Source organism: Vicugna pacos, chromosome 27, assembly GCF_048564905.1.
Source record: "Vicugna pacos chromosome 27, VicPac4, whole genome shotgun sequence".
NCBI lineage: Eukaryota > Metazoa > Chordata > Mammalia > Artiodactyla > Camelidae > Vicugna > Vicugna pacos.
In genome coordinates, this window is record NC_133013.1 from 9,064,896 (window position 1) to 9,353,253 (window position 288,358).

At 41.4% G+C, this 288,358-nt stretch overlaps 3 protein-coding genes and 2 long non-coding RNA genes across 10 annotated transcripts; 2 read left to right on the forward strand and 3 right to left on the reverse strand.

Annotated features, from left to right (window-relative positions):
• Positions 1 to 1,323: 1,323 nt before the first annotated feature.
• Positions 1,324 to 103,777, reverse strand: LRRC28 (leucine rich repeat containing 28). 2 transcript variants are annotated; one of them, XM_015245477.3, is made up of 10 exons: positions 103,670 to 103,777; positions 99,868 to 100,100; positions 92,982 to 93,022; positions 88,415 to 88,452; positions 87,694 to 87,831; positions 47,803 to 48,009; positions 35,103 to 35,205; positions 22,408 to 22,583; positions 20,580 to 20,739; positions 1,324 to 1,631 (listed from the first exon to the last, which is right to left on the reverse strand). In XM_015245477.3, exons 2-10 carry the CDS (start codon positions 100,033 to 100,035, stop codon positions 1,559 to 1,561), a joined length of 1,104 nt encoding a protein of 367 aa, XP_015100963.1. In that variant the 5' UTR covers positions 100,036 to 100,100; positions 103,670 to 103,777; the 3' UTR covers positions 1,324 to 1,558. The 2 variants fall into 2 exon arrangements, with proteins under 2 accessions (XP_015100963.1, XP_031547739.1); XM_031691879.2 differs by having other exon boundaries at positions 20,542 to 20,739.
• A 197-nt stretch (positions 103,778 to 103,974) lies between these two features.
• On the forward strand, positions 103,975 to 185,000 carry TTC23 (tetratricopeptide repeat domain 23). 4 transcript variants are annotated; one of them, XM_015245476.3, is made up of 12 exons: positions 103,975 to 104,256; positions 105,681 to 105,795; positions 121,063 to 121,262; positions 124,245 to 124,368; positions 127,022 to 127,172; positions 127,366 to 127,491; positions 145,063 to 145,240; positions 154,645 to 154,750; positions 166,930 to 167,057; positions 171,077 to 171,226; positions 183,573 to 183,655; positions 184,395 to 185,000. In XM_015245476.3, exons 1-12 carry the CDS (start codon positions 104,218 to 104,220, stop codon positions 184,507 to 184,509), a joined length of 1,515 nt encoding a protein of 504 aa, XP_015100962.2. In that variant the 5' UTR covers positions 103,975 to 104,217; the 3' UTR covers positions 184,510 to 185,000. The 4 variants fall into 4 exon arrangements, with proteins under 4 accessions (XP_015100962.2, XP_072806805.1, XP_006211567.1 ...); XM_072950704.1 differs by lacking the exon at positions 105,681 to 105,795; XM_006211505.4 differs by lacking the exon at positions 103,975 to 104,256 and having other exon boundaries at positions 105,609 to 105,832.
• LOC140689693 (uncharacterized) lies at positions 152,617 to 167,989 on the reverse strand. The gene is made up of 3 exons (XR_012064729.1): positions 167,661 to 167,989; positions 164,073 to 164,149; positions 152,617 to 153,568 (listed from the first exon to the last, which is right to left on the reverse strand). It is a non-coding gene; the product is annotated as an uncharacterized lncRNA (long non-coding RNA).
• A 2,307-nt stretch (positions 185,001 to 187,307) lies between the features above and the next one.
• SYNM (synemin) lies at positions 187,308 to 210,629 on the reverse strand. Of its 2 annotated transcripts, XM_072950706.1 has the most exons (5): positions 209,388 to 210,621; positions 202,973 to 203,097; positions 195,293 to 195,363; positions 191,159 to 193,578; positions 187,308 to 190,243 (listed from the first exon to the last, which is right to left on the reverse strand). In XM_072950706.1, the coding sequence occupies exons 1-5, from the start codon at positions 210,195 to 210,197 to the stop codon at positions 189,905 to 189,907; spliced, it is 3,765 nt and encodes a 1,254-aa protein (XP_072806807.1). In that variant the 5' UTR covers positions 210,198 to 210,621; the 3' UTR covers positions 187,308 to 189,904. The 2 variants fall into 2 exon arrangements, with proteins under 2 accessions (XP_072806807.1, XP_072806806.1); XM_072950705.1 differs by having other exon boundaries at positions 187,308 to 193,578; positions 209,388 to 210,629.
• A 10,898-nt stretch (positions 210,630 to 221,527) lies between these two features.
• LOC140689838 (uncharacterized) lies at positions 221,528 to 245,448 on the forward strand. The gene is made up of 3 exons (XR_012064974.1): positions 221,528 to 221,662; positions 232,264 to 232,358; positions 244,979 to 245,448. It is a non-coding gene; the product is annotated as an uncharacterized lncRNA (long non-coding RNA).
• The last annotated feature ends 42,910 nt before the right edge of the window (positions 245,449 to 288,358 follow it).

The following is a 288,358-nucleotide window of genomic DNA, read 5'->3' on the forward strand; positions in this document are numbered from 1 at the left end:
AGTAACTATGTAGGATTTTTAGCAGTTAGAGCCTAGCATCACAGATTTAGGGCAGCTAATAAAATGCTGTAAACCAAAATTTTGACAAGTCTGAAATTTTTTTTAAATAAATTTTCCTACCAAGTAAACCTTAGTTCCCTTTTAATCTTGCCTTACAAAAAACTCCGTATAATTGAATTTTTTTTTTAAACAAAGTAAAAAAAGAATCACTTCGCAGCAACCAGATGAACATCTGGTGGCAAAGCAACACTAAAATGCCATCCTTTCAAAGGAAGAGCAAATATGTGAGTGCTCCATTAAGAGCATTATCTCCTGTCAAAGCACAAGCTCACACTTTCCATCTATGGCCTTTTTGAAAAAGTCCAAGGCTGAATTTGGACCTGCTTTTCCTGTGTCTTCTCAGTGGTATCTGGACAACAGTGTGTCAAGTACATAAGAAATCTAGGGTCAAAAATGAAGATTATCTAATGCACCAGGTATTTAAATGAATGTGCCCAGGCTGTACTTAGAATCACCTTGTGTAAAAACTAGTTAGAAGTAGCTAAAGCCAGTTTACCACATATAACAAAAATATTTCAAAGTCAATATAAATTTAACCATAAGCCCATCTAACAAGAAACACCAGAGGTCATATTTTGATGTGTCTTTTTCTCTCCCCTTTTCAGTAGCTAGAAAGTGTTTAACTTTGGGAAGATAAGGATCAGATCTTTTAAAGCCTCAAATAGTCCCTCAAACTTTTCTCATATTAAAAAAAAAAACCTTATCAAGAAACAAAGGAATTCAAAAATTATTTTTCTGTAAATAGCCTTTCAAAGTAAGTGTGTGCTTCATTTATAATCTACATTTTAATTTTTAAAATCCCTCACAAAATTCTCTTAATACATTGCAAAACTTTATATAACTTTCTATATATGTGTGTTAGGACCCCTCTGACGCCTCTACTGGAGTCTAACTTGGCTGCCAACTCAGGCACCACCCCCCAAGGCCCCCAAACCCAACCCCAACCCCAACACACACAATGCTGCTCAATACTATTGAGCCCACAGGGTTTGCTGAAATTCGTTAAAAACATGGAGGAAAACCTCTGAGGGAAATAATTCTCCGGGGAAAGAAAGAGAAAGGAGAAGGTTACAAGTATCATTGAAGGTTCGTGTGTTCAAAAGTTAATTTGGTTGTATCACCAAATTATAGTTCTTCAGGGAACTGAAACCTGCTCTAAATTAGACTTGGGGACGCGCATCAGTCCGCGTGTATAAATCCGCGTAAATACCCTGCGTATGAGACACACTCACATAAAAAGAAAAACACAGAAGACAGACGGTCTTCAGTTTGGGGAAGGATATATTCCAACTTGGGGGGAGGGTGAAGGCATTTCAGCTGTGAAGCTCTGTCAGGACATTTCCAGAGCTCTGCAGTCCCCGAGTCTGACAGGACAGGCTGTAGGGAGGGGCCAGTTGGGCCTGGCTGGACTGTCCCCTCTCTCTGCTGCACAAATGGTGTGCAATGTGCAGGTGACTGCTGTCAAGCTGGCCACACTCCTGAGGCTCTTGAGTGTTTATCAGCTCAGTAGGTCAAAAGTCTGCAGACACTGGGTGGAGCAGCAGTAAGCCACAAAACTCACAGTCGTCCTCCTGGAAGGGGAAAAAGGGAGACAAGGACACTGTGAGTTCAAGTTAAAGTCTCAGGATTCTTTCCATCAGAGACAGTCTTTTTCTTTGTTAAAATATGAGATGAGGAACGGTCAATGAAGTGCACAACAGAAATGTAAATTCCTTTTAAAATTGAGCACTGGAATCAGTGAGGCATGTGCATGCTTACTTTACTAGATGTTTTCAGATGACGTAACATCCCTGTGTTAGCAGTGAAGGAAAAATAAGCTTTTTGCATCTTATGGTTTGAACTGTGCTTAGTAGAACCAACAGTGCAATGAAAGAATTTGAAATACATTATAAAAATCATCTAACAGAAAATGTCACCAATTTAGCTAGAAAACTTACATATACCAAAGAACTTAAACAACATAATTTTAAGGAATGTATCCTACAAATGTATTCCCACAGATTGCTTATAGAGGTAATTTCAGAATCTGAATAGTGGGGTTTAAGGGTCTTTTCCCACAAAGCAGAGAAATTCCATCTTAAACTCCTGTTCGGCACCTTCCTGCAGTGAGTCATGAGCCCTCTGACGCACCCTGGGCGGCTCCCGCTGTTAGACGCCTTGTTTTCCTACCAGAAGTGCTATCCTTTGGTAAGGAGAGAACAATCCACTGGCATTTTCATGGGACGCCCCTGGGCCGACTGTCTTCTATTTTCCTCACCCCAGTTTTTGCCTTTCTCTGTAGTCCAAGGAGGTGACCTCGACAGACCCTACCACCAAAACTGCCTGACTGCTGGTTTCTGGCAGAATTAGGCCAGCGGGAGGCATAGCAGGGAAGCTGAAGGGCAGGAAGAGAGAAAAGTTGAATATTTCTTTTCTTCTTCTTTTTTTTTTTTTTAATAGACTTTTTTCTTTTAGGGCAGTTTTTGGTTCACAGCAGAATTGAGCAGATTTCTTCTTTTCTTTTTTTCAAAGTCTAGTTAGTTGAGGTATAGTTACATACAAGCATACAATAAAATTCACCCATTTTAAGTGTACAGTTGAATGGGCTTTGAGATATATACTATTATTTAACTAATACCACAGTCAAGTTATAAAACATTTCTCGTATCCCCACAAATTCTACTTGTAGCCCCACGCCCCAGCCCCAACTCCCTGCCAAGTCTCCAGCAACCATTTGATCAATTTATTTCTCTTTGGTGTTATTTCCCCTGGGCACCAAATCCTCCAAAAGAAACTTCGTCATTATTCCATCTTGGATAATAAAAACCCTCAAGGTGAGAGCTAGACCTGCTTCTACAGGTTCTCTTGTCTTAGATTTTTGGACTAATCTTGGATTCCCTTTCCAACTGGTTCCAGCTGTTTGGCTGATGTGAGGATAAAGCTTCGCTGGATGGACCCTCCTGCCTGGCTCCAGTTCTCACTTGGCTTCGGTAACACTTTTCAACACGCAACCAGACAGTGGACAGCTCTGCCTTAGCCTTCACGTCCTGCTCACCCAGAGTCTCCATATCAACCAGAGGTGGGAGCTCAGGGCCTTCTTGGGTTTCTGCTGAGCATGCTCACATCCTTATGCATGCACACAGCCTTACATACTCCCAGGAGTATGTTAGTGCTTTCCAAGCCCCAGTGGAGACCTCATTCCCCCAATTTTCCTCTTTAGCTTTATGGTTAGCCTACTGTTTGTCCAGCAGTTATCCACTGCCTCAGGCATCTGTGAAGTTAACCAATTGCCTGTAATTGTTTTGACAACTTTTTTCCCAGACTATACAAACAGTTCATACAACTCACCACCACCAACAACAACAAACAACAAGTAACCCATTCAAAAAATGGGCAGAAGACCTAAACAGACATTTGTCCAATGAAGACATACAGATGGTCAACAGGCACATAGAAAGATGCTCAACATCGCTAATTATCAGGGAAATGCAAATCACAACTACAATGAGATTATCACCTCAGACCAGTCAGAGTGGCCATCATTAAAAAGTCCAAGATTCCTTTTAACATTGTTTAACTTAATGGCAATATTTATAGTTTAGTAGAATAAAACACAATTTCAGTTATTAGATTTTTTGGGGGGGTTGTTTGCTTTCAGTTACACATGAGCAAAACTGTTGACTCTCAATATTTTGATACCCTCAGAGAAGAGGCTTTTTGCACTGGTAAGGTCTAACTGAAGTCAACTAAAGACAGACTGCAGGTGGGGTTTTTCAAGGAATCACCAAACAGTGACGGTGCTCTGGCAATGGGCCTTTGAAGACACTCCATCTCCCCTCTACCCTTTTCCAGTTGCTGCTGGGCTGCTGGTTTTTACTGTGATTGCAGAGTCTTGGTTTTCAAGGTTAAGACTAGAAGATGGGACTGTAAGTTAAAATATCACAAAGCTCTCTATTCTTACTGAGATTCAGCCACTTTTCTTGAATAAAGGCGCTCTGGGTTACTGTAAGCCTTTTGTTAATTTCCAGAGTTCTGAAAAATTCTATTCTCACCAATTTTTTTTTGGCCAGTTTTCTCATTGCTTTTATGGAAAGGTTGACTATTTCTACCCCAGCCCATCTCTACCCCTCTGACCAGAACTCCTATTAAGCAGGTCCTCTCTGATGGCTCTAGTTCTCAACAGCCTCCAGATCTCCCTTTGTCCTTCATGCCTAAAGATTAAGAATGGTAAAGCTTCCTACTGCTGTAAGTTCTCAGGTACTTCATCACCCTTGTGGGTGCTCTGAACCCTGCCTGTACTTCTGTAAATCATCCCTCTCTGTTAATTTCACTTCAAAATCCCAGCTTATGTGTGTTTTCCAGCCAGTACCCTGACTGATTTAGTATATGTTAAAGGAAGTGGTCTAAAGAAACAGTCCATTAAAGTGGGATTCTGGGATTGGGTTGGTAAATGCATGAATGGTCTCCTTTCTAGGGGAAAATGGGACACTGCTAATCTTTAGTCAGCTACGGCATCACGATTACTCGAAGCATCACTGAGATTGCCAGTGAGGGTAAGGCACTGGGAGATAGCGTGGCTCTGGCATTTGATAGCTGTGGCATCATGTTGAATTCAAAGATTGGGAGGGTGATGGCTTCTTTTGACTGCTGAAGATACTCCCCCAAATCCCAAACCCCTCGAAAAAAAAAAACTCTCACCTCAAGGCATAGGTAGAGAGAGAATCAGAAAGTTCTACGGTGGCCTTAAAGGAATTCTTATTTTATGAAGCTGTGGGAGGAACATGCCTGAGGCTTGAATGTACAGGCTGCAGAATCACGTCAGCTAAAGGTGTGTTTATGCTCAGTCTCTTACGCTAAGGCAAAGAAGATGGTTGGGAAGGGGTGGAGACTTGAGATGGAAACCTTTGTTTGTCCAGACACAAATCTAACAACCCAGAGCCTCTAATATCTCTAAACGTTTCCTCACATCAGAATCAATCCTTCTTACCTTTGAAGAAAACAAGCGTTTGTTTGAATAAAAATATATCACTGGCTTCATCTGGGGGTGGTTATATGAAAAAAGAAATGACTACTCCCTATCAGGACCCATACCAACAATGCTTACTGCCTCTAGGCCTACAGAGAGAGTAAAATCTCAGCATGATTCAGAGAGTTAATTGCAAGGCCTGCTCCTGGGAGAGATTATGTACATGAAGGAGCTGTAGAATCTTGCCAAGTTTTATTAGCAGGAATCTGGAAAGCAAGCACGGAAATGGATTCTAAGTAATGGATTAGAATTATTCAGTAAGAATAATTCTAAGATTGGATTAAGCCGAGAAGGGTGCTTCACAGAGACCTTAGGATTCAATGTGTTAGCTCAAGTACCTGCAATGGTTAATAGAAGTCTGAACTCAGTAGAGGCTTACAGTCAAGGAAACAGAGATGCTGGAATTCCTACTGCACAGTCTAGAGGGAGGAGATCAAAGGCTTAGCGAAATGTTGAAATGGATCCAGTGTGGCGTAACTTGCTCAGTCACCTCCTGGAAACCTCTGGGAGGGTCAGGAAGACAGTCCCTTCACTAAGACATTAAGATATGTCTTGGTGAGGGGAATACAAACTGGAAGTAGCAAGCGCACTTAATACTTATTACAACACATGCCTACTAGAGGTGAAAGAGAAAGCTTGCAAAAGTTCAGGCATCTGCTGCATTGGTAAAGCTTCAAATGAGAAAGAAGAATTGCATCCAGAACTGCCCACTATGAAGAAACAGATCCACACTTGGATTCTGGGAGCAAAATACATTTTGGTGGGAACTACTGGTTCTCCCAAGATGGAGTAGCCCCAGTCCTCCAAGATCTTTTCTCTTACAACTAAAACACCATGGTCAGAACACAATAAACAAGCACTGGAAGATTCTGAAAGATAGAATGAAGGTAGACAGCCTAGGACCATGGGATGTGAGAAGCAGCACAGTAATGGCGAATGCCCTAGGTTCCCTTATTATCTCCCATATATTCAGATAGGATGCTATAGACACTTACAACCCGAACCACCAACAAGCAGAGACCAAGAAAAAAAAAAAGCCAAGAAAAGCCTGTTCTCCCTATCCAAAGAATGGGGACAAAGAAATCTACCAAATTCTATGGAAAGTAAATAAGCAGTTGCTTGGGCTGGGGAACAGAGAAGCAATAGCTGAAGAGTCCAAGGTTTCTTTTAGGGCGAGAAACATGTTCTAGACTTGTGATGCTGGTTGCACCTATCTGTGAATATAGTAAAAACTAATGAATTGTATACTTTAAATGGGTGAATTGTCATGTAAGTTATCTCAATAAAGCTGTTAAAAAACAACAGCACTGAAAGGAGAAGTAGGTAAGTTCACCGTTAGAGTGGGGACTTCAACATCTTCCTCTCAGCAGTTGACAGACCCACTAGACAGAAATCAGCACAGGTATAGAAGCAAACAACTCAATGAGCCAAAGAATCGAACTGATATATACAAAACACTCCACTCAACAGCAGCAAATTACACTTTCTTCCCCAAAATGCCCTTGGAACATTCACCAAGATAGACTATATTCTGTGCCATAAAACAAATCTCATAAATTTGAAAGAACTGAAATACAGAGAACATGTCTGGTTTCATTTCTCACATATGAAGAGCCTAGAAGTCCTCACTCCTGTTCTTATAAGAACAAGCTGAACAAATTGAAAATCAGTAACTCCTTCCACTCTAACTAGAGAATTGAGGTTGTAGGGCAAACTGCAACCTCAAAATTTAGTGAGACAAGTGAACCCAGGGAGTCACGGCTGAGAACTGCTTTTGTGGACAGAAGATGCTAGAATTGCTGTGGGCTGACTGTGGACAAGCCTGAGAGCGAGATACTCCTGGGACTGCAAAATTATGGTGACCTGCACATATTCTTGGGAATTTTCCTGTAGGAACACGACAGGCTGTCATGGTGAAAAGTCAAAAAAGACCTTCTTGCTGCTCAGTCAGGAGGAAGAAAAGAGTAGACACTGTGTAACATGCCCAGAGCACCCTCCACAACAAAGGGCTGCTCCCAGAGGAAGAGAGTTCACCAGAGCCTGATCCCAGCTGGGGAAGGGCATTCTTCCCACTGCGGCCCCCTCTGTGAAGGTCACAGCAGAAACACAGGCCCATTAAAATACTGAGACATAATCATAAAATCTCAGAATACTTCCCTCCCTCACTTACCACCAGAGTAAATGGGCTCCAGCAGAAGGACAGTGGCTTGCAGATAAAACAGCTGTAAGATGCAGGCTCTCGGAGGAGGAGTATATGCGGAAGCCCAAAGTCAAGTGAAGAGAATTAAAGGACATTAAAAGAACCTGAATTTGAATTCTAAATTTCTAGTACTTACTATAGCAAACATTAAACACAGCTCATCTCCTAGAGAGATTAAGGTACAATTTTACACTAAATGCCAATTTATCTCAGTTCTTATTACCCAGTAAAACATGTCTGACTTTCAACAAAAAATTACAAGAGATGTCAAAGGGCACAAAAAAGTACATGCTGAAGAGTCAAGGAAAACCTCAGAACCAGACTCAGATGTGACATAGATGTTAGAATTCTTACAGGGAATTAAAAAAAAATAGAACAGAAAATCTAGACCTGTGAGACAACTTTTAAAGGTACAACATATACATAATGAGAATACTAGAAAGAGAAGGAGAGAAAAAGAACAGAAGAAATATTTGAAGTCTTAGTGGTGAAGAACTTTACAAAATTAATGACAAATCCAGAAGCTTAACAGTACCAAGCAGGATAAAAATAAAAAACAAAAACAACCCCCCAAAAACTACACATAAGCATATCATATTTAAACTGGAGAAACAAAGAAAAAGGAAATCTTAAAAAAAAGCCAGAGAGAAAAAACCCTTTACCTATAGAGGAACAATCATAAGAATCACAGTAGACCTCTTATTAGAATCAAGCAAGCGAGAAGAGAATGGAGTGAAGTACTCGCTGTGCTCAAAGAAAAGAAATCACTAACTTGGAATTCTATAATGTAGTGAAATTATCCTTCAAAAGTACAGGAGTATAAAGAATTTTTCAGAGAAACTGAGAACTGAAGAAGTTCACTGCCACCAGACTTGCCTTCTAAGACAGGTTGAAAGGAGTTCTTCACGGAGAGGAAAAAGGACAGAGGCCAGAAATTCAGATCTACATAAAAACAGGGGTAGGGATGACCCTAAGGTGTCCACCAAAAACTATTAGAACTAATAAATTAATTCAGTAAAGTTAAAAGATGCAAGATTAATATACAGAAGTGTATTACTTTTCTACAGTAATAATGAACTATCAGAAGGAGAATTCAACAAAACAATACTTTTTATTATTGCATCAAAAAGAATAAAATACCTGGAAGTAAATTTAACCAAGGAGGTGAAAAACCTGTACTCTGAAAACTGTAAGACACTGACAAAGGAAACTGAACACAATACAAATAAATGGAAAGACGTTCAAGGATTGGAAGAATTTATATCGTTAAAATGTCCATATTACCTAAGTCTACAGATTTATGTGATCCCTAAGGATCATATTTAACCAATAATCCTAAAATTTATATGGAACTAAAAGACCCTGAGTTGCCAAAGCAGTCTTGAGAAAAAAGAACAAAGCTGGAAGGATCATGCTCCCTGATGTCAAACTGTACTACAAAGCTACAGTCATCAAAACAGCATGGTACTGGCACAAAAACAGACATACAGATCAATGGAATAGGATATAGAGCCCAGAAATAAACCATGAAGTTATGGTCAATTAATCTACGCCAAGGGAGGCAAGAATATACAATAGAGAAAAGAGGATCTCTTCAATAAGTGGTGCTGGGAAAACTGGGCAGCTACCTGTAAAAGAATGAAATTAGAACATTTTCTCACACCACATACAGAAATATACTAAAAATAGATTAAAGACATAAATGTAAGACTGGAAACCATAAAACTCCTAGAAGTAAACATAGGCAGAACATTTTCTGACGTAAATCACAGCAATATTGTTTTTTGATCTGTCTCCTAAGGCAAAGAAACAAAAGCAAAAATAAACAACTTAAAAACTTCTACACAGAAAAGGAAACCATCAACATAACAAAAAGACAACCTATTGATTGGGAGAAAATATTTGCAAATGATGTGACTGATAAGGGGTTAATATCCAAAATATATAAAAATAGCTCATATAATTCAGTATCAGAAAACACACAATCCAATAAAAAAGTGGGCAGAAACCACAAACAGATATTTTTCCAAAGAAGACATACAGATAGATGTCCAACAAGCATATGAAAAGATGTTCAACACTGCTAATCATCAGAGAAATGCAAATGAAAGCCACAATGAGAAGTCACCTCGCTGTCAGAATGGCTATCATAAAAAAACCTACAAATAAGAAATGTTGGTAAGGATATGGAGAAAAGGGAACTCTAGCACACAGTTGGTGGGAATGTAAATTGGTGTAGCCACCATGGAAAACAGTATAGAGGTTCCTAAAAAAACAAAAGTAGAACTACCATATGATCTAGCAATTCCACTTCTGGATATATATCTGAAGAAAACAAAACACTAATTCAAAAAGATACATACACCCCAATGTTCACAGCAGGCTTATTTACAATGGCCAAGATATGAAGTAACCTAAGTGTACATCAACAGATGAATGGATGCAGAAGACATGGCATATATATATATATATACACAATGGAATATTAAACCTGAAAGTAATATAATATTGTAAGTCAACTACACGTCAATAAAAATTTTTAAAATAAAAACATTTTCAGAATAAATAAGTTAATTAAATCAAATAGAAAGGTTGTTGGAGAAGGAATAAAGGTAAATAAAATACTTCATTTTTGTAATTTTCAATTGATCTAAAAGTTAACTTGTTTGAAATAATAAGAGTAACAATGTATTGTATGATTACAGCAGATGAATAGTGAAATGAAAGACAGCAATGTTATAACAACTGGGAGGGAGGAGTTAGGAATACTAGGTACCTGTACTACATGTGGAGAAGTATAGTGTGCCATTTGAAGATGGAGTTAGATTACTTAAAATGTATACTGTAAACTCTAAGGAAACCACTACAAATTTTTAGAAAAGAAGTTTAATTGATATGGTATGAAAGGAGATAAAATGGAATTATATAAAATGCTCAGTTAAAAATCAGAGAAGGCAAAAAAGGGGGAGGGGAGAAAGAACAGAGATAAAAAATAGAAAATAGTTAAAAACAGTAGTTATTAATCCAGCTAAATCAATAATCACTTTAAATGTGAATGTCTAAACAGCAAGGAAAAGACAGAGATTGTCTGAATGGATGAAAAACAAGACCTAATTATATACTGTGTACAAGAAACCCACTTTAAACATATAGATGCAGATTGGTTAAAAGTAAAGGGATGGTGAAAGATATACTGTATGAATGCTAAACAAAAGAAAGATGGAATAGTTGTTTTGTTACAGATACAGCAGACTTCAGGACAAGCAAAATTATCATAAAGACGAGCATTACATAGTAATAAAGGGGTCAATTCTCCAAGAAGGCATAACAAGGTGAAAGGTGAATGAACCTAATAACAGAGCATCAAAACATGTGATGCAAAAACTGACAGACCTTCAAGGAGAAAAGACAAACCCGCTATGAGAGTTGGCAATTCCAACACCCTCTTTTGAGTAATTGATAGATCTAGAAAGCAGAAAATCAGAGAGAATATAGTTGAACTCAACAACATGATTAATCACCTGACGTTTACAGACATTCTATCCAACAACAGAAAAATACACAGTCTTCTCAAATTCCAGAGAAATTTAAATATTTTGGACTGAATGAAAATGAAATACAACTGATCAAAAAATTCTTGGATGCAGCAGCAGAAGTACTAAAGGGGAATTTATAGCACTAAAAACAAATACTAGAAAAGAAGAAATCTCAAAAATCAATAACCTAAGCTTCCCCCAGGAAGTCAGAGAAACTAAAGCAATTTAAGTCTAAAGCAGGTAAAAATTATAAGGCATGTTCTATGTCCATTACATTGTCCATTATGGAATCAAACTAGATACCAACAACAGAACAGGAAAATCTCCAAATGTGGAAATCTTCCCCATGGATTAAAGAGATAGTCTCAAAGGATATAAACACTTTCATGAACTTAATGAAAATAAAAATAAACATACACAAATTTGAAAGGTCTCAAATCAATAATCTAAGCTTCTACCCTAAAAAAATCTAAAAAAACCTAGCCAAACCAAAAAAAAAAAAAGAGAGAGTGAGCAAAATAAACCCAAAGCTAACAGAAAAAAGGAAATAATAAAGAAGAGAAATAAATGAAGTTGAAAACTTTGCTAGGATTAAGGATGTCAATAAAACTTATAAATCTTTAGCATGATTGACACAAACAAAGAAAACACAAACTAATACAAGAAATGAAACAGGTGACCTTAGTACATATCCTGCAGCCATTAAAAGATATAAGGGAATACTGTAAACAGTTACACACTTATAAATTTGCAAACTGAGAAGAAATAAATGAATTCCTTGGAAACTACAAACTAACAAAACTCAACCAAGAAATAGCCAACCTGAATAGTCCTATAACTATTAAAGAAATTGAATCTGTAATTAAAAAAAAGAAACAAAGAAAAGAAATTTCCAGGCCCAGATGGTTTCACTGGAGAATTCTATCAAGCACTTAAAAAAGAACTAAGAAGAATTTTTACATGATCTTTTTCAGAAAAATAGAAGAGGAGGAAAACTTCCCAGCTCATTTTATGTGACTCTAAAGTCAGAAAAAGAGTTCAAAACCAGAAAACTGCAGCCCAGTATCTCTCATGAACACAGACACAAAAATCCTCAACAGAGTATTAGCAAATCAAATACAGAAATGTATAAAAAGAACTATACATCATAATCAATTGGGAGTTATTTGCGGTATGTAAGACTGGCTGGTTCCATATTTGAAAATCAGTGTCAACCAATGTATATCAATAGGTTAGCAAAGAAAAATTTGCCTGTCAATGGATTCAAAAAGTATTTGACAAAATACAACATCCATTCATAATAAAAACTCTCAGCAAACCAGGAATAGAGGATCTTTCTCAATTTGATAAAGATTTGTTAAAACCTACTGCTATTTTATATTTTACAGTGATGTCCATTTTTACCACCTTAGTCATGACAGTACATACTGAAAGTAATAAACTGCAATAAAGCAAGAAAAAGAAATAAAAGGCATACATATTGGAAAGGAAGAAATCAAAACTATTCCTACTTTCAGATGACATGTCTACATAGAATATGCCAAGGAATCTGCAAAATTACTCCTACACTCCTAAGAAAGTTCACCATGGTTGCAAGCACATAAAAATCAAAATAGACAAATCAATCATATTCCCGTATACTAACAATAAACATATGGAAATTGAAATTTTAAAATACATTATTTATAAACACACAAAGGAAGTGAAATACTTGGGTATAAACTTAAACTATTTAAGGACCTGCATGCTGAAAAGTATTAAATGATGATGAAGGAAATAAAAGAATATCCAAATGAATGGAGAGATACACTGTGTTCATGCATTGGAAAACTCAGAGTAGTACAGATGTCAATACTCTCCAAACTGATCTACAGATTAAATGCAATTCTGATCAAATCCAGCACGAAGTTTTTTTGGAAACCAAGAAAAGCTTATTCTAAACCTTATCTTATATGGAAAAGCAGAGGCCTTAGAATAGTTAAAACAAGCCTGGGAGAAAAGAATAAACTGAAAGCACCACTATACCAGATAGCAGGGCTTACCGTGTAACTATAGTAATCAACATAGTTTGACAGCTGAGAGAGACACAGATCAATGAAATGGAAGAAAACACAGGAAAGCAGCTCCATAACCTTGGGAGTAGGTAAAGATTTCTTAGGACATGAACTATAAAATTAAAATGGATAAATTTGACTTGATCAAAATTTAAACCTTCTGCTTTGCAAATCACACTCATAAGAAAATTAAAAGATCACTTTTGAGATTTTCTTAACTCAGGAAGTTATGTAAATTTTAAGCTATTAAGTACTTTGTATTGCCTTAATTTAAAAAAATAAGTAAAGTTAGTTAGAACCTTAGTTCAGATAATTTGCTACATCAGAATGTACATATTTGTGTAAGTAACAACTGGAATGAAACTCAGATACAAAATGATCTTAAATGCCCAAGTGCATTTTTGAGGATCAGCTAACTAAACTTAGTTCTTCCTTTAAAAAAAAATTATGTTAAGTGAAAATCATGCATAGACGTGACACACTTCATACCACAACCAACTAATTTTTTTAAAATAAAGGTTCTAAGCAAAAGAACTCAATTCCATAAAGATATGGGATTGTTATTCACTGAGGCATAATGCCCACTGGACCAACATTAACCCCTTATGATGCTCAGGAGGGTACAGTGGGTAACCTGGAAGTGTCGTATTTGTGGTGCAAAGAAATCTCAACTCTGTGTACGTATTTATTTTCAAGAGACATTTAACAACACATTGTATCTCATTGTTGCATGAATGATCTAAGCTGTTACAAGTACACCAACAGCCTAAGCCATAATGGATTTGTGTTGGTTAAGACCTTTAAAATTACAGAACTGTAGCACCAGAGACATGATAGGTTTAGAGAGAAACTTTAAGCTGAGCAATAAACTCTATAATTAGGAAGAAGATGCTGATAAATTCTACAAAGAACATCAGACATGACATTTGTTGCTTTAGAATCTCTGAGCATATTTATAGGCAAGGCAGAAGAAAGAGCATCTCAGCTTAGTTTTAAGATACAAAATACCACTATTCTTAAGAAAAAAATCACAATGTTGTTGCACATATTGGAGCCCACAAAAATCATAAGAAATGTGGTGTTTTCTTTGCAAACCTGTTTCCCGATTAGAAACAAAAACATATTGTTGACTCATACAGAAATTCAAGCCAGAAGAAAAATAGTATTAGACAGAATTGATCAGATGAAATTCCAAGTCTGTGTACTTATTACTTACGGGAGAATCATCTAATAACATACTATGTCTGCTTGTTACATTTATGTTAATAGTGATTGTCTCTCATAGGAAAAAGATTCTGTGTGTATAACCAGAGGCTTATATACTTGCTTCTCTCCTAGATCAGTCCATTCCCTAGAACTTTAGGAGTGAGATATGTATGGGAAAAGTAGTATCTGGTGATTTGGTTAGATCTGAACTCCTAGCAACTAGTGCAGACTCTGGCACACAGCAGACGGTCAGCACATAATTGCCGAGTGATACAATGAGGAAGAAACAGTTGAGAACAATTTATTTAAATTTGTTGAAGAATATTTCACCAGTGCAAAATTTCTTCCTAAGTCACCTTAAGAGTGTGCCAACTAGATTAACAGATACAAACACTAGACACAAAACAGATAAACAACAAAGTACTACTCTATAGCACAGGGAACTATATTCAATAGCTTGCAAAAACCTATAATGAAAAAGAATATAAAACGACTATATATATATATATATATATATATATATATGATGCTGTATACCAGAAACTAACACAGCATTGTAAATTAACCCAGAGATATGGGAAGAACCATTGGGATTCTAGGCCATTTGCAGTTTCGGTCTCAGAATGCCCTGGTGATTTAAGAGAGACCTTCTGAATGTCTGTGATAGTTAATTTTTTGTGTCAACTTGACTAGACTATGGTACCCAGTTGTCTGGTTAAGTACCAGTCTAGATGTTGCTGTGAAGGTGTTTTTAAGATGTGATTAACATTTAAATCAGTAGGCTCTGAGTAAAGCAGATTATTCGCCATAATGTAGGTGGACCTCACCCAATCAGTTGAAGGCCTCAAGAGCAAAGAAGTAGAAGGATTTTCCTTAAGACAGCCACATAGAAACCCTACCTGAGTGTTCAGCCTGCTGCCCTGTGAAAGTCAGACCCACGATTATAATGCAACATCAACTCTTTTCTGAATTTCTAGCCTTCCAGTCTGCTCTGTGGTTTTGGACTTCCCAGCTCCCAAACTGTGTGAGTCAATTCCTTAAAATCAATCAATCTCTCTCTTTCTATACTTACTATTTACAGATATAGGTACAGATATATGTTCTGTTTCTCTGGAGATCCATAAGTAATACAGATTCAGCGACTGGTCAGTGAGATGCTGCTGTAACAAGTATTTAAAAAAAAAAAACTTACAAGTGGCTTTGAAATTGAGCAGCGGAGGCTGGAAGAGTCCTGCCTTGAGGAGACTGCTGGTAGAAGAAGGATCTAGTGAGGGCTTTCAAAGGAGAGGAGAGCTATGGAAAAAGCTTCTATGGCCTTAGAGAATACAGACACTGTCATGAAGAGAATGCTGCTGGAAATATGAGCGTTGAAGGTGTTTCCAATGAGGTCTCAGACAAAAATGAGGACTGTGTTATTGGAAAAGGAAAGAAAGATGATCTTTGTTATAAAGCACAGAGGAGTCGACTGAACTGTGTTCTGTTGGGTGGAAAACAGAAATTGCAACTGGTGAACTTAGATGTAGGCATACCTCGGATAGTGTGGGTTCAGTTCCAGACCGCTGCAATAAAGCAAACATGGCAATAAAGCGAGTCACACAAAGTTTTTGGTTTCCCAGTGCATATAAAAGTTATGTTCACACTATATTATAGCCTTTAAAGTGTGCAATAGCATTATGTCTAGAAAAAAGTACATACCTTAATTAAAAATATTTTATTGCTGAAAAATGTATCACCTGAGCCTTCAGTTAGTCATAGTAGAAACATCAAAGATCACTGATGACGGATCACCATAACAAGTACAATAATAATGAAGAAGTCTGAAATACTGTGAGAACTACCAAAACGTGACAGAGACACGAAGTGAGCCAATGCTGCTGGAAAAGACGGCACCAGACTTGCTTGACGCAGGGTTGCCACAAACCTTCAATTTGTAAAGAAAATGCAGTATCTGCAAAGTGCAATTTAAAGTGAAGCACAGTAAGACGAGGTTTTGCCTGGATGTAGCTGGGGCGATGTCTAAGCACTGAAGGCATGGCCTGGCTTCTCTTTGCTGCTTACAGTCAAGTGTGAGAGGAGGGAGATCAACTGAGGGAATTGTTTGGCAAAAAGAAACCAGAACTTGAGGATTTGGAAAATTTTCAACCCATTTATGTTGTAAAAAAATGAGAAAGCATGCTCTGGAGAGAACTCCCAGGGTGTGGCTGGATAACCATTTGTGAAGAGATGAGGCATGTTGCTTGTGGAGCCCATTAACCATTTCCACAGAAAGGCTGACAGCCTGCACAGAGATGCGACAGGGTGGAGAAAGGCTGTCAGGCTTCTGGGATTCTACAGGCAGGGAACAGGCAATAGGGCTCTCAAGTAGAGTGTAACAACCCCTGGGATGGGGCCACTTCTTCAATTCCAGAGGGTGGGGCAACTTCCTTGGTGTTAGAGGGCAGGGCCCCACCCAGGGCTGAGGGGGTGGGGTCACCACCGCAGTGGGCCTAAAGGACACAGTATCTGGCCAGAGGATTAATCTCAAGCATTAAAATCTAATTCTAACAGAATTTGCCCTTTTGTAAAGGGAATGCCTATCTTATGCCTGTCCCAGCATTAATACTGTAAACAGAAAACTCATCCAGTTTTACAGGTTCACAGATGGAGAGGAGTTTTGTCCCAGGATGAGTTATACCTGAGTTTTATCCATACCTGACTTAGATGTTTAAGATGAGATTTTGAGCTTAAGACTTGATACTGGAATGGGTTAGGATTTTGGGAGTGTTGGGATGGGGTGAATTTATTTTGCATGTGAGAAGGACATGAATTTTTGGAGTCAGAGGACAGACTGTTACGGGTTGAACGGTATCCTCTCCTCCAAATACATATGTTGACATTCTAATCCCCATTACCCCAGGATAGGACTGTTATGGACTGAACTGTGTCCACACTAATTTATATGTTTAAGTCTGAACCTTCAATGTGATAGTTTCTGGAGATGAGGCCTCTCAGAGATACCAGGTTTAGATGAAATCATGAGGGTGGGGTCTTCATGATGGGATTTGTGCTCTTTATAAGAAGAGACACCAGTCAGCTTGTGCACAGGTGTGCTCATGTTCTCTCTGCCAAGTGAGGCAGCAAGAAAGCAGCCATCTTCAAACCAGCAAGAGAGCCCTCAGTGCAGCCTGCCCTAGTGCACCCTGACTTTGGATTTCCAGCTTCCAGAACTGTGAGAGATCAAGTTTCTGTTGTTTAAGTCACCCAGCCTATGGTATTTTGTTTTGGTGGCCCTAGTGAAGTAATACAATAATCTTATTTGGAAACAGGATCATTGCAGGTGTAATTAGTGAAGTTAGGATGAGGTCTTAGGGTGTGTCCCAAGGGCAATATCCCTGGTGTCCTTATTAAAAAGGGAGATTCGGACACTGAGATAGACACACACACACAGAGGTAAGATGATGTGAAGAGATGAAGGGAGAAGATGGCCATCTACAAGGCAAGAAGTGGGGCTGGACCAGATCCTTCTACCACAGCCCTCCGAAGGAACCAATCCTGCCAGCATCTCGATTTCAGATTTCTAGCCTTCAGAGCTTTGGGACAATAGATTTCTATTGTTTAAACCACCCAGTTTTGTGGCATTTTGCTGCAGCATCCCTAGGAAACTAATAAAACACCCCTGAAAAATCTTGGGAAGTCTGATTTCCTGTTGGGAAATACAGAACTTGTGAGACTCATACCTGCGTGGGAAAAGCCAGATGTGTTGCTATACTAATAAATACCCTCGAAGCTGATATTCTCCATTTTAATAAATGAACAGTTATGTTGGAGAATGAACATTTGCTATGCCTATAACTATCAAAAGTCATGAACATTCTAGCCACTCTGCTGTAGATAGTTGAAGGTCTGGGTATTTATTGTTTATGCAAAATACTGTAATTTCTTTTTACCTTACTCTGTATTAAATTCAGGTTGGAACTAACACTTGTATGGGACTTGGTGTTTTAGAAGAATATTCAATGTTTTTCTAGAATAATGCCACATGTCCATATTAATTTAGCTATTGGCTGATACAATGTACTATTTTATGACAAGCAATGTAAATTGAATACCCACCCCCACGCAGGGGGAGGTGATTAGGTTTACTTTTTTAATGAAGGTACTGACCACTGAACCCAGGACCTAGTGCATGCTGGGCACGTGCTCTACCACTGAGCTATACCTTCCCCTCTAAACTCAATGTATTAGAAAATTTTAAAGTAATATTATTAAGACCTTTTAGAGTTTTTGATTTTAAAATATTGATTTTATTTTCAGCAATAAACTACTGATTCAAGTATTTGGTTTTCAGTTACAAAAGAAAGTACTTTAAAGACTATGGTAGAAACTAAAGTCAAAGCTTATAATGCAGTCTCCATAGCAACACGGGAAGGAGCAGAGCCTGGTGGACCAGATGAAGCCACAAACTCTCAGTTTCAGACCTTAGCATTAACTCACCACAGAAGGCCGTGTTTACATCTTGGCTTTTCATTTTTGCTATAAACACAGGCACTTCTGGCTTTGTGCAACAAAAGGGTGTTGCCTAAGTCCTATGTATCTAATACACTCATTTTATTAAACTAATACTATTATATCAATGTTCTAAAACAATGTAAGATATTCACACTGATTTCTGGGTTGAAGCAGGGGAATAAGTAGCGGTAAAGAGAGTATGTAAACAATAAGTTCCTCAAATCTCATTTACCAATAACACAAAAGTGACTTCATTTGAAGGATCTACTTTATTTTCACAAGTTAATAATCATGATAAAAAGAAACTTTATCTTTTTAAACAGGTATTTAGAATTTTATCAGCTACTGACAGAGCCATCCTGACCATATTGAATTGTTTTCATTTTCGTATTTTCAGTAAGGAAAAATCTTCTGTAGGAAATTGTGTGACAACAATGCATAAGGATTTTACTATAGTTTGATGAATTAGTTAAGATTTTCCTATGACGATATCTTACTAATTAGATTATTTGCTAAAGACACACACACGAAAGGAAGTTTTAAAAGACTCTGAGCTACAAAAATAGATAGTAGTTAACATTTACTTAACCATCCTGGGCTCTTTAGATGAATGAGCTCACTTAATCCTCACAATGACCTTATTAAATAGATTTTATTACTATGTTCATTTTATTGACAAAAAGATGAAGCTCAGAGATGTGAAGTAATTTGCCCAAGATCTCTCAGGGGAGGAGTCAGGATCAGGGGCTGTGCACTTGATCTCTAATCACTACTGCGTCTCATTGGTGTGTCTATTTCATTTGTCACTTTTACTCATGCAGTAACACTCAAATTCTGATTCAGTCCTTTTAACTCTAATTTAAATGGAATTTCACTAAACTTGGTGATATGATCACCTATGATCGGAAGTAGCAAATTAGAAAGGTTTGGAGGAGGGCTTCTGTAGGCAGGTATGGTAAAGCAGAAGCGTTAAAAAAAATACATAAAGTTGAAACAGGGAACTGAAAGTATAGCAAAATGGGATTATTCAGGGCAAGAAGAGATAAATGCAGTTTGGGGGGGAATGGGTAGAGAGATGGAAAAGGTAACTACCATTTGCTGAACACCCATTATGTGCCAGGCGTTTGCCTTCATCATCTGCTAATCCTCAGATGGCCCTGCCCAGCAGGCTGTTCTATCCCCATTTTCAGGCTCAGAGAGGTTCTGCACCCTGCCCACGCTTGCTCTCATTCTAAAAAAATGATTACAAAGGAAACGCTTCTTGGCAATGAATAGGGGTAACAAGTTATCTGGAAAATGTACTAACCCAAAATACCACATTTGATGGATAAGTGAGGTATAATAGTACTTTTTTTTTCAACTTTGAAAAATGTGAACTTAGAAGATCCTAAATTTAGAAAATCTATAAGCTGAGGTTGTGCTAATAGGAGATTTTTCATTTCATGTCCTATTTTTAATTGTCTGGTATTCCTTTTTTAAACTACCAGTATGGGGGTTTTTACTTAGTGAACATTCTTAGCAAATTCAAGGCACTGTGCCAAGAAACAGAGAGCGGCAAGAGAATGCCATTTGGAAGGGTTAGAAACTCAGAACAGAAACACACGCTTGCGCGCACGCGCACATACACACATGCAGTGTTCAGCCACACAGCTTCAGCCAGCAGTGTGAACTAAATGGAAGGGCTGGGCTGGACCTGTTATATAACAAATACTTTGCTCTTACATTCCTTATTGCCTAAAAACTATTGTGAATAGGGGAATAGCAGGAAAATACTCCTAAAAGATTGAGCGACTCTAAATAATACATACAGTAAAACCGTTCTGTGTGTGACCAAAAATGGAACAAAGGGAAATCCAGCTTTCCTGTGATGCTGAAAATGCATTTGTTTCACTTAGCTGTGCCGTAGGAAGCACTCCATGCCCCTTTGAAACTACTGACCTAATGACACTTCTGTGCATGTCCTCCACCCCTCCCCACGGCCCCGCCCCTCACCCAGGTGTAAGCCGTGGTGCCCACTTAGGCATGATTACCCCTGGTGCAGCCCTGCCATTGGCGTCTCTCTCAGGGGAAAGAGCTTAGGGTAGACGATGGTGAACATGGGCTCACTACACCGGTGACAGTGCCCCAGGGGGCAGTGCAGCAGCTCCAGGAGACTTCTGGGTAATGAGACTGGAGACAGAAAGTTCAAATCTGGAACACAAGAGAAAATCACGCACAAATAAAAAATGAGATTTCCTTGAACTAGGCTTCTTAAAATACTTCTCTTTGTTACCAAGCAAGTCCAGTTAGTTAAAAGTACTGTATGCTGAAGATTCTGTGATCTGACAGGCACTGAATAAAAACATAACATTATTTGGAAGTGAAAGAATTTTTTTTAAACATTTTTGATACTAAAAGAAAACCTACTTCTACTCTTTGAAGAGCAACCAGAAGCTGTCCTGATATAGATGCAAGTAAAGAATAAGACCAAATATTCTTTAAGAACAAAGGCTGAAAAGGCATTGTTTACCTTGAGAGGGTCTGTAACCTTCTATAAAAGACAGAGAATAAAAAAAAAGGACTGGGAATGAAGACTAAAACTGACTTTCATTAAGTTCTTTCTAAATCTACCTGGCATTCACAATCTATCAAGCTAAATTATATTTACTGAAAAGAATGCAAAAGGGAAACAAAAAAATCAAAGAAAATGAAAAATAATGAAACCAAGCTTTTCCTCATCTCACTCCGATGAGCTGTCATTAATTAAAAACAAAAACAGGGTGCTTCTTTTCAGTTTAGTCTGAGCTGCAAAAAAGAAATGTTTCAAGCAAAACATCCCAGTGGCCCAAGCAATCTTGAGCACAAATGAACACTGAGTTGCTCTGATAGTTAACATCCAGTAGAGAGAGAAATGGTTATAATGAGGTAAAACCTAAAAATCACTGAAGCATCTTTGGGAAGGAAATACAAATGACTTTATCATCTTTTATATCTGTCAAGACTTGTCAATAACCATTGAGAAAAATGTGGTTTGCTCATAGGTGAATAATTTCAGTTTTGTGTTCGGTTTTAAAAAACAACTTAATTTTGTACTGGACATTCCTGGAAGGTTAACGTTATATGTTTTTGTATGGACCTATTTTTTTTAAGCAAAACAAAACATTTAGCAGTTTTAAAAACACATGAAATGTATTTTCTTATTAGTATTGCCTAGTGTTATCTTAAAGCAGCTCAGAGATCAGTCCACCACCTACGACATCTACATACTGCCAAATCCTTCCCAAACCAAGAGCCGGAATGCTGTGGTAATACTGCCTAAGGCTCCTGATTATTCTCCCCTAAGGTAGATAAATTTCTCAGATGTGAGGAGGCTATAAGGCAAAAGCCTGCTCTGTTAGAAGAAGTACCCAACTTTGTTTTAAGGATAAGATCTTTGCAGATTTTTTTCTACTAAAGAAAGGCTGGCTCCTGCCAGCCTTCTCACTTCCACAAATATATGTTCCCAAACACCAATTTCTTTCATTTAAACCACACAGTTTAACGTTTAACCTCTGTCCTTTGTCACTGAAGACCATATTTAGTGAATGCTTCTCTGTCTGTAGGGGATGCTGAAGAGATCAGTGTTGATAAAATATTAAAAGTTTGCTCTTTTAAAAAAAAGTCCCATTGCACTACAACATTCATATACTTAATGCCACTGAACTAACTGAATACTTAAAAATGGTTAAAATGGCCAATTTTATGTCAAGTATATTTTTACCACAATTTTAAAAAACGAACACCAGAGTAGCATAAAACCATTTCTGAGCTCACTGAATAAAAGGCAGGAAAAACAAAACAAAGAAAAAAATGAAAAAAGAAAAGAAAGGTCCCATGTACCTTTCAGAAAGCTGTGGTAGGTGTGATGCAGACTCCTCATGGCCAGCTCTTGCAGAGGCAGGACATGATCGTTCTCCGTCCCGATGGCCTTCACTTCAGCAGGGAGGAAAACGGTGAGTTGCCCTGATGAAAAGGAAAGCAGCTTCACCTCGGAAACTTGAATGGGAGCACCGCAGCTACGGAAACACACATGTTCACAGTAGTATTAGCCAAGAAGAAACAATATGCGTGCCAGTAAAAATGTGTTAATCAAAATATACATTTAAAATTTTAAGGCACTGCTGACTTACCAGAATTCTTTTCAAAGTGAACAGATGCTATCCTGGGTTCCTTAATAAAACCTGGCACAGAAATTTAAACTCATCATTTGGAGCTCACCTAAATCATTGCTGAGGTCCAGGCACTTCCAGGAAGGACAAACTTGGAAGGAACTTCCCTTCACAGGAGCTACACAGTTTGCTTTGTAAGCTGTATTTATCTTCATTTTCTTAACCTTTCCAAGTTTATGTTATTGAAATTTTCAAAATTAAGAGGAACAAAGAGTACTCTCTTAAGTTATAGTAACTTGGTATAATAGAATTTTTGTGTGGGAAAAAAGCCCTGCAAAGCAAATAGATTTTTAATCTTAGCAGATAACTTTACTGGGTCCTTCCATAAATTTGTGGAGAAAATATTCTTGGCAAAGTCTACTGAATAAGCCAAGTCACGTTGTAGTCCCTGTAGCCACTCTTAACCAGAAGGCAGAGATGTTCTTGTTACTTTAGCTACAGGGTTATCAAAACTCAGGTGTCTGACCTCATTCTACCTCCTGTCTGACACCACGAAGTTATCTAGGAGTCTCAACACTTTTCTTCTCTAAAGATAAACAGGTGCCAACAAACCTTGGCTCTCCAGACACAACATGTGATAATCTCTCTACCCGCAACTGGAAACAGGACTAGAAGGCAGAAGTCCTTGGCTTACTTGTTTATCAGATGTTCCTTCATTTGCTCACTCCTTCCATCAGAAAATGTTTCTAGAGCAACTACTATACACCAGTCAGTTAAAATACTTAAGTTAAAAAAAAGATGATCCCTTTGAAAAATGTAAAAATTACAATATAATTTTTCTAATATTGGATCAGAAAAAATAGAGGAACTGACTCTGTCCAGGGAACTAGGGAAGATTTTACAGGGAAGACAGTATCTGACTTAGAACTCAATTAATTCTACTCAATCAATTTCTCCACTGGGCTCAAGAAAAAGAACTTCACACGGCCATGCTGGGCCCCCCTAACCTAGGCAAAACCTGTACTCCAAAGGGAATCAGTTTTTCCAAGTTCTAACATTAGAGTTTGGCTTGCCTTCTTCAACAGCATGAAGTATTCTGTGTCTGGCTCCTTTCGTTAACATTGTCTTTCTGTGGTGCATCCACGCTTTTGTGTGTTACTGTAGTTTATTCATTTTCATCGCTGTGCAGTAATTGACAAGTGTATGGGCTGTTTCCAGTGTGGGGCTATTATGAACAGTTTTGTATATATTATTGGATACATATGAGCATAAAATTCTGTTAGGTACACACTTAAGATCAGAATCGAGCTTATTATAGTGAGGAGAGACGGACAATTAAATGATAAATATATGCTAATAGAGTGAGAGGGGAGTGAGAGCTGTATCACCTTAGACAACATAATCAAAGAAAGCCTTTCTGAGAAGGTGACATTTCAGCAGAGACTTAATGGAAGAGAAGAGTGCACTCAGGGAAGCGGAGCTCAGTCACAGCCTGGCAAGCACGTTAAACTGAGGACAAGGAACTAAGAGTTCAGGGAGTCCAAAGCAGCAATTCACAGGACAGAGAACCTCAGAGGAGGGAGATGCAGAGAGAGAGAACTCAGGAGATCTGCACAAGGTCCCCCTTAAGTATTCAGATGAGTACTGATCAGCACAAGCACATGAGGAAACTACCTGAGGCTGGAGAAAGGATGAGCTCAAAGGATTAAAGGTAACAGTGCCCAGCGGTCACACAGGGTAGGAAACAGTGCCTGTTCTTATCAGTCAGACATGAACCTCATAATTAAAGGGACACTGAGTAGAGTGCACAGAAGGGGTCTTATCTCAGTAGTGGTGAATAATGAGCACTAGACTGAACACCATTCCATTCTCACCTAACAAATCTAAAAGCCATATCTGAAAAGATTAAATTATTTCCAATTAACTTAGTTGTGTCTCAAAATATATATCAAGAATAGCTATATGAATATAAAAATATCCAGCACTCAACATCGTAAAATTCACACTGTCTGGCATACAACCCCAAATTACTGGGCTTTCCAATAAGCAAGAAAATATGACTTGAAATAAAGAAAAAAAAATCATGCAACTGAAACCAACCAGGAACTGACAGGTGTTAAAACTGGCAGAAAAGGTCATTACAACAATGATTATAATTACTGCATAGAAGAAGGTCATGTTACATACATAGCTCTCATCTAAAGAAACCAGAAATAAGAGAGTGAATTAAACCCTAAGTAAAATAAAAGAAATAATAAAGAGATTCAAGACAATCAGTGACACAGAAGACAGGATAGAGAAAAATCAATTAAAATAAAAGCTGGATATTTGAGAAGATCAATAAAATTGGTAAGTCTCTAACCAGATTAATCAGAGAGAAGACACAAATTACCAATATCAGAAATGCCCCATTTCTGCAGATAATAGAAAGGTAAGAAGTAATGTTATGCTAATACAAAGTCCTTGAAGGACAAAAAGCACCAAAGCTCACTCAAGATACAGAGAAGTTCAACAGCCCTACATTTACTAATGAAGTTGAAATTGTAGTTAAAAGGTTGGAATACTTCCCAACTCATTCTATGAAGCCAGCATTATCCTGATACCAAAGCCAGATGAAGACGTAACAAGAAAAGAGAGACAAAAAACAGTATCACTCATGAATGTAGATAGAAAATATCTAAACAAAACTTTAGCAAGTTGAATTCAACAATGTATAAAGTCACTATGACCAAATGAAGTTTATCTTATTAATCAAGATTGTATTAACCTTAGAAAATCAATGTAAATCACTATTTTAAAACCTAAAAAACTATATAATCATATCAAAAGATGCAGAAAACAGGTCTAACAAAATTCAATACCTATCTCTAATTTTTAAAAACTCTCAGTAAACTAGGAATAGAAGGGAATTTATTCATCTGATAAAGGATATGTATGAAAAAGCAACAGTCAATATTATACTTAATGTTGAAAGACTGTTTTCCCAATAAGTTCAGCAAAACAAACATGTCTGCTCTCACTACTTCTATTTAACATTGTACTAGAGCTTCTGACCAGTGCAATAAAGAAAGAAAAAGAAATAGAAGGTGACTAGATTTGAAAGGAAGAAGCAAAACTGTCTTTCTTCCCAAAAGATATGACTGTGTATGTAGAAAGTCCAATAAAATCTACAGAAAACCTACTGGAACTATTAAGTGAGTTTGGCAAGTTTGGAGGATACAAGATTAATATACAGAATCATCTCTACTTCTATATGGCAGCAATAATCAATTGGAAATTTTTAAAACTTTAAATACCATACACAATACCACGAAAAATATAAAATACTTAGAGACAAATCTAGCAAAAAATGTCCAAGACCTGTACACTGAACCCTACAAGAAAAAACAGAGTAATTAAGACATTTATTGTGATCATGGGTTGGAAGACTCAATATTGTTAAGATGTTAATTCTCCTCAAATTGATCTATAGATTCAATGCAATCAAAATCACAATTTTTTAAAAAATATAAATTGAAAATACAATTCTAAAACTTACACAGAGTCTGATAATAAAATGTATATAGAAATGGAAAACAGCTAGAATAGTCAAAAGTTTTTGAAAAAAATTTAATACTTATTGTAAAATTATGATAATTAAGATAGTGTCAAAATAGACAGATCAATGGAACAGATGGAGTATCTAAAAACAGACCCTCATATATATGGACAACTATTTTCAACTAAGGTACAAAGGCAATATAGTGGAGAAAGGATAGTATTTTTAACATATTGTGCTTGAACAACTGTATATCCATATGCAAAAAAGGAACTTCAATCATACCTTGTACCATATACAAAAATAAACTCAAAATGAATCATAGATTTAAATGTAAACCTAAACCCTTAAAAATTCTAGAAGACAACATAGGAGAAAAGCTTTGTGATTTGGAACAAATTGATAGACTGGACTTTATCAAAATAAAAAAATGTCTGCTCGTCAAAAGGCCCTGTGAAGAGAATGAAAAGGTAAGCCATGGTCTAGGAGAAGATATTTGCAAAGAATATACAGGATAAAGGACTTGTATCCAGATCTACAGAGAACTTTCAAAACTCAATAATAAGAACACAAGCAACCAAGGGAAAAATGGGAGAAAGACACTATATCAAAGCAGATATATGGATGGCAAATAAGAAATAAAAAGAGACACACCCTTATTTATAAGAGAAATGAAATTTAAAAACTTAATGGAAATATACACTACACATTTAGGATAAAATTTAAAAGACTGATCATCCCAAGTGTTCACAAAAATATGTAAGAACCAAAAATCTCTCACATTGCAGGTGGGGATGTAAAATGGTACACTGACTATAAGGTATGCACAGATTTTAGACTGAGTGGGAAGTCTGCCCCAAACCCCTGTGCTGTTCAAGGGTCAACTGTATATGGATGGCAAATAAGCACATGAAAAGCTGTTCAACATCAACAGTCATTAGAGAAATGCAAATTAAAACCAAGAGGTATTACCAACTTATTAGAATTTCTGAAAGGGAAAAAAAAACCTGACAAGAACATTCATGAAATACTAAGTAGCACAGCCATGTTGGAAAAGTCTGACAGTTTTTTATAAAGTTAAATACACACTTATCACATAATCCAGCAAATGCATTCTTATTTACCCAAGTGAAATAAAATTATGTTCATGTAAAACTCCATACATGAACATTTGCAGCAGCCCGTATCATCTTATTTATATGACACTCTGGAAAAGGTAAATTATAGGGGTATAAAACGGACCACTGTTTCCACAGAGCTAGGGTGTCTCCTGGAGAGGAAAGATTCATTTCAAAGGGACATGGGGATGTTTTGGGGGTGAATGACCATTCTAAACTGTGATTACAATGGTGGCTATATGACTGCATGCATTTGTCAATATTAATGGTGCTAAAGCACAGTCCTGGAGCCCTCTGCCCTTTGAGTTGCTGGGTTATGGGGAGATCTTAAGGGAAAAGCAGACACAGTAGTGGGGCATCTCAGGGGCTTTTAATTCAACAGCTATCCACTAACTTGTGTAGAAATACTTCAAAACCGTCAATAATTTAACAGCTAGTATGGGTACACTAGGGCAAACCAGCTGCACACTGGCCTATCAACTGGTGTCAAAATTTATACGAAAACTTTCTCAGTATTTTTCTTTGATCTGCTACTTTGCCTTTCTCCCTCTTACTTTTGAAACCTTTCTTGACCCTATGGAATCACATAAACGTGAGAGTCTGTAGCAGTATGGTTGTGACTTTGAGTATTTCTGTGGGTTAGAAAGGTACCATCCTTGAACCATTTTGTGAAGATGAGGAAATAAATTTAAATTTTACTTTATAATTATTATTCGATTCTTAATATGGAGAAAATTCGGATGAGGGGATCATATCCAAAATGCTATTATGCAGTATGTCCACTAAGTCTGGAAACACCAGCAAACACACAACACATGATTCTTTTGAATGATATACTATAGTATGTGGTGTGATGATTAAATTTTTGTATCAACTTGGCTACGGCACCCAGATATTTGGTCAAACACCAGTCCAGATGTTTCTGTGAAGGTATTTTTAAAGATGAGATTAACATTTAAATCAGTACATTCTGAATAAAGCTGATTACCTTCTATAATGCTGATTGGGCCTTATCCAAGGAGTTGAAGGCCTTTAAGAGAAAAAGACTGAGGTCCCCCAAGGAAAAGCTCTGCTTCCAGACTGCCTTCAGACTCATGCTGCCACATCAGCTCTTCCCTGGGTCTCCAGACTGCTCTGCAGATTTCAGACTTGCCAGCCCCCACAAACATATGAGTCAATTCCTTAAAATAAATCAATCTCCCTCTCCCTCTCAGTGCCCCCCGGCCCCCTACCTACACACACACACACACACACACACACACACACACACACGCACCCTGTTGGTTCTGTTGCTATGGAGAAGCCTGATTAATACAAGTGGTAAAACAATATTATTTGTTTCCAAATGTTATAGTCATACTTTAGTATGAGAATTCCTGAGAAAAACCATGAAACAATAAAAATACGAGGTAAAAAGCAAGCAAGTCATTCATGAAAGTTTACTTTATACTGTTACTGCCTTAACAGCTGCTGCTTCTTAACCTTACAATTGTTGATGAACTCTACAAGGACACTGTCCAAAGAAGTTAACAATATTGGGTAATAAATAAAGGTTCAGAAAACTGAAACCCAGACCTTTCCTGATGTCTTCCTCATCTCCAAAAATTAAAAGGATATGTTTATGAGAGAAACCACGGAAAAGACTCACATTAACAAGTAAGTGGATCCTCATTTTATGTAAGGCCTCATTTCCCTTTGATAATTCTTTTAGCAGAAGTTCCTACTCTTTTCCACTGGCTATAAACAGCTAATTAAATTCATTTTATGATACTTCTATTAAACGCCTCCTCCACTTAACCCTGGAGAAGAGCTGCAGCTATGCAGAATGTAGGTTGCAAGGGAGGAATTCACACGAGTTAGGAACCTTTCTGCTGGCCATGGCCAACCTTCCTTGACCTTCTCAGAGACTACATATCCACCCCACTATGTGAAATGATGCAGGAGCGAGAAAGGTATTTTCCATCCCTGTTCTCAAGAAGCTAGTAGAGGGGCTCAAACATACAGAGGTGATTCTAGACCAAGGAGAAGAGGGAGGCAGTGTATGCAGTGCAGAGGTTAGCAGTATGGACAATGAAGCAGATAATAACTCTACCCCCACCAAGCTTTGTGACCTGGGACACTTCACTTAATCTCTCTGAGCTTCAATTTCTTCACTTCTAAGACAGAGATATCACAAGGGTTGCTGGGAGGATTATGCACATTTGCAGGTAAGTCAATGAGTACATTGCCTGGCACCACAGTAAAGGTTAAGCAATGTTCACAGCTGTGCTCTCTTTTTATCATTATAATAATTTTTTTTGGATAATACACTATAATACATGATGTGATAGATAAATATTTGTATTAACTTGGCTAGGCCATGGTACCCAGATATTTGCTCAAACACCAGTCTAGATGTTGCTATGAAGGCATCTACTGTTCAAAACTTAAGATTAGCATGATGATATTCCAGGGAAAGGGAACAGGGGTTCAATTCTGTGAATGCACGGGGCAGATGGGGTTAAACAAACAGTTCCCACTGGCCAGAGTGTCGGTACATGGAAGAGAATAGCAAATGGGCAAGAGGGCTGGAAAGGTCCGTCTCTTGAAAGCTAGAGTCACTGACCTCAGTAAGACATCATCGTGAAATGAACTGTCAGTAAAGAGAGATGGAAGCTCCATAATATGTTCAGTACACAGTAAAATGAAATGCTTATTAGCTGGCAATTTAAATTTTTAAAAAATTTTTATTTTTTTTTATTGAAGTATAGTCAGTCTACATTGTGTCAATTTCTGGTGTACAGCATAATGTTTCAGTCATACATATATATATACATATATTCCATTTCGTATTCTTTTTCACTGTAGGTTACTAAAAGATATTGAATATAGTTCCCTGTGCTACACAGTAGAAACTTATTGTTTACCTAGTTGACAACTATTAAGTCTTAGTATCTTTGATTTCTAACTCAATAGTTTTTATTATTTTAGAATAAATGGTGAAATGGTTACAGAAATGATTAAACATTCCAACCCTTAAATGGGTTACTAAAATGAGTTGAAATTTGTTACAAATGTCAGGACCGTCAGCTTAGGTATGCAGATACTTCGTAACAAATATCACACAATTCCCTCTCAACACAGTGTTTTCAGAGCTGCCATTCAACATTTAATACTAATCAAGCTAAATGAACAGTGACATCATTTTGCCACTGAGATTATGCTCCAAAACATGTATGTGATTTAGCAAATTAATTCTTATCCATTTTCAAACTTACCATTCCACCTACCAAAGTGTTAAAAGTCAAGAATGTTTAAATTCCCTTACCAAAAGAACTCAAATTACTCTCTTTTAAACTTCAGATAATAAATTGTCATCCACATGCTCACTACTGTGGAAACTGCTACCAGATTAACCCTCCTTTTCAGAAAGAAAGAAAAAAATTTTTTTCAGCTTAAAATAGGAGGAAAAGGAAAGGGGAGAAGTGGTTCTGGAGAAGGAAAGAAGTTATGCCAACCAGATAGAATAAACCTTGCTTTAGACAAAGGGTCTTACTGTCATCTTGGCAGGGCCTCCTTTGAGGCTTAGTTTTGTTCCATCTGAGAATGCATTTATTCTATTTTCATTCTTGAAAGGTATTTTTGATGGTTGCTAGGGTTACTGTTTTCTTCTTTGGCACTTTAAAAATAGAGTTCCACTGTTTTCTGGCCTTCAGAATTTCTGATGAGAAGGCAACGGTCTTTTGAATTATTCCTTTGCATGTAGTTTGTCATTTTTCTCTGGTTGCTTTCAAGATTTTCTATTTATCTTTGGTTTTCAGCAGCTTTGCCTGGGTATGGTTTTCTTTGTAATCTATACTGCTCAGGGTTCACTGAGTTTCTTGAAAATGTAAATTTATGTCTTTTACCATATTTGGGGAAATTTTGGACATTATTTCTTCAAAGAATTTTGTTGTTGCCCCATCTTTTTGTATTCCCGTTTGGGGATGCCAATTATACACATGTCAGGCTTCTTTGTACTGTTTGGCAGGTCCATGATGCTGACGGTTATTCTTGTTTTCGATCTTTTTTTTCCTGTGTTCTTTAGACTGAATCATTTCTTTCGATCTACCTCCAAGTTCACTGACTTTTCTCTGTTACACCATTCTGTTGTTAAACCCATTGAGTAAAGTTTTTATTTAGATACTGTATTTTTCAACTTTAGAATTTTCATTTGTTTCTTTTATAGAGTTCCTATTTTTCCAGTCTATTCATTCACTGAAAACTTACTTTTCTTTACTTCATTGAGAGTAGGTGCTTTAAAATCCTTGTCTGTCAATTCTAACATTTTGGGTCATCTCAGGTTGGTCTCTGCTGATTATCTTTTTCCTTGATACTAGGTCATATTTTCTTTATTCTTCAAATGTTATATAATTTGGAGTTGTATCTTGGACATTTTGAAAGTTATATTGTAAACACTCTGGATTCTGTTATATTCCTCTAAAACTTAAAAGGAGTATTAATATTTTTGTTTTAATAAGCAATTAATTATGGCATTGGAATCAAACTACAGACTCTGTCTCTTGAGTGACAGCTCAAATCACACTTGAGTATTATTTTTTTTAGTCTGTAGCTAGGCTCCTTTGTGTTTGCCCCATGGAGGTGATTCAAGTATCCAGTATTGCTTGTTTGAGGTGTGTAGGCAGCCCCCGCACACAAATGGACTATGATTCAAAGGATATTTTTTGGTATATTTATCTAACTCAGAAATTGGAATGCATTTCTCATGTGTTACCTTGAATGGTTATCTTAACAAACCTTTTAACCAATTTGTACCCAAATCCAGCTATAATTGCTGATTTACATAAGAAAAAGCAAAGCAGTGGCTTGGTTTTCTTTTTCTCATATAATCAGACAACTGAGAAAATAACTCTGCTACAGGACCACTCTTACTACTAAGTTCTCCTGAGTAAGCAAATGTGCGAATTACCACCCTTCAAAATTCTAACATGGGAGGGACTTCTTTTTCTGGGTAAAATATAGAAGAACTGAAGACATTTACTCCCATAGTAACAATAAGAAAAATCCAGACAAAACAAAAACCATACTTTTCCAAGAGGTCAGCAAAGAGCATGGATGCAAGGAAACTGTAGCCATCCTCCAAGATGGCTCCCACGATCCTCCCCTCCTGGTATTCACTCCCTTATGCAGTCTCCTCCCACAATGAATAGGGTTAACCTGTGTAATCAATAGGATATAATACAAATGGCAGTGTGTGCCTTCAAGGACAGGTTATAAAAAGATAATCCCATGCTGTAAATTTTCATTACTCTACTGTTCTCTTAGGGTATTTATTTTTTGTATTACAGTTATTTTCATACATTAGAATAAACATCTAAATTATCTTTTCCACAATTCTTAGCACAGTGCTGACTTGCTAGTTAATGCTCAATAATTATTTGACAAATAAATGAACATATAATAAGGAGCTAACTTCACATTTCTATGAATATCAAAGATAATTTTGTGAGACTTCTGAGATTTTTTGAAACTGCAACATTTGTTATTTGCTATTTTTCTATCCATTTATATGTTGTATACCTGATTCTCTATTTTCCTTCTGAGATATGAATCATACACATATCAGACTTTTTAATACTGTGCCACAGGTCCCTAAAGCTGTATTCATTTTGCTCTAATTCTCTTAGGCTTAATCAGACAAGGGTAATATAAGTGTTTCAGATAGTACAGTACGGCAGAAGCTGGTGTGTTCCTATGATCCAGGCCTACCTCTGGGCTAGAAGGAACCTGTGATGGCAGAGGAGAGCTAAATGTGCTGTTCCTTTGGTTCTCAGCTTAAATATCATCTCCTTAGAGAGAATTAGCACCAAGTTTGTTTAATTATTGATTGTCTGGATCCCTGGCTAGATTATGAGGCCCATGAAAGCAGGTACTGACCTGGAATTCTGAACACATTTTTGCCATAGAAATATTGTATAAGTAACCATAATTTTGGGGGTGTAAAATGGGTTAAATGACCTTTTAATGAGCTGGCTAGGAGTATAACCACCAGGACTGCATCCATAAGAAAGGCATCCTGAGTTAAACCAACAGATGAAAAATACCTTCGTATCATAGTTCATTTGTATGTGGGATGGCCTATACTCCAAAAACTACTAATATTAGAAAACTGATTGTTTGATAACTGCCCTTTTAATAATGTTATTTATCTTCTTACTATGATTACCAAAGGAAGATGCTAATAATAATAAAAAGTGTACACTATCTGCTAATAATTCACACATTTTGCCTTACTATTTATTTTCTCAAAGATTCAGAGCTCTTATAAGTCTCACAACCTCTGCTACCAGATACCAAGTCTACGATGAAAATTTATCTGTCCCTCTGCCCTGCACAAATAGAACTTTCTGACAGTCAGTAACATCCACATCTAAACATCTAAAGTAGAAGGCTCTTTATCTCAAGTAAAAGCTATTTCTCAGTTGTGGTAGAGACTTAAATCACATTTCAACGCAGCCTCTCAAGGCGCTAGTGTGGGGAAAACTGCCTTCAGCCTTGGAGCCTGCTTGCATCATTCCATGTATCTTGGTGATTGAGTGCATTTTACTTACCACTTGGAAAAATGAGGCTATATTATAGATGCTTTAAGAACTCATTAGGATTAATGAGTGAGTAGTATCACAGCTGTCACATAATCAGCCGCAGAAAAGTCACTGAGCTAAAAACTCCACCACATACTCTATTATCTATGCTTCACAGAAGGTTCTGGAATACATCTCTGGGCTTGTATTTCATCAGCCCATTCAGGCACTGAATTCATCCAGGGCTCTTCCAAGATAACAACTGTGTAATTTTTCCTAGGGGATGGCCACAACTCCTAGGATTACCCTCTCCGGAGCAATCACCGCTCAGTGCCCATCCCCTGGCACCAGGCCAGCAGGGGAATGGCTGCGTCTACGTACAAGCTTGCTGTCATCCCTTTTCTTGCCAGAACTACAGCTAGTATGAGCCAGGTTGTGCAGGATGTTTGAAATTACAAGGAGAGAGTCAACATGCTGGCTAAGCAGCCTCAAAGGAGTTCCAAGTATCCTTTGGCTGCTTAAGTGAGGAAAGTCAGGCCCGTCAAAAGCAGGTTCTGGCAGCTGAGTTGTCCTGTATTAAGCTCACACCACTCTGGGAACCACTTTCAGGTGGTCCTGTCTCACTGCTGTGGAAGGAGATGCTGAGGCCATCTTTCTAAAAGCCTGACTGAGAAGGAAAGATTATTGCTGCTCTGAAAATAATAGCCTAACATTTCCTATTAACTGAAACATCTGTTTTGGTGGCTAGAATCATGATCTGTATTGAGGGATTATTTCAAATGTTGAGTTCTAAATATTTCCATTGAAGTCCTAGATACTAGGGCTGACAGTGTAGTAAAATTGTCACTGTGATGGAGCACAGAGAAAGAAAAGCTTTGAAATTAATGCTGATTCCTCCAGTTTCTGTGAGTGATACTACTGAGTTTATAATAGTATGCATGGATTAATTTTTCTTTTGACTGGAAAATAATAAACAACTTACTGACTGAACTCACAGCTTACTCACTGAACTCAAGTACAATACTCTCAATTGCTTGCTCAACATTTCTTGGCTTCTAAGGGTATTTGGTTTAGCACATTAAGACGAAAGGCAAAACTGAACAGGATTATTAAAAGTAGTGTATATGAGTTTTATCAGGACCAATAATGGAGCAGAAGCAAAACCAGCAAAAGCACTGAGTGATAGTGTGAAATGTGAAAGCAGCCTTACCCACTGCACCCGATGACTTTGTTGTACAGATAGGAAGGCAAGCCTTTCAGGTGAATGTTGTTATCCACGTACACATACTGTAGTTCTCGAGATCGACCTAAATCTGGATTAGAAAGAAAAGCGCTGTAACTCCTATAATGCACCAATATAATGTGAAATGTAAACCTTAACACACAATATTACAATAATTCAAAATTTCTGCTCTGGAAGCAAAAAATGTTGTAGATTTAACGCTAGGTGTGAAATTATGTCAGTTGCAATATGAGATTCTACATTAGAAAACATGAGTGCTGCAAAATTACTCAACCCAACTGAACCTTGATTGTTTAAACTATAAAATGAACCTTGGGAATATTATTAAATTTCCTCACCACATAAATATTCTATGACTTTTAATAAACAATTTTTATTTAAGAATAAAGTTTGTTATAGGTCATTTAGTTTCATATATTTCCAGGAAAAAGTGCTACACAAACTAAGTTGGCAGCTCAGTCTACAAAAGCCTAGTTCTGCTCTTATATCGAGATTCACTGTGTCTCACCTCCCCTGGGCAGAAAGATGGGAGGAGAGTGAGGGAGGCCTGGGGATCAGGCCCTGGTTAGGCTGGGACCTCAGCAGCCAGGTGGATGTGGGAATGGATGGAACTGCCCATGGCTGCAGTAGGAGGAAGAAGCAAAGGGAACCCCAAGTCCCAGTCCCCAGTGAGGTATGAAGGTACAAATGGATGGATCAGACCTGCAGGCCAGGGAGTAGGGCTGGAATGGGTTTGTACTAGGAATGGGAAGAGGTGAGAAAGGGGGACCAAAATGAAGAGTCTGCGAGAGGAGCAAGCTGCTAGCAAGAGGTAGAATCTAGATGTTTCCCAGAAGTAACGGGGCAAGTGATGAGGTGGAGCAAAGACCGGAGGAGGATTCAATAAGGAAACAATGGCACAGAGTACTGGAGGTGATGTCTGACCGACACAGGCAGCAGAGACCTTCCAAGTGTCAAGGTCATCCCCTCCCGTCCACTGTGTGCTGCCCAGGATATGTTTGACCAGCTTTCCTTTCCAGTCCTGTCATTCATGGGGTAGGACTATTTGTCTTCATTGTCAAGGAGGTGCACAACAGAGTCCTCAGTAGCCCTGCCAACTCTCTGCCCCCTGAAGCAAGACCATAATTTTTGAACAGTTTTCTATAGTTCTGCTTGTGAAAATAGGAAATAGGCAATAGGCTGGAAGATATCTTTTCTCCCCTCCTTCTATGGTTTAGGAAAGACAAAGGCCCAGAGAACTAAATTAGGAGGTTCTGAAGCATATCTACATTTCAAAAGAAAACTCATTTACCCATTAAGAACCTTTTAGGCACTACAGTAGGCCTTGGGGATATAGATGTGAATATGATATTGAGGACAGACATGAAAAATGATAACTGTAATACAATATGATTACTGCTATTAGAGAGGCTTGTATAAAGTCGTATGGTTTCACAAATGGGTTTTTGACAATTGGTTACATTAAGAGGGAGGTGGGTAATACATAGCTGAGGTAAGGAAGGGTTCATCATAGAAGACAGTAGGGAAGGGTTAACATTACCTCCTCTTTTCCACTGCAAGTCCTATCACAATTATCTTGCCCAGGACTAGCACCGGAGCAAGTTACAAAAAGAGGAACCAAAATTGGGAGCACGGGAAACAAGCAACAGAAGGGGAAGTGGCAACTCTTAGGCAGAAAAAAGAATTACTGGGCTACTGGCTAGAGATACCCTTTCCCAATGTGGTGGTTTTAAGGTATCTAATAAACAGAATAGGCAGGAATGCTGTTAGGATTTCAGACAGTCAGTCACACAAGGCATTGCGGCTTCCTCTTTGCTGTCTCCCTTGATTACTCTTTCCAAAGACAACTCCTTTGTAATGAGGGCCCTCCAGCAGCTTTACTGGAGGGGAAATGAGGCCTCCAGCCAACAGCCATGTGAGTGAAACATTTTGGAAGCAGCTCCTCCAAGCCCCAGGTCAAGTCTTCAGATCCCTACTGCCCCAAGACTGTTCCTCCCGTTAATTTTAGCATGCACCAATGCATCTTGTTTGCAACAACTATTACATGGTATTTATTTAGTAGTGATTTTCTATTACCATCTTTCTGCCTACACTTATTAACTGAAATTGTTACTCCAGAGAGTGGGTTCTTGTCTCATCACAGAAAAAATTCAGAGACGAGATGCTAAGTGAGAATTTATTATGTGATAGTACACTCTCAAGGGGAGAGCAGGCAGACTCAGATGAGTAGCTGCCCTGAGTTTCTTTGGCATGCTGGTTACACGGGGTATAAAAATGAATGGGCAAAATATTCACTGGGGAGGGAGGGGTTTGGGGTCCTATTTCCTGATTTTTATCCCAGCTCCACCTTCCCCAGGGGAGGAGGGAGTTTTGTCCTTATTTAGTCTGGATCAGAAGTGTCAATGACGTCAGTGCACAATGGGTACTTCTTATCTGCAAGGCTAATTTTATTGCAATGAAGGCATAATGAGCAAAAGATTTTATTTTGGACATGAGAGATTTCCACCTTTCCCTACTTTTGTCTGCCTCCAGGACCCTTATTTATCACCCTAAAATGTGTAGTTTCCTGTCAGTTTGGAGGTTCCTGCTTTTTTTCATCTGCCCAAAGCCCCCCACTGTTTATAAGATGTATGGTTTCCTGCCATTTGGCCCATGCCCCTTTCTCTGCTCATATCTAGTTATCTGCCTGCTCCAACAAAATTCTACTGTAAGAAAGAGCCATCCTTCTTCCCCATTTATTTATTTGATTTTTTTTATCAGTATGCATTCATGAATATTTATTTTATTTTAAAGACTAAAACCCAATACCATTATTGTTTACTGTGTTGGTTAAAATCTCCCAGTTCTGGCAATTAGGAGCACTTAAGGTTGGCCCTTATGTTCTTTCAACAAGTTTTTATCCTTTTTAAAGTATCTCTCTACTTTCTGGCACCACAAGATATTCCAATATCAGCTTATATTTTTCCTTGCTCTAGCCCTGAAATCAATTACTTCTCCAAGGCGCCTTAATTCCTTTTAATGGGATACGGTGTTTGGAAACCAGGACCTGAGCGCTGGATGTGCTCATACTATGGGAGTCCTACTTCCTCACAACTCCTTTGATATACAGACAAATCCTTTCATCACATATAGAAATCTTCAGACTTTAAAAGCATATAGAAAAGTCTGGAATTAAAAAAAAAAGGATACTACATTGATAAAAGTACAAATGAGCTCTCATCCCAGAGTCTGCTTGTCAGAGCCCATAGGGGTCTCGAGGGAAGATTTCTTTACTTGAGTTTATGCAGCAGTAAGGAGTGTAGGATACCAATTAATGGAGCAGGAACACAGTCTTAGAGTAAGAAAACTTGGATTTGAATTCTTGTTCTTCTATTTACTAAATGTGTTCCTCAGTTTCCTCATCTGTATAAAGGGGGAAATAATGCTGTCCCTTAATTTTAGTGAGAAGTACCTACAAAGTTTATAAATTATCAAGCACAATTCTTGGCACACAGCCTTCTTCAATATATGGCAGTTATTATTCTCATTACTAGTGACATATTTGGAAGTGTGGCCTACAGTAGAAGGCCAATTAAGAGAGAATTCTCTTTGGCATGCAGCAAAAGGTACTCTTTTCTATACTTTAATTGCACAGAAAAGAGTTGGAGGCAATAGCCTCTAGAGACAATGATTCATCTCTTCGAGCCAAGGACACAAAATGGGACATGACAGAGGAAACGCCTCTCTCCTCTAATATACACAGAAGAGCTTGTGCAAAGTAAATGAGGCTACGTGCAAAGATCATAATACAAAGTTAAAGTTGGTTTAGTTTCCTTTCCTATCCTAGTTTTATAGGGAAAAAAAATAAAGAGTTGATGATTTTAAAATGCTATTTGTTTTAGATCTCATCTCTGGTTTTCAATATTCCAGGGATTTCTGACTGTACCTCCTGATTACTTTGTATGGGGAATGTAATTTTTTAAATATTTATTTATTTATTTTTTGTGGGGGGAGGGAGAGAATTAGGCTTATTTCTTTCTTTATTTTTAGAGGAGGTATGGGGACTGAACCCAGGACCTTGTGCATGCTGAGCATGCACTCTACCACTTGAGCTATACCCTCCCCTGGGGAATGTAACTTTTTATATATGCCCATGATGGAATGGACTATTTCCTACTGAAGCTGAAAGAAAACATGAATCAGCTATGCTCAAATCTATTATACATTAGCTAGTAAAATACCACACAGACATGAGTATTTAATACAGACCTTTAAACTTTGCAAATAACACAATTTCATATACAGAGTAAAAGCAGTACTGAAATTACATGTAGTGGGCTTTGGAGTCAGAACTGAGTCTGAATCCTGGCTCTCTGAACTAAATGCTCCAAGCTTGTTAACTGCGTCTGTGAAATGAAGGTAACAATGCCAATGTCATAGGCTTGTTATGAAGATTTAACAATGTATATAATGCCAAGCTTGATCTGTTGTATAGTAATTGGTACTCAATACATCTTAGTCTTTTACTTCTCTCTTCTGAATATAAACAGAAGATCACAAAAGAGAGTGTAGGATTCTAAAGAGCACCAGGCAACTCTTGCTTTAGCTGACACAGCACAGCCTGCTGGCCAGGCTGACACACCTAAACACCCAGCAAGGTCACACGCTGTACAGGCAGTGCTGTGACAGCCTCCTGAAGTGTGCCCATGGCCAAAAAGCCATTGGCTGGCAAACCCCCAAGCACAATGCAATGGCATTTTTAATCATAATGAGGCTGAAATACAAGTACTTGCTGCATGAGAAAAGCTTTGAGATATTTCTTTTACTCTTAAAACAGAAAATCTTCACTCAATAACTAACTTTGGAAGAGACCATTCATCTACTAGCTAATGAGCTGGTTTCTTTTCTTCCTTCTATTAATTTTAATATACTGATACTTTTCAATAAATGTATCATGTAGTAATATTTTTTAAAGTTCCTGTGAAAAAATTGCTCAGTATGTGAACTTTATAAAGTAAGGAAGCTGTCCATCTGCATAGATGCTAAAGCAACAAAGAACTTTTTCATGTGGCTTTTTAAAGTGCTGTACTGTGCCTAAAATGCTTCCCTTTTGTTTCCTTCCAGACTCCAGATCAAAGTATTGTTACTTAAAAATTAGCGAAAGCTAGCTGCCCTGCACAAACTCCAATTCTTCTTTTTTTTTTTTTAACTTCAAGGCCCTGGCATATGCAGTGCACACGGTAAGGATGGAATAAAAAACTCCTGTGTGTCTAGGCTGTTGCTCTTTTACCATACTGTAGAAGCAAGCATAGAATGATGGCATGGGCCGGACCAGATAGGATCCGTTTACTGCACACTGACCAGCACGAAACTCATTTATTTTACCAAATGGTGTATGATGTATATTCTCTTTAACAAAATGATAGGGTAATGGAAACCACAACATGAAAGCAACAGACCAAAGTAGGTTGTTTGGAATGCTCTATCAATGTTATATCAATATCATAGTTCAATAAATCTGATATATTATTAATCATAATTATATTTTTAATTACTATAAAGTCTGGGTTTCTTCACAATGAAGTCAGAATAATTTACAATGTATTCCAAAATAATGTTTAAAACTAATTAAATTACTTACATGATGCACTTTATAAAGAAAACTTTTATTTTATTTAAGTATATTTAAGTCAGTTTACAATGTTGTATTCATTTCTGGTGTTCAGCATAGTGATTCAATTACGCATACGCATACACACACACACACACACATATAAATCCCTTTCCATATTCTTTTTCATTAGAGGCTATTATAAGGTATTAAATATAGTTTCCTGTGCTATATAGAAGAACCTTATTGTTCATCTATTTTATATATAGTAGTTAATATCTGCAAATCCCAAACTTCCAATTTATCCTTCTACCCCTCCCCTCCCCCACCCCAGTAACCACAATTTTGTTTTCTATGTCTGTGTTTCTGTTTTGTAAATAAGTTCACTTGTCTCATTTTTTTTTTAAGATTTCACATATAAATGGTACCATATGGTATGTTTCTTTTTCTTTCTGGTTTATTTCACTTAGTATGACAATCTCCAGGTCCATCCATGTTGCTGCAAATGGCATTATTTCATTCTTTTTTATTGCTGAGTAACATTGCACTGTATATATAACCACATCTTCTTTATACACTTATCTGTTGATGGACATTTTAGTTGCTTCTATGTCTTGGCTATTGTAAACAGTGCTGCTATGAATATTGGGGTGCACATATCTTTTCAAATTAGAGTTTCCTCTGGATATATGCCCAGGAGTGGGATTGCTGGATCATATGGTTAAGTCTGTTTTTAGTTTTTTAAGCAAACAAAACTTTTAGACTACTTTTTCAGAAAAATAAAATTTTTAAAGTGCTATACACACATATACACATTCACACTCCATTAAATATTTTACATAAGCATATTCTTTCTGATCTATTCAACTTTTACCAAATAAGATTTCACAGTGAACTATAATTTATTAAGATGCTTTACACAAAGGAGATCATCAGCAACTATTAAATTAAAATAAATTGATTTTAATGAATTTGAATGGCTGAAGGCTTCCTCCACAGCTGGTTTAAATATTCAAACATCAGCATCTCTATTTGTGTTGCACAATTCAGGTAACAAAGAAATTATTACAAGCAATGGGCCAGACACTGTGCCAGGTGCTTAAGGTACAAAAGTAAAGACAAACTCTGTCCCAACCCTCTTTCACAGTCCAGTGAAACAATAAAAGTAGTTTGTATTGACTGCATGCTTATGTAGTATTTACGAGTGATATAAGTATTTTAAACAGCTCTTATTTAATTCTTACAATAGTGCTATGAAGTAGGTATTAATTAGTATTACCCCACTGCTGAGACTTAGGTAAATGTAACAGCCTTTCCAAGCCCAAGATCACCAGCTATTAAATGGCTGAGCTGGAATTAAAAAGCATGCCTGCCTGCTTCATCACCATCTTAGTTAGACAACCTCCCTTAACAGATCACTTCCATATAACCAGGGCACTCCCACATAATGTAGGAAGTGATCCTACCTAGCAGGTTGCATGGGTGCAATGGGTACCTGAGGACTGATAATGTGCCCAAACATCCAGGTGTGATGTCAGGAGATGCTGCCAAGGAGACAAATGATGAACAAAATACACTTTTGCTTCTTTTAAAAGATCAGATAACTGGTGAGGTAGTTCTGACTTACAGATTTAGGGCAGCAATTTCAAAAAATACCAAAAAATCCTTCAGGGAAGATCCTAGAGGAGGAGGCTTCATGCTGACTGTCTGGCACAGACTTGGGGATTACGGCAGCAACCCTTCCAGCACCACGGCAGCCAGCGTGGAGAGCACAATGTCTTCACTCTGCATCTTACCTTCAGCTCTTGCTCAGCTGGACTTGGACCTGTTCTCCCTTCCCCTAAATTTAAGGGCTTTTCAAAAAACTATGACTGACAGAAATTCCAGATTCTTGCTTTGAAGTCAACTGACAACATCTTCCAGACTTCCCTTGCACTGCACATTGTTGTCACTTTATGTAAGAAACGAAATTAACAAAAACTTTGCTGGCAAAGATTCTGCTCATGAATCTAGCCCTCACACTACTTATTTTTTTAGCTTTCACATCTGTACCTTTTTAAGAGTGAGCAACAGTTCTTTTCTAAAATAACTGATATTTGAGGAAAACAGGGTTCACTTTCTCCTATTAATCACTCCCTACCCCTAAATCATACTCCAAAACTTAGAGAAAAATGTATTTCTCCCTTTATAGCTCACTTTGGGTGAGCTTTTCTCTTCACACATTAGCATGGTATGGTTAATGTTTGCCCACGCTGCACAGGCCATATTAAGTAACCCAGTTAACTCAGTCATAATAAATAATCCTGTTAATGCCCTAAGAAAACCTTAAGGCAAAAGTAAAGGACTGATATGATGAAAAAATTAAAATACAGCAGGGGTAGTCATTAAGACAGTGGAAAAAAGTTAGATGGGTAAGCAGCACCAAGTTATAAATACTTGCAAAAAGAGCTCAGAAAGGAGCTCTATTTTTCTTAAAGAAATATGCATTCTGGAGTTATAACTTTGCTCCTGAAACAGGGTCTATATGAACTTTAATAACAGAGTAATTCTCTCCCATTTCTTCCCACTACTAGCTTTTTGAACCTTGTTTTCAAGCCTTTCTTTTCTCCTTTTTCATTATGTCTTTGATTAGAGATCTGCCCGACCATCCCTACAGAACACGATTTTAGTGGCACATTTGGGTCCCTCCTTGAAAAGCAGTCGAGATACCTTCTGCGGAAACACAGGACTAATTCCAACCTCTGGGACTTCTGGTCTGTACTAGAGCAAACTTTTTAGCACTGAGATGTATTTAAAGCTATAAACTTTGCAAATTATTCCCATCAAACAATGACCTCAAGGCAGTACTCCTTCCAACTGCAGATCAAACACATTCCATGGTTCAGTAAAATACAGTTTACATTCATCTCTAAGTCAGAGATTAAGGAATTATTAACTGGTTTCCATCTGGCTTTCTTACTGGAGTTGAAGTTCGAATAGTTTCACTGCACTCAAATATTTTCTTAAAAAATAGTAAACAGCAATCCTTCTCCTGACTTTCTAAGCAGATACAGAGAAAGCAGGAACAAGAAGCAATAGAAAAAACAAGTGCAGTTAAAGATTTGTGTCTTTTATATGCCATTTGCATCAAGAGAAGGGATTTCAGCATGGGTTTTGAAAATGCCTACAAACTAGTTTCTAAAACTGCACCAATACTTGGCATAAACTTTTTTTTTCCTACACAAGGTATCAAATTCCTACTCTAAAAAACTGGAGTGATCTCCTGTTATGTGACAAAAAGGAAAGTTTTAAATCCTTATCAAAGTTACAGCAATACAGGAGCTCTCATTTCACTCACAGTACAAGTCCCTGGCACACAGAATAACTCCTCCTGAGAAAATAAACACTTCACTACTAGAATGTCCAAGGAACAACAACTCTGGGACTGATTAAGAAACAAAATAATTTCCCATTAGTAGGAAGCTATTTTCTTACTAACCCCTGGATTTACTACGTGGTAGTTTACACACCAGGAAATTCTGTAAATCTCAAAGTCATATGCCAAGAATTCATTCACTGTTTTCTAAATGAACACTCAAAAAATCCCCCTGTTAACGTGGGGACAAATTTGTTTTCTCATTCTCTTAAACTACAGAAGTTACTGACACTGATTTTAGCTGACACAGCACTTCCTGGGGGCTAAAGAATGCTTTCATAGTCAGCTTGTAGATGGGCAGCCTCATAGGACTTACATCTATTATTTAACATTAAATAAGTTGCAAACAGTAGTGAATAATGGCTTATTAACTATGCAAGGGAAACCAGGAATACCTAGTAAAAAAGCCTTAAAGAAAAACCTTTTCTTTGTATTTTCCAAATTTTCAGAAGCCCAGAGGTGAGTCACAGCTCTATGAGCTATTCAGTCCACAGAACTATACTGAATCGACAACAAATATTCACATTTTAAGGCCTCTATTAAATCTCATAGCACGAGGCTCAAGCAATTAATTTCCCCTCCTCCTCACTGATAGTCACTGGTGGGAACAAATTTCTGTGTGTAGACTAATCTGTCACTCAGCTGTCATTGCACAGTTGTAACAGGAGCATCCTCCTTTCTTGATACATCTTTTCATCTTAAAAAGAACACACTTCAAGACTGTTGATGATTTAGATAGCATTACAGGTGATTTAAGTCATCCTTACTATAGCTTCTGCAGTTGATTTCTGAAGAGGCTGTAATCTGACATTCCTTTAAGGAGCCCCATTAAAAGCTGCTTTTCTCCTAAGTCAAACATCCCTAGCAAGAAACTGAATTCAGTAAGTAGCTCCCTAAAATAAGATTCCTACCTCCCATCACAGGCAGAGATATTTAAGCATCCAATTCATAAACTTTCAAGTTCTTACATTGTGCGGTAGAATCATGGTTAAACACAGGAACCTTCTATTTGAAAACTTCAGCTGTGTGTATGTGTATATACATCGCATCTCCTAACTGCTGTCAAGAGACATCCCTACTTGCTAAGTTTCCAAGAACAGTTCACTTCTCTGAAGAAAGGCTGTGCCAGCAGCTGCAGGCCTCACTTGACTCTGTCCGGCATAGTTCTTAGCATTAAATGGCTGTGGTGTATCAGAAAGGAGTTCAAGGAAAGGTTTCAAGTACACAAACTCCACGGAAGGAGAGCTATGGATTTAATTATTTTCTTCCTAAAGACTTAACTGAATTGCCTTTCCAAATCCACCTTCGGTGGCATCAAAATCCAAAAATCATAAACCACAATGAGGCTGGGAAGATTGCTGATATTTCTGTCAGCTTCAATTTCTTCGTCTTCACAGAAAATGCTGTCTCTGATCTCCTGAAGCCCTCTTTGGGAAACCTCACACTGCAGCCCTCTGCTTGTCTTATCCATTTCTTTACAAAGCTCAGCTAAGCCACCAACACTTGCCTTTGCTCCTGCTGTTCTTAAGGAATCCAGTCTGAGATCAGGGCCGAGCACTGCTTCAGGCAGCCTGTCTCCTTCTCACTGCATGACCTGCCTCGGCATCCTCTTGTTCGTGTGTCTTTCTGTAGTGAAGTAAAACCTGCCCACAGGCCTGCGTCCTGCCAGGGTTGTGAACCTTGTGAGCTGAGGTGGCACCCAGGGGTGTGTGGGAGCTGCTTCCATATCCTGGGCGGCCCATGGCCTCAGGCTTGAGAGCTGTGGTCACCTCGAATGGTGGGAGGGACCCTCCTCAGAGCCCAGCACAGGCCCTCTTGCCTCTCACGCCCTTTGATAATATATTAACCAGTTCACAAAGGAAAGCCTCTCCTAGCACAGAGGCAAGGCTTTGCGGGTGACAAGAGACCTGGAGACGGAAACTAACCTCTAAGGCTCTCCTCACCACTGAACACTGAGTGCTTTAGAAGAGAAGCCCACCTCCCAGCCACACCAGCACTTAGCACAGTGCGCAGAGAAGACTCTCCACTGCGTAAGTGAGGGCCCAAAGAAGAGGGGCAGCCAGGCGAGGTGTGGTGGATCCACCCTCTACCCAACAGCCACTGCTACCACCAAGACCACCACTGCCACTCAGGCCATCTGCTGCTGTAATCATCAGGCGTGACACATGATGTCACTCCTGGACACCCCAAATGTGAACAGTGGTCAGGCTCCTACTGGAATGGCTACCCCTCTTCCCCCAACACCACTGCCACAACAGCACGAGCTTGGCTATGTCACTGGCGAAACAACAGGTAGGGATGAGCGGCAAATGACCAGGGGAGTGAGATGGCCCAAGACTGAAAAAAAAAAAAGCTATCTTATTCAACTTCAAAATGACTCTAAAGTAAGCAGGATAAATGTTCTTATTTCCAGTTTACAGATAAGGAAAATGAAGCTCAGAGACGTTTTGGTGATTTACTCCAGGTAATGCTCTATAAAGTGGTAGAATCAGTCTAGAATCTGTATCTTCAGACCTGTGACCTGACGCTTGTCCACTCTGATTGTTCTACAACCTGTGGGTTATGCAGCGGGTATATTTATTTTCTAAAATCTATTTTTATTTGATCATTTCCTCACTTGAAAGAAAGCTCTGATTTCTTAGAAATGTAGCTTGCTTCTGAAATGGTTTTACTTTCTTTTCTTGATTTTTTAAGTATAGAATTTAATTATATTTATAGAAAAGTAATCTTCTTAAACTGGATAATTATTTATTATTGATCAAATTGATTTTCATGCCTCCCAGGATTTTCAAGTTTTCTTGAAGAGATTTTTAACTGCAAATAATATGTGAACTGTATTATGTTGGAAAGTATTTCCTTTCAGGGACTAGTAAATTATTCACTTCATTGCCCTCAGAGATAAATTATTCATTATAAAAATGCTTTTATGAATAAAAGCATATGATGCTTTTTCTGACAGTTTATAGAGTTCTGTGGGGCTTCAATTTTATTTTCTTTAATGGCAGTTTTGTTTCTTATAAGTTAACAAAATAATTCAATCTCAGTGCAAATAAATGCATTGTTTTATCACAGGCCTATGTTCTTTAACATCTTATATTAAAATGGGCCAGCTACAGAAATCTATAGGGCATAGTATGTTATTTATTGTCCAGAGTGACGTTTCTAGCTCAGGAGGCAGTTCAGTCAATTTTAAAGTCTTCAAATTTTCTAGTCTGGTTATCTGGCAATACTAATCATTAGGATACCGAATAAAATTGTTTCTACACGAAAGTCAACATCTAAGCAGATGTTTGTACAGTAGCTATTCTTTCATATTGCTCAATACCCACTGTCAATTTTACAGTTATATATATGTTATATGTTTATATATTATATATACATATATTTTAATTCCTTTCTCTGAGTAAATCACCTCATATCGCTTACGTACCTCATGTCTCTAAACAAACTTTTAGCACAGATTTCTTTTTTAAAATATGAAATCCCTAACTGAAACAAACTTTGTTAACTGGGAATGATGCTTTGTTGACTGCAAAAATGGATTTAGAGGAGCATCAAGATAAAGAGAATGAAGGAAACTAATCCTTCCTAGTCGAGGAAAGAAAGGCTTCCCATCTTGTTCTCTAGCTGTTTTGCTTTACCATTTACACATGATTACTTACCAAGTGGCAAAAATGCAAGACGGTTTCCAGCCATGGAGAGCTCATTGAGGCTGGGCAGCTGGCAAAGATGGCGGGGCACACACCATAGACGATTTCGGTCCACGGTGAGGTACTGCAGAGAAAGGCACAGGTGAAGCCTCTCGGGTAAAGTTAGCAAACGATTGGTAGAAATGTCTAGTGTCTGCAGCTCCTTCAAATCGCCAACCTCTACAACCAAAATCAAAATTAAGATAAATTGCATCCTGATTAAATGAATTAATTAAATAAATTAAATAAAATTAATCAATACTGTAACAGTTCAACCAAATAAAAATAGTAGCTGCAGCTCTTTCCATAGACATGAATGCTGAAGTGCAAAATTCAAGTCTAATATGCAAATAATGCAATCTAGGTAGGTATCTTTAAATTAGCCTGCCTGAATTTTTTTAAAAGGAGAAAAGTGCTGGCCTGGAAAAAGGAGAAACATCAAGCAGTGACTCTGAGCTAGAGGTCTGTTATTATGGCTTCTGCTGTCTGATGAATTGAAAGTTGTTGCAAAGGTGACAGAAGAACAATTACAGTCATTTCATGGCACCTGATTCTTGCTACTTTGGTGGTTTTACTTTCTAAGTAGATGGTAGGAGACTTGAAAATATAAATTATAGTATCAAGGTAAGCATACTTTATTCATGTGAACTAAATAGGAAATCTCTGGATGAAGAATTAGGATGTCTTTTGGAATTCTCACCATGGTAAAGATCATAATAATAAAATAAAATTATGGTAAGGTAGTATTTTTAGATGTTGTCCAGCCATGTGGTTCCTTCTTTAAAAACCCACTCAAACTGTACATATCCTATGAAGATTTACTTTAATTCCACCCAAATGAAATCCTTCCATTTACTCCAATATTCCCCCATCATTGATGTCCATAGTTGTAAACTGTTCCACGGTGAGTACAATTATGTCCCTGTCTCATACAGCAAATCACCAAGTCTGAAGGTGGGGAAGTTCTTCATAAGGTACTCTATTCTTCTAAAAGAAATCACCATGAAGCCTCTCAGAGCAGAGGAAGTCCTGCTAACCAGTCTCTAGAGGAGGCCATTACTCTGTCCCAGGACAGCACACTGCACTCAAGGCTCTACAGGGAGCACTCTGTAGGACAAGCCGACTTCTCTCATATCACAGACCTTCCGTGTTGAAGCCCACTGTAATGTCATCTCTCAGCCTTCTCTAACCTGACCCTACTCCACAAGCCACTCCTCTTAGATTAGGGTTTTTCATACTCCTGCCACATGAACGCACCCTGCTGGGCACATTCCAGTTTGTTCAGGGTTTGAATTAGAATGAGCATGAGCAATGTCTTCCCTACTGGAGAGAAAATCTGCCCTCTTGGATATCCAATTACACAGATTAGCTTTTCTTAAGAGCAAACGGCTTGGCAAACTATGGCTTACAGGCAAAATCTGGCTGATGGCCCACTTTTGTACTAACCACAAGCTAAGACTAGTTTTTTATTTTGAAAGGGTGGTAAAACCCAACAACAACAATTAGAGCAAAAAGATATATATGTGACAGAGACCATATGTGGCCTGCAAAGCCTAAAAATATTTAGTATCTCACAATTTACAGAAAAAGTTTGCCAGTCTTTGTTATAGACTTACTCTTAACAGAAGCATTTTTAATAACAATTTTCAATAAAAGTAATATAAGTGCAAAAATATATTAATTTTTAGTTATTTGTCTAATATTTAGAAGGGATTTGTGGTAGGAAGCTCACACTGTATTTTCTAATTTCCCCAATACTGAGCAAATATATATTTGAAGACAGTAGGCAGGATTCAGTGAACAGTATGTGACTCTGCAAGGAAGTTTTGTTCTGTGCGCGCCTAGTGATGTACATGGGAGTCGGTCTCTCTCTTGGCTCTATTAGCACAGTATTTCCTCTAGCTAAGACTGCCTGCCTATCTATTTTAGATAAAAAATTGCTTCTGATTTGGAGTGTGTCAGGGTAAGGGAGCTGAGAGAAAAACCATGTTTTAGAATTGAATAAAAAGAAATAAAAAATCTTTCTGGCCTCACTTTGTAAAGTTATTATGGAGGTAAAATGGGACAGAAATGCAGCCAATCAGCTTACACACCATGGGGTCAGGTGTTGAGAGAAGAATGTGGCAAGGTCTCTGTCGTTGAGAATTACATATAAGAGACACTGAGTGATAGGAGCTTAGAAGAAGAAGAGTAAGATGAAGAGCTGGAGAAGCTTTCGCAAAATTTATTCAAGGAGATGAGAACTCAAAATAGGTCAAAAGGAAAATGGATATAGCATTTCAAGCCAGGCCTGGGGATGGGGTTGAAAGCATGAGTAAAGGTATGTAAGTGAAAAAATAAATACAGCGTGCACAATGGACTATTTGAGACCCAACAAGTACCAAAGATACTGATGGGAAAAGAGCAGAAAATAAGTTCAATACAGAGGGTCTGGTGGAGACATGGATGTCTGGGTATGAGAACACTGGGTAAAGAAGTCTGGGATCACTACAGTGAGAGTGTAACACTTCCTGAAGATTCTCAAAGGATGAAAGGACTCTTTGGAAATATCAGAATGGTAAATGTGCAGAAAGCAATGAAATGGAAAGAGACTGTAGGCTGGAAAAACAAGTAGACATTTGATGAAAACAGAGCCAGTGTGAGGTGTGACAGTTTGACGGTAAATTCCAGAGATATTTTAAGAAAAAAAGAGGGTATGTTTGATTGGAAATGGAAAATGGTGAAAGAGGAAAACAATCAAAGATAATTTAAAAGTTTCTACACCCTTATACTCTAAGTATGGTGACGTCAGTGCTAAGCACGTATCTATTTGTAGAAAAAAATTTAAATTGCATCAATACTTCTGAATTATAGTATCTATAAGCCACTTACTTAAAGGAATTTGAAAAATGCATCAAAATCTCATGGGAGTAAGCAAAATAAATTATTTTCATCTTTATTTCAAAAATAATTATATGTGTAAAGAAGTGTTTTGACTTGGCTGCAAAAATTACTAATGCATTGACCACCATTTTAATTCAGTATTGCATCATTGTATTATGAAATGGGGAAATAACATGTTATGAATTTAAACTTTCTATAACTTGATGATTTACTTTTTAACAGATCAATATTCACACTGTGCTTTGACAGATACGTACACATTTTCAGATATTAAAATTAATAACACTTTTGACAAAGAAAAGGAGAACACATATTGTCAGCACCAAAAGCCAAAGTACTAAGGAATGGGAAGAGGAAAGAACAGCTGACATTTCTTATTTCTTATATGTGATGAATAAAAAACCATTTTATTAAATCTGAAACATGTAGGACTGCATATATTAAATGAACAAAGGTAACAAAAGGACATTTTGCCTAAGTAGCTTAATATATAGGCCTTTTCATTTGTTAGAAAAAAATCTGAGCTAATTATTATTCTAGTTACAATACTGAATGGAATACTATATATAATATGTTTGGAAAATTAACGATTTTGTCATCCTATGAAAGTATTTGGGAAAGAGAAATAAAATTAAATAGCTTCTCAGGTGTAGTGAATTAAACATAATTTTCATGACCATTTTATAACAGGCCACAAATATAAGACTATATATGGTATCTTTATTCCAACAAAATTTAAAAATATACTTGTTAAGTTCAGCTGATGGAAAGTACATTTTTAGAAAACAATAGAGTCAAAGATTTATATAAGATCAAGTGAAAATACTTGTACAATATATCAATATTTATTTATGAGAAATAGGTAAGAAAGTATGTAATGCAAAATTTAAAGCTTTAAATATCTATATAAGAAAAGAAAGTTCTCCAATTCCTTACCTAAGCTTCCACCTTAAGAAATGAGAAAAAGTAGCAAAAATTAAATCCAAAGTAAGCAAAAGCAAAAGAAAAGAAATAATAAAAAGTATAGTGGAGATCAATGAAACAGAAATCAGAAAAAGACAGAAAAAAAGGAAAAACAAAACTTGGTTCTTTAAAGAGATCAAGAAAATTTATAAGACTTTGGCTAGACTGATCTAAATACGTACATATATACATACATATACACTTTCATTCCTTCATTTACACACAATCAGAGAGTGAAAACATAAATTATCAAAATTGGGAATAAAAGGTGGGATATCACCATCAACTATTCAGAAATTTAGAAGACTGTAAGGGTGTACTATGAACAAATTTATTCCAACAAATTAGCAACTTAGATGAAATGAACATATTCTTAGAAAAACACAAAATTACCAAACCTAATTCACAAAGTCATTAAAAATCTGAATAAACGTATTAGAAGTAGAAAAATTCAATTAGTAATTTAAAAGCTTCCCACAAAGAAAAGCCCAGGCCCAAATGGCTTTACTGGTGAATTCCATTAAATATTTATAGAAGCAATAATACCAGTTCTTCATAAGCTCTTTTAGAAAACAGGAGGGGAAACATCCCAACTCATTCTCTGAGGCAATACTACCCTGATACTAAAGTCACACAGAAAACATCACAATATAAAGAAGTCTATAAACCAGTACTCATCGTGAACATAAATGTAAAAATTCTTAAAATATTAGCAAACAAAAGGTAGCAACATATAAAAGTAATTATACAACATGAACAAGTGGGATTTATGCTTGTTATTAAGGCTTATTTAAAATCTGAAAAATCAATGCAGTATACATGGTTACAGAAGGATGAAAACTACATGATCATCTCAACAGATCAGAAAAACCATTTCACAAAAATCCAAAAACCCACTAATGATAAAAAATTTCAATAAACTAGGAACAAAAGGTAGCTTCCTCAACCCAATAATGAGCATCTACAGAATACCTAGAGCTGAGATCATATTTAACTGTGACTGACTGACTGCTTTCCCTGTTAGATCAGGAACATGACAGGAAGGTCCACTCTCTCTACTCGAGGTTCTAGCAAATGCAACAAGGCAAAACAAATTAACAAAAAGCATCAAGATTGGAAAAGAAGTAAAGCTTTCTTTATTCACGGATGACATATTCCTTAGTAGAAAATCCTAAGGAATTCACAACTATGACTGAGTAATAAAAAGGACTAAACTATATATACACGTAACAACACAGTTTAATCTCAAATGCATTATGCTAAGTGGAAGAAGCCAGACTCAAAGGGTACTTATGTATGGTTCCATTTATATGCTATTCTGGAAAAGGCAAAACTACAGAAAGAAAATAGAATAGTAGTTTCAGGGCCTGGCAGGGTGTGTATGAAGGCTGGCGTAAGGGCATAAAGGAATTGTGGGGGGTGCTGGAACTCTTCTATATTTGATTGTGATGGAGGTTACGTAACTTGAAAGGATGAACTGTCCTGTATGCTAAAAAATAAAAGCAGTAGCACAAAAATTATTTCCAAAAAAATTCTTTCTAAAAGCTAAAAATAACATTTCTATTAAATATAACATATAAATTAAACATGTATATTTAAAACTTCCATATACTGATTATCTGAACATTGTAAATCTGAATAATTACTCTTGGTATAAATTCATATAATTAAATCAGTTCTTAGCTGTTTTTAATTCTAATAATGTGTTACTTGTATTTTTGAAGTCTTTTTTTCAAGATGGTATTATGTTTCTTTTTAATAAAATTATTTATAATTAATTTTATTAATTAGCTTACTGACACCTTCAAAAAATATTTATTGCTATGCCATCTTGAAATTAATGTAACTGATGTAAAGTTACAACGCATTCTTTTTGGAATACTAGTAGACTCCTACTCTTTTCAGCTGGTCTCTGGGTCACCACACTACTTCCCAGGGAGTAAAACATCAGTTGGGATACTTTACTTCCTTACTGTGCCTAGAATAATCCTAACTTCCAGCTGTTTGCATTGTTTACTTTTATGCTAAATACACAATACCTTAACTTTTCAGCTACTTATAGAATATCCTGAAAACGATTTCATTACTGCCACATAGCAAGTACTTAGACTAAGCATAAAAATAACAGTAGAGTGCCAATTTCAAATGAAAAAACAGTAAGTCCCCTTTAAATCATCATTCTCTGCTGATGCACACTGACCTAACCTAAAATTTAAATGGGAATGGGAAGGAAGCCACCCACTCCATGCCAAGCCAGTGACCACAGAGAGTCAATAACAAGGCTTGATGTTTTCAAGTACTGGCTTTTTCCGGTACCGCTAAAAACAGCTCTAATTTGAGCTCCAAAGCACACTGGGTTAGGGAGAGCATATAGAGAAATAAAAGACACTGTTTCAATGTCAGACAAGTCCCATTCTATATACAGTAAGTGTCTCTATATTCATTCTCTTTCTCTTGATTGGGCTGTGGAAGGTACATATTCTGGTATATGTAGAAATAGGTTCAAACCATCAGCTGTGCAACTCTGGGTTATTTACTCAAATATTAAGATTGTTGGTTTGATGTTAATTAAAAAATCATCTGTAAAAAAAACCAGAATAACACGTCTCAAGTGATTAAATGAAATACCCCATATCATTCAACAGTACATGGCAGAAAATCAGTAAGTATTTATTTCAAATTTTTCAGCTCATCATACTATATAATATTCTAAACATAAATTCTAAATATAAGTATCTTTTTACTTGATGCAGTTTTTATCACAAACAATTAAGAACACATTACATATATGTCTAACAAAGAAAAAGGTGTTCTTACGAGACAGGTATCTTTCAGAAAATAAGGACTACCTTTCTTGGTCAAATAAAAAATTAAAACCAACTCAGATTCAACTGAATCAGTCCATTTTGAAGACGAGATCACAGCAGCACATAGATGTCACGTACCCTTGAGTTAACTGCAGTTATCAAACAATGCAACCTCTAAGATACTACTTGTGACAACCGGGCTCAAATCCTAGCTAAACTAAAAAAAAAACAGCTAAATTAATATCTCCTTAAGAAGCAGTTTATCCTGTTTATCTGATGTGAGAATTAAAATCCTTTAACACTGAATTATTTACTTGTCTTTTTCAATCCAAACTGCACTCTGCAAATAAACGGCCTGCCAAGAAATGGTATGGTTTCCACATGTGGGTTGAAACACGCTCACAGAGCAGGCGAGGAAAGTTCACCCCTCAAAACCTTTAAAATAATTTTCTATTAAATTAAAAGAAGTATGTAATAAACTCTCTTATTTTATGAATGATATTTTTTGGACTGGGTAATGATCAAAGCTGACAACACCACTGTAACTTGTCATTTCCTCTACAGGTAGAGACAAACAGAGAACAAAGGCTGTTGAGTGCCCCACGACAGGCCACACTGCAAAATACGTGCCCAATCTGTCTTCTCTCTCCTCCACTGTTACCACGCTGAGCTAAGCACCACTATCCTCTCCTGCCTGAACTCACTCAACAGCCTCTCTAACAGGTCTTCTTACTTCCATTCTGGCCCCTTCCAGTCCATTTCCTACACACAGGCCAAAGTGATACTAAAACACAGATCGTATTCCTTTCCTGTACCAAACTCTGCACATGAATAAAATCTTAAACATCATCTTACTAGCAGATAAGGTCCCCTGATCAGCCCTGGCCTGCTGATCCACTCACTACAATCCAGTTACTCCGTCCTCCTTTCTGGCCCAAGAAAGTGTCAAGTAACTCTTTCCTGCAGAGCCTTTGAAGCTGCTGTTGCCTCTGCCAGCAATGTTCTCTGCCTAGTTCCTCAGACTGCGGGCTCGTTCTTGTCTTCCAGAAATTCACTATCACATTTTCACAATTACCTTTTCGGACTTTCTAATTAAACAGGACCCTTCTTTCTCAATGATAGCATCTCCTTTATTTACTTCCCTGCATTTACTGCAATCTTTAATTATTTTTTAAATTTATTGACATTTGAAGCATAGCCTCTGCCTCCCACTAGAAAATAAATGTCAATAAGAGCAGGGGCTTCAACTGTCTTCCTTACTGCTATACCCCTAGCACCGAGCAGTGTCTGACTCAAGGTAGGTGCTCAGTAAATACTCTTTGAATTAATTAATGAACCCCTTAAACTCTTAAATTGTCTCACTTGTTAAGCAACCACAGACCGGACTTGCAGCTGCACAAAAGCCTCACAATTTATGACTCAAATCTGTTGTGGAACATTGAGACAACTCACAAATTGTTGAAAAAGGAAATGTGAAATCCAAGACTGCCAGAAGTTTGTTGCATACTGAAAGTAATTTAAGTTTCCCCGCATCCTTACAATTATCTCTGTAAACCTGATGAGAGTATTCTATGAGATAAAAGAGATTACTGACAGAAGACCAGCTACTCACACACTTAATAGGCCCCTGTCTGTTACCGTTTTCAAACTCTTGTGTATGATTTGCTAGAGTTGATAAAATTTCAGAGAAATATATACAATGTACATAACTTACAAAGAATGACTATAAAATAATGTGCCTAAAATTTCAGCAAGAATTTCAGAAGTTAGATAAGCAAATAAATACTGTCCTTCAAGGTTATCATCCAGTAAAGCAAATCCAGTTATATGTTTTCCTTCATATTATCTGAAATTCCTGTTTTGGAATTGCCTTAAGATCTTGATACAGAAGTACTTCATGGATACTAGAAATCATATCCACCCTAAAAAGGATAAGGATTTGTCACCACCAATTTTACTGAGAACAACATGTCTCAAACTCTGAAGGCAAGTCAAAAAGAGAAAAATTTGTAAAGGTTTAAACAAGATTGGCATCCTCAGAATAACATATGTTGAATATGTTCGATGACAGTTCAGGGGCACTCATAAAACAATGATGCTTTCTTGGTTTTGGGACTATTTATAAACTCTATCAGGAGATAAACCACAGAGTACTGTTGGAATAAGTATGTCTTTAACATATGCTTATAATTTTGAAGAAATTAACAATGATTTGACTTAATGATTTTAGAATCTGGGTATATTTGTTTAGGTATTACACCCTTTTCACATCTGGGAAGGTATAACCATGTCTATCCAGTTTGGAAAAAACAAATCCTTTCTTTAATTGGTCCAACTGACGGTTCAGAAATAGCCTGAATTTGGTTCACATCATGACAGAATAAGGACTGACAATTTGTGGGGCTCAAACAGTACCAGCATACTTCTCCCACCTTCACTCTTACCATATTCCATTGCAGTTTCATACTTACTTGCACCTGTACCCTGCTATGATAGCAGGACCATAACGTATTTCAAGGGCACCATGAATTAAACAGGTTTAGGAGACTTACCCTGGAATTTATTCACCAATTATACTGTTTCCAAGGGATAATGGTTTGTGAATGAAACATGGACTCACAAATAAAAATTTTAATACCCTTAGTAATAAACTATGCAGAGTCTTCTAGTATAAGACGAAACTGTTCACAGTCGTAAGGTGGGCTTGCTTATATATTCATAACTGAATGTGTGGCAGGTTATGTTTAATAACAGATAATCACAATGGAGAATAAAACTGACAATACAAGAAAACTCACTGAGAAAATCTATTTATGCATTTGTCTATCGTAAGCAACATACTAAAAGAAGTTTTTAAGGAACATCAAACTAGCAATTAAGAGGTCCTCTTAATTGTGAAAGATAATTAAATATTATTTGGTAACTTTAAAATAAAATGCTCTGAAACATTTGACATCAAGAAACAACAGAAACTGATTTGACTTAAATATTTATGTCTGGGTATCAAGCTTGCCAATTGGTTCCCAACAGAGAATTTAAAATGTTAAAGACATTGCTTTAAAGAATAAAATCACATGGTTTTGACATTTTACCTGGTGCTTTGTATATGATTAAATTATGCATTAGACTCTCAGAATGTCCTCCAAAATAAGTTATTTACCCGGTGTTTATTACTTATCTAACCAAATAGTCAATATGACATTTGAGGTACCATATCTAGCAAAATGCCACTGAGAACATTGCAGAAAATAAGAAAAAAGTATCTAAGAAAGTATTCTTGCTAAGCGGCAGTTATAATATAACTACTGCCAGAGAGCAATGACATACGTCTCGTCTTTAGATATATTCTGTCTTAGAAATGTAAAAGCCTTTATTCTAAAACTCTGTATCTTTATTATTGCTTTGTATCAGTACGTGGATTACTGCTTGGAAAAGTCCTTTATCTTCCTCATTCTGTAAGATTTATGGAGACAACAGACGCAGATTTTCATTTTATGTTATATTTTAGTGATTGTCTATTTCACAGATTTCCTCTAGGTGGGCTTTTTCCCTCTTTACTAAGGTAGCACAATGGATTTTTTAGCTTTGACCTGAACGAGACCACCAGGTGTCCATTGTTGGCATAAAACTATTATAATCACTGCCTCAAGAAATACCATAGCCCAGAATAAAAAATTATTCTTTAAATTTTACGACTTTGTGGAGAATAGCTACAAGGAATCCATATTCACTATCTGAAAAGAATAATATCTTTATAATGTTTGCTTTCACCTCACTTTCTCAACTCAAAACAAGGAGAAATTTTAAAGAGATAATTTTTAGTTACACTTTTAGTTATACATTTCAAAGTGATCCATTCTAGTTTATTTCTTTGAAATTTCCATAAGAAAACTAATCACCTTGAAAAATAGAAAGTGGTTGATAACAGAATGACCTCCTCTAACAGAACAGTTAGAAACCAATGGAGAAACATACCATTCTTAACATATGAACCATAGTTTTTAAAAAACTCTCCATTAATTAAAAGAATTACACATTAAATTAAAAATACAACTATAATTTCTAAATATGTACTATTTAAAAGAAACTCACATTACCATTATTAACATAAGAAATTTTACATTATAGAAATTTTAACTTGTACATATTGATTCTCGATATTAATATAAAAGCAATAGGTCTCTGGATTTATTACTTGCTACTGTTTAAAGTTATAGAGTAAAACACCAGCAGAATGAAAGCAAAAAGTACTCAATAGTGATTATAACAAGGATAGAAATCAAACAGGGGCAACTCAAAAAAAAAAAAAACTAAAAAAAAAATCCCATATTTAATTTTTATATTAATTTTATCAAAAACACATATTTGCAATAACAGCTGTGACAGAGCTTTAGAACACCACCCACCGAGGGCAGTGTTTAGTCCAACTATGTTCACAAGAACACTAGTTTGGAGCCATGTTCCTATGGCCAAATATGCTTAGAAAAAACACTACGCTATACTGATTACCATAATACACATTAGCTTGTTAAAGAACAGTTACCCAGACAGGAAACTCATTTAATTGTGATTCCCAATCACCTGGCCATGCTATACTTTATTCACAGAGCATATAAAGTTTGGAAAATGCTAATAATCAACATTTAAGGCATGATTGCCCCTATGGACTCCATTAGAAAGGTCCAATAGTCTAAACGGTAGTAGTAAGCTTTTTTTTTTTTAACTTTTGTATAGGAAAAGCAAAAAATAATTATGTTGAACTCTGCTCATTAGAAAGAAAATTAAAATGTGATACTAAATTCTGGCTTTAGTACTTGTGGTCATTGTAACATGTGTATATATGACATTTGTGAGACCCTGATTACCATAAATTTAGGCTGTCAACTTAAAAAAAGCTTCCCTAAACTGGACAGCAGCATGTAAATCAATGAAGCTAGAACACTCCCTTACACCATACACAAAAATAAACTCAAAATGGATCAAAGACTTAAACATAAGACAAGATACAATAAACCTCCTAGAAGAAAATTTAGGCAAAACATTATCTCACATACATCTCAAAAATGTTCTCCTAGGGCAGTCTACCCAAGCTATAGAAATAAAAGCAAGAATAAATAAATGGGACCTAATTAACTTACAAGCTTTTGCACAGCAAAGGAAACCATAAGTAAAACAAAAAGGCAACCTACGGAATGGGAGAAAATTTTTGCAAATGATGAAACTGACAAAGGCTTGATCTCCAGAATATATAAGCAGCTCATATGACATAATAAGAAAAAAACAAACAACTCAATCCAAAAATGGCAGAAGACCTAAACAAGCAATTCTCCAAGGAAGAAATACAAATGATCAATAGGCACATGAAAAAATGCTCAGTATCACTAATTATCAGAGAAATGCAAATCAAAACTACAATGAGGTATCACTTCCCACCAGTCAGAATGGCTATCATTCAAAAGTCCCACAAATGACAAATGCTGGAGAGGCTGTGGAGAAAAGGGAACCCTCCTACACTGCTGGTGGGAATGCAGTTTGGTGCAGCCACTGTGGAAAACAGTATGGAGATTCCTCAAAAGACTAGGAATAGACTAACCGTGTGACCCAGGAATCCCGCTCCTGGCCATATATCCAGAAGGAACCCTACTTCAAAAAGACATCTGCACCCCCGTGTTCATAGCAGCACTATTTACAATAGCCAAGACATGGAAACAGCCTAAATGTCCATCAACAGATAACTGGATAAAGAAGATGTGGTATATTTATACAATAGAATACTATTCAGCCATAAAAATGACAACATGACGCCATTTGCAGCAACATGGATGTCCCTGGAGAATGTCATTCTAAGTGAATTAAGCCAAAAAGAGAAAGAAAAATACCATATGAGATTGCTCATATGTGGAATTTAAAAAAAAAAAAGAACATAAATACAAAACAGAAACAGACTCATAGATGTAGAATACAAACTTGTGGTTGCCAAGGGAGCTGGGGGTGGGAAGGGACAGACTGGGATTTCAAAATTTGTAGATACTGACAGGCATATGCAGAGTAGATAAACAAGATTATACTGTATAGCACAGGGAAATATACACAAGATCCTGTGGTAGCTCACAGTGAAAAAAAAATGTGACAATGAATGTATGTATGTTCATGTGTAACTGAAAAATTGTGCTCTACACTGGAATTTGACACAACATTGTAAACTGACTATAACTCAATAAAAAAAGTTAAAACAAAAAACAAAATGAAATAAAAAGCTTCCCTGAGGTCCAAGCTTGTATCAGCCATGGTCTTTTCAACATAATTTTGTAGATATTTTAATTTTATTCTTGCAGCCCTTCTGAAGAATGCTCAGGGAATTTTTAAATTAAATCTTGCCTAATCTATCTTCATAACCTTGTCCCATCACCTATCAACTTCACACTTTCTTTCTTCCAGGTAAACAGGCATTCAGCCCCTTAAGTCCCATGCTGCCAATTCAGCACTAGTATTTTTTAAGTTTCTTATAATATATGGAACAAGCCATATCCATAATCCCTTCAAATCCATCCAAAAGATATGACTTTCATTATTGCCAGACAAATGGTGTCTACCATGGAAATTTTTCAGAGAAAAATACCAAACAGAAAACTAAGAAATGATACTAAATAGGAAAAAAGGCCACTCTGGTTTGAAATGACTCAACAAAAACCTGGGTACAATTACTGTTCAATTATTGATATTTCTTTGTATTCACTTTCATTAACAGACAACAACACTGTTTATGACATAAATTATATTTTATGAGTGACTAAACACAGTCACCACAAACTTTACAAAAGGCTTACAGGTTGAGCAAATATGGCATTAGAACTGATTACACTTATATGGTGTTAAAATTTGCAGAACGCATGAACTTATTGCTTTAATGGCACAGGAAAGTTGAAAATTTGACGATGTTCTACTTAATTTTTCCAAATGAAATACTTTTTGTTATAAATTTATATTTTAAAATAAATGTTTCATGAGTGAGAGACAGGTTACTAGCAGACTAGTAACTACTGGTGTTTCTAAAACTTTATCTTAATCATGATCACTGTCATAGTTGGTACTTAGCCAAATTAGTGTCACAGAGTTTCAGAAAACTTAAAGCCTTTCTACATGGCTCCTTTCATTATCCACAAAGTAGCAATAGCTAATTTTTGTAAAACTAGGTAATGGTTGGAAAAGATTAAAAAGAAAAATAAACTATGATTGGGTCAAATTATATGGACACATAACTGCATGGGAATCTACAATTACCTCAAAATTAAAAGTTTAATAAACAAACATATGGACTGCCAATGGCACTGCTGGCATGTGATCCTGGAATTCTATTTCCCACTATAAAAATTTTAGGGTAGTAGCAACTTTCCACTGGAAGTTCATTTTAAGTCTATAATTAAGACAGTAAGAAAGTTATTAAGATTACTGATTCAAAACACCAACACATCCTTGACATCACAAAAACAATTAATACAGAAACAGTAGCACCTAAAAGAGTAAAATGAATAAATTTACTTTTCTGTTGTCAGGATATTATTGTCTGTTGATCTGCTCTTGTTCTTGATAACTCAATAATGTTTAATATTTTAAATAAATAGTCAATATTGAAATCATACTGTGCTCTTCTGAGAATTATCACATGAATTGCATACTTATTGTTTAAATCCATCTTATGATAAAATACCAATTTTTCATTGTCTGAGGAGTTGAAAATCTATAAAAACCATTTTCTAGCTTTTGTTATTTTATTCCTTTAGAGTAAAGAAAATAAAAACATGTTAAATAATGCTTTCAGTAAATAAAATCCAAGGTCTGATTTACATATACATATTATTGCTTTCTGAGAAAACTATAATAAAAGATTACATTTGGTTTTGATTAAAGTTTTAGAAATGAATCTGCAAGAATGGAGGTAACTCTGCTGTCCTGAATGAGCCATCTTCAGAAAAATGCTAAGGATACCAAAAAGATTTCTCAAGCTATGCTTAAAGCAAGAGTAATTAGCTAACAAAAGACAAACAAAACGCTTTCAATTTCTCTGTCAAAGAAAATGATGTTCAAACATCTTAGATAGGAACTTAAAGCTCAGGTTAGGTGAAATGACTAAAAAAACTTTCACACACTTTAAAGTACTTTACAAACCCAGAGAAATAGCATCCCAAGATACTGAAATAACCTAACAAGCATATTCTCAGTGCTTTTAATCAAAAACTATGGACACAGGACCTTGTCCAAAAACTTTAGAAGTGCCCGAGAACCAGGAGGAGGAAAATACTGTTCAAAAAAATTATGATAAAAATAGGGATTCTGAAGCTCTATGAGTCCCTTCAACATTTTAAATAGTTTATTAAATAAATGGCTTGAGAATATTTTAAGAGTGGGGGCCTGAGGTGGTGTGAAAAGCTTGGTGAAGTTTCTCCACCAAAAGTAAGCATAACATTGGACAAAACTGAAAAAACACAACTCAGAGCTGTAGAAATCAATCAAGGGCAGACAGTAAGTTCAGAAATGTATATTCTTGAAAACCTGTTAAAGTTTCACTCACAAACAGTGGGAGTCTACAACCTTTTCTGGCTTGGGGTGGTCCCTTTTCCATCTTATCTCCCAGTTCAAACTCAAGAATGTTAAGTTTACCAAGGCAGGCGTGGCATTCAGAGAGGGCATCCTTGATTTGCGACAGAGGACAAAACCCCACACCTTTTTCAGCTAAAAGTGGCAAACTCTGTAGGAAAAGAGTGAAAAAAATACACGGCATCTGCTTGCTAGCCTGGGACTGCAGATCCAGTTGGAATGAGAAGTTGAATAGTCAGAAAGTAACTGGGAGATTATGGGAATGAGAGAGCCAAATAAGTGCTAGATATGCGCTCCACAAATCCTCAGACAACTGGGAAACCATGTGGATGTGCAGGGGAGACCCAAGGGAGTCCATGGAAAAAGCCAAGGCAGTCGTAGTAACTGACTGACGTTGAACGCACTACTCAATGCAAACACATTTCAAACAGCAGATGACAGAAGCCTTACAGGTTTGACGTGTTTGAGCAAATCTCTTTTCAAATCAATGGCTACCCAAGCTATACAGATACAATGACAACTGCTAGGAAGCCAGCTAAAAAAACAAAAATAAGAATAAAATCTGAGCAGAGCCATCAGAGGCTACACACCACAGCCGGGGAAGATTCTCCATTTTAAGCCCAGGAAAGTAACAAAAAACAAATAAAAACAATTCTCATAAAAATAAATCAAAATCCAAAGTTGCCACAATATATTACCTAAATTTACAGTTTTCAAAAATGACAAAAAAAACACAAGACATGCAAAGAAACAGAAAAGTGTGACCCACAGCCAGGAGAGGTGGAGAGAAAAAGCAGTCAACAGAAACTGACTCTGAATAGGTCCAGATGTTGAACTTGGCAAAGATTTCAAAGAAGCTGTTATAAATGTGTTTAAAGAAGCTAAGGAAACTATGTTCAAAAATTAAACAAAAATATGATGACAACGACTCAACAAATAGAGAATCTAAACAGAAAAATACAAGCCATAAAAAGAACCAAAGAATAATTCTAAAGCAGAGAATACAATAATTGAAATGAAATATTTATTAGATGGACTCAGGAACAGATTTGAGGTGGTAAAGAAAGAATCAGTAAACTCAAAGACATATCAACAGAAATCATCAAATTTGAAGAGTAAAAGAAAAAAAAATCAAGGGAAAATGAACAGCACCTGAGAGCACGTGGGATACCATTATATGCATAATAGGAGTATTAGAAGAGGAAAGAAAGTGGCAGGAAAAATACGAGAAAAAACAATGACCAAAGATGTCTCATATTTGATGAGAAACATTAATCTACAGATCTAAGAAGTTAAATAAATTCCAAGTAGGATAAACACAGAGATCAACACCTAGACATACCACAGGCAAACTGCTGAAAGATAAATACGAACAAAAAATCTTGAAAGCCATCAGAGAAAAATGACTCATTCACAGAGGAGAATAACAATACATTGAAAACCTAACTTCTCATCAGCAATCACAGAAGTCAGAAGACACTGAAATGACATGTTTAAAATGCTAAAAGAAAAAAAAATGTTAAGAATTATATGTGGGGCAAAACTACCCTTCACAAATAAAGTCACAGTAAAGACATTCCCAGGTGAACAAGAAATGAGAAAATAAGTTGCTAGTAGACCTACCATGTAATAAATATTAAAGGAATTTTGTAGGGCTGAAAGGAAATGATACCAGATGGTTAATTCAGATCAATAGGAAGGAAAGCTCTTTTAAATGGATTGTGACTCCTTTTATGGGACATCACATGATCTGTACTGGAGGATGTTCTATGTGTGCTAGAAAAGAGTGTATATTCTGCTCTTGTTGAGTAGAGAGATAAATATATTTAGTTAGCTCAAGTTGGTCATCAGTGTTACAAGTTTTCTATATCCTTATTTCTTCTAATCAGAGGTAGAGAGGAGTACTAAAATCCTCAACTATAATTGGTGTCTATCTCCCCTTTTAATTGTTTCATTTTCTGCTTCATGTATTTTGGGCCTCAGCAATTAAGGAGATATACACTTATAATGTTACATCTTCTTGATGTATTGATCTTTTTATCATTATGAATTTTTCCTCTTTAACTCCAATAATACTTTTTGTCTTAAAAGTTTATTTTGTCTATTCTCTAAATAGCTAATGCAGCTAATACTGTAAGCAAGATACATCTTTTTCTTTTTTATTTTCAACTTATTTGAACCTATTCAACCTATTTCAACCTCTTTGGCTCTAAAGTGTGTCTTTTTTGACAGGATATAGTTGGATCTTACTTTTTTATCAAGTTGGAAAATTTCTGTCTTTTGATTATGCTGTTTAGACCATTCACATTTAATGCAATTATTGATAAGGTTACTTTTATATCTGTGATTTTACTATTTTTATTATGTCTCATACCTTATTTTTTTCTTTTGTTAATATCACTGTCTTATATAAAGTTATTTTTATATACTATTTTAATTTCGTTTGTTGATTTTTTAACTGTACTTCTTGAGTTATTTTCTTAGTGGTTGTTCTACAATATATATCACTAATAACAATATATTTCAGGTTAATACTTAATTTTGGTAAAATATAGCAATTTTGTTCCAATACAGCTCCATTCCCACATTTCTCCCTGTTATGACTACTGCTTTAAGTAAACTTCATGTTTTCCTAAAGAAATTAAGAAATATACATCAAGCTTTTCATATTTCCCATGCAATTAACATGTCTATTAGGGAAGGGTTTGGAAAACCGTTTTGGTAAAGGGTCAGAGAGTAAATATTTTAGGCTCTACAGATCACATACAGTCTCTGTCGCATATTCTTGTTTCTTTTTCCCCCCAGTTTCACTGAAAAATAATTGACATACACTATTGTATACGTTTAAGGCATACACCATGATGGTTTGACTTACATATATTGTAAAATGATTACTACAATAAGTTCAACTAACATCCATCATCTCACACAGATACAATAAAGAGAAAAGAAAGAAGAAAAAGGGGGACATATTCCTTGTGTGATTTACTCTCTTAATTTTCCCATATATTGTATATTGTACATTCCATCCTTAGTACTTATTTAACTTATAAAAAGAATTTTGTACCTTTTGGTCACCTTTCTTTATTTCCCTCTCCTACCACACTCTGCCTCTGGTAAACACAAGTCTGATCTCTGCTTCTATGAGTTTACTCTTTTTTTTCCTCCTAGATTCCATGTATAATTGAAATCATACAGTATTTGTCTTTCTCTGTTTGACTTAATATCACATAGCATAATGCCTCAGTTCCATCCATGTTATTTAAAATAGTACTAATTCTTCATTTTCTATGGCTGAATTTATATACATATACATTACAACTTCTTTATCCATTCATCCATCAATGTACACTTAGGCTATTTCCACGTTTTGGCTATTGTAAATAATGTCAATATAAACATGGGGGTGCAGATATCTTTTTAAGTTAGTGTTGACCTTTCCTTTGGATATATTGTCAGAAGTGAAACTGCTGGATCATATCGTAGTTCTAATTTCAATTTTTTGAGGATCTTTCATACTGCTTTCCATAGTGACTGTACCAATTTATAACTACACCAAGAGTGCAGAGGGATTCTCTTTTCTCCACATCCCTGCCAGCATTTGTTATCCCTTGTCTTTCTCATGATGGCCATTTTGACAAGTTTGAGGTATCTCACTGTGTTTTAATTTTCATTTCCCCAATGACTAATGATGTTTAACATCTTTTAATGTACTTGTTGACTTTTCACATTATCTTCTTTGGAGAAATGCCTATTCAGATTGTTTGCCCATTTGTAAAAATTAAGATTTTTTTTTTTTTGCTATTGAGTTATATGAGTTCTTCATGTATTTTGGATATAACCCTTTATCAGTATATGGTTTGCAAATATTTTTTCCCATTCCATAGTTGTCTTTTCACTTTGTTAATGGTTTCTTTGACCGTGCAGAAGCTTCTTATTGAAGAGACTACCTTCAGTATCTATTGAGTGTTCTTGGCTTCCTTGTCAAATATTAGTTGACCATGTAAGATTGAGTTTATTTCTGGGCTTGGTCTATTTCTCTGATTTTATACTGTTTTGATGGTTATAGCTTTTTAGTATAGCTTGAAATCAGGAAGGGTGGTGACCTTTGTTTTGTTGTTCCTCAGGATTACTTCAGCTGTTCGGGGTCTTTTGTGGTTTCATATTAATTTTAGGAGTGTTTTTGTTTTCTACTTCTGTAAAAGAATGCCACTGGAATCTTAACAAAGATTGCACTGAATCTATAGATGGCTTTTGGTAGTACTGACATTTTAACAATATTAAATCTCCAATCTATGAATTCAGGATACCTTTCCATTTATATGTGTCTTCTTAGATTATTTTAATCAAAGGCTTCTAGTTTTCAGTGTAGGAATCTTTCACCTCCTTAGTTTAACTTATTCCTAGGTATTTTTCTGATGCTATTGTAAATAAGATCAATTTATTTTTCTCCCAGAAGTTTTGTTGTTGGTGTATATGAAGGCATCGATTTTTTATATGTTAATTTGGTATCCTGCAACATTACTGAATTCATTGATTATATCTAACAGTTTCTTAGTTGAGTGTTTAGGATTTTTCACATATAAATTCATGTCATCTGCAAATACAGACAATTTTACTTTTCTTTTTCCAATTCTGATTTTCTTTTTCTTGCCTGATTGCTCTAACTAGGACTTCTCATACAATGTGAATATGAGTGGTGAGAGTGAGCAACCTTGGCTTGTTCCTAATCTTAGAGGAAAAGTTTTTCAACCTTTCACCACTGGATATGATGTTAGCTGTGGGCTTCCAAAGCCCTTATTATGTTAAAATGTTTCTTTTATGCCTAATATGTTAAGAGTTTTTTTTTTATCATGAATGGATTTTGAATTTTCTCAAATGCTTTTTCTGTCTGTTGAGATGATCATACGATTTTTCTTTTCTTTCATTTTAGTAAAGTGATGTATCACATTGATTGATTTGGGTATGTTGAAACATCCTTGCATCCCAGGGATAAATCCCACTTGATCATAGTGAATGATCCTTTCAATGTGCTGCTGAACTTGGGTTTGCTAGTATTTTGCTGAGAATTTTTGCATCTATATTCATCAAGGATAGTTTTCTTCTCTAATAGTGTCCTTTTCTGGTTTTGGCATCAAGGATGATGCTAGCCCCATAAAATAAGTTTGAGAGTCCTCCCACCTCTTTGATATTTTGGGAGAGTTTGAGAAGGATTGGTGTTAATTCTTCTTCACACATTTGGTAAAACTCACCAGGGAAGCCATCTAGTCCTGGGCTTTTCTTTATTGGGAGATTTTTGATTACTGATTTAGTCTCCTTACTAGTAATTGGTCCATTCACATTTTCTATTTCTTCCTGACTCAGTCTTGGAAAGTTGAATGTTTCTAAGAATTTTTCCATTTCTTCTAGGTTGCCCAGTTTGTTGGCATATGGTTCAGTTGCAGAGTATGTTATTCTGTAAACTTCATCAGGTTAACTACATTTGAAAAACAGGTTATACAGATAATTTGAGACCTAGAATAATGTTATCTTCTGCCTGAGAACATTTCTATTTGCTTCTTCCAGGCACCTGGGACATAAACAACCTAAAATGCAATGTGAGAAGTTTTCATGTTTTTGGCTGTTCACATGACTGAAAGCCTGTAATTTATGCAAGGGCTGCTTTATTTCACATTCACCTTATGAAGTATTTTACATGCCAAAGTACTTCAGTATACATACCCTTACAGATAAGGACTTTTAAAACAAATCCACCATACCATTATTATACCTAATAAAATCAAGAACTTAATACTATCTAAAACCCTATCCATGTTCAATTTTCCCAGATATTCATAAAAATTGTGTTTTTATAACCAGTTTACCTGAGTTAAAATCTAAAGGTCCAACAACTACATTTGCCTGATAGGATTCTTATGTCTTTAAAAATTTATAACAGTTCCCCCTCCCTTTTGTCACATTTTCATTTATTTTAAAAAGTGGATATTTGTTGCAGAATTTCCAGCATTCTAAATTTGACTTATTGTATCTTCATGGTCATTTAAAATGTTTATTTACCCCTTGTATTCCTTATAAACTGGGTTAGAAAAGCTTAAATAGTTTCAGGTTCAATTCTCTTTGGCAAGATTATATCTTATGGGTAGGGCTTCTGATTGCATCACACTGGGACGGATACAATGTCTGCTTGACCCACTTTTAGTAATGTTAAGATAAATCAGTGGATTCAGTGTCATCAGGCTGACCCATCCAGTGCAAAGTTCCCTATCAACTTTTTACCTAATTGTTCAAGAACCTATTAATAAACTTTGCTGCAATCCATTATTTCATTAGATACTAAAAAGTGTTGATTTTTCTAATTACATCATTCCTTCTATATTTATTAGCTATAATAATTCCATATGCAAAAACTGCCCTTCATCCATTATTTAGTTACCCTGAAATATAACTGGTTTAGAAAAGGCATAATAATGTTTTCATTATAATTTTCATAATAATTTTTTCAAAGAACAAGTTGTTACCCTATCAACCTCCAGAATTTACCAATACGTTTTTTTTTAAAGAGTATCACTGTGATCTCATAGAAGTTTATATATCTGATATATTTTTAATCCATCTCAATCATTATTCTTTTTGAGGGTCAAATCATCCACACTGACTCTTCTATTATTCTCACATGACCACAGTAATCTTTGATTGGTTTTCTGTCTTCTGGCACAAGATGCCCCAGGTGCATCTCTTACATGCTATACCTCAACCAAGCAACTCAGATTTGTTTTAGTGGAAAATGGTGTGTAATGACTGTATTCTCTTTGGCCTGGGAATTCTTCACTACCTTGTTAGCTCACCCGTGCTTACAAAACAGATTTTTTTTTTCCCTTCAGTTTTTCTAACTGTCCTTAAGGGAATTGTCCAGTCTGCCAATTTAAGCAGAAGTCCTAAATAAGTAAAGGAGAAAGCACAAGGAAACAGACTAATAGAAAAATAGTGCAAGAGAGTACCAAAAACAGCATTTTAAAGACAGCTTCCCTCGGCTGTCTATTACAAAATGGAAGACCAGTTCAGAATAATCAACTAAATTGTGGTAGAATTCAGAAAGCTACAGGGCTGGAGATTCAGAGCATGGTTCAGAGTGGTTCTGTTCCTGAACTCAGAGGTTGGTTCCAAAACTAATTCTCTTAATTCAGCAGCCGAAGAACCTGCAAAATATCACACTGGCACTAGACTAAGAGTAAAAGTAAAAGTTAAATGGAAACTAACCATTAACATGCTTAATTATCATGTTTACCAGTGGCAGATGAGAAGCCAGATAACACCCACCAACACACAGTCTGGATATCAAGATTCTTATAGAATGGAATGAACATGTTTTTAACACTCCAAATGCTAAGCATATATATCCAAAGTTGAGGTTAAAAGGGAGAGATACTAAAGGGAAAAAAAAGACAAGGGCACCATTCTTTAATAGAATTCTTTCCTTTGGGCAGCAAACATAGTCAAAAATTCCTTTTGTTAGATGGCTGACATACTAAAACATACTAAGTTTCATTACAGGACATTAACTATTTTTGTCCCAAGGTCCTATTGTATAAAACAGGGAACTATATTCAATACCTTGTAATAGCCTATAATGAAAAAGAATATGAAAAGGAATATATATGTATATATGTGCTGTATACCAGAAACTAACACAACATTGTAAATCAACTATACTTCAATACACAAAGAAAAAGATATATGCACCCCAATGTTCATAGCAGCACTACTTAAAAAACAAAAACAAAACAAAACAGAAAGATCTTGACAGTAGCAAGGAGTCAGGCCTCAGACGAGACCACAGCCCTGGGCCAACCCAACCCTGGCTGCAACCTTGTGTGACCCTATGCAGATGATCTAGCTAAGCTGTGCCTAGACTCCTGATCCATAGACATTGAGATATGTTTTTGAAAGCTGCTATGTTTGTGGTAATCTGTTATCCAGCAAGAGGTAATTAATAGAGAATCACAAGCTAGTATATGATTTTAATTTCCTCAATCATATAAAATATTTGAATTAGATCTTTTTCAAAAAGACTATGTATTTCTGGTAACCGCTTAGCAAAAGCAATGGACTGAGAATCAAAAGACACATGAAATCATGATTCCACCTTACTAAGTAACCTTGGATAAGGTTCATAACCTCTCAGAGCCTCAAGATTCCTTATTTATAATCAGGGACAAAACTGGCTCTGAGGATAAAAGAAGATGAGTGCAACATTGTGAGAGTTACAAAGCACTAAATAAAACAAAATCCAACTGCTTCTCATCAAGAGTTCTGCTGCCACTCTAGTGTAAGCCCGCATCGGCTCTTGCCTGGGTTATTTCAGTAGATTCCTGACTCATCTCCTGGTTGTTGTCCTTGGCTCCTTCTTTCGCCTGCTGCCTGGGTGATCTGTTTAAACCTAAGCCAGACTGTATCACTCTTCTGCTCAAAATGCTCCATCACATCTGGAATAAAGTCCATAATGACCAAGTCTTTAACCAGTACAGTCATGTTTTGGTTTACTGGAGTGGCAGATAACCTATACATAACCTCCCACATACTTTAATAGACCGACCTCCAGATGACTTACAATACCCAATACAATGTAAATGCAATGTAAATAGTTGCCAGTGCTTCAAATTCAAGTTTTGCTTTCTGGAACTTTCTGAAGTTTTTTTTTCCCAAGTAGTTTCAACCCAGGTTTAGTTGAGGAGCCCATGGATACAGAGGGCCAACTGTGCAGTATAGATATCTGGTCCCCAATTTATGACAGTTCAACTTACAATATTTCAACTTTACATGCTCAAAAGCAAGATTCATTTAGTAGAAACTATACCTCAAATTTTGAATTTTGATCTTTTCTGGAACAGCCTGTTGTCATGCTGGACAGTAGCAGCGAGCTGCAGCTCTCAGTCAGCCACGCAATCTTAAGGGTAGATAACTGGTATACTTACAAGCATTCTGTACCTCTACAAACATTCTGCTTCTCACTTTTAGTACAGTATTCAACACATTACGTGAGATATTCAACTCTTTCTTATAAAACAGGCTTTATGTCTGCCCAACTACAGGCCAGCGTAAGTGTTCTGAGCATGTCTGACATGCGAGGCAAGTTCTGATGTTCAGTAGGTTAGGTGTATTTAAATGCATTTTCGACTTAGGATATTTTCAACTTACAATGGGTTTATTAGGGTTAACCCCATTGAGAAAAATCTGCATAATGTACCTTAGCAAAAATCTCAATTGTAGTATCTTTACTTTTAAAGCTGAATGGGTGATGGAGGTTAGGATAGTGGTTACCCTTAGAAGAGGGGTGAGAGTGACGAGAAAGAAGCACAAGGAGGCTTCTAGGGTTCTGGTTACAGAAGTGTATTTATTTTGTGAGAGTTCATTAAGTACTACTTTAAATCTGTGTACTTTCCTACATGTAACAACTTTTATATTTTAAAAACATGAATGAACAGGATTAAAATCTTTGATCCCCCATTTAATAGGTACATAACCCCTGGCAAGACAGTTACTCTTCCCAAGCTTTAAGTTCCTCATCTTTAAAACAAAAAAAAAGTGAAAAACAGTAATACCTATTCCATCTCATTATTGTGACAATTATTAGAGGAAAAAAGAGTTAAGCATTTAGCATGCTTGGCCTACTTTAAACAATAAATGTACTAACAAAAATAATAATTATCTGGAGAATTACCACTTTTTAGAGTAACTGTTAAGATATGATTATTATTACTAACAATAAAAACAGCATGAATATAATATACTTAAGAAATTAAAATTTTAAGACACAGTAAAAATACCTAAATACTAGATTCTTCACTAATGCTCAGAATTACACAGTAACCAAGAGATGCTGCTTTAAGTCTCTGATAACAGAGACCTCCCCTCTGCCCATCCTTTAGTCAGGGAAACCTTGTTAGAACAGTGCCTTCTCTCTCTCAGGAAAGCAAAGGAAAGGCCAATGGCAGAGGAACTATGAGCCTGTTTCCCTTGGGTGTGAATTCTAAGAGCACAGGAAGGGAGAGGAATGAGGTTAGGAAGGGAGTCAAAAGGGAGGAATCCTGATGCTAGGACCAGGCGCCTATCAGCCTTATTCAGATGCTCATGAGTTAAGGAATAGATCATTTTAAAAACTGACTATTTTTACAGGTAAGTAACCTTCTGACAACTACTGGTCAAGAATTTTGGGTTTGGTATTCTTTCTTACTTTTTTTTAAATTAAAAAAAAAATTTATTGAGTTATAATCATTTTACAATGTTGTGTCAATTTCCAGTGTAGAGCACAATTTTTCAGTTATACATGAACATACATATATTCATTGTCACATTCTTTTTCACTGTGAGCTACCACAAGATCTTGTATATATTTCCCTGTGCTATACAGTATAATCTTGTTTATCTATTCTACATACGCCTGTCAGTATCTACAAATTCGAACTCCCAGTTTTGGATTGCATTTGTACAATGGGAAATTATATTAATCCTAAGGTCAATGTAATCTGACTATTTAAGTTTATATTAAATCCATTTTGTTTTAATTGTGAAGTAATACTGCTCTAAGTATGATTACAACACACCTTGTATTCCCCTCTATAGGGCACCTATACTAGCCAAAGTATTGGAATTAACTGTTTCCATTTGTCAAAATCTTATAAGAAATGAGAGAATCTCATTCATTCATATTCTCTCTCAATGAAATTACACTTCAGACTATGCCTCCAGTGTTTACATACAGTCTAAAAAGCAATTAAAAAAAAAAGATCACCAGGGTGGCAGCTGGCCCTCATCTGATAATGAAAAGCAGAGCCCAGAAGAAATACATATAGAATTGAAGGAGAAAAGAAGTGGACTTAATCCTTGGGCCTCAAGGCTCTTCCCCAAATTTAGAGGCGATAGATCTTAACAAGACTAAAGAGGGAGAAAAAGGAAAGAAGACTAGGAATATGCCAGACAAGAAGCAGCAACAAAAAGGAACAGCATCAGCAGACAGGAAGGCAGCCTGTGCTCAGACATTCCAGGGAAGCAACTACTGCAAACCCACGAGCCCAGTGGGTGCTACACGATGCAGGGCACTGACAATGCTCGTGGTGGAGGAAGAGACACTAGGACTCAACACTCCCCAGTCAGGCAGGTGCCAGAGGCAGTGTGTAAAACCAGGCTTTTTATTTTTCTTTAATTTATCTCTGTCAGAACTTTCATTTCCAAACACAGAAACACACATTACATATGTATATTATCGACTCTTTTATGCTATTTTGAAAGGTATTACAAATGCACAAAATAATTTTTGTGTGTGTGTGTGTTATTTTTTTTAACATTTTTTATTGATTTATAATCATTTTACAATGTTGTGTCAAATTCCAGTGTTCAGCACAATTTTTCAGTCATTCATGGACATATACACACTCATTGTCACATTTTTTTCTCTGTGATTTATCATAACATTTGCACAAAATAATTGAATAGAGTTAACAACTAATTTTGATGTATTATTTATTAAAAGAGAAAGTGCTTTTTAAAAGTTTACAAAAATATGAAATTAAACGCACAAAGATGAAGGGTAATTTTGGAAAAGGAAACAGTACATCATTTCGTGCATCTGCGTATTTAAACAAAACTGACTTTTATTTAGGTGGCAGTGGGTTAGCCAAGTTCCTTTAAATAGTTAGGGATTTGCTAAGTGCAAAGCTCATGTAACTTAATCTGTGTTTTCTGCAAATCCCCACTGGTCCATTTACTTAAGAAACCCATGCTTCTTGGCTGCTGGCCAGCATACCAAACCTGCCCAGTCGTGCATAGTTTTATTTCTGTTACTAAATTAGGAAACCAAAACGGGCAATGTCTGGGCCAACAGCAAAGAGAAGAGGCTCAGCATCATTAGTCTGCATGTCTTCTTAAAAGCCAGCTCATTATAAGATATTTTAATTTCTAATTAGAGATACTAAAGTAACTTAGCCTAATAAGGAGCAATACTAAGAAATAATTAAATGAAGACAAAGGGAGAAATACAAACATTTAACAAAAGCATTCTTCTGAATAGCCTTAATCATGATGTTGAAAATAAATTAACTACTACCACTCAAAGCTTAATGTCTCAATGACTGATACTAAAATACTGCTATCTTTTTCTAAGCAGTGAGGAAGAAATGGGAAGTTATTTAATCACAATTTTTTACAAAGATTTTACTAACATACTTCATTAGAGCACTGTTTAGTGAAAAGCATTCAGAGACTTAAATGGAGAATCAAAAAGAAGGATTTGAAGAGAACAAAGCCACTGTGTTTATTTACAAAGTAATTTTTAAATGACATAAAAATATAAAAGGAAAAATACATAATTTTCCACTTTTCAAATCTTAATTTGCTTCTAATTGGCATATCAAAGGGGTTTAAAAAGGAGTCGTTAATTAATATTATATAAAGTATTTTAAATATACCCCACTACTTTACCAACAGCTAAAGCTTGAAACCTAAAGGTGTTGGGAGAATGTCAGTTCTAAAAACAGCTGAACTTCTCTTATAAACATTTTGTTAACTACTGATAAATTTCAAAGTAGTATTTATTTTGCTTTATTTTTATGAAAGAATTTTAAAATGTATTTCTTTGCTGCAAAATCTGTATTTTTATATGGATGAAAGCTATTTAAATACCACATTTTAGAAATTATAGAAAAATTAAATAACAAAGTTTGAGTGTTATGATAGGCCCAGAATGGTTTCTCAGATATGGCATTAAAATAAAGATTTCACAATATTTACTTCTCAACATGTAGCAATACAGAAATTCATTCATATTTATAAAGAAGCCACAGAGAGAAGAACTCTTCTAGTAACCATCCTAATCATCTGGTGTCCTTTCATCTAATCTCTTTATATATATTTACACAATCTCTATAGGATGACAAAATGCATTTTGGTGATCGAGTGTGAGTCAAAACCCAGAGCCTTTGTCTTCTCTTGCCCAACTCCCATCACCAAGATTCGGTCATCAGTGAAGAGCAGAAGCAGGTCTACAGGGGGTGAGGGGACAAGGAGAAACAGTTTCCCTCAGTCTGAAGACTGTCTGTCCTTCAACTATCCATCCTACTGGAGTCACAATACAGACCACATCATCTGGCCCACCTGTCTGGCCCTGTGCTGTCCCTATGCTATTAATAAGAGGCACACTGTTGTTAGAGGCACTATCAAATTAGGGAAGCAAGCTGAAAGTCACAAGTTGCATAAATAAAAATGAAAGCAAGAAATAGACTGGTGATTAGAAATTATACTGAATAGTATAATGATCCCCATAGATCACTTGGATAAAAGGTCCTCCAGAGCCCCATCTTTATCTTTGTATTGCTCTCTGTATATACATAAAAAAATAAGCATACAGATGAAATGCCCAAAAAAGAGGAAAAATGAATTTTCTTTGGTTTAAAATAAATCATTAAAATTTAATTTTTTTGAAAGGAATTTGAAAAAGAAGAAAAAAGCTAGAGAACTTGAATGGCCTCATTTCAAAGCTTCCTATAAAGCTACAGTAATCAAGACAATGTGGCATTGCCATAAGGACAAACATAAAGATGAACAGAACAGCACTGAGTCTCCAGAAATAAACCCATAATTCCATGGCCAACTGATTTTTGACAAAGATACCAAGGTAACTTCAACAAAGAAAGGATAGTCTTTTCAACAAATTGTGCTGAAACAAGTGAGTATCTCGCATGTAAAAATATTGCAACCCTTACCTCACATCATACACAATAATTATCTTGAATTGGACATACACATAAATGCAACAGACAAAATTTTATATACAATTTATACAAGAAAGCATAACCCTAGGTTTGGAAAAATAGTTCTTAAATATGACATTGATAGCACAATCCATAAAATATAAAACTGACAAATTGGGCTTCATCAAAATGTAAAACTTTTGCTCCTCAAGAGATATCTTTAAGAAATGAAAAGACAAGTTACAGACTAGGGGAAAATATTTATAAATAACATATCTGATAAAGAACTTGTATCCAGACAAGAGCAGGGGTCAGCAACCTTGCTGTAAAAGGTCATTTAGTAAATAGGTCTTGCAAGCCATACAGTCTCTGTCACAACTACTCAGCTCTGCCACTGTGGCACAAAAGCAGCCACAGACAATCTGTAAATGAACGGGGTGGCTGTCTTCCAATAAAACTTTATTTATAAAATCAGGTGGAGGGCCAGATTTGACCCACAGGTCAGTTTGCTGAGTCCTGCTGGTGATCTGATTCTCACCTATGAGAGCTATTTCACAACTCTGTAAATTCCAGATTACAATCTGATAGCAATGTAAAATAATCATTATTTACAAATACATATTTCTACTTCTAAGTCAGAAACACATGTTAAGTTATGATATATAAATGGTAAAACAAGGAACAGAACTTTGATTTCCTAATCGCCAGGGCATTATCTATAACAGATTTACAAAGTGTGATGTATACGTAATATTTTTCCCTCCATATCACTTTTTAAAGTCTTCTAAACAATATCTTTTGAAACTTTATGACAGTGTCAGTAATTTTGTTCCTGGCAGGCATGAGTTAATAATTTATTTTAACTACTTTCCACTGATTTTTAAAAAATAGCTTTATTGAGGTACAATTTACATAGCATAAAATTTATTATTTTATATGTACAGTTTGATGAATTTTATTAAATGTACACAGTAGAGGAACTCTTACTACAATCTAGTGTTAGAATATGTCCATCATCCTAGAAAATTCTCTAGCGCCTGCTTGTTGCCAGCCCGTTCTCACCCTCATCCAACCATTAATCTTATTTCTATTTCTATAACTACTTTTCCCTTTTCTAGAAGTTTCATATAAATGGAATCATGTACTATGCAGCCTTTTCTGACTGGCTTATTTTATACTGAGCATTTTTTTTTGCATGTTGTTTTATGTTTTAGTAGGTTGTTTCTTTTTATTGTTGAGTAATATTTTATAGCATGGGTATGCCATATTTTGTCTATTCACCAGTTAATTGGCCATTTAGATTGTTTTGTAACAGCTTGGGCTGTTATGAATAATATTGCTATGGTTTGCGTACAAGCTTTTTGTGGGCTTATGTCTTCCTTTCCCTTAGGTAAATACCTGCAAGTAGAATTGCTGGACTGCATGGTAACTATATTTTTAACTTTGAGAGAAACTGCTAAACTGTTTTCCAAAGTGGCTGAACCGTTTATGTCACCACTGGCAATATATGAGAGTTCCAGTTCCTCCATGTCCTTGCCAACACTTGGTATACTCAGTCTTTTTATTGTGGCTTCTCTAGACAGCTCATTGTGGTTTTATTTTGCTTTTCCCTCATATCTAAAGATTAAGCATCTGTTTGTTTCCTTACAAAATTCATATATTAAAATCCTGACTCCCAAAGTGATGGTATTAGGATAGGAAATAAACAGACTTAGTATATAAATCCTCATACCCTATTATGCTGTGTCTTTTAGCAGTAGGAACAAATTTTCAAGACTGTCATTCTACATCTTTTATAAAATCAAACCTGTCAGAGTCAGTGTAAATTAAGAATGTTGGGTGTTAGTGAGAGAAGGAATATCAGAACCCATCAAGTTAAAACCTATCTACTAAATTGGATAAGAAAATGGAGAAATAGGGATCAAATAACATTAACTTTACAGGCTTTTGCTTTATTGAAAGTCATAGTTCTTAAAGTTCCATAGAATTCTAGGTGTGGAAGACTTAAATAGCTTCATCTATTAAGTTCAAAAGCAATTTCACAGGATACCACAGGCAAACCAAGAATATTCAAATAAAATATATACAGTGATTGGCACTTTAGAAAAAAATTATTAAAAAGTACAGAATAGGTAAATTTATTACTAATTGCTGATTTATGGATCTATCTGATTTGATCTACTGTATTAAGAATCTCAAAAGACAGATTAAAACTTTCATTTTTCTATTTAAAATTAACAGTATTCTATAGCCTATATTAATATATCACTCAATAAATAAAAAAATAATTTGTTTCTTAAATTGCTAAATAATTTAGGGATTTGATATGTGTGAAATATACATTCAATTGTGCCACTGGATCAGTTCACTTTAAGTGAAAAAGTCATGGAAATTTATCTCTGTAGACCCTTCTTGTGGATAATATAAAGACTGCTAGACAGTACTCCATGAACACAAGCTAATGTTAATGATTACTCCTTCATTGGTTATTCACTGGTACAGAAAAATTGCCCCGCATTTTCAAGTGTATGCAGCCTCCTAGTGACATTAGGTAACAGAAGAACTGTACCACAAAAATCACAATTTGGGTTTGGGATATATACAGCATGCATGATTGTGCATATTTTTAAAAATATTTTTCAGTATCTATTTGCTTTGCTTTAGATATTTGAAAAATATCTTTTTCAAAGCATATGAAGAGAAATGTTTAAGATTATTTCTTTGGTTACTTGACTAAAGATTTAATAGTTAGAATTTTAATCTTATTTTTCTTACGAGTAATAAATGTATATTTTCCTTCATAAAAATGTATATTTATATTTCAAAAAGACAAAAATGGACAAAGAAAAGAAAAATTCTGAGATCTATTACTCTAAACATCTACATATCTTTCAGCTATTTTTCCCAGCAAACTTTTGATAGTGACTATAAAACTATAGTAAAAGCTATCTCATTTAAGGAAAATGGATTTGTGTTAGGACCTACATGTATATGTAAGTAATATGACTTCTACAAAACCTGCTGCTATTCCTAAAAAAAATCAATAAGACACTAACATTTGTACTTGGTGTAAGTTCACACTAAAGTGATGAATACCAAACTTTAAAAATTAAAAAGAAACAAATCATCAAAACAGACCTGCCAAACTTTGTCAGGAGCAGGAATGTCAGCAGAACCAGCCAAGAAGTAGAGGAGACATACAACCAACTAATGACATAGGTTATAAGCATATAAGGACATTCATTTTTCTCAACCCTTCATCACTTCCACAGCCACATTTTTACTTCAAGTTTTCTCAACACCTTATAAATAAATACCCACTGAAAACGAAAAGGAACTGCTTAAAAATATCAATGTATCTGCTCAAAATGTTGATTTTTTTTAAAAAAAGAAACAGTAAAAAGGATTAAACAAAGAACTGTGATGCCAATTGTGGAAGGGCAGGGGAGTCTGGCAACAAACTAAATTTCATTTAATTACGTCTCATTACACCAACTCTTCGCAAATCATAAAGCTTTTCATTCATTAAAACAATCATTAACTTATAATATGATTTAATCAAAATCTTTAACAAGATAAAACATAATTTACAGATGAAGTAAGCAATAAGCATGTTCAAATAATACATGAAAAAATAAAACAAAATATTTAATATATTGAAGACATTACTGTTTAAGAAGTACCTATTTCAGCAGATCACTTATATTCTGCCAGTAAATTTCCTCCACAATTACACTGACATGAAACAATTTTCTGATTATGTCACAAAATAATATACTTAAATCAAGGTAGAAAAATCAACTAAAGCTATAAAATAACCATGAAAATATAATTTTTGTTTCTGTATCTATTTAAAACTTGCCTTTCCTAAAGACTGCTTAATAAATGCAATATATTAGATCATTCTATTAATACAAGGAAAAAATGCTTAATACTTGAAAGCTCTTTAGTAAAAATGAACTATGAGCCCAATTTTGCCAAGATATCAAAAAGTATAATAGAAATTACTCCATGCCACCTTAAAAGTACCGCAAGTTGATATAAATTTTAAAAAATAACAATTAAGTCTCTGAATTCCCATTAATACTTTGTATCTAAGAAAATATATTTCCTAAGTTCTAAAGAAAGTTTATTCCAAAAGATTAAGAAGACTTCTATATTCATATTTTTTTCTTTTAATATTCTTAATTCCTGGTATTCATAATAAACAAGTGATTATGAATCCAACATGGGATTCTATCCCGACAACCACACATTTTTGACAAATTATTTCAATAAAAGATTTTAATTGGGGAAGTAGCTTATTTTATTTATTTTATTTTATTTCATTTCAGAAAGATAATCCTGGAAACAGTGTGTATGGTAGACTATGAGATAGACACATTTCAAAGATAAAATAACGGAAAATACCCAACTGCAAATCATTCGCTCCTGCACACCACTTAAATATCAGCTCAGTCCCTCACATCATGCATTGCTTCTCTTTAAATTCTCTTCACTGACCTGAGTACCATCTTCAAGGTTCCCACGTAGCACCAAGCTTGTAAAAGACTACGGTGTACAAAATTATGTACAAAAAGGGAAGAGAAGCAACATTACGTGTGAAGAGAATTTTGAAGTATGCCTCTTAAGATTTCAAGTTAGATGACTGCTGTTATGATGTTGGCTGCTTTGAAATCTTTTCACAAAGAAATGGTCCATGGAGAGGAATTCAACATGCTGTAGCCAGTAATATGATTGATGGGAGAGACTTTCCAAGTCTGAGGGACCACCTTTTCTCCTTTTGCTTTTTTTAAAAATTATAATCACAATGAACTGTTGTTTTTCAGATATTTAGCCAGTTTTCCACCAGTTTCCCTCACATCTTTCCTAAAAAGGAGAATCTTCTGTATTTATTTGCACTGAGAAGGATGCATAGCCCAGAAAACAAATTTTTTTCCTTTAGAAGAATTTTAATGGTCTTTTTTATTCTAAGGCTTTTGCCCAATTTTCAAAACTTGTGAAAGTTTTTAAGTACAATTTTAAAGTTTTAGCTCTATTTGTAACCAGATTTTACAATATGTAATAGTACTGACAGAAAAGTTTTTTCTGAGAAATGTTTTATCTAATCTTGCATACCAAGATAATTTTATATAGAAATACGACTTCAAAATCTGTTACTATAAAATTACTAATATGTTTTTAACTATATAATGTAAAGTTACTTTAAAAATGAAGTACTAAATGTGCTACAAAGAGACTAAAAAAGTGGCTTTTAGGTCTATGAGAGACACTGAAAGGACAGGTTCTGTGCATTAGTTTAGGATTCTGGTCAGCAGTTTATTCACTTATTCAGTGGTCACCTAGCAAGCTGAGGGCAGGCGGACTGTCAGATTTTATATTTCTATCCATTAGTTGTCAACTGACTATCTTAACCACTTGGCACTATACCAAGATAATGACTAACACACCCAATTCTCCTTTCTCTCTTCTCTGCCTAGTCTCTTCTTTGGAAGTTCACAGTTTAAACTATTAGACAATAAAATATCAGAAGCTCCTTTGAAGCCTGGATTTAGATTTTGTTCACCATCATTGTCCCTACTTCCTCTAGTACACAGCATGGTATTTCGAACCAACAAAAACTTTTTTGTTAAGCAAATGAAATATTAAGTGGCCCGGGTCATGTAGATAACCCCCAAAATAAAGAAAGTCTATCTACGTATATTGTTGACTATAATACATAGCCTGGTGACACCAGAGGGGACTCTGCCAGAAATTACTTACATTTTTTAGTGAGAAAAGAGCTAGCTAGCTATTTTACCAGTACTGACGTGGAATCTGAAAAGCTGTCTCCCTAGGAGGGTAAATCACCTGAATTACTATGGTATCCACCCAAGGAAGGTACTACGGGGATGAACAGCCTTGATTATTTGGTGGCAGGTGGCACAGTAAGACCCACTGTGTTTTGAGGATTCAAAAGGAGAGCTCCTGTAGCCTCCCTTTGAGTTGATCACTAAGGAAGGAAGGGATAACACAGGCACAGTAGAAGAGAGAACAATGAAGCCAGGGCTGACCGTGTTGCTGGGGCCACTTACCATCCTAGAAACTGAAACCCACAAAATGCAAATGTGGAGCACTTCATACCAGGCTTGAACCTACAGGAGCAGGGTCAGCACCTCTGAAGAGTCACAGCAGCTTCCAATACTGTCAGATTACGCCAATGACGTCTCAACAGACGGGGCAGTAAGCAACAGTGGAAGCTCCAGAGTGATCAGGCCCCAGAGGAAGCCCGTCCTCTGTAGACAGAGCGCTGACCTGCACCTCCCTACCTCCACATTAGACCCATGAGCACAGAGATTTCAGAGTAATTCAGAGGGCAAAAGGACAGCTCGAAGGAAAGATATTAGATTTCATTTCAATAAAGCAACAGATGCTCAAACGGAATAAAAATAAATTTTAAGAAAAAAACAATAGACTGAGCCATACTTGAAGCTTGAGCTTTAGAAACAATTCATGCTAGTTATATACAGTATGTATTTCTATTTTGGTTTGTGCATGCTTTTATCCATTAAAGTACAACATAGAGTGCTTTAATGCTGTCAATTTGGGCTAAAAACCTTTCCTTTTTTGGTATGCAAAACAACTTTTTAAGGATAAAAGCGTTTCCAAAAAACAGGCTGATTTATATGCCAGATGTAAGCAACACTGCTTCTCTCCTAGTTACATTTTGTTGTTTGTTACCATAAACCTTCTCTCATAGGAGTTCATAGAGAGTTTATAGTGAATCACAAAAGTATCAGGATTCTAAACTATCAGGGTTAGCTGGTTTTTCTGATTCTTCTAATATCCATTGGTCCTTTTGGTCTTCACTAAAGGTGAATCACAAAGTGTTTGGCAAGTAGCTCTGTGCTGATGGAAATCTTTCTTCAGTAATCCTTTATTTGTACGTGACCAGTATTTCTCACCATAATAGATCACGTAATACTACTTAATCAAGTTAGAAAAAGCCTTTGGAAGAAAATGAGCTTAAATTTATTCTGTAACAAATAATGCTATAGTTTTGATACTGGGCATAAGAAGGCAACATACAAATGTTTAAGCGGTACGTAAGTTATGTATATAAAAGAATGCAGGTAAGCAATCAGATGATAAATCAAAGAACTAATAGGACTTGTACTTTCAGTTATGACAGGCTTACTGACACCAGACTTGCCTCCCACCAAAATACAGCAATAAAACTAGTTAAAAATGTATGAGGCAACTGTTTTCAAGCAATGGACAGGAAACAAAGAACTTTTATCACTGAAATAAGGGAAACACCCCTTGTGTCCCGAGTTGGACAAAGCTTTCTGGGCCACAGCACAGGGAAGTGGAACCTAAGCAGAACCCTGCAGTCTCACAGTGCTGAAGAGCCAGTGATCACAGTGTGGCTGGCTGAAGCAGCTGGAAAATGCAGGACAAGGTACCAAAGAGGAAAAAGCTGTAAGAGTTGTAAAGAGCGGCTTAATAAACAACATACTGGAGAGCACATAGGAGCACAAAAGCTGTTACTGGAGCAGAAGACAGACGGATATCATTCAAGCTTCAGATGAAGAAGAAATAAAGATTTAAAAAAAAAAAGAACAAAGCCTTAGTGATCTGCGAAACATTATCAAATGAACTAATGTGTGTAACCAGAGCGGAAAAATATATAAAGAAATAATGGCAGAAAACTTCCCAATTTGGGAATTAAGAAAAGCCCACACAGGATAAACATAAAAATCTGACAGTGGCACATCATAGACAAACGCTAACACCCAAGACAAAGAGACCACTTTTAATGTATCCACTTCACAGACATACTACTGATCACGCTGTTGCTTACCCTAGACTTCTTACTATTAATAAGAGCTTTTGCAATTTCAAAGAGTAACAGTTAAATAGATAGGAGATTCAATATAAATTAATCCTATACCCTAGACAGCTGTTTTAAGCCTTTGGAGCAGCTATGTGACATGGATATCTTTCAGTGACAGTTCACAGAAGCCAACTAGAGCTGGCTTAAGCACAGAGTCTAAGGGCCTTCGGAACAGAATCAGTGATTGGAAAATGACAGAAAACTTAGAAAGTCTCTGCTTCCATCTTCTTTCTATGTATCTGCTTCACCTTTTTCTCTTTGTTTCCCAGTCCATGCAGTTACTACCAGACCTCACAAGATTACATAGTACTATGCAGAAGCCTTGAGAGAAAGAGAGCCTGATTTTGTGTTTTGGCCTCCTCTGCTCTCTCTCCTTCTCCCCTACCAGCCTCCTTCAAAATTCCAAGGAAGAGGACTGGTTCTGCTTGGGTCAGGTACCAACACTTGGACCAATCAACGGAGAGAGAATGAAAGAGAAAGCAATGTCACAAGGTAGAAAGATGGCAGTACTCCACAACCCAACTGAATGAGGGAAGGGACATTCCCAAACAACGGGTATTGACAAACAACCCAAGAGAATCAACCATATGAGTCATGGATCTGTTTAGGAAATGGATAAAAACACTGGACCTTCTTCACAGCCATATGCACATACTCACAAACAACAGACTGTCTGTACAATTTGAGGGTGTTCAGGAAACCCTTGAAATCCATTCTTAGGTCCTAATTTTAAAACTCTATTATCCATCTAGGTATTTTAAGTGCTTCAAAATTTTCAAATATTGCTCTTAAATTTTCAAATTTTAAATATTGAATATGAACTTACATTCAAAGGTTTTTAATACACATAAAATGTTGCATCTTTCACAGGAATATAACACGTAAGAAGTCTATACTGATAGCATGGACTAATTAGAAGAGGCTAACTAAGAGTCAGATATCAGCTGGTGTCCACAGTCATCAAATGGAGACAAAATGGCAGTCCTTCACATTTTTTACTACAGTTAGAATATTTTTCCGTAGTATGTCCCCAAACACAGTCAAACATTTGGGGGATGTGTAGCTAGCCCTCTCCCATTCAAATCATAACACTTGAAATAACCTCAAAAAGAGAGATATAAAGTGAATCAAAAAATTAGTAAGATCTATTCATTGCTACTCATGATGGCCTAGGAAAAAAAATCAATACTTAGTTTAATCAAAAGTTTCTACTTAAAATATATAATCGCCATTACAGTATGTAATTTTACTCAAAACAAGACCAAACACAGACAACAGACACAAGCTAGGGGAATAAAATTGGATGTAAATGCCTCAAATCTATTATGAAACAGGTGATAAATAAATTAAAAATTATATGAAAGTAGTCAGGAAACCTGTGCCCTTCACTGGTTATTCGGAAGCAGTCAATGACATTAGTAGTACATTCCTTAAGCCTCTGAGAGTATTTAATGGAAGGAAATGGCCACATTTTACCACAAAATATTCTTACATTACAGGCAAAGACAGAATAACAGAACACAAAGAACAACATTTTAATAGAAAGTTGTATTACTCATATGTTTTTTAACTGTATAGAAACAGAGGCTTATGAATACAGTGTTATAGCCATGCATTTTGATTCTACAATATCTCATGTATAAGTTTCATATATGCAAATACTATGAAACTGTAAAGTATTATCTTTGCTGATACATTTTAGACAATCTCTGAAAGAGAATCTAATTTCCTGAGTATGTAAAAATATAAACTTGATGAAAGCTAAGATGATAAAATATCATTGAGCCTGATTACATGCAATAAAATTTAAAAGAAAGATCATATTCCTAGCCATATTGAAAATTTTTGTATTAAGAACAGTCATAAAAAGTAATACACTTATATGAGACTGAAAAATATTTTAAGCTGAGCCAACTGCTATACTAGTACCATTTTTATAAATAATATTGAACCTATACATTAAAGTTAGCACATAAAGTCTAAAAATTAATCTGCTACTATGCTTCATTTAGAAATTTCTGTACTTGAAAAACTTTGGAGAAAGTATTTTTTAAAGCATAAATTCATGGATTTAACATGAATAGTTTTTAACATTTTCACGTGACTCTGAAGTTCTATGACAGGTAGTAATTTGTAATTTTGGTTGAGTCACATATTTCACTTAGATACACTAAAAGACTAGTTGGTTTTCCTGAGTTACTAGGTAGAAATAACCCAACCAATATGAGTGACATTTTTTCCTGCTCATTTTTGAATGCAGAGTAACTTTTATGAACTACCTGAAGCACAAGTTGTTGCACTTTTTAAAAATCATTCTCCACTTTTTTTTTAATATGGGAAATGACACAGGGCAGTGGAATCTGTAATCTGTAAATGTGTGGATCACAAAGGAACATCTCTGAATAACCCTGGCAAGAAAGTCAAAGGGTTTGATGGCAGCTCAGGAGAATGCAGGGTTTTGGTACTGTCTATAGGTACATTATAATCTAATAGGATCATCAGTAGGCAAAACTGACAATTCTAGGACTCAAACTTAAATTCTGCTGCTAAATTCTAGCATGATTTCACATTAAATCAAAGTTAATGTACATCAGTTACCTCACTAAAGAATGAGAGAAAACCCTGTTTATGTATCTGCTTTTTGGATACTAAAATGATTACATCATGCAAAGTTCATATAAATTCTCTTATGTGAAATTCAGAACAGAAGTAGATTTTTGTACAAATATTTCACCAGAGCAGTGATTTGAGGGGGCACTGATTGCAAAGCACAACTGTAGTAATTGTAGCTCAAAAACATAAATGCCACCTTCTTATGTCTGCATCAGGGAAAGACTCTTAGTCACGTTTTATCCACATTCCTTAGTGTCATCTTCAAACAAATAGACAAAAACTTAGAAATATATCCAAAGCCCACTGCCTAGACACAAAGTGAGAAATATTAATAAAAACAGATTTGCAGTATACTAGAAACTTGTGTGCTACAGACTTTGATTACCTGGAGGTAGGAATTGCAGTTGGTTGTTAGCTAATCGAAGATGACGTAAAGCTCTCAGACGACCGATTTCTGGGCAAACAATTTCTAAGGCATTGTCACTAAGATCCAAACACTGCAGTTTTACAAGGGACCCGATGGCTTCAAAGAGAAAAGAAGGATGAAGGCAAAATTAATTTGACGCAAGTGTTAAGACAAATCTTTAATTTAAGTATTCAAAGTTTAAATATTTTAATACTTAATATCCCTATTAAGTGCTCACACAATAGTAAAAACATATACCAAACTAAATTTTATAAAGTGATAACACTTCTACTTAGATGTAATATATAGTAACTTTAAAAGAGCACAAATAAAAATGTTAAAACAATGTAAAAAAATTTGCTTGAATAAATAATTCATGAAATGATACACAAGGTCTTTTTTATCTAACCAAAATGCTTAACTGGACTTATGAAACTTAAGTTGTTATCATTACTTACCTAATGACAATTTATCTGATAATAATTTATCAGGTAAGTATTATAACCATTTTAGACTTATTATTTAATTGTAACTGTTAACTGAACTTACTAATTAGAGGGGGAAAAGCTTTGAAACTAATAAAGATGCTTTATAATTAAAATTCGCTAATACACCAAACCAAAAAAGGTTTAAAGAGACAATTTGTTCTACTATTATTAAACTATAGCAACTCCTAACTAAAAACTGGAAGTACACTTACCTTCTGGAACAACAACTATGTTATTTGAGTGAAGATACCTAGAGGAAAAAAAGGGAAAAAATAGCTATTTTCATTCAATACTTCTGCTACATAATCACTTGTAAAATGCTTACTTAGTGATTGATCAAATATACAGGGACCAGAATTTCTTTCAAACCCTACTCTTAATGCATGACACAAAATATATGGTCGTCACAGATAATTAATAATACTTTGAGAATAATATTGTGTGATGGAATTGCAAATACTAAAACTATTTGCTGATTTAGTTGCCATTTTAAAATAAAAGCATGTACAGTAAATAAACTATTAGATATTTTTTCAACCTTGTAAAACAAATTACTAGTTTCTCTAGTACATTTTAAATTATTTTGGGTTTTCTAAAAAATCAATATTGTGTAAAGGAAAGTGCAACTTTTCGTTTCTAGAGGATAACTTTAAAAAATAATCAAATTGAAGATATTTCAAGCCAGCATGGAGAACCAAGAATGGAGAGATTAAATACTCATCATTTACAGAATTTGTAGAAATACTCAACTGTCAAGGAACAGAATTTATTTCACAGCAAAAGGAATTCTGTAAATAAAAAAACAAATTCTTTCGGGGTTGGGGGAGGGGGAAGTCTACCCGGCTGACAAGTCCAGGCAAGCCTAAGTAAATAACACTTTTCCCACTGAAGCGTCTTTAGCACCCTCTGGTGGAGGCTTCATGCAATCAGCAGCAACTCTTTCAGAGTAAAATTGCGACCAATGAAAATCATATAGTAAAAAGTTTAAACATTAAATTTGTATCATTTATTTTGAGACCAAAGAACTAGATTTTGATAAACTATTTTCAAACCTATTGTCTTATTTACTTTATCTTATAATCAATGTAGTACTTTTTAAATAGAATTTGTTCTTCTGTATTTCTAAGCCTAATGTCAAGTGTTAAAATAACAATGACATAGAATAGGAAAGGTACAAAGTTAATAAATTTAAGATTTTCCTATGCTGGATTAAATCAATTTGGTGTAGGTATTAACTGCTGGGCCTGATGAAATTTAAATAATTATACCATTCTATGATATATTTTATTCCTTGCTTTGTGTACATGAAATGATTCCATATTTTAAAATCAATATTCTTTAAACATTACTTTTAGGAAGGAATGCCTACTTTACCAAATTCTTTATGTCAAAAGACTATACACAAATACATATATATATATATATATATACACACACACATAAATAAATATACACACATAGACATAGACGTATGCACACATTTGCACCTGTTAAACAAAAGGCAGTGTCTAGATACCAAAATAAAGATAACTGATTTTTTAGTAATCCACAAAATAATTGCCTCAACTCGAATTCTACCCATAAAAAAGGACCCTAAAATGTCCAAGTCAAAATACAAACTAAAGTACTCATTAAAATTATCATTAAAATCAAAAGGTATATTTCAATACATTAAACTTATCTACACTATAGTAAAGAAGCAGTAATAGACAGTAGTATAGAATGTTCTCAATCCTGACTAAACGTTAGAATCACCAGTTGTCTTCAAAATGTAGGTGTCCACAGCCATCCCACACCAAGTGAAACATCAACTCAAGTTATTCTGACACGCGGCTGATGGAGAATCATCACTGCTAGAGCATATCAGAAAGCGTGCTCTGGAGCCAGGCCGCCTGTACTTTAACAGCCACGTGACTCAGGGAAAATGACTAAACTTCTCACTTTCTTATTCTACAGAAGTGGAGGATAACAGCACCAACAACACAGGGATGTTGTGAGGATTAAGTGAATCAGTAAGTGTAAAGCCCTTCGAACAGTCAGAGCTCCATGAATGCCACTGTTATTGTTATAATCATTACTGTTATCATGAGTCATTTGTAATCAAAGGCTTAGCAATTTTAAGCCACTTGTCTTTACTTAATTTTTATAATATCAGAGTAGCTAAAATGTTGGTGTTCAGCGTAACTGGTTTTCAGTAGAAGTTTCATTGTATTTCTACTCAAAGAATGCAGGAACTCTCATTCATTGCTGGTGGGAACGCAAGGTAGTACATCCACTTTGGAAAATAGTTTGGCAGTTTTTCATCGAAATGAAATATCGAATTTACTTAATAGTAATGTGCCCATGTCATTTCCTCTATATCACATCCTATGCAAAAATTAACTCAGAATGGATCAAAGACCTAAATGTAAGAGGTAAAACTATACAACTCAAATAAGAAAACAGGGGTAAATCTTCATGACATTGGATTAGAAACAGTTTCTCAGATATGATAATGAAACACAAGCAACCAAAGAAAAAATTATCAAGAAAGTGAAAGATAAACCACAGAATGGGGGAAACTATCTGCAAATCACCTATATAATAAGGGTCTATTACCCCAAATATAGAAAACATTCTTAGAACTAAACAATAAAAGACAAATAATTTTAAAATGGACAACAGATTTGAATAGACATTTCTCCAAAGAAAATAAACAAACGACCAATAAGCACATGAAAAGACATCATTAGTTATTAAAAAAATACAAAAGAAAACTACACAAGATACCAATTCACATCTACTAGGATAGCTATACCCAAAAGGACAGAAAACAACAAGTGCTGATGACAATGTGGAGAAATCTGAATCCTCCCACATTGTTGGTGGAACTGTAAAGTGGTGCAGCCTCTGTGGAAAACAGGGTGGCAGTTCATCAAAAGGTTAAACATAGGGTTACCACTGCAATATTCCATTCCTGGGTATAAACTCCAGAGAACTGAAAACATATGTTCATACACAAACTCCTACATAAACATTAACAGTTGTATTATTCAGCATAGCCAAAATGTGTAAATAACCCAAATGTCCATCAACTGAAGAATGGATAAACAAAATGTGGTGTATACACACGGTGGAATATTATTCAGTCATAAAAAAGGAATGAATTTGGAAACATTCTACAACATAGATGTCACACGCTGTGTTAAAGTAGCCAGGCATAAATGTTCACATATTGTAGGATTCCATTTATATCAAATGTCCAGAATAAGTACATTCATAGAAATAGAAAGTAGATTGTTGGTCACCAGGAAGTTACTAGGGATTGGGGAAGAGGGAATGACTGCTAATGGGTTTCTTTTGGAGTGATGAAAATGTTCTGGATTAGACAGCAGTAATGGTTGTTCCACCTTATGAATATTCCAAAATCACTGAATCATACACTTTAAAAGGGTGAATTTTATGGTAGGTAAGTTATATCTCAATTTAAAAAATGAAACATGCAATTACCATATGACTCAGCAATTGCACTCTTAGGCATTTATCTCAGAAAAATGAAAACTTATTCACATACACAAAAACCCAACAAAACCACGTACACAAATGTTCACAGCAGCTTTATTCATAATAGCTAAAAACAGGAAATAACCAATATGTCCTTCAACGGTTGAATGGACAAACAAACTCTATTACATCCGTATATGAAATATAACTCAGCAACAAAAAGGAACTATTGGTACATGCAACAACTTAAACAGATTTCAAGGGAATTATGCTGAATGAAGAAAAAGCCAGTCCTGAAAGGTTACATACTATATGATTTATATAACACAACAAGTTAAAACAACAAAATTACAGAGATGGAGAACAGAGTAGTAGTTGCCAGGATTTGGGAGACAAGGGGAGTGTGATTGTAAAAGGGGGAGTGTGATTATAAAAGGGTAGACTATGATGAAAACTGAGTAAGATCAATGGGTTGTAGCAACATCAACTTCCTGGTGGTGATCTTATACTATAGTTACGCAAGACATGAACACTGATGGACTCTCGAAGGGTACACAGGGATGCTTCTGTATTATTCCTTACAATTCATGTGAATCTACCATCATCTCAAGTAAAAAGCTTGATCTTTAAAAAACGAGAAATAAAGACTTTATTCAGGGAAATCTGAGAGACTAATATAGGAACTAATATAAAAGATACTTTTCTAACTTTTAAATTAACAATTTAAATGCAAAATTATAATAGTGCATTTTGCCAGTTATCAGTTTGGTCTCTCAGCTCCAAACCTACCAGCTATGCCATACTGGAGATGGACTCTGTGAAAACTTCTCCTTTGCCAACTGTTCTAATGTTAGGCCTAATGTTATCAAAAGAGGGTACTGGAGTGACTGTGCAAGATGATAGTAGGAGGACGGCACTCCCCTTCTGCATCCAGTCCCCTTTCAAATCTTTATTCAGCAAAGAGCCAAAGTCCAGTGGCACTCATCTCAGCAGCCCTTTTGAACAACCTTAAGCCACATGCTTAAAACTATGAACTCCCCGTGCAGAAGGCACTTTTGCAGCAGCTCTGGCTGTTACCCTCAGGCCACACTCTACCCATCCAACAATGTACTTCTATAAACAACTTCAACTGACCTCAAGCAACTGTCTTCCCACCCTGTGGCCATAGGTCTGCCTACATGAACAGTATGATCATGATAATAAAAATAATTAACACATTAAAATTATATTTCCTATTATTTCAAAACCTTAAAATTATCTCATTCTTGTTTAAAAAAAATGAATAAACAGACTCACAGTTCCACAAGGTTTGGGAGCTTCTGAGCAAGGTTTTCTGGCTGAAAATTAAAAACTCAGAATTAAATTTTATTTTTGAAAAATGTATAAACATTTCTAAATAGCTTAAACACACAAAAAACTACCTTTTTGAAGGGTGTAAAGTTTGGGAAAATAAGAAAATACTATGTGAGAAAATGTGAAAATACTATGTCAGTAGGTCTGGGTTAATGTTTACACAGACCATACTACAATTTAAATTTATATTTTGAACACTTAAAATCCATGTCCTTTGGAGAAACCAGACCTCATATTCCACGGTGACAGAAGAAATGAAACTGTTTCTAACAGACAGAGGGAATAACACCGTGTGATGCCAGAGCCAGCGATTCTGGAGTCATGCAATTGCAAAGCCAAAAAATACCACTGGCAACCCACAGAAGCTCGGGGAAAGGGACAGATTCTTCTTCAGAGCCACGAGAAGGAACCAGCCCTGCCAACACGCTGATTTTGAGCATCTAGCCTTCAGAACTGTGAGAGAATAAACTTCTGTTGTCTTAAGCCACCTAGCCCATGTAATTTATTACAGCAGCCCTAGGAAACTAATACCTACCCCCTACCTCACCAAAATCCCAAACTGTGCTCCTCAGAAGAAAGTAGTGGAAATCCTGAGGGGCCAGAAACCAAGACCTCACCTAGCTCAGGACAAACAGATTAGGCTGGAGAGCAGGTGGTCTACAGGGGTGGGTGTCACATAAGGCCCAGGTTCCAAGTTCACAGTAGGGGCGCGGTGCGGCAGGGACAGGAAACTGGCTATTGGGAGGAGAGGAAGCTCCCTTACGGATCTAAGTCCCTTGCAGAGTCACAGCCCTGAAGGACTGGCTATTCCATGAGAAGAATCCTAGAAAAATTCCACTCACAGATTGAAAGCAGACTGCTTTCTGCTGGAGGCACTGGGTAGCAGGAAAAGCCTGTTAATAACTGAAAGCCAGCCTGCATAGCTCACACAGACATATGCGTGCGCGCGCACACACACACACACACACACACATGCTGGGTTCAAATTTATACAAACACAAAGACAGGAGTTGTTAAAACTGAAGAAGCACACTGAATCAGGAGTCATTTTTTTTTATTCTACATTAAAAACATACTGTAGAGTAGGCTAGGTATCAGTTACAAAGAATGAAGAATCGCTTTTTAAAAGAAGTTAGGTTTGACTTGAGTCCTGAAAGACAAATACAAACTAGCAGAGTTTGCCATGGAGCGGGGAGGAGGACATCCCTGGTTAGCTTTCTAGGTACAAGAAGCAACACGTGAAAACGCAGAAGAGAGAGAGGGATGCTTGGGAAACTGCAGATAGAATCTATTCTGCTCTAACTCCCCAACAGTACTCATGATGAAATGTTGTAGTTTCAAAAATCCGTTATAAAAACAATTGTGTAAGTAGAAAAAAGTTTGGGGGAGTATAAAGTTTTGGGTTTGTAATAAGTAATTTTTCACACAGAAACTTAGAAACAGTGATTATCATTAAGAAAAGGACTAATGTTGTGATTTGCCATCTACTGTTGTATCATTTGAATTTTTAACAATGAGCATGTTATGTCTTCTATAATTAAAAAAATTAAGTTTTAAAATGTAATATAAAATGCACAGGATAAATTGCTACATAATTGAGTAATCAATTACATGCAATTGGGGTTCTAAATACTGAATAAGAAAAATGCCATTAGTTTGGTATTCCTGAGCCATAGGATATGAAAGTATATGATTTTGCAGAGAGTAGCAAGGAACAGATCACTGAGGGCTTATATAATATGCTAAGGAAAAACTTTTTAAAAAAATCTTGAATACAATGGAAATCCACTGGTCTATTTTAAACAAGGAAATGAAATTTTATTGGCATATTGATGTATTTAAATACTTAACAACAGTATCCCAAGCTACTGACATATATAATATCCTTGCCCTTTTATAATAACCAAATACCATTGAATATGAATATCGTTATGAAGTCACTGAAGCATTTATTGAGATGCCACTTTTGATAAAACCATTTTTAGTTTTCAAATGCTGAAAGCTGTGATTCCTTTTCCTCCATGTTTTCACATCAATATCTGCAATGAGGTCCTTCAAGACAAGTCTTTCCTCAAATATTGCTCTTGTATCTGTCCAAATCCCCAAAATGTTTCTTTTAGTAGCAGTATCTTCCTGAGTAAGAGGAATATACACTCCCACTTACGGGCATACTTACAAAGCATCCCAGGCAAACTAAAGCACTCTGGGGGAGAGGGGAGGTAAGAGGCTTAATAGCTTTTCTTCTAAAAAAGGAAAGACTTGTCCAGAAAAGAAATGCTTTTAGACTCTCTTTAGTTTTATCTGTTACAGTATCAATATATCTGGCCAACTAAAGGTCCCATGGTCACTCTTTCCAGATGCCTACTTGGCTCTCTCAGAAAGTATTACAATTTTTCCGTGACAAACTAGTTAGCTCTTTTGAGCTATTTAGCTATGCACACAATTAAGCACTAAATAATGTTTCGGCTGCCAATAGTGTGCCACTACCTCCTTATTAATGAGTAAGTACACTGTGTTTTAATTTAAAAATAAGCACATCAACCTTGAGAAGATTGCAGTTCATTACAACACTGGGTTTTTTTTAAAAAACACACGCTTGTTAGCACCTGCCCCCAAAGCCTGGCAAATCATCAGCTTGCTGCACAGGCTGTGGCTGACACCTACTGGTGTTCTATAATACCACGCTCTGCTTTCCGGCATCATATTTTAGCAACGTAACTAAATAATGTAAGAGAAACTTCAAACATTTTAATTTGTTTACTTCCATAGTTTATGTGAAGTGAGTACAAGTCTGGATAACGATATGTTAACACCAACATTTTTGTTACTCTGTGTGTAACTAAGCCCTAATGCGGGATTACAGATGCCACACAAACTAGTTTATCTTGATCCATAGAATTTAGTCTATTAAGTTTTCAAATGTTTTTAAATTTTAAAATCCTGATAGATGAAAGCAATAATATTAAAATGCCTTGCAAAACTGCTCTTTTTATTTCCTTCTTTTTCACAATTTTGACTTACAAAAATTTTAGTAAACAACCTGTACCTAAACTCCTTGAGTATTAATACTTCCTACTTAACTACTTGAAAATTGCTTTATGAATTAAGCCAAAATTCTCTTCATTATATTTCACACTATCACTTAAACAATTTTTCTTTACAAATAATGTAAAAGTAAACCTTAGCTAGCACAGTTAGTATAAAACTTGCCTCAAATCTTGAATCAATCATGCTCTCCTGTATCCTTTTACAGAAACTTTCAATTCCCTTAAATGGGGATATTTTAGAATTATGTATCTTGAAAGAAACATTTCAAATACTTTGCAAACAAATGTTCAATTGTGTTCTCTTGTAGTCACTCTGCACCACTTACTTTCTTTCCTTCTCCTCTGGGTACCTGGTAGGATTACATTTCTCTCTTCAAGCTGGACATAGCTATGCAACTTGCTTTGGCCAGTGGAAATACGTCAAAGTGGAGGCCTTAGAGAAACTGAGCACAAGAGGTCCGCAGTGACCTTTGTCAGTCTTTATCCCTGAGTAAAGATACTATGAACCGAAGTCCCCAAGAGACCTAACAGAGTAGTGCAGTGTGAGCTAGAAATCATTGTACTGTTACAAACCACTAGGATGCAGGGTTCAGCAAACCCTGCTGCATCCTACCTCTTAACAACATATTTCAAAGAAGTCACAAATTAAATGCAGAGTTCTTATAGCAATTATAAAAAGCAGAATGAAGTCAGACCTCTACCTCACACCATATACAAAAGTTAACTAAAAATTAACTAAAAATGGATCAATGACTTATATCTAAGAGCTAAAACCATAAAATTCATAGAAGAAAACATATGCGTAAATCTTCATGATCATAGATTTGGCAATGGATTCATAGATATGAAACCAAAAGCAGGAGCAACAATAGAAAAAAATAGGTAAATTGGACTCCTTCAAAATTAAAATTTTTTATGCATAAAAGGATATTTCAACAAAGACACTCAACTTCACTAGCATTAGGGAAATGTAAATCAAAAGCATAATGAGATACCACTTCAAAACCGTTAGGATGGCCATAGTTTTTGGAAAATGTAAAGTAACAAGTGTTGACCAGGATGTGGAGAAATTGGAACCCTTGTACAATGAGAGTGAAGAGAGAAATATGTAGAGAAATATGTACAGGATGATTCTCTTCTGTTGTTTAAAAAGGGAAAAAATATACAGTATATAATTATATAAATATAGCAAAGGAATGAAAAAGGACACAACCAAACTGCTAACACTGTTATTCCAAAGTACAGAACTGAATAAACAGAAATGAGATTCCTATTTTCCATATATTCTTCTATGTTGTTTGATATAAGGGCATCATTCCTGTATGTATCATTTTTACATGTATATATCATTGTAAAATTTTAGATCACTTTTGTATGTATAATATGAAAAGTTTATTCCTATTAGTATATAGAAAAGGTTTTCCCTCTGCTTTAGTTTTGATATGGGCTTTCACCAAGTTCTGAGCATCTGACATATAATCATCCTACAAATACAAACCACCGTGCGACACCAAGCAACTTGAAAGGAAAAAGGAAGGACAGAGGTCAGGCATTAGTGACTTCTCTTCTCGCCAAGAGGCTTCATATGATGAGGGGCAGGAAAGAAAGGAGAAGAGGAATGTTAAGAGAGGGCATTTAAACAAATAAAACAATGTTAATAAGAAATAATTAAACAATGTGGAAATGGAAATGGTTGGCAGGTTCCCAAGCTTCTTTTCGGGAAAAAAAAAAAAGGTCAATTAACTTTTAATATGTTTGAGTTTGAGATACTACATGCTTCCAATAATGTATTTTTTCCCTTTGGACAGTATTGTAGTTTCTTTTTTTTTTTTTTTTAGTATTGCAGTTTCTTAAAACTCAAACTTCACATACTAAATCTCTATATTGCTATACGAAATGTACTTTATCAGTAACACCAGCAACATTTAAAAGCCTGAAGTCACTGGTTTACAGCACTCTAGGGCAAGTACTATTTCACCTGCTTTCAAAACCTGTGCAGTAAGCCATTCCCTGAATATACTCACTAAAAGTAAGCTGTCTTATACTCGGTATAGTCAGAGAATGGGATGACTGCTACCATTCCCACCATCCCGATATCTGCATGGCATTTTAGTTTATAAAGCTCCTTGATACACATGCATCAAATGTTCCAGCTAAAAGAAAGCATTAAAATAAAATACATACACCTATCATTATAAACATATGCAACAATTTAATCTTCAATGAAAAAGGTGGCAAACTATGAACTTAAAAAGTATGCCATTATAGCAGTTAAAATTGTGTAGTAGATACTTAAATATTTTCATAAAGAGAAAACTGCAGCTGAGAAACTGCCACAAAACCAAAAGTTTATTGTAAATTTTAAAAGCAAAGGTCAATTTCTCTGAGCAAAGTCTACACCAGTGGACCATGACTGATAGTTAAGAAGTAATTCATTTACAGCTTTTTCTTTGTATGTCAAAAACAAGCACGAGAAAACCTGGGCAATAGTCCTTGATAAATTATTTCTTACACCACTTCTTCTCCAAAGGTGGGGAAAACACTAGATAAATACAGTTTCACCTCATGCAATGATGATTTTGCTAAAGGATTAATATAACTGTATATAGACTATTAAAGTTTGAAAAGTGAAAAATCTAATTTAAAAATCTAACTAGGCTTGCAAAATAACATATATACCAATATGCCAAACAGTAAAAATCAAAGGTATATTTCCACTTACTTTCAGACACAGCAAAGATAAACAAATTTTATAATGCCTTCTACCGATTGCAGGTATTTTACACACGTTAAATAAAATTTTCCAGGAAAACACTCCACATATAAAATGAAGCCAGAAAGGTACACTTTCAGATATTTAGCAAGTCCAATATAGAGAAGGGAATGAAGAATGGGTCCATTCACAAAGAAACAAGACATTATAAATCATCCAAATGAGTACGAACTAGAATTCAGTGTAAAACTCAAATGAAGCTAAGTGATAACCAAAAAAGGCCACATAAAGCAAATCCATTTAAAACAGAGACCAAATTTCACAGTAAATAGTGGGAATAAAAAGTTTTACAGGGACAGTTTCTTGAAAAAATTTGTTTTTTTAATCTATATGTAACAAAATTTAGGTTATAATGGTAACTATGTGCTTATTTTTAGAATATTAAAAAGTGAATCAAATGTTGGCTTTTTTTGGCAAAAATTTTTCCAACACATTGGATGACAGCTCAATTCAAAGTCATTTGATTTTCATAGTACAATTATAAAGAAGGTTTTCTGGTTTTTGGTTTGGGGTTTTTTTCAAAACACTCAAAAGCTACATCAAGCATCCTAATGCCTGTCTTAATATTTTAATCTTTAAATCATCCTCTCTTTAAATACCTCTAAATCATCCTTATTGGTCTTTCTCTTCTTTACTTTTTAACTGGTTTACTGGGTTTTGTTAACATCCATAAACCATCTAGGAATCCAACATACAAAGAAAGCACAGGCCCAGACAGATGCACAGGTTAAGTGAAGAGAGGCTTCTGAATGGGAACTAATTTTGTAAGTGGTACACTACTGAGTATTTTGCTTTCCTACACAACTCCTGCAACCTCATAACTGCAGGAACGTGGGTAGTGAATTCTCACCTAATGAGAATGCCCTTTATGTGTATTTTTATTACCTGTTTACACACAACAAGAGGTAATATATATCTTGATCTGAATATCTTAGCATATGAAAAATATATCTTGGTCAGGATCACATTATAAATGGCTTTTTTAAAAAAATGCAATATAATACTATACCAAGGTTGTAAGGGAGTTCCTTTTCATATAGAGTCTCTCCAAGTACTGTAGTCCCTCATCTTTCAGTAACTCCAATGGGAAATGCTGCAGATTCCTGTAATTTAAGAACAAATTCTTGTGCTTTTCCAGCCTTGCCACAGAGATCGTCTTACAAAGTTCGGATGCCATGACTGAAAATATCCCATCAGGCAAGCTGCGGCACTACATCTTCTTAAAATCCACTTGATTCATTTCTAAACAAAACAAAAGAACTTAAAATTATAATATTGCTAACAAATGCTGCCAAAGAAACCAGTTAGCATATACAGCTATCTGCATTCGAAAGAGAGAGTTATACATCAATTTCTCTATTTTTCTCTCATAACAACTATATTTTCACATATATTGAGGAGATTAAAATGAGTAATTATTTAATAAAAATACTCTCACTATTTAAGCAATATTTACTACTTAGTAGGAATAGTCCTATTTGAAAAAACAGTTCTTGAACTTGAGATATGAATTCCTATCTAAGAGAAGAGACCAGTTTCATAACATGCAACCAAAGGAAGAGCTTAAAAATCAGACACAATAAACCCATTTCCTTCTTGAACTACTTCATCTTGTCTTTCGCTTAAGATATTTCAAAAATATTTAAATACACATAAAATATAACTAGATCACTTACAACTTCATTTCCTTCACTTCTTACTTTCTAAATATTGTCCTATATTCTAATATTTTCTTTCTTTCTTCTTAGCTCTGCAGATGATCAGAAGTGAAATGAAACAGGCCTGGGAATATATAGTTTTACTTTATTCTTTCAGAGAAAGAAATACTATACCAGGAAATTAGAATCCTGTTCTTTTCTACTACAATCTCCCTTGGCCTTAGTTGCCTAACATACAAAATGGAGACAGAAGGGTCAGAACCCAGAACAGATTAACTTCCCTTCTAGCTCTGAATTGACAAGGATATGAAGAGAAATAACACTGGTCATCTTATCCACTAGGCACAGGGCAGAAACTAACTTCACAATCACTTGCCGTAAGAAGAAACAAACACTGAGCTTCCATAATTTGTCCAAGGTCAAACAGCTCAAAAGGGAACAAGGATTTTTTTCTTGAGCTGGGGAAGGGTGCCCAGTGGATTTCAAAGCCTGAGGTCTTTACATACAGTCTCACAGGGTCCCACAGGATACTAAGGAAATGCTGAAACACTAAAAAGAAGTTCAGCTTTGTTTAAAGATTCTACTCTGTTTTTTCTGGGCACCCGTTCTCAAACTCTCCAAAGGAACGTACCTTTCAAAGAAAACTGTTTTTCTTAAGAAAAACTATTTTCCCTGGCAATTAACACCAAGTTAGTGCAAAATGTAGCAACATAAGCTTTCAATAACCAGTTTTGTAACTTTTTGGTTATTTTCTGTTATTTCCAAACTCTAATTCCTAGTAAGAAAGCACCTGCCATTTTATACAAAAGGGCAGAGAGTATGGAATATTCAATAATATTCCAATGCATCATGAGTCCAATACCTTCCCATATTTATTCTACCTACTTACCTATTTTTATGAGACATTATTATGTGGCTCTGAACAAGATATTCAATCTTTCTACAACTTAATTCTCTCTCTGTAAAGCAAGGTGAAATAGACTAGAAATATTGATGATGCTATGTGGAAAGGGAGGCTTTCTGGGTAATTTGATTATTCACTTAAGTGGTAAACTGGAAGCAGTTTAGATGTCTCACAAGTATCTCAAACTTAACACATTCAAAAGAGAGCTTTTGATTTTCATTACCAATCCAAATCTTCCGCACCCTTTCCAGCCACCCAGAAAGCCGGAAGTCATGAATGATTCCATCCAGTCATTCATCCACCCCTCTAACAATCTATCACAAGCACTATAGTTGCCGTCTCCAAAATATACCTCAAATCTATCCATATCTCTCCATCTGCCAAGACGAAAGCCACTGTCATCTCCTGCCTGGCCATCTGTATTACTGCTCTCTCTGTGTCATTCTAGTCACTTTGCAATACATTAATCACTTAGCGGGGAACCTTTATAAAAAGTGAATCCAATTATGTCTCCCTCTCTTTCTCAGGTAAACTGGCTTCCTAGTCACATGCATTCCAAATAAACCCCTCAAAACTTTATTTAGAAAAGCAAACCTACAAGTCTTGAAGGCTCTGGTCCCAACCACCTCTCCAGCCTGGCAGCACCATCTCTGGCTTCTCACCAAACTCCTGGACTTTTCGAGTGCTTGAAAGTACCAAACTCTTCACACCCCTTGCTGCTCTCGTCTTAGCCTTAAAAGCACTGTCCCAACACTCTTCAGGTTTCAATGGAAAAATCTCTTCCTTGTCCCAAACTAAAGTATTCTCTCTTACTCTTTCTTCGTAGGACTCTCTCAATTTGTAATCTACATATTTATTGGTGTATGTGTTTATTGTCAATCTGGCCAAGAGACTGCACTGTAAGCTCCTGAGGGCAGAGAGCTTTGATGTTTTCTTCACTCTTGTATACCTGTCTCTAGATCAGTATCTAGCACAAAGCAGGCCCTCAAACAGCTGATGAAAGGGTGAAAGTAGGGCATGTCAGTAATATTGTAAGGTGCTTTTTTTTATTCTCTGATCTAAGGTTGACTTGTAGATACTATATACTGAGTGCTTGCTATGTGCCACAAAGATTTCTAATCCTTAAAACTCTGCATGGCAACAGACATTATTTAGCCCATTTTATAGATGAGGAAGCTGAGTTTCTCGGGGGATAACTTGCCAGAATTCCAACCCAGGTGGACTGGCTCCAAAGCCTGTACACTGCTCTACAATGTGGCCTTTCTTGAACGTCAACTTCCTATTATTAAGTGGTAGGCAAAGCTTATATAAATCTAAGACTACAAAGCAAAACCCACACTCACTGATGGAAGATCCAATAAGAAAATACAGTATAACCTGGTAAGTTTCCTTCTAATCCTGCTGAATCCTGATGTGTGGGACTGGCTGCCTTTAAAACGTCATTACACCCTGTTAAAATGCATCTTGCTAGGAAGGCAGTTCGGGAGATAAAACCTACACAAATGAAAACTAAAAGCTGCCAATAATAAATAATGGCAATGGTTTTCTAATATGCATTCTTAAGCAACACACAGCCTTTATCAGGATCATCTTCTTACATATATTTCCTTCACTGCCTCTTAACTATAGTTAAGAGCAAATAGGACACTTAATATTAGCTGTATACAACTGCACCTCCACAATAGTTTTCTCACAGGTAAACACCAATCCACTTTATTATTATTTAAAGCAAATAAACCTTTCCATCTTAAGAAAATTCCACACATTTTTAAGCAGATGTGTTTTAAAGGAAAGGAGTCCCTTAGGTTGACTTCCGTACTTAATTCAGTAGAATACCCACTCCAATTTCCTAATATTGGCGATTAGAGAATTAAAAACTGTACATTAAAAGCATTTGTAAAGATTATTTTCTCAGTACTAAAAAGGTTGGCAGCAGTCTTAGGCAAAACACAGCCCGAGTTAACCAAACACTAAGGTCGTTAGAGTCTGGAAGCAGTGAGCCCAATGGCAAGGATTTCACAGACCCCGTATTGGGATTCTCCGGCCACGGAGGGCGAGGAGGGCGAGGAGGGCGAGGAGGGCGAGGTGGGCCCGGCCGCTGTGGCGACCCGAGGCCCGGACGGGCCCGCTCGGGCAGGGGTCCACTCGCCGCAGGCCGGACGCTTTTGCCAGATCCGGTCTGGGGACCGGGCCCGGGCCAGAGCGCCCTGCTAAGTGAGCCACCCGACGAGGCGAAGTGCCACACTCACCTCGGCGCCGGCAGAGCCAGCGCTCCCGGGCGCAGGGACGCTGGACGGCAAGCCGAGGCTCGGCGAACGGGGCGGGGCGCCGGGCGGGGGATGGGGAGGGGCGCGGGCGACGAGGGGCGGAGCGGGGCGGAACCCTCACTTGAGGGAGTTGGGGGAGAAAGGAGCCGAGGAGAGGAAGACCGAACCTCGCGATAATGTGCCTCTGTTCTCGCGGTTTTACGATAGGTCGGATGAGATGTTCGTTTTCCAAGAGACGTGCCTATTGGCCAAGAATGAGGCTTCGCCGCGACTGGCCCCGCCTTACGCTCAGCTCTTGCTTCCGGCTCCGACTTTGGAGTTTGTTGTGTAGAGTGGCTTTTTGCTTAAGAGTTTTGAGGCGGAAATTTAGCAGGCTCCAGCCTCAGAGACCTCCAGTAACTGATCTGTTCTTTCATTCATTTGTTCGCCGATGCACTCGTCCGCTCATTCAGTGCATACGTTGAGGAGTTACAACAATAGCTCCCAGTCACTTACTGTGTACCATGCAGCGTTCTAAGAGCTGTGCATAGATGATCTCGCTTAACCCTCACAGAAATCCTATGACACAGGTACTACTACTATTATACTCTTTTGACGGATGAAAAACTGAGGTCCGGTGGGTTTATGTAATATACCAAGGTTAGTTATCAGATAGGTTAGTTATCAAGCACGATGTAAAAGCGGTCGCTGTGCTCTGGCAGGTTAGGTCCAAACGTGAGGCGGTACCCTAGTCTGTTGACATGCGGGGAGGTCTGCTGTGAGCAACGAGCGTTAAAAGGACAATAACAAGTTAATAAGTTAAATACTCTGTCAGCTCCTGGCATGACTAAGCCGTCAATAAACCTTTCTTCAAGACCAAAATTCCTATGTCAGCAGAAAGAGTCATCAAAGAAAGACATCTTTATGTTAAAAAAAAATCCAAGTATTGCTAGGGAACAGCATATATATTACATATATAATGCTTTGTTAATGTGACAACTTTTCTTCTGAAATGAAGTTTAAAAAAAAATTCCTCGTGAAACTGCTGTTTATTGCTCTTTGAAAAACTTGATGTTGATTAAGCCAGGGGTTCATTGTCACGCAACCTTTATAGGTCTATGTTGGTTATTTAATTACTGTTAGAGATAAATAACCTAGAAAGCAGAGTTATATTAAATAAAAATAACACCCCAAAACAAGGTATGAGTTATAATAGAATACTTGCCAATTATCCAGTAACCCTGGTCTTCAGAAGTTACTGAAGTATATGGCATGATGTATGTCATGTACTTCTAAGACCTTTTATACAGGTTTCTAAATACTTAAAATTTTGTGGTACTCAGAACTTTTTTGCTAGACTTAAAATGAGGAAACCTACAGTTTGTGTAAAAACAAAAATCATTACGGTATTAAAGATCAACACAAATAATACGATTTGCTCCTAAGGATTAACAATAGACAGGACAATTTCTTTAAAAGTAATCAATGTTAGCCTCTTAGTTTTCCTTTCTTAAAAAAGGAAATACTTCAATGTATTAATTTAACGTCCGATATTTGATCATGAAAAATAAATCATCTTAAAATAACTTCTGCCTTCTAAAATTGACACAAAAGTAGCCATGTGATTCTTTGTATTAGTGTATTACCTAACGACCACTCTCCTCTCAATTTGTCTAGCATTACTTTCATATTTTTCCTCACTCAGAGCAAAGGGGGAAAGTCCTCTGGTTTAAATTAGCGATTGGCAATCTTTGGCAAACTTTAACATCAACAGTCAGCGATACCACTTTAAGAAAATTCCAAGGAAAGGACAACCCCATTTTAAAATTCCCACCTCTGGCTCCCAAGGATTGGGTTGCAAACTTCGACAAAATCCTCTTCTCCACTCCTTATTGGTGCATGCTCTATCATTCTTTCTCCCTGGAATTCTGTGAGGTACCAGGTTGCTTTACGGGAAAAGGCTGATCCAATTTAGTCTGGAACTGCTCCACTTTCGCTTTTTCATGGTCATCAGTCGGTACAAAGAATCACCAAACCGATACAGCGTGGACCAAACTGGCAAATCAGGCTGCGGAGACAACTGTGTAATTCCATGGAAAAAGAAACGGACCACCTCTCAAGCACGCAGGGTAATTGACAAAAGGATTTTACGACACAGTGAGAGATGTGAGAGTGACTTTTCTGATTTTTTGCTAGTTTTGAAGGAGTAAGTGTCAAAGGAAAAGCAGACAAAATTCAAGCATAATATGAGTGGCAGGAAGACAGATTTTCAGAGGGTGTTTTTCTCTTTAGGAAGAACATTATTCCCAGATTAGCAGTGGATTTTTGAATGGTAAAGAGAACACACTTATAAGATTAATTATAGATTATTTTATACTCCAAGAAGCTGTGGTTTGTTGTTGCTTTAATATGGTTTTAAAGGAACACTTAGTATGTTATTGTAATTATCAAGTGAAATGGATTTTTATGTGTATTATCATACCTAGCATAATTGACTAAACCATCTATTAAAAGATATAATGGAAAATTAGTATCACCTTTAGCCCCATGTTTTGTGTATATTTATAAATTCAGAGATCCAGGGACAGATCTGCTAATGACCAAGGGCAACACAATATTGGTATACAAAACAATCAGTAAGTAATGAATGTAAGGATAAATTCTCAAAAAATGAATTCCAGCATTTCTATTTTCAAAAATGATATTTTCACTAAAACTAAAATATAAGTTTAGGAAAATACTGACAAATGAGAATAATGTATTTTAAAACTTACATTTGAAATAGCAACATTGATTAAGGGTCAAAGTCCAATATGTAATTCCAAAATATAGCATCTTAAAGATTCTTCAAATGTTAATTCAACTAATAAATATAATACTTAATGGCACGTCTGTACCTCTACAAGGCTTAACAGTAGGTATGCAATAAATATTTCTTGAGGATTCTCTGTTGATCCATATATGGGGATATAAAAAAATAAAACAGTCTCTGAAGAAGTTCATACTCTAGCTAGAAGAATGAGACTCAAAAGATTTCAATGAAAACCTCTGGATGGTTTTTGGTGCATAGATGACTGTTATAGACCATAGGTGCTTCAGGTACTCAGATCAGCATGGCAGGAACATTCAAGGAGAGTCTCATAAGGTTAAGATCCATTCTGGGCTTGAGCAATGGGCAGAATTTTTGCAGGTAGAAAATAAGGAAACCGCATCCCAGGGTAGTGGGTGAGTTGTTAGCAAATATGTGCGACTAAAGAATAATTAGCTCTCACATAGCAAAGGTTCATTTGGTGACCTTGGTTTAAAAAAAAAAAAAAGCATGAAAAGTTAGAGAAGAGTCAGAATTCCCAGAATTATGGAGTTTGTTCCTAGGTTTTAAAAGTAATATTTGAAAAGGATAAAGCTGACATTGCAACTTAAGATAACTCCAAGGAAAAGACTGGAAGCTAAGGGTCTAAATGCTGTAAGTAATGGAGTGCATGTTAGTAGCAGCCTCTACCAACTACATTTTTATCCAAATACCTTCACATGGTTGAATAGCATAAATCTTGATGCATTTCTTTCTATTCTTCTAAAGCATTGAGCTTATTTTTTTTGTGCAGCACTACAGATATAAATTTTATTAGATGTGACGATAGTGCAATAAAATAGTAAAAGTGATTGTTGTTTACATTGCATCGGTTCTTGCTTCTTTTCCCTCAGAATTTAAGTGTGTTTCTTAGTTGTATTTAACTGAACTGAAGAAATTTCAACAACAACAAAAAAGCTGTGACTGAAGAACGCCATGGGGGGAAAGGGTATAGATCAGTGGTTGAGCACGTGCTTAGCACACGTGAGGTCCTGGGTTCAATCCTCAGTACCTCCATTTTAAAAAATATAAATATAAGTAAACCTAATTACCTCCCCCCGAAAAATTTTAAGAAAGGAAACAACAGCATGTGGAGATGAGAGATATTCTTTCTGAGACTATAGGCTTTCATCTGACTTGTTTCTCTGAAACAAAACTCAATTCCATACACTCAGTGATCTGCTACCATGTATCAGGTACTATCCTCAATATTGGGCAAACAGAGCTGAATCAAGAACCATCTCTTCCCAAAAAAGCAAGTGTTTCAGGGATACGAGCAGAGTGTTTGTTTGCCCTGCTTCAAAACTTGCTTCAAAGAATCTGAAGGTCACCTATCCTAAATTCTTGATAAGTGATTTTTAATCAGATAGATGGAAAAGGAGGCTATCTCTAGCTGTGGAAAAGAATCCAGAGACCAGGGCCCCTGATGACAAACATGGCAGCCTGCAGCGCTCACCAGATATTCCATTTACTGCCCTGGATACCCAGCTAATTTTGCAGTTAGGGAGCAGAAGAAATGTTAGCGGACGTGAGGTGTGTCACCTATGGGCAGTGTTAGTGAAAAGTCCATCCACAGTTGTTCAGTCTCTGTTAGTCAACTGTGACTCCTGTTGATGTACAGTTAAACCTTGGTCCACCTGAGTCTCTGAAAGACTGTGAATCAGACATTCCCACTCCCCACCCCCATCTCTAGCTCCTACTCCTAAACTAGGTGGGCGTATAGCATCTAAGAGTTAGTATTTTACCTCATCATAGCCTATCTGATCCCAACTATCTCAACTGTTAACTGCTTTTCCCCTGGGGATATTGGCATTTCATTTAAGTTTTTTTAAGTTTTTTTAATTTAAAAAAAATGCCCTAATCAACTGAGTTTCATATATCATGTAGATGAGATATTTGGGGGGAAATCACACTATGAAGATGGTTTAGTTGTTCAACCAGTAACATTTATTGAGGCCTATTAGTGCCGGACACTAATGCCATGTGACCTATTTATTTGTAGGGCCAGAATATTAACTTAAGATTGGTTTTCAAAATTTTGGGGGCCTCTGCCACATTGTTCTTGGGAATCAGAGCTGTCTTATCTTATAAAAGTCTTGTAGTTATAAGATGTATAAAAGCCAGAATTACATCTCAAACTGCATTGTGGTTTCATAGCTATTTTTCGACAGCTTTAGAGAGGTATAATTTACATGCTATAAAATTCACTCATTTTAAGCATACAACTCATTGATTTTTTAAGAAAGTGTACAGAGTTGTATAACTGTCACCACATTCCAATTTTAGAAAATGTCCATCACTGTAAAAGGATACCATGTGCCATTTATAAGCACTCTCAGCCTGGGAAATCGATAATAAATTTTCTGTCTCTGTAGATTTGCCTTTTCTGGACATTTAATATAAGTGGAAACATACAATATATGGTATTTTGCATCTGGCTTTCACTTAGCACAATGTTTTTCAGGTTTATCCATGTTATAGTGTGTGTTAGTACTTCATTCCTCTTTTTTGAAGTACAGTTGATTTAGAATATTATTAATTTCAGGCATACAACATAATGATTCAGTATTTTGATAAATTGTTCTACACTTAAAGTTATTATAAAGGAATGGGTATATTTCTCTGTGCTTATTTTATACATAGTAGTTTGTATCTCTTAATTTCCTACCCCTATCTCACCCCTCCCCACTTCCCCCTCTCCACTGGTAACCACTAGTTTGTTTTCCATATCTGTGAGTCTGTTTCTGTTTTGTTATAGTCATTTGATTCTTTTAATTTTTAGATTCCACATGTAAGTGATGACATACAGTATTTGTCTTTCTCTGTCTGACTTATTTCACTAGCATAGTACCCTCTAGGTCCATCCATGTTATTGCAAATGGCAGAATTTCATTATTTTTATGGCTGAGTAATACTCCACTGTGTATATATACCACATATTCTTCATCTGTTCATCTGCTGATGGTTGCTTCTAAATCTTGGCTATTGTAAATATTGCTGCTATGAACAATAGGTGCACATATCTTTTGTTTTATTTTCTTTCAATATGTAAGAGTGGGATTGCTAGATCATATGGTAGTTCTATTTTTAGTGTTTTAGAGGATCTCCATACCATTCTTCATCATTGCTGCACAAATTTATATTCTCACCAACATTGTACAAGGGTTCCTTTTTCTCTGCATCCTTGCCAACATTTATTATTTGTGGTCTTTTTTGATGATAGCCATTCTGACATGTGAGGTAATATCTCATTGTGGATTTGATTTGCATTTCTCTGATAATTACCAACGTTGAGCATCTTTTCTTGTGTCTGTTGGCCATCTGGTATCTTCTTTGGAAAAATGTCTATTCAGGTCTTCTGCCTATTTCTTAGTTCAGTTGTTTGGGGTTTTTTGATACTGAGTATGAGCTAATTATATATTTTGGGTATTAACCAGTTATTGATCATATAATTTGCAAATATTTTCTCCCATTCAGTAGGTTGTTTTCGTTTTGTCAGTGGTTTTCTTTGCTGTGCAAAAGCTTTTAAGTTTAATCAGGCCCCATTTATTTATTTTTATTTTTATTTCTTTTACCTGGGGAGACAGATCCAAAAAATATTGCTATGATTTATGTCAAAGAGTGTTCTGCCTATGTTCTCTTTTAGGAGTTTTATGGTTTCTGGTCTTATATTTAGGTCTTCAATCCATTATAAGTTTAGTTTTGTGTATGGTGTGAGGAAATGTTCTAATCTCATTCTTTTACAAGTAACTGTCCAGTTTTCCCAGTACCACTTATTGAAGAGACTGTCTTTTCTCCACTGTATATTCTTGTCTCCTTAGTTGTAGATTAATTGACCATAGAGTGTGGGTTTATTTCTGGGCTCCCTATTTTGTCCTGTTAATCTATGTCTCTGTTTTTGTGCCAGTGCCGTGCTATTTTGATTACTGTAGTTTTGTAGTAGTCTGAAGTGTGATACCTCCACCTTCATTCTTTTTTTTTCTCAAGATTGCTTTGACAGTTCAGGGTATTTTGTGGTTCCATGTGAAGTTTAAGCTTATTTGTTCTAGTTCTGTGAAAAATTTCATGGCTATTTTGTTAGGGATTACATTAAATATGGAGATTGGTTTGGGTAGTATGGACATTTTAACAATATTAATCCTTGGAATCCAGGAGCACAGGGTATCTTTCCATTTCATTGTATCATGTTTAAATTCTTTCATCAATGTTTTATAGTTTTCAGGATTTAAATTTTTCACCTCTTTGGTTAAGTTTATTCCTAGGTATTTTGTTCTTTTTGATGTGACTGTAAATGGGATGTTTTTTTTTGCTTTCTCTTTCTGATATTTCATTATTTTCATTAGAAAAGCAACAGATTTCATTTATGAATTATGTATCCTGCAACTCTGCTGAATTCCTTTATTAGTTCTAATAGTTTTTTGGTGGAGACTTTAGTTTTCTGTATATAGTATCATGTCATCTGCAAATAGTGACAGTTTTACTTCTTCCCTTCCAATTTAGAGGCCTTTTATTTCTTTTTCCTCTCTGACTACTGTGCCTAGGACTTCCAATACTATGTTAAGTAGAAGAGGTATGAGTGGGCATCTTTGTCTTGTTCCTGATTTTAGAGGAAAGGCTTTTAGCTCTTCACCAGTGAGTACAATGTTAGCTATGAGTTTGTCATATATGACCTTTATTTTGTTGAGATCATGTTCCCCCATAACAGCCTTTTTTTTTTCCCTGTGGTGGGGGGGGGTTATTTATTTATCTTTAGAGGAGGTACTGGGGATTGAACCCAGGACTTCCTGCATGCTAAGCATGCGCTCTTCCACTTGAGCTATACCCTCCCCTTTGCTGTAACAACTTTGATGAGAGTTTTTACCATGAATGGATATTGAATTTTCACATGCTTTTTTCTATGTCTGTTGAGATGATTGTGTGATTTTTATCCTTTGTTTTATTAATGTGGTGTATCAGATTGATTGATATGTAAATACTGAACCATCCTTATGTCCCTGGAATAAATCCCACATGATCATAGTGTATGATCCTTTTTATGTATTGTGGAATCCAGTTTGCTAATATTTTGTTGAGGATTTTTACACCTATATTCATCAGAGATATTGGCCTGTAATATTCCTTTTTTGTTTTATCTTTGTCTGGTTTTGATATCAAAGTAATGGCAGTCTCCAGGATGAACCCCACTTGATCATGGTGTATAATCTTTTTTATGTGCTGTTGGATTCTATTTGCTAATATTCTGGTAAGGATTTTTGCATCTATGTTCATCAGTGATACTGGTCTGTAATTCTCTTTTTTGGTAGTATCTTTGCCTGGTTTTGGTATCAGGATGATGGTGGCTTCATAGAATGAGTTTGGGAGTATTCCCTCCTTTTCAATCTTCTGGAAGAGTTTGAGAAGGACTGGTATGAGTTCTTCTTTGTATGTTTGGTAGAATTCCCTGGTGAAGCCATCCAGTCCTGGACTTTCATTTTTAGGGAGGTTTTTTTTTTTATTGCTAATTTGATTTCATTTCTGAAGTGAGTCTCTTGTGAGCAGTGTATAGGTGGATCTTATTTTATTATCCAGTCAGCCATCCTATGTATTTTGATTGGACCATTTAGTCCATTGACATTTTAAAGTAATCATTGTACTTATTCCCCTTTTATTACTTGTTTTCCAGTTGCTTTTGTAGTTCTCTGTTCATTTCTTCTTCTTTTTTGTTTCTTTCCTTGTGGTGTGATGATTTTCCTTAAAGGTATGCTTGTGTTCCTTTCTCTCTAGTTTTTGTGTATCTATCATAGGTTTTTAATTTGTGGTTACCATGGTGTTCGTATATGTTGTCCTATAACTATGTCTACTTGTTTTAAATAGTTAGTTCTCGAAGTTCAAATTCATTCTACAAGATTTACATTTTTTACTTCACCCTCCCCCCCAATTTGGGGGTTTTGGTGTCATATTTTACATCTTTATTTTTATCCCTTTACTGATTATTGTAGTTATAATTGATTTTATAATTTTTTTGTTTTTAATCTTCAAAACTAACTTATTTAAGTGATTTCAGATTTTCTATTTCCTTTTTGTTCAGTTTTGGTGTTTTGTGTCTTTCTAGGATGTTTTTCCATTTCACAGCTTTTTGATGCCTCAGCTTACTGATGGCCAAAGTTGGTTTTTAACTAGTACACTCTCATACAGTCATAATGGTCATGATTTCCTAGGATCCAGTATTCTGAGGGTTCCTGCCCCTCCTCAAGCCTCACTACAGCTCCCCACACGTCAGCACACAAAAGCTAACACCTGGAACAGCAGGGAACCTTCAGAATCCAACCCCAGTGTAGTTGCCATCCATACAGATTGGTTGACCCTCCTGCTATACCAGTTATTACATTTTTGAACATCAGCTCTTGAATATGGAAGACTGAGACCCCACTTCAAACCTCAACTTCCTTCCACTTTAATCTGGTGCTGATCATGTGCTTCAGCATTCTACTGGGTAGGTCTGGCAGAAGAAATAGCATCAATTGATTGGATATGTCTGACTGGCAGTTGTGGGCACTGATTGAGAGGCTGGGAAGCTGAAACCAAGAGGATAGTGTGTAGGGCCTGGGCTGATTCCAGCTATGGCTATTACAAAGAAAAATAAAGTGTCTGATGACAAGCATGTAGCTCAAAGTAAGTGAACTGAAGAATGTGTCTTTGTGCTGAAGGTATTACTATGTGGTGCCACACGCATTGAAACAGGCACATATTTAAAGCAAGGTCACTAATTCAAATGCTTCCAAAGGTCAGGCAAGTAACATTCCTCATTTCATTGATTCAGAGATACACATTTCTTTTGGCATTTAAACATCTCTGAAATTGAAATGCATGTTACAACTGATGATAAGTAATTGTTTAATGGCAGTGTTGTGTCTTAGTGGTTGTCTTATAATCAGATGTTTTAGATTAATTTAAATTCAGGAAATGAGTGGCAAGTGGCATGGGCCAGGAAAATCACATCCTTTTATGTCAGCTTTGCACTTTATGATATTAGCTGGAACACAAACTCTTTAAATATTAGCACATATGTTTTTATTTTAATGTGTATTAGGAGACAATATAACATCAAACTTATGATGTCATTTATTGTTTATTAGGATGAAGCTGAAGTAAGTAAGTAGGTTTTTAAAAAGTGTGTGGATTTAAAGACAAAGTTAACAATATTGCAGGCAGAATACAGGTGTGATAAAAGTCAAGATGGTACTAGAATACCTGAAGTTTGAAAATCACTTTGCCTCATGTGGTTTCCGTTATAATAATACTTGTCTACTAATTACAGATCAGTCTCATAGGAGCATTTTCATTTTCTTTTTCCCTAATGGAAACCTTCAGGGACTCACCACTACCTGCCAAATAATCAATCAGACTCTTAGCCTGAAATCAATGTCTTCTTCTCAATGTAGCTTCAGCCTTCCACTTTTTCTCTACCTCAAAGTTCTCCCAAGCGATACTCAAAAACGTAGTCACATAAGATTTAATAGATGCTCAAGAGAAAGAGGATTTCATGGTCATAAAGTTTGGGAGACTATTGCATACCATACCCCTCTGTGGTATATTCATAAGGAATTATACCACGTTAAAGCCTTTGAGAAAAGGTAAAGAAATCTGGTCTTGGTTATCTGTTTACTTGATCCTAGAATCCTCCTTTTGTGGAACCAGTATTTGTGTTTCCCAATTTATTTGATCATCTTTGTCAGTAGCCTTCCCTCACAGATTATGCACTAATGTGTTGTGACTCTAGTGAACCACAGAGGTTGGTTTGGAAAAACGCTCTTCTATGTCCGTGTCCTCTAAGCTCCGAACATACCAGCCAAACTGAACCACCAGCAGTGAGTCGTATACCCATTCACGTAACACTTCTGAGCCTTCACTAATTATTCACTCTACTTGGTATGCTTTCCCTTCTCTGTCCTTGCTCTCTGAAATCTTTTCAATCAAACAGGCTCAGTTGCCACAACAGAAAAGGTTCATGTTTCTGGAGTCTTACCACTTCCCACTTTCCCAGCATTTGTACCACCGAGTACTGTGGTAATTGCGTACTTGATCTTTTCTCCTGCTAGCTTTTCTGTTTCTTGGAGTAACTGTTTTCCTCATAGCAGTCTCATGCGTTGCTTAGAATAGGAGTGCAATAGATAATTTGTTGAATGAATAAATAAATGAATGACAACAGGGTGAAATGTAAAATAAGTTGTCTATAGTAAATAATAGAATTGGAGTTTGAAAGATCCATATGGGGAGTGGAATGGATGGAGAGGGATCTCTGAAAGCCTGATACATATACATTTTTTTTAAAAAACAGCTTTATTAATTGACATACAAGTGTACAATCTGATAAACACGCATGAATTTATACTGACATGAAACTACTGCCACAGTCAAGATAATGAAACATACCCATCACCCCCCAAAATATCCTCATGTACCTTGGTAATCTCTTCACCCTACCCCTCCCAAATCTCCTCCTTGGCCCACAGTTCCCCCATCCCACCCCCTCCAGGTTGAGACAACCACTGATTTGGTCACTAAATATTGATTTTCATTTCCTAGAATTTGAATAAATAGACTCATACAGTGTGTACTCTTTTTGAACTGGCTTCTTGCACTTAGCATAACTATTTTGAGATACTTTCATGTTGTAGCATATCCATTCCTTTGTATTGCTAAGTAGTATTTCATTATATAGCTGTACCACAGTTTGTTTATCCACTTAACTATATTGATGGGAATTTGGGATGTTTCCAGTTTTGGGGCTATTAGAATAAATTTCCTATGAACATTTGTACACATGTCTTTGTATGGATATATGCTTGCTTCTTTTGTGTAAATTCCTAGGAGTGAAATTGGCAGATCATATGTTAGGTGTATGTTTAACTTATAAAGAAACTGCCAAGCTGTTTACCAAAGTGGTTGTACCATTTTATATTCCTACCAACAGCGTCCAGTTGTTTCACCTTCACATCAATACTTAGTATAGTCAGTCTTTTACATTTTAGTTATTCTAATTGTTATGAGTGACATCTCATTGGGGTTCTAACTAGCATTTCCCTAGTGACTAATGATGTTGAGCATTTTTTCATGTGCCTATTTGTCATCGATATAGCTTCTTTGATATGTCTGTTAAAATATTTTGCCTATTTTTATAGTGAGCTGTTTGCTTTCGTATTGTTGAGTTTTGAGAATTCTTTATATATTCAAGGTACAAGTTCTGTATTAGATACATATTTTGCAAGTATTTTCTCCTAACATGTGGCTTGTCTTTTCATACTCTTCACTATTTCTTATGAAGAGCAGACATTTTTAATTTTGATGAAGTCCAATTTGTCATTTTGTTCTTTCTATGAATCTTTTTTATGTCATAGCTATGAAATAATTTCCTAATCCAAGGTCACAAAGATTTTCTTATAGAGGTCTATGTTCCATTTTGAGTTAGTTCTTGTACATGGTGTGAGATATAGATCAAAGATTTTTATTTTGTTTTGGTTTGGTTTTATATGTGAACATCCAGTTGTTATAGTACCATTCATTGAACAGATTATTCTTTCTCCAATGAATTGCCTTTGCAGCTTTGTCAACAATCAGTTGTTTTTACATGTCAGTGTCCATTTCTGGGCTCTCCATTCTGTTGCATTCATCCATTTGTCTATCTTGACAGCAATACCAAACTGCCGTGGTTACTGTAGCTTTATAATAAATCTTGATTAAAAAGTTGGGTTTGTCCTCTTTTTCTTTTACAAAGTTGTTTTGGATGTTCTAGGTCCTTTGCATCTTTATATGAACACTAAAAACAGTTTGTTGATTCCTATTTAAAAAGAAAAACATGCAAGGATTTGAATTGGTAAGACTTTGACTCTATAAATCAATTTGTGGAGAATTATCTTAACAACATTGAGTCTTCCAACTTATGAACATGATGAATGTTTAGGTCTTCTTTAATTTCTCTCATCTATGTTTTGCTGTTTTAATTAGATAAGTCATATTCATCTTGAAATAAATAATGCAGAATTTATTCTTTATTTCATATTTTGATGCTGTTGAACATAATAGCGTATTCTAATTTCAATTTGATTGTCGATTGCTAATGTATAGAAGTATAGTTTTTGTATGGTGCTTTTATATTCTACAACCATGTTCAACTCACTTATTCTAGGAGATTTTCCTGCATGTTGCATCAGATTTTCTACATAGATGATACTAGAGATATACTTTCTGTGACTAAAGGCAGTTTTACTTCTTCCTTTCTGATCTGATTGCCTTTTATTTCTTTTTCTTAGTTGATTGCACTGGCTAGAACCTCCAGTACAATGTTAAATAGAAATTGAGAGTAAACCTCTTTGTCTTGTCTCTGATCTTAGGGGAAGAGCATTCAGTCTTTTTACTAATTTGGCTGTAAGTTTTTCCTAGATGCCCTTTCAGACTGAGGAAGTACAATTCTATTCCTACTTTGTTAAGATTTTTAAAAGTCAGAAATTATATTAGATTTTGGCAAATTCTTCTTGTATATTGATCAAGATGATTGTACAGCTTTTCTTTTTTAATTTATTGATGTTATGACTTATATTCACCGCTTTGTGAATGTTAAACCAGTCTTGCATTCCTGAGGTAAACTCTACTTGGTCATGATATGCTCCCTTTTATGGATTACTGGATTTAATTTGCTAAAATTCTGTTTTAAATTTTTGCATCTATGTTCCTGAGGTGTATTGATCTGAAATTTTCTTTTCTTATAATGTATTTGTCTTGTTTTGGTATCAAGATCTCATTGAATGAGTTTAAGAAATGTTCTCTTTTTGAATTTTTTGGATGAAGTGGTATTATATCTTCCTTAAATATGTGGTAGAATTCATTACTGAAGCCATCTAGGCCTGGAGGTTTTGTTTGTTTGTTTACTTGTTTGGGGGTTTTCTTGGTAAGGTTTTAAAAATACAAATTCAGTTTCTTTCATAGGTATAGGGCTATTCAGGTATCTTTCTTCTTGAGTGAATTTTTCCATTTATCTAAGTTTTCAAATTTATTGGCACAGGCGTTCATAACATTCTCATACTTATCTTTTAGTATTTGTAAAATCTATAGTGATGTCATCTCTCTCGTTGCTGATACCGGTGATTTGTGTCTTCTCTCCTTTTTTACTGATTAGTCAAATTAGAGGTTATTGGTCTCAAAGAACCAAATTTTAACTTCATTGATTTCTCTCTACTGTTTTTCTATTTTTATTTAATTGACTTGTGAATTTAGCTTTATTATTTATTTTATTAATTATTTTCTTCTGCTTACTTTGAGTTTAATTTGCCCTTCCTTTTCTAGTTGCTGAAGGTAAAGGTTAACCATGATTTTGAAACCTTTTTACTTTTCTGATACAGGCATTTAATGCCGTGTATTTCCCCATAAGGACTGCTTTAGTGACATTCTCAGTTTCTTGTATGTTATGTTTTTATATTCACTCAGTTAAAACTACTTTCAAATATCCTTTTTGATTTCTGTTTTGACCTGTGGTTTGTTGTTTTTTGGGTTTTTTTGTTTTGTTTTGTTTTAGAAATATGTTATTTAGTTTCCAAATATTTGGACATTTTCCAGACATCTTTCTGTTGTTGATTTATAACTTAATCCCTTTGTGGTCAGAGAATATACTTTGTATGACTTGAATCCTTATAAATTTATTGAAACTTGTTTTATAACCCAGGATAGATTCTGTCTTAATGTATACATGCACTTGAAAAGAATGAATATTCTGTGCTTTTTGGGTAGAGTGTCCTGGTAAATGCCAAATCAAGTTGGTTGATGATTTAATTCAAGTCTTCTACATCCTTTACTGATTTTCTGCCTACTTGGTGTATCAATTATTGACAACAAGATATTTAAATCTCTGACTATAAATAATTGAGAATCTGTTTATTTATCCTTGATATTTCATCAATTTGGATTCTTATATTTGAACCTGTTATTAGATATATAAACACTAAGATGGTTATGTCTTCTTGAATAATTGATCCTTTATCATTATGAAATGACTTTCCTTATGTTAATATTCTTTGCTATACAATCTACTTTGGTACTAATATGGATATTCCATGTTTGTTTTTGACTAAGTTTAGGATATTATTTTCCATCTTTTCACTTTTAATCTGATTGCCTTTGAATTTCTTATAGGCAACACATGATTGGGTTTTGCATTTTCACCTAGTCTGAATATCTGTCTCTTAACTGGGGTGTTGAGCTCATTTACATTTAATGTTATTATTGATACAGTTAGATTTAAGTTTATCACCTTGCTATTTATTTCCTATTTGTCCCAGCTGTTCTCTTTGTTCCCTTTTCCCTCTTTTTTTCTGTTGGATTATTTTTATCTCCTTTATTGGCTTGTTTCCTGTAACACTTTATTTTTTTTTTTTCATTTTAATGGTTGCTGTAGGGTTTATACTATACATTTTTAACTTATCTCAGTCTACCCTCAAGTAATATTATACCACTCCCCCTACAGTATAAGAACTTCACAATTCCATTCTCATCTCCTAGTCTTTATGCAACTATTGCCATATATTTTACTTACACATATGTTATAACCCTCACAGTCCATTATTTTTTGTTAATGGTTTATTATCTTTGAAAGAGATTCAGATAATATAAAAATAGTTCCCCGTGTATCATTTCCATTGCTCTTACTTCCTTTGTGTGGATCTAGATTTCCATTCGTTATTTTTTTTTTTTCCTTTTGAAAGACTTCCCTTAATCGTTCTTTGAGGTCCCTGGAATGCAAATCTGTTGATGATGAATTCTTTCAGATTTTGTTTTTGAAAGATAATTTCCACTGGTACAGGATTTTATCTTGACCACTTTTTCTTTCCATACTTTAAATATGTTGCTTCACTCTCTTCTCATGTGCTTTTTTTCCTTCCATATTAATACGCATGGGTATTATTCTGAGTGTTTTTATGTGTTTTCTGAACTCATCACCTCTATAAAGATCACTCCCATGAGAAGAGAGTCAGTCTGCCACCCCCACCACTGCTTGTATTTGTCGGAGATTCCAATCCAAGGCAGGCAGAGGAGGGGGAGAGCTTTCTATGGCTATGTCTGCAAGTTCATTCATCTTTTTATCTGTAATATCTAATCTGCCATTAATCCCATCCAGTGTATTTTTCATCTCACACATAATTTTCATATCTAGAAGTTCAACTTGGGTCTTTTTCTATTCCATGTCTCTGCTTAACTTTTTAAACATATGGAATACAATTAAAATAACTTTTAATATTATTCTCTGCTATTTTAATATTTGGGTCAGTTCTGGGTTAGTTTTGATTGATTATTCTTCTCTTTATGGGCCATGTTTTCTTGCCCATTTGCATGCCTGGTGATCTTCGATTGGATGTCAAACTTTGTGAATTTCACCCTGTTGGGTGCTGGCTATTTTTGTATTCCTATGAATATCCTTGAGTTTTACAATTTACTTGGAAACAGTTTTAACATTTTAGGTCTTACTTTTATGATTTATTAAGTGGAGCTGAGCAGTGCTCGCTCTGGAGCTAATTATTCCCAACTCCTGAGACAAAACTCTTCTGAGTACTTTACCCTGTGCCTCATGAATTGTGAGTTTTTCCAGTCTGGTCAGTGGGAACAGGCACTGCCAGCTTTGGTGAGCACTAGACACGGTTCCTTTCAGTCTTATTAGAGGAGTCTTTCTCCAGACTCAATTGGTTTTCTTATGCATATACTGATCAGTGTTCTCTCCCCATGCTTGAGGGGTGCTAATCTCTGGGGTCCTGTCTGCTGCTCCATCCTCTCCAGCAATCTGTCCTGTGAACTCCAGGCACCTTGGTCTCCCCAAGCCCTCAATTCTGTATCCTCAGCTCAGATAATCCACAGGGTAACTTCTAGGTGCCCCCTCCCTTCATGTTGTGCATGTTCTAGAAACTTTCTCAAAGCAGTAAGCTGAGGCAATCAGGGATCTTGCTTTGTATCTTTTTTCCATCTCTGAAGTCTGAAGTCCTGTCTCTGAAAACCTTTTTGCCTGTGAGGCTTTCTTGTTTGTTTCTTTTGTTGATTTGTTGGTTATTTCAGGCAAGAGGGTAAATCTCATCCCTCTTTACTCCATCTTGGCTGGAAGTGAAAGTTTAACATGTCATTTTTTTCTTGCTTGAAGGTCATTTGGGGGTACATGTGACCTAATCTGGGCTTTTTGAGAGTTGTTTGGGCTTAACTGATTTCTTCTGATATATATGTATATATGTTATATATATCATAAATAAAATGTGTCAGTGTGTGTATGTGTGTATGTGTGTGTGTATATACACACATACACACATATATATATTAAATAAAGAATGTCTGATTTGCTTAAAACTCGAAATCAGCCTGAAAGAGGTCAGTACTAGCCACTAGAATCTTTTTGGGTAGAATGTAACTCATTTCAAAGAAGTCATAGGGAGTGTTGAAATTTTCTTAGTGTCTAGCTTCAATTTCTAGGAAAACTGTGTATTTCTAAAAGTAACTATGGAAATTGTCACTTAATGCCTTTGTTTTCTTATTTAAAAATTAGAGGATAATGTATATAAGAATATGCAAGAATCACAGGAAACCCACGTATCCAACCACCTGGATGAGACTGCTGCTGCTGTCAGCCTAACACCTAGAAAGAAGATCCAAAACAAGCTGCCTCAGACAGCGCTCTTCCAGCCTCCTCGAGAGAAACTGCACCTCTGCGAAGAGAAAGCAAGGTCCTATTCCAGCAGTCACGAGGTAAGGAGCCTTTCTTTCTATACCTGTGCTCTGGCAATTGAGAAGTAGGCTATTTTAGGTTACGTTCCTACTCTCAGGAGCTTGGTACAAGAGAGTATATAAGAGAGTGCCTTTATCATAGCATGAGTGGGTGTAGTGCCTCAGGGATCCAAGCCCAGCGCTGGGCACGGTCAGCATTGTGTTTGCCGAGTGAATGCACAAAGGAACAGACAGGCCTGCCCTGACCTCTGACAAGTGTGTACTAGACTGACTGGTTGTTGCTTTGACCTACTACAGTCAGTTTCCATCAATCAGTGACTATTTACCGAGCTCCTCCTCGTGCCAGGTCTGGGCCCTGGGATACAACACAAAGCAGATGGAGCTCTCAGGGAGCTTATATGTCTTAGGTTCTTAATCTTCTTGTTCTCCGTGTACTTCTTTCCCACCTCTCTTCAAACTTTTATATATTACTCATTCATTCCTTATGCATTTCTCTACCACCTCCTATGTGTCAGGCCCCATTTGTCTGTTTATTTATTTCACAGAGATTTCCTGGACACCTAGTAGTGCCAGGTGCTGTGCAGGAGCTGGGAAAGCTCCAGCCTCTGCCTCAGAGGGACTCAGGGTCGGGTTGGGAGGACAGACAGGGAGACAAAGAATGGTAGCCAGCATAATAAGTTCCATGACAGACACACGCTCCGGGCATATAGATGCAGAACGTGGAGAGTGAGGGGAGCCTGGGGCTGGTCTATCGACAGCAATTAAGGCCTGCTTCTTGGGTGGGGGTTCCTTGGATGCCACTGATAATAGTGCTTAGGAGTTTGCGGGGTGAGAGAGAGGACGGCGGTGTTCCGGGCCGGCTTAGCAGATGGGCAAGAGCTGAGGATCTGAGGGCACGAAGCCGATTTGGGGAACTATAGGGAGCTATCTGGGATGTAGGCTTTAGTTGCTGCCAACTAAAAATTGACACTTGCCGCCTGCCTCTACAAGGGTTGAATCATGTTGGCACTTGCCATCTAACTCTGCTTGGATTAAATCATGAGCCGCTGTAGCCACTGACTTCCAACCCTCCCTGATAGGAGTTCAGGGTGGAGATCAGGAATGAGGCGCTCTGTGTCCTGGGAAAACTGGCAGAACAGGCCTCCAGATAGTTACATGTTTTCAGGGGAAGATTTTATGACCCAAATTCTTGTGTCTCCTCACATCTAAAGAAGCACTGAAATCATTAATGGTGACATCTGCTCCTCATGACTCGCAGCAGCCTCTGCCTAAATGTGTGCTTGACTGCATGTCCCCCCTCCTTTGCTAAAATCATATATAATACTGAGTTTCCCCTGCCTTTTTGGAGCAGTTCCTCAGAGCTTTCTGGGATGCTGTCTCCTGGGCTATAGTCCTCATTTTGCCCCCAAATAAAACCTAAACTACAACTCTCATGTTGTGTGATTTTATTTCTGTCATTACATAGGGCAGGAATTGAGACTGGTTTATGGACAGGAGCTGGGGCCCAGAGGGGGTTCAACACCCAGGAAAAGTTTAGATTTTCTCCGTAGGGTGCTGGTGATTATCATAGGATTATAAGCAGGAGAGTGCCACGAGCATGTCTGAGTTTCTGGAATCATCACTCAGACGTCACATAGCTGGTAGAGGAGGAAAAGAAGGGAGGGGAACTGAAGGAGGGGGCCCAGTTCAGAAGATATTTGCAATAATCCTGGTGAGAGATTATGAGAGCCTGCATTACGATGGAGTCAGTAGAAATGCTGAGATCTTTTGATAAGAATTTGGATATGTAAGTCAGTGAGACCTGGTAACCGAGAGGGTTCAGGGGATGGGGAGGCACAAGTGAACTACCAGCGGGTGTGGAACAGTGATTATTAGGCCACTAGGGCTGACGTGGCAGAATGCCTCAGACTGAGTGGCTTAAACAACAGAAGTTTATTTTCTCACGGTTCTGTAGCCCAGAAGTCTAAGGTCAAGTGGTGCTGGCCTTCAGAGGCCTCTCTCCCTGGCTTGCAGATGCCTGCCCTCTTGCGATGCCCTCACAAGGTGTTTCTCTGTGGGTGCCAGCTCCCAGTGTCCCTTCCTCTTCCTATAAGGACATCAGTCTTGTTCAATTAGGGCCCCATTCTGACAGCCTCGTTTTAACTTACTCATCTCTTTAAAGACCGTCTCTCCAAACACAGTTTTACTCTGAGGTACTCAGGACTTCAACTTATGAATGTGGGGGTGAGGGGACAATTCATCCCATAACAAGTTCTGAAAGTGAGTACCTAAGAAGAGACAGAAAGTGGAAGCGGCTCATTCTTTAAGACCTGGGCCCGAAAAATGGCACTGCATCATTTCCTCCGTATTCTTTTGGCCAAACAGTTACAAAACCCAGATTCAAAGCGAAGGACCCATAGACCCCCATCTCTGGTTGGAAGGAGTGTCAAAGAATTGTGGAGCTGTGTTTTAAAACTACCAGCCTCGCTTTGAGTGTATTGCTGCTCCAAGCTGTCCTGGAGCTGGAATCCACAGTTCGTTTTTCTCTTTGTCTTGGCATTGAATGAAAATGTGTTTCTTAGTCTTTTAATGAAATCTATGTGTAAATGCTGCCCTCACTTGTTATGCTAGTATCCTAGGCTGCTGACGAAGGTGTTTGAACTGAGAACTAGAGAGTGTTGTTTGAAAACTACCACCACTTGCCCTGGACTATGTCGTAACTGTTTATTGATGGGCAACCTCTTTATTCTATGACATTTTCCATGACATACTATAAATTTCAATGTGCTATCACTTTTTTTTTATGTATATTGTCCATCTCACCCTACCAGATGAATACCCTGCCACCCAAAACAGATCTTTGTTTTGTTCTCTGATACATCACAAGTGCTTAAGACCATGCCTGGCACATAGTAGGCACTCAATAAATATATATTGACTGGGTAAAAGTCCAAGTTGATTTTGTCCTTTGTGACTCGATGTTTTCCGTTGCCTACCTGGTAAGCCCATTTCCCCTTCCTCCAGTATAAGCAGGCGATCCATGAGCTTGTGCGCTGCGTGGCACTGACAAGGATCTGCTACGGTGACTCACACTGGAAACTAGCCGAGGCACATGTTAACCTGGCTCAGGGCTACCTCCAGCTGAAGGGTGAGTTCGTCTCAGAATGAGGAGCACCGGTCGGGCGGTCTCTGCTCTTTCTCCCTAAATCTGACTCAACTTAACTAGAAGGAGTGAGTTTTCTTGGATATTGTCCTCTCCACACATTGAAAGCCATTTCCTTTCACAAAGAGTCAATAAGATTTTTTATATAATACATAGAAAAGAGAAGGAAGATTTTTAGCCCTTTCAGAGCCTTGTCTTTATGATCTTAAAAGTAGGATTCTTAGGAGATAATTAGTTAGCTTTGAAGGAAGGCATCGTAGAAGCAGCCCATAGAGTAGGGGCCTAAAAGAGGATCCATTCACATTTGTTTTAATGGAAAGTCTCTTGTCTGTAAAGTGACACCCCCACTCCCAAAAAATAAATCAAAGTCTAAATCAAGCTGACAATAAATAAGAGGTAATTTATCTGCTCATACTATTTAAAAATCCAAGGGTAAAACTTACTGTAGGCTTAGTCAGATCCACGTGTTCAAACAACATGATCAGATTTCCATTCCTCTCTTCTCCCACCTCTTGGCTCTGTTTTTCTCTGTATTGGCTCCATTCTTAGCCAAACATCGCACACATGGTGGCAGCAAGGTTGCCAGCAGCATTAAGTTTCCCTCCTCAGCATTCCCAGGAAAAGAAGAATGTCCGTATGTCAAAATCTCAGGACTTGGGGATTCTTATTGGGCTGACTTGGGTTGTGTGCCAAAGACAAGAAACAGTCTGATTGACTAGACCTGCCTTCTGGCTCCAGTGGATGCTGGGGGAGAGGCTGGCCTTGGCTAAATCACATGGATTAGATGTGCAGTGGCCCTGTGTCCTCAAGAAAACAAACACACACCCAAAAACAAACAAACAATAAAGAACAGAGAAAGGGAGAATGGATGCAGAGAAGGCAAATACATGGACTGGTAACCCAGGACAAGATGTCCAAGAATAGCACATCTCGGTACTCTGTTTCTTCAACTGAATAATGACGATGATGATGGTTCTGACTTGCCAGGATTGGTCCAGTGGAATAAATGCATAGAAGTGGAAAACACCACATGCTAGGTGTGTAATAGCTACGCAATAAATTTAGCCAAATCTGGTTGCAGACTGGTCCTGCCTGTTAGATTGCAGACTGTTAGAGCCAGAGGGGCCTTGGAGGTCATCAAACCCTCACCCCTGCAACCTCCCATTTTCTGGAATCAAAGGAAACAACTAGTTTGAGTTGAAACAGCTTGCCCCAGGTCACACAGTTAATAGATGGCTGATCTGAGACTCAGACCCAGGATTTTGGATGCCAGTACCAGGGTCCTGGCATCTGGGATTTCAGATGATGCTTTGCTTCCGCAGTCTACCTTGCTACCTTTCTGCATGACAGTCTTTCTCAATTTAAGCTAAAAGCAACACCTACTATTTACTAAAGCCTTATTGAGTGCCAGGCACCATGCTGTTTTTCCATGAATAATTTCAGTCTTCAGTATAATACTAGGAGGTGCGTAATGTCATTACCTGTTTACGGTGGAGGAAGCTGAAGCTAACATTTCAGGGTAAGTGGTGGTGCACAGAATTCATTCTGGGCAGCCTGATTTCAGAGCTGGTGTTCGTGAACCTCAGCCCATGCTGCCTCCAGTAGATTGTGTTCAGGCTCCTTGAGGAAATGGGCCAGCATTCATCATGCCTTTTATAATATTGCATACATTGTTGGCACTAACAAATTTCTAGTAGGTCGATTGTATGCTTTAAAAAAATACGACAGGATTCTGTAAGGGTTCCTAAAAGAATAGCTTACCTTGGATTTTCTCCATCAGAAAATATATTCTTTCTGTCTTAATAGATAGAGGAACAGAATGAATTTCGTATTTTGACAGCCTTTTTTTTTAGAGATTTGAGATACAATTCCGCATAATGAACAACATAAGACCAGGAGTCTATGGATATGTGTGGAAGAGGGGTGTCATTCTGGGGAAATGAAAAGCCCTGAGACCTGAATAGTGATCCCCAGTTGCACCCTTACCTCAAATGAACACACCACTGGAAGAACACCGGAACGCACTGGGAATTAGTTCCTGGTAGTAACTTTTCTTTTAGCTCCATTTGTTTCATATTCGTCTATTACCACGTAGAAATAAGAGATTATAGCACACTAGCTCCTTACCTCTTTGGAATTGTGATTGTCAGCTTTTGTAGATATCATCATATTTGTATTATGTTAAAATAACCCTTTCGAGTTATGACTACGGGTGGTTGAGCAGAAGATTCAGAATTTTTAGTATTTCATTAAGATTGCTGTCATAAAGCCAGGATTACAATTCATGAATATTTCATTTCCTGCCCAGAATGCTATAGTCCTTGTATTCCATTTGTATTTCATAATTATTTATAACATGTTTTACGTCTGATATTGGTGAGATTTCAAAGCTGTTCAATTCCTGCTCATTCTGTGCATTTTATCCCTAAAAAGACCATTTGGGGATAAAATTTATCTTGAGTACTAGGTGCAAAACACTTCTTTACAGTCATGACAGTATCTCACACTGCCCCACTGTATCTCCCTGTGCCACTTGACAATAGATGAAGGAGACTTCAGATCTCCTGGCCATAGATAACTATATTCTTGTCCAGCTGAAATGAAAGAGAAACTGAGGCTCCTTTTTCCTTGTCCACAGGGCTGTCACTGCAAGCAAAACAACATGCAGAAAAAGCCAAAGAAATCCTCACCAGCTCCATCGTGCCCCCTTACAATGACAACACAGACGTTTTCAGGTGTTCGGTGGAGCTGTTCCACACCATGGGGAGAGCCTTACTCTCACTTCAGAAGTATCCTTTTGCCTCTAATCTGTACAAACAGAAATACGATTCATAATACTTATATTTAATTTTCAAGGCCAAATCGAAAGCCGAAAGGTGACTCCGAAGCCAAGGGTGGGGGGAAGTATGACAGCCAAGGATGTCCGGGAACTGGAGCCCCAGAATGTAGCACCAAGTGTCAAGTTTCCTGAACGCAACTCAGATTTAAGGAAGCATCAGAGAACCTGACAAAAGCAGAGAGGCTCACAAAGGAGCTGCTGCAATGTGGAAGGATTATAAAGGAAGAATGGATGGAAATTCAAGCGCAGATCAAATTGTCATTTGCACAGTAAGTTTCCAGTTTAGGACTTTTTGTGTATGTGATGGCTGGAGGTTCTTCCCTAGAAGAATCTGTCTTTGGGCAGGAAGAGCTTCTCCATGATGCTGCGTCCAGGGCTTCTCCATGGCCATTGTCCCGAAGGAAAAGAGGGAGGATCGTGGTCATGTCAGAGCAGCCACAACCGAGACACGTACATCAGTGACACTTCGCTAAATGTGTAGTGGGCTCATATGCACCCCTGGGCCCTAGAGTTCTGATGACATTCTCTTGGCTTTCAATCCCTTGTCTGCTCTCTCTGCCCCATTCCTCCTGCCTCTGTTACCTTCCCTCCCTGGCTCTCTTCCTCCTCTGCACCAACCCCCAAATGCTCTAGTCTGTAGTATTTCAATACATTGCTCTCATGAGTGGGTCCTCAAAGGAGAAAGATCTTAAAGATACCTGAATCCATAAGAATGAGAGTATTGTTCCCTGTTCTCCCTGCCATGACCCCACACTCACCAGATAAACCCTGGTGGAAGAGACATAATGCTTGGAGCCCGTGGGGAGAAGGAGATGGGCCTTGGGTAGTCAGCACATTTATCCCTCCCCAAAGGCCAACCCCAAGCCATTTCCCCAGAACAGTGGGGTGACAGAGTAAGTGCACACTCTTTGGAAGGATGTGTTTGTGGAAGGAAGCGCAGAGAAAGTTCTGAGCTAAAAGAGGCAGAGAATCCCCAGCAGACCTACGTGGCATGCCTTACCCAAAGCTGGAGGAATCCAGTGTACCTTCATCATCAGACTGTGTGCATAGGTTGATTCCCAAGAGAACATGGAAGAGACTCAGTGGGATCATTTTAAGAAGGAAAGGGTCCTGAGGGCACACACCTAATGCTTCCGTACGGATGGAAACTGGGAAGGACTAACTCTGCCTCATGCTTTTAAAGATACTTTTTGTGATCACAAGTCCACTCTTGTTAATTTGTTTGTTTGGGGGTGTTTTTGGACATGAAGTGTGGAGAATTCATCAGTCCATGTGAACCTTTGTTATGCTTTTTTTAGATTGATTTTTTTTCCTTTCATCTCTGACCCATCCTCTCATTCTGCCCCATACACAAAATCATAGGTACCTTTTTCAATGATGATTTATGTCTTTGAGTATTTACCTCTGAATAATAAATAGTATTGTTTCCTGTATTTACATGTTTTAGGTTTGTGTAAATTTGCAGCATGCATCTCACTCTTTCTCTCACTTTTATCCACTCAGCACTCTTTTTAGTTGCTGCCTGTTCAGTGCTACTGGCTGCTGTGTTGTGCTCCAGAGAAGGTGTCTGCCATCCTGGGCTTGGCCAGCCTCCTAGTAATGGGCATTCGGCTTGTCCCCAGCTCCTTGCTTCCACAGCAGCGCTGCCACAAACATCCTCGTGCCGCTCCACTTAGGTAGCTCAGACAGATCATTCCTGAGGTTCGGACTTCAGAGGTAGGATGCATGGTCTCAGGGTCCACTCGTACATGAAGTTCACCACACACTGGCCAATCACTACATCCATCTGGACTCCCATTTGCAGGACACGGGGGTTCCTGTTTTCTCACATTCCCAGTTATATTCGGCATCGTTGGTCTTTCTAACCTTTGCCAACATGATACATATATGTGCTATCTAATTACTGTTCAATTCTACTTACCTTTCTCTGATTAGTGGGTTTGAGTACCTCTTCATATACTGCTTAGCCATTTAGAATTCCTCTTCAGTGAATAAGCTGTTAGCATTCTTTCTCATTTTTCTTGTGGGACTCTCTGTGATTTTCTTATTGATAATCAAGATTTTCTTGTGTAGTATAAGTTAGTGACATTACAGATATTTTCTTCTATTACTCATTTATTAATTTTGTCTATGGTGTTCTTCATGGCATAGAATTTCTTAATTTTGCTAGAGTCAAATCCATTCATTTTTAACCTTATGACTTATGCTTTGGGAGTTTATTTAGGAAGTCTTTCCCACCCAAATTTCAAAGATATTCTCCAAAATGTCCCTGTAAGTCTTGCTTAAACCTATTCCCATGTTTTTTTTTTTAATACATACATGTCTTTTTCCTTTTCTTTTGGTGGGGGAGAGATAATTAGGTTTATTTATTTATTTTATTGGAGGTACTGGGGATTGAACCCAGGACCTTGTGCATGCTAGGCAGGCACTCTACCACTGAGCAATACCCTCTTCCCATCCCCATGTTTTAACATGTAGTCCTATCAACTCACGTGAAGTTCTTAGTAAGTTCATAACTTAGTTTGTAAATTACTCTTTAATCCATAGATTATTCAGATGTTACATGTTCTAGTTTACACATATACGGATTTTTTTCAATGCATTCTGATGTTATTGATTTCTAATTTTGCTGCATTATGGGCTGAAACATATTTATATAATATCAACTCTTTGAGATTGACTGAAGCTCCCTTCGTGACTTAGTCCGTGGTCAGTTTTTTGTGAGTGTTCCAACTATGCTCCAAAAGGAAATTGTGTTCTTTACTTGTTGTGCTTAAGGTTCTAATAAATCTGTATTAGGGTGACTTTATTGTGTTATTCAACTTTATATATATGTATATATTTTTGCCAATTTGATATATTAATTTTTTAAATGAGTGTGCTTAAACTTTGAACTACAATTATTGATCCATCTATAGCTTCCCATTGTTCTGCCAGTCATTGTTTCATACATTCTGGTGTCCTGTTGGGTCAAAGGAGAGTTAAACAGTGTATCTTCTTGCTCTCTAATTCTCCTTGTCAGTATATATTGTTCTTTGTCCCCTGTATCTATTTTGCCTGATATTTAAATTGATGCTTTAACTCTCTTGGTATCAATTTTCCTATAATATGTTTTTATGTCTCTTGAATTTCAATCTTTTTTTTTGGTATTAATTACTGGTATATTTGAGTTTAAATTTCATCTTATTCTACCAGTTTTATGTTCTTTTCTTTCTCCTTTCTTGCCATCCTTTAGTCAGATATTTTAATCACTCCATTTTCTCATCTATTAACTGGTAAGTTATGCGTTATTTTATTTTTCTTCTGGTGATTACCATAGAGTTTGTCACTCATATCTCTGACTTATTATGCTCTAGTGTAACTAGTCAGTTAATCACTTCCCAGACGATGAGAGGACCTTTGAGTATGTTGATTCTCTTTATCCCCTTCTGCTTGGTGCTATGTTGTTCTGTATTTAAATCATCATATGTCTCATGCCACAGACAAGCAAAGAGGAGAGGAAGATATTTATAATATATATAACTGACAAAGGGCTCATGTCTAGAATCTGTAAAGAACCTTTAATGAAAAAAAATGAAAACGAATATATGGATGTATATGCATAAATCGGTCTTTGTGCTGCACACCAGAAATTGACACATTGTAACTGACTGCACATCAGTAAAAAAATTTTTTCTAATAAATAAATAGAATCTGTAAAGAACTCCTATATATCAACAAAACAAATACAAACAACTGAATAGAAAAGTAGGTAAGAGACTTTTCACAAAAAAGGAGACCCACATAGCTAATAAACATATCAAATGGTGTTCCACTTGTCAGTCATCAGGGAAATGAAAATTAAAATCGTGAGATACTACTGCATTTCCACTAATATTGCTAAAAGGTTTTAGAAGACTGATAATATCAAGTTGGCAAGGATATAGTACTCTCATATGTGGTTGTTTAGAATATATTTGGTATAACTACTTTAGAAAATTGTTTGGCTTAATTACTAAGTTTGAATGTTTGAGTACCCTGTGACCTAGCAGTATGGCTCCCAAATATACACCCAACAGAAATGCATACATATATTCACCAAAAGACACAGCCAAGAGTGTCTAAAGCTACATTATTTCTAATAGCCAAGGAATGGAAACAATCCAACTGTTCAGAGGTAGAGTAGATAAAATTGTGATCTGTTCACACAAACAAAATGATCAGACAACTCCTATGCTTAACATGGTGGATGACTCCTACAAATATAATGTTTGTGAAAGAAGCTAGGCTGAAAAGAATTCATACCGTATAATCCCATTTATGTAACAGAGGAGGAAGAGAGTAGTGACTGGCAGGGCCTACCAAGTCCAGAATTTCTTCCTGCCCAGAAGTAGGTATTCTATCTTATATTGTAAAACAGAAGATATACAAAGATGAAGTCCAGGATCTAATATTTGTTGCATATGTTGAGACCTGACTAATGTTATTAGTTCTTAATGTTGAGCACTTGCTGCAAAATTGAGTAAATTATCCTCTGCCAAAATCCAGCACCTCCTCCGAGTGCTTTCCAAATTAGCAGTACCAAGCCTTGCCAGCAGATGGCGGGCCTTGTACACGTATGCGCTGACTATCTAAGAAGCATTTAAGTTAATGTTCCAAGCTGTCCTACAAAGTTACTTTTGTGTTTAAGGGAGATGCTTTAAACTTTACTGCTTCTTTCCGTCCTGATTCTTCACTGTCACATAGTCATTGGAACGTTCATGTTTAAACTGCATGGTTTTCATTCAGTCACTTTGTTTCCTCGTTGAAGTGTGACTGTGTTGCCCAAACCAACCTGCTTTAGAAAGCAACAAGGCTTTGGTTTTGTACCTTTCTTCAGTTATGCTCACAACCACAGGGGCTTTTTCTTTGGCCAAGTCTTAGAATTGGAAGGCCAGAATAATTTCTCAGGCAGCTCTCACGGGGCTTATGTTTCTCTTAAAAGGGTATCTTTCACTGCATCCTCTTCCTCCTCCTGCCTCGCCTTTTATGGTGCCCATCAGGCCAGGCCAGTTCTTTTCTCCTTCGGCTGCAGGGTGACTCATGCTCTGTGCCTTCCATCCCTGACTGTGGCCTGAAGTTTCATTCCTTCTACCTGCCCTTCTTTGTTCCAGCACTACTTCATTCAGTAATTATTTATTAACTTTGGAGAGTGAATCCAAATCATGTGTTCCTATGTGCGCAGTTGTTTTTTTTAATAACGTAGCCAAGAAAGTCACTTGTGAATTTTTTCTAGTATTAAGGATTATTTTCTAGCTTGGTTACTAATAGATTACCAGAGCCAGGTGGTGTCTTTATCTTTATATACAGATGTACACCATTGTACACACACACACACGTGAACACACACACTTTAAAAAATAATCTTTCTATGTGGCATGTGATGTTGGCTTATGGAGACTGCAGCTTTGGAACATGTGACCGGGCCCCTGCTTTCTCTGTGACTGCTTGATTTGTCATCTTTGGAGTCCTCCACCGCTTGTCCAGAGAGCACTTTGCCTGGCCTTACTTGCTCTGCTGAACTAGCTCTCCAGTGCACCTGTGACATGGAAACTCTCCTCGGAGCAGCAACAGGACACCTTTCAGGTATCTCTAAGGAATATGACAGTATGGCCTTAGAGTCAGGTAGCCCCAGGTTCAGGTCAGCATCCATTCAGTCTTCCCAGCTACAGGACCCGGGGCCTGGCCCACACTCTCCTCTCCTGTTAAGGTGGGGACAGTCAGCCCCCAGAGGGCTATTGTGATGATGCACTGGACCCTACATTAAAGCATCTGGGTATGTGGTAGGCCTATAAAAAAAGTGGCTATTAGTACTGTTACTATCTAATTGAGCATTTTCCTTTCTGCCATTTCATGCTGGAAATGGTTTGATTTTTCAAGCAGTAATACCTACATCACAGATTAAGATTCTCTACTTCAAGGCTATCCCTGGCTTGCAATATTCTTTCCTATCCATTTTTTCCTATGAGCTGAGAAGGCTGTTTTGTTTGTTTTGTTTTCTGTCTTTGCTCTTATGAGCCACCTAAGCTAAAAATCAGATATGTATGTATCTGTATGTAGGTATGTGTGTATCCCTATCTGCATGTGAATATATATGTATATGAATACATATACATATATGTTTTAAACTTGAGTTTGTTTCTTTGTCTTGCTTTCTCTAGATTGATTATACTCACAAGACTTGGAAAGTGATTCTAATGCAAGGTTTCTAAAGAGGAAAGAACACGGGGGAGGTTTGTCTCTTAGCCCATATTCCGTGGATGAGGCTAGAGATAGTGGAGAAAGCTGTGGCAAGTGGGACAGTGTCTGTATCCACCTGCCATCCCCACATCAGGGTGGAATTCTACGTAGTTCTGTATGCTCCCCCATACAGCATTCCCAGTGGCTTTTACTATGAATTTCTGATACTTCAGTAATAGCCTTTGCTTTTACCACAGTTCTCCCTAAATTGGTCCAGTCGGTATTCTATAAATCTAACTATTGCTTTCTCTACTCAGCTTTTATTTGTCTAGCTCATGCCATCACCTAGAGGTCCTTGGTGTCTTAGTCACACCTCTGTGGACGTGTTTCTTTAAAGAATCCCTTTCTCTGCCTTTCTCCTTTGGGCGTAAAGTCTCTGACAGATGCTCCTGTGCTCAAAGCCCGGCTTCTCCCTTTCCTGTTCCCAGGAGGGGCCCCCCTGCTCTCCAGAGGAGATGTCAGCTCCTTCCATGGGGTGCCTGCAGGGCTTTATGCTTATTTAAGGAAGAAGGAGATCATGTGGTTTCTTCCTGGCACTCTTCCTCATCTCAGCCTCCTGTGATTGAAGAGCTTTCCTTAACTTATACAAAGTTGGATTTTTTAAATCATTTTTTTAATGCAGGGAAGCAGAAAACCACATGGCACAGATAACTTCCATATACTTTGCTTTCTATTGCTTGAATCCTCTAAAGCTTTACTATTTTTGTTTTATTTTTATTGAAATATAGTTGATTTACAATATTATATTAGTTTCAAGTGTACAATGTAGTGATTCAATATTTTTGTAGATTGTACTCCATTTAAAGTTATTGCAAAATAATGGCTATCTTTCCCTGTGCTGTACAATATGTCTTTGTTGCTTATTTATTTTATACACATGTAGCTCTTAATCGCATGCCCCTATCTTTCTCCTCCCCACTTCCCTCTCTCCACTGGTAACCATTAGTCTGATCTCTGTATCTGTGAATCTTTTCTATTTTATTATAGTCATTCGATTGTTTTATTTTTTTAGATTCCACATGTAAGTGATAACACAGAGCATTCGTCTTGCTCTGTCTGACTTATTTCACTAAGTGCAATAATCTCTAGGTTCATCCACGTTCTTACAAATGGCAAAATTTCATTCTTTTTATGGCTGAGTAATATCCCATCATATATGTATACCACATCTTCTTTATCCGTTTATCTGTTCATGGGCCCTTAGGTTGTTTCCATGTCTTGGCTGTTGTAAATAGTGCTGCTAAGAACGTTGGGGTGCACGTGTCATTCTGAATTAGTGTTTTCATTTTCTTCATAGAGACTTACTATTTTAGAACACTGTGTTTTTGTCTTTCCCTTTTTTAGCACTCTATCCTTATAATACGTATTTCCCTTGAACAGCTGCCCATAATAATAGTGATTTTAAACAACCCCACTAGCTAGCAATCCTTGACCCCCTTCTGTGTCAGGCTTTTGCTACATGCTTTTCAGACCTCGTCTCACCATTGAATCTGCAGTCCTCCCTGTGAGGTGGGGAGGACTTCGTATTCCCATTTTCAAACGAAGCAACTGAGGCTGAGAGAAGTGAGGTCGTTTCCCAGGGTCGCACAGCTGGGAAGTGACAGAGCAGAGCCAGGTCTGTCACCCTTTGGTGCCCACGCTCCTCAGCGTGGCACGGATCGCACTGGCAAGGGCGGAATCGAGCGCTCACTCTGCAGAGCGCAGCCTTTACCTGTCTGTGCTGCGTGGTGGAGACACGCCCAGATGTAAACCTTTTCTCACTTTGACTCTAGACAGTCCTACTTGTCACCTTTCAGGTTTTGATGTCTCACCAGCAACATTCCCACAAAGCCTCTGCTTTTTTTTTTTACTGGTTCTCAATATTCATGCCAAATTCTAGAGCTTTCAAAAGGAAGCCCTCTACTGCCTTAGTAATGCCGGGGGAGACTGCATTTGTTTGTTGCAGGTTAGAATGAGTCTCCATCCCTGCGGGATCTTCTGAAGCTCATCTGAAATGAGATCGTTTCTTGTCATGTGCTCTGTAGAATTACTGTGGATGTATTTTCATTCAATAAAATATGCTGTGGTTTAAGCTGTGGACCTGCCAAATCAACGTACTGCCACATTGTGTTGTTCAAAATCCTCTTATCTTTTCATCCGTCTACTGTGTTTCCTAGAGCTACGCAAACACATTATGGGCACACTAGATAATCAATCCTCAGAGCGTCCCCGGCAGGTAGGTGGGAGGGGAACGGAGAAAATGCTGCTCTCCCACATATTACTTACGAGCAAATGGAGACAGACAAGATTGCCTGAAATTGAGTGATGCTCGAAATGAGTTGGAAATGGAGGTAAGGCTGTAATTGAGTTACTTCCTGATGTAGTTCTCCCTCGGTTCCCTTTTTATTAAATATATTGTGAAGCTAAAGTAATCATATTTTCTGTTTTGGCTCTTCTTTTATGTGAACCGTGTACCCTCATTGAGCTCTGGGAGTCTTGCTGTAGATTGTGTTAGCTTGGCCGCCTCCATTTCTGGCTGGTTAGTGCCAGGACCCTGGCATAGCACGTGACAGCATCTTCAAAGGATGAGGGGGGAAAGCTCCCCATTCTCTGCCCACACTAAACAATAGGGTGGTGTGGGTGGTGTGTTTGTTCATCTCTTTAACCAACTATCTCACATGAAACTGTAGATACTGTTATGCAGACACACTACCAGGCTTCAAAACAGAGCATTTCAGACCAATGGAAGCCTGTTAATGCATTCTTCCCAATCCTGTTTTCTTCTCCGCATGTTACAAGCAATTTTTGCCTTGAGTTTAACGGTTTTCATTCCTCTGAATGTATGCATGTGTAGCCGTTTAAAAATACACAGTATTATTTTTCATTTTTTAATTCCATATGTATGTTTCCTTAGCTTGCTTTTTCCCCCATTGCCTTTCTATTTTTGAGATGTATCCACGTCAGCTGATACACGTAGCTCTAGTCTCTGCATTTTAAACCTCCAAATTATGTTTAATCTGTCTGACTTTAATTTTATTTAATTATATTCTCATGAGGGTGAACTTGTAAATCGCTTCCAATTTTTCACTATTATAAACACTGTTTGCATGATCATTTTGGTACTGTCTCTTCGGGCACATGTGCAAGATTATCTCTGAGGTATATGCCCAGGAGCGGAATTGCTTGATTGACAAGTATCCACATCGTCAACTTTACTGGGCTGGCCAAATGCTTTCCACCAGTTTATACTCTCACCAGCAGGATATGTAAATTCCCATTACTCCACTCCCTTGTTGTCAAATTTTTTATCTTTGTCAATCGTATAGTTTCTATAATTGCATTTCCTTGATACTGAAGTTTGACATCTTTTCATCCGTCTGCTGGACGTTCGGAAATCCTGTTCTGTGAAATGTCTATTCATATCTTTCACTTATTTTTTAATTGGGCTGTTTGTATTTCTCTTACTAACTTATAGACATTTTTGGTATTTCTGGCAACAGGTTGTGTCTGGCTACATATATCATATGTATCCCCAATGTGTAGTTTGCCTTTTCAATTTCTTTATGATGAATTTTGATGCACGGGAGTTTTTATTTCTAATGTGACCCCAATTTACCTGCCTCTTTCATTCTGATTTGTACTTTTTATATCTTATTTAAGAAGTTCCTCCCTATCCCAACAGTTATTTTTCCTTACATTTTCTCTCAAACATATCAAAGTTTTGCTTTTTAAATTTAGGTCTCTAAGTCACTTGCAAATTTTGTGTACAGAGTGTAAGAGATCTAATTTTTTTTTCCTTTGGATAACTTAAATGAAGAAGTAAATAGTTTCAGCCACAGGGGAAAGACTCAGTCTGAAGAATTCAGTAGGGTTTGAAAGGTGAGGCCAATAATAGGCTGACAAAAATTTTTTAAATTTAGAGAGTTCAGAACGGTACCAGGTCACCATCATGTATGGATGCTTTCTGTGTGACTGCCTCCCTTCGGGGCTGGGCTTCCTGCCGACGGCTTGTTGGGTATCACTGGTTTCATGAGGTCTATGCCCTCAAGCAGCCATTTTTGTAGCAAGGGCAAAACTATGGTCAGTGAAAGCCACGTGTTTGTTCCTGCTAAACTTGTCTGCTTCCAGGGCTCCGTCTTAGCAGATACTCCAATTAAATTTCCAGGCAGGGAAGTAATGGACAGCTACCACAGTGTGATTTAAAAAAGAAAAATCGGTGCTTCCATATCTGAATAGCTGTCCTGGGTGAATACAGCCAGTGTTCCTCTGGTAGGGTGCTGATGGATGGAAAGTCTCTGAGCCCAGAGCCAGCCAGCAGGAGTTGTGCACTAGTTTTTTAGGGCTGCCCTAACAAAGTACTCCCAATTGGGCAGCTTAAACAACAGAGTTATTCTCTCACAGATCTGGAGGCTGGATGTCTGAGGTGAACGTGCAGGCGGTGTTGGTCCCTTCTGGGGACAATGAGGGGACAATGTCCCACAGCCTCTCTCCTAGCTTCCGGTGGTATACTGGCAACCTTGGGTGTTCCTTGTCCTATAGATGCATCACCCCAACCTCTGCCTTGATGTTCATGTGACATTCTCCCCGTGTGTGTCTCTGTGTCCAAATTTCTCCTTGTTATAAGGATACCAGTCATACTGTCCAGTATGACATTTTCTTAATATTACTAATTACATCTGTAATGCTATTTCCAAATAAAGTCACTTGTTGAGGTACTGATTGGGAGGACTTATGAATTTGGGATGGGGAGTGGACACAATTCAACCTCTAATAGAGTCTAACAAGGTTTCTTTTATTCCACCTTTTGTAAAATTTCAATAATTTCTCCAACCCTTAGAGCAGTAGTCTGTAATTTCTTTGCTACCAAATCAATGTGAAAATATGTTCCTCTCTTAAAGATTTTTTTCCCTAAAATTTATTGTGGAATCTATGAAAATTAAGATATAAACCATAGCTTCAAAGTCTCTAGGCCAATGGATCTGCAGGTCGTCCCTTCCTTCCTCCTCACCTCCCCCACCTCCCTCCTTCCATAAGACACCAAGCTCCCACTATGTGTCGGACACTGCACGGTGCTGGAGATGCCACGGTGAACACAGTAGCCTTGGACCCTGCCTTCCCTGAGCCCCATACTGGAGGGATTGGTGCCAAGTCCCCAGGCAGTTATAGTTCAATATGAGAGATGCTTCCTGAGCAGGGAGGTTCACAGTTCTGTGGGAGCATAGTCAGGTGTTCATCCTAGCCTGGGATGTCAGGGAACAGAGCCAGCATTAGGATGAGGACACCAGGTGCCCAGGCCACCCCATTTAAGGAGGTGCTCCCTCTTGGGTGCCAACCCTGCACTTGCCTGAGAGTGAGTGCCTCCTTAAATGGTGTGTCCTGGATGTCTCACTGGTCTCACTCTAGTCCCAGCCCTCTTAGCAAAGGCTCCATAAAGGAGGAGCTGGCTAAGTTAAAACTAGAAGAGGAATGCTAGAAAGATAAATGGCAGTTTGCCAGGCAGAGATGGAAGAGAGAAAGAACATTCCTGATCGAAGGACCAGAGGAAAGGTAGACGTGACACAATTGGGCTGAAGGGGAACTGGTATCAGAGGAGCCAAACGGGAAGGTTTCCATCTGAACTCATCAAGTCCAGGGAAACTAGGGTCCAAGCAGGGCCACTGCCACCTCTCACCTTGCACACAGCTGGGTGAGTGGATGGATCCTTTGTGAGAATTAGAAAGAGGTCTCCTTTCCTCCAGGTGGACACAGCCTTGTATCCAGTCAGAGTTCGATCAGTAGAGCATGGGCTGGACTGAAACTTCCACTTGCCCCTTGGGCAGGTGTCCACCAGGATTTAGGCACCGAGGAAGGAGCAGACGTCTGGTACAGAGTCAGGTCCTGCAGGCAAGAGTTTGAGGTGTTTAGTGTTGGACCAGGACTCTGAAACCATCCCCCAGATGACCTCATGTGTGTCACTCAGCTCTGTGCTGGAGGGTTGGCCCTTCTGTTCCAGCCCCTCTTTGTCACACTGTTAATTCTGTCAGTCTGGGTAAAATTGGGAACTGCACTGAATTTACCTTTCTTCTGTAACTCACTAGTCCTCAGGCTAATTTCCTTAACTACAGTTTATTGACTTGAATTAATCAGCTGAAGGGAAAAGACTGGGTTTATCGCCCATTTCTAGGTGCTTCCACATCTGTGTTCTCCAGGGGTCATGATACGAGATATATCAACATTTAAATTTATAGTGTAGATGATTTGCCTGAATATTCCATTGAAAGTATTTTTGGATGGCTTTTCGCTCTATGAATTTCCTGCTTTCTCATTCAGATTACACTTTTCATAGACCTAGGCATTCCCTGGGAGAGCTGCAGGCCTCAGAGCTCATCAGGAGACATCCCCACAGCTCTGGGAGGTGAGAGACCAGTGGCTCAGTGTCCCAGCCTGATTTATGACACCCCGTTGGGAATGCCCACTGTGTTGAGCGTCAGATGCAGGAGGACCCACGTTTTCTGCTCTCCTAAGCTCCCTCCCTAAAACAGATGAGTGGGATCATCCAATGATGCAGGACCAATTTAGAGCCAAAGCACACATCTTTTTCTGACTGCTTTAAATGCATAAGTTAGGAAGGATAATTGGCTCGCAGATATTAACATTAAAAATATTTTGACTTTTGTTTAATAATTATTATTGCAGTTACGTGTTTAAACAAAAACGACCAAGTTAATGGCTATTACTTTGTCTCATCTATATTTACTTTTGCTTCTAAATGTTTACAGCCTATTATATATATATATATATATATATATATATAAATATATATATATATATATATAAATATATATATATATACACACACACATTTATATATTTATATATATATAACAGATTTATTTAGGTATATAATTCACATACCATACAGTTCACCAATTAAATTATACAATTTGATGGGTTTTAGTATGCAACTATCACCACTATCGATTTTACACCATTTTCATTCCATTAACAATCTCTCCCCACTCTCAAGTTCTCCCAGCCCCTAACAACTACTAGTCTACTTTCTGTCTGTGTGGATTTGCCTTTTAGAGACACTTCATGTAAATGGAACCAAAGAATGTGTGGTCTTTTGTGACTGGCCTCTTTCACTTAACATACCTTTTTCAAGATTCATCCATGTTGTAACATTTATCAGTCCTTCCTTCTTTTTTATGACTGAATAGTATTGTTTTGTGTGGGTATACCACATTTTGTTCATTCACTTTTTGGTTGCAGGACATTTGGATTCTTTCCACTTTTTGGTTCTTATGAATAGTGCTGTTATGAACATGCACAAGGCTTTATGTGAATGTATGTTTTCATTTCTTTCGGGTATACACCTAAGAGTGGAATTGCTAGGTCACTTAGTAATTCTATGTTTAAAATTCTGAGAAACTGGCACTGTTTGTAGCTGCACCATTTTACATTCCCACCAACAGTGTATAAGGGTTCCAGTTTCTCCACATCCTTGCCAGCACTTTTATTATCTTTTTAAAAATCATTATTGTTATAGCCACCATCCTAGTGGGTGTGAAGTAGTATCTCACTGCAGTTTTGATTTGCATTTCCTCGATGACTAGGCTGATAAATGTCTCTTTACGTCCTTATCAACCACTTGTGCATCCTCTTCAGAGAAATGACTGATCAGATCCTTTGCTCATTTTTAAATTGTGTTATTTATCTTTTTATTATTGTTGTAGTTCTTTATGTATTCTGTATACAAGTCCCTCATCCGAAATGATTTGTCAAAATTGTCCACAAACCATTTTTTATGCATCCTAAATGATATTTTTGAAGATGAGTGGTCAATCAAACCTTATATGACACCACTCAGTCACTAAAAGTGATATTATAGCATTCACTGCCACATGTGAATATATGATTAAGTGGAAGAAGCAGGTTCTAAAACATTATTTAAAAAAAAACAACATATGATCATTTTAAAATCTGCACAGAAAATCATCTGGAAGGGTACATATCGAGGTGTATAGCAGTCATCTTTGGATGTTGTAATTATATATTTTAATTTTTTTATATCTATCTTTTCTTACTTTTAATGATGAATATGTATTGATCTTATAATAAGTTATTCTCAGTTCTTTAAAAAGCCCAGTAGTATAAGAAAATGCCTACCTCAATTGCACATGAGTTTGACTGATTCTACCCATTATTTGGATTTGCCAAAATCTTATGTGGGTGGGTGGGAAGAAGCTGAAACCACAGATGAGCCCATTTCAACATGAGAACAGCCTAGAACAGTGCTCCTCGGTTCCAGAGAGACTACAGGCTGGGAGGGGAAGGAGTAAAAGGTATGACTGTGTATAGGCATTTAATATCAATCTGTGTGGCTCGCTTCAGTTTGCAAAGCATTTTCAGATGTCTTACTTGGTTCTCTCAGCAACCCTACTGGACACCAGTTTGCAGATGAGGAAACCAAGGTTCAGAGACATTTTGTTCTTGCCCAAGGTTGTGTGGCCTAATAAGTAAGGATGCTCAGACCACAGTTTGGGTTTTCTACTCCTGTTGCAGTTCTTGTAACTGAGTGCCTTGCCTCTCACACTGTCTTCTTTCCTATAAAATTGTCTCTGAGAGTCAGGTATTTGAAGGATGACTTTTTGACACCTAAAAAGATGCTGTGGTCTTAGCTTGGAGAGAGATGCTGTGCTTCTGGCTAAGATGGTTGGTAGATGGTTACAAGTTAGCCCTCGTATCCATCATCACAACCCACCCCCCACCCCCAAATTCTTTTCTTTAGTGTCCTGTCTCAGGAAAGGAAGCACTATTGATAGATGAGTTCACTTATGCCTGTTGTTTACTTTTCTATTTTTTCTCATTTATGAACTTGATTACTAAGCTTTGAATATTGCTTTCTTTTAAAGTTATTGCCCAAATGAAATCATCTTAGCATTTGTATTGGCTTTATTACTCTTCTATGACTTTTTCAAGCAGCCTGGGAAACAAAGGACCTTTTCTTTAGCTTCCTTGGCACACTCTTCCTCATTATGAACATGAGAAAGGAAGAAGATGAATTCTTTTTTCCTTTGCTCAAATGTCTATGGTACTATCTGTGTTCTCTAGGCTAAATTAGGTAGAAAAAAATCTGAAGTCATTTTGAAAGTATGTGACTGCCTCTAGATCCTAGACAAGACGTTGGTTTACAAACTTTTTCTGTAAAGATCCAGACAGTAAATATTTCAGGCTCTGTAGGATCTGTTGCAGGTCTGCCATTGTAGTGCAAAAGCAGCCAGAGACAATGTGTAAACAAGTGGCCCTGCCTGGGTCAATAAAACTTTATTTACAAAAACAGACAGTGAGTAGATTTGGTCCACAGGCCATAGGCCTTTGTTCAATTATGTAATCTTTGTCTACCAGGAATCTAATTCTTTGTCAAAGTGATTTGCTACTAACCAGACGTTTCAAACCTTCTTTCTATCACTAAAGATGCTAGTGGGTTTTCTCTTCAAAAAAAAATATTATCATACAAAGCTGACCATTGCCCACTGCATTCTAAGTTCATTAAGAGTTAGAAGGCAAGTTTGGTATTACCCGGTCACCTAATAATTCTCTTCCTTTCTAAGATTACAGTTGCTGTAAGTTACAGCCTGGATCCTGCTTGATCCAGGAACATATCCCTGACCTCTTCTTGTGTTTTTAAACCTCTTTACAATTATAGAAGATGTCCCAGTTCATAACCTATTCATCTAAGTGAGCATTTTATTTCATTATGACCATCTGAACCACAGATCTGAAAAGTATGTCTACTTCTATCAGTCAATTCCTTTGAAATTTATTGGAGAGCAAAGATGGTTGTGAAAAATATCCAATGATTATGTTGACCTAAAACAAATAGGCCGCCAGTTATTTCTCCAGAAGAGTAAATAAATAGGTTCATTTCAGGTCAGCAGAAAATTTCAGCTTGGGGTCTGCAACTAAGGTGAGCCACGTGCAAGTGCCCACACAGGAAGGGAAAGAGAATGCTTTTATAGAGGGGAAAAGGATTTGGGAGAGCAATAGTACACAGAGTCCCTGGCTTTTCATTGGCTGAGTTCTTGACAGGAAAGAAGAGGAGTCTTTCTTCTTCCTGTTGGGTTCTGTTGTCATCGCAGGGCAGGAGAGCGCCCCCTTCTGGTCTCCCGACTCTACTTAATTGAAGTGTCCGCTTACTCGTTTTTCACAATTGAGTTGAAAACAAGACCTATTTTTGTGGTGTCCCAGTTATTGGGTAATTTGTGTCTCAGCTTTTGGGTAATTTGGGGATTGTAAGGGCTTTTTGTAGTAAAGATTCTGAGGTGGAGGGCAACACAGGAAGGGTTGATATCTTCCATTATGAATTTTGTACATAAAAATTTTCCATGAAAAAAAAGTTTCTAATAGTCTTCACAAGTATCTTGGAGAAAATTGTTTTTACATGTCTGCTTTGTGTTTGCTGAATAATATATAGAGATACATTTTTTTTTATATGAGAGAGTCTTATTCCAAGAAGATACAAGAATATTTTCCCATGGCCACCTTCACTTATAATTTTTAAATTAACATTTTTCTAAGGTAAAAGTAGTGTATTTTTATAGAAGAAAGTTTGGGAAATTTATAAAGCATGAACAAGAAGAGTAAAATCATTCAGAACCAACTCCTTAACTATTGCTGTTGTTAACTATTGCTAACGTTTTAGTGACATTTAGATATCTCGGTATGCATGTGTGTACATATAGATTAGGTTATAAAATTTTCATATACATAAGATTATACAAAGTATTTTTGTAGTCTGCCTTTTTTTGCTGAAGAATATATAGTGGATATGCTTCTATGTTGATAAATACAAATCAGCATTCACCTTAATGGCTACACGGCCTTCCACAAGTGTAGACATACTTACTGTAACCGGCTTGGATGATCACATATTGGTGCTTTATATTCTCCACTATTACAAAGCATGCTAAGGTAAACATTCTTATATATATATTTTACCTTCTTTCCTTGCCAGAGTATTTCTTCAAGATAAACTACTAAAATTACAGTTAGCAGAAATATGTGTGTACATATATACATATAATTTTGATATAGAAAAGTTTGTGCCCAAATTATACTTTTCCCAACAGTTAAGGAGAGTGCTTCACACCCTCACCAAACTGGGAAATTTCTATAATTTCTCAACTGATCAGTTATCAGCATCTTGGCCTCTTTTCTTATTACTATTGTTTCAGTATTTTACATTTTTTGAACCAGCACTTATGCAGCACTTACTATGAATCAGAGACGGTTCTAGGTGCTTTTTATGAATATTAACGAATTTAAATCTTTATAATAACCCAGTGAACTAGGCACTGTTATTACTTTTAACTTACAAGTGGAAAAGCTGTCAAGCGACTTGAAGATCATACGTCTAGTAAGTGGTGGAGCCAGGATTTGAACCTTCTTGATTATCCCAAAATCTAGCCTCTTGACCACTGTGCCCTGCTGCTCCTTGGAGGAAAGAAAGGCTTAGCTGACTAGGAAACGAACCTGCACAACTGGCCTAGCTACCAGACCATCTATATTTTGAGTATTTTCTATTTTAATTATTTTTAAAATAATCCCCTTGGTTTTTTTAGGGTATATCAAGGTCAGAAGAAATCAAAAGAAGCTCTGCCCCACTACCAAGAAGCTTTAGAATATACTGAGATCAGTAAAGGCAAAAAAAGTCTCGAGTGTGTACCAGTATTGAGGGAACTGGCAGGCGTGGAACAAGCCCTGGGATTTCACGAAGCATCCATCAACCACTTTGTACAGGTAAGCTGGCAACGTACTGGCCACCAAAGCTGTTCTGAGCCACTGCTTTTCACAGATACAAGTGGAATAGCAGCTCTGAGAATACCTGGCTTTGTTATTTGCTTTAGGTAAGTGGGACCCTTGGCCTGGAGTAGAAGGTCAGCAAATATCTCCATATAGCTGGCCAAGGTGGGTGAGTGCGGGATACTGGTCCCTGTTACTGGTGCATGTTCCACAGACAGCTAAGATTCCCTGAGGGTAGCTTTTCTCATAGGAGGTTCATAATTTAAGTCTTGTTTCCCAGACAATCTTTCTTTATTCTTTAATGTTTATCTGTTTAGAGTTTATGTTATCAAATTGATTAGGGTTCTTTTCTATCACAGTCTACAATCTTTTTTTTAAAACTAGTTTTTGGTTTTGTTTTCTTGTTTTTTAAAACTGGAGTATAGTTGATTTACAACATTCTGTTAGTTTTAAGTGTACAGCAAAGTGTTTCAATTATACATATACATATATATAAATATTCTTTTTCAGATTCTTTTCCATTATAGGTTGTTACAAGATATTGAAAATAGTTCCCTGTTCTATATAGTTAGGTCCTTGTTGTTTATCTATTTTGTATATAATAGTGTGTATATGTTAATCCCAAACTCCTCTAATTTATCCCTTCCCCCTCTTTCCCTCTGCTAACCATAGGTTTGTTTTCTATGTCTGTGAGTCTATTTCTGTTTGCAAATAAGTTCATTTGTATCATTTTTTAAGATCCCACATATAAATGATATCATATGATATATGTCTTTCTCTGTCTGACTTACTTCACTTCATATGATGACCTCTGAGCACATCCATGTTGCTGCAAATGCCATTATTTCATTCTTCTTTATAGTTGAGTAATATTCCATTGTGTATATATACCATATCTTATTTATCCATTCATCTGTTGATGGACATTTAGGTTGCTTCCATGTCTTGGCTATTGTAAATTGGCTGCTATGAACATTGGGGTTCATGTATATTTTCAACTTATAGTTGTATGGATATATACCCAGAAGTGGGATTGTTGGATCATAGGGTAACTCTATTTTTAGTTTTTTTAAAGAACCTCCCTACTGTTCTCCATAGTGGCTGCACCAATTTACACTCCCACAAACAGTGTAGAAGGGTTCCCTTTTCTCCATACCCTCTCCAGCATTTGTTATTTGTAGACTTTTGAATGATGGCCATTCTGACTGGTGTGAGGTGATACCTCATTGTAGTTTTGATTTGCATTTCTCTAATAACTAGCAATGCTGAGCATCTTTCAACGTGCCAGTTGGCTATCTGTGTCTTCTTTGGAGAAATGAAATTTTAGGTCTTCTTCCCATTTTTAAATTGTTTGTTTGTTTGTTTAATATTGAGCTATATGAACTGTTTATATATTTTGGAAATTAATCCCTTGTTGGTCTTTTCATTTGCAAATATTTTCTCCCATCCTGTAGGTTGTCTTTTCATTTTGTTTATGGTTTCCTTTTCTGTGCAAAAGCTTTAAGTCTAATCAGGTCCTATTTGCTTATTTTTGCTTTTATTTGCTTTACTCTAGGAGATGGAGCCAAAAGATATTGCTGTGATTTATGTCAAAGAGTGTTCTGCCTATGTTTTCCTCTAGGAATTTTATAATATCTGGTCTTATATTTAGGTCTTTGATCCATTTTAAGTTTATTTTTGTATATGGTTAGAGAATGTTCCAATTTCATTCTTTTACATGTAACTGTCTAGTTTTTCTAGCACCACTTATTGCAGTGACTATCTTTTCTCCATTATATAGTTTTACTGTCTTTGTTGTAGATTAATTGACCTTAAGTTCATGGGTTTATTTCTGGGCTTTCAATCCTGTCCCATTGATCTGTGTGTCTCTTTCTGTGCCAGTACCATACTGTTTTGATTACTGTAGCTTTGTAGTATAATCTGAAGTCAGGGAGCATGATTGCTCCAGCTTCGTTATTCTTTCTCCAGATTGTTTTGGCTATTCAGGGTCTTTTGCGTTTCCACACAGATTAAAAGTTTTTTTTGTTCCTGTTCTGTGAAAAATGCCATTGGTAATTTGATAAGAATTGCATTGAATCTGTATATTGCCTCGGATAGTATGGCCATTTAAATGATACTAATTTGTCCAGTTCAGGAACATAATATATCTTTCCATCTGTTTATGTCATCTTCAATTTCTTTCATCAGTGTCTTACAGTTTTTGGAGTACAGGTCTTTTGCCTCCCTAGGTAGATTTGTTCCTAGGAATTTTATTCTCGTTGATGCAGTGGTAAATGGGATTGTTTCCTTAATTTCTCTTTATGATATTTCTTTGTTAGTGTATAGAAATGTAAGATTTCTGCATATTAATTTTGTATCTTGCAACTTTACCAATTCATCGATGAGCTCTAGTAGTTTTCTGGTGGCGTCCTTAGGATTATATCATATCATCTGCAAACAGTATAGTATACTATCATATCATCTGCAAACAGTGACACTTTTACTTCTTTGTTTCCAATTTGGATTCCTTTTATTTCTTTTTCTTCTCTGATTGCTGTGGCTAGGACTCACCTATTATTTTTAAGATGCAGTTTAACCAAGGAGATGCCAAAAAATTTCAGTGACACTCCCCGCTGGCAAGGGTGCGGGGAGGCAGGCAAGGCACCCTCGTGCACTGCCAGTTGGAGTGGGAATTGGCACCACGTTTGGGGAAAGCAACTGGCCTTCCCTCTTTTTATAACATACGACCCTTTGACCCAGAAATTTCACTTCTAGACACTTACCTAACAGATTGATGTGCACCAGTGTGCAAAGAAACAATGTTGTTGGCAATAGAAAAAATTTAGAAATATCCTTAGAAATCTGTTAGTAGGGGACTATGGTATAGATCTATGATCATAAAGCTGTGATCTATCCATGTGATAGAGTGTTGTAGAGCCACTAAAAAGAATGAGATGGATTTATAAGTCCTGACATGAAGGGTGTCCAAAGTGTAATAAAAAGCCAGCAAGTTCTTTCAGTCAGTGACTAATTAAACGTGATGATGGAGGGTTCAGATGTCAAAGGTCTTCAAGCTGCATCCTAACAAGTGAGGTAGACCTCAGGGAAGAATCACACAGTTGAATGTGAAGTTACATTAGGTGCAGGAGAAGCTGATGTGAGACCGGGGCAGGGCCAGGCTATGATCTCGTGTGTGTATCTGTGTGTGTGTCTGTGTGTGTGTACGCGCTGTGTGTTTAAGAACATGTGCCTAAGTGTATATGTATAAGCATGTCAATGTTTCTGAGAAGATACACAGGAAACTGTTGATTGTGGGAACCATAAGAAATCAGCCTGGAAATGGGGGAAAGAGGGCTGATAGACACAAAGGAGGGGGCGTTAACATTTTTAATTGTTTTATCTTTCCTACCACTTAGGATTTTTGAAAAATTGTATGCAAGTACTGCTCTTATAATCAAAAAATCTAATTAAGCTTTAAGAAAACACGCACAGCCAAAAGACAAAAATATACCCTGACACGTCTATTTTGGTACTAACTCTTACAGAGAGCAGGGCCTTTTCCCCCCAGCCCTTTGGAGGAGCTAAAATTGACAACTGGAAAGCTGCCACTGAGACTTTCTCTGACTATTTAAAGAAACTGGCTTAGTCTGGGGCCCTCAGAACTCATTTTTTGCATGCCCTCCGCCCTCAATTACTTCCCTACCATCTACTCTCCCCAGGGATTCCCAGCTCCATTTTTTCTTAGCCACAGCCCTCCAGCCGCCCCAGTCCCCTGTGGTGTGCGTGGCCATGGGAGACTTCCCTACCGGGCAGAGATGGAAGTGGAAAGGAAGTGGCAGCCTTGGGCTGCAATATGAGAACCTGTGTGGCACAGGGATGTTTGCTCAGAGCTGCAGGGTGGAATGGCCAGCTCTGGCAGAGCTGGGAGAGAAAGCCATGCAGCTTCACAGCTGGTCAGTTATAACAGGAACCCAGCAAGCCCAGCAAGCTCGCACCTCCCAGTGACAAGTGGACTTGAGCTGCTGTGGGATTAAGGCACAAGGTTGAATCAAAGCGAAAACAGAGACCCTGGGTAGAAGGCACTTCAGTGTCGGCTCCATCCACCATCCGCTGCCTGACCCCCTCTGTGGTGTCCCTCGACAGTCAGTTCTCGGGATTCCTTATACTGGCAGCTCACTCTTCCCCTGGCCAGTCTATGCAGTCTGGGCTGAGTCTACCACTTAGCAACTGCTTCTCTGACTCTTAAATAGTTCTCCATTCCTTTGACTTGAAAATCACCTCTCTGTCACTTCTACCCTCTTGATAACTAGGTGTTAGACGAGAAAAGCATGCAGTTTAGAATCACAGGCTTTAGTTGGAATCCCTGTTCTACTATGTGACCTTCAAACAGTCACCTAATCTCAAGGCTCATCTCCCCATATGTAAAAATTTTAGGCAGTTAACATCACCCTCACTGGTCATTTTGAGAGTAAGCAAGCTGATACATATCACTGTTAGCTCCCTCATTCCCTCGGTCCCTCCCTGTCCTAGCCCTCAGCTTCACAAAGAGATCCTAGCAATCGCTATTGCCTTCTCTGTGAGTGTTCTCATCTCCAGGGTAAATAGATCCAGTTTAAGTCCACAAATGTACCTTGATGCACTTGCGTACTCTTCACTTTGCTATGGGATCGGTTGCCCTCTGAGTCAGTGATCCCCCTAAATCATTACCTAACGGGAATAAAACATCTCTCTCTCCCTTCCCCTCCAGGAGCTGGGTTCCACACTCAAAACTCACCCCCTCGTTTTAAGTTGAATGTTCATAGGATGAGGTCTGCCTGCATAAATAGAAATATCCTTTTTACTAGTCATCAAGTTTTCTCTTCAGAAACTATTACACATTTTACAAATCCAAGGGGACAGGCTCAGTTAGATAAGAGTCTGCCAGCCCTGGCTCTGACCTTGTCTACTGACAGCTGGATTGGCGCTGAGGAATCCGTGGTTTCCCTCAGAAACACACACAAGGACCAGACTGCAGCAGCTGCTTGAGGTGATTGGTCTTATGAATGAGTTTTTGCAATTAATGCCTTTTCTTAATGTGGGATATTAAAGGTGTTTCTGTTTTTGTTTTAAATCCAGTGCAGCATGCTAGCAGCTGTAGAGATTTAGGAATACTGAACGTTCCTCCTCAGCTTCAAGATGACAGTTGATAAACATGTAACCATGAAATAGGAAACACATCAAAGGGTGGGAGGAGAAATGCAAGTCCTGGGGAGATGAATAAATAATGAGGAGTGAGTGCAGTCAAGCCGCGAATCCCCAGCAGGGCCCATTACTTGGGGTTGCTGCCTGAAACCAAAGAGGCCAGCTCGACTCCTGTAACTCTCTTAACTCTAATGAGTCCTTAAATGCTCTCAGATGTATGCAACAGGGATATTTATATTATCTTAGCAAACAAAGTGTTGTTCCAGAATTATGAACGGTGGTTTCGTTTGGAAAGATTGGGCAATCTCGTCGCTGGCTTTGCCAACTTCCTTTGTACTCAGTCCCTAAGGAGGCCTCCTGCACAGTGTGGTACTGTGGTTATCACACCGTGTCACTCTGAACACTCATGTTCCAAGGAGGATCTTTTGAGGGGCAGCTGGGTGGGCTTCCAGGCCCTCTCCACCTACTTCAGTGAGAGCAGCTCCACTCTTACATGCTTTGTATAGGAGAGAACCAGAGAAGATTCTGTTTGGAATAAAAGGGCTTCTGTTGATTTAAAAATAGAAGCTCTAAAATCAGTGGTGTCATGATGTTCGCATCCTTTTGTAAGTTGCTTTTCCACTCAGCAATATGTGTTTGAAATGTAACTATGATAATGTACATAGATAGTGTTCAATCCTTGTATGAATAAACCACAATATATCCATTCCCCTGCTACTGGGTGTTTAGATGGTTCCCCATTTTTCATCATCTCAAATAATGCTTCAGAGGGGTTCAGGGCATTTTTGATATAGACACTGATGGACAGTGCCATCTAAGCTGGACAAGAAGGGAAGGGACATCAGGAGGGGTGGATGGAGGGTGAGATGTGGAGACTGGACAGAGGACTGGAAGCTGCATGGACACGAAAGAGCCAGGACACCCGACCAGCCAAACAGGGTGTGAGAGCTGCAGGATCCGGAGGTGGCACAGACAAGCCATGATAAAGCCCAGAACGTGATGGGGGACTGGGTAGCTGAAGGTGGGGAGGAACATGAGCCTGTCCAAACCCGAGAGCCCAAGAGGCTGGGCCATTTGCTAGATATTTTTGTTTGTTCTTTCAACTCCACTCTGCATCCCTCTCTGATCGGCATAAGTACAATGTCAGTGGGCCGCCTTGCCCTCTGGCTGGCAGGCACACAGCCTTGACCTTGGAAAGAGAGAGAGGACAGCTTATTTATCCCCTCAGCACTTCCCTGCAGGGTCACCGCAGGGGGTCTGCATCCCTCTACTGAAAGCCACAGCTTCCTCCCCTATAATTCATCTTTCCAATTCCAGCGAGTACTGCCGCTCTTACTCTGCCTCTGATGGTAAAGCACCCTGTTTGGGGGTCCTGCACGCTCCTCCTTGGGTTTCCTCCATGCAAAGGATCATTTTTATTGACTTCTTTTCTTCTATTATTCTGTTAAACTGTGCCATCTCTTTCTTGCCCACGAGGTGTAGACCAATCCTAGGGATACTGAAATCACTGAAAATGGACAGGAGGTGGAGTGGAGACGAACGTGGTGAGCAGGGGTGCTAAAACCCAGTGACAGGCAGTGTCTGTGAGCTTAGATAGAGTCAGACTACCCCACATTTTTGTAGTTCGTCTGTGAGCTCCTTTAAAACCAAAAGCCCTGCCTAATTTTGCTGTGAATTCCTAGTGTTTTAATAATATCTGGCATGCAGAAAGCATTTAAAAATTAAGATAAATTGAATAGGACTGAATTAAATTATACTGAATTGAATTTTTCTGAATAAATGAGATGCTAATCTTGCACAGTTTAAACATCCTGGGTTCCCTTCTCCACCACCCTCACCACTACCCCTCCTCCAGCGTATGGTTTTTAGAAGCTTCATGAACATCAAATAACAAATTAGATCAGAGACTGAGTTTCTGAAGTGAATAATGAATAATAAATGTTTGCTTCTGGTAGCATCTTACACAGAAAAATGTTGAGGTTATGAAGATTTTGTGATAAATTCAGATTCCCTTAAGATTTGAGGATCCACTTTCCTGATACTGTGAGCATTTCTGCTCATGGAAAACTTTGCTTCCTGTCTCCAAGACAAGAGGCAACTTAAAGAACTCACAGAACACATAATTACTCATTTGAAAGTAATTTTGGTAGACACGTAGCTTTTTATATTGCCTTGAATTACATTGCCTTTATTGAGTGGAACCAAATATGAAATCTTTTTCAATTTGAATTTGAGTTTTAATCAATCTAAAATACTGCATGTAAAAAAATCTTTGTAACAATATGAGTTAAATCTCTTGTGGCATCAGAGGGTGCTCACCTCAATAGTGCATTGTGGAGACAGTTAACCCCAGGGAGCTGGGGGCGAGGGGGAAAGGGACACAAAGTAAACATGATTCATTTGCACTTGGGGTGGGGCAGGCCTTTTCCCTTCTCTCTTTTCTCTTTCCCCAAGCACTGATCCGCTCTGTCCCGGTGGCTCCTTGTTGAAAAGCATTTCAAGCCAGAACTTCAGGCCAGATTGAGGATAATGACTCACTTGGGGGTTGCCAAAATCACTTACCCCATTTATGTATATCCTGTAATAAGAAAAGTAGTTTTAAAACAAAGGAAATTGTTAGCATTTACAAATATGAAATCCCGATTGTTCTGACAACCGCAATCAAAATTATTACCAGCAGTCTTGATTTGGAATAGCCCCTATCATGAAAAGTCTAGAGCTAGTAATTCACTGGATTTTAACATACGACAAATGAGGCGATGGTCTAGAGTCTACCCTGATTATCATCTCAGAAACACATTTAGCTGGTCATCAAGAGGAGCAAGCCTCTGTCCTTGCCGTCTCTCTGCTCGGGCTGGACTAGAGGATTCTAGTGGTATGGCTTTATCTAGGCCAGTTCCCGTGGATTAGTCATGGCTCCTGGAGGCTGAATGCATCAGGGTGCTCTGGGCAGTGTGCGGGCATCAATTAGTGATGTTTGCTGCCGCCGCAGGCCAGGGCGTGAGGAGGGTCAGCATTCAGGACAGAGTAGAAGCAGCAAATCTGAAGACAGAGTATCGAGCTCAGAGTCCTATCTCCACCCGCTGTTAGCTGTGAGAGATCTCAGGCAAATCACCTATTCAAGCAACCTCAGTTTTCCCATCCGTAAAATGAGGGTAATGAAACCTGTCAAAAAATATTAAGATTGGTGTCACAAATGAAGAAGAATTAAAATGCAACTTAAATCTTAGGAGTGTTTTGTTTTGGTTAGGTGTTTTGGCCTATCCCAACCTAGTGCTTCTCTCCTTGAAACTCCCCATATTTTAGTATTTTTGTCACTCTTCTGGCAATTAATTGCAAGCTGCCTACCACCTCACATCATTGCACTGTGTGACTTCCTGTTGCTTTCTGTGCTGCCCACACCTTCCAGCCCATGCCTCTCCAGTAGTAGGTGCTCTGACAGTGCCTGTTAATTGGGCGACTGTAAACATAATACTAAAGCAGTTTTAAATTCCCAATGGTGACAGGCAGATGAGTCGTAACTTTATCTTTTTATTTATTTATTTACTTGTTTGTTTGCTTAATATCTTTTTATTTGAAGGTATGTATTTTGTATTTTATTTGAAAGGATTATTATTATTTTATTTTCATAGGGTCATGGTGGGTGTTTGTTTTTTTCCCTTAAGGAATTTTTAAAATTTTCAAGGCTGTATTTTCAAGAAACTGAGCTGTTTTCGTGCTCGGGCAGCTCTCAGGGGTCAGCTCACTGAGGATGGAGGCAGATGGGCTTGGTGGACCAGGCATGGGGGAGGGGTCTGGGTTTCTGTGGGTGAGGCTGTGACACTGGGGGGTGGGTCCCCTTCTCTGGGCTGACTGGTGGGGAGGGGGTGGTGCTTGCCCACTTGCCCGGCACAGCACTGGCACTTTTAACCCATCTCCTGCCTTCTGGAAACCCTCCCCGCCTCTTCCACTGACACTGCACTCATGGGAGCGGAGGCTTTTAAATGACTCACGTAGCAATAGGCCCTGGCCACAGCATCAGGCCATCTGGACTCAACGTCCGGTGCTTGGTGCTCTCTCTCCACTACACAATGTTTTTAAAATCCAGCCCTCCCAAGAGTTGATTTGCTTCTGCATAAATCATATTGTCCAGCTTGCTAGAAATTTCCTTGGCTTTCTGCTTATCGCTGCAAGAACAGTTAGTTCTCCATGGCTGCTGCCAAGTGTGTAAACAAACGTGTTTCTTCTTTCCATGGTGACAGGCGCATCTCATCGTCCTGAGCAGAAACCCCTCTCAAGAGGAGGCAGCCGTCTCCGCACACGTTGTCGCCCGCGCTGCCGTGGCTTCCGGGAGGCCAGAGCACCGTGGTGAGAGCGAGCCTTCCATGGGGGACAGGCCCTGCCTGCTCCCTGCCTGTCCCATACGCGTCCGGGTCTGTGGGCTGACTGCCTCTGGGATGGGGAACAGGTGGATGGAGCCTTCTCTGTTAGCTTCACCATAGTCCTTTGGTTTCTATCCCTGTTCAGCCTTCCTCTAATCTTCTCCTTTCAAATACAGCAAAACTTCGTCCAAACATAGCTATAAGAGTGCCAGAGAGCTCGTGCTGGGCTTACAGGGAAATCTGTTCTGCTTTCAAAGGCGATCTATTTTTAAAGAATGTTGTGGAGCTACTGTGGCAACAGATCTGACCTGCTGGAACTCCAGCCTCCAGACTCTCACAGCACTGAGCTTTCAATCAGGATGAACTTACACGGCGTCAGGATTCCAAAAGGAAGTTGCCATTTATGAGTCAGATAGTTTTTCTTAGCCCCATGTAATAGGTAGAGCAGTGAGCTTGGGAGTTCTGTAATCCTCCATCTGGGGCTCAGAGCATACAGGGCTGCCTCTGTTGATGGAGAACATACATCCTCGTGACTTTTGTTGCTGTTGTTGGTCAGAATATTAGAAACAGAGCATAACTCAGAAAGAAGACCTAGAGGTATACTGCAAGCTGTCAGGTAGAAATAGTTATGCATTGTAGTAAAATAAGGTCCAAGGTGCCATCAAGCTGAAAATCAATGTCTGGAAGGTGTGGGGTCAGTGTTCAGGGAGCAGGAGTTGGGCTAAGACGAGGAGGCCAGTGGCGGAGAAGAGGAAGGGGATGTGGCAGTGAACAGCCTGGTCTACAGAGGTCCCTGGGCCAGGCAGGGGCTCCAGTCTAGGGAGGAGCTGGGGAACGAGATACCAGTGTTTATCCGTCTGTCCATCCCACCTTGCGGATCCCTCATTCTGGTCTATGTAGCTTTGAGCAACTTTCCAGAACTGGAGGAGAGAGAAGACAGGCGACCTTTCTTACCCTCACTCCCTAGAACACTCCATACACAACAGTCCACTTCAAAACCTTCAGAGAGCCAACATTTTAACCAACTTATCGGTGGCTAAAATTCCCTTGGTAGGGGAAAAGAACTTTTATGCCGCAGCTATTAATAGGATACTTAAAATGCAAATATGATGGAAACCCCCAACTGGCGGGAGTCACAAATCTGAATGTCTATAGGAACCAAGTAAGCAATGTGGGTAAAGCGGGTGGTCATTGGGAAACAGCCACAGCAGGAGGCGTGGATGCACGTGTTGGCTGTGTGTGATACGAGAGGTACAGCATGGGACGGTGTGCACGGGCAAACTGGAGGAGCCTGTCCGCCGGCGGAAGTGACCAGTGTTCCTCCGCTCCGGCCCGTGACTGCCATGTCAGAGCAGGCTTACACTGGCAGATCTGCCTTTTCAAGAGAAGGCGGAAATGTAGATTTTTATGTGAAATCAATGTATAATTGCTGGTAACTCAGTCAGATATGTTTCAGGCTCTGAGTGAGGCAAAACAAGGTGGGGGCCAGACCCCTAACTTCTGCCCTGGGGAGCAGGAGACGAACGAGCGGTTGTCAGCTCCTTCCTGTTTCCCTCAGGGGCTCTTGGGCTGAGAACTGGAGGGTTCTGGGCATTGAAACTGGTGGGATGTCAGGGAGGGGGTCTGTTCCCCACAGAAGACCAAACAGCTAGAGGAGGCCGAGGCCAAAGACTGTCTTTGCCTAGAGGGGTTCCGGCTTGTCACCACCTCAGCTAATGGTCAGTGTTCACACCTAATGGATTAGATGGGGACCAACAGAAATCGTGTCCTACATGAGGTGTTTCCTGTCGCTGCCAAGTTAGGCCACTCTGACTCGTGTAATTAACGACTCAGAAACAATCCAGTTCTATATTTATATAAATTTTTTTCTAAGTTTTCCAGTCTAAATATGGTGTTGGTATAGCCTCTCCTGAAAATTGAGGATGTCACTGAGACCTACTTGTTACAGATAATGAGGTCTGTGAGAATTTAATGACCTCACACAGTAATAGCTAATTTTCACACAGTGTAAACTGGCATGGTTCTAACTGCGTTACGTTTGTTAACTCAGTTAATCCTCACAGCAGATCTGTGAGGCTGGTTCAAGTATTCCCAGTTTCCAGATAGAGACACTGAGGCCCAGAGGGACAGGAAATTTCACCAAGAGCCCAGAGCCAGGCAGTGGTACATTTGAATCTAGGCTCGCGGCCTCCGTGCTATCCTGTAAGGCCTGGCGCTGCACAAGCCCTTTGCCCTTTCTTGCTTACGTCTCCCCTGCTTACATCTGCCAAAGAGTCTGTGGCTTTTGGGAGAGAAAGGAACATGAATAAGAGCCAAGGCAGCCCAAGGAAGCCGCTTTGGCGTGCCGGTGGGGAGGGGCCAGCCCAGGAGCACGCCCAGGCTCTCAGCCCACCCTCTGCCCCGTGTCTCATGGCGGCCCAGGCTGTTCGGTGACCTACACCCAAAAAGCTGGCTTGCCAGAAGCATCTGAAATACAGGAGGAGTGTGAAGAGGGAAGGATAAGAAGAAAGCTTCCCCCAGGAGCAGGCAGTTGGGCAGCTGCAACTGGCTTTGCTAACAGGTTAGGAAGGGGGTCCCTTCTGCCTGAGGCCTGCAGGCTCGGTTGCTTGAAACATCAGAACTGTGGACTCAGGAACTGGGAGCCAGCGGGCATCACAGCCATAGTACCATGAACAGCAGTGACAGCAGCAGCAGGGCAGGAGCGCTGTCATGTGTGTGCAGGCGCCGGCACCCTCACAAACGTGCCCATTTACTCCTAACACGCCTTGGAGGCAGGACCCGACCTCCCATTTGTCATGTGCGCTAGCACCGCCAGCTCTCCGTACTGCCAGTCTGTGTCCTCTCTACTCAGTGCTCTACCCAGAAGGACAAAGCCCTGGTCCGTCTAGGATGCTCCCTTCCCAGACTCAACTTCTCCTAGTCAGAAGACACTTGAAATGTTTATCGCCCTGACGCCGATGACGCCGATAAGAAGAGTTTACTGAAGGCTTGAAGGCGAGTGGACCCGAAGGGAGGAGGCTGGGCGGAGATGCTGTAGGATCAGATGCCTGTCCAGCCGCAGCACGAAGCCCTGGAGCACAATCAAACCGTCGAAGAAGCGAATGAAGAGCAAAGAGAAACTGCAGACTGTTCCTACTGTGTTAACTGGCTTGAAAATGCTGCCATGGGAATCTTTGTTCCCTTGGTGGCAAACATGGGAAAGGCTGTGGATGACAAGCTGGCCGGCTAGTGTTTTGAGGCTGAGTTTGTTCCGCTCTTACCCGCAAGTGCCTAAGAGTGGTGTGGTCCAAGGGGGTGGAATCGGCTTCCCCCCAAAGCACAAATGAGCCAGTCCTGTAGCCAGAGCTGCAGTGGCAGCTGGCAGGCGCGTCCCCACCATCTTTGAGGGATCCTGGTTTTCACGTCTCTGCTAACCCCTCATGTATGGCCCAGGCGGGAACAAAAGAATCTTGCCCAGGGCTGAGGGTTCTCCAGACCTCTGCTACCTCCATCAAGGGGAAAGGAAAGGGGGGTAATCTGGAATTTGTCTTTGTCTGATAGCTAAGGAGGGACTGGCGTTCCCACAGCTCTCACCCAGGCAGGACTCTATAGCCTGGACTTTGATCACTTCTGGTTCAGGAGCCCCAGCCAGATCCCCTGGGAGCAAATCTGTATGTTCCACTGCGCGCCAAGAAAATCCACATGCGTGGGAATCTCTGCTCTCCTGTGCTTAAACCTGTCTGTGCCAAGTACAGTTAGTTATTTTGTTTGTTTGTTTGTTTTAAAGAATCGTTAATGAGAAAAATTTCTCATTAGGGGATTCTCCATAGCCTGCCTGCTGGATGCCCATTGAAGGCATTGCCCTCTGACAAACACAGCGCCACTGGCCAAGAAGCCAGTATGTTTCAGGCTCCACACTCAAGCTAATCCCTTCGCCTTGTGCCTTCCTGCATTCCTTATGCAGACAAAACTGCCCTAGAAGTCACGAAGGATTGTGATTGCATAAGGACTCCCGATTCAGGCTTGCAGAATGTCACTAACCTGAGCCTGGCCAGCTTCCCAGAGCAGCCATAGACAAACTTGGTATTAACAGCTCTCCCAACCCCGCTAAGTGTCAGGACACTGGCCTTGTGTTTATAACTCTTCTCCTAAAGGATATGAAAATGCAATGGGCTGAAGCCAAGTACATTTCAGTGTAAACTTTTGAGAGGCAGAGCCCACTGAGCATGGGCGGCCTTGTTTGGAAGTGGCCCCGTGCGGCCTGGGCTCCAACAGGCCAGGGAGCCCTGCAGCTCTGGAGACAGCAGGAGGAAACAGGCCTTCACCTTGAGGGCAGGGGGTGGGATCCCTGGCTCTACAGACAGACTCACAGGCGAGGGATGCAATCCTGAGATATAATCCCCTCTGCACAAATGTTTGTCTCTGAGGCCCCCACTTGTCCCGGCCTCTCCCCATGTTTTACGCAGTAGATGTGAAATTCGTGAGTTTCTGAACGTAGGCATTGTATCTGGATGCAGCCTCCTCTTCACCCTACACATCATCCCTCTCCTCGACTCTCCCTCCTGTGGCCTGCTTCTCAGCTTGCCCCCTTGCTGAGCCCTGCCCCACCCCACCCAGCCCAGTCCCCACTCATGGGGTTACTGTTGCTCCTTGGGCCCTGTGTGTCCCAGGGAGACTGGAAATCAGACAGCCTCTGGCGCACACCCGCACCCGACTCCAGTGGGCCCCTGACAGGTAACGTGGCCGCCGGGGTGGCTGTCACCTTCCCCGGGGCCCTCCTTGGCAGCCCCTGCTGCCTCCCTCGCCCCACCTCCAACCCAAGACCTCCAGGTGGGGCCTGTGTGTGGTGCAGGCCCGCGGTGGAAATGAGGGTGAGCACTGCTGGCCACATCCACTGCCTCTCTCCCTTCCCCCTCAGTCTTCCCACCCTGCTAAGCCCTGAGAGACCCTTCCTCAGCCAGCCTGGGCCTGGTGCCTCTGAGCTTCCCCAGGAGAGGTCGGCATCCATGCCTGCTCTGTGCCCACAGGCCAGATAAGAAAGGGGAAGCTGCAGAGAGTGAGCGGAGGGTGAGGCCAGAGGAGAAAAGGGCAGCCTCTTACCCTGTTTCCCACCATTGTTAGTTAGTGGGACCCTGCCTCAGAAACCTCTGGAAGGCACCTTAGGGCATATCCCACCTAGAGGACTGGGCTCCAAGGTGTGTCCAGGGTCACTCTGCCCATTAGAGGCAAAGCAAGGCCTTAGACAGAAGCCAGGCGCTGCCCACTTGCCACACTCCAGAACCAGAGAGTGGGTGGCACTGTGGGTGCCCTGCCCCCAGAGTTCCAGGGAGCCCAGAAGCCCTGAAGGAGGGGGCAGCTCGGGGCTGCAGGCTTGGCAGCTCTCGGGCCCCGCAGAGGAGTAGAAGGGGCAGACTTTCCCTCCATGAGTCTGTGCTATGGGTCCCTCTTCACGGAGGGACAACCTGGGGCAGAGCTGAAACCTCGTGGAGCTGTGTTCACAAAGGCCTTTCATCTTTGTGTCTGAGAACAGTCTGTGCCTTCATTCCTCTCCTGGGGGGGGGTGACAGGCATGCGCTCTGTGGTAACCACTTTCATGAGGCTCTGGTTTTTCACTTTTGTGCTGACTAATAACTTATATTCAGAACTTCTCAGAAAAGCCTATGTTATTTATACCCTGACTTGGCTTCAAAACATATTTTTAGGGCAGCTTATGGAAATCATATATACTTCACCAAGACAACCAACTGTGGCAGCAGGCCCGAGGCCGCTGGACGCCTGACCACTACTGGGTGGCCCCAAGGGGGACTCTGAGTGATGGGGGGTGGGCTGGGCCCTGGCCAGCTTCCCAGTAGGGAGGACCTATGAGCAAGTTGTTCCCCATGGAGACAGACCTGTCCGGGCCTGTGGGCGCCAGGCACTGAGCAGACACTTCTTGTATGGTTTCCCCGTGAGCCTCACCGGGCCTGCCACCATCTTGTTCACCTCACCCTACTGATCCAAAGCTACCCACGAGACATGGCCGTGGACTTCTGGGGGACCACACAGCTAGTGAACAGCAGGTCTGCTGCTCCCGGAAGCCCTGCCCGGACCCTGTGAAAGCGTTCCTCTTGAAGGTGGTCCACACCACTGAGGCGAGGAGACAGCCTGTCCTGGGCTTCATCTGTCCTTAAACTGCCCTGTTCCCCATCCCAACCAGCCCCTCTCCCCAAGGCTGGCAGGTGGCCTCAGGGCAGCTGCCCATGCAGAGCCCCAGAGAGCTCCCAGCAGGGCCTAAATGGGTTCAATCTATTTGTCTGCTGGGTGATAGCATGCCTCTGGGTTAATGTGAGGCTGGGATTTGAGACTTCCCATTTTCACATTCCCTGGGGTCCTTAATGTGTTTGCACTTAGTGCAGAGCACAGTTTCCCAAGACTGTTACAAAGGATAATTGTCACATTGTACATGCAGGCCTCCCTCGTAAGGGAAGCTGTCCTCACTGTTGCAACTCTGGCTTGAGCATTGCCTCAAGAAAATGAGCCCAGGGTTACTGGAATTTATTTTAATGAAAAGCTTCCTGACCTCCAGGGTAGCAAATCATAACCCCACATTCCTCTTGCTCTTTGAGTGGGGTGCTGTTTTCTTTTGCCTGTATATGAACGTACAGATGGAAAAGAGTCTGAAGGGGCCTCCCAGAGACGTTAAGCTGCCCTGCCCCCAGGGCTATGCTCCCCGGTCACCCTGGCTTGCAGACAGCCCCAATATTCTGCGGGAGTGGAGATTCATGGCCTTGGGACACCTGTGCCACTGGGGCTCAGATGTACAAGCTCAGTCATGCTCTTGTGCTTTAGTAAATGACCTCATCTTTTGCCGAGGCCACCAGCATCAGGTTGCCGAGGATTCTAGAAGAGATTTTTTAAGTTAGTAGTCGCCACTGGTAAGACCCCTGAAACTGGTGGCTCTGGGTGAGCTCACACACAGCTGCAGGCACAAGATCTGTGCCAAGAAGTGGCATCACACCCCAGGAGCTGTGACCTCCTCTCCCTCTGGAAATCCTGTTGTCACTTGTCCCAGATGGACCTCCTGGGGGATGTCTACTCCCCAGAGAATCTGCTTACTAGCGGGTCACTTCTCAGCTGTGGTGTTAGAACAAATTCGCTCTCCCCTCAAAGGCTCAGCATGTGGTTCACAGTTCAGAACGCTAATTTAGGGGGTTGAAGAGATGGAGGGAAATAAGTCAGGGTCTTGGAATAAAGGGGTATTCCTATATCCCCAGTTAAAATCAAAGTGGTTTCAAATTCATAGAGAAGGTGCCCATAGTGGAAGCCCTAGACTGTCCGCTGTTTCCAAGCTCTAGATCCTCACCCACAAGGGTCCTGACATGATACCTGACTTCTGGTCAACTTGCCCATGACGACGGCTGTCAGAGAGCCCTCCCCTACCTGGCCTTGCCTCACACTGACTAGAGACCTCCCAGGAACAGAAATGTGAGAAACCAGGCCCTTGTGAGAAGCGGAGGATGCTGAAATGGGAGAAGGGAAGCAGCATCTTTAGGAGATGCTGACCCCAGAGGGCAAATTCCCAGGCAAGGCCCGTCTCTGATGTCTCACCACAAAGCCTAACTTTCTTCCAGGTCAGTAGCCATGCAGCCTTAGTTTGAGTAACAAATTCCTTCCTCCTCCACTCTCTTCCTTCCTCCCTCACTTCCATTCTCTCTTCCATATGTGCTAACAAGCATCTTCTTGGGAAAATGTGAATAGGCCTCCCTGAGATAGAGGTTGTGAGTCATTTACACACTAGTATGAATTAGGCCAAGTAGCTTGCTTTCTCCCAGCACCCTGTGAGATCAGCCATACTAAGGAAAGGAGCATGGGGCACGCAGGTCTAGGGGACCAGCCTAAATGGGATGACTGTGGTGGGGGGCAGTTGGTCAGCATGGAACTGCCAGGGAAAAGAATACTAAGAGATGGCAGAACTTTACAAGAAAGGGGCTTGAAAGATACGAAGCACCTTTGTGTCCACCTGTGTCTGGGAGACCAGCTCCTTATCCAGGAAGGAAGGGAAATGCTCCCCATCCCTTTTGACCTCCTCCTTTTTCTGAGCATGGCACCACTTCTTCTGCCAAAGCCCAGGGTCAGAAACTCAGACCCTGCCTGCTTGTCCCCAACACCCTCCTAGGTAGCTGTTACATCTGCTGTATTTAATTTTAATTTAAAAAAATTTTTTTTTAGTTGAAGTACATTCAGTTTGTAATGTTGTATCAATTTCTGATGTGCAGCATAATGTTTCAGTCATACATGTACTTAGATCTATTCCTTTTCATATTCTTTTTCATTATAGGTTACTACAACAGACTGAATATAGTTCCCTGTGCTGTACAGTAGGATTTTGTTGTTTATCTATTTTATATATAGTAGTTAGTACCTGCAAATCTGGAATTCCCAATTTATCCCTTACCACCCCTTTTCTCCCCTGGTAACCATAGGTTTGTTTTTTATGTCTGCAAGTCTGTTTTGTAAATAAGTTCATTTGTGTCTTTTTTTTTTTCAGATTCCACATTAAAGTGATATCATATGGTATTTTTCTTTCTCTTTCTGGCTTACTACACTTAGAATGATGATTTCAGGGTCCATCCATGTTGCTGCAAATGGCATTATTTTACTATTTTTTAACAGCTGAGTAGTATTCCATTGTATATATATATATACCACACCTTCTTCATCCAGTCATCTGTCAATGGACATTTAAGTTGCTTCCATGTCTTACATCCACTGGTCTATAAAGTCAGGGCTTATCTCCAGGGGAACAGGGCTGAGACTTGGAAAGATTTCTACTCTTCAAGAAGGGCTCAGTTACATTCTTTGGTTAATCCTCAATTAGACAGCTGATTAAACTATCAACAGTACTCCATTCCTGAATATCCTCGTTAGTTTTTAGAGATGGAACGTGCATCTCTGTAATGCTTTTAGAATCAACAAAATAAATGCCACATCATCCCCACATTTGCTGTCATCAGATTATCAAAGTAGCCAAAGTTAATGCTTAGTTTGAACATTTAATCTGTAATGTTTTCTCCTAGCTATGGTTAAAGAGATGTAACATTTTCCATGTGGTAGAATTTTCTCCTACCAAGAGAAAAATTTGAGTAATACTCTAGAAATTCATCTGCTGGTCTGGCAGTCGACAGACCCCCATTGAAAGAGAGGAACAGGGACTCCAGTTCAATAGACTTCTGTCTAGCTACAAGCTCTGGGGCCAGCCAGTGCCAAGACCTTCCAGTTGAATTCTTGCTTCCATCTGGCAACTGCCTAGATCCTAAGCAAAGTAAATGGTGCAGATAAATGAAACTTACTTATTTTCAGGCCTGAGTTTTCTTTAGGTTGACTAGGTTTGACAGACACGTTTCTCCAGTGTTTCCTTCTCTCCTTCCTAAAACAGATCACATGGGATGCACTTGAGTCAATTCTAGAGACCCATACTTCTCATTGTGAATTTCAGGAGTGTTCTCAGAGCTTTTGAGGCATGTGGAGCTGTTTACCTGCACGTAATCCCAGACTTCTGTACCTTTTGACCACTCTGTCTGTTTCCATAGTGTTTCTGTCCTCTCTGTGTCCATCCCTGCTTCTGGTGAGCCTGCTCCAGGGCCTAGAATGGATGACGGAGGCCCAGGACCACACTGATCAAAACTAAAACTAAAACGTTTCATGTGTACTGAGCACTGACAAGGTGTCAGGCACGTCATCAATATTTGTGTGTGTTAACCCGTTTACTCCTTACTACGACCCTGTAGTGGAGGAGCTGGTATGATGGTCCCCCTTTCAGATGAGGAAACCGAGCCCAATGATGGGAGGCACACAGCTGGAAGCCGAGCCCAGGCAGCCGCTGACCTCTGGAGCCTGCCCTCCTGACCACTCGCTCTTCTGCCTCCAGGGACACCCCACCTCCCTTGCCGCACAGGCTGGCCCCGTTCTTGCTTTTCCCTGAATTCTGGAGCACTGGGTTCATGGAGGCCTCTTTGGAAACACCTGGCATTCTCATCACAGTATTAGAAAAATTAACTCTAAGGCCCACTCTTTGGAAAAATACTAAAATAGATAAGACTCTGTTCTGCCCAATCAAGAAAATGGGGAGAAAACCCAGACACAAGATTAGAAGGGATGCAGGGTAAGTAACCAAATGTACAGGACATCCAGAGAAGCAAAAAATAACACTATCTTTTTGCTCATATGTATTTGGGCTACATAGGACATGTGAGATGTCCAAGTGGAAATGCAGGGAGACCATACATGGGTCCTAATCTTCCCCAGCAGACTTTATGTGCTTGAGGTATGTCACCATGAGGTGGTCTCCAGCAGGCGCCATAGTAGGAGTCCCACATCTGGGACATCACATCTTCCTCTGCTACAGCAGGGTCAACAAACTTACGGCCCTCGCGCCAAACGCAGTTCCTCGACCCATTTCTGGAAATTGTTTTCTCGGCACACAGCCAGGCTCTTTCATTCACACATCATCTCTGGCTACTTTCGTGCTTCAGCAGAGACCATTTGGCCCCCAAAGCCAAAAATACTTACCATCTAGTCTTTCACAGAATAAGTTTGTGACCCCTATGCTGGAACCCTATAATTTCTCCAGTGTCAGACTAGTTTCCACGTTAATTAATTGGTCCAAAATTTCCAAGCTAAGTAGGTGGTGCAAATTCAGACCTCACTCATGCATATGCCCCACGTGTGGTGTCCCAGTTTCCTTCAGATGCTCTTTTTCTAGCCACGGCCTGTGGAGGGACAACCTTGAGGCCTCTCCTTGGACCAGGGCAGTTGCTCTTATCTCAGTGTGAGAGATTCCTGGTTATATGGGTTTTCTTTTGCAGCTTAACAAATGATGGTTGTTTAAACACCCAGTTTACATTCACAGTGCTGTTGGTCAGAAGTCCAGCATAGTGAGGCTGGTTTCTCTGCTTAGGCTAAAATCAGGTTGTCAGCCAACTTGACATTCTCATCTGGAGCATGCGATCCTTTTCTAAGCTCATTCCTGTTATTAGCAGATTTCAGTTCTTTGAGGTTATAGGACTAAAGTCCCCAGTTTTTTTGCTGGCTACTGGCCAGGGACCTCTCTCAGCTCCGATGGGCCACTCTTAGGTCCTTATACCAGGGTCCTCGCATCTCAGCAATGGAGAGCCTCCTTTTCAAGTCGCTCTTGTGCTTTGAATCTCTCACCTTTCTTTTTCTGCCACCAACTGAAGAAAACTGCTTTTAAAGGGCTCATGTCATTAGGTTAGGATCAAATGATAATCTCACTTTCTCACAGTCTACGGTGCCGTATTACGTAGCCTTATCACGGGAGGAGTATCTCGGCATATTTACGAGTTACACCCACCAGCAGACAGAAGAGCATTCTACAAGGATGAGGTCCTTTGGGGTTATCCTGGAAATCAGCCCATCACCCCAGATTTTTGTAGGGAGCCCCATTCCAGCTTCCTACCACACACGGGCCTCAGGCCTCATCTCCTGTCCTGCTCAGGCTTATAAAACCCCATGCCTTGTGGAATACCCCTTTTTTCTTATCCCCTCGTGGGCCATTCAACTTCAGCTTGCTGCTCCACTTCCTGCTCTGGCTTTTAGTTCCTTCCTCATTTTCCATACCGGAGATTTTCCTTTTCTTGCTTCCAAGATGGGCAAACATTTAAAAATAATTTTGTTATGTTATAACAGTATGTTTAAGTGTTTGCAATGTGGGGTTTTTTTTCCCCTCAGTAGCACGTCAGCCATATTTTCCAGAGTTTCAGTATTAACACTCTACGTTCCAAGATTACCGAGTCCATTAAAGTCAGTGGACCCTCAAAGTCCTAACCCCAGTGAGGAGCAACCAGAATTTTACAAAGAATTAATGGTTAATCAGCCTGAAACTTGCTGATGTGTCGTGTCTGGGCAGCAGTTCCCTTGTTTGCGTTATCTTTGCTGACCGTATCACTGCAAGAGCTGAGATGTGTGAAAACCAAGGAAAATAAATTGCCATATCTTTCTGAGAACTAAAGCTTTTCTGATAAAACAGTAAGATCGATGAACAAAAGAGAGTTTCCTTCACTGGGTTCTCTTGTCCAAATGCTTATTATTTGCAAGTCATTCACCATCACTAAAGGCATAGTTATTCTGTTTCCATTTTAAATCTGCGATATTTTTCTTTTACGATGTTGTTACGATGCTTTTCTTCAGATGTGGCCGAGCAGTATTTTCAAGAGAGCATGGCTAATCTTAAGGATGCGGAAGGAATGGAAAAAGCCAAATTTCTTTCAATTCAAGATGATTATTGCCATTTTTTACAAGTCACTGGACAGCAAGAGGTGAGTTTAGACCACAGTTAACCAGTTATTTACATGGGCTACCTGGTTAATATCCATAGAGTTAACCCTTCACTCTGCAAGCATCCTTTAAGCATCTACTCTGTGCAAGGCATGTGCCAGGCTCTACAGGGAAAAGGGTAAGTAAGGCCAGGTGGCCACACTTGGGCAGCTCCCAGATACTCACCCTTGGGAAACGAAAAAGCCTATGAGAACTTAGATACCATGTCCACTTGCAAAGGATCCTAAAGAACTAGAACCTTGAGAACCCAGTGGACAGACCCTGCTTATCTCAGCCTGTGGTTCTGGCTGGCCTAGAGGGTGGCAGTTAGTGTGTCTGATTCTCTCTTATTTTGGGTAATGGATGGAATTTACATACATAATAAGAACTGCACATTGCAGAAGTTACAGCTCACTCACTGTCTGTGGAATCCTACAGGCTTGTTTTCCGTGGCTTGTAAACATGGAACAAGACCCAGAGTTTACATCCGTTGGTAGTTAAACCCTTGGGAACATGTTCCATACAAAGTGTAACCGCTACCAGAAAGTCACACGCTGTGGCTCGATTTGTACAGATGTACGCTTCCCCCTGACCCCCGTTCTCACCTATCAAAGCGAATCTTTGAGATGAAAAACTTCATCTTCTCTGATGTTGTGTAGACCTCCTCCCTGATCGCTCTCTCCTAGCCCTTAATCCTTCACCCTTCACTCAACTGATGGAGCTTAAGGAACAAATTTTTTCATCTAGATGCACCCATGGTCCTCAAGCCAAAGTAGGGCTGTCGTAACCATAACAAATGGAGTTTCCTTATTTTCCTGGATCACCCAACCAAGTAGAGAGAGGCCTTCCTGCGGCCTTAGATTCTAGAACATCTCCAGGCGTTCTATGGGGAGGTCGGTAGTCTGAGCGGAAGCCTGCCCTCATCACACCTCGGTGCTTGCAGCTCATCAGTCACTTTTACCTCCAAAATGCACCTTGAATCCATCCACTGGTTGCCAGCTCCACCTCTGCCATCGTCATCTCTGGCCTGGACCACTCCAGCACACGCTGGTCCTCCAGCTGCTCTTCCCCCCTTGCCCTTTTCTAATCCATCCTGAATAAGGAAGCCCTGGTCATCTTTTCAAAAAGTTGACCCGATCAGTGGACTTCCATTTGTAAAATATTCCTCTAGCTCCTCAATGCCCTTAAGATAAACTAGAATCCCATATGGCCCCCAGTATCTTGCACGATCTGGATTCTGCTGACATTTTCAGTCTCATTTTTCCCCCCTCTCCTATTCTGGCCACACTGGCCTTTTCTAATCTCCACTTCTGGGCAGTGCTAGCTTTTGTTTTCTGCTCTTGGAAGGTTCTTCTTCACTGATCTCCTGGCTGGTGCAGAGCCATCCTTCAGGACTCACCAGCGTGCCTGCCTCCTCTCTCCCATTCTTCATTACATTCTCCCCAGGATTCTTCATCATAGAACCCTGCTTGATATAATAATACAGCATAGTAATGTAGTACAGTAATGCATTGGAAGTATATATGTGGACGTTTGCTGTCTCTCCCCGGACTAGACCAAATTCCGTCTAGAGCAGGGACCCTCTTACTCGTGGCAGGGGATCGATGAGCAGATGGGTAGATGGATGCTTGGCGATGGGCCGTCTGACTGCTCAGGCTGCCACAGGGCATCCGCCCTCTCCCCATTCCTGTCTGACTTCCTGCCCTGGTGTCTGTGGTCACCGATGCTACACCTCACTGCCCTTGCCAGGTCACCCAAACCAGTGGCGTGGATCTAAAGATGCACCTCACTCCCCGCAGACTCCCTTGAGATTTTAGCAAACTGGCTCGTTTCATTCTACAGCCCCTGCCAGCCCTTCTGGTGCCCTTGTAAGAACAGGCAAAGCTGCCTCTACCTCAGGTGGATGCAGCCCGTGCAGGGCCGTCCTCGTCCTCCTGCCAGGCCTCCTTGTGTGTGACACAACCTGTCCAGCCAAACGTGGCAGCCTTGCTCTATGCTCGCCCTTGGTTGCAGACCTCTCCCTGTGGGTTCTAGCTGGAGTCTGCCAGCAGGGCTGGGCCCACGGACAGTCCCAGGCACGAGTACAGGGCTGGGCTCAGACCACCGAGATGTGTTTACAGCCTACATGTGGCTCAACCCCTTTGCCAACGGGAAGGTGACCTTTGGGGAGCGAAAATGCTTTTTACAGTAAAACGTAAGTGAAGGTCACTGTCCCACAGGTTAAGGTGCTCTGTGTAAAGATACTTTTCTAGTTGTGCTACTCTGCTGCTCGGGAACCTTCTCTGACTTTCTTATTTCCCCATAAGACAATCCAAACGCCTCAGCCTCCTCCTTGAAGGCCTTCCACCCCCCACTGAGCTGTGCCTCCTGCCCCATCTCCCTCTGCCCCCTTCCTACTTTCTCTGCTGCTGTCAAATGAGTCCCCTCCCTGGCCCCGCACCTGCCACGTGCTTCTCCCATCTCACACCTGTGCTCCCAGGTCCCCAGGCCCTCTTCTCAGCCCACCGAAATCCTCTTTATTCTTCACTCCTCTCTATTAAGCTTTTGCAACTTCAGAGACTGATGGTCTCCGTCTCCTGTAAACCCCGTCCATCTCTTCCATAACCATCTCGACGTACCATTCAAGTTCATGCACATCTATGTCCAGTTTCCCCAGTCAGGCTGTAAATGGCATCGAGAGCTTCATTTAGGAAAAGAAATCTGGCTGTTTCTCCCATCACTGGCTCCTCCAAGCCCAACAACCAGTGTTCGTGGAAAAGCTGCCAAAACCCGACATCACAGATGCTGGAAGGGGACATGGTACTAGGGACATGACAGGCTTTAGCATCAGGCAGGTCCCTCATGTAGCGAGCTGGGTCACATGCTTCACAATTTACACAGTTCCTCTTCCCTGCAGTGATCTATCTTTCGACCTCAGAAATCGTTTCTTGTCCTATCAGTGCCTTTACTGTGGTTCACTGGTCCCACCCCCAGCACCTAATTCATCTTCCTGCCAATCAAATGAGTGAAGGCCTTGCTAGTACCTCTGTCTGGGTAGTGCTAGCAGGATGGCTTCACAGCTCTGTGGTGGGCAAGGCTCCTTCACTGACTCCTGCTTTATTGGGCTCTTAAATTTGGCACTTGTGTTCTCTAACTGTAATCATGCTTTCATGGAGAAGACCGTGGAAGAATTTCAGGAGAAATGTGGGAGACTGAAGAACAGGATTTTCCCCTCTGTATGTCTTGGTGTCTGACTGAAGAGATTAATATGAGAAGACAGTGGTTTCTGACCAGCTCATGTTTTTTATTCCATGTTCCATAAATCAATCAGATAAACCAAACAACATGTCAAATCTGTTTAATATTTTCACCATGTTGGAATGTTTGCTTTTGGTTTCCTGGACTGTTTCTTGTGAGAAAGAGAAAACCCTGGAACATGTTCTAGATGTTCTATAAGTAGATCCATTGCCAGGAAACTCTATAGTTTTTCACTTACGTAAGAACATCCCTGCACAGAGGGAGGAGGGCCTGCAACTGGAAAGGATTAAAATTACCTGCCAAACTCAGATCCTAAGTCTGCGGTTGATGAGCTGTTTGGCTCTGAGCAAATATCTTGACTGCTCTGTGCCTCATTTTCCTCCTCTGTCAAACAAGGATTGAAGGAGGCAGTGCGAATTAAATGAGCTCACACACGTAAACTCTTAGCACAGTTCTTGACGCGTGAAGGACACAGTACAGTACGCGTTAGCTTTTGTTCCTACTACCCAACTGCAAGGGATTCCTGCAGCATCCCAGGTGGCCCTTTTCTCCAGGGGTCCTTTGTGCCTTCTCTCTTCACAGTTCGCACCATTCCCTCCCCCCACCCCGTGTAGGTTATTTCCTGACTCCTTTTTATGGGGAAAGTAGGCTTAGTTCATGAGACACTCCAGCCAAACTCATCCCCCTAAAAGTGAAAATACACATCAGTTACATCACTTTCTCAGGAGGCGCTGATCCCAATCTGCCTTTGAACTTTTTCACCAGATTTTTGTTCCTTTCACAGAGAGCAGCCTCCCTCCTGAGAGAGTCCCTGGAAGCCAAAGTGGGAGTGTTTGGAGATCTCAGTCCCGAGGTGGCAGAGACATACCGGCTCCTGGGAGGGGCCGACCTGGCACAGGGGAACCAGAGCGGTGCCCACAAGAAACTGAAGAAGGTATGAAAGCGGAGAAAACCCGCCCTGCCTTCCCCACAGGTGGCTTTTTCTCCCTCCACAACACTCTTTTCAAATGAGACTTTACAGGTGGCTTGTTTAGGGAAGATGATGTCACTTTCACAGTTGATCTCAGCTAACACTTTTTGGATAAAAGATATAGTAATCCTTTTATGCACAAAGATTTTAAAGTGAATTTTCAAGTTTTTTTTTTACTATGCAAATCATTTAAAATTTGTACCTAGTGTAATTGATCAATCTTATTTTATTACACTCTTTCTGTAATGCCCAGGTTATAGAGTAAGTCTCCTATGTGTTCTGGCACTTCTGTGTCTATTTCTTTTTAAATTTGGAGTTTGTGTGGATGGTGTGAGGTATGGATCTAATGTTATCTTCTTCCCAAATGACCGCTCAGTTGTCCAGCACCATTTTATTAAACAACCCGTCTCTACTCCAGTGAGTTGAACTAACACCTCCATCATATACTACATTTCCATATGTACTTGAGTCTATTTCTGGATTTCTTTCTATTCCACTTTTCTCATTGTTTATTTGAATTCTAGGACCTCATTGCCTTAATTAAAGAGATTTCATAGCAGGATATAACACTTGGTAGGGTTAGACTTCCCTTGTGGTTTTTTGGGGTTTTTTGGTTTTTTTACTCCTCCTCAAATATCAGGTTTTCTAGATATCCTTGCAAGTTAATTTTTCCGCATGAATTTTGGTATCAGCTTGTCTAGCTCCATAAAAAGTTTGGTGGTATTTGTTGGAGAATTTGGAGAATTACGTCATTTGTAAATGAACTTTGGGAGAACTGACATCTTTATGCTGTTGAATCATTCTGCCAAAGAACAAGGGATGTCTTTATGTGGGTTCATGTCTACTTTGTATCATTTGGGCACATTTTAAAGTGTTCCTTACATAGGTTTTGTACATTTCTTGCTAAGGTGATTTCTAAGCATTTTTCGTTATTACTGCTGTTAGAAATGGAGTTTTACCCACTATTACACCTTTCGACAAGTTATTTTTGTGCATACAAAGACTATAGTTTTCTCTATGTTAATTTTATTTTCTTCTTTTCTTGCTTGAGTTAATTTGAGCATTGATTCTCTCAAGTTTTCCAGGTATACTATTACATCATCCACCAATAGTTTTACTTTTTGTTTTCCATTTTTTATGCATCCAATTGACTTATTTTGTCTAATTGTATTGGCTCATACTTCCAGTACAATCGTAAATAATGGTCAAGATAATTGGCATCCTTGCCTTGCTCCTGATCTTAGTGGAAATGCCTCTAGTGATTCCTCATTTAGTATATGCTGCCTTTGTACTAAGGTTTATATATTTTATCATGATAAGGAAGTGTCCATCAGTCTCTATTTTCATATTTTTTAAGTAGAAATAATTGCTAGATTTCATCAAAGGCTTTGTCAGCATCAATGGAGATGATCATGATTCTTCTTAGATCATTTAATATGGTATATTTTATTATAATATTGAACCAACTTTGCATTCCTGGAATAAATTGCCTTAGTCATGAGGAATTATTTTCTCAATATGATTTGATTCTGTTTGCTAATATTTATTTTAGGCTTTTTGCAACAATATTTGTAAGTGATATTTGTTTAAGTATCAATGTTATTTTCCTTCCTAAAAATAATTTGGAATTTTACCTTTATTTTCTAAGCACTGAAGGATTTTATGCCACATTAAAACTATCTAATCTTTGAAAGTTTGTACCATCTGTGAAACTCCTTAGACATGGAGCTTCTAGGGGGGAAATTTTCTTGACAATTTTCTCTATTTCTTCCATCTCTAATGGGGTCATTTTGGTAAACTATTTTTTCTAGGTAATTTATCTATTTTACTTACATTTTCAGATGGATTTGCACAGAGATTTACCAAGTAGTCTCATGAATTTTAAAATTTCTAATTTTTTAATAGTTATTTTCTCATTGTAATTCTTAGTTTTGTATTTGGATTTTTCTTACTTTTTTCTTGACTGAGTTAGTGGTTTGTCCATTTTGTTAATTTTTCTAAGAAAGAGGATTTGAATTCCATAGGTCACTTGCCTTCCTACTATCTATTTCATTGATTTCTGATTTTATCTTTATTCTTTCTTTCCTTGTGATGTTTTACCCTGTTGGAGTTTTTCCTTTCTTTTTAAATTGGCAATTTGATTCATTTGGGTTTTCATTTTTATTGATATAAAAAGGTATGAATTTTCCTCATTTTTGCTTTAAATGCCTCTCATAAGTTCTGTCATGTTATGTTTGCATTATATTAATTCATTTTAAAATGGTGGAAACCTGGGAACCTTTACGTGTCATAACTGCCCAAACCAAAAGAATTAACTTTAGTTCTGAGTGGGCAGTTCTATAAGTCAAGCCTTTTCTCTTTTTGTGACTTCTGATTCTGCTACAAAAGGCACCAGACTTGGTAACATGTGTGGTGCCAATTTTTTTAATGAGATAACACATGTGTCTATTATCAACTAGTCAGCATTAGTCATTGGATACCTTCTATGGGCCAGTGACTGTGCTAGGCAGACCTGGGGAAAGACCATGAATAACCAAGACAAATATGCTTCTTGTCTTTGTGAGACTTTCTAGTCTCGGCAGGAAGATACATTAGACAAACCATTTCAGATAATTTGAAAATTACACATATGCCAAAGACGTTATGGTGAGGGAAGAGGTGAGAAGGGAAGCTGAGGGTGGCAGTTGCTCTAGGTTTTAAGCTCCATCCTCCACTTTTAAGCTCATGCTTAGTGAGTGATTGTCCCCCTGGCACTGAATTAAATGATTGAAATCTATTACCTTAAGCCCTTAGAGCAACCCTAAGAGTTGGAGGCCTCCAATCTCAGTTTTTACAAAGAAGGACACAGGCTGAAAGCATAAGTGTCTCAGCCTTGGTTGCAAAGCGAGGGGTTGTCAGAGTGGGGGTTCAACACCAGGCAGTCTCTTCTACGCTGTCATCTACTTCACAGCTTGGGGTTCCAAGTAAGGTTTTGTTTGAACAAGGTCTTCTTATACTTAAAAAAAAAGTTTGGAAACCAGTGGCACAGTGGGGAGCATGCCAAAATCAGGATAAGTGGGAGCCTTTAGGTTGCCGCTGACAGAATACAACTCAACTAGCTCAGGTATAAAGAACCGACTATTGTCTTGTGGTTTCCCAGGAAGCGCTGACGGGCACATGATTCGCGGGGCAGGGACACCTCGGAGCCTCAGGAGATAGCGACAAGGCCAGGTTCTCCGGCCACCAGGGCTCTCCCTCCCTGGGAGTCCTGCCTGCTTCTCTCTGCACATCCTCCTCCTCTCTCGTGGCAGCTTCTCCCCTCAAGATGGAGATCAGGGCTGCCAGCCCGCCAGAGTTTTGCTTCCTTTCGCCAGGGCCGTTTCTCAGGCACAGCTTGGAGGATCTCAGGGCAAGTCTGAGAGGCCTGGCTTGAATGCAGTGCCCACCCCAGATCAGCCACCAGCGGTGTGGTGGGGTGGAAGGACATGGTGCCCGCCGTGGAGGTGGTGCAGGAAACACAATCCCATAGTCAGCAGACCTGGGACAGGGTCACTAGGGCCGCTCCCTCCTTGGGGGCGTGTGCATTGAGTATAATAGGCGTGCTACAGCCCCTTACCTTAAGAGCGTCCCAGGCCGGCGAGGGACTTACAGACTGTAAGCCCCTAACTCTGACATTATGTGCTTAGTTCTGCTACAGGTCCATCCTGTGATCAGTGTGAGGAAGGAGTTTAGGGAAGGCATCCAAATAAGTGGTCCTGAAAAAAAGCACAGCCTTGCAGAGACAGGAATTACCAAGTAGGAGATGGGGTGAGAGAGAAGGCCCAGGGGCGAGAGAGTGGAGCCTATTTAAGAAGCAAAAAGCCATCTGGTAACTGCCGAGGAGCAGCTGGGAAAGACCTTGCTGTCTTGTTTGCAGGTGAAGGGGCTGAGACTTGGTCCTTTAAGCAAGGATCCCAAATGTTGGCTTGCAGGTCAAATCCAGCTCACTACCTGTTTCTGTGTGGCCCCTAAGTTAAAAATGGTTTTTACAGGTGATCATCAATTGACTTGATGGTAGAGAAGACTGACTTTGAACCCCAGCTGAGTGAAATGTTATCCCCCAAAAAAGGAAACCCATTCTTTTCATTAGTAGAACTAGATTACATTATTATTGTATTTTAAATTTCATTGGCAAAAGTTTGTGGAAATTTGTTTCCTCCCTTCCTCCCTAAGTACCTACACAGTAGGTACAATTTTTATCTCTTGGCCCACAAGGTCTAGATAATATTTACCACCTGCCCTTTGGAGGAAAAGCTTTCTGAACCTGGCTCTAAGCGGCTGGGAGCCATTGAGGGAGTTCAACGCAGGGCACAATAGGATTTGTTCTTTGGATTTTTTTTTTAATCATGGTGAGGACAGTGTTGAGAGTGGAATGGAGTGGCCCAAGAATTGAGGCAAGAGGCCTCAGTTTTCTCATCTGAAAAGTGGGGATAACAGCAGCCCTGAGCCCTCCTCCCCTCCCGATTTGTTCTCAGGCTGGGATACTGCGAGGTTTGGAGGCTTGCAGGGGCTGCCCGGGTGCAGAGCCCCGGGGGCGGGGTGGGGGGCTGGCCTGACTGAGTGCCACCCACCCTCGGGAATCTCCCGCCTCCTCTCTCCCCTGAGGTGGGGAGCTGCAATGTGGAAAAACTCTTCTCAAGGCTCTGCCCACACACTTCACTGCAGGCAGGGGAGGGAGCCAGGAATAGCAGAGGATGGCGAATGCTAGCAGCTGTGTGAGCCACCTGACTCGGGCCACACAAACCTTCCTGCGGCCCTGCTGGCTCCAGTGGGGACCAGTTCACTCCACTGCTGCCGGCTCGCCGGGCGGGCTGGTGTCGGGGTGGCTCCTGCGAGTTCCTAAGCCTCACGGCAACGCTCCAGATCCGACCTCAGCAGCTCTGATTTGCAGACAAGGGGCCTGAGGCTCCTACAAGTTAAGTCAATTGTCTGTGGGCAATTTACTGTTGAATAAAGCCCAGACTTTCCTTAATGCCAGTGGTTCGCCAAGTATGGGTCTTAAACCTCCTGCATGATGGTCACCTTGTGAACCAGAGTCTCGGGCAGGGGCCCAGGGGCCCAGGCACCTGCATTTTAGCTTCTGCAGGAAGCCTGAGAATCACTGCGCTGGGCCCCAGGCCCACCGGCAGGGCTGAAAGTCAGCTCAGCTTCAGGAAGCTCTCAGGTTTCATCCCTCCCAGTGCCTGCAGTACAAGTTGGTGACTTTTTTTTCCCCCTTAGTTTGGCCTCATTAACCATCAGCCCTGAAAACAATGACTTTGACATTTTAAAGCTATCTGGCCACTTGCCAGAGTCAGAGAGGAAAGGGTTGAAATGTGTATCTCTGAGGGTTGTGCCCGCCATGGTACATGCGGTCCTCATGCCCACTTGTCCCTTTGTCCCCACCTGAGGACAGGGGCTGGCCGCTCCCGGAACCCCAGGTCACCCACAGGCCTTTAAACGTGCCTGTCACATCTGCTGCTGAGCTGGGCTTTCTCAAATGCCATATTTAGCCCTGGGCTCGGCAGAGCCAGCAGCAGCTCTCTGAAGCTCCTGGCCCAGGGTTTCTCTTGTTTTTATCACAGCAACAGCTGCATTCCCCCACGTTTTCAACTCTGGAGCAGGAATCCATTGAATACTGGCCTTTCCAGATGTGCCCTCCTGGGCTGAATGGCCCAGGCAGGGTCCTGTGGGCATGGAAAACAGGAAGCATGAGAAACAAAGCAGGATTAAATCACTGAAAAGAAAACCACACTATTGATCTGCCTTTCAACGCATCTGCCTGCAGGGGAAAATTGGAGAACTCTGTTGGCTCCAAATGGAAATTTCCACAGCAAAAAGTTCACGTTTTTGCAACATGGAGACCTGGATTTTCATCCACGTGAAAGGCTACAAAAAAGAATTCACAGACTGTTTCCTGGGTCAGAAGCATCTCAGGACTAACCCTGGGCCCACTGATGACAGTGTGAAGTCAAGGTTGGGTACCCCCTTAATCTGGCCTCCCTCTTAGGGGCTGTCCTCATCAGGGTTCAGTCCACGGCCTGATTACTTTACAGCCGTGAACATTAAACATCTCCACGAAAGAACAACAACTATGTGACCTCTTGCTCCAAGAAGTTCAAAGCCCACTGTAATGAGCCATTTGAAAAAAGATGAAGGAAAATGGTTTTCATTCATAGGTTGTATGTGACAAAGCCAGCCCTGGAAGGGTCCTACGTGGTCCTGGGTCAAGACTCTCGAACAGGCCGTCAGGTCCTGTCTATTCCAGCCATTCCTTCCACCAGCCAAACACACAGGGCCTTCTTGTGGACGGCCATGTTTCATACACCGTTCACGTCCCGTCATTCCATCAGTGGCCCACTTAGTTTTACTTTCCCTTTCACATAGGTGGTGTTTTCCTTGTCGCCCTGGACACCGGGAAGCCCAGAGGCAAGTTTGGAGTCCCCACGGAGCCCCGTGTTAGCCCACACTGTTCGCATGGGTAGAGTCTCATGATTCTTATTTTTCTAATCGTCTTTGACTTAACCCACTGTTGGACCACAGCCCTCCCCCTCAAATGCTTTTTGAAAGAGAGAAAGATCATAATGACACTGATTTTATGTACAAAATCCTGTTTTTGGTTTGAGAGGCATGCTGAGACACTTCAGGCACTCATTAGTTCCTGAGAGATGTTTGTAAACTGGTTGATACGGTATGAAAATGGGAGCTGATGGTTGAGGGGGGTCAAGGTCATCCATTCCTCACCTTCGGTGGGGAAAGTGTGGAGCCTCCCTTGCTGGCTGCGGGCTGGATGGAAATCAGAATTCCAGGTCTCTTGGCCACAGGCTTCCCTGGCATCGTCAGCTGCCAGGAAGAGGTGCTCTCCTCCGGGTCAGGCCCCCTCACCATAGCAGTCCAGGCACAGTGCCCCCCACTTTTGCTACCCTCCTTGGAGAACACACATGGGCACTGTACAGGGACTGACCATGATAAGCTGCATTTGCTGCGGAAAGCTCTTCCAGTATCAGAACTCTTACCGTGGCTTGGTGAGTGCATGATGTCTTAGAAGCTCCAAAATTAGTATCAGTGTGTGGAGGGTGCAGAACTGTGGCTCCGGGCAGACCATCCTGGCCTGAGACTGTCTGGTGACTTGTCAAAACCTCACTGGATGCAGGAGAACCGTGAGTTTATGGGTGGATGGCCAGGGATGGAGGGAAAGGCAAAACCTCCTCCTCCATACATTCAGTGTGATCTTAAACACGTGGAGTGATGCCAGCGAGGCTGGTGCTGCTGCACCGACTCAGGAAAGCTGGGCAAGCGAAACGGGCCAGGGAAAGGCAGCTCGAAAGGCTTAGTTTTAAGAAGGTCTGGATTTCTTGTCTGTCTGGCTCAGAAATAGGCAAGCTGTCCACTTTAAAAAGAAAAGCTACATTCCTCTGTGGGCACACGCGGGCGTCCCCTGGAGCAAGTCCTGCTGCTGCATTTGTTTTCTAAATATTTGTGTTGCAGTTGTCCTGGAGAGAGATGATGGTAGCTTGCTCCAAGACAGGGGCCAGGGGATGGAGGAAAGCCGGGGGGGAGTCGAGGGATGTCGATGAGGACAGAGACCCCACGGCACTTGAGGTGAGGCGTCAGGGAGACAGCGAGGGTGACGTCCACATCTCCAAGACTGGCACTCAGACACTCAGGGAGAGCTTTTCAGATGGGCCACTCTGAGCAGCCGTGTGAGGGGCAGTGCCTGGGCCCCCCACTCCGTTCTGTTCTCCTCTCCCATTTCCCTTGTCCTAGGGCCCCTGGTCCCACCCTACCTGCATTTCTCATGGGAGGCTTCCTACCCACCTGTGCAGTAATCATCGGGTCTCAGAATTAGTGGCCCTGCAGGTAAGGAAGCTGCTGGCGTGTGTGTGTGTGTGTGTGTGTGTGTGTGTGAGAGAGAGAGAGAGAGAGAGAGAGAGAAACAGGGTATGCTCCCTCAAATACTTCCCGCTTCTGCCTGGGACCCCACCCCCACCCCCTACCCCTACCTGGTGCTCTTCACGTGCTTGAGTCCCCATCCTGCAGGTCTCAACTCCGAGGTCACCTCAGAGAGGAGGCCTTCACTGACCCAAGAACCGTCTACCACCACTGAAACCCCTCCTTTGGGGGGGGGAGGTGCTAGTTAATTAGGGTTATTTACTTAATTTTTTTTAATAAAGGTTCTGGGGAATTGAACCCAGGACCTCGTGCACGCTAAGCACACACTCTACCACTTGAGCTAAACCTGCCCCCTCTCCTCCTTTATTCTTTCACAGCCCACATTCTCTTTTCTTTTCCACGGTTCTCATCAGGAGCTGTGATGACGTGTTTGTTTACATATTTTTAAATACCTGGCTCCCCTACTCCACAAAAGCCCCCACCCCTTGCTCCATCACTGAGGTGGACACAGGGTTGGCCTATGGCGGGTGCTCGGCAAACACCTGCAGAAAGGCGTGGTGGCGGCAGTGGAAGACGCAGGCCCAGCGCACAAGGCTGGCGCTGACGGGCTCGGGGAAACCGAGCCCCACCCGTGTGACCCGTTTTTAGAGGAAGATGCTGTCTGGTGAATTGTGTCTTGCTTCGTCCTTTCAATTCCCCCGAGTTCATCATCTAAGTAATCATTTCTGCTTGCCTGCTAAAGATAGGTAAATGAAAGCATATTTGTGTTTTTCTAAACTTTTAAGATATTTCACACTTCCATGTATTTTGGTTTCTGATGTCTTCTTAACAGTAGCCTTGAGAATTGACATGAAAATAGAAGCACAGCTCGTGAGGTCCTGAGTAATTTCTCCTCCCAGGAGAAATACTCTAGCATCAGACAAGATGTATAAAGAAGAGGAGTGATTTCAGCTCCTGAGCATTAGAGTTGCTTAAAAACCTTTACCTTTCTCCGGCTTTGTTTTTCATTTCATCTAAAGACAAAATACACACACTAGCATGACAGGCTTGGCGCCGACCCTCACCAGGCATGAAAACGTGGCTGTCTCCATTTTCCATCATGGAGTCGCATAGCCTTGCAAGTGAAATGGCTCTTTGCTTGCAGCCCCAGCTTCTGTTAATAAATAGGACGTGTCCTGGCAGCACCTTCATTGTGTGAAATTTCCCAGTAGAAATGACCATGTGGTTTCAGGACTTAAGGCTGGAGGTTGAGGCAGAAGAGGAGGGCTCAGGGCCCCCAACCCACTTCTGCAGAGGCACTGCTGTGAAAATAAACGGCCCTGCGTACCAACTGCTGATATTCAGAGAGCCCCTCACATCAGAAAATATGCTTCCTCGTGACTTGAGTCTGTAACTGTTGTGGTTCTCCAAAGCCAGAGCAGAGTCAGCTAACCTCCAGCCGGAGCTGCCCCTGAGCCACCCGACTGTCCCCGCGGGGAAGGTGAGAGCTGGGGCACAGAGGAGGCCGGAGCTAGGACAGCAAATGGATGCCTCCTATCCCAGCTTGCTTGGCTCCTGGGAGCCTTAGACACCTAACTTTCAAAACCCAAAGTTGTATCACATATAATTTTTAAGATTCTCATCAAATGCTTAAGGATGTGTCAGTTCCCCAGGCTTCATGCGTGACTCCTGGGAGAAAACAGCCTGGTGGTCAGCACTCTTTCTTATTGGACTTGCCTGGATTACGGTGGAGGCTGGGAACCCTGACCCACAACAGGGCTTCCTTACCAGGGGTTTCAGTGGCTGATGTATCACAGGAGCCCTGTAGTCCAGTCATGTCTTAAGGCTGCATATAAGAATTTGGTCGATCAGTTGATCTTTTGCTTCACTTATTTAGTTATTCATTCATTTAGCAAATGCTGCATCTACTTATGTGCCGGGGACACAAAGATGAGCAAAACAAACATGGCCCCTTTGGGGACAGCTCGCAGGCTGGTGTAAAAGCTCCCTTTTGTCTTCCTGCAGGGGGAGGAAAGCTCCTTGTTTGGTAATTTAAGGAATAATAAAAACACAAATGACTCCTCCCAACCCCTGCAGATAAAATCAAAGAGAACACACGCAGTGTAAAGGCTTCCTAAAATTCACCTGGATACTCGAAATTTCAGTTTTTTTGCTCACTTCAAAGAAAAGTGAGAAACACCCTTTGGAGGCTGACTTCAGACCGGAGTGCAGTGGCCTCCTTGGAAGAACCTGGAGAGCACAGAATGCCTTAATTTCTGGTGGAGAATGTTGTCCTGTCGAGGTCTGGGGAGCTCTTTACCTAGTTCAGTGAGATGTTTACAATGCCTGGTTCCCAGTAGGTTCAATTAACATTTATTGACTTTGTCTCTGTCAACGCCTCTGTTTTTAGCAAAAGAATCGAAATATCTACTTCACACAAAAAATGCTTAAGCGAATTTAGCTAAGAGCCACGGAACGCTGAAAAATTCAATTTATGTTTCTTAGATAAGCATACAGCTATGTAAAGCATTTCCTAGTAAGAGTCCGTAGTGGATTATTTCACTGTTTGAGTGAAGGCCATTTCAGTTCCTGGATGAACCGTTTTTTCCCGTCTCGGTGCCCGGCGTGGCCTCCCTGGGCACTGTCAGCAGAAAGGGGGCTGGGTAGGGGCTGAGACCTGTTTCCCCCTCCTAGTTGACATCCCTTTACATCTTTTCTCACTTCAGCTCGAGTTTTGGGCAAGTTTCCTGAGTGAGAATAAGTAGCCTTAACAAAACCTGTCACAGCAGGAAGAGAAGAGCCTTGACTGCTGGGGTCAAGTGGGTAGGATGCGAGGATGCGAGTGGCTCACCTCTCTCTGGGGCTGGTTACTGAAAAGGGTCGCTTTACCCAACCACGACCCTCTCTCCTAACTGCTGTCTCTACTAGCATCACACGCCCCGTGAAAGCGATCAACACCCCAGGTCTGGGCTGGAGGTGGTTAGCCGAGAACCAGTGAGAATCCCCCTGAGTACTGTCAGTTGCCGCGTCATTCTTCCCAGAAATCTGTTGCATATTCAGTTAATAATATCTCTTTCCCTAGAGGATGAGCCCAGGAGAAGGAGCTTCAATAACCAAAGGTGTAGGATGGAAATTCCTCCTGAGTTTTAGATTTTGGAGGCCACCTCCTAAGGCAGAGTGAACTGAGACCTCAGAGTGCCTCTAATAATCATTGCAATGTCGGTCAAATTCTGAATCTTCAGTGAGTGAATCAACACCAAGGCATGTTGACATCAGCTCCTCTCAAAATGAGCTGCACGGGAGGCACTCGTAAATCTGTCAGCGGGAAGTTTGGGTGGGTTTACAATTAGACCTGATCTTTCACACTGAGTGAAGGTATTCCTGGCCGAGCTGGAGAAAATGCAGTCTGTTCTGGCAAGATGTGCGAGCCCTGGAGAGAGGCCGCCCCCTGACAAACACGAGTGAAGGGAGAGCTCTCTTGCTTCCTGCTTGCTGTCCCAGTCTGAGCCCTCCTCTGCCGGGCCCTGTGCGGCCAGCACCCGGGCTTCCTGCGGCTGTGAGCCAGACCCGGCGGAGCGCAGGAAGAGGTTACATCACGTGTCACGGGTGTCTGTCCCCTTCTCCGTCCCCTGAAAGCAGCACAGAACTTCCTCAAGGTTCCTACACTTCCAAGGTCACAACAATCTCTCTGGATTAAAGCAACACTAGCTCAAACCCAGGGAACCAGCAGCCAGGCCAGGGCCCCCGAGCAGATTCAGAAAGCCTGGGACTCGCCTGGTGGAGGTGGCTGGGACCCCTGCCTTCACAGAACTTGGGTTGTACACTAACTAGAATAGCAGAAAAGGTCTCCTATTTCTTTGTGTTATATCATTCAGCTAAGAAACAGTGAATATTTTCTGTTATTTAAAAAAAAAAATCCTGCCATCCTCCTGTCTAGTACTATTTCTTTCCTCCAAAAGGCAACCACATTCTCAGATTCCAGAACCACATTCTCAATTCCTCCAACTGAACCAAACATTCAGATGGTTTTGATATTTTCCACAGCTTACATTTTGGCTGCCTGCTGTTTAATTTTCCCAAAGACCTAAAAATGGTTGGCGGATCAGAATGAATACGTAGACTTCAGTAGGAAGTCCCCAAACCCTCTTGCCTTTATTTTCTAGACATACAAGTTTTAAACATAGTCTTGCATACAGGTAGTCACAGAGTTCTACAAAATAGTGCTAGAACTGTCCATTTGTTTCCTGGATCCCCCAGCGCCTCTAAGTTGAAGGTCAGACCGCCCCTAGGAGAGACCCCGAGAATGCACTAATTCCGTCATGACTCACATGGGTCTATGAATGAAGCATTCTTTCTATCATTCAGGGGAGACTTGATTTTCCTGTAAAATGCTCTTGGTGACATTTCCATAACCTCATGATTACTACTTGGTTTTCTGCAGTGTCTTCAGATTCAGACCCTCTTATATGGACCGCAGGACAAGAAGACTCTGGCCACCCAGCAGACCATCAACGTCCTGTCCAGGTGAGTTGGCCTCCCCTCACGCTGTCCTTTGACGTCAGAATCTCAGAGGGAGCCGGTTCTCTAAGGGTCTGTGGCACTTTCCATGGAAAGTTTTACTAACTGATTTCCCCTAACTCATACACTAGGCCAGACCAGTTCCTTTGAAAACCCAGCTGGAAAATATCTCCTTGCCAGATATTAGGAAGAAATTAGCTCTTGAATAATGTCCGAAACACATGCTGGGATTCATTCTCCTGCAGACCGGCCGCTTGCAGGTCATCTCACCTGCTGGAGGGCGAGGGCACAGAGCCCAGCTCGGCCTGCTGGGGCCCGGCCTCGGGCCTCCCGTGCCTCCCAGGCGGAGACTGTGAGCCCCGACTTCACCGTGAAGGCGGGCCTACGGCTGTCTCAGCCGCGGAGCAGAGGCCCGCCTCGCTGGGCCTGTGGGCTGACGGCCGAGCCCTCGCTGGGGAAGGCCCACGGGCGGATGCGGCGGCAGGGCCACCGTCTCGGAGCCTGCCCTGTGGGCCCCGGCTCTTTAGCAGCTAAGGGTTGAAGTGTCAGCTCAGCGAGAATGGTCCCGAGGAATCAAAGTGGGAGAAAAAGCCTCGAGTTCTGTGCTCCTGTGCCACGATTCTCCTCCCATTTACATCCCTCCTGAGGCGCCTTCATGAACGTACCTCGGCAACTGCTAGGCTCGTCCTCCCAGCAGCCGAGGTCCGAGGGGCGCCCGCTCACCCCACCCTCTGCTTGTTTGCAGGGCCCCCGAGGTGGCCGTGAAGCCCAGGCAGGCCCCGAAAGCCAAGCCGGCCTTCTGCACCGGCGGGCCGCAGCCCACCATGCTGGGGAAGGCCAGGCCCAGCGCAGCCGACTGAGACCCCCCACCTCGCCCCCAGAGAGCTGGGCAGGCCTGGGTGCCGGGGCTTCAGGTGCTGTATCCGTCTGTCCAGCTAGAGGATGGAACAGCCGCCGCACAGATTTCCAAGGCTGACTCTTTGCTCCAAACGCAACAGCGAGACCGTGCCCCTCCCGTGGACCCCATTCTGGCCATGGGTGCCCTTCAGGGTGACCTGGTGCTTCTATCAGCCATTTTTCTTTTTACCACCTTCGTGGTTTTTCCTGACAGTAAGAATTCTCACCCATCAGCACTATTGTGGCCGAAAGGCTTCTCTTCAAAAGTTCAAAACTTCCTGTGCAGGAGGCTAGACCCAACACCTGGTATTATGTATTTATTTCTATATATTATGTAGCCCCTCAGGCAGGTCTGGAGTTAGATTTGGGGCAATAAAGTCCTGGAAAAAGCTCCTTCTTCTAGGAAGTTAACAGGGATTGAGAAGAAAATGCTAATAAAGGGAAACTGCTGGGAGTGCTGGGGTCAGTATGTGCTTTTAAAATGAAGCCTGTGTCAGAGCCCCGCAGAGCCCCAGAGAGCTCCGCAGAGCCCCGCAGAGCCCCACAAAGCCCCAAAGAGCCCCAAAGAGCCCCACAGATCCCCGCAGAGCCCCACAAGGGGCACAGAGGATGATCCCCCTCACTCGTGTCACTCACTCACTGAATCTGGTGGAGCACCCAGAATGTACCGGGCATGTGCTAAGAACTGGGGACACAACAATAAACAAGGCACAGTGTCCCCATCCTCCGAGAACTTGCCATTGAATGCAGACGCTAGTCACTGAACACATGATGGTGGAGCTAGTGGAGACAACAGAGGGAAGAGCCAGGTAAAATGGGGCGGGTGATAAATGGACCTGACTTGGCCTAGAGGTCAGAGGAGGCCGATGCAGGGAGTGGCAAGAGATGAGCAGGAAGAAGGCTGACTCCCTGCTGCTGCCTCCTGTGGCCTCCACTCCAGGCAGAAACATGGCTGCTGCTCTGAAGCTTTTATTTTTTGAATTGGCACAGCCCTTGGCCCCCTGGTCTCCCGGCTGTGTTCTGGGTTCAGCATGTAGCAGGGAGGGTGGTGTGGAGTGAGCGCTCGTGTCCACAGTGGTCTTCAGTCCCCTGGGGGAGAGGCCATCAGCATTCATGTACAGAAGACCAGAGTGGCATGTCTGAGCACCTGTGCCCATGCAGTCAGCGATGAGATCCAGGGCTGGAAGGAGGGGGGTGAGCACACACAGGGTGGGGTGGGGGTGGGAGCACTGTTTCTTCTCCCCACCTCATCCCATGGCCTGTGGCCCAGCAGGGCTGCAGGCTGGTGTGAAGATGGCTCCTTTCCGCTCCAACACCCAGTAGGAACACCAAAACCACTCTGGCTCCATTTGTGCTGGGCGCCACCTTGACAACTGATGGAAATAAACCAAAAAGTTTCGTGACAGGGTGGAGAGGGGCTGGGTCCCTAGTCCTCCTTGACAGTGTGACAGCTGACCACACAGGCCACTCCTGCTGGTACTCACACATCCCAGACAGGTCTGTGGGATGAAGGCAGCGTTCAAAGGTGTCAGACTGGGTCACTACTCACCAAGTGACTATCTGGTTGAAGACACGGGTTTTGACGTGGGTGGTAGAATAAGTGTTTTAAATACATACCACACTGGAGCCTGCCAGGGGCTGTCTGTGTACCTTCAAATTTCCTAAACCCCAAGTATTTAAGGTGGGGCCTCTGGGAGGTAATTAGTACATGAGGGTGAAGTCCCACGAACAGGATTAGTGCCCGTATAAGAAGAGACACAAGAGAAACAATCTCTTTCCACCATGTGTGGGCACAGCACGAAGGCAGCCGTCTGCAAGCCAGGGAGCATGCCCCCACCAAGAACGAACCCACCAGCACCTTGATCTTGGACTTCCAGCAAGAAGTCCAAGAAATAAACTGCAAGAAATAAACGTCCACTGTTTAAGCGTCCCAGCCCATGGCATTCTGTTGTAGCAGCCTGCACAGACCAAGAGAGTCCATGCTGGGTTTTTAAAAAAAAGCAAAATGTGATTTCTGATGTTACTTCTCCCTTTTCTGTATTTCTTGTAGGATAACACCTTGATAGCACAGAAACTAGAACACTTTTTAAAAAAAATTTAGCCCCCACCCTGGGAAAGAATGGATTTAGGAATGTCCCACCGAAAGTATCCCATCTATTAAATGTGTTAACTTCAAAATGAAAGGAAGACTCAAGCTGTTCACGTTTTTTTGTTGTTGTTGTTGGTTTTGGTAAAAGGCTACAAACAGGTAAGGGTATTGACTCCTTTGTCTCAAACTAGTGCAATTTTTTCAAGCTCCTATGGAACAGCCACGATGAACCAGTCCATCCAGTCTGCACCGAAGGTTAGTAGTGAACCATCTTGGTGCGCTCAGGACTGTTCTGGTTTTAGCAATGGGAAGTCCCATGTCTCAGGAGACCCCTCCACTCAAGGCAAAACAGGATGGTTGGTCACCCCATTGCCACCAGCCTTCCAGACTGTCCTGATGACATTCTTACCACAAACCGTGCAGCCTGAATTTGAATACAAGCCAGTTGGGTTTACACTCTGCCCTGCTTTCTAGTTCTGTGCTAATAATACCGAGTCCTGATTCAAATGAGGAGTCAAAGAACTTGAACTTTTCACTTCTATGCCCCCCAGTGATTCTGTGCCATAATAAAAACGTGCATGTACACACACAGATGCTTTCATTAGGATTTAAACAGAAACCACAAAAACACCTACTGGAAAACATTCATTCTCTTTAGGAACAAGTGGAGCGTTTGTTTTTTCTCAGAGTTTTATTTTTACACATTCATATGACATTTCCCTTTGTAGGGAACAGGAGGTTAGCAGGATCAGCTCTTTAGATGATTCCATTCTAAATATACATTTTAAAACAAACAATATCAAAACAACCAGCAGGAAGGTGAAAAACAGTCCCTTAGCACCATCTCGTCTACACAGCAATAAACATGAGAAGACTGGCTGTGTCCTTACCCTGTCCCACCAAGCCGACTGTGTTGTCTCCGGAGTGACTGGTTTTAAAGGAACCGGAGCCATGGGGTGACTGTCACAGAGCACCCTGCTCTGGGGGATCCGGGGACTGAGTAATATGGCAGCTCATGACTCGGTACTGGTACTCTTGGCAGGATGCTTCTGAAGATACGAGTTCTAACACAGAGATAAAAGCTAAGATCTAAGGTATTTATTTTCCAAAGGAAGTGAGCCGTGAAATAAACAACCTATTCACGTTAGCACTCATTAAGTGATATTAAATGAAGCCCACTTAGACACACATAACGGACTCCTCTCCATCATCAGTCTTTTCATCAAAACAGTAGGCTGTCACCTTGACCAAATTCTCACCAATAAATCACTTATACAAATACCATTCACTAGCTACCACTAACATAAAATCAGCTCACCTTTCTATTAGAAACGAGAAGTCTTTGTTGGCAAAGCCGTCACCTCTGTACCAACTTGTCACAATCACCAGCGAGTTCATTTGGCAGGTAACAAAGGTTCCCGCTCGCAGTTCAGATCAACTTTCTTTCTCTACCCTGCTTCACGGTGTTTTTAAAATAGATCATCCTGAAAGCTGTGCTGCATTTAACCTCCACGTTCGATTAGGAAAACACACTCTCCCTAAACTACCCGCTGTCACCACTCCTGGCCGCTGAGGAGATACGCATCTGGGGGGGGGGGCGTGAGGGCCATCGTGTGAAACGCAGAGGAAGACCCTCAAATTCCATACCTCCCTCCGACCCGCCATGCCGCCCAGCATCATAACCTACCTGAGGACAGCAACCCCTCGATTGTTACCCCTCAGTGCCCTAACCAGGCGGTTCTACGACACTGTGTTAGAGGAAGTATGGTTTAGACATCATGTGAAAGGAACTAGTCTGGGTTAGAATAACACTGTGCTGCTAGAAGTACTATTTTTATGTGATGCTACACCTTTAAAGATAGAAGCTTTAAAAACAATACCCTTGTGTCCAACAGAGCCACTCATTGTCCTATCTTAGACTCAGTGGTGCATGTCTGCAGGTCCACACTCTGCAGCCCAGGAGAGGAGGTCCTCTGCCCTCCCCCAGGGCCCTCCCTGGGGGCTTCGGGGTTGGGGGGCAGGAGGGGCACCCAGTTCCCTCCCCAAAACATCTTATTCTATTTAATGTATTATTTGTGTCCCTGGACAAAACACCCCAACTCTGACGACTTCTGTCAAAAGTGCAAAAACCTCCGTGACGTTGGTTGCCATGTTTCATCTCTTAACTCTTCGAGCTCAGAAAGGCCTCCATCCCATCTTCCTGGGCTTCCAACCTGACTGTGCGTGAGCGTCCCTCGAGTCCAGCCATGGTCTCGACGTGGCATCAACGTCCTTCTTACTATCTTCAGGGTCTGCCTCCCATCAGTACAACTGCCTGTTTCGATGCTAAGGGCTAAGGTGCAGGAAAGCTCAAATATACTCTGACGAGAGCTGGCTACTCTAAAGGTTATAATGAAGGAAACTATTTATTTAGACTGTGCACTACTTAATGACCTAGTTCCATAAAAAACTGGTACTGTAAGCGATTCTCCATAATGACCACCTCCTGGCTCCTTCCGGACCCACTACAGGTTTCCAAGAGCCCGTGTAAACACAGCAAGTGTGCTGACTGGAAACCCTGTGCTAGACGGGAGCTATCCTCTCCATAAATAAAATACTATATATATTTTTTAAAGTTCTGCACATAGAAAGCAATTCACTCAAGTCTTAAAATGAATTTAACTCTGTGATAAGTAACTTTTTCCTAAAGATGAAATCACTTAGATTTTTTTTCTTTAATCTGCTTATTTCCTATGATTTCTTTTTGAAGACTTCAGACAGAGAAAAATGTGTTCATTTTTCCCTTAAGATGTTAGTTAACTATTTCATATTGGCACATGCAAATAAAATTTACTCTTATATATTTAATGTATGTTTTACTTTAATCTTGTTAGTTACTTTAATCTCGTAACTTACCTAGATAGTTAAATATAGCTTCAAACAGAATGCGAGGCACTTCTGTGACCAGGTGCAAAAGGGGTAGAAATCGTCTCTAGGAGTAGAAAGAAAACTCCAGAGAAAGGAACTTTTAAGACTAAAAAGATTAAAAAAAGATTTTTTTTGTCAAAGTCCCAACTCAATAAAATTCCAACACCTTTTAAGGCACGAATTAGTTTGAAAACTTTACAGATTATAAAGCAAATTGACATTGCCTGGAGCACTCTTTGAAGAAAGTAAAAACAGGGGGAGGTTTTAATAAAGAGTGAGCCTCCCTCCCTCAAAAGAAGTAAAGGCCTTTGTGTGTTGGTTGCTACCAAGTAAGACAGCATATAAAACACAGCATCTGTTCATCAGAACCAGTGTCCCTCATTCTCTTCGTCCTGATTGTCTAGATACAGGAGGGCAACCTTCTTTTCATCCGAAATCACAGACCTCTGGTCTACCATCCTCTGTAGCTGCACCGTCTTATCAAACTCAGCCTGCTCCTTGCCCTTTTCCCTGGCGGCCTGGTGTCTGTCCCAAGCAGAGCCCTGAAAGCTCGCGCCGGCTGCCAGGTCATTCCTACTGCCGGCATCTCTCCAAGCACCACGGTCAGACTCGCTACAAGCTTCTGCTTCCGTCCCTTGGGGAAAGAGGACTGTGGCCTCTTGTGTCCAGCGGGGGGTCGCCTCTACATTACTCACGTCCATCTGAAAGGTAAATGAGGTTTCTTTGGGCCCCAGTGCAACATGCCTTACTGTTCTGCTGCCATCTGCCACCTCGCCTAGCTCAGGGGAGCCTCCCGAGCCAGCAAGGGCAAATGCTGTGGAGACTGGTCCGTGGAAGACAATGTGCTCAGAGGTTTGGGTTTCTGCGGGGCCCAGCTGAATGTGCCTAAAGGACCTGCTCATGCCCGATGTCACTTCCACCCCAGACGTGTCTCCCACGCTGGTCTCCTGAGGAGACCCAGCCCCTTGGAAGGTGCTCCTTTCAGTCATCAGGATTTTCCTCCCCACGGTGTAACTGCGGGTGGCCTGGCTCACATCCGCCCCGCCCTCGCTGTGGGCACTGCTTTCTGAGTCGCTAAATTCCCAGGGCGGGGGAACTATCTGCTCGGTGGTTTGGTGCCTCTGAGACCCGACTCTGACATGCATGGTGGACGTGCCACTCCCTGTCCACGCTTCAGTGTCCACAGAAGTTTCTCTGACCTCCAACTCCACCTGCTCTGAAAGGGGGGCTGTGAGCTGGATTTGCTCACTGAACCCCTCCCTAGGGCCTAACTGAAGGTGCGTTACAGAGGTCTGGGTACCCGCTGACTCTTCTGTTTGAAAATGATCACCAGCCTTCCCTGTCCCAGAAATGGGGGCCTGAAAAATTATCTCCCTCTTAGCATGAAACTGTCTGGAGTCAAATGAGCTGTGCCTCCCCGATCTGTCGGCGTCAGTGGAAAGCTCTGACGGGCCAGGCTCTTCTGCATCCCCTGCCTCGGGACAGGCAGGGACAGGCCCCTGGAAGACGACTTCTGTGGACACTTGACTTTGATCGGGACCCAAAGGAAAGTGCCTCGCAGACCAGCTGGCTCCCGCCGAGCTCGCTGCCCGACTCAGGTCGCTTTCCCCACTTACCTCCACCACTTGTGCAGTGGGTCCTTCGGGTGAGACTTGCTCAGTCCTCCAAATTCCAGGGGGCGCTATTTTAACGTGCCTTACAGACTGAGTGACGTCCTCTAGCACCTGTGACTGGGCAAAGCCCCTTGGGCTGGTGACTTCCACGGTGGCCGACACCGGGCCCTGGGAAGCAACCTGCTCTAGGCCGGGAGAGGCGGGGCCGGCGTGGGCATCCTCACCAGAGGGGCTGTACAGCTCCCGGGTGGCCCAGCGCTTGAAGCGGAAGCCGGCAGCCGGGGCCTCCGCTCCGGCCTCCTCGTCTGGGCTCCCAGGTGCCGGGCTATGCCGCTTGGCCAAGCTGTCCCGTACCACCGCCTCCACCGCCTTCTCTATCTCACCCGCCTCATCCTTGCTCAGCTCCTCCAGGTCTAATTGGTCGGCATCGACAGTCTGCAAGAGGTTGACTTCGGCAACTAAGGTCACAGACCCACCACCTGCGGTCTGGACTTTCTTTACGTCCACAGAAACGCCCTCGGCCCCGCCCTGGTCCTCTCTGGTCAGGGCAGACAGCTCCTCCTTCATGCGTTCCGGGAGGCTTTCTTCCAGCTGCTCGATGACCTCCACCAGCTGGTGTCTGGGCTCCTTGAAGCCTTCCTTAATGGACGTGTGGAATTCCTGTGGTATCTTAATTTCCTTTTCAATGACTATGGGTTCGGCATGAAATTCACCACTCCTAGTCTGCTCTTTCCAGTGAGTAGAACCCAGGTCCCCCTCCAGAAATGGTTCTGGAACATCCGGTGGCTTCACAACCTTCTCTCCCAGCGCTTCGTCCTTATTGCCTCTTCTCCAAGACCCCGGCACAATTTCATCCTGCCAGGAGTACCTGATGGTGGATTCCTCTTCAATGTGGATCTGCCCATACACGGAGCCTTCGTCTCCATCGCGCCCCGCGGGCTGTTCATCCGGGGTCGACACGAAATAACTCTGCTCTCCCTCCGAGTCACCTGCCTCCATCACTTCTTCAACGTGAGTTACGTCCTCTTGGGGCGGCCGAGCCTTTTTATGTCGACTCCCTGAGAACGTGACATCCGCTTCTTCATAACCTTCCTCCTCCTCGACAAGCCCCTTGGAGCCCGGAGACGCATCTTCCACCTCCTCCACCTGGAATGGGGTAGAAAACTCAGCCGCCTTCTCACCCCCGACATAGCTCATGGGCTCTTCAATGATCTCCACGTTGACCACCTTCGCCCTCCCCTCTCTCCCTTTCAGCCCGAGATTGATTATATCTCCGATCACCCGCTCAGCTGACTTCCCTTTCAGCCCCACCTCCTTAGTACCCTGGTTTAAGAGGTAGTCCAGGCCCGTTTCATCCAAAACATCAACTTCCTCAGTCAGTTTCGACTCCACGACTATGTCAGTCTTTGTTTTCCCGTCTCCGGGGAGCTCTTGCCGGTCCACGTAAGTGACTTTTGTGTCTGGAAAAGCACTGGCTGATGCTTCTGTCTCGGGGGAGTGGGTGAACTGCTTCAGGATACTGGACACGATGTTTTCGGCTATGGTCTCGGTCATGGAGTCGCCTTTCAGAGAGCCTGTGGTGTCACTGGTGCTCAGCCTGAACCCAGCCTCCCTTGTTTCCACCCGTCTACCTGTCCCTTCACCAGCGTCCTTCTGCAGGGGCACCTGGGGACCTTGCGGGGCCACCTCTGGGCTGCCGCCCGGGGAGGCTTCCAGACTGATCGGTATCTCTCCCTCCCTCACACTTTTCTCCTTCAGTGACTCCTTCTCTTTGGCCCTTTCCCTCATTTGCTGGCTTTCTCGCTTTCTGGCTTCTTTATCTAACTTCGTCAGTTCTTCCCACCTTAGGTTTCTTTCCTCTGAAGCCTTCTCTTTGGAATCAAACATTTTCTCTTCTCGCTTTGTTTGGATGGTTCCCGGTCTGCCTCTCTCCTGCTCCCTCGTGGCTTCAGCTTCTGTTTCCTTTCCCAAAAAGACGGTCCTCTCATTCGACCAAGTGCTTTTGGAAGCCCCTGCCGTCACGTGGTCCCAGCGCTCCTGGTAGGGCTTTCGGGCAAGAGGGGACTCTCTGGCTGAGCTGGCGGGGGCATCCTTTGTCCCTTCAGTTCTCACTTGAGCTTCAGTACTTCTTAAAAGATCAGGGGTTGGAGAGAAAGTTCTGAGGTTGCTTTGACGGCTGGCAGTTTTTTCATAGGCGTTTTCCAGGCGGGTGGTTGTAAAGGAGGTGGCTCCGGAGCTCAGGAGGCCTCTTCTGGCAGCGCTTCCCATGGCCTTTGGAGATCCTGGCCGAGCCGGCAGGTTAGAACGCGGCGCCACGCTGTGATGAAAGGTCGCGGAGGGCGCCTTCTGCCTTGGAAAGAGATTTCTCTCGTTTTCCCTCTGTAACACTGAGGTGCTGTATTGATAGGGAGTTTTTCTGAATTCTGTAGAAATTGAACAGTTCATTAGAATGATAGTCATCATTACCTGTTTTCATCTTAAAAGCATCACCACAGGTCCAGTCCCGTCCCATCATGATAAATACCTACTATGACCACAGAAGGGTCATCATGAGATTGTTTCAACCTCTGAATTATTTTTTTCCAATAGTTAAAAAAAAAAATCCCATGACAATAAATTAAAGCAGGACAAGGCTTCCACACAACACTTTCCTCCAGTTACTGATCTTAAAATATCCATCTTAAATATATCAAACGTGTGGCTGTAAAGCACAGCGCATGTGCCAGAGAGGTTAGGGGTGCTAGTTTTTGTGGCAGAAATTTCAAAACATTATGATCATTTGGAATCATTCATTTCCACTCTGCTGTGGTAACTTTATTTCACTTATTCCAGCAGAGAAGAGCTTCGTAATTACTACAAAGGACATAATTACTAAACACTAAATGGCATTACCCTTCCACCCTTTACAATGCTCTTATTTGTCCTTGATTTCCATGGTGAGCCAACAAATATTGAAGAACGTAACTTATTTTTAAACTTTCTGATTTCTTCTATTTCTATACTTTTTTTTAAAAAAAAAACAAACTTCTCATTTGAGAAGTTGCCAACACAGGAAGACAATCACCAACACTACAATTTGTTTTAATGTCATGGTCCACGGGGCTTCCTGCTTTGCTCTGGACCATGCACAGAGAGAGCTACCCGTGGGAGTGTCCAAAACCTCCCGGCTACCAGCTCTTAGAGGTGGCAGCTCGTGGAAGGAATGCAGCCAGGAGCACCAGCTGCTCTCTTCCCCAGCCACACCCATCCTGCTGAGCTGGGCAGAGCCTTCTCACCCCTGGGTCTCCCCTCATGGCAGCCAACCATGTGTTCCCAACACACCACGATTTTGAATATAGCAACCCCCACGGAGCCTGAGACTATGCGGAGGAGGGTGTACAAGGGACACACCACGTGCAGTGTGATCTGCCCTGGCTCGGCCAGAAAGCCCGTTAAGGTCCTGCAGGGCTATGGAAGTTATTTTTGTTTTTGTTTTTTTAAGTTATCTTACAGGTTCTTTGGGACTTTCTAATGACCACTCTAATGTCAGTTCTGCAGCCACAGTAGTACAAGTTTGTTCTGCAGCTTTTGGCCTGAATGGAGGCCGATCTCAGGGCACCCAGCACACTACCCTGAGCTGCCCCCGCCAACCGAGGGTGGTGAGAACTGTGAGATCCTTCCCACCTCTGTCCTGGTGGGGTCTAGAGTCCCAGGCTGCTGACTGCCTGCCACACAGAGTAATACCTCCCCAGGCTTGTGTTAAGACTGTAGGTCTTTGGTCTGTAAAGGGTGTTTCCTCCAAAGGGTGTGACAAACAAGTCCCTGTCCACCTTCTCACCCTTCACACCCCTCAGGTCTCCATCAGCCCTTCCCTTCCTCATCACGTGGGACAGGAAGCACCCCTCAAACACTGGCTAGATGAACGAATGAGCTTATCAAGCCCTTTCCCACACAATCTCATTTACAGTATTATTTAAACTATGGCCAATTAAATAAAATCTATTTGGTACTTAAGAGAGGGATGAACGATGGTTATCTAGAAATTCGTATCTACCAAGACTATTCCAGATAAACGATGCTTTACTCTTTGTCCACGGAACGAACCCGTCCAGATGGACAGCATCTTAATGTGAAATGAAGAGCTTTCCTCATATTTACCTTGCGGCATGTTTTCAATGCGCTCAGTCAAGATCAAGATCTCCGGGTTACTTTCTCCTTCCAGTAAGGCTCTGTAAAAATAGTTATTTTTAAAAGTCATTAAGAAGTAAAAGACGAGGAGTGCCTCTGTGAGCCATGTGTCTGGTCAACGGCCACACTGTCAGTGTCACGCGTCTGAAGAGGCCACACCACAGGGAGGCCAGCCTGCCCAGCAGACCTGGCTGGAGAGAGCATCGATCAGCCGAATGAACAAAACGAGGGCGCCAGGGCTTCAGAAGGACTGGAAAGCCAAGGCCTTCTAGAAAGCCCTTCCAAACCCAGGGCAAGGAGAAGGATGTGGGCCCAGGAGGGGCAGTCAGGGGTCTGGCTTCCCTGAAGCGGGGAGAGGCCCATGCCTGGCAGGCCACCCTGGATGAGAGCCCCAGGACAATTAGTACTAACGCCTCCGGAGTCTTTCTGGAGTCATAGGTCAGGGGGTGACTAGGGGCAGAGCAAGGACTGACATTTGATTGTAAATAAGGCAGGTAGATGGTGGTTTTCAAATTGGGTTCCATGGAGACACCTTAAGAGATGAAAAACAGTCGTGCTGGCAGGCAGACAGGGTGCAGACCGCCCCTCCACCACCACGCCCCCAGGGCCTCACTTCTCTAAGAAAGCAGCACAATGCACTCGACGAGGTGGTCTCTCCGGGCCTGTCTACCTGCCATGTGTACGACTGTGGATCTCCATTAAGTTGTTATTCACGCCCCCGGCTCAGACCCCTGAGGAGAGAGCAGGCCCACGGCCCGCACGCTGCACCGGGTCAGCTCCATGCGTCCGCCACTCGGAGACCCTGGGACGCGGGCACAACAGTTGTTCGGTTGCTAGAGCGACAGGTGAAGTCACCAACTTCAGTTCCAAGAAACACACTGTAAATGGCAAAGGGCAACCAGAAGCCGGGCCCACTTGGAAATGCTGACACGGCCGCCGAGAGCTGGGCAGGAAAACAGGGGGGACGCCAGGCCCACGGGGGGACTCGTGGGCCAGGCAGACCAGCGCCAAGTCCTGTGTCCACTCAAAAGCTCTCGGACAGACGTTTTGAAGGCCTAGCCTTGTACCACTTTAAGAACGGGGTCGAGGGCACTCTGGTTATTTTGAGAGCGTTGGAGGAAAGCTGCCTCTGAGCCACGGTGCCCGGTGAGAAATGCCAACCTCCTGAATCACGGGCTATTAGCGATGCTTCACACAGCCCCACGGGCTGCGGCCTCTCTCAGGAGGCAGGAAAACAAGCAAACAAGTGCGGGAAAACCAGGCCCCGGCCTCATTAAGGCAGCCAGACAAACCCAGAGGGCAGAAGGGAGCGCTAATGTGGCCTCTGGCTGGGCTCCAGGCCCTGATAGACCCCACAGGCCTCACCGGGCAGCAGGCTCCCAGCTGGGCCAGATCATCCTGATGCAATCTCAGGGCACAGCCCCTGCCACCCCGCACCACGGGCACGAGGCCGCCGCCCTGCACACCCACCAGAAGCGTGGACCAGCGTCAGGGACGGTGGAGAGCCAGAGGATGTCTCCAGAAGCAGCGCCAGCGGGGAAGCCTGCCTGGTCCTGGGTTGAGGGAGGGTTTATGTGGTGCTTCCTGGCAAAACACAGGTGGGGGGCTGTGGGAGGAAAAGGGGAAGGGGCTAGGAGAGGGTGGGGGAACACCTGTCACTCTAGACTGGAAGGGGAAGGGAGGAGAGATGGGCAGAATTCCATTCACAGGACCAGCATCACCACTGGAACTGGAAAGGGTCTGTCCCAACCACTGGCCCGTGAGAGACAAGAAGGAGATGCGGGTGCCATGAGGCTCCAGTCACTCCCTCATGCTCAGGATGCAACCACCTACGGAAAAGCCCAATGGTCAATTCCAGAGACTGGAGAAAAAAAAAAAAAACCCCATTGACAGAAAGAACAAGATTGCTGATAAAGCAGAGAGAGGAATCACAGGGGGTGGTTAACAGAGAAACCTCCAGAATCAGGTGGTCTGGATTCAAATCCTGGACCTGCTACTTCCTAGTCCTACGCCCCTGGGTGAGCTGCTCAAGCCCTCTGTGGCTCAGTTTCCCCATTTCTGAAACAGAGAGCACCCACAGGTTGGCAGCAGGAATGGATACCGTGACTGGGAAGTTCTGGCAACAAAGGCTGCTGAGAACATGTGCTCAGTAAATGTCAGTCATCATCTTCATCACCATCTTCATCCTTATCGTCGACATCACCTCCTACTGACCTCAGAAGAACGTTGATTTTCCATTAACTAAAGGAGTTCATGAAAGGAAGAGATTCTGGATTAACTAAAAGCATGGTTAACTGAGGGTTAATTCCTTTATGTAGTCATATGGGGAAGGCTAGCAACCAAGGGTATCCGTTGATCCTAATTACCAATCCTTAAAACTACAAGATTTTATTAACTTCAAATATTTCACCCAATAACCAGATAAGTCTCAGCGTTAACACATTTTATAAGTTTTCCAAAAAGTAGGACTCAAGAAAAACAAAGTGTTGTTTCTCCAAGACCTTGAGAATTTCCCAAGAAATGTTTTCCTTTGAACAGACACATTAAAAGGCACCGGTGGTCTAAAAAATAATGGAGCAACCAGAAATATCACTAAAATGATGAAATTACCAATGTCGGGAGTTATCTGTATTGCTTCATGAGCAGTCTAAACCCAGAGACTGAATGTTCTCAGTTAAAACCCACTGCCATCAGGAGGAAACAGGTGCCCTGCATGTCCCCCGCCCACACAGACATGCAAAGAGCCTCGCCTTTTAAAAGGGCTTTGCCTTACGGTCCCCAGGTGGGAAGTTTCTGCAGTACACTTTCATATTCAGCCAAGCAAGACTACACTTTCAGGTTTTTTTGTTTTTATTTTTTGAGAGACGCTTCGAGGCTGCTTTTCATTTTGCCAGGCGAAACTGAGAACAAATGTTACGGCCTCCACCCGCCCAACCCCGCAAAAAACGTAACAAAGCCGCTTTTAAACTCTTAATGGAGACCATCCGTCCCCCAGGCCAGAAATCCAAAGTGGGCTTCTCCTTACCGTCAGTTTTGTGGTTTCTGGACTCAGTTTATTCCTCCGTATCCTATATTTTTGCATTTTTTTTTGTTTCAATTGTGAGTATCTTTTTTTTTTCTATTTTATTTTCTAACAGCTTGCTCTCCTGATGATTGGGTTCTGTTCTTTTTTTGGGAGGGGGCAGGGGGCTATTTATTTTCTGACCGTGCTTTTACAAGTTCTCAGTCAACAGCTTTGGGCCAGATCTTTATGTCAGCAGTGGAGGGGTTCGGGACACTGCCAGTCACTGTCTTCAGGTCACCAACTAAGTCTGAAAAAGCACCTGCCTTGTGGAGAGGGCTCAGCGTAGGGTGGTCCAGTCTGCAAGCTCCAGTGCTGGGCAGGACCCATCTCCCAGAGCCGTCCTGCTTCCAGCCCCTCCCTCCCTCCCTGCCCCACTCTCCCCAAACACACATACCGCTCCCACTCCAGGCTCAGACCCTCTACATCCACCGGCCAGCGGCCGCCTCCCCGCCCCCTGGTGCTGGCCCTGGGACCGCCCCCTGCGGCCTCTGCCTCCTGGCAATCTGGGCCCCCGCTGTCTGCCTCCTTCCCGGGCCCTGCTCACTCACCCTGCACTCTCCTTTCCCCACTTATTTTTTAATCCTGCCTTGTGCACCTGGAGCTCCTTCCCGACACCTTTCTGCTGGTCCAGTTCCTACCCACCCCCCAACTTTCCCCGCCCCTCCAAGGCCCAACTGAAATTCCACATCCCTTGAAAATCTCTCCTAATCACCTCTGCCTAGAAGCTCTCCGTTCCTTCTCAGAACCATCTTCAGCTGATCCTGTCAGCTGACAGTAAACCATGTATTTTCTTGGAACATGCGTTCTATTATTTTAACATCTTGCTTGACTTTTCACCTAAGCACACTGTGTCCCTCCCTCCGCCCGTGATACCCTCTACTTCTCCCTCCCCCTCTCCTACATCTGTTCCAATCTCTGCCATCCCTCAAGATCCAGATCAATCTCACCTCCCTCTAGAAGCCTCCCCTGATTCTCACAACTCTTCTGATTTCAGCAACCTTGCACTTGTGTGTCTTTTGGGACAGAACTTGTTCCCTGTATAGGAGGCTCCCTAGGTCCACGCAGCCTTATCCACAGCATGTGGTCCTCAGCACGTGGCCACACCTCTAAGTCAGCATCACCCACTGTGTGCCAACCATTGTGGAGCAACCTGAGAGCACAGCCTTCAGCTCACAAAACATGGCTTCACGGATGTGGCTCTTACCCATCCATCACACGTGGCCTCCATCACAGGCCCCCAAATCCCAGCTGCCCAGGGACGCCCAAATGCTCGGCACCACCACAGACGCCGTGCTAGCTTGGTTGGCAAGTCCTCACCCAGGCTGCCCTCTCTGCCTGGGAAAACCTTCCCACATGGTCTCCTCCTGGACTCCCTTCCTGCAAGATTCAGCACTGCCTCCTCCAGGAACCCTGCACAACACACTCCCTCCACTCCCCCATAGCACCCAGCACCTCACTGAGCCTGCCCATCTTTGCAAGGCTGCTGTGAGACAGCGTTAGAGCTTTCTGGATGACCAGGCTGCTCTGCAAAACAGCAGTGAGCACTCAAACCACCTGGGATCTTGTGACGAGGCAACTCTGATTAGGAGGTTTGGGGTGGGCCCGAGATTTCTCAAGCTTGACATGACTTGTAATGTTGACACTATGGTCTACAGGTCCCTCATAAGCAAGGCCCTGGACCAGTGCTTCTCTGCCCTGGATACACCTGACAATCATCCTCAGAGCTCTAACTCCACAACTGGACCCACCCTGCGCTAATCAAGTCCAGGTATCTAGGACTGTGCCCAGGGGCTGACACTTCATCAGGTTCTCTGGATGATGCTCACATGCAGGTGTGGCTGGGAACCATGCCCCATCCTGTTTCTGAGCCTCTCTTCTCATCACCCAGTGCCTCAAGTAACAAACACCTGCACCCCAGGAAAAACCTCGCAGTTACAAATCAGGCAGATAAGCCTCTCCAGCCCCACGTGACTCCACTGGTGACAGGCAGACGCCTTCTCCCACACTCTCCCTTCCTCTCGGCATCCTCGGCCGCAGCCCAGCCCCATGGCTCCTGCCAATCATCACCTGCAATGTGGCAGCAAAGGGCTCGTGGTCACATTCACCTGCCAGGCCAGGCACCAGGGCCTTCCAGCTGCCAACTAGGTGTGGTGAAATTCTCCAGTCTTAGACTCTGCATTTGCTTTTTTTAAATTTTATTATGTTACTAAATTATATATTTACTTATCCACTAGATACCTGTATCTATAAATTATGAGTTATGCTCTGTTATTATTACTTTAACATTTCTTCTTCACCAGGAAGGTTAGCAGAAAGGGCCAGATATCTGGGTTCGGAAGTGGTGACGACACTTGAGGGCTGGCCTCAGCACAGCCGACAAAGTCTTGCTATACTGGAAAGTGCTTTCAACTTTCAGGAACCACGGCCCTTCTCCCGTGTGTGAGAGTGTGGTCAGGAGCTGGCTGTCAGCTAAGCATGCCAGGGGCTTGGCCGCTGCAGGGCACACCTGGGGCTGAGCCGCGTGATCCCGGCCACGAGGGGGGAGCCACACCCACCATGGTGGCAGCCACCGCAGCCCTGGAACAGCGTCCCCACCGGGGTGACTGTCTCTGCCGCCCTTGGAGAGACGGGGTGTGGGAGGAAGGTCAACATCCCAGAGATGATGGGTCGAGGTCAGTAAAATCACATGGGCACATGTGAAGAGGAATTTTCATCCCTGGCCTCGGAATTTGGGCAGCAGCACAAAGTACTGAAAGAGTCACAGAGAACCACAAGGACACTTACCAGTGATAAAAATGCTAGGCTTTTGGCTTGTCCAAAGAAATGGGTTATTTCAACCGCCTGTATGTCTTGTAGGCCTATGGGCATCTCTCAGACCAAACCCTGAGCACTGGGGGGTGGGAGGGGAGGAGTGTCCTGCCGCAGCTCTAACCACGGAGGCTGGGATCTGCGGCTGGCAGGGTTGGGCTCCGCGCCTTCCCTACACAAACCTGGACTTCAGGAAGACGTGCAGTGACGTCAATCCCACTTCCCCAAAAGCACTGACGCCTCCTAAACTCCAAGGAGATGGCCGAGCCAGTCCCTAACTGGGTTAGAGAAATGCCCAGCTGCAGACAGGAGCAAACTGTCCTCGCTGACAGTCACTCCACTGACATGAGCGAGAAAGGCTCACAATCAGGGGCCTCGAGGGAAGCTAGCTGCCCGGGCTGTGAGCACCTACCAGACAGGCAAGGCCCCAGCCCCTTGGGCAGGATGCCCACCTGTGCCCTCTGACTTTTCATGATGCAGAACTGGGGGCAGTACAAAGCAAGGCAGGAAAGGGCTCAAAACCCCAGAAAGGCAAGGCAGAAAATCAAAGTCCCCTGATTCTAGCCCAGAGAGAGAACTTTTACAAAAAGGAGACAGGAAGATCCAAATGTCTGTAGGGAAAAAGACTCACCTGACACCAGGTGTCACCTAACATGGCGCAGGTGTGGGTTTTCTGGGCTCTAGAATGGTGCCTGGTTTGGGGTGCCTCCCACCCCAGTCTCAGCCCCTGTGACCCATGGGAGGCCGAACCTCCTAATTTCTAGAGCACTCTGTCCCCTGGCCAAGGACAGCACATGACCCAACAGAGCCAGAGGCGGTAGAGAGGGGGGCCGAGTTCTGCTGGGATGGTGGGAAAGAGCCCCCTCCTCTGACCAGGGGAGTGGAGCTGCAAGGGCCAAAGCCCGTGGCTGCTTGGGGTCCCACCTGCCACAGCGAGGGCAGAGCCAGGAATGAAGGGACCAGAGGTGGCAGGGACAGACCGCCCGCCTATAACCTCATCCAGGTGCAGGAACTACTGTGCCTGACAAACAGGACTTTTATAGAGATACGAGTAATAAATGCCTTTTTCTTTTTTTTTACTTAAGCCAGTGTGAGAGGGTTTCTGTCACTTGCAAGTGAGAAAAAAAAATCCTAATTAATGCTTCCTTCCCCCAAATAAAACCCAACTATTTTGAAGTTTTCCTTATTAGTCAAGTTTAGCTCATCTCACTCAGCATTTGTTTGAATACCCTACCAATTTAATTTTGCAGTTGTTTACCCCATGAGATTTCTAAGGAGAATGCTCTAAGCCTGCGTCCCTAAAATGCCTTTCATTGTAAGGTACCCATCCTCACCAATCACAAAAGCTGCAGGAGATGAGGGGCCACCCAACCAGAGACCCTGTACCCCCAGGGGCAGGAAGGGGGCACTGAGGGCCCCCACTTCGGCACTGCTCTGCGACCCATGAGCCACTCCAAGGACACGTCCTCTGCCCCTTTGAGTGCTTTGTGACTCTCTCATCTAGGTTGGTCACCCTGAATTCAAGTCAACATCTTGACACACAAAGCCAGTCACCTGGGGCGCCATGCTGACCTTTGGGCAGAGAGACAGTTCCCCAAGGCCAAACCCCTGGAGATGGAGTCAGGACAACAGACGTCTGAGCAGAGGGACTCAGACTTCCCAGGTTCGAGTCCCGGTTCTCCCCTTTCTAGCTCTGTAACTTCTCTGAGTAAAGTCCGTTCACATGTAAACAGGGTACCTAACCCCTCCGATCCAGTGCGTTGCCACAGTGTCCTTACCGGTAGGTGGCCACCTCCAGGCTGAGGCTAGTCTTCACCTGTAGGAGCTCCTGGTAGTCTCGCAGCCGGTCAGCCATGGCCAAGGTGAGGGCTGCCTTCTCATCCTCCATGCCGGCAATCACTCTCTAAAGAGACCAGAGGGTTTGGGGATCAGAGAACTAGAGCTTTGCTGAGTCAAACTTAAGATATCAACAGTTCGGGACACAAAAAGAGATTGAAAAAAAGTCAAGGTTGATTAAAAATGAAGTCATTGCAAGGATGATTTTAAATACTGCATTTTTCCCACCTGGGAGATTTCTTTTACTGCATATGGAAGATGTGGGTGGGACTCAGGCTCCTCTGTTCCTACTCCCTAATCATAATGAGTGCTTGTAAACAGACATCAGTCTTCAGTTCAGACATCAGTCAGCTTACGAGAGTCAATACATCCCACTGGTCAAGTAAGACGCTACTGAAAATAAGCCAAGACTATAAAGCAGGGTTTTTTTAATATTTAAAACAGAAGTCACTCAAATCTGAAATAGAATTTCCTCCATAGTCACAATTTCTCCAATTATAAGCAAGTAAGCAGAGTTCTCTGTTTCACCTAGAAAAGATACTTCAAAATCATCTAGGGAGAAGAGCTATGCTGATGAGACAGGAATGCATTCCAGGCATAAATGTCAAAATTCAGACCTGGATCTAAGTCTTTTTTGACTGTACTTGTAGGATGTAGTTAGTACCCTGGGCTCACACCGCTCCCATCGCCAGCATGAGCAGTTCCGCTCCCGTCTGGTCAATCTCTGTCCCTGCTGCTCCCTGGCTGGGAGACACTGCAGGGCACGGCCGGCCGCCTCATGTATCCCCGTCTCTAGAAAAATCCCCCTCACAGACAAATCACACAGCCTGCATTTGGCGAACTGAACTTAAGATGAAATGATCAAGGGGGAAGGATACAGCTCAAGCGGTAGAGTGAATGCTTAGCAAGCACAAGGTCCTGGGTTCAATCCCTGGTACCTCCTCTAAAAATAAATAAATAAAGCTAATTACCTCTCCCCACCAAAAAAATAATAAATTAGTTTTTTAAAAATGAAATGATCAAGATAATATTACCATCCTCAAAATGTACCATTTAAAATTGACAATATATTTCAACGTTAACAAACACAACAGCTTCATTTGTACCATTTTACAGTTTTGCACTACTCTGTGTCACAGTTTCATGTAATTTTTTATAGTTACACTGGGAAATAATTGAGAAAATATTTAAACATTGAGTAAGTTCATATACTTTAACTTATGGTTTGTAATGGAAAAACAGCATTATTTCTGAACACAATTAACTAAACAGGCTACATTTTTAGACATTTATCTGTATGGAATTTAGAACTTGGAAGACAGTCAGATAAAGGAATCTGTTTTCATTCCTGGTGTAATCCCTCCACCAAAGGCACCTGACAAAATGCTGATGGCCCACAATTAACATGTAATGCCTGTGAAACCAAGGAATGAACTTAACTAAGATCTCACTGTGGATTTACTATCTAAAAAGATGTGTGATCAGCATGTAAATTATTCTGCTCCCAATAACTGTTCTACATATTTAAGCGAATTGTTGTGAAGTTCTTTTTGTGTATATAAAGTATGCTAGGTACAAAGACTGAAACCACTTAGCTTTTAAAGCAAAGGAATAAATTTAAGAATTGCTAGCCAGTATCCCAGTGGGGACGTGTTAACCCCCTCCAAAATTGGTACTGTGAGTAGATAAAGAGGCTCACTAAAGCAGACCATTGGTCGGTCTTGATTTAAGTAACTGAGTTGCCTGAATTTAGTCATGACATTCTCACATTCTACAGTTAAGTAGCATTTTAAAGGGAGTATAAACACAGGTACAAGGTTATAGACATGTTCTATCAACATAAATATATTGACTCCTTCCTACTATACGAAATTTGACCTAAATATTAAAATTTGAAAATTTGTAGTCATGTCTTCTTCACAAAGAAGCTCAGTTATTATTAAAATGCTCAGAAAAAATGATCAGACACATTCAACTCTCCAACCACAAACCACCTGAACAGGTCAAGATCTCCTCGCCATACCAAAAAGGCAGCACGAAGATTCTCTCTCCTCCCAGGGGACAAAGAACAGTTCTGTGCCCCACAATATGGGAAGAGAAAAATCTAACTGTATTTGAGTTAAAGTAAGAACAGTTCGACCACATTTCCATGTGCGTCAACTCTTCCTAAGCTGTCAAAGGAAAATTAGTTGACTTTTGGAAGCAGGAACGTAAGACTGATGGGCTCCCAACAATCTCCACAGAAACTGTAACCGATCCTGCTGCTTGAATATAAAGCTTCAGGCTTGGCCTCCACTTCCCCCAAAGTTTTCAAACCATGGGCCAGGCTGAGGCACTGAGGCGTGAGACCCAGCAGCTAATTCTAACCCCGGCAGAAGCAGTTTCGCCTGACGTTATAAAAGCCGGGGAGAGAGAGGTCACCTTTCTCAGATGCTATTTAGAGAAACTCTGGGCAGCATCACAACCCGTGATGATGAAACGTGGGCCTACACCAGGGAAAGCATGCTGCCGTCAGTGTCCAAGGAATCCACTTTCTCTTGACCGAATATGAGCAGCTCCTTGCTGCGCGAGGCAGCCAGACACAACGGGAAGCGTTTGCGAATGTCACAGTCACGGCACTCAGAATCTCGAACATTAAGAGTTTGAGGGAATTTAAATACTGTGATAACCTTATTTAGACACAAAAACCAAATGTGTAAATAATAACAAGTAATGACTGGATGCTAACTAAGTGTTTATAGCTCTAGCCCAGACAACACCCTCAACTCCAGGCTCACCATTTTATGTTACAATACCAAGTAGGTATTTCAGAGGCATTTCAAACTGAACTCTGATCTCCCCAGCTCAAGCCTGCCCTCTTGCACCAACCCCCTTCCTCCAGTTCTCAGCCCCTAGCTCTGGAATTGACTTGATTTCTCTCTCTCCATATATATATGGATTATATATTTTCCATATATATGAGATTAACAGATACACACTACCATATATAAAATATATAGATAACAACAAGGACCTACTATATAGCACAGGGAACTATATTCAATATCTTGTAATAACATAATGGAAAAGAATCTGAAAAAGAATACATACATATGTATAACTGAATCACTATGTTGTACACCTGAAACTAACACAACACTGTAAATCAGCTACACTTCAACAACAACAAACAAAGGAAGGAAGGGAGGGAGGGAAGGAGGGAGGGAAAGAAAGAGAAATGTGTTCCTATTCAATCAGGTCTTGGGGGCATAGAAGCTACCCAAAAATAGCCAGCCTCCAGGCTAAAAGCTCAGTTTCACAAGCCAAAATCTCCATGTTTACGGGGTAAGGCCAGTATTAATCACAAATGTCTTACAGCTTTGGCTCAAAGCCCCTTCCTGTAGCCTGGGCAACAGGGTGTATCAGTCAGGCTTCAAGTGGTCTAAGCTACATATAGAATGCTGGGGCCTTGGACATCAGCTCAGCAAATTTCCTCTGGCAAATCTGAGGCAAGGGGCCTCACAGAGAGACCTAAGGCACGTACGCCAATGGGAAGGACCGTTTTTCCCAGAGCCCTAGCCAGCATCCTTCCCCCTTGAGCTGCAGAGGGGGAGCCAGGGAAACGCTGGGTACTGGGTGGGGTTTCCTGCCTCCAGATGGAGGTGGGGAGGTCCCATTAAACCATATGGAACACAGGAAAAACTAAATGAAAAACAACACTGAAACCATTCTGACAACAGCCAGCAAGCAGGCAGGGTCTGAAAGCACTTAAGGATTTTAAGATTAATGGGCACGTCTGTGCTCATCCTTAGAAAGAACACTGATCATTATTCTAAGAAAGCAAAGTGAATACTGGTTAAAAGTTCATCTTTAATAAAATGGAAGACAGGGAATATGGCCCAGTGGTTAGCTGTTCAGGCAATGCGTAAGTAGCTAACCCAGGCTTAGCTACTTGCTAAGTGACCCATGAGCCTCAGTTTCATCATCTGTAAAATGGGGCAAATATTAGCACCCACCTCTTAAGATTGGAGTGAGAACTGAGAATGAATACACACGTGACGGACTGGGTACCTGTGGTACCTGGCACATGAAAAGTTCTTATTAAAGGCTAACTCTGTGTAATGAAACTTTTATTCCAGTGTATCAGTTAAATCAGGTTTTATAACAGTTTCAGTCTCCTCAAAGTTAGCGTCTATAGAATTTGAAAACGCCACGGGCTTGGGGTTAAATAACCAATACTTACTCTTTAACAAAATTTTAGCATTTTTATACTTCTTTAAAAAATACTAATGCTTGGTGTTGAGTCTTTTGGAATGCAATCTGAAATATGGTTATTTTAAGCGCAATGGGGAAAGATTCAGGATCTGGATAAGGAAATGATTAGTACAAAGAAATCTCCACAAATTGGAGCTGAAAAAAAAAATCCAAGTCCTTAATGACATTTTCCTTACTCTTTACTTTTAGGAGAGAGAAGCAAATTCCAACAGGAGAGGTATCACTGGACAGGAAGTTGAGGGCAGGGTCCTGGTTTCAGGTCAGGTGTGATACCAGGTAAGGGTCCTGTGGTCCCTGTGCCAAAGGTTTCTAACCACACTGCTCAACTTCCCACCTCTCCTCCAAACAGAGGAAGTCTACTTTTATCTGTTTCGTATCTAGGTAGGGGGGTGAGGATGGGGGTGAGGGGAGAGGGTTCTGCTGCTAAAAATGAACACTGAAACCAGAGCTTCCAGGTCCGAAATGAGCCAAGTGAGCTATGACTGCACATGAATGGTGAGGACTTAGCCCACAAAACACACCTCAAAGAAGCCTTTTCCAAACCTGCTTGCATAGCAGGGACCCTTGGGGTGGCAGCAGGGGTTCCCTACAAAGGGGTTCAGTGGGCAGTGAGCTGGCAGGCAGTTCTTTTTGGTTCAAAGCTCTGTGAAAGCCTACATTAAAGACACTTTTTAACTTTCACTCAACAAGAGCGTGGGGCCCCGTGGAACTAGTGTCCCTGGCTACCATCACTGCAAAGGGAAGCACTCAAGTCCAGAGTAAACTATAGCCATCGGCACACACTTAGGCAGTCCCTGTCCTTGCCCACCTACAAGCCTGGCAGAGCACTTTTGAAAATTATGAGGCAGTCTCAACAAAACCCATGATCCAAAAGATTAGATTCCAAATAATTTAGTACTGTATTCTTTCTATGATTTCCCACCCAGACTCCAGCTCTTAGAAGAGTGAAACCCCAGGGCAGTGCTAAGGACCAGGGGTGGTTAACAGATAATCTGCTGATTACTGTGGCTGCCTGTCACATCCCCACAGTCTTCTCAACCACAACCGCCATGTTCTCTTTACTTCTAATTTTTAAAAGACACAAAATTACTCTAACACAAAATTTAACTCAAAGGTGCAAACTGTTCCCTTTAAAATGTTCTTGAATTTGTGTGGATGTTGTTTTAAAATGTCATATCCTGACAACTATTGAGAGTAGGGTTGGGAATATTTCCAATTCTAGCCTAGACCACGCAGGACCGAGGCCAACCTAGGCCTGGACGGGGGTGTACAGACAAGAAATCAGCCACGGGTGTGTCAGCCTGTCAGTGTCGGAGGTTTGAGCTTTGCTTCTCTGAAACAGGAACTGTTCGTATCATCTGCACGTGTAATAACACTCTTCCACAGGGACCTGTGTTCCCACAACTTTTACAATACCCAGAGATCTGACATCAGCTTGTCCTGTGAGAAAAACATCTCTGATCAAACTCTTTTCGGCATTAAGGCCGCTGCCCCTCCCAAGAATAAACAAGGCAGTGACCCACGGAGCCACAACCAGCTGCCTCTAACTGAGAAATCATCCTGGCAAAATAAAAACCGCTTTGGAAAACAATTTACGTTTTCCCCAGGGGAGCCCTCGTGCCAATAGGGCTGCCATTTTGAATGGCTCCCGCTAAGGGCTTGGCATTGCCTAGCCAAGGTCCCACACAGGGACCTGAGGAGGAGGGAGCTGTCAACTCTGCAAGTCACTTCTGGGGCTTCTTGTCTGACTTTTATGTGAACTCGGTCTTCGAAGCACAGAAAATGGAAAGAGAACCTAGAACTGAGGGGGTCATTTGTCGGGATGCTCCCAGTCATGTCAAGGTCTAAAGAAGATGACAACCTAACAAGAGGACAGGGGCCATTCACCGGGACCTGCCACTTGGCACTTGCCCGCTGAGCTGATGGACCCACGCTCTTCTTCCAGGGTTGGCGAGATGCCGGGCCCCTGAGGCCCCGCCGCGGGACGGGGCGGGTCCTGCCCGTCTGCGACGCCGCGCCCCGGCTGAGCGCGGGGCGGTCGGGGGAGTCCCACTACTCCCGCACGGCCGCCTGGGAGGGGTGGGGCCGCCCCCACGCACGGACCTGCCCCTCCTCGGCCTGCAGCTCGTACTCCTCGCGCATCCGCAGCAGCTCGTCCTCCAGCAGCGCCCGCAGCTGCTCCAGCTCCAGCGCCTCTCGCCGCAGCCCCTCGGCCTCCTGCGCGCACAGCCGCGTCTCCTCCTCGGCCTCGCGCTGGCTCTCCTGGCCGCGCCGCAGCACCTCCTCCAGCTCGCGCACCTCGTCCTCGTACAGCTGCACGGTCTCCCGCCACGACTCGGCCACCAGCAGCGCGTAGCCGTCGTGCACCTCCCGCAGGCGCGGCGGGGGCGCGGCGGGGCCGGCGGCGCGGGCTCGGTAGTGCAGGGTCGGGCCGGCGGCGCGCGCGCGCAGTTCCCGCACGTCGCGTTCGTGGGCCGCGTCGAGGCCTGAGCGCTCCGCCTGCAGCCGGCCCAGCAGTGCCTCGAGGGCGGCGCGCGCACCCAGCTCCTCCTGCAGCGCCCGCCGCTGCGCGTCCAGCTCGGCGTCCAGGCGGCCGCGGGCGGCGCGCGCGTCCTCGCCCAGCAGCCGTAGCTCACTCAGCTCGCGCCGCAGCGCCTCGCGCTCGCCCTCGGCCAGTGCCGTGGCCCAGCTCAGCTCGTCCAACTGCTGCCGCAAGCCGCGCGCCTCCTCGGCGAAGCGGGCCTGCGCCTCGGCCCACAGGCCCTCGTGCCCGCGCCGGCTGCGCAGCTCCTCCTCAAGGAGCAGGTTTTCGCGCTCCAGCTCCCGCACCCGGCACACATAGTCGTAGAGACGGGCGTTGAGCTCCTGCAGCTCGGCCTTCTCGGAGCCCGTGTGCAGCCGCCAGGACAGCATCTTGATAGTGTGCGGAGCTCTGCTAGCCGGCTGGTTCCCTCCTGCCCTGGTCTTGTCCCCTCCGCTGCGCCGGCCCGGCCCCACCGCCGCTCGGGAGGCCCGCAGACTGGGGCGGGAGCTGGCGAGCCGCAGCACTTAGCGGACGGGGCGGGCGGGAGTTGGCGCGGGTTGCGTCCTCCAGCCAATCAGAGCGCGGCCCAGCGCGGCCTCTGCGGCCGGACAGCGCCCCCTGCCGGCATGACCGCGGCTCCGAGCGGCTGTCCAGCCAAGGGCCCGGGCGGTCGCGAGTCCTGGTGGCCGGCTGTCGGATAACTACGGGCGGGTGGCTAGCTCGCTGGACAGGGCTCGCAGAAGGGATGCCAAGGAAGTCTCTCCGTTATTGTCCGCCCTTCTCCCATTCACGTAGGTGCACATCGCCACCTGGCCCTTGCTTGTCAGGACACATAGCTGCTGTGATGTCAGCTCCCAGACCTGTCTGGAAGTCCGATCAGTACCAACGTCTCTCCTGGGCCACACTGGGGCACCGGGGCACTGTGGGGCGGGTTGGCACGGTTACCTGGACTCAGCCTGCAGCCATTTGTTTTCAATTCTTCAGCTGCTCCCTCTACCAGGGGCTCTGCTGTCCCACCGCGTTCCGGCGTGGTAGGGCAGGAGGGCTTTCTCAGGGATGAGTGGGTCTCCCAGCAGGATGCTTTGCTCCGACTCATTAGGTTTCCTTTGCCCTCGTGTCCTTCAAGAATTTTGAAACTCAAAACTTTTCCCCTACTTGTGCTTTAAATCCTATTCCTGAGAAACATCTGCTACAGAATATAGCTGCTCATATGGGAAAGAGTTATAAAGCACCAGGAAATAGCAAGAGGAAAATAATAAAGTACAACTCTGGTTAATCTTTCAAAAATCATACCCTGCTGCATCATACTTAATCCCCACAAAACTGTAGCTCAGTGAAGTTGAGCAACTTGCCTAAGGACACACAGTTCCTAATCTGGAAGAAATATCAGAAGTTGTGACCGCTGTGGGGGAGGGTAATAGCTCAGTGGTAGAGCGCATGTTTAGCATGCACGAGGTCCTGGGTTCAGTCCCCAGTACCTCCAAATAAACAAACAAACCTAATAACCCCCCCCCAACATGCAAAAAAAGCAAAACAAAACAAAATTTTTTTTTAAAGAAGAAGTTGTGACTGCAGGAACAGTCTTGAGCAGACAGGGTCCAGTCAGGAAACACACATTCAAAAGGAAGGGAATGATTAGTGGGATGTAATGAGACTATTTATAAAGGACTAGGTGAGATGGGGAAGCATCAGGAGAGGGAGAAACCAAGAAGCCAGTAGCCCTCTAGGGGCAGAAGAAGGGAGCAGTGTTGGCTGAGTCTGGAGGAGCAGGAGCTGCAGAATGCATCCCAGAAGGCAGCAGAAGGAAAACCCAACTGTTTCCTCTTCCTGCTCTCCCATCTCCCAGTGTCTGTCACTGTGGAACCCAGAAGTCACTGGAGTCTGGCAATGGTGTACTGGGGCCTACTGGCTTGTGAGAGCCAATTGTTAAATTTTCAGGAGTTCTGTGAGCCAATTGTTTAAAAACTATTATTAAAAAATAATAATAGCCAGCTATTATTAAAAATTAAATTATGGAAGTTTACCATTAATTATACAAAAACAAAGGAAATAAATATTTAAATATATATCACTTCCTAATTATTTTACTGCATTTTTGCTATTATCTGTTCTTGAAGTTATGGATTTCTAGTATCCCAATAGGATGGAAATGCTATATTACCCATGCTACTGAGCATCTCTATCCAACTTTGTATTTACTGACACCGTATTGGTAGCTTGAGTATTCATACTGGCGAAATCAGTAAATGATTTGTTAATTGTTGACTTGATTTATTATTCTGTTGATTGTCTAGACTTAAAGAAGTGACAGAGAACATGTTTTTGTTTTTGTTTTTGTTTTTTGGCATCCCCGGGTGGGCATGGGAAAACATGTTAATTATATAGCTGAAACAGTGTGTTGTGTCTGTAGCTACTGCATTTTGAATAGCATAGAAATTTTGGAAATATTTTTCCAGTGTTTCAAAACTACTATCTGAATTTAGCAAAAAAGTTGCTTCACGTTGAGAATGAATATTTCCTAGTTATTTCACCTCCGTCTTTCTCGTTAAGGCAAACCAAAACATCAACCAACTTTCATGTCATGCTACACTCGTATGTCAGCTACAACCACAGATGGTCTAGGGACACCAGAGTTCTGCAAAAATCAGTGAAAGCATTCTGCAAGAATCAATTTGCTATATGGAATTTATGATAAGAAGTATTGTATATCTTAGTATTGTTTGCAATAAAAATGTAAAACTGCCCCGATGTTGCTACCATATTAACAAATACACTTTTCTATTAATATCTTAAGGCAAAAAGTCCTACAGTCCTCATTTTATTATTGACATTCTTCTATTCAATATAGTAGATCTCTAAGCTGCATGAATGAATATACACATATACATACATATACACATATATATGTATATATATATATATATATATATATATATATATATATATATATACATACACACACATTCTCCCATAGGATTAAATACAATCAGCTTTACTTTGAATTTTAAAAATTACTTGTAAATATTTTTTCTAGAATTGGCCCATGGCAGAAATTTCTCCCCTCTGCGGTAAAACAATGGTCTAGATTTTCTTTTTAACCACAGCCTCCCTTTTGGTAGGCTAAACACTTCCAGGACTTTCTATCTCCCCTGTTAGCAATTTCCAATGAAAACAGAACTCAGGGATATCAAAGAATTGGAGAGAAAACGTTACATTTTAGCTTCACTTACTGATTTCAGTAGATTAATAGTAAGATGCTTGTCATCAGGTGCATACACGTAGGGCCATGGATGCGGAATGCCTGTTTCTGTCTGCAGCTCAGAGCCTGAAGCCCTAAGGGGGAGCGAGAATTTTCCAGACCTCTCGGCAGGGGGCGTTCCCTGAGGATGGAGGTCCAAGAAAGGTATTCAGGGTCGCTTCAGCTAAGGGTCCCCTCCTCCACCCTGTGCAAGAGACACTGCGGCTGGGGCGCAGAGCTGGTCCTGGCAGAGTTTCACCTGAAGCCGCAGAAACAGGAGGGCTGCACGGGGCTGGAGGGGCCCGCCTTTTTCATCAACCCCTGCGCTGGGCTGGGGAAGTGGGAATAGTTGGTCTTTCTCTACTTGGAGAACCTGGAGCAGAGTGGCCAGCGGTCAACTGGCCAACGGGCCCAAGTGTGGTGGAACAGTTAGGGGTGGGGAGGGAAAAATTAATGGATTTCCCCCAATAGTTCATACCCCTACTTCCCAACCCACACCTATTACGTTAAGGGGAAGCAGGCAGAAAGCCAAACCAGAAAGATATTCCTGACTTTGACGTTAAAAATGCAAGTTTTAAAGGCTTGGAGAGGACTTTCAGCTAGACAAAATGTTGGGGAGGGATGGCAGTGCAGCGGGCTGAGGAGAGCTGGGGCTCCCAGGAGATAAGAAAAGATTCCCTTAAAAACGATGCCAGTAGACTTGCTTAATGCCAAGTTGCCACAAACCTTCGATTTGTAAAAAACACAATTTCTGCAAAACACAGTAATGCTAAGTACAAGAAAACAAAGAGAAAAGAAAAGAAAAGGAAGATCCCCTTAGATAAGGGATGGGGGAGGCAGTGATGAAAGCACAGTAGGTCCTGGGGAGATTCTAGAGAGGCAAGCCTGTTCCTCTTCCTGGATGGAGCCCCAAGGAGACAGAAAAAGCCCAGCTACACCGTGGGCTCCAGGAGCAGGTGCCTTGTGCCGGCTTCCCCGGTGCACCCCTGGGGTGTGCCCAGGCCTGAGGGGAGTGGCTGCAGCGTAAGCCAGGAGAGACTTTCTGAGGTGCCCACACCCAGCATGAGGGAGACCAGGAGCCCAAGCACCTCTCAGAAGTGGCAAAGGACCTGAGGGAGCCATTCAAACAAGGATGAGGGGGCTCCAGCAGGGCCATGGCCCCTCTCAGATGCCTCTGTGCAATTAGAATAAGGTAGATGAAGGAGCCCATAGGTACACGGCCTGCTCAGTGGGTGGTTCCTCGGTAAAAAGGAAAAAGTGTCGCTTCCTCAGGTGGAAGCAGTCTTGCACTTACAGCCACAGCTTAGCAAATACAGCACAGACTGGGTTTCAGTCCCACTCATCCCCTCTTTCAGGTACATTTGTGCAGTGGACAACCAACTCAACTGTGCATGGGGGCCCACTGTCACAGCCTCTGCCTATGTGGATGAAGAACACATCTGTGGGGCAGAGTGGAAGGCTAGTGGATGCCAACACAGACAGATGACATAAGGACCAGGTGGCCTTGGCTCTGTGTGCATCCTCACCAATTCTAGTGCAGCCCCAAGGAAGGAGGTTAGACCCTTCAACTGATACTGAGCTTCCATCAGCCTGGTGGAATTTGGGGCCCTAAATAGAAATTGGGTCGAGATTTAGAAAAGGCAGATCTGCCATGATTTCCTGCACATCCAAGCTTGTGATCTGGGAGGCACACCTGCCACCCTGAAGGTTTGGCCAGGTAGCAAATGAAGCAGGTGGAGGAAGAGGAATGTAGAGGGCTGGCAGGAGGCTCTGAGCTGGGCACAGTGGTGCCAGGAGGATAGAGCTGCTTCATGTCTGGCTTCTACTCCCAGGATGGCCTTGGGCACAGCAGCCTCTCTGAGCCACTTCCTTATCCACATAACAGTGAGGACAAAATCGCACACAGAGAGCCCCCAGTTGGACCACCAGAGCTGGTCCTTACAGAGCCCTTACCATGTGCCGGGCAATGTTCTGAGCTCCCTATGTGGATTAACTCACATCATCAGCACAACCACCCATGAAGTAGGTGCTAGCAGCTCTATTTTAGTGATGAGGCAAATGAGCCACAGTGCGGTCAGCTTGGCCAAGGCCATGCAAGTCCAAAGTGGCAAGGTTTGGGCCCTGGTCTCACCCACATGGCCATATGCCTGGTATACTGTGCAAAGCTCGCCACACAGCGCCTGGTGTCCTCACCCAGGAAATGTCGGTCGTCCTCATGGGTGAAGTCTCGAAGCCCAGGAATCACATGAAGGCTCAGGAAGGCCAGGAGGAGATGCTCAGGACCCAGGGGACCAATGCAGACAACAGGCAGTTCAGTGGGGTTGACAGGGGAGCAGGGGAATGGGCCTGAATAGTTCTGGAACCTTCCATACCAGTTTTCTCCTTTGTAAAGTGAGGGTAGCCCCTCCCTCACTGGGTCGTTACAAGAAGTAAATAAGAAGAGGCCATAAGGTACTCAGGGCACAGCGTCCTTATGCCCTACCTCACTCCAAAGACTGTTTGCATCCAGCCACTCTTGCTTGGAGCCCAGAGCATTCCCCGCTTTGTCACAGCTCTTCTGGCTATTTTGAGAGGGCTGATCATTTGTTTATTGCTGTTTCATGGGAGCACAGCAGGTGTTTGTTGGGATATAGGCTGCCTTTTTTAAAGGTGCAAAAATAGCATTTGTTGTACGAAAAAAAATGTACAGTAACTTAACCTGCACACCCTCCCTCTCTTAATTTGGAAAGTCATGTCATATACATTACAAATGAACTTGGGAAGGGCCCCAAGTGGCAAAGAAACATCCCCTGGTTCATCTTCCCCACAGGAACAAGACTCACATTTCATCTTAAGAACTAAAAGAAGAGTCTGCCATCAAAGATGAACAGTATGTTGGCTGCTCCTGCCCTGAACGCACTTTTCCATTTTCCATGGAGTTCATTAGCGGTAGTCATGGTGGGATAATTCAAAACTAGTTATTGAGTCCTTCCTCTGTGCCAGGGACTTGGCTGGGCTCTGGGGACACGGAGCAGAAGGAGACACAGCCCCTTTCCTCATGGACTCGGAGTCTGGGGCGTACAGAAGGCTTTGAGGAGGATGCTGTCTTTCCCCAGTGCTGCTTCAAATGTGTGTTTCCTCTCCTCTTTGCCAACCACCAGTCACTTAGCAAGACATCTCTGTCTTGGCTGCACCAATCCAATCTCGTTGCTTTAAATACCAACTGTATACCAACGACCCTCAAATGTGTAACTCGGTCCCAGGTCGCTCTTCTGAACCCACTGTGTCTTGGGCCAGGGCTCTGTTTATGACATGACCTTGACATGTCCCTACTCTTACAGGACAGCCAGGAGGATGCTTTGCATCCCTGAGTATCAGCATTAATTTGAACCTGGTCCTGGGTACCCAACCGCACTGGAAAGAAATGAGTGTTCCCCTCACCCCCATGTAAATGGCTGTCATCTCTTTGGGGAAGGGTCGGGAGACCACATATGTACTTACTTACCGTGGAGGTTGCCAGGTCCTGCCTTCTGTCGTTGGCATCCGGGTCTGAGAACTGACTCAGGCCTGGAAATCCGTCAACGACATACCATTGGAGTGTTTTGGATTCTGTGTTTATTTATGATGTTTTTGTCCAGAGCCTCATCTGTCTTTCCCCAAGAACACTACGTTCTGTGAGTCATCTCTGTAGATCCCTTAGGTCAGCTCTCCTGCCCCAGGTTACCATTCCAAGGTGGCTGCTCATCACGGTAATGAGACTCATCCTGCTTCTGACAGTTACAAGCTGCCACCTGCCCTCGGCTCAGCCCATTCCCAGTGTTCTCACCTCTGTATCAGAGGTGCTCAGACTAGCATCTGCTGCACAGCCTGGGAACTTTTTAGAAACGTGCTTTTCCATCTCCAAACCCAAGCCTAACAAATCAAAACCGCTGTGTTTCAACAAGCCCTCTGGTTGAGTTTAATGCCCACTAAAGTTTGAGAACCACAGCTGTGTTATCACCCCGCCGCCACCACCACCACCACCACAGAGAGGCCGGCTCTGGAACAGCCTCTCCTACCATCAGTCCCTCCTTCTGCAGAAGCCACTGCGGAGCTTCTTCTCAATGATGTCTTGTCCCCTCACCTGCGTGTGCCTCAGCGCTTTGGTAGATGGAGTGTCCACACGGCCTCCCGAGGAACATGGCCAGCCTGGTGGGTTTCTGTCTTATGCTCGCTTCTTGAATCTCTTATTCCCTTCCTCCACAGTTTGCCACAGCAGTTCTGGCATCTCTACTTCATTTAATGTGGGCCAGCCCAGCAGCATACTATCGCGGTCACCCAGGGCCCTTGTCACAGGAGGGTGCCCCCACACCAACAGACTCCCTGAACCAGCCCCCTCAGGACCCACTCCAGCCTCCTGCTCCAGCCCCTGCCGTGGCTGAGCTCACAACACCTTTGATATTTAACCCCTGTCCTTTCTGTGCATATCCAGCATTTCTCCAGTTGGGTTTGCTGAGTTTTCAACCTAGATAAAGGTCTGAGGGCCACAAAGGAGATAGTAGCCAACCCCTAAAGGCAAACAGCGTCCTGGAAGACTTCTGCCCCATGTGGCCTCTGCATAGTCTTCTTGCAGGAGGCAGGAGGGGGCTCTATATTCCAGCAGGGGGGAGGATGTCACTTCTGCAGGCCCAGGGGCATCTGGAGGTCCAAGGTTCTTACCTGCAGTACCCAGATGCCCCTGTCCCTCGTCTTTGAGTCCCAGTCCTTCTGCATCATGGCCTTGATTTCAGCACAGGAGACTTGCCTGGTATGAGAACTCAGCCTTCTCAGAAGTACTGCCTCTCTTACCCTTAGGAAGTACCATACCTCTCTGCCTTCTGCCTGCGGGAGAACCACCAAGTAGCTGCTGTCACTCTCATACTTTGCCGTAAATTGCTGAGCCGTAGGCCTGAAACCATTTCCTCTCTTAATGAATCGGTGACACTTAGCAAAAGTCGTTTGATTCCACAGTCCTTCTACTTGCTATTTCCTACAGAAAAAGTCCACAATATTGCACCAATAATGCCTCCCCTTCTGCCTGTATCCAGTCCTAATCCATCAAGGGGAAAATTCGTAGCAATCACACCTTGACAGCACACCAGGGACCATCAGTACTCGTCCTACCCAATCCAAAAATGAAATTAAGAAAACAACTCCATTTACAATGGCATCAAAAAGAATAAAATACTTAGGAAGAAAATCAATGAAAGAAGTGCGAAACTTGCACCCTGAAAACTACAAAACATTGTTGAAACAGGTTAAAGAAGTCCTCAGTTAATGACAAGACATTTCATGTTCATGGATTGGAAGATTTAATATTAAGGTGGCAAACACACACATATACACGTATGTTCCGTGTGTACACACATACTTATATTTGTTTTTCTATCCATCTTTCCACAAACATGAATACATACTTATGCCTCTGAATCCAGTCCACAAAGTTCATTCTAGCCTTCCTTTTTCCTTTGCTTATTTGTAACTTCTTTCTCTGACATTGAGAAGCCTGGCTCTCATTCTCTACAGCATAACTTATTTGTTCAACCCTAGTGGAGATGTAAGGTAGTTTCTCTGTAGTCTTTTTAAAGCCTAAGTCAGATCACTCCTTTGCTCAAAACCCTCCCACACCTTCCCATTTCACTCAGAGTAAAGCCCAAGTCCTTGACCTCCTGTGGCCTCCATGGCCCTACCAGACATACATCTCTAAGATATATCAATCTACAATCCCTTCCACTTCTGCTCCGGATACCTTGGCTTCCTGGCTGCAGCCAGAGGATGGGGTAATGGGAGGGGGTTAGGCTGAAAACAGGGAAATAAGGGAACTTCTTGAGGGTAGGAGAACTATTCCATATCTTGACTTTAGGGGTCGTAACATGACTGTATACATTCATCAAAATTCCCTGAACCTCACGCTTAAAATTTGTGAATCTTATATAGAATGTCAAGTACCTCTCAATAAAGTTGTTCTATTTTAAGAAAGACACTTATACTAAGCAAGAAAATCTGTGATATCACCCATTTGATTTCAAATTAGTCATATGTTTCTAAAATGTTTTTCAATAAAAATGTTCCTAAATGTGATGGATAATGGGGTCAGATATGAACACGTTCTGTAATCGAACGCCACTGATCATTCCTCTGCCCCACCTTCCTGAAGGTTCCTTGGCCCATGTTGGGGAAGGTCAGCCCTCAACCCTAGTCCACCCTGTTTGACCTTTTACCACCTTATCAGTAGTTAATCTTCAAGATCAGCTCACGGTCAGGTGAATCGGTGGGGAAGAATGATCTCCAAACCAAGTGGACCTCAATTAGCAAGTGTGTTTAAAGCTCTTTTCCACTGATCTGGGGATTGCTTTGATGACATAGATAGCCATGGTCAAGAACTTGCTTTAATTTCTTGATTGTAAAATATCAGCTCCACCAAAAAACAGCAGTGGGAGCTAAGGTAAGAGGAGCTCTCAGAGTCCTCCTTCCAGACAGCCCCCAATTTTGGTCATCAGTAGCCAAGAAAGTGATTCAGAGGGTGAGCCTTTGACTCATGCTGTTGTGTTTGAACCTCAAAGAGTTAGACTTGGAGATATCAGGGTCAAATCATGTTCATCATGTTGGCAAAAATCTACTTCAGGGCCCAACTCAAATGTCTCCGTATTCACAAAGTCTTCTAATGGTGCCTGTGGAAATCAGGCCCTCTTTTGAACACTCAGTGGTCATCAGTTGTAATTCTCTGAGCAAATGTGCTCCATTCTCCTGGGAAGTTTCAGTGTACCCCACTCCTCACCGCTCCCGTGAACTTCTGGACAGGGACCATGGCAGTATTCTTCACCCTGAAATCGCCATGCTGCCCAGCCCAGTCTCGCTTTTGGTAAGCACCAAAAGTAAAATCAGTAGCTGCTAAATTGAAATGTCCTAAAATATGGAAAGCCCAGGGTCAATTCTGGTTTGGGCTTTAACCGGTGGTAGGATCTTAGCCAACTCACTTCACCTCTCTGGGTCGCAGCTTCCTTGGCCATAACTGAGGGAATCGGACTGTGTTATCTCGAAGCTTCTGTGGTAGCCAACCTCCTAAATGGCCCCAGTGTTCCAGCCTCCTGTCACTCCCTCCCTGGTTGTACCTGGGAGAGTCCAAACGGTACTTGAGTTTGTGTTATAAAAGACGCTGTGGCTTTCTTCTGCTAACTAAATATTGGCACTTGCCACCTGCCTCTACAAGGACTGGATCAGGTTGGCACTTGCATCCAACTCTGCTTGGACTAAATCACCAGCCACTGCAGCTGCGGACTTCCAACCCTCCCTGAGAGGAGTTCAGGGTGGAGATCAGGAACGAGGTGCTCTGTGCTCTGGGAAAACTGGCAGAACAGGCCTCCAGATAGTTACATATTTTCAGGAGAAGTTTTTATGACCCCAATTCTTGCATCTCCTCATATGTAGAAAAGCACTAAAGTCATTAACGGTGACATCTGCTTCTTGTGACTAGCAGCAGCCTCTGCCTAAATGTGTGTTTGACATCACATAACCCGCGTCCACTGAAATCATATATAATACTGAGTTTTCCCCCTGCATCTTTGGAACAGTTTCTCAGAGCTATCTGGGATGCTGTCTCCCGGGCTATAGTCGTCATTTTTGCCCCAAATAAAACTTAACCCACAACTCTCACGTTGTGTGATTTTATTTCAGTCAACACTTCTTTGTCACCCTTTTTCTCTTTTGGATCAGCCACCCTGGGGGAGGTCAGACGCCAGTCATGTGCAGTCCTTTGGAGAAGCTAGCAGTGAGGAACTCCAGTCTCCGGCCAAAAGCCCTCAAGAAACAGCCGCGTAGGTGAGCTTGGAAGTGGCTGTGCCAATCTCAGCCAGTCCTTGACATCACTGTAGCCTGGCCAACAGCTCGATGGCCACCTTATGAGCAACCCTGAGCCAGAATCATCCTGCCCAGCCGCTCCCAGTTCCCGACCTGGAAACCCTGAGATAATAAATATTTGTTTATTTGAAGCCTCTGTCATGCAGACATAGATAACTAATACAGACCGGTTCTGGCTCGAAAATCCTCTCAGCCTACACTCCCTGCAATGTATTTGTCGCATTCAGGAAAAACCTGATTTATAACAATTGTTGATCTTCCCCCTCCCACCTCCAGTCAGAATCCATAGAGAGAGAATACAAAATGTGTCAAAATATATTTTGGAGTAACACTATTTATTTTATTTGTGTTTGTAAGCGTTCCCAAAGCTTTGTTGATTTTGCTTCACTGAACCCTTTATTTCACAAATGAAGGTGGAAATACAGATAAATTAGGTGATTGGAATAATGCAAATGTTCTGCACTTTCACAACATTTGCATTTCTTCAGTGGTGAATAAGAATGAGATACAGACTTGCTTTGTTTCGCTCCAGCTTCATCTTGAGAAATTTGTCGCGAGCCCTGGTAACACTCGCATGTATATTCCTAGGCGGCTAAGAGCCCACAGAAATCCCAGGGGAGGGGAGTACCTAAGACAAGGCAGACAGTGACAAGAAGGGACAGTGCAGCCTGCTAAGTCACCTCCGGAAAAGTAGCTGGGGAGAGACAGCTGGGCAGTGGGGCTGCCACGTCAGCCTGGTGTAAGAGAAGACTTGACAGGATGGTAAGTGACAAGAAGCGATTTTCTGTTAAAATGAGAACAGTCCTATGACAAACAGGGGAATGGGAAGAAAATTAAGAGTGTGGAAGGTATGCAAAGGAGGCCTGTGTCTCCTCTGGCTGTGGGCATGAGCCCAGGTAGCTCCCCAAACAAAAACAAACAGCTGATGACTTCAGGAATCTGGGTCGATAACCAGTGCAGTAATGAGTTTGGGAAGATTGTAAAAAGTGGCCAAGAGGGAAGGAGAATGCCTGAAACTGGTAAAGCACATGGAGAGGTCTGTTTTACTCACTAATGTAGCCCTAGATTTGGTGCCTCTCTGAGGAGATCATCAAAATATTTTACTGAAAGGTTTACGGAAAGGACATAAGAGAATGGGAAAACAAAATTAGGAAAAGAGGCGTAGATGGGCAGGAGATGACCCTGGGAGGTTGAAAGTGTGTTCCTCCGAAAGCATCTGCTTCATCAAGTGGGATGTTATTGCAATACTTTCTTATTTAAGTAATATTGACAGAGAACCCCCATCTTGAACTTATTAATTCGACCATACAATTATTTGATCAAAAAGATCGAAATGGTCTTAATTGGATGGGAATTTTTGGAACTTTTGGGGTTGCTACCAGATAAAGAAGAAGGTTGGACCAAATATAAGAGGTCAGAAGCCAGAGGGAGGAGCTGATGGGATCCCTAGCCAGCTGGTCAAGTCTTTCAGGGCACTCAAGACCCAAGGGTGCTTTGGCTTGGCTGCTGCAAACTTACTACAGATTCAAGCAAGTCTGGCTGCTTCACCAAGATCACCCAAGCAGATTCTTAGCTCCTCTCAACAGATCCCTTTCAAATTCAAATCCATAGACCACACACAGCTGAACACATTTTGCTTTTCTATATGAGTTTTTCCCTTGTTAATGGAATAAAGAAATGCTTGGGGAATAAATAACAGAAAAGCAAATCAAAATGGAAATACTAGGGAATGAAATTCCGGGAGATAAAGGAACTTGTGCAATTTTTTAGTGTATTAAAGAGCAATTTCTCCCCCTTATGTTTACACACAGCATGAAGATGAATTTTTCTGAAAATGTCAAATCCCAGAAGTGAGAGGGAATGAAAAACTGAAATGTGGAGACCTAAAGCAAAAGGTCCAGCTATTCAGACATGTGGGGAGTTTTCTAGAAGGAGAAGAGAGAGCCAACGTTGCTAAACTTAGGGGTCTGTCCATCCCAGATGCTTGGTGATTGGACATTAGGCGGTCCAAGGTGGCTTCGAATTCCTGAGGTCGGCACTGCTAGCCTGACAGAATGTATGAGAGTCCTCTGCTTGGTGTCATGATGGGGGTGGTGAGGGAGCCACTCCCTACATAGGTGGTCAGGGATCTCTACAGACATAAATGGGGAAGATGAGCTGGTGAGGAGAGATGCAAGGTGGCTTTGAGCAACTGGAGTCACTTGGGGATTAAAAATATTGTAGGATAATTTTTTAAATGTACACTCTAACTACAGATAAGTGAGCTTTGGTTGTATTATGAAATGGCAATTTTTTAAACTGAACTATAGTTGATTTACAATATTGTTTTAGTTTCAGGTGTTCAACAAAGTGATTCAGATTTATATATTTTTTTCTTTTTTTAGATTCTTTTCCATTATAAGTTTTTACAAGATATTGAATATAGTTCCTTGTGCTATACAGTAGGACCTTGTTGTTTGTCTATTTTATATATAGTGATGTGTATCTGTTAATCTCAAACTCCTCATTTATCCCTCCCCCTCCTCCCTTTCCCCTTTGGTAACCATAAGTGTATTTTCTGTGTCTGTGAGTCTTTTTCTGTTTTGTAAATAATTTCATTTGTGTCATTTTTTTTAGATTCCACTTATAAAAGATAAGTGATATTTGTCTTTCTCTGTCTGATTTGCTTCACTTAGTATGATAATCTCCAGGTCCATCCATGTTGCTGCAGATGTCAATATTTCATTCTTTTTTACGGCTGAGTAGTATCCCATTGTATATATATATACCACATCTTTATCCATTCTTCTGCTGATGGACACTTAGGTTGCTTCCATGTCTTGACTATTGTAAATAGTGCTGTTATAAACATTGAGATGCATGTATCTTTTCTAATTAGAGTTTTTGTCTTATGAAATACCAATCTAGTTGATATTTTAAATATCAACTAAATACCCATTTCCAGGCAGTAATCTTCTCTTCTGAAAGACATTGAATTTAGAAACACACTTATAAAACAGTGAGATAAAAATCAGATACATTCTAAATAATGAAAATATGTGATGTGTAAGTAATACTCCTGGAAGCCAAATAAAGATGCAGCTAGAGGAAAGACCATGTGTAAAACCATTAGCTCTTCTGAGATGCTCCACCTGTACCATTCTTCAGGGATGATTGAAAAAAATATTGGCATGTGCCTTTCCATTCTGATTAATCTAGGAATTTACCTTAGAACAGATATCTTCATGTCATATAATAGAATTGGAAGCAATTAAAAATACTTTTCTTATAATGATTTCACCCAATTATCCATCATTGCTAATAATTTACTTACAGAAAAGGAAGTCCAGAAAAGAATGATTGCATTCTACTGTCATTCATACTATCACCCCCTAGTACTTATAGTTAAGGGTGGAAAAGCCACCACCACCAACTTTGAGGATGTGGTGAAGATCCAAAGAAGTACTGTACACAGCTGGTGAAACAAGAAAACATAGGATGTCCAGGAACTAAACCAAAAGGCATGGCAGCCTAGCAGGAAAACTCAAGCCTATAAATACCCAAGACTGGGGCTGGCCTCATTCTGGGGTAGTTTCAGCTTCCCTGTCTTCATAAAGTGGCTTTAGTAGCTTGTGGATAGCAAAAGATAGCTATAGCTCAATTTGGTCCTAAGTAAGTTTTGAGTTTCTGAAGTAGGTTTTGATTGAAGTGTGGAAGAGCACAAATCTTCCCATTATCACAAAGTAAACACACCTGGTTCCAGTATCAAGCTCATGGAATAAAAGCTAGCCAGTAGCCAGAGCCTCCCTCATCCCGCTCTCAGGCACTACCCCTCCCATTAAAGCCGTAGACTGGTGTAGCCATTATAATAGAATCACATGGTACCGTACGCATTCTTATGTATCTGACTCCTTTTATTCAACACAACAGCCAAGAACTGGAAACAACCCAAATGCTTAGCAACAGAAATAATGAGTAAGTAAATTGTGCTCTATTCATACAATGTTCTACAACACAGCAACCAAAATGAATGACCTGTTGGTACCTGCAGCAGCATGGATTAATTTCACAAACATATGTTGAGTGAAAGAAGCCAGACTCAAAAGAAAATACAATCAGAAGCAAACAAAACTAAGCTGTGGGATTAGAAGTCAGAGCTGTGGTTCCCTTTGGGGATGATGGAAAAGGTAATGTCCCAGGAGTTTTTTTCAGGATTTTAAACTGTAGCCACTATAATGAGTTAGGGTTTAGGGTTAGGATTGAGAGTAGTGTTAGGATGTTACATTGTCCTGATTACTGATGAGGTTGAGCATTTTTTCATATTAGCTACTCTTTGGGGGCATGTCTGTTCACATCTTCTGCCCATTTTTCTGTAGGGTTGTGTGTCTTTTGCTCACCGATTTGTTTCTTACATGTTCCAGATACAAGTCCTCTCTTGTATCTGTGGTTATACCTCTCTGGTTATATGTACTGCAAATCTCTTCTCCTGCTCTGAGCCTTGCCTTTTCTTTTTCTTAAATGGTGTCTTTTCAAAATTGAGATATAATTCACCTTCCCATACCATACATAAACTACACCTACTTAAAGTGTACATCTCAGTGGTTGTTAGTATACTGACAAGTTTGTACATCCATCACCACTATCTAATTCCAGAACATTTTCATCATCCCAATAAAGAAGCCCCTCTCCCACTAGCTTTCACTTTGCCTTCTCTCCTCCTGTGCTTGCCAACCACTACTCTACTTTTTATCTCTATAGATTTGCTTATTCTGAACACTTTGTAGAGAAAGAATCATACAATATATGTTCTTTTGTGTCTGGCTTCTATCACTTAGCGTAACGTTTCCAAGGTTCATTGATGTTGTAACATATGTCAATATTCCATTCCTTTCTATGGCTAAATACTATTCCATTGTATGGGTATAACAAATTTTGCTTATCAATTAATCAGCTGATGGACAATTTGAGTTGTTTCCACTTTTTGCATGTTATGAATACTGCTGCTATGAACATTCATGTACAAGTTTTTGTGTGAACAAATGTTTTCATTTCTCTGGAATTTAAAAATAAGAGTGGAATTGCTAAGTTTATATGATAACTCTATGCTTAACTTTTGGAGGAACGGCCAAACTTCTCAAAAACAGTGTAACCGTTTTACATTTCCATTAGCACAGTACAGGGGGTTCCAATTTCTCCACATCCTTGCCAACACTTGCTTATTGTCTGTCTTTTTGGCTATGCCCTCTTAGAGAATGTGAAGTAGCATTACTTTGTGGTTTTGATTTGCATATTCCTAATGACTTATGATGTTTATCATCTTTTCATGTGCTTGTTGGCCATTTGCATACCTCCTTCGAGAAATGTTAATTCAAATCCTTTGCCCATTTTTATTTTTCATTGTTGAGTTGTAAGAGTTATTTATGTATTCTGGACACAAGTCTGTTATCACATGTATGATTTGCAGACATTTTCTCCCATTCTGCAGGTTGTCTTCTCACTTTCTTCATAGCATCCTCTGAAGCACAGTTTTTTACAATTTTAATGAAGCTTAATTTTTCTGTTTCTTTCTTTAGTTGCTTGTGTTTTGATGTCATATCTAGGAAAACACTGCCTAATCCAACATCATAAAAATGTGGACCTATATTTCCTCCTAAGAGTTTTGTCATTTTAGCTTTAGTCTACCATCCATTTTGAGTGAATTTTGGGGTACGGTGTGCGGTAGGGGTCCAATTTCATTCCTTTGCATGTGGATACACAGTTGTCCCAGGACTATTTGTTGAAAAAACTATTCTTTCCCCCATTGAATTATTTTGGCATCCTTGTCAAAATAATTGACCAAAAATATAAGGATTTATTTCTGGACTCTTTCTATTCCATTGATCTAAATGGCCATCCTTATGGAATACCACAGTGTCTTGAATGCTGTAGCCTTGTAGTTAGTTTTGAAATTAAGAAATGTTCATCTTCCAACTTTGTTCTTCCTTTTTAAGATTGTTCATGCTATTCTGGGTCCCTTGCATTTCTATATCAATTTTTGATCAGCTTATCAGTTGCTGCAAAAAAATAGCTAAGATTTTGGTAAAGGTTGTGTTGAATTTGTCAATTTGAGGAGCATTCCCATCCTAACAACATTAAGTATTCCAATCCATGAACATGGGATGTCTTTCTATTTATTTAGGTCTTCTTTAGTCTCTTTCAATGGCATTTTTTAGTTTTCAGTGTACAAACCTTGCATCTCTTTTGTTAAATTTAGTCCCAAGCATGTTACTCCCTGTGGTGCTATTGTAAGTGGAATTGTTTTCTTAATTTCATTTCTAGGTTATTCGTTGCTAGCATATAGAAATACACTGAATTTTATACATTGATCTTATATCCTGCAACCTTGCTGGACTCATTTATTATCTCTAGGAGGTTTCTTTGGTGTGGATTTCTTAAGATTTTCTATGTACCAGATCATGTCATCTGCAAAAGAGATAGTTTTACTTCTTCTTTTCCAGTCTGGGTGCCTTTTATTTCACTATCTTGCCTAATTGCCCTGGCTAGAACCTCCAGAACAATGTTAAATAGAAGTGGTGAGAGTAGGCATCCTTGGTTTGTTCTTGATCTTAACAGAATCTTAGTTCTTTCACCATTTTACTGGTGGGTCTTTCTACTAATGTAGAAAGCATAGTGTTAGCTGTGAGGTTTTCATAGATGTCCTTTATCAGATTGAGGAAGTCCCCCCCCTTTATTTTTTCTAGTTTATTTAGTCTTTTTATCATAAAAGGTTCTGAACTTTTTCAAATTTTTTCCTGCATCTATTGAGATGATCATGTTGTTTTATTTTTTATTTTATTAATATTATATTGATTGAGTTTCTTATTTTGAACCAACAGTGTCCTTTGATGAACAGAAGTTCTTATTCTTAATATAAGCCAATTTATCAATCTTTTCTTTAGGTTTTATGTTTTTGTATCCTGTATAAGAAATCTTTGCTTATCCCAAGATCATGAAGGTACTATCCTATTAATCTTTCTTATGTTTTGTTGTTTTACCTTTCACGTTTAGATCTACAACTCATCTTGAATTGATTTTTTGTGTCGTGTTTATAGAGATCAACATAAATTTTGCCCATATTGATTTCCAACTGACCCAGCACTATTTATTGAAAAGATCATCCTTTCCCATTGCTTGGATGACCAACGTATCGCCCTTGTCACAAATGGAGCATGTGTGTGTACTTCAACACTCTGTATTCTGTTCCATTGGTCGTTTGTCTGATCCCCCTCCAATGCCACACTCTCTTAATGACTGAGCTTTATAACAAGTCTTGATGATGCTGCAGTGCAGGTCCTCTTATTTTCTTTTTCTTCAAGATTATCTTGGTTATTTTTGGCAGGTTATATCACTGTATACATTTTACAATCAACTTGTGAATTTACACACACACACACACTCTGGAATTTATACTGAGATTACATTGAGTCTATAGGTCAATTTTGGAGAAAACTGACATTTTTAGAGAGACTGAGGATCCATATGAGTTCCTAAGTAAGGAATTTAAAGCCTTGTCTTTTCTATAATTTTATTTATATATTTATTTATTTTAATATTTATTTATTTATATTATATTGTTTAATTTTTTTTTTATTTTGGCAGGATATTGGGGGAGGTAATTAGGTTTATTGATTTTTAGAGGAGGTACTGAGGATTGAACCCAGGACCTCATGCATGCTAAACATGTGCTCTATCACTTGAGCTATACCACCCCCCTATAATTTTGTTTAATAAGAATGAAGATAATAATAAAAATAACAACAGCAACAATAGCTGACATCTTAAATAATTCCTATATGCTGGAGTTTGGGCTAAATGCTTTATGGGTTTTACCTTATTTCATTATAAAAATTTGCCAAAAAATTGTGAGACCTCCCTGAAGAAAGCCATAACATTTTGTTAAAGGCATAAAAACAATAGTTGAACAAATGATGAGGCACAGCATGTCCTTGGGTGGGAAGAATTAATCATCATTAAAGTGTCAATGGTTTTCAAATAGATATTCACCTTCAATTAATTCTAATCAGAATATCAATGGTGTTTTCCTAGAGCTGTACAAAAGCATTTTAGCATTTATATTAAAGAAGTTCTAAATGTTTTAGAATTGACAACAAAAATCTTTAATTTCAAAAAAAGAATATTAAGATAGAATTGCCTTAACAGATACTACTTTGCAAAATACAAATGTAACAATTTTTTCAAAACTGTATAGTTTTTTATTTGTTTGGCTCACAAATAAGCTTACAGATCAGAAATCCAGAAAGTTGAAAAAAATCTAAGTATACTCAAATCTACTCCAAAATAAAGAGCATTTTTGTTTCATGGAGAGAAGATAGTTTATTTAATTAATGCTTTTGGCCTAATTGGTTATTGATCTGCAAAGAAAATGCCTCCAACCATGAATAAAATCATTATGAATGGATTAAAACTTGAAACAAACATAAAACAAAAAATAATGGGATAAATTTAGGAGAAAATTTGCATAGCTTCAAGACAGAGGAGAGGAGAGATACTTATGCAATACAGGGATTCTAGAATCCATGAGGGAAAAGATAAACAAGTTTGACTATAAAAAATTAAAATGCAAAAACAAATTGGGAAAAGTATTCGCAACTTTTTTGACTGATGAGTTAATATCCCTAATACATAAGGAGCTATTGCAACTGATTAAAAAAAAAAACTCAACCCAATAGAAACATGAGCAAAGGATATGATTGGCAATACATGGAAGAGAAAATAAAAATGATAAACAAACCTTTCAAAAGCGCTCCAGACTCTACTAGACAAGGGACTACAACTAATATCAATGTGATAGTAGTTTTTTTTTTTTTACCAATCATATTGGCAAGAATTTAAAGTCTTCAAAAGCTCATTCAGTGCTTATGAAGATTTAGAGGAAACAGACCATCTTATACAATGCTAGTGGAAGGGTAAAAGAACCTGGTTGGTAGCATCAGTTAAAAAAAATATATGTATACACACACACACCCCTTTAACCCAGCAAATGCATTTGGTGGATGTAAAACTTCAAAGGACATATGTTCACAGATGGCCTCTTGCAGTTATTGAAGAATAAGTTAGATCTGTTGTATGGAGTGTTTGGGATGTCCAGACCATATTTAAGTTGAAAAAGCAAGTTGTAATGTTATAGACCCTTTTTTAACTGAAGTATAGGCAGTTTACAATGTTGTGCCAATTTCTGGTGTACAGCATAATGTTTCAGTTATACATATACATACATATATTCGTTTTATATTCTTTTTCATTATAGGTTACTACAAGATACTGAATACAGTTTCCTATGCTATACAGAAGAAACTTGTTGTATGTCTATTTTATGTGTAGTAGTTAATCTCTGCAAATCTCAAATGAACTCCTAATTTATCCCTTCCCACCCCTTTTCCCCTTGGTAACCATAAGTTTTTTTTCTATGTCTGTGAGTCTGTTTCTGTTTTGTAAACACATTCATTTGTGTCTTTTTTTTATTTTTTAAGATTCCACATATGAGTGGTATCATATGGTGTTTTTCTTTCTCTTTCTGGCTTACATCACTTAGAATGACAATCTCCAGGTCCATCCATGTTGCTGCAAATAGACTCATAATACTATACATTTAAATAACATTTATTGTGCAGTAGGGTCAGTTCTAAGTGATTCACAGGTATTTATTTACTCATGAAAACATCAGGACCAATGAGGCTGTGCTCCCATCAATCCTGGTTTATTGATGTGGCACCAAAAGTTCACACAGTAGGTGTGCGCTGAAGCTGGGATTGGAACCCAAGCCTCTGGTCCGTGTTTGTGTTTTTAACCTTTCTGGAGTTCCACAAGTTGATCCCATTTTAAAACATGGTCCAATTTTAAAGAAAAAGAAGGAAAAAAGAAGCCTCTATAGATGAAATATTTTTAGTGAGATGTGTGATATGAAATAACTGCAGGCAGTTTTCCTACGTTTTAGTGCATTCTTTCTGTTGTAAGGATCACTGATTCTCATTGGAATCATCTGGGGAATTTAAAAAAATGCTGACGCCTGGGCCCCATTCCCTGAGATTCCGATTTAATTGATGTGGGATGTAGCCTGTGCATCAGAGTTTTACAAGCTCCCAGGGTGATTTTTAATGTGTAGCAAAGTCTGAGAACCACTGGCATCGATAGCTTAGGTCTGAAGCCCTGTTTCGAAAAAGTTTGCCACGGGATCTGTGAAGCTATTTTGCAATTGTCCTGTTAACCGCTAGATGGAGTCTTGTCCACATGACACTAATTCAGTGACCAGGTTTCTGCAGGACTCTTTGGGAGGCAAAGTAGGAGTAATCCAGGAAGCATGGAGAGATTGCAGGGACCAGATCTCTGACCAGGTATTCTGCCAGGCTTTGGCCTCACACCGTATTATGCAGTTAACGTACATCTTTGCAAAGTTCTGGGAAGAAATTCTCATCACCTTTCAAGCCTGACTTTCCCTCAAGTCAGAGAGACACACTCCTTAGTTTCTTCTTGTTTCTGTGTCTTTTCTTGGACATGAATTACAGAAAGTCGTTCTTTGCGGAAAGGCCACACTCTCTGTTGTTTGGCTGCAAGGGTAAAATTGGATGACGCTCTTTGGAAACTCCTAATGAAAAGTACATAATTGACTGTGTTGTAAGTAGCCAGGAGGGCAATATTTAAACCTTGCTTCTAGATTTAGATTGGTGGTGGAAGTAAATTGGACAGTCAGAAGAAAGTTGTTCAATTAAGATGATTCCCATCCCCCTAACACACATGAGTCTGATTTTTTCCAGAAAACAGGTATTTCTGAGCTTAATTTTTTTCCTTTGATCTCAAAATAAACACCAACCTGCACACTTCTTGGTCATGCACTGTTGATTCATTAAAGAGCCATATGCTGATTTCCTGTTAAGAGCTTAACTCATCGTGATTATGGGCAAAGTCAAGAAACAATTTAAGGAAATAGTTGCAAGAAAATTAGGCTCAAAACTAAGTGTAATTACAGTATCAGTGTTTCCACTATTTGGACTTTTTCCCATTGGAATTTATAAATAATGTTCTTTGTAAACGCACAATTTTACATGTTTCCTAGAACAAAGAACTCCAACTCAACAAGGAGTGAGATGGAAACTATATCCCAGAGCAAGGAATTAATGTGAAGGCCTTGAGATTTCTTCCATTGCTATTCACTCACAAAGAAGATTATAAACTGTGAGGCCCTGTAGACCATCCTACCAAAAACCTGTACCTAAATCTATGCTAGTCCAGGTTCTCCAGAGAAAGCAGAACCAACAGGGTATCATATACATATGATTTATTTTAAAAAAAATTGGCAATTCCTTATAATAAATTTCTCCACACTATAGAAGCTGAGAAGTCCCAAGATCTGTGGTCAGCCAGCTGGAGGCCCAGGAGAACTGATGGTTTATATTCCAATCCAAGTCCAAGTCCAAGTCCAAAGGTAGGAGAAGATCAATGCCTCAGCTTGAAGACCATGAGACCAAGAGAGTGAATTTCCCCTTTCTCAGCCTTTTTTCTATCCAGGCCTTCAATGAATTGGATGGAAATCCAATAGCTTTCTCAGAGTGTGTTCTATGGACTTCTAGTTCCTTGGGACGGAAATTAGAAACTGTTAGTACAGGCAGTTAGGTATCAAAGAGTCCCAAGGTCAAATAAGTTTGTAAAATCCTGGGTAACATAGCTAAACAGATTTCTTTTCTGCAGTCCTTCTCAAAGCCTTTAATATGTTAATGGGCTTTGCGATTATCTAAGAAGAGGTGATACTTTGTAAAGCTTTCCAAACCTATTTAACATACTATCTTGTTTGGTATTAGCACCTCTCCAATTGCTGAAATAGTGCTTTGTAAAGTACCTCAGAGCAGAAACAGTGTTTTATCTGATTTTGTACCCCAGGGCCTAGCTCAGGGCCTGCCAAGCAGAAGAGACCCAATAAACATTTGAGGGTCTATTAAATGAAATGATGAATAATGAAGTAGTGATATGGCCAAACCATAAACAAATTTTGCACAGGACTATCCTGAAACTATGGCAAGGACGTCCAAGCCCACTCCCAGGGGCCAGGAAATCTGAAACAGGTTTTGAGGACCCTGGAGTCAGAGCTTAAGCTGTTGTCATCAGGGAAGATGCCACAAAGGTGAAATTGCTCGTTCTTAGTGAAGTGGATGCTGCCTGTGACCTGCCCATATCCCCTGTTTTTCCGAACTGCTGGCATCTGCATTTCTGTCTGAGGTTTTTGGGTTTTTTTTTTTTTTTTTTTTTTTGCTGCAAGAGCCAGTTTGCTGTCCACTCAGCAGGCCCTGGGAGCAACTCTCATCAATGATCAACTGGGGTTGGTGTATAGATACCCCAGCTCCCCACCCCTGGTTGGGATAACTCCGTATTGCATGTTTCACCTCTCCCAGAGAGGTCCAGGGGACTGTGCTTAAATGGCACACAGAGGCAACTTGATAACCCACCGTCTCCTCCCATCCTTGCTTCACTTCCCCACTCCCCTCCTAGGTTCCCCTGGGATCACCTCTCCCGTGCCCTACTTGCTTCTGATCTTTGGCTCACACTGTGCTTCTGGGGAACCCCTAAGACAGTGCTTACCTCTCTGTGTACTCTTTCCTGTCTTGACTCCGCCTCAGCTACTGGAACCCCTGGAAATCCTCCCTCAATTATTTCTTAGAGTCCTCAAAGGGAAGCCTCACATTGACCCACAGTCCCATGTACCAACTGTAGTCATCAGTGCATGTCCCAGTCACACGTGTTCAGTGGGTATTAGACTCGGCAGTGAACTTGGTCCTGTGCCAGGCACTGGGGGTACAAAGGTGAAACGAGGCTTGGAGCCAGCCCTCATGAAGCTTCCAGGCTTCTAGGGAAGACAAGCACAAGGCACATTATCACACAAATCAACGCACACCGATAACCTTTAATAAATGCTGACAAGTCAAACCCTGAGGTGCCATGAAGAAGAAGGACAGGAGGGTCTCATCCAGTCATGGGTATGAGGACGGCTTCTCAGAGAAATTGAGCATATTGTTGAGACACGAAGGATGAATAGGAACTGGGTAGGTTTGAAGGGGGTACGGTGGGGAGACAGATCCAGGCAGAGGGAATAGCATATGCAAAGGCCCTGAGTCGAGGAGTATGCTTCTGTCTACGCCAATATTCCTGATAGATGGGAGTCCCAAGGTTCCTGAATCCATCAGTCCCGCCTAGGGAACAGGAGCAGGATGGTGGGGGAAAGGCCCCCTTCTTAACTCTGCGCCACCCTTTGTCCTGTGGGACCCCAGACAACTCCGCTTACTCCCTGAGGCTCACGAATGTCCCTCCTGCAGACTGGCTCCATCCCCTGTTGTGTAGACTGCTCACCAGTTCCTGTCTCTGCACGAGGATTGCCCTCCCCAGGTCCCTAGGAGATGGGCTTGCTTTGACCAATGAGATGTGAGCAGAAGTGATAAAGTCCACTTCCTAGAGGAAGCCTTTGCGAGCTGGGGCACAGCTGCTGCGCTCTTTCCCCTCTCATCGCCCTGGCAACTGGCGATGTTCCAGACAGGAACAGCTCTGTCTGTCTGGGATGACTGTGAGACATCAGCTGACCCTTAGTAATCATGTAACATAAGCAAGAAAGAAACCTTTGTTGTTTTAAGCTACTGAGATTTCAGGGTTCCTACTAGAACAGGGTCTAGCCAACCCTGGTGGATAAACCTGTGAAAACTGCCCCAGGGAAGACCCACCCAGCACACACAGGCCAGCTACACAGTTGTGGTCTCTGGGGCTCGCTGCGTTGCATTTGAATCCTGGCTCTGCTGCCTCCTGGCTCCGAGACATGGGGCAAGTTGTTCAAGCTCTTTCTGCCTCTGCTTTTCTGTCTATAAAATAGTGAGACTCGTATTTACTGCATATTCTTGAGAGGGTTATATAAGTTAATTCATGTAAAGAGCTTGGGAAATCGCCAGGCACAGAGTAAGTGCTCAATAAATATTAGCTTTAATATTAATATTTCTTAAAAAAACAAGCAACAGTTGGACGCCGCAGGTGGCCCACATCCCTCCTTAGGAAAAATATTATCCAAAGGAAACCTCGCTGGCATCTGGCCTCCAGGAGGGGCAATCCTCTGTATCAAGGGAGGCAAACTCAAATGTCTCCAAGGAGCCAGCGAGTGGCATCAGTGTGTTTAGCTCTTTTTTTTATTATTATTATTATTATTTTTCATGTTTGGTGGGGCCTGGGTACCAAGAAAAACTCAAGTCCACTATAACAAAACCAATGGTGCAAACGAAGTGACAGGTGACAGCTGGTGCTCAGCTCCCAAGCTGAGGGGCTGTGGCTAATGTAGGTGAGGAGTAGGGAAGAGGCCGTGCCCCATCCAAAGGAGCAGCTGGAGCCATCCTCATGCGGGTGCAGTGATCTAGATTTTCAGAGTTCTCTTTCTCTTTTTTATTTAAGGCTCATTATTAGTTTTTTTTTTTAAACACAAGATTTTTATTTAAACAAGTCTGGATTCAAATCTTTTTTTTTTTTTAATGGAGGTACTGGGGATGGAACCCAGGACCTCATGCACGCTAAGCACGCCCTCTACCACTGAGCCACACCCCCTACCCCCATTCCCCAGGGTTGTCTTTTTAAGTAGGAGATTCAGATTTTTTAAATGTGAACGCATTTCTTTTTAAAATGCTTTTTTGGGGCAAATACATCATGTTAAAAAGTTAGATGCAGTCAGTGATTTGCATCTGCTGTTTGCAAGACCCCCCCTCTTGCATGGGTCAAACATTCACATCACTAAATGTTTTAAGTGCTTTTTAAAATGGCTTGTGTGGAATCTAGGCAGCACTTTCCCAAAGATGTGCCTCTACCTCCCGCAAACATAAAATCACTCCCATTTTTTTGAAATGGCTATGTTTCCAGGATCCACCAATGTCTCAAAGTTACGCAGACTTTGGTCCCCGTCTCAGTCTGAGCTCAAACCAATGTGAACATGGTCAATGCAGAGTCAGCAGCCTTTGGGAGGAGCAGCTTGTCTGGGCTCCTGGCCTCTGCATGGGGGCTGAGCGGAGATGGGGCGGCGTGAACCTGCCCTGTATCTCCACCAGTGCCATACCCTGCTCAGGGCCACTATTTGGAAGATGAAGGGTTTTGAGGCAACTTTGAGGGGGTGACCCCCCACTGCAGCCCTAAAGCCATGCTGCCTGCTGTCCTTTTGTCCATTTGGAATCTGTCTGTGCCCCCCTCCCTCCCCAGCCCCATCAGTGTTCAGCCGACAGCAGGTGTGTACAGTTCCCGGGCTGTGGGCTCCCCACTCCCTTTCTGCTCTCCCACATGATGGAGAAATTCCAAGAGTTTAGGAAGTCACCCTGCCCCATCACTTGTCTGTCACCCTTGGCCTGACGTGACCGTGATTTCACATCAGGCACAGTAAAGCAGCGGCATCCTTCAAAACCATTACCAGTGACTTCTAAGTTGACACCAGGCAGATCACTGAACATTTTTTTTTTGATGATTCAGTCTCTTATCTGTAACGTAGGTGTAATAATAGCACCTTCAGAAAGTCGTGTGTCACATAACTCATTAGCATTTCCAGAACCTGGTGAGCTTCTCAGGGGGAGAGATGGTTTACCCCTGCTGCCCTCCACCCTGTGATCCTGTACGTGAAGGTCTCTCTTTTCTGGTAGCAGAATGAGGGAAATGATTTTGAGAAACGTGATTTAAAACACTTCACGGTGATGCATGAATACTTCACACTGCTGTCAGTTTTGCTCACTGCAATTTATCTTTCCATGTGGGTTTCTCCAAACAGAGATGGCAGATATTTTTTTTTCCTTCCCAATCCGACCTCAATTCCAATTCCAACCTTTGTCTAATTTTTCGCTTGTGATCTAAACACATAGCCACACACAAACATGGGAACAAATTGGTTTTTAATCACACAGAAGATGGGAAATGGGGTGGGGGGGTGCTTTACTGGGTAATGAAGTGTGGAGAGCCTAACGTTCCGAAAGAACAAAAAAACCTTTCTAGAGACATTTTTTCCCCCAGAATCATCCTCATTAATATTAAAAGACATTTGCTGCCACTTTAAGAGATGAAGCTTTGTAACATGTCTGTAACTAGTGCAGAACAAATTAATTTATTTCAGGTGGGCTCCCGGCAGCAGCTGAGGGAAGCTCTTGCTCATCCCTCCATCTTCCCAGCAGGTGCACTGGGATGGACTCTTTCTTCTGTGGGAACTTTGGTCCTGGCAAGGGCTTGTTACCCCCAAGGAGAGAGGGTCAAGGTATTCTAGCATCTCTTCCAGGCTCGCACTGGAGCAAAAGACTTGGGCTTTAAGCACAAGATGAGGATCTGATTATTTCTATATTCTTTTGTTACTCTCCAAATATCCTTGGCCCTGCACTTACAAGAGTGGGTGTATCAGAAGGCCAGGGTCATGGGAGTTAGGGGTGGGGCCTGTCCACACATGCTTGCCATCCCCTGGTGACCAAGAGCACAGAAATGGGCCTGGGCCAGCAGGGGTCAAGAGGCCAGCCAACTCTGGGCAACCATCCTTCATTAGAGCATGGTGCTCCAGCTACCAGAGCTCTCTAAACATCCACTTATAAAAACAGCAATGCCCTGGCCAGCACACTGGCCAATCCAGTTCTGATCAGTCAGATGATGTCCCCTCTGACTGGCTGGTGCCTGTGCCTCCTGGATTATTCAATATTTTGAATGTTACCCCTGCCTATGGGCATGGAAGAAGTAACGGTTCCCAGGCATCCGTGTGCATGAGCTCATTAAACCACATGGAGTTTTACTCTGTAGAAACTGCTATGCTCGGTTTCACAGGTGAGGAAACCGAGACTCCAGTTAAGTCATTTGAGATCACTTAGTCAACCAGCGGGAGAGTCAGGACTCTCCTCTGTGAGGCAAGACTCCAGGCTGGCTTGCTCATCCTGGCGTTCCCAGATCTGGCACAGTGTTAATACTCAGTAAATATCTATTGAATGAATGAACTGAAGAGTAAATAGCTGAGTGATCATCCACAGGCCCACATTTTTCCACTTCCTGGTGCTGCATCCTTGGGGAAGAAAGACACTTCTGATTTCTCATATTTTTGCCTCCTCCTCTAGCCCCTGATATCTGAGAACCCAGCTCAGAGCAAAGCAGACCAGCAGAGGCAGCACCTTGCCCTTTGCTAAGAAAGATGTGCCTTGTTCCCCACCATGGCTCCCATTTGAGCTCCGTTCACCCCTGAGGCCACAGCCGCTCCAGCAGCCCTGCCACAGATGGGAGTGGCCAAGCTCTGTGTCTGTGGTATGTCTCTAAGTCTCAGTTTCCTCATCTGTAAAATAGGAAAATAACATAGCTTACTGTGCAGATTGGGCGAGACCAGATTTCTGCAGGATTTAACCTGGTGGCCCTGTTATATTAACAGTGGAGGTGCAGAAAAGGTTTTTCAGAATGTGTGTAGGGGGATTCTCTGCCCTAGTCTTTCTACTTTTAAATATTTGGAAATGTGATAATTTTAAGTAAAGGGACCCATACAGGCATCTCAGTGATGCATTAGGACTTGTTTCTAAGGGAAAGGCAGGTAGAAGCTCTTCTAGGGCTCAGGGCTGGTCTGGAAGGGAGACCTGTAGGAGCAGGCAGGACAGGGAGTGGTACAGAAAAGCCAATATTTCCTTCCTGCGCTCAGGAGGTTTATCAAGTTCTCAGCACACAGAAGCCTGCCCTGAGGTTCCAGGCTGAATCCACTAAACTGACAATGAAAGCCCCATTGTTGGGAATCCAGAGAATTAAGAGTCTGATAATGAGAATGTCCTCATTCATCTCTTATCTGTCTTGGATTCACGTTCATTCTTCCATTCCCACCCACTTCCTCAAGCCATTTCTCTTAAACCTCTCCTCTGATCTACCCTCACTGCTCCCTGCCATCACCATCTTACAGGAATAACTTCATCCTTGGCCCTTCCTTTTTGACCCAAAATATTTCTGGGCTCCATCCCATCCCTGCTTGCCCCAATGGCTATCCTCCAAATGTATCTGACAGGCTCGGAGAAGGGCTCTGGGGCAGTGCTTCAGGCTGTCCATCAAGTACTTCCCGGTCTTTTTCTGGGCAATGATGGGATTGGAGTTAGCCATGTAACTTGCCCTGTGACACGAAGTTAGCTATGTGACTTGTTTTGGCCAATAAAATGTGAGTGAAAATGATATGTGTCACTTCCAGGCAGGAGATTTAAGAGCCAGCAAAGCTCCATTTGCCAAGCTTTTTCCCTCTACCATGCAGCTGGCAACATTCTGGCTAATGATTTCTCTGCCAACCTGTGTCCTGGAATGAGGTTGATTCAGGGAAGAGACCCTAGTCTCCCAACAATGGGCATGGAGCATGATTGAGAAATAAATCCTCTCTGTTTTATGCCACTGAGATGTGGGACTGTTTGTTACCACAGCAGGACCTATCCCAAACTGACTGATGCAGATCAGATTTCAAGAGAGGAAAGGCTGTTAGAAGACGTGACCAGGTCGTGGCTAATGGTTGATGACTGGCCTTCCCCTCTAGGGTCCTCTGAGATGGAAGCAGAGGTGGGGGGTGGGGGGTGGAGCACAGCCTCAATGAGGGGGCCTCGTTAACAGTTGTTACTGCACTGATGGGAAGACTTTAAGGGGTCAGTGTGGAAGACGTGACTGAACATGGCTAGGCTATGAGACAGGATAAGACGGGGTCAAAGGGTGGCTTTGTTTTGTCTTACCTCCACAAGCCAATGTCACAGTTCCCTGCCCTTGGGGTCTACTCCCAAACTCACACCAGCACCCATCATCCCCCAACCCATACTCCCCACCCTCTACCAGGCTAGAATTTGGCTAATCCCTTTAGATCCCAGACCATGATTGAAATTAGGATGGACATTTCATGCACCATTTTTCCAAGAATCAACCAGCTTCCCTTTCTACCAGTGCCTTCCACCTCTCATGTGGTAGTAAATATATAAGGTTTCTAACATTTTGGGTCTTTATTTTTATAAACTCACATAGAGTAAGATGCTGAAATCCTAAGTGTACAATTTAGCAAATTCTCATGAGGCCAAGACCCCTGTAATCATCACTCAGTTGGTAAATTCTTGCAGGATGCTAACTTGGAACTTCCAGCCGAGGCACGGAGGCCCATAGAGGCTGCATTCCAAAGTGGCGAGCAAAGAACCAGTCCCATGACTCTCAAAACCAAGGCTCCCGGGAGAGTTTAGAAGGATCGAGTTGTTGGATATTAGAGAAGATTTGTAAAGAGCATCTCTTTGGAGAAGACTGAGCTATTGTACTGACAACCCCACCCAAGAGAGGAAGAGCGGAGCTGCCTCCTCCCTTCCTCAGCCAGGAGGGAAGGGTCCGAGGGACCACATGAAGTGCTGGACTTGTGTTCCTTGCCATAAAGGGGACTCAGTGGACTGACTGCTTAGGAAGTGTTGAGGACAAGGGATCAAAGTCCAGTGGGATTGTTTATCAGTGATCCATCCGTAGAAAAACTACCTTGACAAGGGACTGAGTTCAGCACAGTGCCTCTGGGCCCACCAACAGCAGCCTTTATTGTAATTATTCTTGCCCTTGGATTTGAGGCCTGGTAAAGGGGTATATCCCTCCTGGGGAAGGTTTCACTGCTTCATGGCCATTTATTGGCTAATTCAGAGCTGGGTCTTTGTTCTTAGAGAGCTGTCATTCCAAGCACAGCAGGGGCACCAGCTGAGATCTGAAGGGAACAGATCTAAACATCTCTCCCACCACCCATCTCTGCCTCCAAACAACCACCCTCCGAACTTCTTACATTCCATCATTCACCCTCCTTTGGGTATTACTCTCAAATCTGCTGGTGACTACCCTATGGATTGGTTAGGCCCTTGGATTGCTCTGAAATATGGAATCTGATGTTTTTCTTCTGGGCTGCCTAGCATCCCACTGCCTTCCTTTCCAGGGGGTTCCCCACCATGGGAACCTAGTCAATGGGAAACATGCAGGGATGTGCTGGAGTGAGATTCATCAGCCCATTGGAGCCAAGATTCTTAAGTCCTCAGGAAACTTTTGAGCTGGATGTTAAATGGTTGTCAGATAAAAATCCGTCATGGTGGGAATGTTTGCACCATAGAAGTCATCAAATTGCCACAGATCAGAGCTTTTCCCACTGGAGAGCAGATTGTTAACAATTTGCCAGCCCACCGCTGGGCATATCAGTTGGGCTAAGCCAACTGATCCCATCTGAGGCTCTGAACCTTGGATAATTGATCCAAGATAAAGGAACAAGACGGAATCCACTTAGGCAGCGGCCTCTGGCCATAGCAGGGGGCAGTGCCCGGCGAGCCCTGACATGACCTTGGACTCTTCCTTCTGCCTGACTTCTTTTGTTCCTGCCCAGTTTCCAAGACTCCTTCTCCTACCTGCCCATCAATTCCAAGAGCTACCCGTTCTTGCTAAGTCAACCAGAGCCTGCCCCTCCCGAGGATTCTGCATGATATAGACCAGTGATCACCTGGAGGCCCCCAAAGAGGGAGAAGCAGTTTTCATGTTGATTTCCCAAAGGGAAGTGGTGCTTGGAGCAAAGCAGCCCTGGGCCCAGGCAACACAGCAAACATTTAGGGAGCACCTACTCTGTGCCAAGAGGCAGATATCTAACAATTAATTATGCCATTAACTCTTCTGTGGTTTGCCACATCATCATGAGTTCATACCAATCTATTGATAAATATTCAAACTCTGCAGTGGACAAACTGCTGGGCAAGATACTAAGGGATGTACTGAAAAATGTCAACAATCTGCACCCCCCTCCCTGACTTTTCAGTTTAGCTGGTGACATAGGTATGTGCTCACGCAGCTGAGTATCTGACTGCACACAAGTGCTCACTCGTAAGAAGGGTGAGGAGCTGCAACTTCCAACATGAAGGCTCAGGGAAGGCTTTCTGGAGAAAGTGGGATTTGAGAAACAGCCTTGACAGTGGTCTCGCGTGTGTATGTATCAAGAAATGTTATTTCCTTTATCCACTTTTTAAAAAGTAAAATAGCATTGTTATTGGAAAATAACATCCATTCATTTCCAGAAAGGGTTCAGCAACATCCAGAAAACATACCTGTGAAATTAGCCACCTGCAATCCCACCACCCACGGGTGACCACAGCCAGCACGGCCCCGCGCCCTCCTGCACAGCTGCGTGATCCTGTAATGCATGCTGTTGTGCAACCAGCTGTTTTCACTCAACAATACGTCATGGACATTTTTTTCCATGCCAATTATCCCCGATCTACATCACTATTTAAGTGGCTGGAGAGTATTCCGTTCTACGGATGTGCTCTAAATTCATCAAATCCCCATTGATAAACATTTAGTGTTGCGGTCAAGGGCACAGACTCAGGAGCCCCACAGTCCAAGCATAAATCCTGGCTCTACCAGCTGGGTGATCTTGAGTGGAAACCTATCCTCTGACTGCAGGTTCCTCCTCTATTAAACAGGGGCATTTATAATACCTGCTGCAGAGGGATGTTGTGAGTAGTTATTTGTAAAACGTACATAACAGTTTCCAGCACACAGTAAATGCTCAATTAAGGCCAACTGTCGTTCCCCATTACCTACTTAGGATAAAACTTACAACTGGAATGAAATAGTTAAACGTTAAATATAAAGTCCTAATCAACATCGTCCAATTGCCCTCCAGAAATGTCCCCTCCACTGCTGGGCAGGAGGACCTGTGGTTGGTAGGAGGCTGAGAGGGGGACAGTCACTGCACTGGAGACCCTCCCAAGTCACCGGCAAACCAGCCAGTGAGGTCTCCCCACTTGCCCAGCCTTCTGGGTGGCATTGTGGAATACAAAGCGGGAGGAAAGTAACAGCAAGTCAGGTCAGACTCTCTCCCTTTGATTTCTAGAAGGAAAACTAGAGTTGAGGCCATATTCAAAAATATAGGTCAAATCTTGGTTTCTGTGGTTACCAAACACTGTCAACCCCCCTCCCTCCCTCCCTCGGGGGTGATGCCAGGGTTCCGAGGCCTGGCAGCCGGGACTGGCTCCCCTCGGTCTGCGCCCCCCGCCCCGCCGGGGCCCAGGGACCCGCCGCTCTGCTGCCCCGGGGGCCCCAGAGAGTCTTCAGGGAGTGCGGCAAGGGGGCGGGGCCCGCGGGTACCCTGCCCTCCACTTCTTGGGGGGCAGGGGGCTTGGCCGTGCTGCCGATGGGGCTCGGGGTCCCCCGCACGGCGGCCCTGCCCACTCGCCCGCCCGGCTCCCCGTGCCCGCTGCGGCGGGGAGCGCCCCGCCTGGGCATGGGCCGTGCCCGCCCGGAGGAGGGAGGAGGCCGGCCGCCACGGGAACAATGTGGTCGGTTGTTTTGCGGACTGTCAGCCTCGTTCCCGGATCCTCCTTTCCACGCCCCTTGGCCTAACCGCCACAGGCCCGGCACGCAGAGGGAAGAGCCCCCTTATTTGGTCTTGGAAAGAAAGGGGAAAGGTTATCCTCAGATGCCTGCGGCGTTGGGTCATCGGCCGGCAGTTTTTGGCCGGCACCCGGGAGCAGTGCCGACGCCCGCCGGTAGGTGGCGGCACCGGGCAGCGCCTCGCGGAGCTGCCCGAAGTGGTAAACAAGCCCGCAGGTTCCGGTACCTCGATCTCGGGGTCCTCTTTTGTGTGCGCGCTGGGAGGGAGGTGGGGGGTGACCGGGAGGGGAAAGGGGGAGGGGGCGCCAGAGGAAAGAGGAAGAGCGGGAAAAGAAGAAAACAAAGCCTTTTTTTATGTGACAGTCAAGCTTTCAAAATCGGAAAATAGGCTTCAGTTTGAGGGTGTGACTTTGCCGTGTGGATTTCACGTGAACCCTTTTGCGAGTGCACCAGGGGATGCGGGCTTCAGGTTTACGGTCAGCGGGGCGGCCGGGATGCAAATTCCTTTAGGGACCTGAATAAGGTACTAGGTGAGGATTAATTAGTACCAGTTTGGAGGATTCCTTTCCCCTCCTCCCCTCCCCCAGCCCTCCCGCACTCCCTCCCTCCTTCTCCCTCCCTCTGCCAGCCTCTCAGGTGTGCTGCGGAGGTGGAGCGAGCCACTTGCCTTCTAGTGGCCAGAGCGGGATGGAGGCGGAGGTTCCTAAGCGCTAAGCACGCACTGACCCTCCCACCCTACCCGCAAGCTAGGACTCGTCCTCGCCATTTTACGCGGAGGTCACGCGGACAGCAAGTGGCAAAGCTGGGATTCGAACCCGTGTCCTTCACACTTAAAAGCCAAGCCTTGTCCCACGATGAAGGACACCTTACCTCTCCAGGGCCTCCTCCAAATAAAGCTCATGTAATATGTATCATTCTCCAAAAAGTTCTTTTAGAAGAACCAAAACAATGTGATTTGAGTTGCTTCAGCAGAACAAAGCAAAAGCCACTACCGTGCGGAGGGGACGCTGATGGGTGAACCTGCTCTCCCAGGTGGGAAGGAGACCCGAGGTCAGGGCGGGGTGGGGTGGGGGGCCGGAGCTTCTGCCGAGAGGCTCTGGGGGCAGCATCCTGCTGAGGTACCTGTTGCTCCACAGAGGGCTCCAGAGAGGGGCCTGCTGGGCGGGAAGCTGTGTTAACTTTTATTTTCTATTTTAGGCAAGTTACAGGCAGCCCTTTTGTTTGGCTGAGCGTCCCACAGGCTCCCCCGCCCCTGCCCGTCGTTCCATCTGCCTCCTGGGGGGCGGGGGCGGGGGCCGGGGGGGAGGGAGGCGGAGGCGGCAATAATTTTCACTTAGAAGACCTGTTCTTCATCTGGAAAGAAATTAATTTTCCAAGCCACACAATTATAGGCAACTTTTAAAAGAGTTCCTGGAGTGACAGTTTCACGCTGAGCTTAAACGGTGCCAGTTTTTCCTAAAAAAAAAAAAAAGTTTGTGTGAACAAAGTGAAATCCAAGAAATGTGGTTTTTTTGTCTATCTCTCTCTTTTTCATGAAATAGTAAAAAAAAAAATTTTAAGAACTGCTTCTACCCGTTTTGGGGGGTTTCCAGGTTTCCAAGAATTTACTTAACTTGCTACATCGTATATTTCTGTGGAAAAATTACAGCAAGAATCTCTCTCAGATCATTGCTTTCCAGTCATTGTTTTATTGGTTCCCAGATTCCGCAAGAACCAGCACTGTCTGGGTTTGCCCTGACATTCTGGAGCCCGCGTCCCCATCCCAGGAACCAGAGGAATGAGGCAGCCGTGGCTGTGGTATTGTCCTGCCCAGATGTGCTGGCAAACCCGAGTGTGGGGTCCTCTGAAGCCCTCAATCTGCACCTCACTCTGCACCTCGCTCTGCACTTCATTCTGCCCAACGTAAAGCTGTCCCCACATCTTGATTTGGGTCCATTCAGTTGCCTGGATTCTGTTCTCTGATTAAGCCTTGAGGCAGGTAGAGCCCTGCCGCACCGTCATCTCGGGGACCGCCCTTTTTGGAGGGGCAGTGACACCCAGCCACCCAGAACGGACTTAGGGAGCAGAGCTATGCAGCCTTGACCATGCTCCTTAACCCCTGTGCCCCAGCTCTTGTGAGAATTTGATGATTTCTTCATATGTGAAAAGCTTGGGGCACAGAGTAGGGCGCACCTCCCAGGGTTGTTGGGAGGGTCAGCTGGAATGATGCCTGTAAAACCCTTAGCCTGGGGCCTGGCACCCAGAAGAGGCCCAGGAGATGTTTGGTGAGTGGTATAATTAAATCCTCCTGTTTGAGGGTCAGCTGTATGCTACAGATTATTTAAGGCTCTCTGCACATGCACTTGAATCCTATGGAAAACCTAGGATGCAGATAAAATTATTGCATGAGAGGTGGGTTTAGTGTATTACCCAAAGTCACACAGCTGATATGGGGCAGGACCAGGATCTGTCTGACTCCAAAGTGTGTGCCCTTTTGATTATGGGCAGCCTAGGAGGAAAGAAGAAGCTATAAACAGTCCTATGTGGTAAGCTGAAAGATCTTCACGAGAAGGGGTCATAACTGACTCCTCAGTATGAGTAACTTGCTATTATCCTTGAATCTCTGGGGTGACTGTGGAAGATAGTGACATATGCTAATCACATGTATAAATATAAGTACTAGTGGACAGTAGCCACCTTTGGCTCTCCTGATTGTCCTCTGCCTAAATTCCCAAAGCCTCGTGGGGCCCTTCTAAGCCCAGGCTAGAGATGGGTCTATGTACTGGCTGTATGTACTGCAAAAGATAGAAACCCAACCCAAACTGGTTTAAGCAAAAAAGAGATATAATTGTCTTATGAAACTGATAACAGAAAGGTTCAGCTTCAGGCATAGCTTGATCCAGGAGTTCAACAATATTATCCAGATTTGGTCTTATCCATATCTCAGGTCTGCTTTCCTCCATGTTGGCTTCTTTTTCAGGTTGGCTTTCTCACTGACTCTTTTTGGCCCTCCAGGCCCAAGAAAACTTGGGTCCCTAAAAGAAAAATCATGGTTCTCTTTATTAAAAGAGGTAGGGGTGCTGACAGGCAAGAACAATAGATCCCCCCCCCCCGCCTGTGTAACACCATCGGTCAGAAAGATGACAGAGAAAAAACTTTAATAGTGGACATTTCTGCCATAATGGATACTCACAGACAGGCAGGGGAGGGTAACCAGAACTGTCTTCAGTTACACAGAGGACCCAGGAGGACCCAGGCTCCTCCTGTTTTGAGTCAGGCCAGCTGATTCTAAATGATGGAATAAAACCTTAATGTGTTTGAAGGTCTTTAGAAATCTTTAGTGTCCTACAGTAGCAAAATGCCTTAGCAATATAACATATAAAAATATAGATATAATACATAATAAAATGCTATTCCAATATATATACAAATATATGTAAAAGTATATATGTACATATATACTATTATAATATAATGTATAAATTAATGTAAAAAATGCAGTGAAGTCCTACTGAGCTAAAGATCCCTGTAGATTCTTAATGAGAGTCACCAGGCACACAACTATAAATAAAACATTACAATCCACAGGGTGGATGCCGGGCTGTTGACTAGGCTGGTCACAAGCTGCATGAAGATTTGTTCCTTGCACCAGTCTGATGTAATTCACACTGGTGCCTGAGTGAACTGGCAAATTATTGGATGTCATGGAGCTTTGGTCTCTTCTCAGTCGAGCTTGAGAATGTTCACTGGATAACTCCAACGTGCTGCTTTCCTGCTCTTCTGTGTGTCCCGAAGCAAGGGTGAGGCCACTGAAGCACGTCCCACGTTCAGGACCGAGGATGCACCCAGGGATGGGATTGGAAAGGGGGCAGGCTTCCCACCTTCTGCCTGGGGTGGGTCTCCCAGCCCCCACGCTCCCCCTCTGGACCTTGTGCCCACTCCCCATCCTGCACTGTCCCCGTCACTGGTGTGGAGACTCTGGACCCCCTTCAGAGAAGTGAAATTGCCCTTGATGTCAGTCAAGGTGTCAGTTTGTCCAAGAACACATCAATGTCACATCCCACCACAAGAACAAGGAGCAGGTACAAACCAACCTGGACAGGTGTTTGTATCTCCAGAAAGCATCCCCCATTTGTTTCTCCCGATTCTCTGGCTGTGAACGTTATTGGCTTCATTTTACACTGAGGGAATCGGGGCTTTAAGAGGTCCTGTTGTCACTTGCTTCAAATCACACAGACAGGAAGCACATGAGACCAGATTTAGTCCTGGCCCAAATAATCCATGTGTTCCCTTATCAGGTAGTTACTGGGCAGTGACTAGGGTCCAGGCAGGATGCTGGGGACCGTGAATTCCATGAGGAGCAAAACAGACTGACTCAGTGAGTTTAGAATCCATGGGAAGACAGATTTTATAGAGCCATCATAAAGTGTATTCTGTATCAAATTACGCTTCACCCTGGGAAGGTGAGATGCCCAGAGCTATGATGCATGGCACGGGGAGATCTGTCTTCACCTGGGCTCCCCTACAAGCTGACCCCAAGACAGGGTTTGGGAGCAAGCAGTTCATCTGGGAGGTGAACCTAGAGAAGGAGTAAGACAGGGAAGGAAGCCAATAAGAGGTATGTCAGTGGGACACTGATGGCTGTGGGAAGCTGAGCTCGGTGTGGCTGGGATGCTCTGAGAGATCGTATAGAACACCAGTGCCCTGCGACCGAGGGAGGCAGCTGGGTGTTCATCACCAGCTTCTGCGTCTCATTGATGAGAGGGTGTTTGTAAGGGATTTTGGCTCCCCAGCACTGCCAACCTGCCCGCGGAGCCGGCTGAATCATAAAGCCGCCAGAGGGGACCCTCAGGCAGACAGGGTGGGCGCTGGAGGAGGGAGCTCTTAGCTCATCGGGACCCTTTCTGCAAAGCCCCAGGACTCAGTGGGCACTGACAGCATCTGCTGTCCTAACCTGCACCTGAGTTAAGCGCAAAGAGGGTGGGTCACAGGGGATAGAACATGCAAAGGTGCAGAGGCTAGAGGAAGCAGGGGATCTGAGAACCAGGAGGAGGTAAGGGTGCTGACCTGCTGGTGTGCGGGCTGTGGGAGGAAGGAGGAGGCAGGAGACTGAGACCAGGAGCTGGAAACCCAGGAAGGCTCTCAGGAGGTGGATGTCGTGGCGGGCTCCCACTTTAGGAGAGCCTGTCTGGCTGCAGCGTGGAGCGTGAGTCGGACAGGGTCAGAGTTACAGGACAAGAGCGGGTAGGAGGTTCTCTCCAAGGGCCAGGTGAGAGATGAGCTGGGCCGAGGGAAGTGGTATTCGAGTTGGAGGGATTAAAGTCAGCAGGACTTCCACTGTCTGCCTCCCCACCCTGCATCCTCCCACAGCTCTGTCCAAGGGCAGGGCGTGGTGACCCTCGCTGGGCTCACTCCTGTTGACCTCCTGTCTCGAGAGCGGGATGAGCAGCATGAAGAACACCTGAAAGAAACAAGGTGTGTGAGTGGAGGGTGCAGAAAGGAACTCAAGCTTCAACAAGAAGGACGTTACTAGGATGCTCTCAGAGCTCCGACAACCTGTGCAGGCTGAGGGACGAGGCTTGAGAAATAGACGGGGACCAAGGGGGCTCCAGGCAGCAGGAATCCCCCGTTCTTTCATCCCCCATACACTGACTGAGTGCCTACTACGTGCCAAGCATCGTGCAGGTGCTGTGGATAGAGCAGCAAGCTAGGGCCTGATGTTCTCGTGGGCGAAAGTGAACCATAGACTTGACAAGTGAGGCGGGCTCATGAGGAGGAGTAACGGGGTCTTGGGGATGTGGAGAGCAGGGGCTCTATTTTAGATGAGGGGACAGGGAAGTCCTTTCCAGGGAAGTCATCAGAGGAGCACCCTGAGTGTAGACAGGGAGGAGCCAGGCAAATCTGGGGGGAAGAGAGCCCCCAGCAGAGGGCGGAGCCTAATGGAGGAGGCCATGGTTAGGGCTGTGGATTTTGAATGAAATGGCGATGCCACTGATGTGGTCCGGTTTGCATGCTAGAAGGATCACTGTGACTTCTGTGTGGAGAATGGACTGCAGAGGCCCAGGGAAGAAGCCCAGTCAAGAGGCTACCATGGGGGTTTGGGCAACAGATGGTGGGGGTGAGGGAGCTCTTATGGTAGGAAGTAAGCAGTGGGCAGACTCAAGACTTTCTCTGGAGGTGGCGCTGACAGTACTGATGGTTTAGAGTTCGAAGGGAAAGAGAAGGGTCAAGAATAACACGTCAGTTTTTGGCCAAGTGAGATGCCATTTAGTGAGATGGGGGCTGGCTTGGAACAGCTGGGGAATTGCGAGATGTGTTTGTATGTGTTGGTGTCATGACAGGACACACAAGACCTTCAGAAGGATCCCTGGGGTGAGAGATATGTTCTGACTGTCCCACATCTTTGTATCCCTTCCTCAAGATTCAAAGTTCTAGAACCTCAGATGCATGCTTCCTAGCTGATCCAGGCTGGCAGAGAGGCTCAGCCCCATGGCATTGGCCACCCTCATCTGGAGAAGGGCCACCCAGGGAATCCCCCGGAAGCAAGTGGGTGCTGTTAGAAATGAGGTGGGATGTTGGACAGTCTAAAATGAGTGAGAATCCTCTCTAAGAAGACAAGTCTGAAGATAAGGGCTTGGTCTGCCAGCCTGTTAGAGGGAAGTCTGGTTAAGCAGGAGCAGCATGTGCTGCGGGCTCTAAGGTCAGGGGCTATGACCCATGAGCAGAAGCCCCAGAGATGTAGGTTTTGATTTGGGATAAGACAGAAATTTCCAACACTTTCCAAGATCGCCTGGACCTCTGGGATGAAGCCGTTCCCTGGCACTTGACTCATTTAAGCATCAGCTGGCCAAGCTCTTGGAAGGATGTGGAAGAGGAAAGCTAAGTATAGTGGGTGACAACCAGGTGAGAAGCTGAAAGTGTTTGAACCGAGCACACCCATCGGGGACGTATTTTGAGGATGCGTCTCCAACAGCTACATGCCTGTTTTTCCTCATTCCAATCTATATCATGTTCTTTTGTAATAAGAATAACTATGTCTACAATAAACCATCACAAAATAGACTTCTAAAAGGATGAGCAATAGACGAAATAAGCCTGTTTTAAGTTAATTTTCATTTTATTAACAAAACTATTAAACAATAAATATTAAATTTATTATTTAAAACAATAACAAAACAATAAAATTTAGATTAATTATTAATATTTCAGAATAATATGAAACTATTTCATCATTTGTTTTATTGGTTTCCCGCTCTGTAATGTGAAACCCTGGTTCTAATTTTAGTTTACTTGAAAACTTGGTTTTAATAACGGTTGAGCTTTACAAGATAATTTTAAAAGATGCCTCGTTCCAAATAGCAGGCAGACAGACAGCATTGGTCATAGTTAATGAATCATGATTTCCATTTATCAGTCCCAACTATCAATTATTTTTTATTTTTATATTTTCCGTAGAGGTATTGGGCATTGAATTAAACCTGGGATCTCACACATGCTAAGCACACACTCTGTCACTGAGCTATACCCACCCCCACCACCTATTAATTAATTTAAAATTTTTGAATGAAATGTGGTTAGCAATTCTTTATCTCCTTCGATGTTAGTTATTCTGAAAACAGAATTAGAAGGCATTGCGCTTTTATATTGTTTTAATTGTGATAAAGTACATAAAATCTAAAATTCACTATCTTAACTATTTTTAAGTGTACAGTTCAGTAGCATTAAGTACATTTACATGTTTTCCAACCAATCTTCAGAACTTTGCCATCTTGCAAAACTGGAACTCTATACCCATTAAACTACAATGCAGTTTTATATTTTTAATAATTGGGCACAAAACCCAATTAACTATTTCGTTCGAAAAATAAACCTTTTGTTTCTAGATTTTAAAATAGGTGTCCAGAGGAGTTTACTGTGCCCACATGTATAATTTTTTTGGTAACAAAATCAAAATCACAACTTGTTGGAAACATTTTAAAGTGTCTGTAGCATGTTTCTTTCACAAAGCAGTTAATTTCTAATTCATTGTTCCAAATAGCACCTTTCCTTGCAGTTACAGATGAAATCCATTTCTTTCTTCAATTTTACCTGCTAGGTACCTATATTATTGAAAGCCCCTTGTCATCCCAGAAAAGGTCAGAAAATCTGAAGTATTTTTTTTTAATTAAGAAAAAGACACCTGTTTCTTAAGGTCACCACCTGGCATTATAACTTTGTATAGAGACTATATTTTAAACTCCTTTTCATAAAATTAACCATACGGACGACACCTTGAGTAACTTTGTGTTCTTTTGCCTTTCAATTCTCTCATGCGATGCTTTGCCTGTGGGTGATGCAGTGAATGGTCTTCATTTGTGGTGCTCGCTCTGAAACCCGAGCCTGGAACTTTTATTTAAAAACTGCAATCAATGCAGCCAACCCTGCTGTGGTTACATCTACACCGTTTCCCACAAAACATAATCTTTAATAAAGTCATATGCTATTGAGAATATGTCTTCTCTGTTACATCTTCCCTTTAATAGCTTCCAAACAACTAAATTCTTTATGTTTTCATCACTGAAACAAAATTTAGAATACCATAAACTGACGCACGCATAAAAACAAAGTGGTACTTTCATCCAACTGTACAGCAAATGTCCCTGTTGCGTGTTTTTCAAATTCTTGTATTTTCAAAACTTTATCAATATGTTCAGTGTCTTTCAAGAGTATTTGCTGACAAATGAATGTTTTTTAGTTTGTCTTTATTTTTCAATGTATTTCTGTTATTTTTATGTGACAAGGAGAACAAAAATACATAAACAGCACGTGAGTTTTGGTCTTTTGCACCAAAAACTTTGGAAGAGGCTTCTAAACATTTATTATTATGCCTAATGAAATATTTTAAAGTTTGGATAGATTATCTAGAAGATTGCTAGAAAAGATGTAGAAGTTTATTTTCATTTTCTAGATGTTTGTTTATAGTCACTGAAACACACAAGTCTTAAATACACAGCACAATGAATTTTTACCTACATATCCATCCATGTAACCATGACCCAGATTAAGGTACAAAACATTTCCTGAGCCTTATCCATTTCCCCCCTTTCCAGTCAAAAACCCTGCAGTGGTAACCACTATTCTGACCCTTACTACCATGGATTAATTTTTCCTATTCTTAAACCCTGTATAAATAGAATCATACATCTTCTGTGTCTACCTTCTTTTGCTCAGTGCTTTTGAGATAAATCCAGGCTATTGCATGCATCAATACTTCATTCTTTGTCATTGCTGTGTAATATTATCCCAATATACAAACGTATAAATAAATCACTATTTGTTTATCCATTTTTCTATGGGTGAACATTTGGTTTCCTGTTTGGGGAAATTATAAATAAGGTTGCTATAAATGTTCCTGTATAAATACTTGTTCACATACTTTGCCCATTAAAAAAAATTGGTTATCTTTTTCTTATTGACTTGTAGGAGTTCTTTATATATTATGGATCTGTTCTTTGTTAGAATGTACTGCAAATATTTTACCCCACTCTATGGTTTGCCTTTTCATTTTCTTAATGGTACCTCTTGATAGACAATTTTAAATTTTGATGAAATTTGATTTATCAATGATTTTATTTCTTTTTTCTCCTATTTAAGACATCTGTCCCATTTCTAGGTCATGAAGATAGTTACTTATGTTTTATAGTTTCACACTTTCCAGGTTTAGCTTTTACATTTAAGTCTAGGAACCCTTTGACATTAATTTTTTGAGGTCGAATTCAGGGTTCTTTCCCCTCCCCCCAGTGTGGATGTTCAGTTGTTCTAGCACCATCTCCTGAAAAGTGGGTGTAACTTTTCAAGTGTCAAATAAATCACAGTGACTTCATATTACCATTAGCATGTAGGGTGATGTTCGTCTTTAAGAATAGTGGCTATAAACCCTTGTTTAAAAGACTAGTCTTGGAAATTATAACATTGTTTGCACATCTTTTCTGACCTCATTATCTCATCATTATTTTTAACCTGCATTGTGACTAAGAGCTCATACTAGGGGTAGGAGAAAGATGAGTTCTACAAATTTCTTTGATTTGCTTGTACTTGTGTTATTATAGTACATGCTAAATATAGTGCATAGTATAACCTTTTAATATATTCCAGGAATCTTTTTAACCTGCTTATTCATTTTGTTAAAAATTCCCTACACTGATTGAGGGTTTTGTCTCTTTCTGTATAAAATGTGTCAGTTTTTACCATATATATTTTGAGGATATAATACTAGGTGCATATACATTTTAAATTATTGTATCTTTTGGGTGAATTCAGTCTTTTATCACTAAGTGATCATCATATCTCTGGTAAGATTCATGCCCTTAGAGGGGAGGGTGTAGCTCAGTGGTAGAGTACATGCTTAGCATGCACAAGGTCCTGGGTTAAATCCCCAGTATTTCCATTAAAATAAATAAATAAAACCTAATTACCTACAAAAAATTTTTTTTAAAAAAGACTCCTGCCCTTAAGGCATATCTGCTGTTAATATGGCCACATCAGTTTCCCTTTGTCATTATTCCAACCTTTCAATTTCAATTTTTGTGACCTTTTGTTTTCAGTGCTTTTCATAAAATTAGCCTATAGTTGAAATGGGGTGCGGGAGGGGGAAATCAGTCTCTCTTTGTCAGTTAACTGAAGCATTTAACCCAAGAGAGCTGATGGTACAAATTCCAGTCTGGGTCCAAATCCAAATGAAGAAGACCGATGTCTCAGCTCAGACAAGTAAAGAGAAAGAATTCTTTCCCACCCAGCTTTTTGTTCTGTTCAGACCTTCAATGGATTGGATGAATCCCACGCACACTGGAGAAGGCAATCTGCTCTACTTGGACTACCAATTTGAATGTTAATCTCACCCAGAAACACCCTCCCAAATACTCAGAACAATGTTTGACCAAATATCTGGGCATCCCATGGCCCCGTCAAGTTGACATAAAATGAATGATCACACTGCCATAACGAAATATCACAAACTGGGTGGCTTAAAACAACAGAAATATATTCTCTTAGAGTTCTGGAGGCCAGAAGTCCAAGATCAAGGTGTTGGCAGGATCATGGTCCCTCTGAGGGAGACCAGTTCCTTTTTTCCTTCAATATTGTTATGAACTCATTAATTTAAACATTATTTTTTACTGCAGCTCAAATGGTCCCAGTGGGAGCCTCGTCAGGTTGGTTCCTGAGTCCTTTTGACCTGAGACTTGGAGTCTTTAAAAGCTACCTTGTTACCTAATATGATAAGATGTTCCAGGTTCACCTTGCATATTTCCTGCACCAGACCTGGATTCAGGCACTTCTGTAAGAAGTCTTGCTTCCTTTTAGTGAGAAATAGTACTTCAGGACCACAATCTCAGCACAGGGAATACTCGTTGCTCTCGGTTGGTCATTGTTTTTTTTTCAGTGGAGTTAAACACACACACTCCTGCATTTTTCTAATTTTGGTGTGCATCATTCCTTTCATGTCCTGTACACGGATGTACAAATATATATTTAAAGATAATATACCAATGAGTCAATATTGATATTTCTAATCTAATTCAAAACCCAAATTTTTTTCATTTTTAAAAAAAACTTAAAGTACTGTCAGTTATAATGTGTCAATTTCTGGTGTACAACACAATGTCCCAGTCATATATATACAAACATTTATTCATTTTCATACTTTTTCATTAAAGTTTATTACAAGATATTGAACATATTTCCCTGTGCTGTATAGAAAACATGTTTTTAAAATCTGTTTTTATATATAGTGGCTAACATTTATAAATCTCAAAAGGGGGTGGGAAGGGATAAATTTGGGAGTTTGAGATTTACAAAACCAAGATTTTATTTAACTTCTCTATTACACCCCTACCTCCTCTCCTCCACACCATGAATCCTGGTTCTCAAGAATCCAAAGGATGATATATTTAGAGTTTCCCATAGTTGGGAATTTATCTTATCCTATATTACACACACAATAGACTTGAAATTAAAATACTAATAAAAAACGAAAATACTAATGTACAACTAATATGATTATTTAAAACATTAAAAATAAATCCTTTTGTGTATGTCCTTTCCATCTTCTCTCCGATTTTTTTTAGTAGTTAGACTCTGTGTTGTCAGAGCCCGTGACAGCCTGTACCACCCCCTTTAAGCCATCACTCAGTCTTGGTTCTATAGGTTACTATTAATTTAATCCTCACCATCTGCCGTCACGTCAGTGAGGGTTATTTTGGTCGTCTGAAGCTTACTTTCTAGTAAGTTTCCGCACAAAATCCTCGTGGGAACAGTATTCGCTGAGATCTTGCATGTCGATAACAGTTTGTTTTTATATTTGAAATTCAGTTTTGCTGGATATCAAATCCTGGGTGCACATTTACATAAATACATGACATTTCTTTTTTTCCAGAATGAAGTACTGCTGTCAAGAAGTCTGGTGATAATTTAGTATTCTTTTCTTAAAAATCCCATTCTCTCCTTACCGATGCTCAAATAATTTTTAACCTTTTCTTCAACATCCAGGAATTATAGTAGAATATCTCTAGGTGTTACTAAAATTTAGTTGATAGTCATAGGTATATGTAGTTTTAAAATTTTTTTCTAACATTAGGTAAGTTTTCTTGGCTTATGGTCTTTGGTATTTGTTTTGTTCTCTTGTGTGGTTTGCTTTTTCAGGTTTCCATTATCCATATGTTTAGTCCTTTTTGTTATCTTTAACATCTGCCACTTTCTCCCAGATTCTTTTTATCCCTATCTTCATTTCTTTTTTTATTTGAAAACCTTTTCTTTTTTCAACTTCTGTTTCTCTTAAGGCATGATTTGTTGTTTATTCTTTATTGTGCCCCTTCCAGTTTAGTCTTCATCTCTGAAATGATATTTTTCTTTTATTTCTAATTATTTTTAAACTATTTCTGTCACTTCACTTCTCAGTTTTTTTTTTAATCATTCTGGTGTATTTTCATGTCTTTTAGCATTTTCTTAATTTTTAAGCTTCATGTGAAATAGGAAATTACATTTTTATCCATTTTGTGGGCATGCCGTTATGTGTGGTTTTAATATCTTTGTTTCTTCTTTTTTTTCTTTTTAAATTCTAACCTTGTACATAATTTGATCATAATTTTTTAATTGCTAATTTTGGGGCAAAATTCATTTTCCTGAATTTTAGAGTAAAGTAGGGTGTTATGGACTGACTATTTCTGTCCCCCCAAAATTTATGTGATGAAATCCTAATCCTCAATGTGAGGGTATTAGGAGGTGTGGCCTCTGGTAAATGATTAGTCACAAGGGCTCAGCCCCATGAATGGGATTAGTGCTCTTATAAAAGAGACTCTTCCTCATCCTTCTGCCACATGAGGGAACAGCAAGCGGTCTGCAACCTGGAGGAGGGTCCTGAGCAGAACTCAATCATGCTGGTGCCCTGATCTCAGATTTCCAGCCTTCAGAACAGTGAGAAATGAATTTCTATTCTTTCTAAGGCACCCAGTTTATGGTATTTTATTTAGCAACTGAAGCTAAGGCACGGGGTTCAGGAATTATTTCTAACAACATAAAACTCCTTTTTGTGTTCTTTTTGTGTGGTGTGAGAAATCAGATGCCTTGCTTTCTGAGATAGCCTGTCTCTGGTCCCCTCTCTCTTTTCAGTCTGGGCTTTCTCCTTTCTTCATCTATATTGTCCTTATCTGGCGCCATCTTAGTTCTACTCCCAGCACTTTCCCCCCAGTATAGAGCCATGTCCTAGAAGGAAGCCCTAGAGAATCAGCTTTTAGGGTTCACGACGCTGGTACTCACCCAGTGCTGGTCCTTCTCAGTCTCAACTGCTGCTCTCAGTTGGATTTCCAGGCTTTCCTGTAAATGCCAGTTAGGATTCTACCATTGTTAGTTATATCAAATGCTTCTCTGATGCGCTGTTTTTCTTCTTCCCACTCAGACTCCAATATCATGAAGATCTTGAGGTTATTGGTGGTTTTTCCACAATCTCCTCTATTTCAGGGTTTTGGGGGATATCTTATCACCAGTTTTGCTACAAATGTCCATTGTTATGTAGAGATTTAGAGCGAGTAAAGAGCTGCCACCACAGCAATGTTTCCTCAATCTCTCTTTTTTAAACTTCCTAAGACACTATTATTATTTTATACAATGTTTGCTTAGAACTAGCCATACATTTTCTACTTTCTTGGTCTTCATTTCATTCTTTATCTTCATTCTGGGATCAATTTCTTTCTGCCTGTAGAATTTCTTTTAATGAGTCCCCTGGTGGTAAAGCCACTGTGTGTGTTTGTTTGTCTGTCTGTTTGTTTGTTTCTGAAAGTATATTTATTTTGCCCTTGAAAGATATTGTTTCTGAGTATGGAATCCTATGCTGGCAGCCATTTTTGTTCATCCCGTTGAAGACATTCAACTGTCTTATGACTTCCATTGTTACAGTTGATAAGTCAGCTGTAAGTCTGTCACTCTTTTAAAGGTAGTATATCTTATTTCTCTGTCTTCTTTTATAATTTTCTACTTTTTTTTCATGTGTTGCTGTTTCACTGTGATATATCTACATTTGCATCTCTTTTCATTTATACTACTTGAAATTCATTATTGAATTCATTGTGGAATGACTCAGTATGAAATTCTAATCCATTGTCTCTTCAAATACTTCCTCAGATCATTCTCTCTGTTCTTTCCTTCAGGGACTCTGCTGAAATGGATCTGAGACCTTCTCAGTTTATCTTCCATATCTTGTAACCTCTCTTCTCTGTTTTCCATTTTTCTGTCTCTTTGTACAGCATTCTGGAAAACGTCCTCTAACATATCTTCCATTTTTATTACTCTCTCCTCGGCCATGTCCAGTCTGTTTTTCTGTGCATCCACTGAGTTCTTCACTTCAATTCTTGAACTTTTCATTTGTAGAAATCTAATCTGGTTTTTTCCCAAATCATCTAGGTTGCATTTTACAGTTTCTCATTCCCTGTGTGTGTATATATATACATATATATTTTTAGATTATTTTTAATCTTTAAATACAGTAAGTGTATTTGTTTTATAATCAGTGTTTGACAGTTCCAGTATATAAAGTCTTGAATGCTCCTATTTTATATTGTTTCTCATTCACAGTGCTTATTTTCCTTTGTGCTCGATTATTTTTAGTTGTGTGCTGCTTTTTGTGACTAAAAATTATTTATAGGAAATATTTGAAATGTAGAAGGAAGGAACTTTTTTTTCACAAGAGGATTTGCATTTATTTCTGCTGAGTATACTTCAAAGCTTTACAGTCTGAGAGTCTTTCAAATGAAATTCATAGCAGCGTTTTGATCTTCCCAAATGATACTTCGAACTGCAACTCCATGCAAAGGTTGGTTCACTTCCACATCACCTGTAACTTGAGGAATTATCCTTCTGGAGTCCCAGTTTATTTGAGGGAGGGTTTATTATGGTTTGATTTCTGTTCCTCTTGCCTAAAGAGGTTATAAAATCTAATGCTTGTGTGTGCCTAGATCAGTAAACTCCTTAAGAACAAGGGTTTTGGGGGTTCCACTTTTCCAACAATGTTCAATTACCTTGTAATTCCTAACTATGCTGCCAATTCCTTGATATTTTAAGAAGATTTTTAAAAAGTCTATTCTATCTAGCATTTTTAGATATGAAGATAAAAGTAGGAGCATTAGTTCAAATGGCTCATCATGAAGACATCCAAAAGTTCTAATTGTCCATTTTCTTAGAGCTCATTTACTTAAAATTAGGTACTATAATATGTGAACCCACTTATCTGGTACTCAGACTGCAATGCGTTAGGATGAAACTGCCCTCTCATGTCCCAGGATTCCTGATATCTTACTGGGGGTGTTCAACCGAAGGAGAGCAGTAATGTCATCCACGTATTAGATACTCATTAAAGCTAATTTCTTCCTTCCTTTTTAGATTTTAAAAAAAAGCAAAAGTCTAATATTTCCTTTCTATGTTACAAAAGACCATCTTGTATATTCCTTGCTGAATTCGAGTTCTGCCAACCCTGGGGTCCTATGGTTCTATCAAAACCCACTCCAGTAAACTAATCTGTTGTCAGTGATGTCCAGTCCTCCCAGCTCCAGCTCTCACCTTTGCTACAGGAGATCTTGAGCAGTGCCTTTAAACTTGCTTCCCAGTGTGCCTGCAATGCTACAATTTAAATTTATTGCAGGCAAGCGTGTTACTTCCATGTGCATAGAAAGCCCCATTTTAGGTGTGAAGTGAAACAATGTTTTTTCCTAAACTTCAGGCATCTGAAAACAGGTGTGTGGGATTTGAGCATGTTCTTATGGAGGTTCTGGGGTGGAGATTTCCCAATATCCTTCTGATGACTCCACTGGACAGTTCTTTCCCAGGCAAATGAGAAGCTAGCCTCCTATGCTTCCACTGTTAAGCCATCTCCCCTTCTCACAGTGCTGAGTACATTTCTGGAAGTTTCTAATATGCCAGTCTGTGGTCCTAGGTTCCCATTTATGGGGCTTTTCAGTGAACCTATGGGTAGTTTTCTTATGTTGTGTTAGGATGAGTAAGCAGGTCTGCTCTGAAGCAGGAAGTCTGGGTTCTCCCCACCTGTCTGTTAGCGACCCCCTAGTAACTGTCAGTAAATTGTTCATCCGCCCAGATGGAGCTTCCTCTTCTGTAAAGTGAAGGGAGTAATTTGGCTTGATGCTCTTTAAGATTCTAGTCCTGAAACAATGATATGTTCCTCATTCTAGGATTTTCTCCCATTCGTAAGAGTTTCCATAATGCCTTAAATGTGTCGGAACTGAAAAATTAGAGCAACTCTGCTAGATTAGTTTAATTTCTAATAAGTTTTATGCTGTCAGCCATAAAATAGAAAGGCTGAAAGATGAGTATGCTACCAGGACAAACATAACATAGATATTACATCTCAAGTTAAGTAAAAGGGGAAAGAATTTGGCATAGTGTTTTGGATTAGATCCAGCAAGCATTGCCCATTTATTTTTTAAAAATCTGAAATCATTTGGAAAAACGTCATGTGTATGTATCTTACCAAGGTATTACTTTGTGTTAAAGCTGCTCTTTCCTCTCGCCCCAAAAGATAGTCTTTGCTTACATTTCTTTTTCTTATCCTATCGAGGAAAGAGCAGAAAATTTTCCTTTCTTGCCCTTCGGCGCTGAAGTCTGGGTACATGTTTGCAGAGTGCTGTACTCTCTCAAGAAAAAACGTAGGTGCTGCACCGCATTGCTTTTCCTTTTCTTCTCTTCACATTTTCTATGATCTAGTTTTCACAACTTAAGCTTCCATTTAGAACCTGGAAGAAATTCTGTTATTTTAAGGCAAGCATAAAAATTTGGAAGGCTTCACTCAAACTCGTCTTTGGAATCTTTGGGGGAAGGAGTGTCCCCCGTGAGCAGGCTTGGTCAGGATGCTGCTGGATCTCAGCCTCCTGGCTGCAACATGTCCCACCTGGGAGAGAGCCGGCACCCAGCCCTGCCCCCAAACTCCTGGCTGGTGCTGGGGCTGGCTCCTCCTTATCACGCCACGCAGGATGGTCTTCTCTTGGGCTCATCCCACTCCAGTCATTTTCTCTCTACACCACATCTTTGGATCCTCCCCACCCCCTCCTTTTTTTTTTTTTCATACCTCAGTGGATAGACTGGTTGGGTTTCCAGGATTCCTGAGAAAGGTGTCAGCCACCATCTGTTCAACTGCTTTCTGACTCGGGAACATGAGACGTTAGCTTGACATCGGTGTGAGATTGTGGTGGGACTCAGGCTCCGAGAAGGATGTTCACATCCTCTCTAGGCTCTGATTTCAACAGCAGCGAAATACCAAGGCAAGGTCTAATTGCTTTGTCTTGGGGCTCCTTTTGGGGAAATCGAAACTGCAAAGGGATCCCAGAAAATAATGAAAACCAGAGCTCCCAAGTTCATCGTTTGCTTCAAATCTGTCCTACCCTCTCCCGTCTCTTTCTCTTCTCCCCAGGGAATCCTCAGCCTAGAGGAAGGAAATGAGGGGACCTGCTCCTCCCTCTGTTCCTGTGGATGCACCCACCCCCTCAGCCCCAAGGTGGGTAACCCGAAGAGCAGGGACAGAGATCAGAGCAAGAGGGTGTGGGCCTGAGATGTACATGTACCAGATGCTGTCTGGGCCCTTGGACCCAGTTACTTGGACCATGTTTTTCAACAAGAGCAATCGTGCCCCCAACTGGGACCAGAAAATCGGTACAGGGCAAGGAGTGGGGAAGGTGGTGCAGATGGTTCATTTTGTTTCAGTCTGACAGGGCCAGCAGGTGTCCAGACCCGTCCGTGGTCAAGCCTTATTCTGGGTGTGTGCATGAGGATTTCTGTGGGTGAGATTAACACTTACACTGGTAGACCAAGTAAAGCAGATTGCCTTCCCTAATGTGGGGGTGGGAGCACCGTCCGGTCAGGGGAAGGCCCGACTAGAACACAAGGCTGAACTTCCCTCCTGCCAGGCTACCTCGAGTTGGGACATTGGTCCTTGCCTTCCTTGGGATTTGAACCACAGCATCAGTTTTCTTTGAATCCTCAGGACAGGAACTCCACCAGCTTCCCTGGGTCTCCATTTGCCAACTGCAGATCTGGGTACATGTCACCCTCCATGGTCACAGGAGCCACTTCCTCTTTGAATAAATGTGTATTTTTTATATATTCTAGTGAAGTCTCACACACACACATCCTATTGGTTCTGTTCCTCTGGAGAACACTGACTAATACAGGGAGCAAAAAAAAAAAATTGCGTATTTGAAAGGTTTGTGACCTCCCCCAAGGGCAACAGTACATAAACAGATATACAATATATCTGTGGTATTAAAATTTAATGTGGGGAGGGGCAAATAGGAAAAACTGTTTTAAAGGGCTCCTTAGAGTGGTAATAATTTTAAAAAGATTGAGAAACACCGCTTTGGACTCTGCTTTTTCATGTGCCACAGATAACTTCCAACTACCAAGATGTGTATTTCTGTCCTCAAAGGCTCCCCCCCACCAACTCCTCAGCATCTGTCAATCAACTGGCTGGGGTTGGTGTGTAAATGCCCCCACTCCCCCTCCCCTCAGCGCACAGGGCTATTCTGAGCAATGTGTTTGCCGGTTTGCCCACAGTGGGGATACCCACTGCCCTTTGTGGCTGCTGCTCAGGCACATGCGCCCTGTCTGCTGCCTCTCTTTCCTGTCTCACTCCCCATGCTCCTACTGATTTCCCTGCACCTTCCCAAATAAACCGCCTGCACTCACATCCCCTCAGGGTCTGCTTCCGTGGGAGCCAAGACTAAGGCTATAATATACGTGTTTAGTGATTTGTAACTTCATTCATTAAATAAGCAAAAGAGGGTCTATGCATGAGACACTGTGTCATACAAAGATTGTAATTCAGCCAATTCCATGTACCTGAGGTGTTTTTTTTTTTTGAGATATAGTCATATACAGTGTGTTAATTTCTGGTGTACAGCAAAATATACCAGTTATGCATATATATACATACATTCATTTTCATATTGTTTTTCATTAAAGATTATTACAAAATATTGAATAAGTTCCCTGTGCTATATAGAAGAAATTTGTTTTTTTTAATTTAGTTTTATATATCGTGGTTATTATTTGCAAATCTCAAACTCCCAAATTCATCCCTTCCCACCCCCTTACCCTGATAACCATAAGAATGTTTTACTATGTGAGTCTATTTCTGTTTTGTAGATGAGTTCATTAGTGTCCTCTTTTTCCTTTATTTATTTATTTATTTATTTTTTAGATTCCACATATGAGTGATATCGTATGATATTTTTCTTTCTCTTTCTGGCATACTTCACTTAGAATGATGATCTCTAGTTTCATCCATGTTACAGCAAATGGCATTATTTTATTCTTTTTTATCACTGAATCGTATTCCATTATATATATACCACAACTTCTTTATCCATCTGAGGTCATTTTAAACTTTTTTTTTTTTTTAAAGCTTGGATTTTGGAGCCAGACTGCCTGGCTCCACCACTTTCCTGCTGTGTGACCATGGGCAAGTTACTTAACCTTTCTGTGCCTCAGCTTCCTCATCTATAAAATGAGGATGATAGTAGTACCTCCTCACAGGGCTGTTGTGTGTATTAAAGGAGCTGGTCTGTGAAAGCTTTCAGGGCCCTGCCTGGACAAGGGTTCGCTACTATTTCTGTTTTTGTATTGTTCTGGCTGAACACGTGGTTCTGTTACTGCCAGACTGTGTGCACAGGCTTTCTCTCTCTCACCAAGAGAACAGGAAAGGAAAGCAGTAGTAAAAGTTTTATTAGGACTTTCTGAACCAGAAGTCACCTTTTGTCTAAGAAAGCCCAGACGTTGGGCTGTCTGGACGAACGCGTCCTTACTGTGTTAATAGTCACATTATTCCGAGTCTACCCAGAGCAATCCCACACCCCCACCTTTGGGATTCAAAGATCTTCATCTCCAGTAAAAGCCACAGCCAGTATCTGCTTTATGACCCACTGGGCTTCTGAGTCCAAACAGAATTATTAAACAGGTAGGCACTGGCCTAATATAATGAGCCCTGTTGGGCAAGAGGTCCCTCCGGCAGGAGAAGAACGCTCCGGGTTTCTCTCCTCTCAGTTTGCAGCAACAAAATACGCGATGGCGTTCAAACAAAGTCCTAACATGAGAAAATCTAACTGCTTCCAATACCTGCGCCCATCAGCCAGAGGAAGTTAGGACCCTTCGCTCCCATTTTGGAGCTTCCAACGAGCTGTTTCGCTCTGCGGTAGTTCTGACATCGAAGTGATGTATTCGTAAGCCAGAGATCCCATACCTTGATAAAATGTGTAATACCTCTATAAAAAACCTACTTGGTAATTTCTCCAGCTCCATGTAGATTTACACTCTGTGTAAATTGCTTATTTAAAAATGAAATCACAACCCACAGGCCCCTCTCCTCTCCCTGTTCACACTGGAACCCAGATTGTAACCGAAGGCCCCGGTTCCCCTGCACGTACTCTTTCTGTTTCTTTCTTCCCATCACTTGGGTATATGTGACTTTTTCTGTCCCTACTCCCTCTGGCCATCACCTCATCAAACAGCCCGTGGACCTTCTCTGAAATAACAGGACCAGTGACCTCTTTCTACCAAAGGCCAAATTACAAATATTTTAGGCTTTTGTGGTCTCTGTAACTACTTAACTCTGCTGTTGTATCAGGAAAGGAGCCACAGATGACACATAAACAAATGAATATAGCTTTTTCCCAATAAAACTTTATTTATAAAAGCAGGCAAGGGGCCAGACTTGGCCGGCGAGCAGTAGTCTGCGGACCTCTGCTATAAAACAACAAGAGTAAATAAGTTAATCACCCACAAGATCCGCTCAACAAGGTATCCAAAAAATGCCTGGCTTCTTAAAATGATTTTTTATGTAACACCGTGTCCACCAGAATTTCTATTTTTACTTCTAAAGCTGCTTTGAGACACAGCCAGAGTTGTGCTGCAACATTCTCCAAACTCACCCTACTTTGTCAATTGAAAGCAATAATTAGTGTCCTCGTATTCAGGCATCCATTTCATAAAAAAGCCACACACTGGCCACTAGGGTTACACCCGTTGGTACCTTCCTCAGTGTTTCTTGTTTCACTTTTCTTCTGCTGCACACAGTATAATTTTGTTTACCGCCTTAGGCATAGTAACGAGGTTTTCCTCCGCCACGGACACACAATCAAGAGAAAAAGAGAATATTGACTGTACTAACTTTGGCCTGAGACATCTGCATGGCAACCGTGGGACAGAAATACAATTTCTCTGGCTATTTGCTCCACTCTCCTGAGTTCGTCTGTGCACAAATGACTTGTCATTGTGGTGACACAAGTAAGACTTCATTACCATCCCCATTCTGAGCTCAGTAAACAAATTTATTTACACACCAGCACTGCTGAAGAATGAAGTCATAGAGGAAGATTCACGGTAGGTGGCCCTGCCTTGCTCACGGCCGCGGGCTCCGACAAAATCCCTAGCACCTCGGCTGGACAAGCTGCTATTCAGCCGCCCAGGGTTCATGAAAGTGCGGGTGTGGGCTTGTTCAAAGAGGACCACAGTGCCTGTAATCAAGGCTGGTCACATTTGTGTTTAATGATATGTGTCGTGGCTGTTTCTAGTGGTTTGTTTGGTTTTTTTCCCTTTCCCCTAACTCCTTGCTGTTCTGCTCGCCCCGTGCCTATGAAAAGGAGAAATTAGGTCTCCTGGGTGACATTTGATGGCTGGGTTAGCTATTGGTTATGTTGGGCTGTTGACTTATAACGAGCTATCAAGTAGTTCTCAAAGTGACAAAACCTGAGAAGATACGGCTCCAGGTGCTTATCTGAGATAGTGAGAAGGGACATGCTTAATCATCACACTGGAAAAACAAGGTGGGGAGCTGGCTGTGTCTCCTTCTTGAAAAGCGGAACGCAGGTAGCGGGAAAACCCATCTATGTGCCTGGGCTCCTAACACGGCACTGGCTGGTGCTCACGCAAGGAAGCGAGGAGGGACCTCCTGGCTCCTGATGCTGTACGCGCTGGGAAGCCAGCAGTGGTGGACGCAAATGTGGATGTAGACCCCTGTGGCGGCCTCGCCTGCACAGAGGAAACCCCAAGCAGGGCAGAAGGAGTGCATCGCCCCTCTCCAGCCTTCTGGTTCAGCCCTGGGCATGTCCCCTGGAACAGCCATGCCTGGTCATGCTCATATGCTCCTTGGGGCAGCCAGTGGCTGGCGCCCCACCACTCTGGGGGACAGGGAGGAGAACCTGCCTGTGACAGTTCAGAGCCAGATGCCAGAGGGGTCTTTCCTGGGAGTCAGCAGGGTGAGGGCAGGCTCCAGGCCAGGGGAGGGGACAGGATAGGGAGAACAATTAACATTCCCAGAGTGCCAGCCATGCTCTGGGTGTGGCGGTGAGTGCCTTACGTCACGGGGTGGCATGTCATCCCGAGTACCCGAGACCCTGACGGCAGCGGTATTCGCACTGCGGGCAGGAGGGCTTCCTCCCGGTATCCTTGTCCTGGGAGGCTGGCTTTGGCTTGAAGAGCTTGTGTTACATATTCACACCAAAGCCAAAGTAAGAAAGACTTGTGTGTCCAGAAGGGGTTTCCCGTTCTCAGTCATCTGAAGCCGCCTCCCATCAATTTCTGAAGGAGGAAAACTAATGGACCCAATTGGCCTCAAACTGGGAATTTTTTGTGAGAGAGGGACGGTGCAGTGTCAGGGTTAACAGAGAGGGGGTGGGGAGAGAGCATTAGAGGAGGGAAATGAGGGAGAACGACCAGAGAGGATGGACCCCTGGATGCACATCTGAAGCAAACTTTGGATTAGGACAGAACTCAACAAGAAACATTTAAAAATAGATCCTGCACCATCCTGCAGACTGGCAGTAAGACTTCTTTCTGCTAATGGACTGGGCCAATGCTAAAGGGCTCCGTCCACTTAAATGGGACCTGAGGCTCAGAGGCTGATTGTGTGGCCAAAGGTTCACTAGCCCAGGGACCGGTCACACACTGCCCTTTCCCAGCCAGTGAGTCCACAGAAAGGGGCTGAGCATCCCATGGACTGGGTTTACTAGCAATTGGGAGTTTGTGACAGGTAAACAGACCAGGTTTTAAGACCCAAGAAGCCTTCAGTCCAAAAGGGGAGACACGATGAGCTGGCAAGTAATCCCATCCTATGAGAATAATAATTTACCAGATACTTTCAACCCTGTTCTACATGCTTCACATACTTAAACTCACTCAGTTCTCACAACAGTGCTATGGGGTTGGAACTGTTACTATCCCCATCTTAAAGATGATGGAACAGTGCAAAAAGGTTAAATTATTTGAGCAAGTTACATGCTTTGTTACATGGCAAGGCTGAGATTCTGAGACCCAGGGCTCCAGAGGGAGAGTGAGAACGAAGGAGACTGAAGCACCTCACCCCACACCAGCATCAAGACAGGCAGAGCTCTGCAAGGCAAGAGAGCGTCCATCACTCCCAAAAGTAACCACATTCACAGAGAGTTTACATTCAATACATCCAGTCCTCAGAAGATAGGAAGATGCCCCATTTTGCAAGTGAGAAAACTGAGTGTTGGAGGAATAACACAACTTGGAAAAACTCACAAATCTTGTAGTTCAAACTCGGATCTGTCAGATTCGTAACTTGCTCTTTTCCCATCTCTTCACTATTGGCTGACTTGGAGGCTGAAAGGACACCCTCAACCCTTCCAGGGTTCCATGATGTCTTGTTCCTGGGAGACTTGTAGAACTACAAGCATTTATTCTCTCATGTGGGCCAAACAAGGGTTCTCAAGAGTTGAGGTCTAATCATGGTGGCCGTCCAGAGGCTGGGAGACGGTTAACAGCTGTTTCTGTGGAATTAGGTGATAATGGGAGATCAAAACATCCCTGTAGAGCTCAGTCCAAGCTGCTAGCTCCAAGGCCTGGATGTGAGCGATACCCTGGTTCATACCAAGTGCCCCAGTCACACTATCACTAGCAAGACCACATCTCAGCCATGTGGAATGTTGAAGACTTCATGAAAGAATCATTCTACGGCTAGTTCATTTGTTTTTTTTTTTTTCAGTCCAAATGTGCCAAGTGGAGTTTGAAGACATTGTAGAGATCAAGTTTTTGAATTGTCTACTGGGAAGATCCCAAAAGGAAAGTCTGCCGTAGTAGATGCTGAATATAAGTCATCACTCTCTTGCTAATTGAGTCATCTGTCAGGTTAGTGTGGATTTTTGCAAGTCAGGGTGCCCAGGCCCTCTAAGCAGCCAGGCTAGTTACCTGAAGTAACCTGGGCTGGAGGCACCAAAGTGTACCCTTGGAGAGAATGGCATTGTGGAAGCTCTGAGAGTCAAAGCTGGCAAAACTTAAATTTGTCAGAAACCCCAATGGTCAAAGTCAGAGAAACAAAACAGGGGCCAAAAACAAAGGTAGGCAGCCAGCGTGAGGGCCAGGCATTTATCATGCTTTCTTGTAAGATTAGATTCTCATGCTTTTAGCAGAAAATCCCAATTAACAGATCTGAACTTTGGAAGTTACAGAAATCACAGAAAGCGCACAAAGCAGGGTTTGTTTCTTTCTCTTAGAGAAGTTCTGTTGTGGGCTGGTTAGGGTTAGTATGGACAGTCTAGTCCACAATGGTCTTGAGGATTTACTTAGCTGGGGTCAGTTCTAGCCGCAGTGACAGGCAAGTCCCCGAATGTTAATGTCCTAACACAATAAAAGCTGTTTCCCCTGGTTATTAACAATCCAATCTAAGTGTTCCTGAATTGCAGACATCTTTCCTCCATGTGGGTCCAGCATGTTGTAGGCTCTAGTAAGCATTTATTAACGAAACCTATTTAAGAAATGTATTCAAGGAATCGGGGACACAGTTTCCTTCCACTTTGCAGTTCTGCTATTCCTTGAAGCGTCAGAACCCTCCGCATGTGGCCAGATGATGGAGAAAGGACACACATGATAGGGTTGTGAAAAACAAAGAGGCCATTTATGCAAAGTGTAAAAGGGTGCCTGGCTCATACTAAATGTTCAATAGTAGAGAGTTATGGGAAGAGAATGGAGAAGGAAAAAAAGTTTCCTTGAAGCAGAAGGTTCCCCAAAGCAGAAATTTCCCAGGAGTTTCTGCTTGTTTCCCATTGGTCAAAAATTAGGCACATGGTGACATAGCTGCAAGGGATGCTGGGAAATGCAGTTTTTATTCCAGAGACTCAGATGGCTGATGGCTAAAAATCAGAGCTTTATTACTATGCAAGAAAAGGAGAATAGATATTGGGGGACAACTAAGTTTCTGCCACATGCGATAGCAGCCTGGACAAGGTTCATTTCACATGGCTGCTAAGTTCCTGGGAAGTAGACAGAACCCCTTTGTTTAAAAGACACAATGGTGACCTGAGACAAAGTCCTTAGGCAGGGCTGTGGAGGGACAGGCAGCTTGTAGTCTGTCTTACTACCAGGTACACTGGCCTCACCACTGTCCCCATGAGTGTATCATCAGAGGAATTTGGGTGGGTGACCTGACAAGGCTGGTGCTGGCTGCCATGCACCCCCCCCCCCTTGTGGGACCTGAACCACCTCCAGGACTGAGCCTAACTCACCCAGAGTGACCCCTGTCTTCATCTATCTAAACACTTCCTCTTGTCCCCTTGATCTCTCAGTCCCCAAGGTTTCTTATTGCTGCCTGGGATCCCCACCCCAGGCCCTATTTGTGCTCAGCTGCCCAGGTTCCATCCAGCCCCTTGCCTCACCCTCTGTACCTAGTGTCACAAGTTGAATCGCATTTTCTCCAAATTCATATGGTGACATCCTAACCCCAGTACTCGTGAATGTGACTTTATCTGGAAATAGAGTCATTGCAGACACACTCAAGAGGTCGTATTGGAGTAGGATGGGCTCCTAAATTATCCTTATAAGAAGAGGAAATTTGGACACAGACATGCACACAGGGAAAGCACCCTGTGAAGATGAAGACAGAGATCGGGGTGATAGGTCTACCAGCCAAGGAACACCAAGGAATGCCAAGGATTGCCAGCAAACTACCAGAAGCCGGGGGAAAGACATGGACATACTCGTCCTCTTAGCCCTCAGAAGGAACCAACCCTGCCAACACCTTGATCTTGGTCTTCCAGCCTCCAGAACCATGAAACAACAATTGTCCATTGTCTAAACCTGCCAGTCTGTGGTGCTGTGTTGTGGCAGCCCAGGCAAATGAAAACACCCGCTCTGGCTCCAGCTCGCTGTCAAGTTTTGAGCCAAGCCTTGCTCCATCTATCCAGACAAGGCCTCCTCAGCTGGTCCCAGCCCTCGGCTTTCCCCATTCCAGCCCCACCCCGCCAAACCCCAGTCGGCCCATCCACTCTCCCCTGCTGCCCCAGGTCTCCGCCCCTGAAACCCTTCAGGCACCGCTGCTAACACACCTGGTGCTGATCACGGTGTTCAAGGACCACACGTTCACTTTAAGAATCCTCCTCTCACAAAGCTCTCTGCAGCCAGTGAGTAACCTCTCACCTCCCCTTAGGCTTTATTTGTGCAACAAAATGAATCAGAGTTGGGTATCTTCCGGATAATCTGATTAATGTTGACAGTCACACTGAATAATTAGGCAGACCATTTTTTGAGGGGGAAGGGTGTACGCCAGAAACAAATCAGAGTTCTTGTACTCCTCCTAGAATTCGTGGATGTGGCTTTTTGTGTCTGTGACACCCAGTTAATCCAGAACTTCCAAAATAGCTTCAAAGCAAGAAGTCTCAATTGCTATGTACAAAGTAATTTCTGATAACAGACATTAGTGAGTTTCCTGAGGGAGACCCTTAGGGAACAAGGGGAATGGAAAGGCACATAGCTAGCCAGTCCATCTCCAAAAAGGAAGTCTTATCACTGGGAAGCTCCCAGGCCACCCAAGCGGAGAGACAATCACCACTTGCCCCAGCTTCCCTGGGCAGCTCAGACTTCAAAGATCCTCTTCCCTGAACACTGACACCTATGTGTTTTGATTTGGGGTTCAGAAAATACAGCCATCATAGAGCCAGGATGCATGGAGGAAGCCCCCTGCTTACCAGAGGGCACAGTGAAAGGTGGGATGCAAAGGGGTGCCCACAAAGACCTGGGGAAGGGTTCCAGCCTGATGGAACAGCCAGGCCTGGAGAGGATGGCCGTCCCAAAGGCCCACCTGTGCAACTGCAGTCAAGAGTCTCCTCCCCCAAGCCATTAGCCAAGTGCCATCTAGTTAAAATGAGCATCAAAGGCAGCCTTGAAATGGAAGGGAAGTCCCAAACAGATAACCCAAGAGAGGGTGTCCAGAGAACAGTTATCAGTCCCGACTGCCCCCACCCCATGCTAATGAGTGTGTGTGCAGGAGATAGCATCCCGGTCTCCTGTGTGCTCTCGGCATTGGTCTCCAGGGAGACCGAGGGGCACAGGCAGTGCGGGAGGATGGCTCAGGAGCTGTAAACTGGCGATGGAACTAGGGGTACATCTGGACTTTCCTTTTGGCCTGGCCCTGCTTTGGAGAGCCATGAGGGGCTTTCTCCGCTAACACCTGCACCTCCCTGGTGTGCCCTGCCCCCACCCCCCAAGCTCTGCAGGTCCAGGGTTCCTGGCAACACGTGGGCCTTGGTGCCTGGGTGCCACACTGGGTGCTCAGGCTCTGTCCCCATGGAAGGATGAACGGACATACTCCCCTCGGCAGGGGCCACAGTAAAAGACCAGGACCCCAGTGTCATTTCAGAGGAAGGGGTGACAAGGATCAAAGGGCCAGGGTGGGAGTGGGGTTCCAGCCTGTGTTGGATCAAAGTTATGTTTTGGTTTTTGTTTTTAATTTTCAGATGAATAATTCAGTGGCTATGCCAAGGTTGAAATATTTTTCTGTTTTCAGTAAGATGTGAGAAAAGGAAATGAATTTTAATGAAATGTTTTGGTTTACTTTATCGGAGGCTTCCAGTATCGTGGGATTCCCACGCCCTAAACAGATGTCAGCTGTTCTATCCTCTCGCCTGCAAAAGGCAGAAGAGAGCTGTGTGGCTGCCCTGCTCAGCCCTCTGACATCCCCATTTCCCAGATGGGAAGGGCTACTTGCAAATACCAAGCCAGTAGAACTTTGAAGCCACGTGAACTTCAGAAAACGAAAATTACAAGTGATGATTATCATGTCTTCGCTGACATACCCAACAAGTCTCCATAGAGGAGAGCCAGGCACCTGTCCCACGTTCCTGGGGCCTGTGCACCCCTGTCCCAGCAGGTGGGGCAGGCTTGGGGAGATGGCCCAAGCTCTCTGAGTCGGCCGCTCCCAGGAAGGACTTAAGCATCAGACATTTTTGAGAACAGGGTTTAAGGGGAAGTGGAGAGAAGTGGCAATTTCTCTGTGGAGAAGGCAGAGCCGTCAGGTGGAGGTGATGTCACAGGCGGTGGAGAATATGCCAGAGCATGAGCTAATGTATAGCTGAGGGCTTAAGGCATGCTTGTAGTAGAAGTTTGTAAACTAAGTCAGCAACTAACAGACCACATGGACTCTCTGAAATGGGATTACTGATGAGATTCCCCCTAATTCAAGAGAATGCCTGCCTAAAATGTGTCATCTTTAGATCAATCAAAGGAAGGATGTGCTGAACACTGTGCTGGTTGGGGCGGGGGGAAGGAGAGGTAAGGTACCCAGATCCCGGTTGCAAGGGCTTGTGAAAATAAGCTTGTCCAGGCAACGACTATGCATGACAAAGCAAAGAAAACCCTAAGAAAGTCTGTGATTAAGATCCCCTTGCCTGGATTCTCAGCTGCCACTGTCCCTGGGGTATCACTTTGTCTAGGGACCCAAGTAGACATCTAAAAACAGAAAAGGAAGAGTGGTTGTTGAAAGAACACAGCCATAAAAGATTTCTGTCATCGTAGGAATCTTCTAATAATTCTCTTTCCACTACATCTCCATTTAAGGTTTTCCAAACACATTTGAATCATGTATCATCATCGCTCTGGTAAGAAAAGAGGGAGCATCTTTGCCGTGGTCTTACTGGTGATTCAGAGGGGGCACGGGGATTCACAATGCCAGCTCTCCAGGAGCAGCTGTGTTTTGTTCTCCTGATTCACGTGGGTGTGGGTATAGCAGGCAGAAAACTTGTAAAGTACGTGACATCTAGTGAAAACCACGCAGGACACTCCCCTTTCTCATTTTCTTTCCCATGGTCCGACTCTCTAAGACAGGACATTTCCCAGGCCTTCCCAGTGGAGGCTGCTGTGTTACCTGCTTTCCCTGAAGTGGCTGTGGGGAGCGACAGGTGCTGCTGATGAACTGGCTACTTCCTCTTTGCCTGGGGTCTCAGGTCCAACAGCCTTCGGATGCTGTCTCTAAGCTGTTAGTCCTTAGACCACACTGCCCAGGCTGTCCACCATCTACTATGCTCAGTGTAACAACCCACACTACACAGTGGCAAAGCAGAGGCCATCATCCTCTGTCCAGGCTAGGAGGGTGATGCTGGGAGCACAGCAGAAACAATGTCTAGGTCCCCAGGCTTTACTGATATCCCATATCCTTGAATATGATAAATTGGTGAGGGGAGGGGGTGAGGAGAACGTGGGTAGGCATGGCTCAGGGAGTGAATTTGGTCAGGACAAAAGCATCACCAAATCAGGTGGAGAGCCCGGCAGGTAGACAGCTGCAATGAAGGGGGTGAATGAATCAATAAGAACCAGGAGGAATTTAATATAAGCCTGGAAAAGATACCTACTCTTTTATCCTGCCATTAGACAAGCTGATTCTAACATTTATGCAGGAAAAACAAGCTAGCAAGACTGGACAGGAAAACTGCCAAAAGAAGTGCAATGAGAGAGAACAAGTCCTCCAGATAAGACACTGCAGAGCCTCAATAACTAGACCAGCGCAGAGATGGCCACATAGCCAGACGTACCAGCAGAAGCACAGAACTGGACACAGAGACGTATGGGCATTTCACTTCTGATAACAGGGGCACCTCGTTTCAATGGAGGTAAATGGTAACATTTTAATAAATGGTGTTAGGACAAATGGATAAACATCCCTATAAGATATAGCTGGATCCACACGTCACATTGTACATGAGGATAAACTCCAAATGGATCAAAATTTAAATGGGAAAAGGAAATTATAAAAGCACAAGAAGGAAACGTAAATAAATTTCTTTGGAAACTTGGAGTAGAAAAGGTTGTAAAGAAACAAAGCCATTTAAAAACATTATGATATAAAAATTAAAAGACTTTAGAGACAAAAAATAGCATAGCAAAGAAGAAAGACAAATATCAAATGCAAAAAAAAAATTTGCAACTCTTATCTCCCTAATATATAGAGAGGTCTTAGAAACTGAAAATACGAAAAAAACCCACAATAATCTAACGGAAAATGGGCAAAGGATTTGAATAGAGAGTTCACCAAAACAAATAAAAGTGGTTCTTAAATGGATGGAAGATATTTAATGAAGGAAACGCAAATTAAAACTACACTGATACCACTTTTCACCCATCAGTTTGGAAAATACTGTTAAAAATTACAGTTTGGAAGAATTCCTAAAAGTTTGAGAATGGACTTTACCGGTGAGGCTGTGGGCAAACAGAGCTGATGGAAATGCAAAAATGGTTCAGCTCTCCTGGAGGGCAATCAGGTACTTCAAAGTTTCTCAAAACGACAAATGCACTAGCTCTGCCCAGCAAACCTACCCCTGGGACTTGCACCACAGCTGCACATGCACAAAATTATGCATGAATGAGAGTCACCACTGTAACCTCATTTGCAAGGGGAAAAATTGGGAACTATCTCAGGTGTCTATCAATAGGAGAGTGGCACGGACTATCATGCAGCTGTTGTTTATTTGTTTGTTTGTTTGTTTGTTTTTAAACTTAGGAGCGCTTTCTATTCTAAAATGGGAAATCCCCCATGCCACAGTAAATGAGGAAAGCAAGTTTTAGAATACTATGCTACCTTTACTGAAAGAAGGGGGAGGAAATAAGATTGCATACCCGTATTGGCATGTATTTGCATAAACAATATTGGAAGATTACCCAGGAAGCAAATAAAAGTGCCTATGGGGGACATGGAGTAGAATAGAGAAGGAAGAAAGACTGAAACTTTCAGTCCAGGTCTGGGGCTCCCAAAGGAGGAGTGTCCAAAACCTTCCCAGGGGAACCAACGAGCTGCATTACATTTGAAATAAAAACAAATTTTTAGGTAATAGGAAGAAATTCAAGTGAGAAAGAACTTGCTGTGAATCTCCACCTCGCCCAAATCCATCCTCCCTTCTGTCAAACCTCAGTAAGAAATTCCAGCAAGTCTGGAGTTAGCGTTCCCTGAGAAGATAAGTTGCAGCTGATTTCCAAGTTTAGTTCAGCTATTTGCTTAGTATAAAAGCCTAAACCAGATTTCAGCAACACAAACAGTAAGATTACACCATGACTGTGTGAGTACACATATATGTCTCTTGTGTATCTGCCTTTATGTTATAAATATTTAAAATAGAGCAATTCTTTATGATGTCTTAGAAGGGTATAAGAGGTCTATTGCTTGTCAATACAATATTTTTCTGTTGTAGCATTTCTTGTGGAGCATGTACTCGGTGCGAGGTTCTGCATTAGACCCACAGGTCCCTTGGTACTAGGAGAAGAAGCCACGTCCTTGGGGTGGGCTGCATGACTGGCACGCAGACTCTGCCTCCAGTCACTGACCTTCATATCCTGTGCTCTGACAACACACATCCCTCATTAATGCCTTGTCTGCACTGTCCCTCTGCTGGATGCTGTCCCTACTGTTGTATGCTGGAAATTCTCTCCCCCGAACTGCTTGACAAGCTGGCTTCTACTCATCCATCGGGTCTCAGCTCAAGAGCTGATCACACAAAGCAGATGACTGGTTGCCGGGGGCTGGGGGAGTGGGGAACAGAGAGTGACAGCTCACGGCTATGGAGTTTCTTTTAGGGTTGATGAAAATGTTCTGAAATTAGATAGAGGTGATGGTTATAAAACTCTGTGATAATACTAAACCACCGAATTGAAAACTGTAAAGGGTGAATTTTATGGTATGTGAATGATATTCAATAATTAGAAAAAAAAAAAAAGATCCTTCTTCAAGGAAGTCTTCCTGGATACAGTCAGACGCCCACTACCTCAGAGGACCTGATGATACCTGTTGACAGGTATCACAATTACCAAGAGTAACTGTGTCACTGCTTACTAAATACAGTGGTATACTGACGTCAAGGTGGTGGGAAGGGTACTTTGTAGAGAATTGAAAAGCAGCTAAAAGTTGATCTCTTTACTATGCCATGCCCTTGCAGTTCTAAATAACGTCAATGATAAAATACACCCCCCATCCAAAATAATTTTTTTTGTTGTTCTAAGTTCTAAACAATCAGGGATTACTGTTGATTTTAAGCGATATATGTGTAAGCTTCAAATTAACACATTCTTATTACTGATCCTTTAATAAACATTGTAATCTATGTGGAAGTTAATTCAGAGAATTGCCAATTACAGCCAGTCTCCCACAGGTGAACTCAGCTTCCTTTTGAGATAAATTTGTCACTGTAACAGTTTGAAGTGGCTCAGCTGGTGTTTCCAGCCCTGTGCTACTACAAATATCTGCCTTTAAACTGTAGATTCAAAGTAAACACAGAACACTGATTATAAAGACAGAAACAGCTCGCAGTACTTGAAGTTTTTACTTGTGTTTTAAAATTTAAAACGGTGAAACAAAGTGGAAGTGCATGGTGTAATATTTTCATTTGGTAAGTGCACATTTTAGAGCATACGTGAAATATTTTACTGAATTTGACATTGAAATGTATTCTTTTCTAATTGTTGTTTGTTTCAAATGAAAGAACAAATCAAGAAAATTAAATTGTTACAACAGTGCTATACTATGGTATTTGCCTGCGTCACACCTTTTACAGACATCATGGTTTTATTAAAATTCACTTATTAGTTACAGAACAATTATTTACATAAAATAATATATGAGACTGCAACCAAAGGATCAAAGTACAACCTTAAATAGATATAAAAATTCATGAATAATCAGATTTTTCCCTATCTTGCACAACTTACTTTATTTTTATCCTTTTTTACTGGCAAGATTGTGTAAACAAATGATTCAATACAAGGAAATTTTCAGTGTTCGCATTTCATTTCTGGTCATTTTTTAGTTCATTTGATCTTGTGATTATTACTGAAAGTAGTTTACTCATTTAGAGGACAGGATTATTTTCTAATATTCCTCTCTCTATTCGATTAAATTAGATAGTAATATTCATGAAGGATTATATTAATGGACTACATATTTTCTTAACTGTATCCTTAAATATTTTGAATGTCTGTCAAACATATAATAAGGATATATATTTTTAAAGAATAGCCATATTCATTTAAAATATTCAGGAGATATACTTCAGTGTAAGCTTGTGGTAAGTTGCTGACTTAGTGAATTAACTCTCTGGTGACTGAGCCACTCAGGGAGTTGTCTTCACTGTTATGAGATGGACAGTGTCCTCTCCATTTATCTCTGTGGGAAAACTGGGCTGTAGAGAATGTGAAAGAATTTGTCCGCAGTCAGAACACCAGTAAGAGGAGCTGGGATCTGACCCAGAACCTTCTAACGGGAGAGCCCAGTCTCTCAGCCATGACATTATATTGCTTCTTCACACACTTAACTACTAAAAATAAAGTTGCCCAGAAAATGCCATCCAACTGTATCCTCACCAGAAATGCTGCCTAGGGGGAGGGTAGAGCTCAGTGGTAGAGTGTGTGCTTAGCATGCACAAGGTCCTGGGTTCAATCCCCAGTACCTTCATTAATAAGCAAATAAATAAACCTAATTACCTCCCCTCAACCAAAAAGAAAGAATTCTTAAAAAAAAATCATTCACATAACAATTAATGGAGGGAAGATATAGCTCAAGCACTAGAGCACATGTTTAGCCTGCACAAGGTCCTGGGTTCAATCCCCAGTACCTCCTCTAAAAATAAATAAATAAATAAACCTAACTACCCCCCCCCACCCAAAAAAGAAAAAGAAATGCTGCCTAGGTGAAGATGAATAGCCAGATGGGGGTACAGAACCTAGATCTACATGCCTGTGCATCAAACTCACATTTCTCCCAGACCACTGGGGATTAGGGATCATAAGTGGGCAACACCTCAAATGCTGAGGACCTGCTTCCAGGGCAGTTCATCGGATTCATTCCCCGGGCTTGGTCCTGGACCATGCGATGTCATTCCTGCTTCACGGTCTTTGCACCCAATGTTCTTTGCTTGGCTCCCCCAATGCCACAACCCTTCTCTGCTCTTGAAATAACATTCTCCTGTTACTTCCTCAAAGAAGCCCTCCCTGACCATCATTACCTAAAGCTACTCTTTCCAATTTTCATTTATTTTATAAGCACTGATTTTGCTCCCTGTCTATATCTATCTACCTAACCACTTTTCCTTTTTTCTCCTTCCTTCCTTCCTTCTTTCTTTCCTTCCATCCCCCCTCCCACTTTCTTTTTTCTCCCTTCCTTCCTCTTTCTTCCTTCCTTCCTTCCTTCCTTTCTTTCCTTCTTCTCTCCCTCCCTTCCTTCCTTCCTTCTTTCTTGGAAAACTGCCTGGCATATAATAGGTTCCCAATAAGAATTATTCATTCATGGAAAGAATGACCACCTGAAAGGATTAGTAATACTGTGCTAAGAAAGATTCTGAGGTCACATCCAGGCTCCATGGGACAGAGTACTGTGGGAGATGAGCCATGCCCACTATGCCCAGGATGTGGGGTGAGGGAGCACACCTCTATGTGCCAACCCTATACAGCCACGTAACCCAAAACAGAAGGATGGGCTAGGGCTCTCCATTTATCAGCACCCATCAGCACACTAGCATAAGCTCACTCACTGGTGGGGTTCCTCAGCTCTCTCTCTGGAGATGGAGAACTTGGCTTTCAGGGGTGCACACCAGAGCTAGTTCTTGAGGAGGGGAAGTGGGTGCTACTGAAGCAGGGCACTGCTCAGATCCAACAAGCCAAATCAAGAGGGTGAAGACTTTGGTTTCACCAGGATTCCCAACTTCATGCAGGGACAGGAGATAAAAGTTTACTCAACGGGGTTCAAAGTTTATAACCCAAGACACTCAGCTTCCCAAAGCCTGAGTCTGAAAGGAAGGAGTTCATGGAAAGGAGGCAGGAGAATTAAAAAAAAAAAAATCAAACCAGTCCCAGCTGTATCTGATTCTCTCCTTCCCCTCCCAAGTCATTAACAAAGACTGACACTGTAGTCTTTATCAAAAAATCTTGTTCCCTAAGTGGTGATACAGAATAATTATCTCAGCATGCAATCAGCGCAGTGATCTCCTTTAAAGCAATTTGCGGCAAGGATATGCATTTTTAAAATAGATTAAATTTTCAAGAGCTTGCCTCTTAAACCTGGTCAGAATGTATTTACAATTCACCTGGTGAGATGATGCATGTCTCCAAGCTGGAATTCTCTTTCATTAGGCCTTGCTTAATTGAATCAAGCAAAGTCATTTTGGGATTGTCCCAAAAGAAAAACCTTTTATCTCCAGGCAAATATGTCTTAACAAGGCCCCACAGGTAAATAAAGCCAAGTTTCCACTCATCTGAACCCTCTGCTCTTCCTTTCCAAAGCCTACCATCCGACTTCATTTGTTTTTCTTGTAAGTGAGGAAATTGCCTATGGAGTTAACTGTTGCCAGTGAAAGCAACAAGTTGGCTTTTTTTTTTCTTTTAACTATTAAGAAACCTTGTCTCATTTCTTTTCTTCCTTTTCTCCTCCCTTTCTCACAAATAAATTGTGCATAAGCTGGAGTGCGCTTGTGATCAAGGACAAGGTCACTGTATAACCAGGAGTGTCAGATTCAGCCCTGTTTGATTCCCACCTGGTTGGCTCTCCAATTTAGGGTTTTTGGTTTTGCTTTTTCCTTCATCAACAGAAGCTTATTGTCTCACAGTCCGGGATAGAATTTAGGCATTTGATACATCTTTATTGTGAAACTAAAGGTCAAAGACCATGACTCTGCAACCCCCAAACAGGGAGCCTGGAGGAGCCCAGGACTCCACGGCGGCCCCAAGGACACCTGAGTTCACCGCCCCTACACTGGCTTATCTTTCATACTCAGATTCGGGTTCTGGAAGCCTGGGTGGGGGCGGGGCTGGGCCCTGGGCTACCCGCTGGACTGGAGAAGCTGTGAGGGATAACTGATATGAAAGTCGTATCCTTTAAACCCGGAGGGGCTTCTCAACCTCTAAATGCACTGCATAAACCTGAAGCAGGGCTGGAATGGTCTGCTGCCTGCCAGCCACCCTAGGGACAATTTCTCCCGGACTCTCTGCTGCTTGTCTAGAAGAATCTAAGAATCTTTGTCTAGAAGAGTGACTTGTCTCCCCTGGCACTTTCCTCGACTCGGCATAAACTCCTCCGGTTCCAAGAAAACTCAGAGGCGGCGAGCAGCCTTGACGCCCCTCCATCGCCATCCACGCTGCCATGTCCTAGTACTGAGCTGCTGCTCATATCAAATGTCACTCGGGGATGACTAACAGTAGGTGCTGATTAGAAGCCTTACGGTAAATGAGCCCGTGCCGACTCAGAACGAGTCATCTGACGGGTCACGTGGGCGGGGAGAGGCCGGCCCGCCCCCCTCGCCCGCATCCTCCGTGACTCAGTGTATCACACGGTCCTCGGTGAAGGGCAGGCGTTACATAAACGCCAGCGAGTTCGCACCGCCCCACGGGGACGCCGAGTGAATGCAGCGACCCAGACACCTCCTCTTTTAGCTCCGGCCTCAGATGGGGGCGGGCCCCGACTCCCCGCCCTCCCTGGATTCCCAGAAAGGTCTGCGGGGCGCCCGGCGTTTCCAGGGCACAGAAGCGGGACCCAAGAAGTTTCTCATGCAAGGGAGCTGGTCCCGCGTTGTCGACCCAGAAAAGACACTCTCCATCCCAGGTCGATGCTGCGTTTTAGAGAAAGCGATTCCTCCCCCATCCCAAGGCCGGCGGGGGCGGGGCGGGGCGGGGCGGAGCCGGGGAGGCGGGAGAGACTTATTCTATTATATAAACTTGTAATTGGCTCTGGCTCCTGCGGCTCGGGGCACTGCGCGATGTTTCCAACCAGATGGATTGTGAGGCCCGGCCGCTTCCCCCTCCTCCCGCCGTCCCCTCGCTGCGCAAGCCCCACCCTCTGCCTTCCCAAGTCTACCAGAATTTCCCTTTCTTTCCAGTCCTCTCCTGCAGAACGGATGGCACCTAGAAAAGCACTATTATTTGAAGATGGTATTAGATTATTAAACGGACGTATGCCCAGCCTGCTAGCCCTGCCTCTAATCTAATATTTCGAAACACCTCACTGACTCAGGTGGAAAATCAGTAATCCTAGATGAGTGGTCCTCAAACTATTTTGTGTGTGTTGTCAGAAGACCCGGGGCGGGGGGTGGGGGTGGGGGGACGGGCAGGGGCGGTGTCGTTAAAGTCCGAGGGCTAAGCCCCACCCTCAGAGTTCTACTCGGTAGGTCTGAGGGGGGGCCCAGGAATGTGCAATTCTACAACTTACCAAGTGATGCCCATGGTATGGAGCCATTATCATAGACAGGGGTGGGGCTGCAGGTTATGCTTTTCCTTCATTAAAGAAGGTTTGCCAAACAAATTAGTAGTGTGAACAGGATGTCAGGAAGACCAACCTCCTCCTCTCAAGAATGCTCTGGCATCTTAGAAGCACGCATTTACAAACAACAAACCCGTTCATTACAAATCATAACAACCATCCCTATGCGTGATCAGACAGCCCTCCACGCGCACCTCACATTAGTAACCAAAGCTGGCTCATTCCAGGGGTTTGGAAATCAAGCAGAAGGGGACCTCAGAGACAGGCCAAAACCTCACCTAACAGGTGAAAAAACGTAGCTCAGCAAGGTCGATAGATCTGTGGGGAGAGCTGGAAAGGCCAGCATTCCTGGAAGCAGGTGTAACTAGATATGTCCAAAGCCCTGCTCCATCCCTGGTTAGCTGTGTGATCTTAATTTCCTCCCAGTTTCCTAATCTGTGAAATGGAACCGAAGTCTACTTTGCTGCAGTATTGTGAAAATTATATATATTGTATGAAAACCACCTAATTCAGATCGGACTTACCCTATATCATATTATTACTATTATTGTCAGTGGACAAGGCCACCATGCTATTTAGCAGGTGAACTAGGACTCAAATTCAAGATCCTGGACTTTGAATGCAGAACAACTTTTTTTTTTTCACAGCCCTAGTGTGCAGGACACGTTTCTTTTAAAAATATGTGCATTTACACCTCAAGCGTTTTCTCTGATTCAAAAGCATTTTCTCCTAATTACTCCAAATAGGGGAAGTGTGTTGGGCTTCCTGGTTGGTTTATAAGCCTGGCTGAAGTAACACTCACAGCCCAAGAACTGGGAGGATTCAAGATGCCACTTTGGAGCCTTTGTGAAATACGTTCCCTGAATTGGCTTGCTGAATCTCTCCTGCTTTTTAAAACCAATGTTTTTAATTGTCCAGGACAGGGGCAAGTGTTTGGGTAAATAACTCCTACCACTGCTCTCTGCCCAGGGCAGATATCCTGAGAAGGAGTGGATCTTTTAAACTTCAATCTGAGGCTAAACATTGCCCCTTCTGAGTCCCTGAGTGGGTGATGTTTGTGCCTAAAGTGCTCCCCCTGTATTTTCAGCAAACAGGGCTGCTATTCACACCTTTGCACCTGCTTTTACCAAGCCCTCTGAGAGACTCCCTGCTGCTTGGAGGGTCACAGAAGGGGAGAAGATGAGGCGGTTGGGAGGCAGTCAAATCATGATTGGAAGTAGAGAATCCAACGTGGCACAGAGCAGCTTCATGGATACATGAGTGCATGGCAGTCACATTCCCACATGAAATGAGATGCTAAATTGCTAATAGCTTCCCTGGGGTTTGGTTCCCTACTGTGTTGTCTTCCAGGATGTTCACTAGGTTTAGGGGCATTAAAATGTCACAGTGTATGCTCACACATGAGGCATCCACTCATACTCTTGATGTTGATGCTGAAATTCTGCAGGAAAGAAAAACTTCTTTCTCATGAAATCCAACACCAAGCCAGTATCACAGGCACTTTCGAATGAGATCACTGCTCCTGTAAGCAGCACTGTGACGTCTGAGGCTTCTAAATTGCTGTAGTGATAAACAGGGTGAGTTCTGAGCTGGTGATTTTAATTCTCAGAACTTGTTTCTTTTTTTCCCCCTCTCCCACCAGACTCTGATTCTAACTTCAGTGTTTTTGTTTGTTTGTTTAATTGAAATATAGTCAGTTTACAAGGTTGTGTCCATTTCTGATGTACAGTGTATTGTTTCAGTCATACATATGCATATACGTACACATATATTTATGTTCATATTCTTTTTCATTATAGGTCACTACAAGATATTGAAGATAGATCCCTGTGTCATAAACTTGTTGTTTGTCTATCTTACATATACTAGTTAGTATCTGCAAATCTCAAACTCCCGTTTCAATTTCCGAATTGCTCTTATTTGGAAATTCTTCTCCCACCCCCATTTTAGATTCAGTTGGCCTTTAAGATCTTTAACTTCTACTTTGGTCCCCAAAGCTAGCTGGATTATGAAACCACAAGTCTGGTATTAAAATTCGGTCAGGCTTACTGAGATCTGTGTGCCTAACACGTCTTTGCAAGGTGCCATCTGTAACTAGATAGGAATCTACTTTAAATCAGTATGGTAGTCTGAATATTTATTATGGGTTTTCTCGATTTATTGTCAGAGAATGGCCCCTTATTTTCTCTTTTCATCTTGATATTTTCCTCCTGAGTTAGTAACTTTTTTCAGCATGTCCTTAGGTACGTCGATAGAAAGATTTTGATTTATCTAACCTTTTACAAATTCAAGAGCACAGCTCATGTTTCTTCATATTGCAAGTGAAGTTTTGATTGTTTTTGTGACAATTATTGATGTGTGTAATATATCCAGACCTGTCACTTACAGATACACACCCCGAGAGGTGGAGCTGACATAAAACTGAAATACCCGTTCACTTGGCTCCCTTTCAAAGCTGCAGCATGATTGTCCCTCCTGAGTTAATCACTTGAGTGTTAAGTATTTTCTCATCCAGCAAGCATGCTGAGAACCTACTGTGCCAGACCCAGTGTTCCTTCAGGAATCTGGTGATGGTGGCAAAATGTGGACAGATTTGATCTCTAATGGTGCCATGATGGGGAGCAGTGCCGGGGGCTATAGAAGCCTGAGGACAGGCATCTGACCTGCCTTTGGGAGGTTGGGATGGGCTCCTGGAGTAGATGGCACCTCCGCTGAGTGTTAGACGAAAAAAAAAAGAGGTTGATGGACAGAAAAGTGGGTCAATTATTTAAGATGGTGCTTAAAAGCATTCTTTATATAAGCAAAGTCTCCTTTGTCCACAAATAACAGAGATTTTAAAAATAGTGGCTGAAACAAGGTGGAAGTTAATTTCTCTTACACACAAAGTCCACAGGTGATATGGAGGCTCTATGGTGTCCTTAACCCAAGGTCTTTCTATTTTGTTGCATTGCCATGCATGATCTCTTGGCACAAAGTGGCTATAGGAGCTCCAGCCATGACAGCTTCATTCCAGGCAGCATAAAGATGGAGGGCCTTCTCCTTTTAAGGAGGCTTCTTGATATGCCATACTTTCCTCATTGATCAAAATTTATCACATTGTTCCACATAGCTGCAAGGGAAGCTAGGGAATACGGTCTTTAACTGTATGGCAGTATGGCCAGGTAAAGTCAGGGTTTTAAGTAAGAAGGGGAGCTATTGTGAGACAACCAGCCATCTCTGCCAGAGTGGTAATTGTAGGTGGAGAGAAGGCTGTGTGAGCAAAGGGGAGAAGAAAAGCTTATCTTGTTTCTTGGAATAGATAAAGATAAGTAGGTCAATTTGGTTTAGAGTTTGGTTCACCAAGAGATAAGGCTAGAGAAATAAACAGATGCTAGGTTGTGGGAGGCCTTGTAAACTGTGCCCTGCTGAGAAACTGGAGTGTCATCCTGATGCCCTGGGGAGTGGCTGGAGGAATTGCATCCCTGAAGGACAGGGAGAAACTGCACTGAGAGGTGAGGGCAGGGCGTCATTAAGAGGTGAGGACAGCTTTTGAGGAGAAACTATGACAGCCTGAATTAGGCAGTGACATCAGGGAGGAGAAGTGAACAGATTCATAAGAAATAGAGAGGTAGAACATGTCAGATGTAGGTGGTAAGAGAGAAGTGGCTAAAGGTGGCAGACACCCAGGAACCTGGGCGGGTGTGACACCAGTCCTTGAGATGACAGGAGATGCTGGAGAAGTTGAGTGGAGAAGGTGAGCTGGGTTTGGACTCATTGTCCCAAACATTATACCTACACACACAGTTTGCGTTGATGCATTTTTTTCTAGCAGATTTGTTGAGGTATAATTTATGTACCATAAAACTCACCCATGTTAAGTGTACAGTTGGATGATTTTTAGTAAAGTTATATAGTCGTGTAACCACTGTTGAATTTTGGAAGACTTCCATTGCACCAGAAATTTCCCCCATGCCCATTTATAGTCAGTTTTGTCCACTCCTAATTCCAGGGAATCACTGATTTGCTTTTGGTCAGATCTACTTTTTAAAGCATAAATTTGATAAAATGCTGAATGAAATGATTCCCTGGTGAGGCACCAAGAGGTGACGAGGAGGGAGGCCCTGACCCCCCAGGAGCGTATACAAGAATTATCAGCTTTTTCAGTCTGCATCCCTTTAAAGGTTACTCTCCCTTTCACCTCCAGCCCTCCCCGATAGTGGACCATTGCTAACATCAGAGATAAAGGGTATTCTTCAGATATTTTAGGGCAGAAATTGTAGGAAGCCCCTGAGCTTGTTGGGTTTTTCATAATTAGCTTAATAGATACTGTATTTTTATTGTTTTCAACCAGACGTTTTGGCGGTTGCCTAGCTAGAACTCAGCTTTTGGTTATGTCCCAAATACTGGATGAGATGGCACTTGAAAGCACACCTTATATAACATACCACCATTCAGGACCATCCCCTGGTTTTCCCAAAATGTCTCAACAGTACTGAGGTACTAACCCCAATTATCGCTCTCTGGACAATTTCTCAAGTGCAGTTCAGCAATTTACAGACCCTGGGGTGCCCCAGCCTCCCTTGGTGCTATAACCATATTCTTTTGGCTGTGAATAATTCCACATGTAAAAGCAGGTAGATGATTGTTTCTCAGGGACAATGCGACCCTGTTGAATGGTTTGAGGACATATCAGTTTGAATGTCCCCCAGTTTTCTTCAGGGAGATTGTTCGATTAGGAGCACTTTTTCTTAGTACTTGACTTTAAGCTTGTTATAGATATCCAGTCTCTCAGACTCCGTTTCAATTATATCTATATTGAGTGGTGTCAAGATTTCTTAACAAGTCACCAACACCATCAACGCTATGAAGCCTAAGACTGCTGATTTAGAAATGAAAATTATGCAGGCACTTTTTGCTCCCTTGATTGTCCCAAAGCAGTAAGGATTCAAAGTGCCTTTTGGATGGGACTGTGGTCCTAACATGTTTCCATCCTTCAAAGATGCTTCTCCACAGTTTTAACCTCCCCCGTTCTCTCTGTCACTTGCAATGATAGGAAAAGTGATATATCAAGCTTTAAAACCCATCATATCAAATAGTCTTCATATCCAACATTCCTTCTAGCAAGCAGACCTGGGATGGCAGCTCATTGAAATCAGTGCACAACCTACCCGGAAAAGTGGCCAAAAAATGATGTCCTGTGTTCCTTCATCCCACAAATATTTTTTTGAGCGCCTGCTTTGTGCTAGACTCTCGCTAGGCTCAAGAGATTCATCAATGAACAGGGAAGATCTCTGCTTTCTGGGGCTGACCTTCCATTAGGGCAAGAAAAAGACAATTAACAGGATAATTTCAAAGTAGTAGGTGAAGTAAATAAAACAGGGTGATGTGCTGGTGAGTGACCTGGGGAGGGTCTTTGTAGAAGGACATCAGGGAAGCCTTTTGGAGGAGGTGAATTTACATGGAGCCTCAGATGAAGAGAAGCGGGCAGCTGAGGCCAGAAGGAGGACAATTCCAGAGAGAGGGCCCAAGAGACGACACAGCTTGGCATGCTGAAGGCACTTCGAGGAGGCTGCAGGAGTGTGATCCTGGGGAGAGTGGTAAGTGCTGGGGGTGCTGCGGGGCAGGGTCCAGGTCAGCACGCCTGTAGCCCACAGCCAGACGTTTGGGTTCTATGATAAGAGCCACAGAAAGTCCCTGGGGCGGTTGAAGCAGGTGAGTGGCATAATGCCCTTTGCTTTGCAGGAAAATCACTCTGGCTGCTGTGTGAAGGCGGGAGACTGGGGCGGGGCAGAGAGGAGGCAGGGAGACAGGTTAGGAGAACGTGGCATAATGGAGGTGGGAGAAGGTGGTGGCTCTAAATTGGATGGCGGTGAGGCAGGTATTAGGAAGAAGCAGGACTGGGGATGTATTATGGAGTGGGAGCCCTGGGATGCAGTGGGGGGGGGGATGGTGGGGTGATGAAAGAGAGGGATCAACCATGACACCAAGGTTCTTGACTTGGACACTTGGACAACTGGATAGATGAGTGTGCTGTGTACTGGGGTGGGGAGGAGGGCTGGAGGAGCAGGTGTGGGGTATCAAGAGTTCTGTTCGAAACATGTTAAATCTGAGATATCTATTCACTCATTCACTCACTCATTCATTCTTCATTCATTCACTCATTCATTGGACTCTCCTAGAATGCATCCTCTGTTCCAGACACCAAGCATTTTCGCTGGGATCATCAAGACAGACAAGCCAGAGTCCCTGCTGTCTAGGCATTCCTAGTCTAGCAGAGGAGGCAGACATGAAGGAAAAGGGTCATGATATGGATGAGCAGTGACGTGATGGAGGTATGTTGATGGACCAGCTATGCCCCACCGAAGGGGCGACCAACTCTCTTCGGAGGGGAAGGATAGTGACGCTTAGGAGAGGGGAGCTCTTGGAGCTGGGTCTTGAGGGAATGGCAGCAGGTGCTGAGTTCACCAGTAAGGGGGATCTGCCCTGGACACTGGAGATGGTAGCCATGGGGGTCAGTAATCCAGCCTCGGGAGGATTGACCTTCAAGAGGAGCCATAGAACTATAGTGCCTGGCATCTCTTTTGAACCTGGACCAAATCAATTGAGGCAGAGACATGTACTGGGTAGCACAAATTTTTAAAAATTATTTTATGAAGAAACATACCATATTATACTGAACCCAAGTAGGACTTCTGTTAAGGAAACTGTATTTTCAATTATATTTCTGAAACTGTCTCTCCATTTGTAGGGGGGACACAGGGAAGGTGAGGAACTTACCCAGGGCCACTCAAGGAGGAAGTGCTCAGCCAGGATTTCATCCCAGGAGACCAATCTGGCCCCCATCCCAAATGTGGCAGCATGAAAAGATAGCGAGTGAAGAGGAGGATGTCACCAAACAGTGGGTTCAGCATTATGTTCACAGGGAGGGAAAACGCACTTAACCACAAACATATATTCACACATACATTCTATGCATTCAATTTTTCTAGAAGGATTTAAAGAAAAACCACTTCAAGGTTACCTTTGGTAAGTTGGACTGAAGCTAGAGGGAAAGGACATTTTCACCTTAAATTTCATATCCTTCT

Excerpts from the sequence above, each read along its gene's own strand:
- LRRC28 (XM_015245477.3), bottom strand. The coding sequence starts at position 100,035 with ATGGCATCCGAACTTTGTAAGACGATCTCTGTGGCAAGGCTGGAAAAG. Across the intron at positions 35,206-47,802 it reads TCTTGCATTTTTGCCACTTG|ATTTAGGTCGATCTCGAGAA; the intron begins GTAAGTAATCAT and ends TTTCTAATCCAG. Across the intron at positions 20,740-22,407 it reads CTACCACAGCTTTCTGAAAG|ATTTGAACTTTCTGTCTCCA; the intron begins GTACATGGGACC and ends CTTGTGTTCCAG.
- TTC23 (XM_015245476.3), top strand. The coding sequence starts at position 104,218 with ATGATCTCGCTTAACCCTCACAGAAATCCTATGACACAG. Across the intron at positions 105,796-121,062 it reads CCACCTCTCAAGCACGCAGG|AGGATAATGTATATAAGAAT; the intron begins GTAATTGACAAA and ends TTTAAAAATTAG. Across the intron at positions 145,241-154,644 it reads CCATCAACCACTTTGTACAG|GCGCATCTCATCGTCCTGAG; the intron begins GTAAGCTGGCAA and ends CCATGGTGACAG.
- SYNM (XM_072950705.1), bottom strand. The coding sequence starts at position 210,197 with ATGCTGTCCTGGCGGCTGCACACGGGCTCCGAGAAGGCCGAGCTGCAG. Across the intron at positions 203,098-209,387 it reads TGCAGGCCGAGGAGGGGCAG|AGAGTGATTGCCGGCATGGA; the intron begins GTCCGTGCGTGG and ends TGGTCTCTTTAG. Across the intron at positions 195,364-202,972 it reads CTGGAGGTGGCCACCTACCG|AGCCTTACTGGAAGGAGAAA; the intron begins GTAAGGACACTG and ends CTATTTTTACAG.